The sequence below is a fragment of the Zootermopsis nevadensis genome, unplaced genomic scaffold (assembly GCF_977971745.1).
Source record: "Zootermopsis nevadensis isolate Lab colony 2312 unplaced genomic scaffold, Znev_1.0 Znev_ptg000021l, whole genome shotgun sequence".
NCBI lineage: Eukaryota > Metazoa > Arthropoda > Insecta > Blattodea > Termopsidae > Zootermopsis > Zootermopsis nevadensis.
The window spans coordinates 7095942-7304452 of record NW_028259153.1 but is presented as its reverse complement, the minus strand read 5'-3'; the positions used below and the strand labels follow the sequence as shown (position 1 = coordinate 7304452).

Sequence of the window (208511 nt, the reverse complement as noted above, 5' to 3'; positions counted from 1 at the left end):
TGCGTTCCCTTACTGAGATCTGCGGTCTGCGGGTCAAGGTAGAAACATATGTTGCACCAAAGGGGCCCATGCAGTGTAAACGGTGCCAACGCTTCGGGCACACGCAGCGGAACTGCGGTTATGCACCCAGGTGCGTGGCCTGCGGGGACGCTCACCCATCCGGGTCGTGTGCCACCCCCAAGCAACAACTTAAGTGCTGCAGCTGCGGAGGCAACCACACTGCGAACTATAGAGGTTGCAGTAAGTGGAAGGAAGCCAAGACGGCCGCTGCACAGCGTGCGAAAGGGGATCGCGGCCGAAAGGACGACGTCTCCACGCGCCTGCCAGCGCCCAAATCGGCGCTAGCTAAGCCTTCCCTCGAGCAGGAGAACTTGGGCCCTGGGTGGAACCACGTGGTCCGTGGTGGCCGCGTCGTCAAGGCTGCGGCTATGAAGAACCCCGCCCCAACGCCAACTGGAGCCATTGTACAGACTGAGCGGCAGACTATCCCCAAGGGCGGCCGTGCCAAGCCCGCTCGTCCTGTGGCGCCGGTGGCAAATCCCACAGCACCTGCTCTCAAGAAGACTGACCCCACCCCACCCAAGGGTCAATCACCGCTCCAGGACATCTCAGATATCCTGGAAACCCTCTCACCACGGGTCTGCATTGAGTTGACACGACGTCTCCTCGCCGCGATCCATTCACTCCCCCCCGGGGGGTCTCGTCCGCGAGCCCTCCTCAAAACCGTTCTCCTCTTCATGGCCGACAATGACTGCACGGCCTAGAGGACACGGTAGCAAGGCCTTGCGGCTGGCTTACTGGAACGCCGACGGTGTCCGCGACAGGAAGCTGGAGCTGGAGCAGTTCCTCGGTGACTACGGAGTCGATGTTTGCCTCCTGAACGAGACGCACCTCACGTCGGGTCGGGCCTTGAGGTTCGCGAACTACGTTTGCCACCGTACGGACCGCCCGACGCTAGGGGGTGGCACAGCGATCCTTGTCCGCAGGGGCATTGATCATTACCCTGTGCCGGTATCGGGTCTACAACAACTAGAAGCAACCGCCATTCACCTGGTACTGGCAACCAGGAAAGTCAAGCTAGTGGCGGCATACCTCGCACCCACCCGGCCATGGATAGAGTCGGACCTGACCGAGTGCTTGAGCGGGGGTTTCCCGGTCCTCTTGGCTGGTGACCTCAACGCGAAACACACGGACTGGAATTCTAGCCTTATCTCTACTAGGGGCTCGCTCCTGCGTGATTACGCCAACAGAAATTCCTGCTTCATCTACGGGCCGGATTCTCCAACCACGGCTCCCTACACACACAACGCCACACCTGACGTCCTTGATATTGTCCTCATCAAGGACTTCGTCCTACCGGTGCACCTGACTGTCTGCCCCGCACTCAGCTCAGATCACCTGCCCGTCCTCGTCGACACTACGTGCCGATCGTCCTTTCAAAACCTGCCTGATCGCCCGGACTTCGCGAGAATGGACTGGGCTGCATTCCAGGCTTGCCTCGAAAGCAGACTACCGGGGAACCCCGTGGTAAACGACGAGGAAGAAATTTACAAGTGCGTCGAGGAGCTGACCAGTGCTATCCTGGAAGCCACAGCAGCGTCCGCTCCCAAGCTTCGACCCCGCATTGACAGGCGACCGCTTCTACCCGCTAGTATTCGAGATGAAATACGCCTGAAGAACCGGCTGAGGAGGCGATGGCAGGTCACAAGAGACCCCGCTCTTAAGACCCAGGTCAATCGACTCCAGAGGTCGGTGACCTATCGTCTCAACGAGTGGCGGAACGAACAGTGGAGCGACACGCTCGAATCCTTGGACTGCGAGGACCAGTCGCTTTGGAAAATGACCAAGCGTGTGATGCGAGTCCCCACTCCGTCGCCCCCCTTCTTAGTGATGGGAGGACTGGCTCTCTCGAACCCCGAGAAGGCAGAAGCCCTAGCCGACAGCCTTGAGGTCCAGTTCCAGCCGGTAGACTACCCGTCGGACCTGACTACAATTGACATGGTTAACGAGGCGATGCGAGCATACGAGTATGCCCCTGTAAATGAACCAAAATTAACCAGTCCATCGGAGGTCGCCCAGGCCATCAAGGGACTCAAGCTTGGCAAGGCTCCGGGCCCCAACGGTATACCGAACAGGGTCCTGAAACATCTCCCACGACGCGCGGTAACCTTTCTCACGAAAGTGTTCAACGCGGTCCTTCGCAGGCAACACTTCCCCTCGGCATGGAAACACGCTCGAGTGGTGTCCATACTGAAGCCGGGGAAGGACCCCACGCTACCTTCTTCCTATAGACCCATCAGTCTTCTCGACACGGTCGGCAAACTCTGCGAGAAAATCCTACTAACGAGGGTCCTACACGAGGTCAGTGAACGCGGGCTGCTGCGCGACGAGCAGTTTGGGTTTCGACCCAGACACAGCACATCGTTACAGCTGGCTCGCCTCGTCGAAAGGGTCAACAGAAACCTTGATGAGAAGCGGCTAACCGGCGCGGTTTTCCTGGACGTGGCCAAAGCCTTCGACACAGTCTGGGTCCAAGGCCTCCTATACAAACTGACCGTCCTCAACTTCCCGTCGTACTTGGTAAAAACCATCTCTTCCTACCTCGCTGACCGGACATTCCAGACATCCTTCCAGTCGGCCACGTCCACACGTCGTACCATGCGGGCTGGAGTTGTGCAGGGCGGAATTCTCTCCCCTGTGCTCTTCAGTCTGTATGTCAACGACATACCCACTCCGTCCCGCCACGTCGAGTTAGCACAATACGCGGACGACACGGCTCTAGTAGTCACGTCCCGTAGCCCAACGCTTCTCGTCAGGTATCTGGAGACCTACCTCAGTAGACTTGAGCTCTGGCTCAGGGCCTGGAGGATTGCTATCAACGTCTCCAAGAGCACCGCGGTTCTCTTCGTTTCCGCGAGAAGACACATCCAACAGCCCCGAGCAGTGCAGTTCCTCGGACAGCCGATCCAATGGGTCAAAACAGCGCAGTATCTGGGGGTCACCCTTGACGCCGGGCTTACTTGGTCGGCGCACGTCAACCAGGTGGGAAAGAAGGCAGCGCAACGATTAGGTGTGCTAGGCCCGCTTATCAATAGGAGAAGTGGCCTGTCAATCAGGAACGGTGTACTACTCTATAAGCAGCTCATCCGTCCCATGATGGAATACGCATGCCCGATTTGGAGGTCAGCTGCCCGCACCCACGTCCGGAAGCTGCAAGTCCTGCAATCCAAGTGTCTTCGCTTTGTTACTAACGCTCCCTGGTACGTTAGTAACAGGCAAATACATGAGGATCTGGGGGTACCTTTCTTTGCCGACCACATCAGAGCACTAACTGAGAGGTTTGACTCGAGGTTAGCTGGTGTGGGGAACCCCTTAGTTCGGCAACTCGGAAGACACTCGTGCCGAATGAGGGCTGCCAGAGTTCACCCAAGGGCAACCGAGGGCGACTGATGTTCAGCAGGCCAGCTGAAGCCATCCCCAAAACACGGCCAAGTCAGCACAACGAGTGGTTAGACTACTCGGCTACCCTGACTGAGGTTTTCCGTGCTTTCCTCAGTTGTAAGGCGAATGCCAGGGTATAACTTAATAGGGGCACGGCCCGCCACCCTTCCCCCCGATCATGGAGGCCATCAGCTGAAGTGATCTTCCCCCCATGCCGCAGAGGCCTTCAGCCGAAACGGCCCCTCCCTCTCTGGGTTCATACCCCAGAGACCCAACCAACCAAATTCCTTCGACAACTTGCCTGACAGGATAACCTCCCATCAGCAGCAACAAATCCCAGTTTGAATGGTCGAGGCTCCCGCCACGACGAAACCCCGTTAGCGTTAGCAAAATTTCCGTTCTTATATTACGACCGTTTACCATTTCCAGCAATGCGTCTTGTGCGCAGGAATGGTTTCACCTAGGTAGGGACGATGCTTGCGCTTGCGCAGGCCTCTGCCCTCAGTTCGCTTCTTTGGTTGGTTGGTTGGCCAGGGTATAACTTAATAGGGGCACGGCCCGCCACCCTTCCCCCCGATCATGGAGGCCATCAGCTGAAGTGATCTTTCCCCCATGCCGCAGAGGCCTTCAGCCGAAACGGCCCCTCCCTCTCTGGGTTCATACCCCAGAGACCCAACCAACCAAATTCCTTCGACAACTTGCCTGACGGGATAACCTCCCATCAGCAGCAACATATCCCAGTTTGAATGGTCGAGGCTCCCGCCACGACGAAACCCCGTTAGCGTTAGCAAAATTTCCGTTCTTATATTAAGACCGTTTACCATTTCCAGCAATGCGTCTTGTGCGCAGGAATGGTTTCACCTAGGTAGGGACGATGCTTGCGCTTGCGCAGGCCTCTGCCCTCAGTTAGCTTCTTTGGTTGGTTGGTTGGTTGGCCTTGAGGTTCGCGAACTACGTTTGCCACCGTACGGACCGCCCGACGCTAGGGGGTGGCACAGCGATCCTTGTCCGCAGGGGCATTGTTCATTACTCTGTGCCGGTCTCGGGTCTACAGCAACTGGAAGCAACCGCCATTCACCTGGTACTGGCAACCAGGAAAGTCAAGCTTGTGGCGGCATACCTCGCATCCACCCGGCCATGGATTGAGTCGGACCTGACCGAGTGCTTGAGCGGGGGTTTCCCGGTCCTCTTGGCTGGTGACCTCAACGCGAAACACACGGACTGGAATTCTAGCCTTATCTCTGCTAGGGGCTCGCTCCTGCGTGATTACGCCAACAGAAATTCCTGCTTGATCTACGGGCCGGATTCTCCAACCACGGCTCCCTACACACACAACGCCACACCCGACGTCCTTGATATTGTCCTCATCAAGGACTTCGTCCTACCGGTGCACCTGACTGTCTGCCCCGCACTCAGCTCAGATCACCTGCCCGTCCTCGTCGACACCACGTGCCGATCGTCCTTTCAAAACCTGCCTGATCGCCCGGACTTCGCGAGAATGGACTGGGCTGCATTCCAGGCTTGCCTCGAAAGCATTCTCCCGGGGAACCCAGTAGTAAACGACGAGGAGGAAATCGGCAAGTGCGTCGAGGAGCTGACCAGTGCTATCCTGGAAGCCACAGCAGAGTCCGCTCCCAAGCTTCGACCCCGCATTGACAGGCGACCGCTTCTGCCCGCTAGTATTCGGGATGAAATACGCCTGAAGAACCGGCTGAGGAGGCGATGGCAGGTCACGAGAGACCCCGCTCTTAAGACCCAGGTCAATCGACTCCAGAGGTCGGTGACCTAACGTCTCAACGAGTGGCGGAACGAACAGTGGAGCGACACGCTCGAATCCTTGGACTGCGAGGACCAGTCGCTTTGGAAAATGACCAAGCGGGTGATGCGAGATGTTGCTGATTCATTGGACGAGGGAATCAGGACTGATGCGGTTATAATAGATTTCTCAAAGGCATTCGATTTAGTCCCACACGATAGGCTGATTACAAAAATTGCTGCAACCGGTGTGGACTTGAGGGTGGTGGTATGGGTAAAGGAATTTCTCTTAGGACGCTCGCAAAGAGTAAGAGTGGACGGGCAACTATCTCATGAAGTCAGGGTAACGTCAGGAGTTCCGCAAGGGAGCGTATTAGGTCCATTACTATTCCTAGCTTATGTTAATGATATTTGGAAAAACATTGATTCAAATATACGGCTTTTCGCTGATGATTGTATAGTATACAGGAAAATAATGGATAGTAGTGACATTGATAAGTTACAGACAGATATGAATAGATTATGGGAATGGGCGGTAGAAAATGAAATGAAGATAAATCCAGGTAAAAGTAAAGCAGTCAGCTTCAATAGAGCTAGGGCGAAGGATAAGCTGAGGTACTTTTTTGGGGATCAATTAATTCCAGAGGCAAATAGCTTTAAGTACTTAGGAATACTTATTCGCAGTGATCTGAGCTGGGCAGATCATGTAAATTATACACTAATTAAAGCATGGAAGGCTCTCCATTTCGTAATGCGTATACTAAAAAAGGGAAATAACAATACGAAACGTTTAGCTTATACGTCGCTAGTGAGACCGATACTTGAATATGGAGCTGTGTGTTGGGACCCTTACAGGGAAGGACAGGTAAGAGCCCTAAATCGGGTGCAGAAGAGAGCGGCTAAATTTGCAAATTTCACGAACGAATCTGGTTGGGAAACATTGGCACAGCGTAGATTGATAGCCCGAATGTGCGCCCTTTTCAAAGCATACACGGGGGGCCGGGCTTGGAAAACGATAGAGGATAGATTACTAAAGCCATGCTACCTGGGCAGGGACAATCATACTCGGAAAATTAGGACTAGGAAACAAAGAACGGATGTAGGCAAATATTCCTTTGTAAATAGGACCATAAGAAGCTGGAACCAATTACCTCCAGGCGTGCTAGAGTCTTTCCCCTGTAAATTAGGCACCTTTAGAAAGAGGGTCAGAAAAGTAGTTACAAGCTAAGGGTTATTAAGTTGGGAATAAATGGTGATAAGGGAAGTGAAGTGTCTTAGTCTCCAAGTGATGAAGGGCTGTAGTTTTTTGGGGTAAAATTTTCATGTACTGAGAGCGGACTTTATATTTTACTCTAAGTATTGTGATTAATTAGTGGATGTGTGTTTTGTATGGTGTGTCAGATGTTTTATTTTGAGTGTGGTATGTTGTATTGTTGTGTCTCATTGTATTGTTGTGTGAGTGCATCAGTTCATGACTTTTGTAATACATTACAGTTATTGTCTTATGTCTAGGTGGTATTAATTTTTTTTAAGTTAAGTACTTTAGGTTGGATGGTTTTGTAATTTATGAGTTGGTTGATTTTGAGTGGGATTTTTTTTGTGTCTTATTGTTTTTGTTGTCTTTTTTTTATTGTTTTGTTCTGTCTCTGTGTTGATGTATCTCATTGTTTGTTGTGTCTTATTGTTTTTGTCGTGCCCTTTTTTATTGTTTTGTTCTGTCTCTGTGTTGATGTATCTCATTGTTTGTTGTGTCTTATTGTTTTTGTTGTGCCATTTTTTATTGTTTTGTTCTGTCTCTGTGTTGATGTATCTCATTGTTTGTTGTGTCTTATTGTTTTTGTTGTGTCATTTTTTTGTTCTGTCTCTGTGTTGATGTGTCTCATTGTTTGTTGTCTTACTGTTTTTGTTGTGTCATTTTTGTTTTGTTTTGTTCTGTCTCTGTGTTGATGTATCTCATTGTTTGTTGTGTCTTATTGTTTTTGTTGTGTCATTTTTTTGTTTTGTTCTGTCTCTGTTGAAGTATCTCATTGTTGGTTGTTTCTTATTGTTTTTGTTGTGTCCTTTTGTTTATTGTTTTGTTCTGTCTCATTGTGTTGATGTATCTCATTCTTCTGTTGTGTCTCATTGTTTTGTATCTTATTGTAGGTCACTGCCACCGGGTATAAACCCATTTGCAGTCAATAATAAATAATAATTATTTTTGAGGGTCCCGGGCGCTGGGCCAAAGAAAGTGTTTCCTTCCTTCGAATCATGGCGTAATTATTCCATAAGACAAATGAGAGAACATAGGAAGGGCAGAACTCTGAGAAAAGTGTCTTTGGTTCGATTTCCTTCAAGGGAGGTTCCTTTAACTCCTAAACTAAGCGAAACAGAACAACGGCGCTTGGATCAGAGTTTCTCATCTTCGTAAAGGAGATTACGGAAACGAAAGCCTAGACACTGGGTTCGACTCCTGACAAGAAGAATGGTTTCTGTTGACACACGTAACCGTGATAATAGAACGACACGAAGGCAAAATCGTTTCGTTTCGGAGAGGAAATTACAGGATCTAAGGTCACAGACTCGATTCTCTCTTTAGATGTTGAAGCAAGTTATTTTTTGGACCTAATGCATAGTCCAAGACCAAAAAACAGAAAAGTGTCGTTTTGGAGACTGGGGTAAGGTAAGGTAATGTAATGTAAGGTAAGGTAAGATGAGGTAATGTAATGTAATGTAAGGTAAGGTAAGGTAAGGAAATGTAAGGTAATGTGAGGTAAGGTAATGTACGGTAAGGTAATGTAATGTAAGATGACTATGTAGGTAATCCATTGTTGTTTATTTGTTGATAAACAGATGACGTTTCCTAGGTAACAATAATGACGAGTAGACAGATTAAGTTTCCACGGTAACAATAATGCCGAGTAAACAGATGAGGTTTCAAGGTTAATATAACAATGAAGTTACACTTTTTCGTTTCCCTTTTTCGTAACACTATTTCGTAACACTTTCTCGTAACACTATTTCGTAATATTTCGTAACACATTTTTGCCGAATGACACTGACCCTATAATTTTTATTATTTAGTGTTCTGTCTGACGACAGGACCATATGAACAGGATCCTTCCATCCTTTTCTCGGACTGGGACCTGTTCATATACGTTCTTGGCAGATGATCCAGAAGTGGTTTGCCATTGCCTTCTTCTGTGTGAGTGTAAATGGAGTAATTGTTGGGATCCCACGGAGAAACCGGGGAAGCCCCCGGAGGAAAACTCCGTGTTGCCTAGACCACGGCCTTGCCCAACACAAGTTATAAATTCGGGCACCGCCGGGAATCGAACCCGAGACCCCAAGATTACAAGGCTAGCATTCTAACCGCTAGACCAGTGAAGCATGGAGGCACCACGTGTGTGTGTGTGTGTGTGTGTGTGTGTGTGTGTAACACAAAGGCTTCTTCTGTTATATTAGCTTTGTGGTAGACAAATTACTTTCATGTGTTTCTTTATTGGTTTATATTCTTGTTCTCTTTTTTTTGTATTATTACATATTGTCATATTACTTTTGCTTTAGAATATAGTACTTTGTTGTTTGATTTGAAATTCTATTGGATGTGATTTATCTGATACTTCAACTTCCTAAATTCAATGTTGCACTGTAAGCAGTGATTATTAGGATTTCTTAAAATTTTTAGACCATCTTCTGATTAAAGGAGTTACGAAATTAGTTCACGAGATTTTATTCGTGTTGCTGTTAAAGTTGGAATAATTACCATAAATGCAGAAGGTATTTAAAGTACAACAACCTCGTGCTGAAAAATTGTTCAATGGAAATTCTACTTCAAATTCTTTAGTATTTGTAACAGCACAAAAATCAGACAATCGGGCGTTGCCAATTACAGTACATAAATTCAAATAGCTGCTGTCCTCCCATAAGGACGAAGGTGGTTACAGAATTCCTCCGGTAGCCGACATTATAGAAGTAGAGTCCTCTAGATCAATGGTTTTCAACCTGGGGTACGCATAACCCAGGAGGTACGCTAAGAGATCATAGGGGATACGTGAAATTTGAAAAAAAAATTATGCTAAGCACTGAACAATCAGTACTGTAATTTATTTAATATATTTTAGATGTAGATTATATACTATTTATAACTTGAACTATACAAAAAATACTTTGAGGATACAAAGTTGAAGAGAAATTATATCTGGGGGTACGCGAACACTGCTCTAGATTCAACAAGATCTTCCATATGGAGTTGCTGACATGTGAATGGTTAACGATTACACACCAACCCCACGATAACACAGACATTTACAAATACAATTGCAAAAAATAATAATAATAATAATAACAACAATAACAAAATAATAAATAGGAATCCCTTACCTCAAACTTTGTTCAATATAAGAGACCACAATGTCCACCGGCAATGATAAATTTAATCAAAAATGAAATTGACAGAGTGGAGAGCAGTATCACAGATTTCTTAAGAATTCATATATTAGATAAGTACTTGTGATATTCTAAAACATTTTTAACAGCACAAATGTATCTAGTCTACGACGCACTTCTTCTACAAGCAATTCACAGCTAAGCTCGTTCCGTAATAACGAAAGCGGATTGTTGACGGCAGTAATGAAACACAACAATGCCGAGTACACAATAACGTAATAATTACGAGTTTTTTATGTAAAGGAATTGAGTGCAATTCGGTTTACTCAGGCAATTATATTGAATGCATAAGAAACGAGAAAAGAAGCCATCATTGTTGCAGGCATTGGTCAGACATTCCAATACTTTTTCTTGCATTGTTATGCACACAGGTGTTCACGTAAAAGCTTACCATTGTCGGTCCATATTTACACATTGTTGGTGGTTGAAAAAATTACAAATTGTATTACTCGAATTTGGTCACATTCCATCCTAAATGTAAGAAATAAATACTTCATATTAAATGTTTTCTCTATAAGAATGAAATAAATTTATAAATAATAAGGAGTGGAGATGAAATTGCAATGTAATTTGTCCTTCTTTAGAAATAACGTCAAGTTTTATTTTGCTTCATCGATTTTTAACTTGATTTTTTGTAAGTAATGGGCGCTGTTGAGCCCATCGCCCCTGGGCCAGGGAAAATGTTTCGCGGGGCCGCGTGTTTTGTTAGTCTTGGCGTAGAAAATTGTAAATTATTTGCATCTGATTTTGGCTGGTCTCTCTTTCCAAGAAAGGAATGTTGCCACTGAAATCCTAATTATCTCATGTTGTTTCTAATTCCTGTTACTAAGGAGACTTAAATGGCTCCTTAGTTTCAAATTGTAGCAAACCGAGTCATGGCGGTATAACAATCTATCGAGGTTGGGAAAATACAACCTCATAGCGCGTGTCAAGAGCCTGGAAGGCAGCAACACTGCTATTGGACTTGCCCTTAGAACTCGCTGGGAACCAATCCAGGGGAGTACTAATTAATTAATTACTCAAACAAATCTCAAGAAATAATTCGGGACGATATCTCACTACTCAATGTCGTGGTATGACGCCTGCAAAGAACGCCACGAGACACGAATTTACAAAGCTACTAACGGCAGTGGATTTACTTCTGAGGCTGGCTCTTTATAGGAGACTGAGATGGAAATCATAACTTTCTCTCTTTCTGATTGCAAATACTATCACAATGGACCCTTTCATACAGCGCTCCTGCTTTTAAAACCCAACAACTGAACATGTAATTTCGTCCTAACTTATTAGGTTCCTATTTCATTCAAGTACATTTCCACAAGAGAGATATACTTTTGATATATATCAATGTCAGAAAAGAAAGTTTACACACCAATTCGGTCTTCTCTTAAATCAATTCAGGTATAAAACATTTTACCAGCAGAACAATTACGATACACGTGACTTCTGAATAATGTTAATGCAGTTACACAAACTAATTTTAACCAAATACAACAGCAGGGAGAATATCATCATGTTGTATACTTGATCTGGTAGATCTGGAAAGCGATACACTTGTTCGATTACTCGATCGAGTGGATAATTAATTTATTAGTTGCATACGAAAATCGTTACGGAAGCAGGTAACTAACTAATACCGTATTTCAGGATCTTACTTTTTTACATTTATAATCATTCAGCTTATCAGAAAATTACTCATTGCTGCATTCATAAAATCCTGCCATTGACCCAATCATTCGCCAGTTCAATCCATTCTATTCCTCAAAATTTGATACATTCGAAACACATTTTAATTTTGTGGGATTTAAGGTTCTCAAGGCGACAAATATGAAGACATTTTTCTGAGATGTTGCACTGGAGGATACCAATAGATGATAATCTGATAGTTACTAAATAATATTTCAGAGGTCCTTACTGCCTATAACACAATATCTCTGAAGACACCCATCTTCATTTTAATATTACCTTCCAATCTATGCATGATTATTCCAAGTGGTCTTTTTCCTTTAGATTTTATGACTATCTCATATTTCCTATACGTGCTACTTATTCTGTGCATCGCATACAAGTTTTAACTATCTTTTAATATTGGGTGAAGAACACGATTTATAAAGCCCAGGTTAATACATTTTATAATTCTTTCAGTTCCTCTTATGCTCCAAATATTGCCACTTTTTCGATTGTGTCCTCTAACAGCTTAGAAATGTGCTGATCCCTCAGAGTGGGAAATGAAGTTCAGTGTAACGTGTTAGACAGAGATGCGACATGGCGCCAGGTTAGTTTTGTTAGCTGCAGGATGTCGCGAACGATAAGATAAATTAAGAGAGTTTTATAACCATCTTGCACGAATCACAGGGTTCAGCATAATTATTTGTAAATTCAAGGCTAAAAAGTAAGATAGAAAGATAGATAAATGAACACAAAGAAATCAATACATAAACGAAAGAATAAGATCCGAAAGGGCACAAATAATATACGAGAAATAAATAAAACGCAAGAGAGAAATAAATTAAAATTAAGACAAGGAAGTAGCAGAAAGTAAATAGAATAATGCAGACTGAAAAGAAAACAAAGTTTTGCTTATTTTGACAGTTCAGCTCTTTGTTTCTTTATGTAACACCTGCCAGTAGTTGTTCAGACTGCCCTGCAGTACGAAGATGTCGGAGAAGTTGCTGCTACATCACGGCGTACCCGTTAACTGCCACAGTTCGTAGTTAAGTCCTCATTAACATAACCTATGCATTTTTTCAAAATTTTAACCTTACCGCAGATACGAGAAACCTTGAGGCAAAGACAAAATTCCCTCTGCGTCATCTGTTTAGGGAAGGATCTGGGGGGCACCAGAAAACAAATCTGCGGGCATCTGCGTGGCTTTCTCTGACTTCGCCTGCCTACTTTGTGTTTATTTTTGGCACACGTAAAGAACTTTGTAAAGTGCGTTTCTGCCGACTCAGTAATAATACGTTCCTGAAATTCTATTAATGCTTGGATGTCGTACGCTTGTTTGCAGTCCACACAATTCACAATGCAAGATCGTTGTCAAGTCACCAAGGAAATAGATTTCAACTCTCGACGCGTAAACGTAGCGTCACATCGGGAACTGCACTCCTCTCACTCGACTTCTATAAGCCTCTCCGTTTTCCTCACTCACAGCCTCGAATGTTAAACATAAATAGTGACTATTGGCCAATTCATAATCTACTGATACTTTTAAAACTAGTATTGAAGAGACTAATGGATTGGCCATGGCAAAAGTAGGAATAGAAATAGAACTTGTTTCTTCCTCTTGTGCACTGTGTCACAGATTTTCCTTCGGAGTTTTGTAAAATTGAGCATAAAGAATAAGACAGTTTGGCCTGGCCATAAGCAACCATAGAAGAGCTGGGATGGTTTTTGATGTACCTGAAGTGGAATGGCATCTAGCTTCGTCCGTGCAACTTCTAGCACCGAAATTCACATGTGGATATTTTCATGTTACCCAGGCTTACCATTTCTAATTGATACTGAAATATACATATTATATTTGGTTGAAGGAACTGAATCAAAAATTGGCATTAAAGGAAGAGTTAGCATCAAAACGTATTGACTGTGAGAAAGACTTGAAAGACTTGGAGCAATATATTTCTGTTTGTGGCGATCATCTTCATTTCCAGTATTTATATGTAACTATGGATAACAAAATAATTTGTGAAAGAACTTAACATGGTAATTATATATTTTTAGATCTTGGAGAGTTGATTGCGTGATCTCTCTGAGGAGTTGAACTCACAACGGGAAAGATTGAAGTCTAAAAAAGTTGATAGAGAAAAGGAGCTGTAAAGCTTGCTCATGCAAATTGAGATGGTACGTATGGAATATCTTCATAGAAGAAGAAGTACGTTCTAAGAAGTAACGTCTAGACGTCTGTGTTTTTCACAACATGTTTTATTAAGACTTTATTTCCACTCATTCTTCTAATTTGTTAAACTAGCTGAATGGGATTTTAGGTCCTTACAGCAGTGAGTATGAAGATAGCTGTATTCTGAGTTATGGTACTGTGTAGTGTGGTAGGTGCCTGTTGTCTTCATCATCAGGGTGACGCCCTGATGATGGAGGCAGCAGGCACCTCTAAACCGTTCGTGAATTTCTACCATACTTCATAATGTCTGCAACCCAGAAGATAGCCATCTTCACTTATTAGTTTGCTGACAAAATCAAATATATTTGGTCATAGTAGCATATATTTAATTCAGTTGTAGCTTTGAAGTTTTCACTCTTTTCAGAAAAATGTTTAAATGAAAAATGTACATCAGGATACTGACTCTCAGTTTGTGATGTGGGTGGATAATAAACTTCATGAAAATGTCATCATTTATGCTGCCCAGAGGACCCTTGAAGACACGAAGGGGAAAAAAGACGAATACCAAAAAAAGTTCAAGCTTGTAAAGGTATTTCTACTTTATAATACATTTCCTTTTTACCGACAGACAAGATTTTGCTTGGTTAAAGATTTTAATTTTGTTGTAAACAGACTGCTACTATATATTCAACTACTGTATCTATCGTATCTTGTGGTACACCCACTGTACTTTGCAGTCAAATCGTTAGCATTCCTGCTTCATATTCTGTATTAATGCAAATTTCTGGAGGATACATATGTATATATACTTCGTCATATGAAACCAATACTGGAAGACGTAGCTTTGAGTGTAATATTTGAGGCTTTGAAGCTTTTTCTCTTCTACATTATCTAGGGTATATTTGAACTGACCGTCGATTTACATGTAGATCTTCAACTTCACATTGAAAATTATATTTCACGAATCAAGGCACTAATTGCGCCCATCGATGAAAACTTGGAACAAATACAAGACATCATTGACGAACTTCATTCTACTCAGAGTAAGATATCTCAGTTTCTTTTCAATGCATGTGGTACAAGTATTAGTAGGAATTTTATTTTTACCAATGAACTTTAAGCATCTGTGACAACATAATTTAGGATTATGTTGTCACAGAAATAAAATTGTTTTAAGCAGGCTTTGAAGTTTCTACTGCGGTGAGTCTGAAGATGGCTGTCTTCTAAACTGTTTTAGTCATAAATCTTCTTTTCCTCGGCAAATTTTATTTTACTATAAGGATCTTTCCTTATAGTAAAATAACACCACTAATTTAGTAATAATAATGTTATCTATTACAGGTATTATAGTTACTGCTCGGTTGGATGCCGTAACATCCATTGAAGAAGCAAAAGGTGGATTAAAATTTCTATTTGGGAAGGCTTCTTTTTTTAAAACACAGGTTGCAACAACAGATGCAAACTATGACAATTTTGTGGTAAGTTACACATTAAATATAAATATTATGTGAGCAAATATTGTAGTCTTATGTTTTAGTTTCAGCTGGTTAGCTAACAAAGAAAAAAGCTTGAGATATGAAGATGTCACTGCAATGAAGATGATGTTGTCATCTGAGATGTAATACCGTGTAGACTTCTCGGTAGAAACCAACATTTTAAAGAACATACTACCTTCTTTTTTGCTGAAGGTGGTTGGAATTGGTATTCCAGGAATTAAAGTTACTGATTACAATAAGACAACAAGCCAGAAGTTATTCCAATTTTCAATAAATTAGACAACTTAATATATCTACCAGACACAAAATTTTATTTTTATATTTCAGTGTCTATCTAATTTAAATCTTACATAGTACTTATATCTGTTAAATACCGAATAATTAAAAATGTATTAATGAGGAAGTTTAAACAATTAGCTCAATGAAGTGAATAGAGTTCAAAGAACATTATGATGGCGCTGTTCAACCTGCGAATGTTCACTTGTCTTGGATATGTTGAATGGTTGTCACACAAATTCTGTATATAATTTGTTCTTTCCGTAGCACTGAAATATCCATTTTCTGCATGCATTTGTGTTGTATGTAATGCATGTAATTAACTTCTGCATTGGCCTAGGGTTTCTCCACAAAGATAAGTTAGTTAACATAGCTATTCCAGGCCTGGTGACAAGTAATCATTTGCTAAAGGTTTCTTATCGAACATGTATATGCAGTTTTATCTGCCTTATTGTCTTATGTTCCCATATTTTGTTGTTTATCGTAGCGTGAACACCAGACATTGCGTAGGAAACTGGAACAATATGAACTTCAGTTGGCAGAAGAGTCTGAGGACAGTTCATAAACACTGAAAGGTTCACCAGGAAAAGGTATTGACTATTTTACTTTAACCAACCATATGTCTTGATGTTGCATAATGACGTCACATTGCTTTGCGAAGTTTTCTGGGTCCTTTTTAAGTTTTCTGTTCTTGGTCATAGATGATAATAAAACATATGATGATAAGAGTACTATGAAGAGAATTATAAATTTATCACTCATGATAACCACAACATATTTCTAGAGGGACTGAGAAAAACCACAAAACCTCATAATCAGTGTAGCGCATGAATGTGAAGCCATTACATTTGTGATTTGCCAATTCTGAACAGCACTTGTGATATAGTCACTCTGTGGTGCAGGATATTCTTTGAAAAGTCTGTTGTATACTTGGCTTGTTAAAAAATAACCCACTTTCTTTATAGACGCTGGAGGTTCATCACCATGTTCGCAAAAGCTTACCATTGGACTTTATCCTGAACTAGCTGCATCCAGTTCACTCTATCAGTTCTTATCTCGTTAAGGTCTGTCTTAACGTTGTTCTACCACCAACGCCTAAGTCCTCCCAGTTGTCTCCTCCATTCAGGCCTCCCAACCTATGCCCTATATACATTCCTCTATGAACCTCGGTTTATTTATGTGTCATTTCTGTCTGTCCAAATGTCTATTGTAACACATCTGGAATTGGTGAACAAAATTTGATATAGGGGAGATTTGCGAGCATTTGTTAACCCATTAAAGATTTCTTTGAATTATATAAGAATAATGAACACTTCACTTGAAGACCTACTTACATTACTGTTACCATATTGGCCACAACTATAGCCGCTCAGTAATAGGAGCTTCGCTCCTTGGTAATCACTTGACTCTTTTCAGGGGTGTTGACGGTATGTAACTCCCGACAACGAGAAGCTTCCTTTATCGCTGAATATAATACTTTATTTATACACAATTTAATTATTTAAGAATAAATACAGATGTGCAGATGATAATACTTGGCTTTAGCCACAAGACGATGATCTCAGAACTGTTGGGTTTGCGTGCGGCTACCTCGAAAGTTTGTTGAAGAGTCCTTTTCTCAACCTATTTAATGCGTAAGGTCCAGCAGCATTATCTGCTGAGTCACAATGAATCATAAAGTCTAACTAACTTTCTACACATTTCCGCCATAAATGTTGAAGTATGACACATGAGACTACAACCAATTTACGCCAGTTTATTGCCCTGGTGTAGAAACACAAGACTCCTGTGAACCGAAGTTCCTCGGACGTCTTTGTCCTAAACAGTTAGGTATATCGTATGCCATGAACTAGAAGTAAACATCCCAGTATTACCCTCCAAACACGACAACAAGTTAGAATTTTGAAACGAAAAGTAAAAAGAAATTCAGCCTAATAAAATAATAAAAGAACTAAATGGTAGGATCAAATTACCTCAGCAGAAGATGTAATTTGGACCGTTACACAACTCACTAAATATTTGTTAGAAAATAAAAAGTATTCCGAGAGAAATTAATCATTTTCTGCCGTGTGCACTTTTACCTTAAGTATTTGATTGTTTAGATACTTGTTAATGTTAATGCTGTGTTATACTGTAACAAAAGTAGCTTTGAATGTATTTTAATTTGTTTTAAAATTGGAGTTCCTTCTTGTCTGTCCACTTTAGTTCTACTAATGTGGTTTTGAAATGTCGATCACAGTATTTGAGAATAGTATTGAAACATCTTAAAATATATTTGTTAACTACTCATTTACCTTGTGCATGATGTATGGAAATAGGTTTTAAGCTTTTTATAATTTAAAATAATATGTGACGGATTGTAATTTGAATAAACATGTGAGATGTTAGATAATGGAACAGCAGTGTTCTGGGTAATTTGTTGAAATGCAAGGAAATGCGTGTGTTACAAGAATAAATACTTGTGTATAAGGATTTTTATTCTCATTTCATTCCCTCAAACTATACAATTTTTTGACGTAAATACGTCTATATGTTAGGGTCAGTGTCATTCGGCAAAAATGTAACGAAAAAGTGTTACAAAAAAGTGTTACGAAATAGTGCTACGAAAAAGGGAAACAAAAAAGTTTAACTTCATTGTTATGTTACCTAGGAAACGTCAAACTTCATTGTTATTTTACCTGGGAAACGAAAAAGTGTAACTTCATTGTTATGTTACCTTGGAAACGTCATCTGTTTATCAACAAATAAACAATGATGGTTACCTTTATAGTTACCTTACATTACCTTACCATACCTTACCTTACATGGCACTACCTTACCTCTCATTACATTACCTTACATTACATTACATTACCTTACCTTACCTTACCTTACATTACATTACATTACCTTACCTTACCTTACCTTACCTTACATTACATTACATTACCTTACCTTACCTTACCTTACCTTACCTAACCTTACCTTACCTTACATTACCTTACCTTACATTACATTCATCTACCGCAGACCCATCTGAAGCCTTACTAATTCAAGTTAAATAAGCATTGTCTTAATCAAACTTTACTCAATTGTAAAGCATGTATAAAGGAACTATTTAGAATAAAGCCAATATATAAACTTCCTCTCCGTAAAGACGTATTTACTTCAAATTCTCCGGATCCGTGGTTGCACTGACAACTTTTTCTTTCGGAAGTCGAAGTATATGACAGCATTTTAATTGTACATATGTGCTTGTTTGATGAAGAGGTTTGTAAACTTATACAGAGCAGTTGATTCTTCAATTTCTAAAACAATCTCTGACCTGGCAATGAACTAAAGACTGGCAGGCATGCAGGTTATCATGTACAAGGAAATCAAGCTTGCTAATGGTGATTATCTCTGTTCATTGGCTCATTTACATTTGTAGGATTTACCATTCTCAAGGCGATAAATATGAAGACAGTTTTCTGAGATGTTACACTGATGGATACCAATTGATGATAATCTGGTAGTTACTAAATAATATTTCAGCGGTGCTTACTGCCTATAACACAATATCTCTGAAGACACACATCTTCATTTTAATATTACATTGCAATCTATGCATGATTATTCCAAGTGGTATTTTTCCTTTAGATTTTATGACTATCTCATATTTCCTATGCGTGCTACATATTCTGTGCATCGCATACAAGTTGTAATTACCTTATAATATTAAGTGAAGAATACGATTTATAAAGCCCAGGTTAAGACATTTTATAATTCTTTCAGTTGCCTCTTATGCTCCAAATATTGCCACTTTTTCGATTGCGTCCTCTAACAGTTTAGAAATGTGCTGATCCCTCAGAGTGGGAATTGATGTTCAGTGTTACGAGTTGAACAGAGATGCGACATGGCGCCTGGTTAGTTTTGTTAGCTACAGGATGTCGCGAACGATAAGATAAATTAAGAGAGTTTTATAACCATCTTGCACGAATCACAGGGTTCAGCATAATTATTTGTAAATTCAAGGCTAAAAAGTAAGATAGAAAGATAGATAAATGAACACAAAGATATCAATACATAAACGAAAGAATAAGATCCGAAAGGAACAAATAAAATACGAGAAATAAATAAAAAGCAAGAGAGAAATAAATAAAAATTGAAACAAGGAAGTATCAGAAAGTAAATAGAATAACGCAGACTGAAAAGGAAACAAAGATTTACTTATTTTGAAAGTTTAGCTCTTTGTTTCTTTATGTAACACCTGCCAGCAGTTGTTCATATTGCCCTGCAGTACGAAGTTGTCGAAGAAGTTGCCGCTAGATCACGGCGTATCCGTTAACTGCCTCAGTTCGTAGTTAAAAGTTGCTAAAGCTCATGGTACTTGCATTGACTACCACTCAATTCGAAGTGTCGCGAATTATAAGAAGTTTTCCTTGTGTACAGGACGTATGAACGGTAAAATATTATCAGTATTTAGTGGCACTGACCTCAGAGCGTAAAACGCAAAATATTAGTCACCGGCTACATTACAGACCATTCTTAAAGTGTCGGAAAGAGTGGTTCTTAAAATTGAAGGGAAATGATTCCAGTTTTTATAAACATATACATTAGGGTCAGAAATTGGATGGTATAAAGTAGCACTATTTTCCGATTAATATTCTAATAGCTACAGGCTGAATTATTGTGCTGTTATATATCGGGATTTCAGCTCGGGAAACGCACATTCCTGTTACAACTTTCTTTCGGGTGCAACGACCACGTAGTAAGTCGGTGATTATCGCAGCAACTAAGATATGTGTCAATTCAGACGAAGCAAGTTATACACAAAGAGACTTGCTGATTGATGGTAGTTTGAATACTTCTTATCATAAAAATATTATATATTTGAAGCATTATTTCTTTCGAGATATTCATACATGACGTAACACGAAAATCATTTTCCTTTCAAAAGGACGTATGAACGGTAAAATACATTAAGTATTTAGTGGCACTGAACTCAGAACGCAAAACGTAAAATATTAGTCCTCGGCTACATTACAGACAATTCTTCAAGTTTCGGAAAGGGTGGTTCATAAACTTAAAGGGAAATGTTTAAAATTATCATAAACATGTACATTAAGTCAGATAAAATGTATGGATTAAACTAGCACCATTGTCCGATTAATATTATTAAAGTTAAAATATATAATAAAATACAGGTCAATACACAAAACTATATTTGGGTGTTAAAATTTAAAATTTAAATGTTAAAATTTAATTTTTTTTAAATTAGCGCTATTCATCACTATAAGGATGTTACATTTGCGCGCTTTCATTACTTTTCACAACATGTTTCGATGTAATACATCATCTTCAGGTGTTGTTTTTTATTTAAAACTGTTTTATATTAAATGCATGCCTTTCAATAGTGATGAATAGCGCTAATTTTAAATTTTAAATTTTAACATTTAAATTTTAAATTTTAACACCCAAATATAGTTTTGTGTATTGACCTGTATTTTATTATATATTTTAATCCAAAACACAAACATGACTCATGTAAACCTTAAAATTATTAAAGTTACAGGCTGATTTAATGTGTTGTCATATTTCGCGTTTTCAGCTCGTGAAAAGCACAATTCTGTTGCAACGTTCATTAGCGTGTAGCGACACGTAGTATGTCGGTGATTATCTCAGAAACTAGAATATGTGTGAATACTAACTAAGTAAGTTATACACAGAGAGACTTACGGATTGATTCTTGTTTGAATACTTCTTATCATACGAATATTATATTTTTGAAGCATTATTTCTTTCGATTTATTCATACATGACGTAACATGAAAATCATTTTCCTTTCAACAGGATGTATATATATATATATATAATAGTATATAAAACTTAAAATTATTATAAACATGTATATTAAGTTCAGATATTGAATTTTTTTAAAGTAGCACTATTGTCCGATTAAAAAAAAAGTTTCTCCCACTATACGCCATGTAGGCGTTTGGGGGGAGTGGACGTATAGCTCCTCTCTTCCTTGACCTCGGCACTAGATGGGGGTGAGTGGTCAGCATCACGCCCCGGCCTCCTCGGCTGGGTGGGCCCCAGAGCCGGTCTGGACGCAGAGGCTAGAGGAAAAATCCTCTGCCCCCCCGTCGGGGATGTTGTATATTAAAAACACAATTTCTTTTGTGTTAGTCAAACATGTTGTTTAGCGATTGTCTGGTTATGCAATACAGTCATAGCAGTAATAACCATATAAGTCTCCCTATGGATTGCAGCGTTGACACACATTGCCCAAGTTCCTTATTGAAATAATCTCCAAATAGATTCTCAATAAGTGGTCCGCAGTTCGGATACGAAAAGGAAGAGAGCCCTTTTTATGAATGAAGTACTTCGCGACGATGTTTGTATTAAAACAAGCTGTTTTAGGAACTTTGGATATCCAGAGGATGGATCGCATGCTCTAGCCCAGCATTGCAATGATAATGAGATAGAGGGGAGTAGCTCCGCGCTTCTGAAATACATGCACGGTTCACATCCTGAAATTAACTATGCAGGGTCTGTCTCCGTCCAGGATCTGTAAGTGAAAATTGACGAATCTGTAAGTCTACGAAACGATGAAAGGGAGAGATTATTTGGCATCCTTGTGAAATATAAAGAGTTCTTTACCAAAAGACCTGGAAAATGCAAACTCATGCAGTATAGATTCGAAGTCACCAACCCAGAACCTATAGTGGGAAACAGTCGACCCGTTCCCTTTTCGGTCAGAGCAGAGGTCAGAGCACAAATAGCACAGATGCAGAACGATTGAATATTGGAGTTGTCAGATTCTAGCTCTCTGAATCCTTTAACCATTGTTTTACGCGAAGGAAAGGCGCCGCGTATTTGCGTAAACGCCAGGCGTATTAACAAATGAATGACGCCAGACAGGACTCGAGTACAGCCAATAGCTGAATTGTTGCAGCGCTTCCACGGATCGCGTTACTGAAACCAGTGCCGCGGAAGTATACCGCCTTCCTGTTTGAATCTAAAGTGTACCAATTCTGTAGACCCCGTACGGCTTCAAGAACTCACTCGCCGTCTTTATTAGAGCATTGAATTTAGCCATTGGCTCTGGAACCTGTGAGTATGCCCTCTTTTATGTCGATGACGTAACAATTCATTCACCAACCTTCGGATTGCATCTCGAGCACCTCGATACTGTGATTGGTAGATTAACCACAGCCGGATTTACTATAAACGCGGGTAGTACAATTTCTGTAGAATGAAAAGTTCTTTTCTTGGCCACGTAATTAGTAATGGCGGAGTAGCTCCTGATCCGCGGCGAATTAAAGTTATTTTAAGCTATCCAGCGACTAAGAACCAGCGTTAGCTGCGCCAGTTTCTAGGAGTCTGTAGCTACCACCACAGATTCATAGTAAATTACGCGAGCTATGGAGCCCCGTTGCTGCAGCTACTTAAGAAAGGTGTTAGGTGGAAATGGACTAATGACCTACAGAAGGCGTTTGAGGTTCTTCGAAATAAGTTCGCGCACAGCATACAGCTGGTGCATCCGGACGAGACTTTGCCATATTCCATAAACACCGTTAAAGCCATAGGTGCAGTGTTGATGGAGATCAACAGGCAGGGGGAGACGCACATTGTTTCCACGGCATCGCGCGTGTTGAGCCCGACCAAGCAATGCTTTTCGGTGGCAGAACAGGACCTATTGGCAATAGTCTACGCCCTGGAAAAATTCAGAATCCATACACGCGGTCAAGAGGTCCACTTGTATACTGACAACAAGGCGTTGGCATTCTTGAGCAGGTGTGCTTTAACCTCTAGCAGGATCGCTAGGTGGGTAATGCAATTACAGGAGTAAGATTTGCAAATTAGGCTCATTAGTGGAGAGACAAACTTCCTGATAAGATTAGCCGGAGCCCCGCTGGCTTGAGTGAAAGCGAGATAAAGGAGTTGTTAAAACAACGTGATATCAATATAGCAGCAATAGACATGTGCGTCGACGCATCTGTTTGTCGGACAATCAGGGACTTAGCTGCTTTTCAAGCACGAGACCCTAAGATACAGAAGACAGTAGAGAAGGTGTAACAGCTACCCGAGCGGTCAGAAGGGAGGTAGGTACCTGATTCGACATAATGTGATGTACAGTAAGGACAGTGAGAACTACCCTTATTGGAGACCGGTCTTGCCAACCGAGTAGAAACCCAACTGATAGGATTTGTTCATGTGTCCTTGGGACATTTAAGAACAGAAAAATATATGGCCCAAATTGCCAACACTTTTCATGTGAGAAGTTTAAGAAGGAAGGTCCGGAGACTGATTTCCCACTATGATGTCTGTCAGGCGGTCAAACACCCCAACCGCAGCTACGCGACTGAGTGTCAGAGCCACTTGCCGGCTGCGCCCGGTGACCTCTGCACAACTGATTTGTATGGTCCACTGCCAGTAGGAAGGGGCGGTGTCCGATACATTTTGGTGCTTTTGGATGTATTTTAAAAATTTGTAAAGTTATAGCTTTTGCGGTCAGCAACCACGAGGGCCTGCCTGAATAAACTAACAGGGCACTACATAACTCAGGTTATAAAACCTAAGTGCGTATTAAGTGACAATGGGACTCAGTTTTCAAGCCCGACTTGGCGCAAGAAGTTGGCAGAGTTAGGCATTGATGTCAGATTTTCACCTGTACGACACCCACAGGCAAACCCCAGCGAGCGATGTATGAAGGAAATAGGGAAATTCTGTCGATTCTTCAGTCATCAGAACCACAAAAGATGGCCGGAGCTTCTGATTAAAATTAAAGTTTATCTAAACGGCTCGGTATCAGACTCCACTGATTACAGTCCCATAGAACTTATGTGCGATAACCGATACCAGAATTATTTAGGAAATTCCTGACAAAAGAAGTCGACCAGATACCGCTGTGTGAGAGTTTGCAGAAGAAGGCCCTGAAGGCTTACGTCAGGATGAAAGAAAGGGCTGCGCGCAGGAACAAAAGGCGCAAGTTATGAAAAACCAAATGGAATCAGCTACTCGGAGATCTAGTGTTGTTAAAACGTCAAGCGAGCTCGGATGCAGTTGCCGGAGTGACTGGCAAGTTTATGAGACTCTACCAAGGACCCATGATAATGTAGCGTGGGACGGTATACGACCTTGATTGTCTACCCTGGATTATTCACGTCTGCTGCCCCGAATCTGTTTTCCGACTGAATACAAGGTTGGATTGTAAGAGACCAATGTCCTCCAGCAATTATCAATTTAATCAAACTAAAACGTCTTTTACAACACAATATGATCTACTCTACAACACACTTCACCTACGAGCGATTGACAGCTCAACTAAGTTCCCACTCTCCTTCCACACTCTCACCTCCTACACTGCTCTCAAAGCCAAACCAACCAAAAAGCTAACTAAGGGCAGAGGCCTGCGCTAGCACAAGCATCGTCCCTTCCTAGGTGAAACCATTCCTGCGCAAAAGGCGCATTGCTGGAAATGGTAAACAGTCTTAATATAAAAAACGGAAATTTTGCTATCGCTAACAGGGTTACGTCGTGGCGGGAGCCTCGACCATTCAAACTGGGATCTGTTGCTGCTGATGGGAGGTTATCCCGTCAGGCAAGTTGTCCAAAAGAATTTGGTTGGTTGGATCTCTGGGGTTTGAACCCAGAGAGGGAGGGGCCGTTTTGGCTGAAGGCCTCTGCGGCATGGGGGGAAGATCACTTCAGCTGATGGCCTCCATGATCGGGGGGGGGGATGGTGGCGGGCCGTGCCCCTATTAAGTTATACCCTGGCATTCGCCTTACAACTGAGGAAAAGCACGGAAAACCTCAGTCAGGGTAGCCGAGTAGTCTAACCACTCGTGCCGACTTGGCCGTCTTTTGGGGACGGCCTCGGCTGGCCTGCTGAACATCGGTTGCCGTTGGGCGACCTCTGTCCGTTCTCCACACGCGTGGTCGTTTTTCACACCACTCTCCACTCGGTCCCACCGCCAGTCGACTCCTGTCCATCTCTCTCACCACTCTTCCCACTGGAAACACGCTTGTCCTCACCCTCTACTCGCTCTCAAAGCAACCAAAAACCAACCAAAAAGCTAACTGAGGGCGGAGGCCTGCGCAAGCGCAAGCATCGTCCCTACCTAGGTGAAACCATTCCTGCGCACAAGGCGCATTGCTGGAAATGGTAAACAGTCTTAATATAAGAAACGGAAATTTTGCTATCGCTAACAGGGTTACGTCGTGGCGGGAGCCTCGACCATTCACAAAAAAAAAAAAAAAAAAAAAAAGAATCCAACAATGTCTATGCAACAATGCCAATAAACAGACGCAACAATGTAAATACAATAATGTAAACACAACAATGCTAAGCGCAACAATGACTATAAACAAGTAGAACAATGCAACACGTCGACTTATGAAATCTCTGAACTCGACGGTAAGGTACGGAGAATGTTCAATAAAAATTCTCTGAAACCCTAGCTGAAAGAGGAGTAATTGAGTGAGGTTTCAGGATTCTATCATGTTTGTTTCACAGATATAACGAAATGACATATACGGTTGCTAGAGACACCAGAAAGGTAACCGCGCCTGCGAATGACTTAATCGCTGAGAAGGCGACAAAGTTTGAGTTGATCCTATGCTGTCTCGCAACGAAATTTTGTAATTCTGTAATTGCCGAGGTATTTGTACATGCACGTGTGGTTGGGGTACTTGTTTACTTAACTGATTAGAGATTTGATTGAGTTGTTTAAGTTTGGAAAAGAATTTAAAATAATTAGTGATGTTATATCTGCATATACTAAAACAAAAAAGTGAGAAATTAGTTACATTCAATAACTTCTTATATTCTAGCATAAAGATTAACAGTCGTCCTTATTTTAGTAACATGTTGTACTATTGAGTGATCTTATTAGTTAATTGAAATTTTGTTTGTGTGTTAGTTGTAAGGTGCACAAAGTTGGTAGAGTTCGAGTCAGGTTCCAGCGGCTGCTAACTCCTGCAAATGAGCATGACGAACAGCTGAGTGCGTTACGTGCTGCCTGTCTTTAAGGAGCAAGTGACTGAAACTGTTATGCTGTTGAAATGTGAGGACAGTCACGGGCAATTGAGTTGAGGCTGGCTTTTCTAGGTTGAATGCACCATCTCATCTCAATGAGGAGTGTTTTGCCAGTCCAGGTTTATAGTCCGATTCCCGAACGGGCTGAACCTTGAGATGAAAAGGAAACCAGGCTTTGGCATATTAATCTGGTTTATATAAACAAAGATGCCTTATTATACGATATTTCGTACCTCACTTCATCAAAATTTTATTGATTTTATTAATTTTGGCCTTGACTATCCAACTTGCGGCAACGTGACATCACACCGCTTTGTATAACTTGAATTATACAAGAACATTGGGGTACAAAGTTGAAGAGAAATTATTTCTGGGGGTACGCGAACAACAACGGTTGAATACAACTGCTCTATAGTATGTAGCAGGAGTGCTAACCAGCCTTCTGTGACGTCACTGCAAACGTTCGAATCAAAATACGATAGCGAGGTTAGAAAAGAAGAAACTAAATCTGCCACAGGTACTCCTAAAATCTGATGAAAAAAACATAGATAAGAATTTAAAAAACATCTGTCATTAATGCCTTTCATTGTATGCACTGTTCTGCATTAATAATAATAATCTGTGGCGTAACAGCCCTCTGAGAGCCGAACCCCCAGCCATTGCTAGTTTCCATGACCGGATTACGCTACCCATTGTAGCTCCCCAATTTCCTCATGATGCTGGATTGGCACCGGTCCCATACACCGGTCCCCCCCCCCCCCAAAAAAAAAAAGATGCATTAACCAGCAAAGTTGGTGGCCGCTTGTCAGTCAGCTGCTCACCGCTGTCAACTGCGACACGAAGCTAACGGTGGGCGTATTGAACACCTACAATACATTTGCCAACTCGCCAAGTGCCTATGATGACGTACGCAATGGTTTAGTTTATTTTAATGCTTTTCTTTCGTTCACTGAATATGTGTATACATCTTTGTTGGGACACTCTCCATTGATATTATTATTTTCGCCATAAAATATTTCCGATCATCAACATTTCCTTGCTGACTGCACGGAATTCGCAATCGAGTGAACGAGGTATTTAAAAAGGACACAAGCTGCAGAGGTTCATACCACGCCATCTACTTCACTATCATACTGCGTCATCAGAAACACGAGTCGAACGACATTCTGCTCTTCCCTCTCTGAAATGCGATTAAGATAATCCACACCTTCGTTCTCTCTTTGTCCTCGATTTAGATAATTGACGCGGGGATTTAGGGGCGAGGTAGCTGAGAAGCAAAATGAACGAGACCGGGGTTCAATTCTCGAACGCTCTCCTTATTTTCACGCTGACCCAGGGGCCCACCCAGCCTCACACCGAATTAGTACGGGATTTGCAGCTGAACGTTCACTTCTGTCCAGTGCCGAGGCTATGAATGCTTAGAGCGACATAAAAAACTTTATTAAGTTATAATTCAACACAGGTACATTCTTTACAGTAGTAATTGTTGAGGAAATTAAAGTCTGATCTGAACTTCAAAGTCAATATAAGCTGCAAGATGCGTCTTATTTTCGTGGGCTTGTAAGTTATATATTTTCTGAAAAACAGATAATTTAACAGAAACTGGCAAGGACAGGAAGTCATTTGTAGCAAAATTTTGGCCGCTTTAAGATACACAGTTTTTTTCTTAAATAATTTTCTATGCGGTGCATATTTAACAAAATACAACATAAAATAATTGATTAGTTTCTGCGGTGATATTTCTTTGCGATGGTGTGTTTCAAATAGTTAGTGCTTAACTTCAAAAGATAAAGTCATATATGCAATAGGCAAGAGTCAAGGCACTTGCCAAATTGAAATACAAATGCTGCTTTGCTCAAAACTCGACAGTCTCGTATCTTATTTTTTAAAATACTGCCGGCTTTTCTGCTTTTAATAAAAATGAATCGTGATTAAAAAACAAAACATGATGTACTCAAAGTATGCGCAACAACAACTTTTGCACAAACTGGTCATTACAGGAGTTAAAACAGGTAGACAGAGGGACGCGTCTGGATAGCTCCAGAATATTTTGATATCTACATCAGCGCAATGCAATATAAACTTAGTACAATAGTGACACATGTGAAATTAAAGAAATTATTTGCCTGAGCACGTTCTACGAATTACGTGTCGAGTATTTTATCTTAATTTTTACCTACGAAACTTTAATTTTAACCTTCGCGACCCTGTGTTGTGACATCGTATGTGAATCTCTAACTGGGGTGTTGACACACCCAAATAATTTTTCTGTCTGAAGTACAGGAATGCAAACAAGTCTATTACTGGTGCCCTTAACAACAATTCCAAAGTCAATGAGATTCATATGCCACTTTTTATTCGTTATTTGTTGAAAACTACGTAAAAAATTAAACATAAACAATATGTTATAATTTTAAATTAATGGAATAAAACTTTAGTAGGCTTACTGTTCGCGTAACATGTTGACTCACGCACGACAGCCTGGGAATTGCGCTCTGACAATTACTGGCTGGAACCGTAGCGAAGACGTGTGAGGCTCTACTACGTGGTTTTAATGCAAACACCAATTCTTTCCAATTTTTCTTCATACGTCCACAGAAGTAAATGCAGCAAGTCTGCATGTTTCTAAATATTTTCCTATACATATTTTTTAAACTGGTGATGACAAATGTACAACAAAAACTCTGTTTATAAGAAACATATTATGTACATTATATGAAATAAAGCTATTGCATCAATAGTTTAATCAAAACATTAATCCCATATAGATAAGAAAGAGCAGACTTGAAAACCAGTGATAAAAAGCAATGCAGAAGGCTTCGAAGAAAAACAGCATGTATTCTGCTGTTTACAGAAGAAGCATACGAAGTCTAGAGATGCGGTTCAACGGACAGCATAACTGTAGCTCTTACTTCACCAAGTTCACGCTTCAGCCGTCTTCATTCCCACGTACTTATGGATATGAAGTTGGATGAGTTGGGAAGTTGGGGAAATTATGTCAATAAAATGAAATGGAATTCTCTACCTAGGATTCGATTCATGGTTTCTTCGGAGGAAGTCAGTTCCTGTTAACCAAATATCGTACCTCACTTTACTGGTACGAGGCTGTCCATCGTGAAAATTCCAGCTCATGCGTAGGAGAAAGGGGATTCAACACCTGTTCACTAACATTACGTCAGAATTTAATGTAGCCTTATATGCCAATGAAGCTCTTGGGATTTTCTGTGCTGTTTGTATATCAGATATTTTAGAAACAGGATTATATGATTCATTCCCCCTCCCCAGTAAAAAAGAAGAATAATTTCAGCCCCGTAGGACTACGTGTCCATCCGACACCACAGAAGGCAATGACATGCAATGGAAGTGGAAGAAGCACACTGACCGGACCGTATAAAGAGTTGGTTTTAGTTCCTTTGCAAAATATAACCTCAAATGTTCGCACTATGGACATGCTTGTACTTTTTATTCAATGAAGTATGCCACACATAGGTTACTTTCTCAGCATTTCAAAGTCCACAAGCTTCCTAGCAATGTCACTATCATTTCCCCGAACGTTCGTATCTAGTCGTCATGCTGGGATCCCAGACGGCGTTTTTCAAAGGTAAATACTTATTGAAAGCGAAACGATAGAACAATGACGCTCAGGTAGGTGAGATTTATGGCTATCGCGGCAGCGAATATGTAGCTTACATCTGGCATGTTGCGCCCTGTAATCTGGTAGAAGTTAATCGGTGTTTGCTGCCTACATCATCACTCATAGTCTTGATGATGGAGGCAGCAGGCATCTCTGAAACATGAGTAAACCTCTACCAGACTACACGGCGTAACATGCCAGAAGACAGTTTCATGTTCAACGCTGAGACGGGTTTCAAATTCTTCCGTCTCATGATAACGACTTAGCAAATTGGCAGCGAGAACTAAGGAGTCTCCAAATAATTAACGCGAAACAAAATAAAAGACACTGCATATTTGCACCGCATTAATAACAGCGTTTACGAATGGTTATCAGGTACATATGAAGTCAAATTACAGTTGTGAACAATAATCATTTGTGTGAAGTCGGATTACCACATTCACTCTGAGACTTCCATCCTTGCTGAAGATGATTGGCCACATGCATGTTCCAGCTGCCTTTACATTTAGGTAAAAAGAAACATGCTCTTATTGTGTTGGAATCAGATACTTTGAGTGTGGGAGTTACGAAGTACCGTTACACAAAAATTAACCCCTTTCTAGGAGTTCGTAACGAATATTTATCGTAGTGGTTTACCACAGCTCATAACATGAAATTTAACTGCTGTTTAGCTATTATAAGAAGTCTAGGAGGCAGAGGTTGGCCTTAGGCCGTAAATAAGCAAAGAACCGAGGGCTGTACTCCGTAACAATTAATATTGAAGGACCTTGGCTTTATATATCTGGCAGATTTTCAGAATGTGTGGGAAGTTCACTGAACTCGGGCACAACAATCGATCAACTTCTTGTCAATCGTACATTGGCATTAATAAGTAATTTCTTTTCGAAGAAGTGTCTCTTCCCTCTACCAACACAAATTGATTTTCTGTATCTACTCACCGAAAACGTACTCGCGTCTCTTTTAAACTGAGGTATCAAAATGTGCTGCTCTCTACCGCAACTCACATTACTTACCTGCAAAATTAAAGGGAATATCTGAATATCTAAGTTGAAAAGAAATCCACGCTATTATACATAAATAAAACGTCCACATAACTTCAATTAATACTAAACGTAACAATAATTTTATTTTAAATTGCAATAAAATCCCCGGTAACGACAAACTTTATTTTATGATGATTGACTTCTACGAGCTCTGCTAATTAATAATAATAATATACTCTATTTGTGCACTAATCGCAAATGTACAGAAAGGACTGACGGTGAAAGGCTTGAGCTTTCATACAAATGAAGTTCAGTTTAATATCCGGCAATCTTTATTTCAACATAATAACTACGGTAAACGAAAATTGCGTAACAAGGAATCTAGAAATATCCTGTACATTTTACATCAAACATAGCAACCCGTTTAGAGTTAAAACTCATATAGAATCGTCAGTGTACAAAAGGATTCTCAGCATAAAATGTGACAACATTTTCCAAAGCTCTGATAAAAGTTGGGGAATATAATGAACGAGTAAAATATTTTAAGGCTTCAAAAGGTTTAAAATGACATACAGAAAAATTAAGAGAATAAAACACATTTATACTTATTTTCAGCTTCCTGGAATAAGTTATGCTGCATTAATAGTACGTCTTTTAATTTAATTTTCACATACACAAAGTAAAATCATTTTACAGAATTGTTGCCGTTCCGTTCATTATAATCAATTCAAATGTCTCCCTTCGAGTGCGTATGCAATTTAAAATAGGGGTGCATTACATGATACGAGCACTACCATTCTATTTAATCATCCATTATATCCTTACTTTTAAATATAAAATATAAATAGTGACACTTGTAAAATTTTCTATAAAACAAAAAATGATCAGTGCCACCAAATTAAATTAAATCAGCTGTAAAATATGAAAGCTATAATTAATCGAGTTCATGTCTGGATGAATGGAATCAGGATTTATAATATTCAATGTCTGACTACAAAAAATACGCCACTGTCACTCATTACCCATGTCTCTTGGGTTCAAAAGTCTTTCATGGAACATAGTTCGTTATCATTATAATAAATTTATAATAACAATAACATGGAATATCACGACGCACACGCGATCTGAAATTCATATACCATTCCCTTTTGTGGTAAGAGTATGAGCTCAAATATGCTTTCTTGAAAGAGTTCAGAATCGCCACTTTAGCCGTCTGTAGTACGCCCGCTTTAGAATCGTCAAAAAGGGACACACTGAATTTGTGTGGGCATTGACAAGTGCAGTAGAAACATGAACTACGGAAAATGGCTTACGGGAAAGTAGGCCTACTCCCAGTGCAAAACAAAAATTTCATACTGGAAATAAAAGTAAGAAAACAGCATTTAAAGCAACAGGTCTACTTGTGAGTTTTGCGTATTCGGTCAAAGTGGTAGCTAAATAGTCAGAGGAATCAGCTTAAAATTAGTTTGTTCACACCGCAGACTCAAAGAACCGTAAATTATCATTATCTTCCCATTGCAATCATATCAACTCCATTCTGTTTATCATATAAAATAGCAAAGTTTTGGTTGCAACTTATGTAACATTGCCTTCAAACTGATTAGGTTATGTATCGTAGAATGACAGACAAATTTGTGAATGATAAATTCTAAGGGATGTGAAAGGAATCTACTATCTACTTAGGTGTCTGGAATGCCTGAGGATAACCACAATAAACCTCAGCCAGTAGCCTGTAGGAAGATTCCTGGTCCAGTGAGACATGTTTATATAATTTGATGCAAATTCTTGGATATCTTCCTTCGTCCGTTAATTGAAGAAATAAAAATAATTAAATACACATGACGTTTTGGAAGCTGGCTCTGGTTTCGTGCTCTGGTAAAAGCATAAACCTAGTCAGTTCAATCCATAGGAACGGAACCAAGTAGGTAGGATGATGGAGGCAGAGCCAACTTTCGAAAATTCGTGTCTTTAATTTGTAAATTAACGGACGAAATAAAATGTCCAACAATATGTATCAATTTAAAAACAACTTCGGCAAAGTATTCTCACGAATACCGCCGTTTCGTTTCCCACCAGTTTGTGTTAAAACTAAATTTGCCTTTTCTCGCCGTCCGCTGCTGGTCCGATCACTAACGATACTAACAGTTTAAGAAAAACTGCTACTAGTGCAACTTAGGATACAGGATTCTGACATAAAGGCCGGAGGTAGACGAGAAAAACATATACAGGGTTCGAAAGCGACCGGGTGATTAGTTGGTGAGCCAGACAATGCAACAATGAGGTTAGCCATCTGTAATGGGCTTGAACCAAAGGCACCTGGGAATAAAGCAAACGCGCCATCTAGCAGCCCGTGCTTGTGACGCAGGGGAATGAGAAATGAAGTATCAGCTGCTGATGGTTGGAACACAAGAATTACAGCCCGTAGCACGGAGCTATGTCTAGTCGACTTCTACAGCCGACAACTTCTAATTAGGCCGCACCTCCAACAGGAAAGAAAGTACACGCGACCTACAGATCGATGGCCCAGGAGCAAGAGAAGTGCACAGTGACGCCGCATCGACGTTTCGGTACCATAAAGACAAAAGAACCTCTTTTCAGGTTCTTAACAGTACACTATATCACCTTGCAGACATTGAATTAAAAAATTGATTTCCTCTGCTAAAAATTTGATAGGCTTATGAAGTTGCCACAAATTCATAAAATTTATAAACTTATGATAAGTCTGAAAAATGATTTATGTTTCAGGAATCAGAGATATGAGATATGCTTACAGCGTTTTATTTTGAAGACCTGAAGGGAAGACACCATTTGGAAGACCTAGACGTGGATGGGACGGTAACATTAAGATGGGTCTTAAGTAATTATGGTGTGACAATCTGGACTGGATTTTTCAGTTCGCGATGTGATCCAGTGGCAGACTTTTCTGAACACGGTAATGAATCTCAGTGTTCAATGAAAGGAGGCGTATTTCTTAACAGCTGAACAACTATTACTTCTCATGAATGAATCTGCTTCAAGGAGTGAGGTAAGTATTATCTCATGTTTGCTGTGATTATTCAACCCAGGCCTAAATAGGAGTATCACAAATCTGTACGACCACTTACATCCCACTTTAAATACAATAAAAATGGGCACTCAAATCTGTATATCGACCGATCCCGATATTAAATTAATACTGATTAAAAATGATGGAATATGACCACATTTATGCATTAAAAATGCATTTCTTCGTTTGCATGACGCTTACGGCAGGGTGGTCCAGCTTTTTAGTAGTACTTTGACTAGTTCTGCTTTCTCTGGTCTAGTTAAATTTTCATTGTTTGAAATGACGGCAGACAATTCCTCTGAAGACATGGAACGTGGGTCTGATAAGTTAAACTCCAAGGCACGACTGTTCAATCCTACATTTCGATCCTTTCTCCTGATTTCATTAACTGGGCTTCCCGCACATTTTTACACAATCAATTTCACATTTATCCATAATAGTGTCTTGCACACTTTCATTAAACTGGGTTCTTCCTGTTTCGTTACCCGACGACGAGGTACATCTTATACCACCATTTCTATCATTAAAATTATAATAACTCCAGCGGATCTCTCTTTACTCAGTTCCTTCTTGTGCAAGTGTTCAATCATTCTCACTGTCAGTGAAGTTGTCATTCATCAACTTAGTTGGGTTTGTTGTCACTGTGGCTGGGTAATGGTCTGAAAGAACGCCATTAGGTGATACAGAAACTTGTCTGTTTCTTCTTCCGCCATCGCCTCTCCTTCTTGAGGAAATTTACATGTTATTGTCTTCCCATCTTTAGTATAATCTAAACATCTTCCTTTAAAGTCCACAACTAGGCCATTGTCTGCCATAAAATCAGCTCCTAAAATCATGGAGGCAAGCAGCTGGCTTGAAACCACGAACACTTTTGCCATCAATGCTTACTGCAGTTTCTTTAGGTGTCGGGTGTGATTCCCTAAAGCCGAAATTAGGACAGCTCCTTGTACCGGAATCCCCGATGTCTCAAGTCCCTGCGCCGTTACTTTATTATAAACTCTTCCGAAATAATGCTGATTCGAGAGCCAGAATTCAAGATGGCGTCTATTTCCTCATTTCCTAGTCGCACTTTTACATAACGACAATTTTTAAAATTTGAGTCATTAATATAAAATATAAGCATTTCACTTTCTAGGTCAAATCCTTCAATTTCATCATAATTTAGATTCCTCGATTTGTTTGTGAGAGCTACTTAATTTTTTCGAGACGACCCGTGGTAAAATCTTGAAGCTGAGACAGGGTAAGGGTCTCTACACTGCCCGATCCAAATTTCGCTGGTTGTTATTGTTTTTGCCTGCCATTGGGAAGAATCTCTGGTCAGGTACGGCTTCTTTCGTAAGGGCTAGCTTCAGGGTTTTGTGCGGTGTGGCTCGATTTGTTTGATAAGAAAGGTTCCCGGTCTCTGTTACCTCCGCGTGAATAACCTTACCATACATTACCTACAAGGTCTGCCACAAAAGCAGCTAGATAAAAGTACAAAGCATGCCAGCAAATTAGTCAAGGTTAAATGCCTACCAAGCAATTATGTAATGTGTTAAAATTAGGCATAAAATTTTAAAGTATAATTTGTATAACTACTATAATTTTAGAAGCATAATAATGTAAACAGCACATGTATACATCTTTATTACATTCTATGGATCCATAAGTTAGTCAGATGACAGTACGGTGTGGAATAATTCATAATAATATAATTCATATAACAAATACAATTAATACTATTATAAAGAATTCACACACAACATAAATAAAGGGTTCATGTAGAGTAGTGATACGTTACAAACAATTCCACCCATTAAACATATCAGATAAATTATACTACATTACCTGGTAAATGTAATGTCCTCCTCAAATTCCAAATTTTATGAGCATGTTTTAATACCAGAGAAGAATATTCACTCCTGAGGAATGCTAACTCGGTGACTCTCTTCTTAAGTTGTTCTGTTTCATAAAACATCTCATAACAAGGATGAATGTCTTCAAGAACTACATACACAATTAACTCCAACATTTAAGGTGAAATGCAACAAAGATGATAATATAACAAACAAGACAAAATAAATTAAAAAGTTCAAATTGTGTATGTAAAAACAAAATGTTCTGAGCAGAACTTTACACTTATTTTCCTTTGTGATCTACAGTCTATATTGTGATGTTAATAAGAAATACAACTTCATAATTATACAAGTAATGATCAATTTATGGACACAGTTTCCACTAGTACAGAATCACAGTATAAGCTAGGTTAGCTCAGTCAGTATAGTGCCTAACTATGGACTGAATGACCAGAATTCAATCCTTGGTAGGAGCAAAGTATTTTTCTTCTAGCATTTGGATTCAGACAAACTCTGTGGCCTACTCAGCTTCCTACTTTATGGGTGCCAGGGGTCTTTACTCTAGGTGTGAAGGACAACCAGAATGTGATGCCCCCATCTGGTGCCAAGGTCAAGAACGAGTAGCAGCTATACCTCCTCTGTCCCCAAGTGCCTTCATGGTGTAGTGGGGCAGCTTCACTTTACTTTACAGATTCCCATTATATTAAATTTGTCAGATAGAGCCTCCAGAGTTACCATATATGTAAACATCCAAATAAAAAAGCTAAATCTAGATTTTGCACAGCTGCCATCATGTTTTATATTCTCTCACATTAGTAACATGACCACCATGGTGGTATTACTGATGACAAAACATTAAAGCATAAAAGATGCTAGCATTAGTGACTGAAATCAAAATCCATCACAAGGGCATTACTTGTTTTCTACTAGAAACTTCTGCCTATATTTTGTTTTGTACAAACCCAAGTCTGTTTTCAATCCAAAATGAGATTCCTCACCACCTAACATTTCCGTCAAAGCTTTCATATGAGCTACCACCTCACTTGTTTCTTTATTCTGATGTTCCAACTGTGTCATCATCTCTGCGCGCAGCTCCTCAAATTGAACAGTGTAATACTGTAACAAAAAAAGCATGACAACACACATAAAGACAAGATGAAAATAACTCTCACACATACAACGCAATAAAACATACATTGCCTCTCTTGAATAGAATATCTTTTGTTTGCACAGCACAAATTTTCATGGGGTAGCTCAGTCAGTATCGTGACTGGCTACATACTGGATGACTGGGGCTTGATCCCTGACAAAGGCAGAGAATTAATCCTCTAGCCTCTGCAGCCAGACCAGCTCAGGGACCCACTCAGCCTGCTGTTCAACGAGTACTGGGGTCCTTTTCAGGTGATAAAACACAGCCAGGGTGTGATGCTGGCCACTCACCTGTTTCTAGTGCGAAGATTTAGAATGAGTAGGAGCTATATTACCTCTCCCCCAAAGTACCTACATGGTGTATAATGGGACACCATTACTTTTACTTTACAAACTAGCATCCAGGTAAAACCAGAATGCACTTCTCCAGTACACAACAAGCATTATATAAGCAAAAGTGAAGCTGTCCCATTACATGCCATGGAGGAATTTATGGGGAGGAGAGGAATAGTCCCTATTCATTCTTGACTTTGGCACTATATGGAGGTGAGTGGCCAGCATTACTTCCCCCAAGGAAAGCGACCCAGGTACCCACTAGATGGGAAGCTGTGTGGGCCCCAGAGCTGATCTGGATGCAGAAACTAGGAGAAAAATCCTTTAACCCTGCCAGAGTAAAGGATAATTACATTTACAAATACTTCGCAGCATCATATCTAGTTGTGCATGGATGCCAGGGACAACCACCTTCAGCTCCTGATGTGACAACTGCAGTGTATACCTACATTTGATCACCACTGGTGCATAAATAGTGGTTTTATTTCTGAAAGCCTGTAGCCTTTACAAGAGGATCACTTTTTAAAAAATAGATCCGTGTTTCAGAAAACTGTTTATAAATAAGGTGTGACTTTAAAATTCAATGCCACATTCCACATACCAGGCAGAGACTGGCACAGTACAGTGGGGCATAATTAGACATGTTACGCTTAGAAAACCATTACATAACATCTCTATTCATATATAATTAATCCAAAATAAGGAAGGGCAGCTCAGAAGAAAATATTCAGCTACTAGAGACATGACACAAAACGCAGAGGTGGGCTAGCACATTGATTATTGCTACTTCCCTTGAAAAGTTTTTAAATTCAGCCAGAGGTGAAAATAAATAAAGATGCTTTGTGAGTTGATGCTTTCATGGTGGAGGAAATATGGATGTTTTAAAATTCCTTGTTTGCATGAAACAAATAAGTTATCTTAATATGACTTAACAATGCCATCCTTATCATTTAAAATTACATAAAGAGGTGCTTAATACAAAGGAAAACAAAGAATGCAAAAAAAATGTGATTGAAAACCCCCAAGGAGACCATATGGGACACCTAAACATAGTTGAATAGATAATATAAAAATGCACATAAGAAATAATGCAACCTAATAAGTTTGACTGCATTACATTTCGCTCAGATTTCACTGTTCACAACTAGTAAAATGCTTTGATTAATTACTTGGAATTCTTCAGGTGCAGTCAAGGCCCCCATCCTCCTCTTAAAACAGCCTTGTCACACGCAAAATAATGGAACAATTCCACAAACCCTGGACAATTAGATTGTGCAACACACCAGATGACAAATCAAATGACCAAAATGCCTTAAAATGCTGTTCCAAGAGAGAGGAATGTGTTTAAAAACAATTTAAAAAGTCAGTGTGTATTACTAACATTCAAAATAATAATGTAAAGATTTTTTATGACTAGAGCACTGGATACGATATTGCTCAACTGAATTTACTACCTAACTTGTTCCGAAGTACAACATGAAAGAATCTTGTAAATGAAAATCTGAAGGAACAGAAGCAACAAACATCTGACGAACATAACATATATCTATTTATTTGCCGTCATTATGATTAATTTATAAAAATCCTCCCATCATACATGAAACAACTTCCAATAGGCAAATGAAGTATCCTAACATCAAACTGGCTAATAAATGCATAAATATGATAAGGTGTTTTGAAACAGAATATTGCAATTGCCAGCTTCATAAAACAATGAATGCTAATCGACCCAGTGCATGTGCTCTGGTGTAATTATTTTATGATTTCATCAGTTCCAAACAAATCATCCCCATGAGACGACTCACTGACAAATGTGTCTGGATGCCTTTTCTGACAAATAACACAACAATAACAAATTCTAATTTTCAAACGTTAAAATAGTACTAATCCCCAAAAGAACGTAACTAGCAACGATAAAAAATCGAATTCTCATTACCAAGGATGAACTACTGCAATTGTTAAGTCGAATTAATGACAACCATAAGGCGAAACAACAGCTCCCAATTTGGACATGGAATTCCCTTGTCGACTCGGCCAATACTATTATTTTATGAAACAAAAACTGAGGCACATGGAGGAACTGCATAATTTGTATTCTCCATCCCATATCATCTGTTTACAGTTTCCCACTCGACAGCTAACCTGCCCTGGTTCAAGAACCCCAGTTGGTTCCATTAAGGTCTGGCAACAGGGAAATTAATTGGATTTATAGACAAAACATGTTACTGTGTGTCAGCAGCAGTCCAAATATTTGCATCCGTCTCAGCTTTGAACTTCACCGGTGTACAGTCAGTTTCCTGTTTTCTACCAGTAGTTTCCACATTCTTGTGTTTGTAACATGATAACATTAATTTCCATTATTTTTAGACGCGTAAAGCATCATACCATGCAGACGAATGGGTAAGTGAAGGTGGAGTACCACGCAGTCTTAACCTTGACACTGGCCTCTTTAACCTGATAAAAAAGGGCCCCTGGTATCCAATGAGGAGAGGGCTGAGTGGGCGCAAGAGTCGTGCTAGATTTAGTGGCAAAGAGAGAAATCACTGTCCTGCGGGGAATCTAACCATGGTCATACAGCCAGTAGCCTAGTATCGACTGACTTACCTTCGAATGTTGTTAACAAGTGGGTATATTATTCCAGATTCACCTGGCTGCCCATAACACAGCAACATTGTTCGTATTTCATAAATTCATAAAGGTACTCCTACATACAGCATTTCGCCCCTGTCATTATCGCATCACATCTAATAAACTACTTCATCTGATACATCGGCATCAAGTAATATACTAACCATGCACGTTACTAGTCACAGACGGTCTTCAAATGTAGCGCCGAACCAAGTAATAAATCAATGCTCTGAGGCCTTATCGCTACTCGGTGGATGTCGCTACGCGTAGGTGGTGCCGATATTGATATTACGCTATGGATGATGTTACGATTCGTAATCGAGTTCGAAATTTCGATACATCAATTGAAATGTGTACACCTTCAGGTTATTATGCCCCTTTCAAATAATTAAAATTATTGAAAGAATACTTGGTATATGTGTTGGATGTTGCGTTATAATGCCAATAGTTGCATAAATTACTATGCTACTGAAATTCTTAAATACGTTTTAAATATAGTTTACACTATAATCTCAATAGGTTAGAAAGAGGTTAGATTCCTTAGAGACATGCAGTAGATGGCTTTACCGGTTATGTTAGATGCGAATAAGGAAATGGTAATTAGAAACAGTGGTATTCACGTTAAGGTAAGGCTACGTTATCGAGTTCAATGCTTGTTAAATCTGCATATTGCACAATAATGGCTGCTTCAGGTGAGGCAGGATTTTGTGTCTTTGCACACTGTAAACCAGTGATCTTACCTTATATGCCAAAAATATAAATATCTTCTGCATGGCGCCTATACTGCCTGGCTATAGAATTCATCCTCTTTTTCAGTTGGTGCCAAACTTTACGTACTACTACATTACCCCAAAACCTAACCTAATTCTAGTAGAGTATATTAATTGGTATTATAGTAATTTTTGAATAAATAATTATCATAACCTCATAAAGTTAGGGCACAACTCAAGGTCATATTGCCCAAAAGCCTGTATTGTACATGAATGAATAACTGTAGAATAATAGAAAATAGAAAAATAAGTTAACTTAACTTTTATTCAGAATGTTGTTTCTGCTCTTTTTATTACATCAATCTAACTGCTTGATGCTGGATAGCTTTTTATTATGTGTTATTTTAATTTTGTAGGTATCTTCAGGCACAGCTACTACAAATGAAGTGAAGTTATAACTGGATCAGAAAAGTACAGTAGTAACTGGTGATTAAAATAAAGTGTCTATTTTGAGTGTGTAATAAATTTTCGAACATGATTTTATCAGGCCGTATCCTTTCTGCTTTTAGCAGGTGTCATAACTGAAATGATTTACAAACCTAATAGGTGCCAACAATATAAAAAAGTATTGCCAACTACATATATATCGCATTGTCTCTGGCTTTAACAACACATCTTTCTGACATGCAAAGGCACAGAAAACTACAAGAGTAATAATTTTAAATGTCATGAAAGTAATAACAATAAAAACTATTAAGGAAAAGTATATTTTAAACAGCCATAAACTGCACAAATTGATGCCAAAACACATTTAGAAGCAGAAATGACTTTCTCTCAGGCTGACCCAGATATATTTGGAAACCTTAAATGCAATAAAGAAACACCTATTGAAGCCACTGAAGGAGATGAAGAAGATAAAGAAGAAGAAATATACTTAGAACATGCTCCTACAGCAGCACAAAAACTGAGCACCAGACAGTATGCAACTATTATCAAAGATTTTATCACCGTGAAGAAGGTATTGTCATGTGAAGCTGTGCATTTGCAAACAGATACTTTAAAGATGTATTTTATAATTGTAATCTTTTTTTTCCAAGGTAGCAGATGCTACTGATGTGCTTCAAACACGAATGCTTAAACAGGATCGTGTTAAACCAGAAAATTTCATCTACAATCTTATCATTGGAGAGTGTGGTCGCTTAGGCTACACAAAAAAAGCATTTCAGTTGTATAATCAGGTATAAATATGTTTAAATATGAGTTAAATTTGTATTATTAAGGCACATTTCACAAGTATCATGGTGCAGAGCAATGTGATATTTTATTGACTTGGTCATATTGGTTGTAATGCCTTATGGACTTGTAGGTAGATACCAACATTCCAAAGAAATATACCGTCTCCAAAATGTTTGTGACTACTCAGAAGTCCACATGGCATTACTACCCAGAAGGACAACACTGACATCTTCACCACTGTGGAACGTCAAATCTCATACAGATATTTTGAATTTTAATGGATAAACTGTGATGTCATCTTAAATTGGTCTAACTGAGTTTCTAAAAGTAATTAATTATTATGCAATTAACAGAACACACTTTCATTGTGATACATTCACATTTACCCTTCGACAAGTCTTTGTTTCCTTGGCTCATTTATAAACAATAATTATATGTGTATGAAATATGCATTTCATATTCTTGGTATATTCAATTAAATACACAATAATCATGCAGCACTCTAGTTCTTTCACACCATAATGTGGGCAAGGTACATGTAATGCATATAACTGGTCATATCTTCTATCCAGTTGTCCATCAACATTTCTGTCTATCCCTCCTTGACCCACAGCTTTCTTGAAGCCCTTATAAAATATCTCTGGCTTTTCATAGCATACCTTCCTTTCTATACAAAAACTCCTAATTTCTCATTAAATGTAAGTGTAATATCAAACATGACTGCATTACGTGTGCTAACAGTCCATGGCCTAATGATAGTCTTAAACGTGCAAAACATTTACGTGAGTTATGAACCAAATGTTGCTAATTACCATGCCATGATTAAAGGTTTGAGTATTTAATGTACAGTCAGCAGTCTATGAACTTCCACATACTATAATTGAATTAAATGTGTCTTACATCCATAAAACTTTATCCATTTCAGCATTTGGAAGATGTGGAGATCTATCAACTGTTATTTCAGACGAAACTTCCATTTTTTTTTGTAGGCTTGTATTACAGACAAAGAAGCAGGCTTCAGGCACACTTTATTGGTAAATAAAAATCAATTGAGAAAATTTTTGTTCCAGTCAACTTCCTGTGATTTATAAGAGCTGGGGATTAAATCTCATGTCTACTTTCACAATGTGTAACATTTCTTAACGTGCTAGTTTTTATGGGGAGCCCCCTGCCAAACTCTAAAAATGGAGTACCACTCCTTGGCTTTATGTACTGCGAGTCAAGGATATTGTGGAGAAAATTATAAAATGTTTCTTCATGTTACCTCAAATTAAATTTGATTTCTAGGCATGGAGAAAAATGTTAGAAAAAAGAGTACATACAATCTCTTGCTTCCATCCATAAGGACTGTGGCTTTGGGGATATTGATGTTGCTCAGGATGTTTTTCATAGGATCACTGAAGAAAACAGCAGCCAGGAATATAAGACACTGAAGGTAAACTATTAATTAATTTATTTCAGTATGCTGTGTGCATTTAAATATGCCTCTTACTCTTAAGTATGACGATGTTGTTGTTTTGAGTTGTAATGCCACGTGGACTTGTGGACAGATACCAACATTTTGGAGAAGTATACGTTTATTTGAAACATTGGTCTTTGCCTGCATGCCCACATCATCACAACCCAGAAGAACGTAAACATCCTCACCACTGTGAGAACCTCAAATCTTTTTCGTATGTTTTAATTCTTCACTTTACAGACAAGACCTTTGCTGACATCAGAAAATAATGATTCAGTACCACAGCCATCAAATTCATGACCAGAAAATGTAATAGAAGAGGCTTCAGTATATGAAGTTCCTTATTTATACTGGAAAGACAGCCTAAATGGGATGTAATTCCTTAATCAAGTAATGAAACAGTTTTAAACTGCTGTCCAAGTTTACACATGTCAGTCCTGGCACTTCCAAACTGGAAGGACTTTTCCTAGGCAGAATTATATTTTTGCTTAACGTGAATAAAAGCTTCCTGTGAATGACATATAACAGAAAATTTTCAATCAAATGTCATGCTTTCCATTGATAATTAAGAGATAAGTACAAATAACTTTTAATAGTGTGCCTATGCATAAGTGATTATACTCACTTTACATGCCCACATCATATGCAATCATTATTGTCAGGAAGTTCACTGAGTGTCTAAGAATCAGTCAGTATAACATTTAAAAACTCTTGACTGGGCTGTAATTGAGGTTGTGGAGACATATTACATGATTACTGATACAGAATTAAATTTTCCTATTGTTTCATAAGACTTAGCCGATATGTTAAACCGGTAGTTAGAAAGGCATCTGAACAGTGTGTATGACCTGGTAGCCATGTTTCTTTATGAAAACCAATCTAAAATCCTGATGTTATTCAAATCCTCTGAATATAACAACCAGAAGTTATTTAAATTAAGATGATAGCTTCTGTACCTGTGTTACAGATTAATTGTTGTGGGTGGTTGTTCTGGATTCCTTGAACAAATGAATAAAGATGGAGTGACATCATCCCATCTACTAAAGCAGCAGAACACGCAACAGTTCGTAGGTACAATTCACAAATATCTGTCCATCATTCTGCATTGCCTGAAGTGCTGTAAAAATAGTGATACTCTAACTTTCAGAACACAATAACAGTTGAGAAACTAGCAGTTAATCAGGTGGATTCCCTACATTTATGGAATCCAAAGTCTCCATGTTCAGAGAAGTCCACCACTGAACCTACTCCTGGCATATAAAGTTCAATCCAGTCACAACTAATCTGTCTAAGATCCAGTTTAATTATTGTCTTCCCATCTGTGCATAGATCTCCTAAGTGGTTTCATCCCTTAGTGTTCCCACCTCAAAATTTTGTATCTGAGGTACATTATGTTATTCCACTTTTCTGTTGGCTTACTCGTCGTCACACAGCACATTTTTAATCTTTAATACCTTGAGAAATAAAGTTTTCGCATAAGGTGTAAATGCTAGATGTTGAAAGGTTAATTTCTTCTCCTATATTTTACAGGCCCCACTTTCAGCCATGGTGAAAGCCGATGTCTGTCCAGATATAGATTTTTATAACATGTTAATAAAGAAATGAAGCATGAGGTTTGACTATAAGAATGCATAAGTGGACCCTGTGTAACAAAATTAACTAATTATTACTGAATCTTTTTTAGATTGGCATAAAAAAATTATTTCATAAATTCCTTCTACTAAATGCTCTAGTTTTGACAAGGTTTTTATGGTGCAATTTATAAAATGTATATAAATTCAGAAAAAGCTGCCTGAACCATGCATTATGTTGAAACTAGCAGAGTCATGCATTTTTTATGCTTGCTTTTTATATCTTACACTTTTGTTAATACATTGTATTCAAATGGAAACACAGACAAATAAAAATTACTTTTAAAGTAATAATGTAATATTAAACTTACAAATATTTTTGTGGGGTCTACAGTTGTCGCGCGGTCTGAGGCGTGGGTCTTGTGCCGCTTGGTCGCCAGGACTGTGGGTTCGAATCCTACTCAAGCCATGGATGTTTTCTGTGTTGTGCTGTCCTGTGTACAGGTAGAGGCCTTTCAACGGGCCGATCCCGTGTCCAAGGAGTCCTACCAATTGTCCATAGATCAAGCCAACTAAGAAATTGGGGAAACGTAAAGGTACCGGAAAATGTAGAAACATTGTTAAACCGGAAAAAGAAGAAGAAATATTTTTGTTCTATGGTGTAAATAATCTTGTTTAATCACTGTATAGGAGATTCAAAGATCCAAACTGCCCCTCGACATTGTTGTCTTGGCTTTAGGCTGTCAAACTGAAGGGGAGGCTCAGTGTTTGATGGAAGACATGGGAAATACAGGTTTCAGGTATGATATCAGTAAGAAGAGATCTAATCAGAAAGTTCCAGTACTGTATTTGCTTTATGGAAGTGTGGATGATATTATGCAAGGGAATGTGGTTGACAGCACTTGCTGACATCAAAATCCCTGGAGGGAAGGCAATGCATTATTTTGTTTTTGAAATGTATGTGTATTTATGTTGCACTGCAGAATGTATTATCAACAAGTGTGTATCAAATTCTATAGAATATTAACAGCTGTACTTGTGATAGAAGCCTTCAATCATTTGGAAATATTTAAATTAGTTTTCTTAGATTATAGTGATTATATTTGAATACTAAAATATTTAGTTTCATTTGCTGATATGCGTTCTGATAAATGATGGAATGGTTCAGGATGAATGTAGAAATTTTGGGTGCGATGCTGAGGCAGGGCTGTCAGTATAATTTTGAACATATAATGGAGACGGCAATAAGCGAGAAAGTCCGCCCAAATGAAAAGTTCCTGGAAACAAAGAATGTCTGCAGAAGATAAGGAAGAAGGTAAATCATATTAGTAATAAATGTTAGCACCATGGTCTGCAGCCAGTAGCCTCCTCATATTTGACTTACATCAGCAGACAGAAGGTCTCTGTCTGCATTTCAATTAAAGGAAAATGAAAACACTTCAAAATAATGATAAAAGAATTTTTTTCTGACTGAGGAGATGGATAATGCATTTCATGTATGAAGTACACTGGTACCTGGCTGTTTTTGACATTTAATTAAAAACACTACAGTTGTAAATATATTCCCTTTCATATCTGGAATTTTTATGTTTTGAGGTCAACAACTGCAGCAGAATGTGGAATAGCAGTGATAGAATGTAAGACTAGTACTTCCTTTGGATGCTTTTGTAGATGCATATAGACAAACTTATTTTTAAATCTAGTAACATGAAAATTTTCATGGGGAAGAAAAAATAATATTCCTCATTACAATATCTACATAATATTTACTGCCTTGAAAAAAATTAATAATGAAGCCAGTATGAGGGTTGAAACAGGATTTTGGTTAAAGTAAGTCAAACGTGAAAAGTATATGAAATTTTAAAGATTTATATTTTCTGTGTAGTAGCTGTTTGCAATAATGTGTTAGATATTTTTTTAATCTAAGTTAAGAAGAAGACAGTGACTAACAATCCTATGTTAACAGGATACTGAACTGCCACAAATGCGTAAAACTGCTGGTAGCTTTTGTACTCGACACACGTCATGATAGTTGAAAGAAATTGTTCCTGAGAAAATGGGCCATCCTTGGGAGCAGTTTCAGAAAAAGCCACAAACTGACAAGAGTACAGAAAAAAATAACAATAAAATCCAAAGGCAAAGCAGAATAAGAAACAACTGAATCTCTTTTCTTTGTGCTTACTAAATATACATCAATTCTGAAAAGTGATATACCGCAATGGTAGTAACATGCTGTCTAGAAAGTACTATGCAAGTATGAGATTTAAAGGACATTTTCTGAAGTGCAATGTATGGATTAAAAACATAAGTAAAAATTATAAAATAATTTTTTAGTACTAGGACAAACCACATTTATTTCAAACTAAAATCGTATTTACATGCATAACATCGTGACCAGAAATGAAGGAGAAAACTGTTTCATTTCTAATTATCAACAATAGCTGTCTTGAATTGCCTTGAGTTGCCTTGTCTTGCCTTGCCTTGAATTGCCTTGCCCTGCCCTGCCCAGCCCTGTTCTCCATGACCTGTTATGAACTGCCGAACTTTGCCCTGCCCCGCCTGAACCACCCTGCCCCGCCCTCCTCTGCTCTGACCCGCCCTGCCCCGCCCTTCCCCGTCACGCCCTGCCTTGCCCCGCCCTGCCATCCCCTGCACTGCCTTGCCTTTACTTGCACTGCCTTGCTTTGCCTTGCATTGCCCTTCTTTGCCCTGCCTTGCCTTGCCTTGCCTTGCTTTGCATTGCCCTGCCCTACCCAGCCATGCTCTGCACTGCCCACCACTGCCCTGCCCTGCCCTGCCCTGCCGTGCCCTGAACTGCCTTGCCTTGCCTTGCCCTGCCTTGCCCTGCCCTGCCCTGCCCTGCCCTAACCTGCCTGCCCTGCCCTACCATGCATTGACCTACCCTGCCTTGCGCTGCATTGCCTTACCTTGCGTTGCCTTTCATTACCCTGCCATGCTCAGTCCTGTCCTGCCCTGCTTTGCCTTGCCTTGCCTTGCCGTGATTTGCCCTGCCCTGCCTTGCCTTGCCTTGCCTTGCCTTGCTTTGCCTTGCCTTGCTTTGCCTTGCCTTGCCTTGCGTTGCCTTGCGTTGCCTTGCGTTGCCTTGCCCTGCCCTTATCTGCTCTACCCTGCCCTGCCTTGCTCTGCCCTGACCTGCCCTGCCCTACCCTGCCCTGTGCTGCCCTGCCTTGTCTTTCCTTGCCTTGCCTTGCCTTGCCTTGACTTCCCTTGCCTTGCCTTGCCATGCCTTTTCTTGCGTTGCGTTGCGTTGCCTTGCCCTGCCCTGCTCTGCCCTTTCCTGCTCTGCCCTGCCCTGCCCTGCCCTGCCCTGACGTGTGCTGCCCTGTTTTGCCTTTCCTTGCCTAGCTACGCCTTGCCATGCCTTGCCTTTCTTTGCCTTGCCTTGCCTTGACTTACCTTGCCTTGCCTAGCCACGCCTTACCTTGCCTTGCCTAGGCACACCTCGCCTTGCCTAGCCACGCCTTGCCTTCCCTAGCCACGACTTGCCTTGAATAGGCACGCCTTGCCTTGCCTATAAACGCCTTGCCTTGTCTAGCCACGCCTTGCCTTGCCTTGCCTAGCCACGCCTTGCCTTGCCTCTGCCTAGCCACGCCTTGCAATGCCTAGCCACACCTTGCCTTGCCTAGCAACGCCTTGCCTTGCCTAGATACGCCTTGCCGTACCTAGCCACGCCTTGCCTTGCCTAGCCCCAACTTGCCTTTCCTAGCCACGCCTTGCCTTGCCTAGGCACGCCTTGCATTGCCTTTCCTTGCCTTGCCTGACTTACCCTGCCTTGCCTTGCCTAGCCTTGCCTTGCCTTACCATGTCTCGCCTTGACCTGCCCCGCCTGTCCCGCCCTGCCCTGCAACGCCTTGAACGCCCTGCCCTGCACTTCCCCGCCCTGCCCCACCCGCCCCCCTGCCATGCCTTGCCTTGCCGTGCCTTGCCCTGAATTCCCTGTTCTCCATGACCTGCTATGCCCAGCCGTGCATTGCCCTGCCCCGCCTGAACCAACCTGCCCCGCCTGAAACAACCTGCCCCGCCCTGCCCTGCTCTGACGCTCCCTGCCCCGCCACGCCCCGCCCCGCCCTCCCCTGCCCTGCCTTGCCTTTCCTAGCCTTGCCATGCCTTGCCTTGCCTTGCCTTGTCTTGCCTAGACACGTCTTGCCTTGCCTAGCCACGCCTTGCCTTGCCTAGACATGCCTTGCCTTGCCTTGCCTAGCCACGCATTACCTCGCCTAGCCACGCCTTGCCTTGCCTAGCCACGCCTTGCCTTGCCTAGCCACGCCTTGCCTTGCCTTACCTAGCCAAGCCTTGCCTTGCCTAGCATTGCCTTGTATTTACTGGCCTTATTCTACTCCGCCTGCCCCGCCCTAAAAAACCGTGTCCCTCCCTGCCCTTCCCTGCCCCGCCCTGCCCTCCAAATCCCTGCCTTGCCGTGCCTTGCCTTCCTAGCCACGCCTTGCCTTGCCTAGCCACGCCTTAACTTGCCGAGCCAAAACTTACCTTGCCTAACCACGCCTTGCCTTGCCTAGCCATGCCTTGCCTTGCCTAGCCACGCCTTGCCTTGCCTAGCCACTCCTAGCCTTGCCTAGCTACGCCTTCCCTTGCATAGCCACGCCTTGCTTTGCTTATCCACGCATTGCCTTGCCTAGCTACGCCTTGCCTTGCCTTGCCTAGCCAAACATCGCCTTGCCTTGCTTAGCCACGCCTTGCCTTGCATAGCCACGCCTTGCCTTGCCTTGCCCTGCCTTGTCCTGCCCTGACCAGCCCTGCCCTGCCCTACACTGCCTTGAATGTCCTAACCTACCCTGACCTTGCCCTGCCCTGCCCTGCCTTGCCTTGGCTTGCCTTGCCTTTCTTTGCCTTGCCTTGCATTGCCTTTCCATGTATTGCAATTCCTTGCCCTGCCTTGCCTTGCCTTGCTTTGCCGCTCTTTGTCTTGCCTTGACTTGCCCTGCCTTGCCTTGCTTTGCCTTGCCTTGCCTTGCCTTGCCTAGCCACGCCTTGCCTTGCCTAGTCACGCCTTGCCTTGCCGAACCAAGCCTTACCTTGCCTAGCTACGCCTTGCCTTGCCTAGCCACGCCTTGCCTTGAAAAGACTTGCCTTGCCTTGCCAAGGCACGCGTTGCCTTGCCTTGTTTAGCCACGCCTTGCCTTGCATAGCCATGCCTTGCTTTGCCTAGCCACGCCTTGCTTTGCCTAGCCACGCCTTGCCTTGCCTAGCCACGCCTTGCCTTGACTAGCCACGCCTTGCCTTGCTTGCCTAGCCACGCCTTGCCTTACCTAGCCACGCCTTGCCTTGACTTGCCTTGCCTTGAAAATCCTTGCCTTGACTTGCCTTGCTTTGCCCTGCCCTGATCTCCCCTAACCTTCCCTGCCCTGCCGTGCCCTGCCCTGCCGTGCCCTGCCCTGCCTTGCCTTCCCTTCCCTTGCCCTGCCTTGCCCTGCCTTGCCTTGCCTTGCCTAGCCACGCCTTGCCTTGCCTAGCCACGCCTTGCTTTGTCTAGCCACGCCTTGCCTTGACTAGCCACGCCTTGCCTTGTCTTGCCTTGCCTAGCCACGCCTTGCCTTGCCTTGCCCTGCCTTTCCTTGACTTGGCTTTCTCTGCCCTGCCCTTCTCTTCCGTGCCCTGTCCTGCCCTACCCAGCCTTGCCCTGCCTTGCCTTGCCTAGCCACGCCTTTCCTTGTCTTGCCCTGCCTGGCCCTGCCTTGCCTTGCCTTGCCTTGCCTAGCCACGCCTTGCCTATCCACGCCTTGCCTTGCCTTGCCTTGCCTATCCCCGCCTTTCCTTGCCTAGCCAAGCCTTGCCTTGCCTTACCTAGCCACGCCATGCCTAGCCAAGCCTTGCTTTGAATAGCCACGCCTTGCCTTGCCTAACCACGCCACGACTTGCCTTGATTAGCTACGCCTTGCTTTGCCTAGCCTTGCCTAGCCACGCCTTGCTTTGCCTTGCCACGCCTTGCCTTGCCTTGCCTTGCCTAGCAACGCCTTGCCTTGCCTAGACACGTTTTGCCTTGCCTAGCCACGCTTTGCCTTGCCTTGCCTTGCCTTGCCTTGCCTAGCCACGCCTTGCCTTGCCTAGCAACGCCTTGCCTAGACACGCTTTGCCTTGCCTAGCCACGCCTTACCTTGCCTATCCACGCCTTGCTCTAAATAGCACTCAATTCTGTATCAACGAACACCGGTGTGCAGCGACCACAGAGTTCGTCGGGGATTCTAGCAGAAATAATGATGTGTGTGAATATATACGATGCAATCTTATCTACAGACAGACTTGAGATTTGATGGTTAGTTTGAAGACGTCTTATCATATACATATTTTATATTAAAAACACAATTCATTTGAGCTAATCAAGCATGATGTACCTCGAACATTGTTATCCTTTCAAAATTACATACAAACGTAAAAATACAAACAGTATTTTGGTGTCACAGATCACAATTCAATATTCAAAACTTTAGTACACCCGTATATTTCAGTTCGTCCAAAAACTTCCAGAAATGGAGTTTCATAATGTTGACGGGAAATGTTTCCAATTATTATAAACACATACAGTAGGGTTAGATATACATTTATTTAATGAGAAACTTTTTTCCGTTTAATATTATTTAAGTTAGAGGCAAATTAGTGTGTTGTCATACTACTGTTTTCAGCTCTGAAGAACTCACAAATCTGTAACTACAAACAGCGCCGAACAGGGACCACATGTTACGTTTGAGAATATCTCAGTTACGAAGATATGTGAGATTATATACGATGCAATGATATTTACAGACAAATTTGAATTTTGATGGTTTTTTGATGACGTTTTGTTATATACATAATTTATATTAAAATCATATTTCTTATGAAGTAATAATGCATGATAAACCTCGAACAATGTTATCCTCTTGAAATAACATAAAAATGTTAAAATACAAATAGAATTTAGTTGCACAAATATCAGATTGAAAAAATCAAAACATTAGACGATCCGTTCATTATAGTTATTATAAAAACTGTTAGAATTTGTGGTTCATAAAGTTGAAGGGAAATATTTCAAATTATTATAAACATGTATATTTAGGTTGGATATTAATTGCTTTAAAGTAGCACTTTTGTCCGATTAATATTATGTAAGTTACAAGCAGATTACTGTGTTGTGATATTATGCGTTTTCAGCTGTGAATAGCACAAAATTATGTTTCAACGATCTTCGGCGTGCAGCCACCACAGAGTTCGCTGGAAATTATCGCAGAAATAAAGATGTGTGTGAATATATACGATGCAATATTATCTACAGACAGACTTGAGTGTTGATGGTTGTTTGAAGACGTCTTATCATATACATGTTTTATATTAAAAACACAATTCATTTGAGCTCTTCAAGCATGATGTACCTCGAACAATGTTATCCTTTTAAATAACATATAAACGTTAAAATACAAACAGAATTTAGTGGCACAAATATCACATAGCAAAAATTGAAACATTAGACCATCCGTACATTTCAGTTTGTATAAAAACTGTTAGAATTTGTGGTTCATAAAGTTGAAGGCAAATAATTCAAATTATTATAAACATATATATTTAGGATAGATACTAATTGCTTTCAAGTAGCACTTTTGTCCGATTAATATTATGTAAGTTACAGGCAGATAAGTGAGTTGTCATATTATGCGTTTTCAGCTTTGAATAGCACGCAATTCTTTATCAACGTACTACGGCGTGCAGCGCCACAGAGTTCGTCGGGGTTTATCGCAGAAATAAAGATGTGTGTGAATATAAACGATGAAATGTTATCTTCGGACAGAATGAGTTTTGATGGTTGTTTGAAGACGTCTTATCATATACATATTATATATTAGAAACACAATTCATTTGAGCTAATCAAACATGATGTACCTCGAACAATGTTATCCTTTCAAAATTACATACAAACATTAAAATACAAGCAGTATTCTGTGGACACAGCTCACAACGCAAAATTCTAACATTTGTCCACTCGTATATTTGAGATTGTCCAATTAAAGTCTGAAATGGAGTATCATAATATTGACAGGAAATGTTTCCAATTTTTATAAACATATACATTAGTTTAGATATACATTTATTTAATAACAAAACTTTTTTCCGTTTATTATTATTTAAGTTACAGGAAAATTAGTGTGTTGTCATTCTACTCGTTTTCAGCTCTGAATTACTCACAATTCTGTATCAACGAACACAGCAAAACAGCGGCCACATGAAACGTTTGAGAATATCTCAGTTACAAAAATATGTGTGTTAATATACGATGCAATGAAATTTTTCAGACAAAATTGAGTTTTGATGGTTTTTTGAGGACGTCTTATTTAATACATATTTTATATTATAAGCAAACTTCTTTTGAGGTAATAAAGCATGAAATACCTCGAACAATGTTATCTTTTCATAATATCATATAAACGTTAATATACAAACAGAATTACGTTGCACAAATATCAGATTGCAAAAATCAAAACATTACACCATCCGTACATTACAGTTTGTATAAAAACTGTTAGAATTTGTGGTTCATAATGTTGAAGGGAAATATTTCCAATTATTATAAACATGTATATTTATTATAGAAATTAATTGCTTTAAAGTATCACTTATGTTCGATTAATATTATGTAAGTTACAAGCAGATTACTGTGTTGTCATATTATGTGTTTTCAGCTCTAAATAGCACACAATTCCGTATCAACGAACATCGGCGTGCAGCGACCACAGAGTTCGTCGGGGATTCTCGCAGAAATAAAGATGTGTGTGAATATATACGATGCAATGTTTTCTACAGACAGACTTGAGTTTTGATGGTTGTTTGAAGACGTCTTATCATATACATGTTTTATATTAAAAACACAATTCATTTCAGCTATTCAGGCTTGATGTACCTCGAACAATGTTATCCTTTCAAAATTACATACAAACGTAAAAATACAAACAGTATTTTGTGGACACAGCACACAACAAAAAATTCAAAACATTAGTCCACCCGTATATTTCAGGTCGTCCAAAAACTGTCAGAAATGGAGTTTCAAAATTTTGACGGGAATGTTTACAATTTTTATAAACATATATGTTAGGGTTAGATATAATTTTATTTAATGTAAAACTTTTTTCCATTTATATTATTTAAGTTACAGAAAAATTAGTGTGTTGTCAGTCTGTTCGTTTTCAGCTCTGGAAAACTCACAATTCTGTATCAATGAACATCGTCGTACAGCTACCACATGTTACGTTTGAGAATATCTAAGTTACTAAGATATGTGACATTATATACGTTGCAATGGTATTTACAGACAAATTTGAGTTTTGATGTTTTTTGATGACGTCTTATCATATACATATTTTATATTAAAATCAAATTTCTGTTGAGGTAATAAAGCAGGAAATACCTGGAACAATGTTATCCTTTCAAAATAACAGATAAACGTTAAAATACAAACAGAATTACGTTGCACAAATATCAGATCGCAAAAATCAAAGCATTACACCATCCGTATATTACAGGTAGTACAAAAACTGTTAGTAGTTGTTCATAAAGTTGAAGGGAAATATTTCAAATTATTATAAACATTTATATTTAGGATACATATTAATTGCTTTAAAGTAGCACTTTTGTACGATTAATATCGTGTAATTTACAGGAAGATTAGTTTGTTGTCATATGCGTTTTCAGCTCTGAATAGCACTCAATTCTTAATCAACGAACATCGGCGTGCAGCGACCACAGAGTTCGTCGGGGATTATCGCAGAAATAAAAAGATGTGTGTGAATATATACGATGCAATGTTTTCTAGAGACAGACTTGAGTCTTGATGTTTGTTTGAAGACGTCTTATCATATACATGTTTTATATTAAAAACACAATTCATTTGAGCTAATCAAGCATGATGTACCTCGAAAAATGTTATCCTTTCAAAGTTACATACAAACGTAAAAATACAACCTGTATTTTGTGTACACAGCTCACAACGGAAAATTCAAAACATTAGTCCAACCGTATATTTCAGTTCGTCCAAAGACTGTCAGGAATGGAGTTTCATAATGTTGACGGGAAATGTTTCCAATTATTATAAACATATACAGTAGGGTAGATATACATTTATTTAATTTAAAACTACTTTCCGTTTAATATTATTTAAGTTACAGGCAAATTAGTGTGTTGTCAGTCTGCTCGTTTTCAGCTCTGGAAAACTCACAATTCTATATCAATAAACATCGCCGTACAGCTACCACATGTTACGTTTGAGAATATCTAAGTTACAAAGATATGTGACTTTATATACGATCCAATGGTATTTACAGACAAATTTGAGTTTTGATGGTTTTTTGATGACGTCTTATCTAATACACATTTTATATTAAAATCACATTTCTATTGAGGTAATAAAGCATTATTTACCTCGAAAAATGTAATCCTTTTAAAATAACATATAAACGTTAAAATACCAAAACAATTTAGTGGCACAATTTTCTGATCGCAAAAATCAAAATATTAGACCATCTGTATATTAAAGGTAATACACAAATTGTTAGTAGTTGTGGTTCATAAAATTGAAGGGAAATATTCCCAATTATTATCAACATGTTTATTTAGGATAGTTATTAATTGCTTTAACCCAGCACTTTTGTTCCATTAATATTATGTAAGTTACAAGCAGATTACTGTGATGTCATTCTACTCGTTTTCAGCCTACCCGAGACACGCCTTGCCTTGCCTAGACACACCGTGCCTAGAATTTCCTTGCCTTGCCTGCCTTGCCCTGCCTTGCCTTGACTAGCCACACCTTGCCTTGCCTTGCCTAGCCACGCCTGCCTTGCCTTGCCTTGCCCTGCATTTCCTTGACTTGCATTTCTCTGCCCTTCCCTGCTCGTCCGTGCCCTGTCCTGCCCTACCCTGCCCTGCCAGGCCCTGCCCTTCACTGCCCACCACAAGCCTGCCTTGCCTTGCCTTGCCTTGCATAGCCTTGATTGCCTTGCCTAGATACGCCTTGCCTTGCCTAGCCACGCTTTTCTTTGCCTAGCCACTCCTTGCCTTGCCTAGCCACTTCTTGCCTTGCCTTGCCTTGCCTAGCCACGCCTTGCCTTGCCTTTGCCTAGACACGCTTTGCCTTGCCTAGCCACGCCTTGCCTTGCCTAGCCACGCCTTGCCTTGCCTAGCCGCACTTTGCCTACACTATCCACGCCTTGCCTTGCCTAGACACGCCTTGCCTTGCCTTGCCTAGCGACGCCTTGCCTTGCCTGGCCTTGCCTTGCGTTTCCTTACCTTACCTTTCCTTGACTTGCCCTGCCTTACATTGTCTTGCCTGGCCTTGCCTTGCCCTGCCTTTCCTTGCCTTGCCTTACCTAGCCAAGCCTTGCCTTTCCTAGACACGCCTTGCCTTACCTAGCCACGCATTGTCTTGAATAGCCACGCCTTGCCTTGCCTTGCCTTGCTTGCCTTGCTTTGCCTAGCCATGCCTTGACTTGCCTAGCAACGCCTTGCATTGCCTAGACACGCTTTGCCTTGCCTATCCACGCCTTGCCTTGTCTAGCCACGCCTTGACTTGACCTGCCTGCTTTGCATTGCTTTTCCTAGCCTTGCATTGCCTTTCCTTGACTTGCCTTGCCTTGCCAAGCCACGCCTTACCTTGCCTCTGCCTAGCCACGCCTTGACTTGCCGAGCCACGCCTTGCCTTGCCTAGACACGCCTTGCCTTGCCTTTCCTTGCATTGCCTGACTTGCCCTGCCTTGCCTTTTCTAACCTTGCCATGCCTTACCATGTCTCGCCTTGAACTGCTCCGCCTGTCCCGCCCTGCCCTGACCTGCAACGATTGGAAAGCCCTGCCTGCCCTACCCCACCCTGCCCCGCCACGCCTTTCCCTGCCCTGCCTTGCCATGCTTTGCCTTGCCTTGCCTTGAATTGCCTTGCCGTGCCTTATCCTGCCTTCCCTGTTCTCCATGACCTGCTATGCCCTGCCGTGCATTGCCCTGCCCCGCCTGAACCAACCTGCCCCGTCCTGCCCTGCCGTGCCCCGCCCTGCCATCCCCTGCTCTGCCTTGCCTTGCCTTGCGCTGCCTTGCTTTGCCTTGTATTGCTCTTCTTTGCCCTGCCTTGCCTTGCCTTGCCTTGCCTTGCCTTGCTTAGCCTTGCCTTGCCTTACCATGTCTCGCCTTGACCTGCCCCGCCTGTCCCGCCGTGTCCTAACCTGCAACGCTCTGAACGCCCTGAACGCCCTGCTCTGCCTGCCCCGCCCTGCCCCGCCCTTCCCGACGCTGCCCTGCCTTGCCTAGCATTGCCCTGTCCCGCCCCGCTCTGTCCTCCCTTGTCCTGATTTGCCTTGCCTTGCCTGTCCTTGACTAGTCACGCCTTGCCATGCATAGACACGCCTTGCCTTGCCTAGCCACGCATTACCTTGCCTAGCCACGCCTTGCCTTGCCTAGCCACGCCTTGCCTTGCCTAACCACGCCTTGCCTTGCCTAGCCACGCCTTGCCTTCCATAGCCACGCCTTGTCTTGCCAAGCCACGCCTTGCCTTGCCTTGCCTTGCCTAGCCACGCCTTGCTTTGCCTAGCCACGCCTTAACTTGCCTAGCCACGCCTTGCCTTGCCTAGCCAAGTCTTGACTTGCCTTGCCTTTCCTTGCCTTTCCTTTCCTTTCCTTGCTTTGCCTTGCCTAGCCACGTATTGACTTGCCTAGCCACGTCTTGCCTTGACTAGCGACGCCTTGCCTTACGTAGCTTCATTTTGCCTTGCCTAGCCACGCCACGACTTACCTTCCCTAGCTACGCCTTGCCTTGCCTAGCCTTGCCTAGCCACGCCTTGCTTAGCCTTGCCTTGCCTAGACACAATTTGCCTTGCTTTGCCTTGCCTTGTCCTGCCTTGCCCTGCCTTGCCTTGCCTTGTCTTGTCAAGCCTTGGCTTACCTTGCCTAGCCACGCCTTGCCTTACATAGCCACGTCTACCCTTGCCTAGCCAGGCCTTGACTTGCCTAGCCACGCACTGACTTGCCTAGCCACGTCTTGCCTTGCCTAGCGACGCCTTGCCATGCCTAGCCTCGCCTTGCCTTACCTAGCCACGCCACGAATTGCCTTGCCTAGCTACGCCTTGCCTTGCCTAGGCTTGCCTAGCCATGCCTTGGCTTCCCTTGCCTTGCCTTGCCTTTCCTTGCCTTTCCTTGCCATGCCTTGCCAAGCCACTGCTTGCCTTGCCTTGACTAGCCATGCCTTGCTTTGCCTAGCCACGCCTTGCTTTGCCTAGCCACGCCTTGCCTGGCCTTGCCACGCCTTGCCTTGACTAGCCACGCCTTGCCTTGACTAGTCGCGCCTTGCCTTGCTTGCCTAACCATGACTTGCCTTGCCTAGCCACGCCTTGACTTGACTTGCCTTGCCTTGCCCTGCCTTGCCTTTACTTGCCTTGCTCTGCCCTGCCTTACCCTGCCCTGCCCTGCCGTGCCCTGCCTTAACTTGCCTTGCCTTGCCTTGCCTTGCCTTACCTAGCCACGCCTTCCCTTGCCTAGCCACGCCTTGCCATGTCTCCCCACGCCTTGCCTTCACTAGCCACACCTTGCCTTGCCTTGCTTTGCGTTGCTCTGCCTAGCACTGCCCTGCCCTGCCCTGCTTTCCCTGCCGTGCCCTGTCTTTAATTGCCTTGCCTTGCGTTGCCTTGCATTGCCCTGCCTTGCCTTGCATTGCCCTGCCCTCCCCTGCCCTTCCTTGCCATGCCTTGTCTTGCCTTGCCTTGCTTTTCAATGCCCTGCCCTGTTCTACATGATTTGCTATGCCCTGCCATGCATTGCCCTGCCTCGCCTGAACCACCCTGCCCCGCCCTGCCCCGTCCTGCCCTGCCTTGTCCCGTCCTGACATCCCCGCTCTGCCTTGCCTTGCATTGCACTGACTTGCCTTGCCTTGCATTGCCCTTCTTTGCTCTGCCTTGCCTTGACTTGCCTTGACATGCCTTGCCTTGCTTTGCATTGACCTGCCCTGCCATGCCCTTCCCTGCCCTGTCTTGCCCTGCCATGCCCTGCACTGTACTGCCTGCGCTGCCCTGCCCTTCCCTACACTTCCTTGCCCTTCCCTGCCCTGCCCTGACCTGCACTGCTTTGCCTTGCCATGCCCTGCCCCGCCCTGCCCTGCCCTGAGTTGCCCTGCCCTTCTCGGCCCTGCCGTGCCCTGCCCTGCCCTGCCCTGCCCTTCTCTGCATTGCTCTGCCCTGCACTTCCTTGCCTTGCCTTGCCTTGCCAGGTATTGACTTGCTTTGCCTTGCCTTGTCTTGCCTTGCCTTGCCTTGCCTTGCCTTGCCTTGCCTTTCCTTGCCTAGCCACCCCTTGCCTTACCTTGTCTTGCCTTGCCTTTCCTTGCCTTGCCTTGAATTGCTATGCCTTGCCTAGCCACGCCAAGCCTTGACTTGCTTTGCATTGTCCTGCCCTGCTCTGCCCTACCCTGCCCTGCCCTGCACTGCCCATCACTGCCCTGCCCTTCCCTACACTGCCCTGCCCTGCCCTGCCTTGCCCTACCTTACCCTGCCTTGCCCTGCCTTGCCCTGCCCTGCCCTGCACTGCCCTATCCTGACCTGCCCTGCCCTGCCCTGCCCTGCTTTGCCCTGTCTTGCCCAGCCTTACCGAACCTGCCCTGCCCTGCCCTGCCTTGCCTTGCGTTGCCTTGCCTTGCATCGCCTTGCCTTCCCTTGCCTAGCCATGCCTTGCCTAGCCACGCCTTGCCTTGCCTAGCCATGCCTTGACTTGCCGAGCCAAGCCTTACCTTGCCTAGCCACGCCTTGCCTTGCCTAGCCACGCCTTGCCTTGCCTAGCCTCGCATGCCTTCCCTTGCCTTGCCTTGTATTTGCATTTCCTTGCCTTGCATTGCCTTGCCTTGCCTTGCCTTGCCTAGCCACGCCTTGCCTTGCCTTGCCTTGCCTAGCCACACCTTGCCTTGCCTAGCCACGCTTTGACTTGCCGAGCCAAGCCTTAACTTGCCAAGCCACGCCTTGCCTTGCCTTGCCTTCCCTAACCACGCCTTGCCTTGCCTTGCCTAGCAACGCCTTGCCTTGCCTAGACACAATTTGCCTTGGCTAGCCACGCCTTTCTTTGCCTAGCCACGCCTTGCCTTGCCTAACCACGCCTTGCTCTGAATAGCAGTCAATTCTGTATCTACGAACATTGGCGTGCAGCGACCACAGAGTTCGTCGGGGATTCTCGCAGAAATAAAGATGTGTGTGAATATATACGATGCATTCTTATCTACAGACAGACTTGAGTTTGATGGTTAGTTTGAAGACGTCTTATCATATACATGCTTTATATTAAAAACACAATTCATTTGAGCTAATCAAGCATGATGTACCTTGAACAATGTTATCCTTTCAAAATTACAAATCAGACGTATAAATACAAGCAGTACTTTGTGGACACTGCTTACAACGAAAAATTCAAAACATTAGTCCACCCGTATATTTCAGTTCGTCCAAAAACTGTCAAAAATGGATTTTCAAAATGTTGACTTGAATTGTTTACCATTTTTATAAACATATACATTAGGGTTAGATATAAATTTATTTAATGTAAAACTTTTTTCCGTTTAATATTATTTAAGTTACAGGCAAATTAGTGTGTTGTCATTCTACTCTTTTCAGCTCTGAAAAACTCACAAATCTGTAACTACGAACAGCGCCGAACAGCGACCACATTTTACGTTTGAGAATATCTCAGTTACGAAGATATGTGAGATTATATACGATGCAATGATATTTATAGACATATCTGAGTTTTGATGGTTTTGATGTTTTCTTATCTAATATAAATTTTATATTAAAATTAAATTTCTGTTGAGGTAATAAAGCATGAAATACCTCGAAAAATGTTATCCTTTCAAAATAACTAATAAACGTTAAAATACAAACAGAATTACGTTGCACAAATATCAGATCGCAAAAATCAAAACATTAGACCATCCGTACATTACAGGTAGTATAAAAACTGTTAGAAGTTGTGGTTCAAAAAGTTGAAGGGAAATATTTCAAATTATTATAAACATATATATTTAGGATAGATACTAATTGCTTTAAAGTAGCACTTTTGTCCGATTAATATTATGTAAGTTACAGGCATATTAGTGAGGTCATATTATGCGTTTTCAGCTCTGAATAGTACACAATTCATTATCAACGAACATCGGTGTGCAGCGACCACAGAGTTCGTCGGGGATTCTCTCAGAAATAAAGATGTGTGTGAATATATACGATGCAATGTTATCTTCGGACAGAATGAGTTTTGATGGTTGTTTGAAGACGTCTTATCATATACATATTATATATTAGAAACACAATTCATTTGAGCTAATCAAGCATGATGTACCTCGAACATTGTTATCCTTTCAAAATTACATACAAACATTAAAATACAAGCAGTATTCTGTGGACACAGCTCACAACACAAAATTCTAACATTTGTCCACCCGTATATTTCAGATCGTCTAAAAAAAGTCTGAAATGGAGTTTCATAATGTTGACAGGAAATGTTTCCAATTTTTATAAACATATACATTAGGGTTAGATATACATTTATTTAATGAGAAACTTTTTTCCGTTTATTATTATTTAGGTTAGAGGCTTATTAGTGTGTTGTCAATCTACTCGTTTTCAGCTCTGAATAACTAACAATTCTGTATCAACGAACACAGCAAAACAGCAACCCCATGAAACGTTTGATAATATCTTAGTTACAAAGATATGTGTGTTTATATACGATGCAATGATATTTACAGACAATTTTGAGTTTTGATGGTTTTTTGATGACGTCTTATTTAATACATATTTTATATTATAATAAAAATTTCTGTTGAGGTAATAAAGCATGAAATACCTGGAACAATGTTATCCTTTCAAAATATCATATAAACGTTAAAATACAAACAGAATTACGTTGCACAATTATCAGATCGCAAAAATCAAAACATTAAACCATCTGTACATTACAGGTAGTATAAAAACTATTAGAATTTTTGATTCATAATGTTGATGGGAAATATTTCCAATTATTATAAACATGTATATTTATTATAGATATTAATTGCTTTAAAGTATCATTTATGTTCGATTAATATTATGTAAGTTACAAACAGATTACTGTGTTGTCATATAATGCGTTTTCAGCTCTAAATAGCACACAATTCTGTATGAACGAACATCGGCGTGCAGCGACCACAGAGTTCGTCGGGGATTCTCGCAGAAATAAAGATGTGTGTGAATATATACGATGCAATGTTATTTACAGACAGACTTGAGATTTGATGGTTGTTTGAAGACGTCTTATCATATACATGTTTTATATTAAAAACACAATTCATTTCAGCTATTGAGGCTTGATGTACCTCGAACAATGTTATCCTTTCAAAATTACATACAAACGTAAAAATACAACCAGTATTTTGTGGACACAGCACACAACAAAAAATTCAAAACATTAGTCCACCCATATATTTCAGGTCGTCCAAAAACTGTCAGAAATGGAGTTTCAAAATGTTGACGGGAATGTTTACAATTTTTATAAACATATATGTTAGGGTTAGATATAATTTTATTTAATGTAAAACTTTTTTCCATTTATATTATTTAAGTTACAGACAAATTAGTGTGTTGTCAGTCTGTTCGTTTTCAGCTCTGGAAAACTCACAATTCTGTATCAATGAACATCGTCGTACAGCTACCACATGTTACGTTTGAGAATATCTAAGTTACTAAGATATGTGACATTATATACGTTGCAATGGTTTTTACAGACAAATTTGAGTTTTGATGGTTTTTGATGACGTCTTATCATATACATATTTTATATTAAAATCAAATTTCTGATGAGGTAATAAAGCAGGAAATACCTGGAACAATGTTATCCTTTCAAAATAACAGATAAACGTTAAAATACAAACAGAATTACGTTGCACAAATATCAGATCGCAAAAATCAAAGCATTACACCATCCGTATATTACAGGTAGTACAAAAACTGTTAGTAGTTGTTCATAAAGTTGAAGGGAAATATTTCAAATTATTATAAACATTTATATTTAGGATACATATTAATTGCTTTAAAGTAGCACTTTTGTACGATTAATATCATGTAAGTTACAGGCAGATTAGTGTGTTGTCATATTATGCGTTTTCAGCTCTGAATAGCACGCAATTCTGTATCAACGAACATCGGCGTGCAGCGACCACAGAGTTCGTCGGGGATTATCGCAGTAATAAAGATGTGTGTGAATATATACGATGCAATATTATCTACAGACAGACTTGAGTTTTGATGGTTGCTTGAAGACGTCTTATCATATACATGTTTTATATTAAAAACACAAGTCATTTGAGCTAATCAAGCATGACGAACTTCGAGCAATGTTATCTTTTCAAAATTACATACAAACATAGAAATACAACCAGTATTTCGTGTACACAGCTCACAACGGAAAATTCAAAACATTAGTCCTCCCGTATATTTCAGGTCGTCCAAAAACTGTCAGAAATGGAGTTTCATAATGTTGACGGAAAATGTTTCCAATTATTTAAACATATACAGTAGCGTAGATATACATTTATTTAATGTAAAACATTTTTCCGTTTATTATTATTAAAGTTACAGGAAAATTAGTGTGTTGTCATTCTACTCGTTTTCAGCTATAATAGTATTCAATTCTGTATCTACGTACATCGGCGTGCAGCGACCACAGTGTTCGTCGGGGATTCTCGCAGAAATAAAGATGTGTGTGAATATATACGATGCAATGTTATCTACAGACAGACTTAAGTTTTGATGGTTGTTTGAAGACGTCTTATCATATACATGTTTTATATTAAAAACATAATTCATTTGAGCTAATCAGGCTTGATGTTCCTCGAACAATTTTATCCTTTCAAAATTACATACAAACGTAAAAATACAAAAAGTAATTTGTGGACACAGCTCACAACGGAAAATATAAAACATTAGTCCACCCGTGTAATTCAGGTCGTCCAAGAACTGTCAGAATTGGAGTTTCATAATGTTGACGGGAAATGTTTCCAATTATTATAACCATAACAGTAGGGTTAGATATACATTTATTTAATGTAAAACTCTTATCCGTTTAATATTATTTAAAGTTACAGGAAAATTAGTGTGTTGTCATTCTACTCGTTTTCAGCTCTGAATAACTCACAATTCTGTATCAACGAACACCGCCGAACACCGACCACATGAAACGTTTGAGAATATCTCAGTTACAACGATATGTGCAATTATATACGATGCAATGAAATTTTTCAGACAATTTTGAGTTTTTAATGGTCTTTTGATGACGTCTTATCTTAAACATATTTTTATTAAAATCACATTCCTTTTGAGGTAATAAAGCATGATATACCCCGAAAAATATATTCCTTTTAAAATATATTATAAACGTTAAAATACCAACACAATTTAGTGGCACAAATTTCTGATCGCAAAAATCAAAACATTAAACCATCCGTACATTACAGGTAATACACAAATTGTTAGAAGTTGTGGTTTATAAAATGAAGAGAAATATTCAAAAATTATTATCAACAAGTTTATTTAGGATAGTAATTAATTGCTTTAACCCAGCATTTTTATCCATTAATATTATGTAAATTACAAGCAGATTACTGTGTTGTCATTCTACTCGTTTTCAGCCTTGCTGGGCCACGCCTTGCCTTGCCTTGCCTAGACACGCCTTGCCTTCCCTTTCCTTGCCTTGCCTGCCTTGCCCTGCCTTGCCTTGCCTAGCCTTTCCTTGCCTTACCAAATCTCGCCTTGACCTGCCCCGCCTGTCCCGCCCTGCCCTGCCCTGCAACACCCTGAACGCCCTGCACTCTCCTACTCAGCCTTGCCCCACCATGACTTCCTCTGCTCTGTTTTGCCTTGCCTTACCCTGCCTTGCCTTGAATTACCTTTATTTGCCTTACTTTACCCCCCTGTCCTTCCCTGCCATGCCTTGCCTTGCCTTGCCTTGCCCTGCCCCGCCTGACCCACCCTGCACCGTCCTGCCCAGCTCTGCCCCAACCTGCCCTCCCCTGTTCTCTTTTATCTTGCCTTGGCCTGCCTTGGCCTGCCTGGCCTTGCCTTGCTTTGCCCTGCCCTGCCCTGCCCTTACCTGCCTTTCCCTGCTTTGTCCCGCCCTGCCCTTCCCTGCCACGCCTTATTATGCCTTGTCTTGCCTTGCAATGACTTGACCTGCCCTGCCTTGCCCTGCCCTGCCTTGCCCTGCCCTGCCTTGCCCTGCCTTGCCTTGCCTTGCCTAGCCACGCCTTGTCTTGCCTTGCCTTGCCTTGCCTTGCCTAGGCTGGTCTTGCCTTTCCTTGCCTTGCCCCACCCAGCCTGCCCCTCCCTGCCCTGCCCGGCCCACCACTGCCCACCTCAAGCAACCTGACTTGCCTTGCCTTGCCTACCCTTGTCTTGCTTTGCCTAGCTACGCCTTGCCTTGCCTAGCCACGCTTTTCCTTGTAGAGCCACTCCTTGCCTTGCCTAGCAACACCTTGCCTTGCCTTGACCTGCCTTGCCTTGCCTTGCCTTGACTAGCCACGCATTACCTTGCCATTGCCTAGCCACGCTATGCCTTACCTAGCCACGCCTTGCCTTGCCTAGCCACGCCTTGCCTTACCCAGCCACGCCTTGCCTTGAATATCTACGCCTTGCCCTGCCTTTCCTTGACTTGCTTTTATCTGCCCTGCCCTGCTCGTCCGTGCCCTGTCCTGCCCTACCCTGCCCTGCCCTGCCTTGCCCTGCCTTGCCTTGTTTTGCCTTGCCTTGCCATGCCTTGCCTTGCCTTGCCTAGCCACGTCTTGCCTAGACACGCCTTGCCTTGCCTTGAATAGCCACGCTTTGCCTAGCCAAGCCTTGCTTTGAATAGCCACGCCTTGCCTTGGCTATCCACGCCACGCCTTCCCTTGAATTGCCTTGCCTTGCCCTGCCTTGCCCTGCCTTGCCCTGCCTTGCCCTGCCTTGCCCTGCCTTGCCTTGCCTTGCCTTGTCTTGCCTTGCCAGGACTTGACTTGCTTTGCCTTGCCTTGTCTTGCCTTGCCTTGCCTTGCCTTGCCTTGCCTTTCCTTGCCTAGCCACGACTTGCATTGCCTTGTCTTGCCTTGCCTTTCCTTGCCTTGCCTTGAATTGCTTTGCCTTGCCTACCCACGCCTTGCCTTGCATAGACACGCCATGCCTTGCTTTGCTTTGCATTGCCCAGCCCTGCCCTGCCCTGCCCTGCCTTGCCCTGCCTTACCCTGCCTTGCCCTGTCTTGCTCTGCCCTGCCCTGCACTGCCCTATTCTTACCTGTCCTGCCCTGCCATGCCCTCCCTTGCCCTGTCTTGCCCAGGCTTACCCTGCACTGCCCTGCCCTGCACTGCCTTGCCTTGCGTTGCCTTGCCTTGCCTTGCCTCGCGTTGCCTTGCCTTGCTTTGCCTAGCAACGCCTTGCCTTGCCTAGCCACGCCTTGCTCTAAATAGCACTCTATTCTGTATCAACGAACATCGGCGTGCAGCGATCACAGAGTTCGTCGGGAATTCTCGCAGAAATAAAAATGTGTGTGAATATATACGAAGCAATCTTATCTACAGACAGACTTGAGTTTTGATGGTTAGTTTGAAGACGTCTTATCATAAACATGTTTTATATTAAAAACATAATTCATTTGAGCTAATCAAGCATTATGTACCACGAACAATTTTATCCTTTTAAATAAGATATAAACGTTAAAATACAAACAGAATTTAGTGGCACAAATATCAGATCGCAAAAATCGAAACATTAGACCATCCGTACATTACAGTTTGTATAAAAACTGTTAGAATTTATCGTTCATTAAGTTGAAGGGAAATAATTCAAATTATTATAAACATATATGTTTAAGATAGATACTATTTGTTTTCAAGTAGCATTTTTGTCAGATTAAAATTATGTAAGTTACAGGCAGATTAGTGAGTTGTCATATTTTGCGTTTTCAGCTCTGAATAGTACACAATTCATTATCAACGAACATCGGTGTGCAGCGACCACAGAGTTCGTCGGGGATTATCGCAGAAATAAAGATGTGTGTGAATATATACGATGCTATCTTATCTACAGACAGACTTGAGTTTTGATGGTTAGCTTGAAGACGTCTTATCATATATATGTTTTATATTAAAAACACAATTCATTTGAGCTAATCAAACATGATTAACCTCGAACAATGTTATCCTTTCAAAATTACATACAAACGTATAAATACAAACAGTACTTTGTGGTCACAGCTCACAACGCAAAATTCAAAACTTTAGTCCACCCGCATATTTCAGTTCGTCAAAGAAGTGTAAAAAATGGAGTTTCATAATGTTGACGGGAAATGTTTCAAATTATTATAAACATATACAGTAGGGTTAGATATACATTTATTTAATGTAAAACTTTTTTGCGTTTAATATTATTTAAGTTACAGGAAAATTTGTGTGTTGTCATTCTACTCGTTTTCAGCTCTGAATAACTCACAATTCTGTATCAACGAACACCGCCGTACAGCGACCACATGAAACGTTTGAGAATATCTGTTACAAAGATATGTGTGATTATATTACGATGCAATGAAACTTACAGTCAAATTTGAGTTTTGATGGTTTTTTGATGACGTCTGATCATATACATATTTTATATTAAAATCATATTTTTTTGAGGTAATAAAGCATGATATACATCCAACAAAGTTATCCTTTTAAAATAACATATAAACGTTAAAATACAAACAGATTTTAGTGGCACAAATATCAGATCGCAAAAATCAAAACATTTGACCATCCGTACATTAGAGGTAATACACAAATTGTTAGAAGTTGTGGTTCATAAAATTGAAGAAATATTCCAAATTATTATCAACATGTTTATTTAGGGTAGTTATTAATTGCTTTAACCCAGCACTTTAGGTCCACTAATATTATGCAAGTTACAGGCAGATTACTGTGTTGTCATTCCACTCGTTTTCAGCCTTGCCGAGTCACGCCTTGCCTTGACTAGACACAACTTGCCTTGCTTTACCTTGCCTTGCCTGCCTTGCCCTGCCTTGCCTTGCCTAGCCTTGATTTGCCTTACCATTTCTCGCCTTCAAACGCCCCGCCTGTCCCGCCCTGCCCTGCCCTGCAACGCCCTGAACGACCTGCCCTGCCCTGGCCGCCCTGCCCCGCCCTGACCTCCCCTGCCCTGCCTTGCCTTGCCTCGTCTTGCCTTGCCTTGAATTGCCTTGTCGTGCCTTGCCCTGCCCTGTTCTCCATGACCTGATATCCCCTGCCCTGCCTTGCCATGCCTTGTCTTGCCTTGCCTTGCCTTGCCTTGCCTTGCCTTGCCTTGCCTTGCCCTGTCCTGCTCTGTTCACCATGACCTCCTATGCCCTGCCGTGTATTGCCATGCCCCGCCTGAACCAACCTTCCCGCCCTGCCCTGCTCTGCCTTGCCTTGCCTTTCCCTGCCTTGCTTTGCCTTGCCTTGCCTTGCCTTTCCTTGAATGCCTTGCCCTGCCTTGCCTTGTCTTGCCAAGCCACTCCTTGCCTTGCCTTGCCTAGCCACGCCATGCCTTGCTAAGCCACGCCTTGCCTTGCATAGCCACACCTTGCCTTGCCTAGCCACGCCTTGCCTTGCCTTGTCTTGCCTAGCCTACCTTGCATTGACTAGCCACGCCTTGCCTTACCTAGCAACGCCTTCCCTTGCCTAGCTACGCCTTGCTTTGCCTAACAGCACATTGCCTTCACAAGCCACGCCTTGCCTTGCCTTGCCTTGGGTTAGGCAAGGCAAGGCGTGGCTATTCAAGGCAAAGTAAGGCTAGTCCAGGCAAGGTAAGGCAAAGCAGGGCAAGGCAGGGCAAGGCAGGGCAAAGCAAGGCAAGACATGAAAGCGGAGGACAAATCGGTGCAGGGCAGGGCAAGACAATGAGAGGCAAGGCAAAGCAAAGCAAGGCAAGGTAGGGCAAGGAAGGGCAATGAAAGGCAAGGCAGGGCAAGGCAAGGCAAGGCAGAGTAGTGGAGGGGAGGGCGGGGCAAAGACACGAAAGGCGAGGCTCGGCAAGGCAAGGCGTTTCTAAGCAAAGCCAAGGCATGGCTAGGCAACGCAAGGCGTGGCTAGGGAAAGCAAGGCAAGGCAAGGCGTGGCTAGACAAGGGAAGACGTGGCTAGGCAAGGCAAGGCGTGGCTAGGCAAGGCAAGTCGTGGCTAGGAAAGACAAGGCGTGGCTAGGGAAGGCAAGGCGCGGCTAGTTAAGGCAAGGCGTGTCTAGGCAAGGCAAGGCGTGGCTAAGCAATGCAAGTCGTGGCTAGGCAAGACAAGACGTGGCTAGGGAAGGCAAGGCGCTGCTAGTTAAGGCAAGGCGTGTCTAGGCAAGGCAAGGCGTGGCTAAGCAAGGCAAAGAAAGGCAATTCAAGGCGTGGCTAGGCAAGGGAAGACGTGGCTAGGCAAGGCAAGGCGTGGCTAGGCAAGGCAAGGCAAGGCGTGTCTAGGCAAGGCAAGGCAGGACAGTTGAGGCCAGGGCGGGGAGGGCAAGGCACGGCAAGGCAAGGCAAGGCTGGGGAGGGGAAGCCAGGGCGGGACAGGGCAGGGAAGGGCGTTCTGGACGTTGCAGGGCAGGTCAGATCAGCACAGGCGGGGCAGGGCAAGGCAAGACAAGGTTAGGCTAGGCAAGGCTAGGCAAGGCAAGGCAAGTCAACGGAAGACAAGGCAATGCAAGGAAAGGGAAGACAAAGCTGGGCAAGGCAAGGCAAGGCAGAGCAGTGAAGGGCAGGGCGGGGCAAAGAAACGAAAGGCGAGGCCAGGCAAAGCAAGGCGTTCCTAGGCAAGGCAAGGCATGGCTAGGCAAGGCAAGGCGTGGCTAGGCAAGGCAAGGCGTGACAAGGCAAACAAGGCGTGGCTAGGGAAAGCAAGGCGCGGCTAGTTTAGGCAAGGCTTGGCTAGGCAAGGGAAGCCGAGGCTAGGCAATGTAATGCGTGTCTAGTAAAGGCGTGGCTAGGCAAGGCAAGTAGTGGCTAGGCAAGGCAAGGCGTGGCTAGGCAAGCAAGGCGTGGCTAGGCAAGCAAGGCGTGGGTAGGCAAGGCAAGACGTGTCTAGACAAGGCAAGGCAAGGCAAGGCAACGCAACGCAAGGCTAGTCAAGGCGTGGCTAGTAAAGGCGTGGCTAGGCAAGGCAAGGCGTGGCTAGGTAAGGCAAGGCGTGGCTAGGCAAGGAAAGACGTGGCTAGGCAAGGCAAGCTACAAGCAGAATTAATGTGTTGTCATATTACGCGTTTTCAGCTCTGAATTGCACACAATTCTGTATCAACGAACATCGGCGTGCAGTGACCACATATTATGTCGGGTATTGCCGCAGCACCAAAAATGTGTGTGAAAATATACGATGCGTTGTTATAAACAGACAGACTTGAGGTTTGATTATTGTTTGAAGATGTCTTATCATATACATGATTCATTTGAAAAACACAATTCTTTTGAAGTATTCAAGATTGATGTAATTCGAACATCTTCATTCCCTCAAAACCACGTACATACGTTAAAATAGAAACAGTATTTAGTGGCACAGAACGCTAAAATCGATGTATTAGTCAACACGAACATTACAGGTAATAAAAAGACTGACCGAGAAGATGGTTCGAAAAGTTGAAGGGAACTGTTTCCAATTATTATGAACATGTACATCAGGGTAAGATACTCTTTGGTTTAAAGTAGCACTTTCGTCGGATTAAGAATACTTTTAATTCGTAAACGATACAAATTGCACATTAATGTAGTCGAAGAGAAACAATTTATTTTTATTCTTAAATGATTTTCCGTATAGGTTGCTATTGAAAAGTCACGTTATCCATTATATTTTTCAAAATATGAATTATGTTTAAATCGTAAAACATAAAATCATAAAACGCTATATTCATGCTTCCTGTCTCACAATATGAGCTCACCAGTCGACTTATTTTCGATTTATTTAACAAACGAGAATCGGGAAATGTGTCCCTGAACTCATTCTGGCAAGTTAATTAAGAACGAGACGCCACTTGGTTTTCGACAATGACCACTCGTCGAATTTGTGATAAATTTACAGCAGATTACAACATGGCGTGAATCCGCGCGTCCTGTTTGTCCGATAATCAGAGCAATAAATTTTAATTCTTATTGAATTGTAACAGTTATTTTTCAGTTGTGGTTGCATTACTTTTTTTTTAATGCTGTTTTAAGATCATTGATTATTCTGAATGGCTTTAAATTGCTGGGAGAGGACTGGAAATATTTATCTTCTTACTTGCGTCTAGTATGACAGTAGGTCTGCCCCCGGTCTGTGGTATGAAGACGGAGAGGAAAATTAGTCCGAGATTACAGTAAACAACGCTGTCTCTACGTTAGAGGTTAAGAATGTGTCGAGTTTAATCTCTCCAGTTCCACACAGCAACATGGAGTTCTCCCCAGCCATGATTTCGTGATTAGTAATCAGGTTACACTTACTTTTGTGTACGGTAGCCATAGGAAAAAAATGAATTCCTCGTGCAATGATTTGCATCTATGATCCATCAATTTCTACGAAGTAAAATTTACCGTTTCTCTCCATTTCAGTATAGTCTTTGATATTGTTACGTTTGTGATTTTCTTATTACAATTGCATTGGGCGCGAATCCTAGCTTCTGTCCGCGATAGTTGTAAAAGTTGATTTATAATTACACGACTCTACTTTAGACCAAACCCCCATCCATATAAATAGGTTCAAAGACGTTCGTTCCACTGTACCTGTGACGACACACAATAGAAAACACCGGAAGTTGCCATAACCCAGAAGGTCACAATCACGCGGCCATTAGTGACATAGAGTAGTTAATTTGATAGCAGTTTTGCACACACCAAGCTTCTCATTAATGCGTCATTCATGTCTTCTTAATCGTCCTACTAAAAAATTGACAGTGGAACCACGGTTCCGGAGAATTAGACGTAAATACGTCTATACGGAAAGGAAGTTTATATACTGGCTTTCTGCTAAATATTTCCTTTATACAAGCTTTACAATTGAGATAAGTTTGATTAAGATATTGATTATTTAACCTGAATTAGTTACGCTTAAGATGGGTCTGTGGTAGCTGAAATATCTTTTTTTTATATTTACTATAAAAATTTGTGATTTCGTCGTCGTTAATAAATTACGTCGTCAATCAACAATGTCAACAGATATTTGTTTATACTCTGCATTGTTGTGTTGGTATAGAAACACAACAATGCCGAGTAAACAAATAACGCTTCACAACAAAGAAATCAAAAAATATCAAGCCAGTCGCATGATCACTGCTCCAGAAGCAGCAGACCGCAATTTTGATTATTGACTGACAGTTGGATTAAAACATCAGAAAAGTGAAAGAAGAAGTCATCATGTATTTGAAGTACCGACTCCAACAACTTCAACAAGGTAAACTGATACTCATTCGATATATTACGATTACGAAAATTATTATGATCGATTTTAAGACGAATATTTGCAAGGGTGGAGATAGACGTGGAAGGTTGACTGAACAAGAACATCGACGTAAAGACGTAGAATATCAGATTAGAGAACGCGCTCCGAAAGGAACGCCCTGCTCTAGTCTACTATAAAAAATTTTGATTTTCGTTGTCTTCAGGAAATGACGTCTTCAAACAATGTCAACAGATATTTGTTTATGCTCTGCATTGTTGTGTTGGTATAGAAACACAACAATGCCGAGTAAACAAATAACGTAATAAATAAACAAATACCAAGCCAGTCGCATTGTCACTGCTCTACAAGCAGCACATCGTCTCCGAACAGCGACAGAAAACTATTTAAGAAATGGAGAAAAGTGAGAGAAGACGTACTAACACCAACAAGGTAATCTGATACTGATAAGAATACTCATTCGAGTCAAACTGCTTACGAAAACTGACGCCTCTGTGTTTAAATTATATTTAGGCGATAAATACAATGAAAGGAAGGGGTTAAAGGACTTGAGTAAGACACAAAACTAACCACCCCTTTGGGGGGGGGGGTTAGTTTAGTTTTTTACTCAAGATGTTAACAAATTAATATACAAAAACCTCAGAATTTTAAATTTTAAAAAAAAATGCAAAACTTGCTTTACATATAGATTATAGATATACATAAAGCTTAAAAATTTTCAGCAGAGACGAAAGCATCTACGGAATAGTAAGAGTGAGTGAAGAGGTAATCTTTCAATGCAGGATTAAATACCTTTAAATAATAACTAAGACTTTTAACTGTTGGTGGAAATTATTAAACAACTTGGTACCTGTATAGTAGACTCCTTTTTGATATTTAGTAAGGTTAGGATTTGGCACATAGAGATCATGTTTCAATCTTGTATTTAAATTATGTACATCTGTATTCGGAGACTAATCCTTCAGAATGCTAGTTTAAATAGCCTTTTCAGCAAGGCTTTTTCAAAGTCCTACACAGAAGCAGGCAAATATAAGTGTTATTATTTAAAAGCAAACATGCATTAAGGTTAAGCCAACTCGCAACGACAGGAGAGAGAGAAAATAATTCGCTGTTTTTCAGTCTGTTTGAGATAACGAAAGAATTGTCTTCATAGCGAGGCGAGATAAACATTAATGTTTTTGAATTAAAATTAAGAATACTTTTAATTCGTAAACTGTACAAATTGCACATTAATGTAGTCGAAGAGAAACAATTTATTTTTATTCTTAAATGATTTTCCGTATAGGTTGCTATTGAAAAATCACGTTATCCATTATATTTTTCAAAATATGAATTATGTTTTAATCGTAAAACAAAAAATCATAAAACGCTATATCCATGCTTCCTGTCTCACAATATGAGCTCACCAGTCGACTTATTTTCGATTTATTTAACAAACGAGAATCGGGAAATGTGTCCCTGAACTCATTCTGGCAAGTTAATTAAGAAAGAAACGCCACGTGGTGTTCGACAATAACCACTCGTCGAATTTGTGATAAATTTACAGCAAATTACAACATGGCGTGAATCCGCGCGGCCTGTTTGTCCGATAATCAGAGCAATAAATTTTAATTCTTATTGAATTGTAACAGTTATTTTTCAGTTGTGGTTGCATTACTTTTTTTTTAATACTGTTTTAAGAACATTGATTATTCTGAATGGCTTTAAATTGCTGGGAGAGGACTGGAAATATTTATCTTCGTACTTGCGTCTAGTATGACAGTAGGTCTGCCCCCGGTCTGTGGTATGAAGACGGAGAGGAAAATTAGTCCGAGATTACAGTAAACAACGCTGTCTCTACGTTAGAGGTTAAGAATGTGTCGAGATTAATCTCTCCAGTTCCACACAGCAACATGGAGTTCTCCCCAGCCATGATTTCGTGATTAGTAATCAGGTTACACTTACTTTTGTGTACGGTAGCCATAGGAAAAAATTGAATTCCTCGTGCAATGATTTGCATCTATGATCCATCAATTTCTACGAAGTAAAATTTACCGTTTCTCTCCATTTCAGTATAGTCTTTGATATTGTTACGTTTGTGATTTACTTATTACAATTGCACTGGGCGCAAATCCTAACTTCTGTCCGCGAAAGTTGTAAATGTTGATTTATAATTACACGACTCTACTTTAGACCAAACCCCCATCCATATAAATAGGTTCAAAGACGTTCGTTCCACTGTACCTGTGACGACACACAATAGAAAACACCGGAAGTTGCCATAACCCAGAAGGTCACAATCACGCGGCCATTAGTGACATAGAGTAGTTAATTTGATAGCAGTTTTGCACACACCAAGCTTCTCATTAATGCGTCATTCATGTCTTCTTAATCGTCCTACTAAAAAATTGACAGTGGAACCACGGTTCCGGAGAATTAGACGTAAATACGTCTATACGGAAAGGAAGTTTATATACTGGCTTTCTGCTAAATATTTCCTTTATACAAGCTTTACAATTGAGATAAGTTTGATTAAGATATTGATTATTTAACCTGAATTAGTTACGCTTAAGATGGGTCTGTGGTAGCTGAAATATCTTTTTTTTTTATTTACTATAAAAATTTGTGATTTCGTCGTCGTTAATAAATTACGTCGTCAATCAACAATGTCAACAGATATTTGTTTATACTCTGCATTGTTGTGTTGGTATAGAAACACAACAATGCCAAGTAAACAAATAACGCTTCACAACAAAGAAATCAAAAAATATCAAGCCAGTCGCATGATCACTGCTCCAGAAGCAGCAGACCGCAATCTTGATTATTGACTGACAGTTGGCTTAAAACATCAGAAAAGTGAAAGACGTCATCAAGTATTTGAAGTACCGACTCCAACAACTTCAACAAGGTAAACTGATACTCATTCGATATATTACGATTACGAAAACTATTATGATCGATTTTAAGACGAATATTTTCAAGGGTGGAGATAGACGTGGAAGGTTGACTGAACAAGAACATCGACGTAAAGACGTAGAATATCAGATTAGAGAACGCGCTCCGAAAGGAACGCCCTGCTCTAGTCTACTATAAAAAATTTTGATTTTCGTTGTCTTCAGGAAATGACGTCTTCAAACAATGTCAACAGATATTTGTTTATACTCTGCATTGTTGTGTTGGTATAGAAACACAACAATGCCGAGTAAACAAATAACGTAATAAATAAACAAATACCAAGCCAGTCGCATTGTCACTGCTCTACAAGCAGCACATCGTCTCCGAACAGCGACAGAAAACTATTTAAGAAATGGAGAAAAGTGAGAGAAGACTTACTAACACCAACAAGGTAATCTGATACTGATAAGAATACTCATTCGAGTCAAACTGCTTACGAAAACTGACGCCTCTGTGTTTAAATTATATTTAGGCGATAAATACAATGAAAGGAAGGGGTTAAAGGACTTGAGTAAGACACAAAACTAACCACCCCTTTGGGGGGGGTTAGTTTAGTTTTTTACTAAAGATTTTAACAAATTAATATACAAAAACCTCAGAATTTTAAATTTTAAAAAAAAATGCAAAACTTGCTTTACATATAGATTATAGATATACATAAAGCTTAAAAATTTTCAGCAGAGACGAAAGCATCTACGGAATAGTAAGAGTGAGTGAAGAGGTAATCTTTCAATGCAGGCTTAAATACCTTTATATAATAACTAAGACTTTTAACTGTTGGTGGAAATTATTAAACAACTTGGTACCTGTATAGTAGACTCCTTTTTGATATTTAGTAAGGTTAGGATTTGGCACATAGAGATCATGTTTCAATCTTGTATTTAAATTATGTACATCTGTATTCCTTTTAAATTTATCTAAGTTTTCCAGCACACATGATAGACAGACCCATCTTAAGCGTAACTAATTCAATTTAAATAAGCAATGTCTTAATCAAACTTTACTCGATTGTAAAGCAGGTATGACGTATTTACGTCAAATTATCCGGAACCATGGTTCCACTGACAACTTTTTACATGCAAATCAAATTAATTAGAATAATGGCCGGTGTCAAAAGCAGGGTATCTTGTAGAAAATTATTTCGTAAATTTAATATACTTCCACTTGCAAGTGAATTTATACTCTGCTGTCTATCATGTGTGGTGGAAAACTTAGATAAATTTAAAAGAAATACAGATGTACATAATTTAAATACAAGATTGAAACATAATCTCTATGTGCCAAATCCTAACCTAACTAAATATCAAAAAGGAGTATACTATACAGGTATCAAGTTGTTTAATAAGCTTCCACCAACAGTTAAAAGTCTAAGTTATTATAAAAAGGTATTTAAGCCTGCATTGAAAGATTACCTCTTCACTCACTCTTACTATTCCGTAGATGCTTTCGTCTCCGCTGAAAATTTTTAAGCTTTATGTATATCTATAATCTATATGTAAAGCAAGTTTTGCATTTGTTTTTAAAATTTAAAATTCTGAGGTTTTTGTATATTAATTTGTTAAAATCTTTAGTAAAAAACTAAACTAACCCCCCCCCCAAAGGGGTGGTTAGTTTTGTGTCTTACTCAAGTCTTTTAACCCCTTCCTTTCATTGTATTTATCGCCTAAATATAATTTAAACACAGAGGCGTCAGTTTTCGTAAGCAGTTTGACTCGAATGAGTATTCTTATCAGTATCAGATTACCTTGTTGGTGTTATTACGTCTTCTCTCACTTTTCTCCATTTCTTAAATAGTTTTCTGTCGCTGTTCGGAGACGATGTGCTGCTTGTAGAGCAGTGACAATGCGACTGGCTTGGTATTTGTTTATTTATTACGTTATTTGTTTACTCGGCATTGTTGTGTTTCTATACCAACACAACAATGCAGAGTATAAACAAATATCTGTTGACATTGTTTGAAGACGTCATTTCCTGAAGACAACGAAAATCAAAATTTTTTATAGTAGACTAGAGCAGGGCGTTCCTTTCGGAGCGCGTTCTCTAATCTGATATTCTACGTCTTTACGTCGATTTTCTTGTTCAGTCAACCTTCCACGTCTATCTCCACCCTTGAAAATATTCGTCTTAAAATCGATCATAATAGTTTTCGTAATCGTAATATATCGAATGAGTATCAGTTTACCTTGTTGAAGTTGTTGGAGTCGGTACTTCAAATACTTGATGACGTCTTCTTTCACTTTTCTGATGTTTTAAGCCAACTGTCAGTCAATAATCAAGATTGCGGTCTGCTGCTTCTGGAGCAGTGATCATGCGACTGGCTTGATATTTTTTGATTTCTTTGTTGTGAAGCGTTATTTGTTTACTCGGCATTGTTGTGTTTCTATACCAACACAACAATGCAGAGTATAAACAAATATCTGTTGACATTGTTGATTGACGACGTAATTTATTAACGACGACGAAATCACAAATTTTTATAGTAAATATAAAAAAAAGATATTTCAGCTACCACAGACCCATCTTAAGCGTAACTAATTCAGGTTAAATAATCAATATCTTAATCAAACTTATCTCAATTGTAAAGCTTGTATAAAGGAAATATTTAGCAGAAAGCCAGTATATAAACTTCCTTTCCGTATAGACGTATTTACGTCTAATTCTCCGGAACCGTGGTTCCACTGTCAATTTTTTAGTAGGACGATTAAGAAGACATGAATGACGCATTAATGAGAAGCTTGGTGTGTGCAAAACTGCTATCAAATTAACTACTCTATGTCACTAATGGCCGCGTGATTGTGACCTCCTGGGTTATGGCAAATTCCGGTGTTTTCTATTGTGTGTCGTCACAGGTACAGTGGAACGAATGTCTTTGAACCTATTTATATGAATGGGGGTTTGGTCTAAAGTAGAGTCGTGTAATTATAAATCAACATTTACAACTTTCGCGGACAGAAGCTAGGATTCGCGCCCAGTGCAATTGTAATAAGGAAATCACAAACGTAACAATATCAAAGACTATACTGAAATGGAGAGAAACGGTAAATTTTACTTCGTAGAAATTGATGGATCATAGATGCAAATCATTGCACGAGGAATTCAATTTTTTCCTATGGCTACCGTACACAAAAGTAAGTGTAACCTGATTACTAATCACGAAATCATGGCTGGGGAGAACTCCATTTTGCTGTGTGGAACTGGAGAGATTAATCTCGACACATTCTTAAACTCTAACGTAGAGACAGCGTTGTTTACTGTAATCTCGGACTAATTTTCCTCTCCGTCTTCATACCACAGACCGGGGGCAGACCTACTGTCATACTAGACGCAAGTACGAAGATAAATATTTCCAGTCCTCTCCCAGCAATTTAAAGCCATTCAGAATAATCAATGTTCTTAAAACAGCATTAAAAAAAAGTAATGCAACCACAACTGAAAAATGACTGTTACAATTCAATAAGAATTAAAATTTATTGCTCTGATTATCGGACAAACAGGCCGCGCGGATTCACGCCATGTTGTAATCTGCTGTAAATTTATCACAAATTCGACGAGTGGTCATTGTCGAACACCACGTGGCGTCTCGTTCTTAATTAACTTGCCAGAATGAGTTCAGGGACACATTTCCCGATTCTCGTTTGTTAAATAAATCGAAAATAAGTCGACTGGTGAGCTCATATTGTGAGACAGGAAGCATGGATATAGCGTTTTATGATTTTTTGTTTTACGATTTAAACATAATTCATATTTTGAAAAATATAATGGATAACGTGACCTTTCAATAGCAACCTATACGGAAAATCATTTAAGAATAAAAATAAATTGTTTCTCTTCGACTACATTAATGTGCAATTTGTATCGTTTACGAATTAAAAGTATTCTTAATTTTAATTCAAAAACATTAATGTTTATCTCGCCTCGCTATGAAGACATTTCTTTCGTTATCTCAAACAGACTGAAAAACAGCGAATTATTTTCTCTCTCTCCTGTCGTTGCGAGTTGGCTTAACCTTAATGCATGTTTGCTTTTAAATAATAACACTTATATTTGCCTGCTTCTATGTAGGACTTTGAAAAAGCCTCGCTGAAAAGGCTATTTAAACTAGCATTCTGAAGGATTAGTCTCCGCCCTTTGAGAGCCTGTCCCCAAGGGAGATTATTTTTGACTGCGTCAACCTTTGTATTTAAGTAATGAACGGAGACAAAATAACTTCTGAAACAAGAAAATAAATGAACAGAAAATTAAAATGCAATACTCGAGAAAGGAGCATTACGCACTTGCTTGATCGAACACGCCTTTAGAAGTTACTATCTTACCTTAAAGTACATTAATTTATGTATCTCATTACTCTGTGAAGAGAGAAGTGTTGTATAATATTATTTTTGTATTTGGTACACCAAATAAGCTACTGAGTCTAATAAAAATGTGCTTAAATGAAACCTGTAGCAAAATTCGAGTAGGTAAATATTCATCTGAGACATTCCTCACCAAGAACGGTCTAAAAGAAGGAGATGCTTTGTCTCCCTTGCTCTTTAACTTTGTGCTAGAATATGCTATCAGGAAAGTCCAAGATAGGCCGGAGGGTTTGCAATTGAATGGGACACATCAGCTATTGGCATTTGCTGATGATGTTAATTTATTGGGGGACGATATAAATACAACAAAGAGGAACGCAGAAGTTTTACTAGAGGCTAGTAGACAAGTGGGGCTGGAAGTAAATTCAGAAAAAACTAACTACGTGTTAGTATCTCGTCATCAGAAGACAGGCGGGCAAAATTAGCTTAGGGTGGCTAATAAATCCTTTGAAAGGGGGACAAAGTTCAAATATCTGGGAACAACAATAACAAATCAAAATGATACTTGTGAGGAAGTTCGGAGGAGACTGAATTCTGAAAAAAACAATACTTTTGCCTGTTGTTTTGTATGGGTACGAAACATGGTCTCTCACTCAGAGGGAGGAACAGAGATTGCAGGTGTTTGAGAATCGGGTGTTGAGGATATTTGGGCCTTGGAGGGAAGACGATGGGGCGTGGAGAAAACTGCATAATGACGAGCTTAAAAATCTGTACTCGTCACCCAATATTGTCAGGGAGATTAAGTCGAGAAGAATGAGGTGGGCTGGGCATGTAGCGCGCATGGATGGGACAAGAGGTGTGCACCGGGAAGCCTGAGGGGAAGAGACCTCAGGGGAGACCTAGACGTAGATGGGAGGATAATCTCAGGCGGGATCTATGGGAGATAGGAGTTGAAGGAGACTGGATTTTGTTGGCCCAGGACAAGGTCCGGTGGAGGACTTTGGTTAATTCGGTGATGAACCTTCGGGTTCCCTAAGCCATCTGGTTGGTTGGATCCACTATTTGGGAAGCCTGAGGGGAAGAGATCACTGGGGAGACCTAGACGTAGATGGGAGGATAATCTCAGGCGGGATCTATGGGAGATAGGAGTTGAAGGAGACTGGATTTTGTTGGCTCAGGACAGGGTCCGGTGGAGGGCTTTGGTTAGTTCGGTGATGAACCTTCGAGTTCCGTAAGCCATCTGGTTAGTTGGGTCCACTATTTGGGAAGCCTGAGGGGAAGAGACCACTGGGGAGACCTAGACGTAGATGGGAGGATAATGTCAGGCGGGATCTATGGGAGATAGGAGTTGAAGGAGACTGGATTTCGTTGGCCCAGGACAGGGTCCGGTGGAGGGCTTTGGTTGGTTCGGTGATGAACCTTCGGGTTCCGTAAGCCATCTAGTTGGTTAATTAATTATGATCATGTTCAGTCAGAATAAAACTTTTGAGTCGGATGCAGATAACCTTGAAAGCAGTAATCTGTTCCAATTCCGGAGCACGTGATATTTAACGGGATTTAAAAGAGTGAGATGTGACGGAAGGTAAACAAAGTGAACTCAAATATGTAAGACGGGTAAAGGAAAACCCTGGGTTATTACCAACGTTGAGAAGGAACCAGTTGCGTCCAGCTTTATCCAGAAGATGTCGCTTCGAATAGTTAATAGCAGCTGAATGTGGAGGAAATTACAGCACGAAGCCGTCTGATAGCTACAAATTTTAAAGTGAAATGAAGATTTATGTCGTATAGGGCTTCTAGCACGTGACCTACCGATAGAGTAAACTCGCCCCTTGGAAGGAAAAATACGAGGAGAAGGTCTGTGGGGATTGTTCAGCGACGCACTTTCTGTATGTTCATTTTCGTGACACCGATTTAGCTTCAAACTTCTCTTCCACAGTTCATTGGCCTCCTATGTAGTGCAGGAGAAGCGAAGTTCCAGGCAGTGAAAAGAAACTTACGCGTTAAGTGTACCAGTGACTGAGAACTCACTTTGGCGACTCCCGTTTCATTTCTGCACGACGCCGGTAGTCGGAACAACTTCCATGTTTAGCGAATTATGTTCCGCGTTGAGCCATCGTCTCCGGACTTGCGGATAAGGAACTGCTCTGTTATGCATCTATTCGTAGAACACAAAAATCCGTCCTCCGCGTACGTTTGCCGATTTACGAGGACTTTCGGAATCTCGTGTACTTTGCGATATAACCAGCTCTCGGTCTTTTTAAGAGACTGAAATTTCTGTACGGAAATCGTTTTGGTACCGAATCCTTCCGTATAAGAAGCAGGAATAATTTACTCACTGCAGGGCACGAGGCTTTTTTTTATCAGAGTCCGTTGTGTGATATCACGCGCGTTCATTGAGTGGCGATGTTAAGTATTCTTCGAAATATAAATTTATTTAATAACACTTTAATTACGTTAGTACCTTAATTATGTGCGTACGCCATACGCATGGTAAAGGAAGACCACGAAAGGATAAAACAGCGTATTTACAGGACCAATGAAACGTGGAAAATTACGGGCGTGTTAATTAGAGCTGACGGAAGTCTAAAGCAAGAAACGGAATTGGTTTGTAGGATTTGAAGTTATCACGGCGGTGAGTCTGAAGATGGCTGTCTTCTGGGTTGTTGCGCCGTGTAGCGTGGTAGACGTTTACCGACTTTTCAGAGGTCCTCCCTGCCTCCACCACCAGGGAGACTGAAACGTCTGTAAACTTCTACCACGCTACACTGCGCAACAACCCAGAAGACAGCCATCTTTTGACTTGGTTTGGATTTCTGTCAACGTAATATAATTTTCCTCTAAGATGTGAATATGATATATTTGTCATTTTTCGTTACGCTGTGGAATTTGAGGGACAAATATGGCGGCGAAAAGTGTAGATCTTTCTTGAGAAAATTTCGAAATTTTTATTGCGAATGGAAGTCTCTTCTCTTTCGAAGCCCTTGGCGCCACAACTAGTCAGTGATTTATAGGTTTCCTTACTGCCAAATTTTGCAAAATGAAATAAGGTCCACGATGTCTTGACTTCGGGCCAGCTCGCAAGGAGCATTCTTATTCCGAACATAAATTTGTGGCAGGCCTGCAGCTCGCACAGGGATTTTCTGTCCGAGAATTAATCCCGACTTAATTACTTAAATTTTCACTCGTATTCTTTGAGACGTAATTTCAACACTGAAGTTTTGCCGCAAACAATGGTCTAAGGTTCTATCGAAGTAAGGATTTGTGACAGGTTCAAGAATTAATCTAAAGATATATAAGAGTCCTCCATTTTTCACAGAATTACTTTTTATCTTATTGCTGGTGTCAAGTTGACGATTTGTTTCGAACGTACAATGAACCACTAACAGGTGATGGTTCATCAGCCCACCTGTTCACTTTCTAATCTTACGATGATATTCGTCGCTGGAATTGTATAATTAAAATTGACCGTAAAATTTTATTTTGTTTAGCACGAATCAAATACATAACCTTTAATTTTTATGAATTTCGTATCGAACTTAATTATCTGATCGAAATTTGTAGCTGTCGTGAGCATCTACACATTCTGTTTCAAAGTTCTCGCACAGAATAGTAAATTCTCACTCACGCAGTGGAAAATACTTAAAAAAAGTTTCGTGAGGGGTCTGCAAAGGAGACAAAGGGCTTTGTTTTTTCCCTTTAGAAATATTTTCATGATGCACGCATGATTTTTGCAAGACACGGAAGCTACTGAGGAAAATAGAAACATGTAGTATGGTCGTCATCGTTGAACCTGGATTATCGTGACATTTGAAATTCCACTCACAGTCCATGGACCTAGATGGAGATCAGAGCAGCGGCGGGTCACGTGACATTATGTTCAATTGTTTTCACTGTGGCGAGTGAATGAGGGGTAGAGAAAGTTGGCCTGGAATTTTTCGACATCCTCGGTTTTCTTTGGCTCATTTCTGTATATTTTAATTTTTTGAGCGTTTGAGCTACTCCATCGCGTAGACCATCGGTTAATGCGGGGTCAGAGCTCCAGTGATACAACATTTCCACTGCTGTATTAAGTAAGGACACCACGGTCACGTATTGCCTGCTGCTTGTACCACTGACATAACTTTCCCATTTACACTTCACTTTAAACAAGTAGATTCTCGCAAATCTTCGATTTACAAATTCACTCCTCAACCACGCCCTTATTTTGTCTCTGCTACAACACAACCCAATTTCTCTCTTCCCAAATCATGTTTATATCAGCATAATCTATTGCGGAGGAGCCCTCATCCGTTTTCTCCTCTAAACCCAAGATTTTAATGTTCTCTGCCTGATATCTGTCTTCCAGAAAACATCAGTTTGTGGTCCATAACATCCTGAATTTCCTCCCTTATTCGTATCGGCAGTTTCAGTCTGATTCATCACAGAATTAAGCTTCATTCGGAAGGTATGGGCATGAATCTCCTTCCTGGTGTCAGCCATCTCCAGTGACTGCATCTTCAGCATCTTGCGACGTAATCTAATGTTTGATCCTGCTTTAGTTGACCAACCTGAGGTCCTTTATTAGCTTCCACGTCGCCCAGAAGCAACATGGCCATCAGCTCCACAAAAAACATATTTAATGAAGACCCTTCCTAATTATTCGAGACTAAAACTACACGCGTCAGAAAACGTTAATACCATTTTGACAATCTCGACGTTCGAAATTCGAATCGTATATTTATTTATAATAAAAAGGGGTGGAAGAAACTGCCCTTTGCTTTATATTAGATAAAATTGTGTTCTAAATTGCATAATTTAAGAAAATGTTTCTTCTTCGTTGTTACATTACGTAAAGATTCAGAACTTTGACAGCAGAAAATGTCGGAAGTGCTCTAAATGGATCATCACCTAGGTCGTTGAATGAATCCATAATTCGTGTTTTCCATTGGTGCGACCTTCCATTCTGTCATTTGATGACTATAGCCTACAATTATGTCTGATGATCATTAGAATGTTGACGTCTCTACCGCCGTACTTGCAAAATATTGCATTATCTGTGTACAATAGGCGGAGACAGAAGTAAGAATATATCGTTTACGCTAACGAAGAATTTTATTTCAACTTGTATTCTAGGTAATAAATGTGTGAGATACTGAAGAACGAACCCTGAAAACATGTAGGAAGCTTTATGAAACAGTTCGAGACTGTAACTTTGGTTCAAAACACGTCTCGTTGATACCGTTTTCTTCAAAAAAAATTACCTTGAAAAGACAGTTAACAATTCCGAAGAGTCTCAGAAGGTAGATTAAATTATATTCGTCTCCTTACGAATACACAACTGAAAGAACTAAGTAACTTACTAATTAACTAACTAACTAGATGGCTTACGGAACCAGAAGGTTCAACGACCGAACCAACCAAAGCCCTCCACCGGACCCTGTCCTAGGCCAACAAACTCCAGTCTCCTTCAACTTTTATCTCCCATAGATCCCGCCTGACATTATCCTCCCATCTACGTCTAGGTCTCCCCAGCGGTCTCTTCCCCTCAGGCTTCCCAAATAGTGGACCCAACCAACCAGATGGATTACGGAACTCGAAGGTTCATCACCGAATTAACCAAAGCCCTCCACCGGACCCTGTCCTGGGCCAACAAACTCCAGTCTCCTTCAACTTTTATCTCCCATAGATCCCGCCTGACATTATCCTCCCATCTACGTCTAGGTCTCCCCAGCGGTCTCTTCCCCTCAGGCTTCCCAAATAGTGGACCCAACCAACCAGATGGATTACGGAACACGAAGGTTCATCACCGAATTAACCAAAGCCCTCCACCGGACCCTGTCCTGGGCCAACAAAATCCAGTCTCCTTCAACTCCTATCTCCCATAGATCCCGCCTGAGATTGTCCTCCCATCTACGTCTAGGTCTCCCCAGAGGTCTCTTCCCCTCAGGCTTCCCAAATAGTGGACCCAACCAACGAGATGGCTTATAAAACCCGAAGGTTCATCACCGAATTAACCAAAGCCCTCCACCGGACCCTGTCCTGGGCCAACAAAATCCAGTCTCCTTCAACTCCTATCTCCCATAGATCCCGCCTGAGATTTTCCTCAGTATTTTGTTTCACAAAACTCGCTTAGCTTTTGTGTTACTCAAGATAAAAGTGTTACACAAAAGCGACTGCTTAAATTGTCATAAAAGTGACGTGGTATTAATCCTCACAGATGAGTTACATTTCAGTGCTTCTGCGTCGGGACAGAAACAATTACACGACCTGTGAACGTAGGGATTTTCGTCTACAAAATTCTGTTGCCCATGAAGTTATTCTTATTAGCGTTATTAATATTTAATCGCATTTTTATTTACTGTATTTGAGGTTAATTGATGGAAACTGAATGACGCATTGAAGCAACCCTTCTTGCCACCTCAAAGATTTTGCAATTATGGAGAAGAATCTTCATTCCAAATTAAAACAAATATATTCTGCAGAGAACTTGTGAGACCTACTGATGTTTTAATACTCCAATTTATATGATGAATTATCATTATTTATAAATTAACAATCATTCCATTTATTTAACTATTTCCATGCATAATTTATCAAATTTAACTTTAAATTCACATAATCTCTATGTATGCTTTTTAACTTATGAAAAAGCATTTTTTAAATATATATCATAATAGAAAATTTCAAAGCCTAACTCCACTAATCAAACATAAAAATGAAAACTAAAAACTAAAAGGTAGATTTCCTGTTCCACATTCTAACAAATATGCAATCTGAATATTCTTCAAACATGGCCACTCTCCAGCAATAAAACTTGGTTTCTGGAGACCACAGCCCAAAATTGGAAGAAATCTGTATAATATTTATGACAATGGAAATAAAACAATTATATCAATTATTTATTTTAATCCGTCTGATCACAATATAATTTTATTTAAAATTTATTATAATTAAGATAATAAAATATCATTCATGTTCCTTATCGATTGATCGATTTACATTTCGGAACAAACAAACAAAACAATTACTTCTTTAAAACAGGTAAGGAAAACCCAGACAGAAAACCAAGGGTTGAAGGGGCTGCATAGGAATAGAGAAACCAATCCTTCTAAGGGAAAGAACCCGGAATAAAAACTTCTGGAGGACTATGGGGGTTGGACATCGGGCTAAGAACCCAATTCTGGAAGAAGCTGACACACTGAAAGGGCCGTAGTGCTAAAGAAGAAGAAGAAGGACATGTAATGAATATCGAAACTTTCATTAGGTTTGTACGTCTTCCTCCTCTGTGTGTGTGTGCATGTGCGCGCGCGCTTGGGTGTGTGTGTGGCGTGTGGGGCGTCTGGGGCGTGGTGTGGGGGTGGTGTCATGTCGTGTCGTGTCGTGTGGTGTGGTGTGGTGTGGTGTGCAGTCGTGTAGTGTCGTGTCGTGTGGTGTGCTGACGTGTCGCGTGGTGTGTCGTGTCGTGTCGTGTGGCGTCGTGTCGTGTGGCGTCGTGTCGTGTGGCGTCAAGTCGTGTCGTGTGCAGTCGTGTAGTGTGGCGTCGTGTCGTGTGGCGTCGTGTCGTGTGGCGTAGTGTCGTGTGGCGTCGTGTCGTGTGTAGTCGTGTCGTGTGCAGTCGTGTCGTGTGGCGTCGTGTCGTGTGGCGTCGTGTCGTGTGGCGTCGTGTCGTGTCGTTTGGTGTCGGCCCACACCACAGTACACCACACGACACGACAGCACACGACGACACGACACGACGCGACACGACTGCAGAACACACCACACAACACACCAAACCACACGATACAACACGACAGGACACCAGGCCCCACACGTCCCACGCCCCACGCCACATACACACACCCAAACGCACGCACACACACACAGACACACACAAAGGAAGAATACATACAAACGAAATGAAAGTTTCGAATTTCTTCATTACATGTGCGCTACTGCTCCAACCTCTTCTTCTCTAGCACTACGGCCCTTTCAGTGTGTGAGCTTCTTCCAGAATTGGGTTGGTAGTCCGATGTGCAACCCCCCCCCCCCCAACCTCCAGAAGTTTTTATTCCGGGTTCTTTCCCTTAGAAAGACTGGTTTCTCTATTCCTATGCAGCCCCTTCTACCCTTGGTTTTCTGTCAGGGTTTTCCTTCCCTTAGCCTTTGGGGATTCCTCCCCTACCCACAAGGCAGTGGGGGCACTGAGCTCATGTGGTATTTGATGGGTGCAGCCTGCCACCAGCTACACTCCCACGCTCTCCGGTCTTGCCGCCTCGGTCCGGGACTGCCCATTATTCGCAGCTAACCCTCATATCACTATCCGCCACCTGTCGCCCGCCCAGTATCTGAGGCCCGCCCTGGATTACGACTGAAATAAACAAACACGACGTTACGGATACGGATCCTACACATCTCCGTTACGCTTTTTTGCCGAATGTCCCTTCCGTGTAGACGTATTTACGTCAAAATTCTTGCTTTATATTATGGAACTCTTAAGGTTCATTGTCGTGTTCAGATCATCCACCTACCTAAAGTCAATTGAATCTGTTAAATTTTGTGCGGTTCATGTCTCAACCATCTCATACACCTTGAATTAATCACTCTAAAATGTTAAATTGAATCATAAGAATGAAGTTCCCCACTGAGTAAGAAAGTAAACTAACCCCCCCCCCCCCCAAGGGGTGGTTAGTTTTGTGTCTTATCCAAGTTTTCTAACCCTTGAATGCGCAGTATGACTTGAATGAGTATTATTATCAGTATCAGATTACCTTGTTGGTGTCGGAACGTCTTCTCTCACATTTCTCCATTTCTTAAATACTTTTCTGTCGCTGTTCGGAGACGATGTGCTGCTTGTTTATTTGTTTGTTTATTTATTTTTGTTTATTTATTACGTTATTTGTTTACTCGGCACTGTTGTGTTTCTATACCAACACAACAATGCAGAGTATAAACAAATATCTGTTGACATTGTTTGAAGACGTCACCTTCTGTCACCGGGATCTAAAAGACACACAATTGAAAATATATAAATCACTTTTATATTACTGTTAATTAAATTAAGCAATGAAGCTATAACACACCCATCAGTTATTTACCATCACAGTTTCTAGAGTTCACATCAGTGAACAATATAAAACACATACGGATGGGCTCAAGGTCGTATTTTTCTGTGTTCATTGTACACGATTTTCAGATTCTGTAATACTACAGATTCATACATATAAGATATGAAATGTTGACAGAGGAACCACGGTTCCGGAGAATCTGATGTAAATACGTCTCTATAATGTAATGTAATGTAATAATTCTTACATAAGATAAGTAACTGTGATATTCTAAAACGTTTTTACCAGCACAAAATTATCTATTCTACGACGCACTTATTCTACAGCCGATTCACAGCTCAGTTCTTTCTGCAATAACGAAAGCGGATTGTTGACGGCAGTAATGTAACACAACAATGCCGAGTAAACAGATCACGTAGCAATTAGTTTCTTAGGTAACATAACTTCATTGTTATGTTACCTGGGATACGTCATCTGTTTATCAACAAATAAACAATGGTACCTACATAGTTACCTTACATTACATTACATTACATTCATCTACTACAGACCCATCTTAAGCGTAACTAATTCAATTTAAATAAGCAATGTCTTAATCAAACTTTACTCGATTGTAAAGCAGGTATGACGTATTTAGGTCAAATTATCCGGAACCATGGTTCCACTGACAACTTTTTACATGCAAAACAAATTAATTTGAATAATGGCCGGTGTTAAAGCAGGGTATCTTGTAGAAAATTATTTCGTAAATTTAATATACTTCCACTTGCATGTGAATTTATACTCTGCTGTCTATCATGTGTGGTGGAAAACTTAGATAAATTTAAAAGAAATACAGATGTACATAATTTAAATACAAGATGGAAACATGATCTCTATGTGCCAAATCCTAACCTTACTAAATATCAAAAATTAGTCTACTATACAGGTATCAAGTTATTTAATAATCTTCCAACAGTTTAAAGTCTAAGTTATTATATAAATGTATTCAAGCCTGCATTGAAATATTACCTCTTCACTCACTCTTACTATTCCGTAGATGCTTTCATCTCTGCTGAAAATTTTTAAGCTTTATGTATATCTATAATCTATACGTAAAGCAAGTTTTGCATTTCTTTTTAAAATTTAAAATTCTGAGGTTTTTGTATATTAATTTGTTAAAATCTTTAGTAAAAAACTAAACTAAGGGGTGGTTAGATTTGTGTCTTACTCAAGTCTTCTAAACCCCTTCCTATCATTGTATTTATCGCCTAAATATAATTTAAACACAGAGGCGTCAGTTTTCGTAAGCAGAATGACTTGAATGAGTATTATTATCAGTATCAGATTACCTTCTCTCACTTTCCTTCATTTCTTAAATGGTTTTCTGTCGCTGTTCAGAGACGATGTGCTGCTTGTAGAGCAGTGACAATGCGACTGTCTTGGTATTTGTTTATTTATTACGTTATTTGTTTACTCGGCATTGTTGTGTTTCTATACCAACACAACAATGCAGAGTATAAACAAATATCTGTTGACATTGTTTGAAGACGTCACCTTCTGTCACCGGGATCTAAAAGACACACAATTGAAAATATATAAATCACTTTTATATTACTGTTAATTAAATTAAGCAATGATGCTATGACACACCCATCAGTTATTTACCATCACAGTTTCTAGAGTTCACCTCAGTGAACAATACAAAACACATACGGATGTGTTCAAGGTCGTATTTTTCTGTGTTCGTTGTACACGATTTTCAGATTCTGTAATACTAAAGATTCATACATATAAGATATGAAATGTTGACAGAGGAACCACGGTTCCGGAGAATCTGATGTAAATACGTCTCTATAATGTAATGTAATGTAATAATTCTTACCTAAGATAAGTATCTGTGATATTCTAAAACGTTTTTACCACCACAAAATTATCTATTCTACGACGCACTTATTCTACAGCCGATTTACAGCTCAGTTCTTTCTGCAATAACGAAAGCGGATTGTTGACGGCAGTAATGTAACACAACAATGCCGAGTAAACAGATCACGTAGCAATTAGTTTCTTAGGTAACACAACTTCAATGTTATGTTACCTGGGAAACGTCATCTGTTTATCAACAAATAAACAATGGTTACCTACATAGTTACCTTACATTACATTACATTACATTACATACATCTACTACAGACCCATCTTAAGCGTAACTAATTCAATTTAAATAAGCAATGTCTTAATCAAACTTTACTCGATTGTAATGCAGGTATGACGTATTTACGTCAAATTATCCGGAACCATGGTTCCACTGACAACTTTTTACATGCAAAACAAATTAATTAGAATAATGGCCGGTGTCAAAAGCAGGGTATCTTGTAGAAAATTATTTCGTAAATTTAATATACTTCCACTTGCAAGTGAATTTATACTCTGCTGTCTCTCATTTGTGGTGGAAAACTTAGATAAATTTAAAAGGAATACAGATGTACATAATTTAAAAACAAGATTGAAACATGATCTCTATGTGCCAAATCCTAACCTTACTAAATATCAAAAAGGAGTCTACTATACAGGTATCAAGTTGTTTAATAATCTTCCACCAACAGTTAAAAGTCTAAGTTATTATATAAAGGTATTTAAGCCTGCATTGAAATATTACCTCTTCACTCACTCTTACTATTCCGTAGATGCTTTCGTCTCTGCTGAAAATTTTTAAGCTTTATGTATATCTATAATCTATATGTAAAGCAAGTTTTGAATTTTTTTTTAAAATTTAAAATTCTGAGGTTTTTGTATATTAATCTCGACACATTCTTAACCTCTAACGTAGAGACAGCGTTGTTTACTGTAATCTCGGACTAATTTTCCTCTCCGTCTTCATACCACAGACCGAGGGCAGACCTACTGTCATACTAGACGCAAGTACGAAGATAAATATTTCCAGTCCTCTCCCAGCAATTTAAAGCCATTCAGAATAATCAATGTTCTTAAAACAGCATTAAAAAAAAGTAATGCAACCACAACTGAAAAATAACTGTTACAATTCAATAAGAATTAAAATTTATTGCTCTGATTATCGGACAAACAGGACGCGCGGATTCACGCCATGTTGTAATCTGCTGTAAATTTATCACAAATTCGACGAGTGGTCATTGTCGAAAACCAAGTGGCGTCTCGTTCTTAATTAACTTGCCAGAATGAGTTCAGGGACACATTTCCCGATTCTCGTTTGTTAAATAAATCGAAAATAAGTCGACTGGTGAGCTCATATTGTGAGACAGGAAGCATAAATATAGCGTTTTATGATTTTATGTTTTACGATTTAAACATAATTCATATTTTGAAAAATATAATGGATAACGTGACTTTTCAATAGCAACCTATACGGAAAATCATTTAAGAATAAAAATAAATTGTTTCTCTTCGACTACATTAATGTGCAATTTGTATCGTTTACGAATTAAAAGTATTCTTAATCCGACGAAAGTGCTACTTTAAACCAAAGAGTATCTTACCCTGATGTACATGTTCATAATAATTGGAAACAGTTCCCTTCAACTTTTCGAACCATCTTCTCGGTCAGTGTTTTTATTACCTGTAATGTTCGTGTTGACTAATACTTCGATTTTAGCGTTCTGTGCCACTAAATACTGTTTCTATTTTAACGTATGTACGTGGTTTTGAGGGAATGAAGATGTTCGAATTACATCAATCTTGAATACTTCAAAAGAATTGTGTTTTTCAAATGAATCATGTATATGATAAGACATCTTCAAACAATAATCAAACCTCAAGTCTGTCTGTTTATAACAACGCATCGTATATTTTCACACACATTTTTGGTGCTGCGGCAATACCCGACATAATATGTGGTCACTGCACGCCGATGTTCGTTGATACAGAATTGTGTGCAATTCAGAGCTGAAAACGCGTAATATGACAACACATTAATTCTGCTTGTAGCTTGCCTTACCTAGCCACGCCTTGCCTTGCCTAGCCACGCCTTTACTAGCCACGCCTTGACTAGCCTTGCGTTGCCTTGCCTTGCCTTGCCATGCCTTGTCTAGACACGTCTTGCCTTGCCTTGCCTAAACACGCCTTGCTTGTCTAGCCACGCCTTGCTTGCCTAGCCACGCCTTGCCTTGCCTAGCCACTACTTGCCTTGCCTTGCCACGCTTTTACTAGCCACGCTTTGCCTTGCCTAGCCACAGCTTCCCTTGCCTAGCCGCGCCTTGCCTAAACTAGCCGCGCCTTGCTTTCCCTAGCCACGCCTTGTTTGCCTTGTCACGCCTTGCCTTACTTAGCCACGCCTTGCGTTGCCTAGCCATGCCTTGACTTGCCTAGAAACGCCTTGCTTTGCCTGGCCTCGCATTTAGTTTCTTTGCCCCGCCCTGCCCTCCACTGCTCTGCCTTGCCTTGCCTTGCCTAGCTATGTCTTCCCTTTCCTTGTATTGCCTTGTCTTCCGTTGCCTTGCCTTACCTTGCCTAGCCTTGCCTAGCCTAAAATTGTCTTGCCTTGCCCTGAATCGCCTGTGCTGATCTGACTTGCCCTGCAACGTCCATAACGCCCTTCCCTGCCCTGTCCCGCCATGGCTTCCCCTGCCCAGCCTTGCCTTGCGTTGCCGTGCTTTGCCCTCCCCGCCCTGGCCTCAACTGCCCTGCCTTGCCTTGCCTAGACACGCCTTGCCTTGCCTAGCCACGCCTTGCCTTGAATAGCCACGTCTTACCTTGCCTAGCCACGCCTTGAATTGCCTTGCTTTGCCTTGCTTAGCCACGCCTTGCCTTGCCTAGACACGCCTTACCTTAACTAGCCGCGCCTTGCCTTACCTAGCCACGCCTTGTCATGCCTAGCCACGACTAGCCTTGCCTAGCCACGCCTTGCCTTGCCTAGCCACGTCTTCCCTTGACTAGCCACGCCTTGCCTTGCCTTGCTTTCCCTAGCCACGCCTTCCGTTGCCTAGCCATGCCTTGTCTTGCCTAGAAACGCCTTGCCTTGCCTAGCCTCGCCTTTCGTTTCTTTGCCCCGCTCTCCCCTCCACTGCTCTGCCTTGCCTTGCCTTGCCCTGCCTTGCCTTTCATTGCCCATCCTTGCCCTACCTTGCCTTGCTTTGCTTTGCCTTGCCTCTCATTGTCTTGCCCTGCCCTGCACCGATTTGTCCTCCCCTTTCATGTCTTGCCTTGCTTTGCCTGCCTTGCCCTGCTTTGCCTTACCTTGCCTGGCGTAGCCTTACTTTGCCTTGAATAGCCACGCCTTGCCTTGCCTTGCCTAGACACACCTTGACTTACCTAGCCACGCCTTGCCTTGCCTTGCCTTGCCTGCCTGCCCTGCCTTGCCTTGCCTTGCCTTGCCTTGACTTGACTTGCCTTGCCTTGCTTTGCCTTGCCTTGCATTGCCTTGCCTTGCCTTGCCTAGCCACGCATTGCCTTACCAAGCATGGCCACGCCTTGCCTTGCCTAGCCACGCCTTGCCTTTCTTAGCCACGCCTTGCCTTGCCTTACCTTGCCTTGCTTTGCCTTGCCTTGCATTGCCTTGCCTTGCCTTGCCTAGCCACGCATTGCCTTACCTTGCATGGCCACGCCTTGCCTTGCTTAGCCACGCCTTGCCTTGCCTAGCCACGCATTGCCTTGCCTAGACACACCTTGCCTTGCCTAGCCACGCCTTACCTTGCCTTGACTTGCCTTGCCTTTTCTTGCCTTGCCTTGCCTAGCCACGCCTTGCTTTGCCTAGCCTACCGACGCCTTGCCTTGCCTGACCTTGCCTGACCTTGCCTTTCCTTGCCTTGCTCTGCCTTACATTGCTTTGCCTAGCCACGCCTTGCCTTGACTTGCCTAGCCACGCTTTGCCTTGCCTTGCCTTGCCCTGTCTTGCCCTGCCTTGCCTTGCCTACCCACGCCTTGCCTTGCCTAGCCACGCCTTTTCTTGCCTAGCCACGCCTTGCCTTGCCTTGGCTTGCCTAGCCACGCCTTGCCTTGCCTAGCCACGCATTGCCTTGCCTAGCCACGCATTGCCTTGCCTAGCCACGCCTTGCCTTGCTTAGCCACGCTTTGCCTTTCCTTGCCTAGCCACTCCTTGCCTTGCCTAGCCACGCATTGCCTTGCCTAGCCACGCCTTGCCTTGGCTAGCCACGTTTTGGCTTGTGGCCCGTGGGGGGAACGAACCCACGACCTTCGCGTTATCAGCACAAATTTGTTAAAAGCAAACTATAACTAACAATACATAGGACTAATTACATCCATTTCTGCGATTGGCAGTGGCTGTGTAGGGAATATCAATGTATTCCCATATCCATGTGGGGAATCATATGTTATTACATGATTACCTGAGCAACACCTCCCCTATGAAAAAGATCCCTCCCGCTTGCACTGAAAGCTGCCAGCTGCAGTGTAAATGTTATCATTCTGGTCCTAGGATCACAACGAGCTCGAGTTGGACGATGACTCCGAGGAGCATGATGACCCCGAGGTGAATGACGAGGTCTAGGAGGACTTTGACCCCGCGGCGGATCATGACCCCGAGATGTATTATGACTTCGTGGTGGATGACGGGCTCGAGGTGAAGGATGAGCTCAAGAGAGACAAATTGTGATGTCTCATCTAATCGCTGAAGGCCGGGATTAAAGAGCGACGTGCAATGAACACAATCTTGGTATGTCAGAAGTCTGTATTTGCTGGAAAGTTTCCACTATCACATATGTGTCTTAAGGCTATGAACACACCATATGATGATCACATGTGGCATTGTTTTCTTCATGATTAATGGAACAGGGGATTTCCAAGTAAGGATGAAGAAGTTCTATGAACATAATGCATGATTTCCTTAAAAGAATAGTGTTGTTTATATAAGAGACATATATGATTAGACGTCTTCAAACAACCGTCAAAACTCATGTCTGTCTGTAGATAACATTACATCGTATAAATTCACACACATCTGTGTTTCTGCGATAATCGCCGACGAACTCTGCACGCCGATGTTTGTTGATACAGAATTGTGTGTTATTTAGAGCTGAAAACGCATAATATGAGAACACAGTAATCTGCTTGTAATTTACATAATATTAATCGAACAAAAGCGCTACTTTAAAGCAATTAATATCTATCCTAAATATACATGTTTATAATAATTTGAAATATTTCCCTTCAACTTTATGAACCACAAATTTTAACTGATTTTGTACTTCCTGTAATGTACGGATGGTCTTATGTTTTGATTTTTGCGATCTGATATTTGTGCCACTAAATTCTGTTTGTATTTTAAGGTTTATATGTTATTATAAATGGATAACTATGTTCGAAATATATCATGCTTTATTTCCTAAAAACAAATGTGATTTTAATGTAAAATATGTATATGATTAGACGTCATCAAAAAACATCAAATCTCAACTTTGTCTGTAAATGTCATTGCATCGCTAATAATCACACATATCTTTGTAACTGAGATGTTATCAAACGTAACATGTCGTCGCTGTTCGGCGATGTTCTTTGATACAGAATTGTTTGCTATTCAGAGCTGTAAAAGCATAATAAGAATCACAGTAATCTGCTTGTAACTTACATAATATTAATCGGACAAAAGTGCTACTTTAGAGCAATGCAAGGCAAGACAGGTCAAGGCAGGGTAAGGCAAGCAAGGCGAGGCAAGGTGTGGCTAGGCAAGGAAAGGCTTGGCTAGGCAAGGCAAGGCGTGGCTAAGCAAGGCAAGGCAAGGCGTGGCAAGGCAAGGCAAGACAAGGCAGGGCAAGACAGAGCAAGACAAAGCAAGGCAAGGCAAAGAAATGCGTGGCTAGGCAAGGCAAGGCGTGGCTAGGCAAGGCAATGTAAGGCAGAGCAAGGCAAGGAAAGGCAAGGTAAATGAAGGCAAGGCAAGGCCAGGCAAGGGAAGGCGTCGCTAGGCAAGGCAAGGCAAGGCGTGGCTAGGCAATGCAAGGCAAGGCAAAGCAAGGCAAGGCAAGCTAAGGCGTGGCTAGGCAAGGCAAGGTGTGTAGAGGCAAGGCAAGGCGTTGCTATTCAAAGCAAGGCGTGGCTAAGCAAGGCAAGGCAAGTCTATTCAAGTCCAGGCAAGGCAAGGCAAGGGAAGGCAAGGCAGGGCAGCGGAGGACAGGGCGGGGCAAGGGCAAGGCAGGGCAAGGCAATTCAATGCAAGACAAGGCAAGGCAAGGCGTGGATAGGCAAAGCAATGTAAGATAGGGCAAGGCAATGAAAGGCAATCAAAGGCAAGCCAAGGCAAGGCAAGGCAAGGCGTGGCTAGGTAAGGCAAGCCGTGGCTAGGAAAGGCAAGGCGTGGTTAGGCAAGGCAAGGCGTGGCTATTCAAGGCAAAGTAAGGCTAGGCCAGGCAAGGTAAGGCAAAGCAGGGACCAGGCAGGGCAAGGCAGGGCAAAACAAGGCAAGGCATGAAAGGGGAGGACAAATCGGTGCAGGGCAGGGCAAGACCATGACAGGCAAGGCAAATCAAAGCAAGGCAAGGTAGGGCAAGGAAGGGAAATGAAAGGCAAGGCATGGCTAGGCAAGGCAAGGCGTGACTAAGGAAGACAAGGCTTGGTTAGGGAAGGCAAGGCGCGGCTAGTTAAGGCAAGGCGTGGCTTGGCAAGGGAAGTCGTGCCTAGTAAAGGCCTGACTAGGCAAGGCATGTAGTGGCTAGGCAAGGTAAGGCGTGGCTAGGCAAGGCAAGGCGTGGCTAGGCAAGACAAGAATGGCAAGTCAAGGCTTGGATAGGCAAGGCAAGGCAAGGCGTGGCTAGGCATGGCAAGGCGTGGCTAGGCAAGGCAAGGCGTATCTAGGCAAGGCTAGGTGTGGCTAGGGAAGGCAAAGTACAGCTAGGCCAGGCAAGGCGTGGCTACACAAAGGAAGGCGTGGCTAGGAAAGGCGTGGTTAGGCAAGGCGTGGCTAGGCAAGGCAAGGTGTGGCTAGGCAAGGCAATGCAAGGCGTAGCTAGACAAGGCAAGGCAAGGCGTGGCTAGGCAAGGCTAGGCAAGGCAAGGAAAGGAATGGCTAGGCAAAGCTAGGCAAGGCAAGGCTTGGCTAAGCAAGGCGTGGCTAGGCAAGGCTAGGCAAAGCAAGGAAAGGCAAGGCCAGGCAAAGCAATGCAAAGCAAGTCAAGGCAAGGCAAGGCAAGCAAGGCAATGCTAGGCAAGGCTAGGCAAAGCAAGGCAAGGCAAGGCAATGCAAAGCAAGGCAAACTAAGGCAAGGCGTGGCTAATCAAAGCAAAGCAAGGCGTGGCTATGAAAGTGAAGTCGTGGCTAGGCAAGGCAAGGCGTTGCTAGGCAAGGCAAGGCGTGTCTAGGCAAGGCAATCTAAGGCAAAGGATGGAAAGGCAGGGAAAGGAAGGGCAAAGCAAGGAAAGGCAAGGCAAGGCAAGGCAAGGCAAGGCAAGGCGTGGCTAGGAAAGTTAAGGCGTATCTAGGCAAGGCAATGTGTGGCTGGACAAGGCAAGGCGAGGTTACGTAAGGCAAGGCGTGGATAGGCAAGGAAAAGCGTGGTTAAGAAAGGCAAGGCGTGGCTAGGTAAGGCAAGGCGAGCAAGGCAAGGCAATACAAGAAAGGCGTAGCTATGCAAGTGAAGGTGTAGCTAGACGAGGCAAGGCGTCTCTAAGGAAGGCAAGGCGTGGCTAAGCAAGGCAAGGCGTGGCTAGGAATGGCAAGGTAAGGCAAAGCAAGGCAAGGCAAGGCAAGGAAGAGCAAAGGAAAGCAAGGCATGGCAGGGCAAGGAAAGGCAATTTAGAGCAGGGGAGGGCAGGGCGGTGCAGGGTAGCAGAGGACGGGTCATGGCGGTACAGGGCGGGGCAGAGCAGGGCAGGGCGGGGCAGAGCAGGACAGGGCTGGGCACTGTTGGTCAGGTGGGGCTGGTTAATGCTCGGCAGGGCATAGCAGGTCATGGAGAACAGGACATGGCAGGTCATGGAGAACAAGGCAGGGCCGTGTAGGGCAAGGCAAGGCCAGTCAAGGCAATGCAAGGCACAGCAGGACAGGGGAAGACATGGCGGGGCAGGGCAGGGCAGGGCGTTCAGGTCGTTGCAAAACAGGGCATGGCGGGACAATCGGGGCACGGCAAGACAAGTTAAGGTAAGGCAAGGCAAGGCTAGGTAAGGTAAGGCAAGGCAAAGCAAGGCAAGCAAGGTAATTCAATACAAGACAAGGCTAGGCAAGGCAAGGCGTGGCTAGGCAACGGCAGGCGTGGCTAAGCAAGACAAGGCGTGGCTAGGCAAGGCAAGGCAAGCAAGGCTAGCAAGGCAACGCAAGGCAAAGCAAGGGAAGACAGGGCAAGACAAAACAAGGCAAGGCGTGGCTAGGCAGGGCAATACAAGGCGTGGCTAGGCAAAGCAATGTAAGGCAGGGCAAGGCAATGAAAAGGAAGGCAAGACAATGCAAAACAAGGCAAGGCAAGGAAAGGCGTGTCTAGGTAAGGCAAGACGTGGCTAGGCAAGGCAAGGCGTGGTTAGGCAAGGCAAGGTGTGGCTATGCAAGGCAAATTATGGCTAGGCCAGGCAAGGTAAGGCAAAGCAAGGCAAGGCAGGGCAAGGCAGGCAAAGCAAGGCAAGTCATGAAAGGGGAGAATAAACCGGTACAGGGTAGGGCAAGAAAATGAGAGGCAAGGCAAAGCAAGGCAAGCCAATGTAGGGCAAGGAAAAGCAATGAGAGGCAAGGCAGGGCAAGGCAAGGCAAGGCAGAGCAGTGGAGGGCAGGGCGAGGAAAGGAAACGAAAGGCGTGGCTAGGAAAGGCAAGGCGTTTCTAGGCAAGGCAAGGCATGGTTAGGCAACGCAAGGCGTGGCTAGGCAAGGCAAGGCGTAACTAGGCAAGACAAGGCGTGGCTATGGATGGAAAGGCGCGGCTAGCTAAGGCAAGGCGTGACTAGGCAAGGCAAGACGTGGCTAGGGAAAGCAAGGTGCGGCTGGGCAAGGCAAGATGTGGCTATGCAAAGGAAGGCGTGGCTAGGCAAGGCAAGGCCCGACTAGTTAATTCAAGGCGTGGCTAGGCAAGGGAAGCCGTGGCAAGGCAAGGCAAGGCAAGAAGTGGCTATGCAAGTGAAGGCGTGGCTAGGCAAGTGAAGGCGTGGCTAGGCAAGACAAGGCGTGGCTAGGCAAGGCAAGATGTGGCTAGGCAAAGCAAGGCGTGGCTAGGAAAGGCAAGGTGCGTTTAGGCAAGGCAAGGCGTGGCTAGGCAAGGGAGGGCGTGGCTAGGCAATTTAAGGCAAGGCAGGTCTGCTGAGGGCAGGGCAGGGCAAGGCAGGGCAAGGCAAGGCAAGGCAAGGCAAGGCAATGCAGGGCAAGGCAGGACAGGGCAGGGCAGGGCAGGCAGGGTAGGCCAGGGCAGGGCAAGGCAAGGCAAGGCAGGGCAGGGCAGGGCGTGGCTAAGCAAAGCAAGGCAAAGCAAGGCGTGGCTAGGCAAGGCAAGGCAAGTCTAGGGAAGTCCAGGCAAGGCAAGGCAAGGGAAGGCAAGGCAGGGCAGAGGAGGGCAGGGCGGGGCAATTGCAAGGCAGGGTAAGGCAAGACAAGGCAAGGCAAGGCAAGGCAAGGCAAGGCAAGGCAAGCAAGGCAGGGCAAGGCGTGGCTAGGCAAGGCAAGGAGTGGCTAGGCAAGGCAAGGCGTGGCTAAGCAAGGGAAGGCGTGGCTAGGCAAAGCAAGGCGTGCCTAGGCAAAGCAAGGCGTGCCTAGGCAAGGCAAGGCAAGGCAAAGCGTGGGTAGGCAAGGTAAGGCAAGGCAAGGTTATATAATGTATTGTTAGGTAACGAAAGGCAATGTAATGCAAGGCAATGCAAGGCAAGGCAATGTAATGTAATGTAAGGTAACGTAAGATAATGTAATGTAATCCAAGGCAAGGCAAGTCAAGGAAAGGAAATTCAAAGCAAGGATAGGCAAGGCGTGGCTAGGCAAGGCAAGGGAAGACAAGGCGTTGCTAGGCAAGGCAAGGCAGGGCAGGGCAAGAGTGTGCAAGGCAATGCAAGCCAAGGCAAAATAAGGCAAGGCGTGGCTAAGCAAGGCAAGGCGTGGCTATGAAAGGGAAGTCGTGGCTAGGCAAAGCAAGGCGTGGCTAGGCAAGGCAAGGCGTGGCTAGGCAAGACAAGGCAAGGCGTGGCTAGGCAAGACAAGGCAAGGCGTGGCTAGGCAAGGCAAGGTGTCGCTAGGCAAGGCAAGGCGTGGCTTCGTAAGGCAAGGCTTGGCTAGGCAAGGCAAAGCGTGGCTAGGCAAGGGAAGGCAAGCAAGGCAAGGCAAGGCAAGGCGTGGCTATGCAAGTGAAGGCGTTGCTAGACAAGGCAAGGCGTCTCTAGACAACGCAAAGCGTGGCTAAACAAGGCAAGGCGTGGCTAGGCAAGACAAGGCAAGGCGTGGCTAGGCAAGGCAAGGTGTCGCTAGGCAAGGCAAGGCGTGGCTACGTAAGGCAAGGCTTGGCTAGGCAAGGCAAAGCGTGGCTAGGCAAGGGAAAGCAAGCAAGGCAAGGCAAGGCAAGGCGTGGCTATGCAAGTGAAGGCGTTGCTAGACAAGGCAAGGTGTCTCTAGACAACGCAAAGCGTGGCTAAGCAAGGCAAGGCGTGGCTAGGCAAGGCAAGGTAAGGCAAAGCAATTCAAGGCAGGGCAAGGAAGAGCGAAGGAAGCAAGGCAAGGCAGGGCAAGGCAAGGCAAGGCAGAGCAGGGGAGGGCAGGTCGGGGCAGGGCAGCAGAGGACGGGGCATGGCGGGACAGGGTAATGCACGGCAGGGAATAGCAGGTCATCGTGAACAGGGCATGGCAGGTCATGGAGAACAAGGCAGGGCAGTGCAAGGCAAGGCAAGTCAAGGCAGGGCAAGACAGTGCAGGGGAAGGCATGGCGGGGCAGGGCAGGGCATTGCGATCAGGTCGTTGAAAAGCAGAGCATGACGGGACAGTCGTGGCAGGGCAAAACAAGTTAAGGTAAGGCAAGGGAAGGCTAGGTAAGGCAAGGCAAGGCAATGCAAGGCAAGGCAATGTAAGGCAATGCAAGGCAAGGCTAGGCAAGGCAAGGCGTTTTTAGGCAAAGGCAAGACGTGGGTAGGGAATGAAAGGCGTGGCTATTAAAGGCTAGGCTTGGCTAGGCAAGGCAAGCCGTGGTTAGGCAAGGCAAGGTGTGGCTAGGCAAGGCAAGGCAAGCAAGTCTAGCAAGGCAAGGCAAGGCAAAGCAGGGCAAGACAGGGCAAGTCAAGGCAAGGCAAGGCGTGGCTAGGCATAGCAATGTAAGGCAGGGCAAGGCAAGGAAATGCAAGCCAAGGCAATGCAAGGCAAGGCATGGCTAGGTAAGGCAAGGCGTGGCTAGGCAAGGCAAGGCGTGGTTAGACAAGGCAAGGCGTGGCTATTCAAGGCAAAGTAAGGCTACGCCAGGCAAGGTAAGGCAAAGCAGGGCAAAGCAGGGCAAGGCAGTTCAAAGCAAGGCAAGACATGAAAGGGGAGGACAAATCGGTGCAGGGCAGGGCAAGGCAAAGCAAAGCAAGGCAAGGTTGAGCAAGGAAGGGTAATGAAAGGCAAGGCAGAGCAAGGCAAGGCAAGGCAGAGCAGTGGAGGGGAGGGCGGGGCAAAGAAACGAAAGGCGAGGCTAGGCAATGCAAGGCGTTTAAGGCAAGGCAAGGCATGGCTAGGCAACGCAAGGCGTTGCTAGGAAAGACAAGGCGTGGCTAGGGAAGGCAAGGCGCGGCTAGTTAAATCAAGGCGTGTCTAGGAAAGGCAAGGCGTGGCTAAGCAAGGCAAGTCGTGGCTAGGCAAGATAAGGCGTGGCTAGGGAATGCAAGGAGCGGCTAGTTAAGGCAAGGCGTGTCTAGGCAAGGCAAGGCGTGGCTAAGCAAGTCAAAGCAAGGCAATTCAAGGCGTGGCTAGGCTAGGGAATACGTGGCTAGGCAAGGCAATGCGTGGCTAGGCAAGGCATGTAGTGGCTAGGCAAGGCAAGGCGTGGCTAGGCAAGGCAAGGCAAGGCGTGTCTAGGCAAGGCAAGGCAGGGCAGTTGAGGCCAGGGCGGGTAGGGCAAGGCACGGCAAGGCAAGGCAAGGCTGGGCAGGGGAAACCAGGGCGGGACAGGGCAGGGAAGGGCGTTCTGGACGTTGCAGGGCAGGTCAGATCAGCACAGGCGGGGCAGGGCAAGGCAAGACAAGGTTAGGCTTGGCAAGGCTAGGCAAGGCAAGGCAAGGCAAGGTAACGGAAGACAAGGCAATGCAAGGAAAGGGAAGACAAAGCTAGGCAAGGCAAGGCAAGGCAGAGCAGTGGAGGGCACTGCGGGGCAAAGAAACGAAAGGCGAGGCCAGGCAAAGCAAGGCGTTTCTAGGCAAGGCAAGGCATGGCTAGGCAACGCAAGGCGTGGCTAGGCAAGGCAAGGCGTGACAAGGCAAACAAGGCGTGGCTAGGGAAAGCAAGGCGCGGTTAGTTTAGGCAAGGCTTGCCTAGGCAAGGGAAGCCGTGGCTAGGCAAGGTAAGGCGTAGCTAGTAAAGGCGTGGCTAGGCAAGGCACTTAGTGGCTAGGCAAGGCAAGGCGTTGCTAGGCAAGCAATGCGTGGCTAGAAAGCAAGGCGTGGCTAGGCAAGCAAGGCGTTGGTAGGCAAGGCAAGGCAAGACGTGTCTAGACAAGGCAAGGCAAGGCAAGGAAACGCAAGGCTAGTCAAGGCGTGGCTATTAAAGGCGTGGTTAGGCAAGGCAAGGCGTGGCTAGGTAATGCAAGGCGTGGCTAGGCAAGGAAAGACGTGGCTAGGGAAGGCAAGCTACAAGCAGAATTAATGTGTAGTCATATTACGCGTATTTAGCTCTGAATTGCAAACAATTCTGTATCAACGAACATCGGTGTGCATTGACCACATATTATGTCGGGTATTGTCGCAGCAGCAATGATATGTGTGAATATATACGATGCGTTGATATAAACTGACAGACTTGAGGTTTGATGATTGTTTGAAGATGTCTTATCATATATATGTTTCATATGAAAAACACAATTCTTTTGTATTATTCAAGATTGATGTAATTCGAACATCTTCATTCCCTCAAAACCACGTCAATACGTTAAAATAGAAACAGTATTTAGTGGCACAGAAAGGTAAAAGCGAAGTATTAGTCAACACGTACTTTACAGGTAATAAAAACACTGACAGAGATGATGGTTCGAAAAGTTGAAGGGAATGTTTCCAATTATTATAAACATGTACATTAGGGTAAGATACTCTTTGGTTTAAGTTGCACTTTAGTCCGATTAATATTATTCAAGCTACAAGTAGAATTAATGTGTTGTCATATTACGCGTTTTCAGCTCTGAATTGCACACATATCTGTATCAACGAACATCGGTGTGCAGTGACCACATATTATGTCGGGTATTGTCGCAGCAGCAATGATATGTGTGAATATATACGATGCGTTGTTATAAACAGACAGACTTGAGGTTTGATGATTGTTTGAAGATATTTTATCATATACATGTTTCATATGAAAAACACAATTCTTTTGAAGTATTCAAGATTGATGTAATTCGAACATATTCATTCCCTCAAAACCACGTACATACGTTAAAATATAAACAGTATTTAGTGGCACAGAACGCTAAGATCGAAGTATTAGTCAACACGTAAATTACAGTTAATAAAAAAAACTGACAGAGAAGATGGTTTGAAAAGTTGAAGGGATATGTTTCCAATTATTATAAACATGTAAATTAGGGTAAGATACTCTTTGGTTTAAAGTAGCACTTTCGTCCAATTAATATTATTCAAGCTACAAGCAGAATTAATGTGTTGTCAAATTACGCGTTATTAGCTCTGAATTGAACACATTTCTGTATCAACGAACATCAGCGTGCAGGGACAACATATTTTGTCGGGTATTGTCGCAGCAGCAATGATATGTGTGAATATATAAGATGCGTTGTTATAAACAGACAGACTTGAGGTTTGATGGTTGTTTGAAGATGTCTTATCATATACATGTTTCTTATGAAAAACACAATTCTTTTGAAGTATTCAAGATTGATGTAATTCGAACATCTTAATTCCCTCAAAACCACGTACATACGTTAAAATAGAAACAGTATTTAGTGGCACAGAACGCTAAAATCGAATTATTAGTCAACACGTACATTAAAGGTAATAAAAACACTGACAGAGATGATGGTTCGAAAAGTTGAAGGGAAATGTTTCCAATTATTATAAACATGTACATTATTATAAGATACTCTTTGGTTTAATGTAGCACTTTAGTCCGATTAATATTATTCAAGCTACAAGCAGATTAATGTGTTTTCATATTACGCGTTTTCAGCTCTGAATTGCAAACAATTCTGTATCAACGAACATCGGCGTGCAGTGACCACATATTATGTCGGGTATTGCCGCAGCACCAAAAATATGTGTGAAAATATACGATGCGTTGTTATAAACAGACAGACTTGAGGTTTGATTATTGTTTGAAGATGTCTTACCATATACATGTTTCATTTGAGAAACAAAATTCTTTTGAAGTATACAAGATTGGTGTAATTCGAACATCTTCATTCCCTCAAAACCACGTACATACGTTCAAATATAAACAGTATTTAGTGGCACAGAACGCTAAAATCGAAGTATTAGTCAACACGTACATTACAGGTAATAAATACACTGTCAGAAATGATGGTTCGAAAAGTTGAAGGGAAATGTTTCCAATTATTATAAACATGTACATTAGGGTAAGATACTCTTTGGTTTAAAATTGCACTTTAGTCCGATTAATATTATTCAAGCAAAAAGCAGAATTAATATGTTGTCATATTACGCGTTTTCAGCTCTGAATTGCAAACAATTCTGTATGAACGAACATCGGTGTGCAGTGACCACATATTATGTCGGGTATTGTCGCAGCAGCAATGATATGTGTGAATATATACGATGCGTTGATATAAACAGACAGACTTGAGGTTTGATGATTGTTTGAAGATGTCTTATCATATACATGTTTCATATGAATAACAATTCTTTTGAAGTATTCAAAATTGATGTAATTGGAACATCTTCATTCCCTCAAAACCACGTCAATACGTTAAAATTGAAACAGTATTTAGTGACACAGAACGCTAAAATCGAAGTATTAGTCAACACGTACATTACAGGTAATAAAAACACTGACCGAGAAGATGGTTCGAAAAGTTGAAGGGAACTGTTTCCAATTATTATAAACATGTACATTAGGGTAAGGTACTCTTTGGTTTAAAGTAGCACTTTCGTCGGATTAAGAATACTTTTAATTCGTAAACGATACAAATTGCACATTAATGTAGTCGAAGAGAAACAATTTATTTTTATTCTTAAATGATTTTCCGTATAGCTTGTTGTTGAAAAGTTACGTTATCCATTATATTTTTCAAAATATGAATTATGTTTAAATCGTAAAACAAAAAATCATAAAACGCTATATCCATGCTTCCTGTCTCACAATATGAGCTCACCAGTCGACTTATTTTCGATTTATTTAACAAACGAGAATCGGGAAATGTGTCCCTGAACTCATTCTGGCAAGTTAATTAAGAACGAGACGCCACGTGGTTTTCGACAATGACCACTCGTCGAATTTGTGATAAATTTACAGCAGATTACAACATGGCGTGAATCCGCGCGTCCTGTTTGTCCGATAATCAGAGCAATAAATTTTAATTCTTATTGAATTGTAACAGTTATTTTTCAGTTGTGGTTGCATTACTTTTTCTTTAATGCTGTTTTAAGAACATTGATTATTCTGAATGGCTTTAAATTGCTGGGAGAGGACTGGAAATATTTATCTTCGTACTTGCGTCTAGTATGACAGTAGGTCTGCCCCCGGTCTGTGGTATGAAGATGGAGAGGAAAATTAGTCCGAGATTACAGTAAACAACGCTGTCTCTACGTTAGAGGTTAAGAATGTGTCGAGATTAATCTCTCCAGTTCCACACAGCAACATGGAGTTCTCCCCAGCCATGATTTCGTGATTAGTAATCAGGTTACACTTACTTTTGTGTACGGTAGCCATAGGAAAAAATTGAATTCCTCGTGCAATGATTTCCATCTATGATCCATCAATTTCTACGAAGTGAAATTTACCGTTTCTCTCCATTTCAGTATAGTCTTTGATATTGTTACGTTTGTGATTTTCTTATTACAATTGCACTGGGCGCGAATCCTAGCTTCTGTCCGCGAAAGTTGTAAATGTTGATTTATAATTACACGACTCTACTTTAGACCAAACCCCAATCCATATAAATAGGTTCAAAGACGTTCGTTCCACTGTACCTGTGACGACACACAATAGAAAACACCGGAAGTTGCCATAACCCAGAAGGTCACAATCACGCGGCCATTAGTGACATAGAGTAGTTAATTTGATAGCAGTTTTGCACACACCAAGCTTCTCATTAATGCGTCATTCATGTCTTCTTAATCGTCCTACTAAAAAATTGACAGTGGAACCACGGTTCCGGAGAATTAGACGTAAATACGTCTATACGGAAAGGAAGTTTATATACTGGCTTTCTGCTAAATATTTCCTTTATACAAGCTTTACAATTGAGATAAGTTTGATTCAGACATTGATTATTTAACCTGAATTAGTTACGCTTAAGATGGGTCTGTGGTAGCTGAAATATCTTTTTTTTATATTTACTATAAAAATTTGTGATTTCGTCGTCGTTAATAAATTACGTCGTCAATCAACAATGTCAACAGATATTTGTTTATACTCTGCATTGTTGTGTTGGTATAGAAACACAACAACGCCGAGTAAACAAATAACGCTTCACAACAAAAAATCAAAAAAATATCAAGCCAGACGCATGATCACTGCTCCAGAAGCAGCAGACCGCAATCTTGATTATTGACTGACAGTTGGCTTAAAACATCAGAAAAGTGAAAGAAGACGTCATCAAGTATTTGAAGTACCGACTCCAACAACTTCAACAAAGTAAACTGATACTCATTCGATATATTACGATTACGAAAACTATTATGATCGATTTTAAGACGAATATTTGCAAGGGTGAGATAGACGTGGAAGGTTGACTGAACAAGAACATCGACGTAAAGACGTAGCATATCAGATTAGAGAACGCGCTCCGAAACGAACGCCCTGCTCTAGTCTACTATAAAAAATTTTGATTTTCGTTGTCTTCAGGAAATGACGTCTTCAAACAATGTCAACAGATATTTGTTTATACTCTGCATTGTTGTGTTGGTATAGAAACACAACAATGCCGAGTAAACAAATAACGTAATAAATAAACAAATACCAAGCCAGTCGCATTGTCACTGCTCTACAAGCAGCACATCGTCTCCGAACAGCGACAGAAAACTATTTAAGAAATGGAGAAAAGTGAGAGAAGACGTAATAACACCAACAAGGTAATCTGATACTGATAAGAATACTCATTCGAGTCAAAATGCTTACGAAAACTGACGCCTCTGTGTTTAAATTATATTTAGGCGATAAATACAATGAAAGGAAGGGGTTAAAAGACTTGAGTAAGACACAAAACTAACCACCCCTTTGGGGGGGGGGGGGTTAGTTTAGTTTTTTACTCAAGATTTTAACAAATTAATATACAAAAACCTCAGAATTTTAAATTTAAAAAAAAAATGCAAAACTTGCTTTACATATAGATTATAGATATACATAAAGCTAAAAAATTTTCAGCAGAGACGAAAGCATCTACGGAATAGTAAGAGTGAGTGAAGAGGTAATCTTTCAATGCAGGCTTAAATACCTTTATATAATAACTTAGACTTTTAACTGTTGGTGGAAGATTATTAAACAACTTGATACCTGTATAGTAGACTCCTTTTTGATATTTAGTAAGGTTAGGATTTGGCACATAGAGATCATGTTTCAATCTTGTTTTTAAATTATGTACATCTGTATTCCTTTTAAATTTATCTAAGTTTTCCACCACACATGAGAGACAGCAGAGTATAAATTCACTTGCAATTGGAAGTATATTAAATTTACGAAATAATTTTCTACAAGATACCCTGCTTTTGACACCGGCCATTATTCTAATTAATTTGTTTTGCATGTAAAAAGTTGTCAGTGGAACCATGGTTCCGGATAATTTGACATAAATACGTCATACCTGCATTACAATCGAGTAAAGTTTGATTAAGACATTGCTTATTTAAATTGAATTAGTTACGCTTAAGATGGGTCTGTAGTAGATGAATGTAATGTAATGTAATGTAAGGTAACTATGTAGGTAACCATTGTTTATTTGTTGATAAACAGATGACGTTTCCCAGGTAACATAACAATGAAGTTGTGTTACCTAAGAAACTAATTGCTACGTGATCTGTTTACTCGGCATTGTTGTGTTACATTACTGCCGTCAACAATCCGCTTTCGTTATTGCAGAAAGAACTGAGCTGTGAATCGGCTGTAGATAAAGTGCGTCGTAGAATAGATAATTTTGTGCTGGTAAAAACGTTTTAGAATATCACAGGTACTTATCTTATGTAAGAATTATTACATTACATTACATTATAGAGACGTATTTACGTCAGATTCTCCGGAACCGTGGTTCCTCTGTCAACATTTCATATCTTATATGTATGAATCTGTAGTATTACACAATCTGAAAATCGTGTACAACGAACACAGAAAAATACGACCTTGAACACATCCGTATGTGTTTTGTATTGTTCACTGAGGTGAACTCTAGAAACTGTGATGGTAAATAACTGATGGGTGTGTCATAGCATCATTGCTTAATTTAATTAACAGTAATATAAAAGTGATTTATATATTTTCAATTGTGTGTCTTTTAGATCCCGGTGACAGAAGGTGACGTCTTCAAACAATGTCAACAGATATTTGTTTATACTCTGCATTGTTGTGTTGGTATAGAAACACAACAATGCCGAGTAAACAAATAACGTAATAAATAAACAAATACCAAGACAGTCGCATTGTCACTGCTCTACAAGCAGCACATCGTCTCTGAACAGCGACAGAAAACCATTTAAGAAATGAAGGAAAGTGAGAGAAGGTAATCTGATACTGATAATAATACTCATTCAAGTCATTCTGCTTACGAAAACTGACGCCTCTGTGTTTAAATTATATTTAGGCGATAAATACAGTGATAGGAAGGGGTTTAGAAGACTTGGGTAAGACACAAAACTAACCACCCCTTAGTTTAGTTTTTTACTAAAGATTTTAACAAATTAATATACAAAATCCTCAGAATTTTAAATTTTAAAAAGAAATGCAAAACTTGCTTTACGTATAGATTATAGATATACATAAAGCTTAGAAATTTTCAGCAGAGATGAAAGCATCTACGGAATAGTAAGAGTGAGTGAAGAGGTAATATTTCAATGCAGGCTTGAATACATTTATATAATAACTTAGACTTTTAACTGTTGGAAGATTATTAAATAACTTGATACCTGTATAGTAGACTAATTTTTGATATTTAGTAAGGTTAGGATTTGGCACATAGAGATCATGTTTCCATCTTGTATTTAAATTATGTACATCTGTATTTCTTTTAAATTTATCTAAGTTTTCCACCACACATGATAGACAGCAGAGTATAAATTCACTTGCAAGTGGAAGTATATTAAATTTACGAAATAATTTTCTACAAGATACCCTGCTTTTGACACCGGCCATTATTCTAATTAATTTGTTTTGCATGTAAACATTTGTCAGTGGAACCATGGTTCCGGATAATTTGACGTAAATACGTCATACCTGCTTTACAATCGAGTAAAGTTTGATTAAGACATTGCTTATTTAAATTGAATTAGTTACGCTTAAGATGGGTCTGTGGTAGATGAATGTAATGTAATGTAATGTAAAGTAACTATGTAGGTAACCATTGTTTATTTGTTAATAAACAGATGACGTATCCCAGGTAACATAACAATGAAGTTATGTTACCTAAGAAACTAATTGCTACGTGATCTGTTTACTCGGCATTGTTGTGTTACATTACTGCCGTCAACAATCCGCTTTCGTTATTGCAGAAAGAACTGAGCTGTGAATCGGCTGTAGATAAAGTGCGTCGTAGAATAGATAATTTTGTGCTTAATAAAAACGTTTTAGAATATCACAGGTACTTATCTTATGTAAGAATTATTACATTACATTACATTATAGAGACGTATTTACGTCAGATTCTCCGGAACCGTGGTTCCTCTGTCAACATTTCATATCTTATATGTATGAATCTGTAGTATTACAGAATCTGAAAATCGTGTACAATGAACACAGAAAAATACGACCTTGAACACATCCGTATGTGTTTTGTATTGTTCACTGAGGTGAACTCTAGAAACTGTGATGGTGAATAACTGATGGGTGTGTTATAGCTTCATTGCTTAATTTAATTAACAGTAATATAAAAGTGATTTATATATTTTCAATTGTGTGTCTTTTAGATCCCGGTGACAGAAGGTGACGTCTTCAAACAATGTCAACAGATATTTGTTTATACTCTGCATTGTTGTGTTTGTATAGAAACACAACAATGCCGAGTAAACAAATAACGTAATAAATAAACAAATACCAAGCCAGTCGCATTGTCACTGCTCTACAAGCAGCACATCGTCTCCGAACAGCGACAGAAAACTATTTAAGAAATGGAGAAAAGTGAGAGAAGACGTACCGACACCAAAAAGGTAATCTGATTCTGATAATAATACTCATTCAAGTCATACTGCGCATTCAAGGGTTAGAAAACTTGGATAAGACACAAAACTAACCACCCCTTGGGGGGGGGGTTAGTTTACTTTCTTACTCAATGGGGAACTTCATACTTATGATTCAATTTAAGATTTTAGAGTGATTAATTCAAGGAGTATGAGATGGTTGAGACATGAACCGCACAAAATTTAACAGATTCAATTGACTTTAGGTAGGTGGATGATCTGAACACAACAATGAACCTTAAGAGTTCCATAATATAAAGCAAGAATTTTGACGTAAATACGTCTACACGGAAGGGACATTCGGCAAAAAAGCGTAACGGAGATGTGTAGGATCCGTATCCGTAACGTCGTGTTTGTTTATTTCAGACGTAATCCAGGGCGAGCCTCAGCTACTGGGCGGGCGACAGGTGGCGGATAGTGATATGAGGGTTAGCTGCGAATAAGGGGCAGTCCCGGACCGAGGCTGCAAGACCGGAGAGTGTGCGAGTGTAGCTGGTGGCAGGCTACACCCATCAAATACCACATGAGCTCAGTGCCCCCACTGCCTTTTGGGTAGGGGAGGAATCCCCAAAGGCTAAGGGAAGGAAAACCCTGACAGAAAACCAAGGGTAGAAGGGGCTGCATAGGAATAGAGAAACCAGTCCTTCTAAGGGAAAGAACCCGGAATAAAAACTTCTGGAGGACGGGGGGGGTTGCACATCGGACTACCAACCCAATTCTGGAAGAAGCTCACACACTGAAAGGGCCGTAGTGCTAGAGAAGAAGAGGTTGGAGCAGAAGCGCACATGTAATGAAGAAATTCGAAACTTTCATTTCGTTTGTATGTATTCTTCCTTTGTGTGTGTCTGAGTTTGTGTGCGTGCGTTTGGGTGTGTGTATGTGGCGTGGGGCGTGGGGCGTGTGGGGCCTGGTGTCCTGTCGTGTTGTATCGTGTGGTTTGGTGTGTTGCGTGGTGTGTTCTGCAGTCGTGTTGCGTCGTGTCGTGTCGTCGTGTGATGTCGTGTCGTGTCGTCGTGTGATGTCGTGTCGTGTGGTGTACTGTGGTGTGGGCCGACACGACACGACACGACACGACACGACACGACGCCACACTACACGACGCCACACGACACGACGCCACACGACACGACTGCACACGACACGACGCCACACGACACAACGCCACACGACACGACTGCACACGACACGACGCCACACGACACAACGCCACACGACACGACGCCACACGACACGACGCCACACTACACGACTGCACACGACACGACATGACACCACACGACACGACGCCATACGACACGACGCCACACGACACGACACCACACACCACGCGACACGTCAGCACACCACACGACACGACACTACACGACTGCACACCACACCACACCACACCACACCACACGACATGACACGACAAGACACCACCCCCACACCACGCCCCAGACGCCCCACACGCCACACACACACCCAAGCGCGCGCGCACACGCACACACACACACAGAGGAGGAAGACGTACAAACGTAATGAAAGTTTCGATATTCATTACATGTCCTTCTTCTTCTTCTTTACCACTACGGCCCTTTTAGTGTGTCAGCTTCTTCCAGAATTGGGTTCTTAGCCCGATGTCCAACCCCCATAGTCCTCCAGAAGTTTTTATTCCGGGTTCTTTCCCTTAGAAGGATTGGTTTCTCTATTCCTATGCAGCCCCTTCAACCCTTGGTTTTCTGTCTGGGTTTTCCTTCCCTGTTTTAAAGAAGTAATTGTTTTGTTTGTTTGTTCCGAAATGTAAATCGATCAATCGATAAGGAACATGAATGATACTTTATTATCTTAATTATAATAAATTTTAAATAAAATTATATTGTGATCAGACGGATTAAAATAAATAATTGATATAATTGTTTTATTTCCATTGTCATAAATATTGTACAGATTTCTTCCAATTTTGGGATGTGGTCTCCAGAAACCAAGTTTTATTGCTGGAGAGTGGCCATGTTTGAAGAATATTCAGATTGCATATTTGTTAGAATGTGGAACAGGAAATCTACCTTTTAGTTTTTAGTTTTCATTTTTATGTTTGATTAGTGGAGTTAGGCTTTGAAATTTTCTATTATGATATATATTTAAAAAATGCTTTTTCATAGGTCAAAAAGCATACATAGAGATTATGTGAATTTAAAGTTAAATTTGATAAATTATGCATGGAAATAGTTAAATAAATGGAATGATTGTTAATTTATAAATAATGATAGTTCATCATATAAATTGGAGTATTAAAACATCAGTAGGTCTCACAAGTTCTCTGCAGAATATATTTGTTTTAATTTGGAATGAAGATTCTTCTCCATAATTGCAAAATCTTTGAGGTGGCAAGAAGGGTTGCGTCATTCAGTTTCCATCAATTAACCTCAAATACAGTAAAAAAAATGAATTAAATATTAATAACGCTAATAAGAATAACTTCATGGGCAACAGAATTTTGTAGACGAAAATCCCTACGTTCACAGGTCGTGTAATTGTTTCTGTCCCGACGCAGAAGCACTGAAATGTAACTCATCTGTGAGGATTAATACCACGTCACTTTTATGACAATTTAAGCAGTCGCTTTTATGTAACACTTTTAACGGGAGTAACAAAAAGCTAAGCGAGTTTTGTGAAACAATATACTGAGGAAAATCTCAGGCGGGATCTATGGGAGATAGGAGTTGAAGGAGACTGGATTTTGTTGGCTCAGGACAGGGTCCGGTGGAGGGCTTTGGTTAATTCGTTGATGAACCTTCGGGTTTTATAAGCCATCTGGTTGGTTGGGTCCACTATTTGGGAAGCCTGAGGGGAAGAGACCACTGGGGAGACCTAGACGTAGATGGGAGGATAATGTCAGGCGGGATCTATGGGAGATAGGAGTTGAAGGAGACTGGATTTTGTTGGCCCAGGACAGGGTCCGATGGAGGGCTTTGGTTAGTTCGGTGATGAATCTTCGGGTTCCGTAAGGCATCTGGTTGGTTGGGTCCACTATTTGGGAAGCCTGAGGGGAAGAGGCCTCAGGGGAGACCTAGACGTAGATGGGAGGATAATCTCAGGCGGGATCTATGGGAGATAGGAGTTGAAGGAGACTGGATTTTTTTGGCCCAGGACTGAGTTCGTTGGAGGGCTTTGGTTAGTTCGGTGATGAACCTTCGGGTTCCATAAGCCATCTAGTTGGTTAATTAGTTATGATCATGTTCAATCAGAATAAAACTTTTGAGTCGAATGCAGATAACCTTGAAAGCAGTAATCTGTTCCAATTCCGGAGCACGTGATATTTAACGGTATTTAAAAGAGTGAGATGTGACGGAAGGTAAACAAATTGAACTCAAATATGTAAGATGGGTAAAGGTATACTCTGGGTTATTACCAACGTTGAGAAGGAACCAGTTGCGTCCAGCTTTATCAGGAAGATGTCGCTTCGAATAGTTAGAAGCAGCTGAATTTGGAGGAAATTACGGCACGAAGCCGTCTGATATCTACAAATTTTAAAGTGAAATGAAAATTTATGTCGTATAGGGCGTCTAGCACGTGACCTACCGATAGAGTAAACTCGCCCCTTGGAAGGAAAAATACGAGGAGAAGGTCTGTGGGGATTGTTCAGCGACGCACTTTCTGAATGTTCATTTTCGTGACACCGATTTAGCTTCAAATTTCTCTTCCACAGTTCATTGGCCTCCTATGTAGTGCGGGAGAGGCGAAGTTCCAGGCAGTGGAAAGGAACTTACGCGTTAAGTGTACCAGTGACTGAGAACTCACTTTGGCGACTCCCGTTTCATTTCTGCACGACGCCGGTAGTCGGAACAACTTCCATGTTTAGCGAATTATGTTCCGCGTTGAGCCAACGTCTCCGGACTTGCGGATAAGGAACTGCTCTGTTATGCATCTATTCGTAGAACACAAAATTCCGTCCTCCGCGTACGTTTGCCGATTTACGAGGACTTTCGGAATCTCGTGTACTTTGCGATATAACCAGCTCTCGGTCTTTTTAAGAGACTGAAATTTCTGTACGGAAATCGTTTTGGTACCGAATCCTTCCGTATAAGAAGCAGGAATAATTTACTCACTGCAGGGCACGAGGCTTTTTTTTATCAGAGTCCGTTGTGTGATATCACGCGCGTTCATTGAGTGGCGATGTTAAGAATTCTTCGAAATATAAATTTATTTAATAACACTTTAATTACGTTAGTACCTTAATTATGTGCGTACGCCATACGCATGGTAAAGGAAGACCACGAAAGGATAAAACAGCGTATTTACAGGACCAATGAAACGTGGAAAATTACGGGCGTGTTAATTAGAGCTGACGGAAGTCTAAAGCAAGAAACGGAATTGGTTTGTAGGATTTGAAGTTATCACGGCGGTGAGTCTGCGTTTAGGCAAGGCAAGGCTTGGCTAGGCAAGGGAAGGCGTGGCTAGTCAAGTTAAGGTAAGGCAGGTCTGGTGAGGGCAGGGCAGGGCAAGGCAGGGCAAGGCAAGGCAAGGCAAGGCAAGGCAAAGCAGGGCAAGGCAAGGCAGGGCAGGGCAGGGCAGGCAGGGCATTCCAGGGCAGGGCAAGTCAAGGTAAGGCAGGGCAGGGCAGGGCGAAGCTAAGCAAAGCAAGGCAAAGCAAGGCGTGGCTAGGCAAGGCAAGGCAAGTCTAGGCAAGTCCAGGCAAGGCAAGGCAAGGGAAGGCAAGGCAGGGCAGCGCAGGGCAGGGCGGAGCAAGGGCAAGGCAGGGCAAAGCAAGGCAAGGCAAGACAAGGCAAGGCAAGGCAAGGCAAGGCAAGCAAGGCAAGGCAAGGCGTGGCTAGGCAAAGCAAGGCGTGGCTAGGCACGACAAGGCGTGGCTAAGCAAGGGAAGGCGTGGCTAGGCAAGGCAAGGCGTGCCTAGGCAAGGCAAGGCAAGGTAAAGCGTGGCTAGGCATGGTAAGGCAAGGCAAGGTAATATAATGTATTGTTAGGTAAGGAAAGGCAATGTAATGCAAGGCAATGCAAGGCAAGGCAATGTAATGTAACGTAAGATAATGTAATGTAATCCAAGGCAAGGAAAGGCAAGGCAAGTCTAGGCAAGTCCAGGCAAGGCAAGGCAAGGGAAGGCAAGGCAGGGCAGCGCAGGGCAGGGCGGGGCAAGGGCAAGGCAGGGCAAGGCAAGGCTAGGCAAAGCAAGGCGTGGCTAGGCACGGCAAAGCGTTGCTAAGCAAGGGAAGGCGTGGCTAGGCAAGGCAAGGCGTGCCTAGGCAAGGCAAGGCAAGGTAAAGCGTGGCTAGGCAAGGTAAGGCAAGGCAAGGTAATATAATGTATTGTTAGGTAAGGAAAGGCAATGTAATGCAAGGCAATGCAAGGCAAGGCAATGTAATGTAATGTAAGGTAACGTAAGATAATGTAATGTAATCCAAGGCAAGGCAAGTCAAGGAAAGGAAAGGCAAGGCAAGGATAGGCAAGGCGTTGCTAGGCAAGGCCAGGGAAGGTAAGGCGTTGCTAGGCAAGGCAAGGCAAGGCAGGGCAAGAGTGAACAAGGCAATGCAAGGCAAGGCAAACTAAGGCAAGGCGTTGCTAAGCAAGGCAAGGCAAGGCGTGGCTATGAAAGGGAAGTCCTGGCTAGGCAAGGCAAGGCGTGGCTAGGCAAGGCAAGGTAAGGCAAAGCAAGGAAAGACAGGGCAAGGAAGGGCAAATCAAGGCAAGGCAAGGCAGGAAAAGGCAAGGCAAGGTAAGGCGTGGCTAGGCAAGACAAGGCAAGGCGTTTCTAGGCAAGGTAAGGCAAAGCAAGGAAAGACAGGGCAAGGAAGGGCAAATCAAGGCAAGGCAAGGCAGGACAAGGCAAGGCAAGGTAAGGCGTGGCTAGGCAAGACAAGGCAAAGCGTGGCTAGGCAAGGCAAGGTGTCGCTAGGCAAGGCAAGGCGTGGCTACGTAAGTCAAGGCTTCGCTAGGCAAGGCAAAGCGTGGCTAGGCAAGGCAAGGCAAGCAAGGCAAGGCAAGGCAAGGCGTGGCTATGCAAGTGAAGGCTTTGCTAGACAAGGCAAGGCGTCTCTAGACAACGCAAAGCGTGGCTAAGCAAGGCAAGGCGTGGCTAGGCAAGGCAAGGTAAGGCAAAGCAAGGCAAGGCAGGGCAAGGAAGAGCAAAGGAAGGCAAGGCAAGGCAGGGCAAGGCAAGACAATGCAGAGTAGGGGAGGCCAGGGCGGGGCAGGGCAGCAGAGGACGGGGCATGGCGGAACAGGGTAATGCACGGCAGGGAATAGCAGGTCATGGTGAACAGGGCATGGCAGGTCATGGAGAACAGGGCATGGCAGGTCATGGAGAAAAAGGCAGGGCAGGGCAAGGCAAGGCAAGGCAAGTCAAGGCAAGGCAAGGCAAGACAGTGCAGGGGAAGGCATGGCGGGGCAATACAGGGCAGGGCGATCAGGTCGTTGCAAAGCAGAGCATGTCGGGACAGGCGTGGCAGGGCAAGACAATTTAAGGTAAGGCAAGGGAAGGCTAGGTAAGGCAAGGCAAGGCAAAGCAAGGCAAGGCAATGTAAGGTAATGCAAGGAAAGGCTAGGCAAGGCAAGGCGTGGCTAGGCAAGGCAAGGCGTAGCTAGTTAAGGAAAGGCGAAGCTATTAAAGGCAAGGCTTCGCTAGGCAAGGCAAGCCGTGGTTAGGCAAGGCAAGGCGTGGGTAGGCAAGGCAAGGCAAGCAAGGCTAGCTAGGCAAGGCAAGGCTAAGCAGGGCAAGACAGGGCAAGTCAAGGCAAGGCAAGGCGTGGCTAGGCAAAGCAATGTAAGGCAGGGCAAGGCAATGAAAGGCAAGGAAAGGCAAGCCAAGGCAAGGCAAAGCGTGGCTAGGTAAGGCAAGGCGTGGCTAGGCAAGGCAAGGCGTGGTTAGGCAAGGCAAGGCGTGGCTATTCAAGGCAAAGTAAGGCTAGGCCAGGCAAAGGTAAGGCAAAGCAGGGCAAAGCAGGGCAAGGCAGGGCAAAGCAAGGCAAGGCAGGGCAAGGCAAGGCAAGGCAGAGCAATGGAGGGGAGGGCGGGGCAAAGAAACGAAAGGCGAGGCTAGGCAAGGCAAGGCATGGCTAGGCAACGCAAGGTGTGGCTAGGGAAAGCAAGGCAAGGCAAGGCGTGGCTAGTCAAGGGAAGACGTGGCTAGGCAAGGCAAGGCGTGGCTAGGCAAGGCAAGTCGTGGCTAGTTAAGGCAAGGCGTGTCTAGGCAAGGCAAGGCGTGGCTAAGCAAGGCAAAGGAAGGCAATTCAAGGCGTGGCTAGGGAAGGGAAGACGTGGCTAGGCAAGGCAAGGCGTGGCTAGGCAAGGCATGTAGTGGCTAGGCAAGGCAAGGCGTGTCTAGGCAAGGCAAGGCAAGGCGCGTCTAGGCAAGGCAAGGCAGGGCAGTTGAGGCCAGGGCAGGGAGGGCAAGGCACGGCAAGGAAAGGCAAGGCTGGGCAGGGGAAGCCAGGGCGGGACAGGGCAGGGAAGGGCGTTCTGGACGTTGCAGGGCAAGTCAGATTAGCACAGGCGGGGCGGGGCAAGGCAAGACAAGGTTAGGCTAGGCAAGGCTAGGCAAGGCAAGGCAAGGCAACGGAAGACAAGGCAATGCAAGGAAAGGGAAGACAAAGCTAGGCAAGGCAAGGCAAGGCAGAGCAGTGGAGGGCAGGGCGGGGCAAAGAAACGAAAGGCGAGGCCAGGCAAAGCAAGGCGTATCTAGGCAAGGCAAGGCATGGCTAGGCAACGCAAGGCGTGGCTAGGCAAGGCAAGGCGTGACAAGGCAAACAAGGCGTGGCTAGGGAAAGCAAGGCGCGGCTAGTTTAGGCAAGGCTTGGCTAGGCAAGGGAAGCCGTGGCTAGGCAAGGCAAGGCGTGGCTAGTAAAGGCGTGGCTAGGCAAGGCATGTAGTGGCTAGGCAAGGCAAGGCGTGGCTAGGCAAGCAAGGCGTGGCTAGGCAAGCAAGGCGTGGCTAGGCAAGCAAGGCGTGAGTAGGCAAGGCAAGGCAAGACGTGTCTAGACAAGGCAAGCCAAGGCAAGGCAACGCAAGGCTAGTCAAGGCGTGGCAAGTAAAGGCGTGGCTAGGCAATTCAAGGCGTGGCTAGGTAAGGCTAGGCGTGGCTAGGCAAGGAAAGGCGTGGCTAGGCAAGGCAAGCTACAAGCAGAATTAATGTGTTGTCATATTACGCGTTTTCAGCTCTGAATTGCACACAATTCTGTATCAACGAACATCGGCGTGCAGTGACCACATATTATGTCGGGTATTGCCGCAGCACCAAAAATATGTGTGAAAATATACGATGCGTTGTTATAAACAAACAGACTTGAGGTTTGATGATTGTTTGAAGATGTCTTACCATATACATGTTTCATATGAAAAACACAATTCTTTTGAAGTATTCAAGATTGATGTAAATCGAACATCTTCATTCCCTCAAAACCACGTCAATACGTTAAAATAGAAACAGTATTTAGTGGCACAGAAAGCTAAAATCGAAGTATTAGTCAACACGTACTTTACAGGTAATAAAAACCCTGACAGAGATGATGGTTCGAAAAGTTGAAGGGAAATGTTACCAATTATTATAAACATGTACATTAGGGTAAGATACTCTTTGGTTTAAATTGCACTTTTGTCCGATTAATATTATTCAAGCTAAAAGCAGACTAATGTGTTGTCATATTACGCGTTTTCAGCTCTGAATTGCACACATATCTGTATCAACGAACATCGGTGTGCAGTGAAAACATATTATGTCGGGTATTGTCGCAGCAGCAATGATATGTGTGAATATATAAGATGCGTTGTTATAAACAGACAGACTTGAGGTTTGATGGTTGTTTGAAGATGTCTTATCATATACATGTTTCTTATGAAAAACACAATTCTTTTGAAGTATTCAAGATTGATGTAATTCGAACATCTTCATTCCCTCAAAACCACGTACATACGTTAAAATAGAAACAGTATTTAGTGGCACAGAACGCTAAAATCGAATTATTAGTCAACACGTACATTAAAGGTAATAAAAACGCTGTCAGAGATGATGGTTCGAAAAGTTGAAGGGAAATGTTTCCAATTATTATAAACATGTACATTAGGATAAGATACTCTTTGGTTTAATGTAGCACTTTAGTCCGATTAATATTATTCAAGCTAAAAGCAGACTAATGTGTTTTCATATTACGCATTTTCAGCTCTGAATTGCAAACAATTCTGTATCAACGAACATCGGCGTGCAGTGACCACATATTATGTCGGGTATTGCCGCAGCACCAAAAATATGTGTGAAAATATACGATGCGTTGTTATAAACAGACAGACTTGAGGTTTGATTATTGTTTGAAGATGTCTTACCATATACATGTTTCATTTGAGAAACAAAATTCTTTTGAAGTATTCAAGATTGGTGTAATTCGAACATCTTCAATCCCTCAAAACCACGTACATACGTTAAAATAGAAACAGTATTTAGTGGCACAGAACGCTAAAATCGAAGTATTAGTCAACACGTACTTTACAGGTAATAAAAACACTGACCGAGAAGATGGTTCGAAAAGTTGAAGGGAACTGTTTCCAATTATTATAAACATGTACATTAGGGTAAGATACTCTTTGGTTTAAAGTAGCACTTTCGTCGGATTAAGAATACTTTTAATTCGAAAACGATACAAATTGCACATTAATGTAGTCGAAGAGAAACAATTTATTTTTATTCTTAAATGATTTTCCGTATAGGTTGCTATTGAAAAGTCACGTTATCCATTATATTTTTCAAAATATGAATTATGTTTAAATCGTAAAACAAAAAATCATAAAACGCTATATCCATGCTTCCTGTCTCACAATATGAGCTCACCAGTCGACTTATTTTCGATTTATTTAACAAACGAGAATCGGGAAATGTGTCCCTGAACTCATTCTGGCAAGTTAATTAAGAACGAGACGCCACGTGGTGTTCGACAATGACCACTCTTCGAATTTGTGATAAATTTACAGCAGATTACAACATGGCGTGAATCCGCGCGGCCTGTTTGTCCGATAATCAGAGCAATAAATTTTAATTCTTATTGAATTGTAACAGTTATTTTTCAGTTGTGGTTGCATTACTTTTTTTTTAATGGTGTTTTAAGAACATTGATTATTCTGAATGGCTTTAAATTGCTGTTAGAGGACTGGAAATATTTATCTTCGTACTTGCGTCTAGTATGACAGTAGGTCTGACCCCGGTCTGTGGTATGAAGACGGAGAGGAAAATTAGTCCGAGATTACAGTAAACAACGCTGTCTCTACGTTAGAGGTTAAGAATGTGTCGAGATTAATCTCTCCAGTTCCACACAGCAACATGGAGTTCTCCCCAGCCATGATTTCGTGATTAGTAATCAGGTTACACTTACTTTTGTGTACGGTAGCCATAGGAAAAAATTGAATTCCTCGTGCAATGATTTGCATCTATGATCCATCAATTTCTACGAAGTAAAATTTACCGTATCTCTCCATATCAGTATAGTCTTTGACATTGTTACGTTTGTGATTTACTTATTACAATTGCACTGGGCGCGAATCCTAGCTTCTGTCCGCGAAAGTTGTAAATGTTGATTTGTAATTACACGACTCTACTTTAGACCATATAAATAGGTTCAAAGACGTTCGTTCCACTGTACCTGTGACGACACACAATAGAAAACACCGGAAGTTGCCATAACCCAGAAGGTCACAATCACGCGGCCATTAGTGACATAGAGTAGTTAATTTGATAGCAGTTTTGCACACACCAAGCTTGTCATTAATGCGTCATTCATGTCTTCTTAATCGTCCTACTAAAAAATTGACAGTGGAACCACGGTTCAGGAGAATTAGACGTAAATACGTCTATACGGAAAGGAAGTTTATATACTGGCTTTCTGCTAAATATTTCCTTTATACAAGCTTTACAATTGAGATAAGTTTGATTAAGACATTGATTATTTAACCTGAATTAGTTACGCTTAAGATGGGTCTGTGGTAGCTGAAATATCTTTTTTTTATATTTACTAAAAAAATTTGTGATTTCGTCGTCGTTAATAAATTACGTTGTCAATCAACAATGTCAACAGATATTTGTTTATACTCTGCATTGTTGTGTTGGTATAGAAACACAACAATGCCGAATAAACAAATAACGCTTCACAACAAAGAAATCAAAAAATATCAAGCCAGTCGCATGATCACTGCTCCAGAAGCAGCAGACCGCAATCTTGATTATTGACTGACAGTTGGCTTAAAACATCAGAAAAGTGAAAGAAGACGTCATCAAGTATTTGAAGTACCGACTCCAACAACTTCAACAAGATAAACTGATACTCATTCGATATATTACGATTACGAAAACTATTATGAACGATTTTAAGACGAATATTTGCAAGGGTGGAGATAGACGTGGAAGGTTGACTGAACAAGAACATCGACGTAAAGACGTACAATATCAGATTAGAGAACGCGCTCCGAAAAAAACGCCCTGCTCTAGTCTACTATAAAAAATTTTGATTTTCGTTGTCTTCAGGAAATGACGTCTTCAAACAATGTCAACAGATATTTGTTTATACTCTGCATTGTTGTGTTGGTATAGAAACACAACAATGCCGAGTAAACAAATAACGTAATAAATAAACAAATACCAAGCCAGTCGCATTGTCACTGCTCTACAAGCAGCACATCGTTTCCGAAAAGCGACAGAAAACTATTTAAGAAATGGAGAAAAGTGAGAGAAGACGTACTAACACCAACAAGGTAATCTGATACTGATAAGAATACTCATTCGAGTCAAACTGCTTACGAAAACTGACGCCTCTGTGTTTAAATTATATTTAGGCGATAAATACAATGAAAGGAAGGGGTTAAAAGACTTGAGTAAGACACAAAACTAACCACCCCTTTGGGGGGTGTTAGTTTAGTTTTTTACTCAAGATTTTAACAAATTAATATACAAAAACCTCAGAATTTTAAATTTTAAAAAAAATGCAAAACTTGCTTTACATATAGATTATAGATATACATAAAGCTTAAAAATTTTCAGCAGAGACGAAAGCATCTACGGAATAGTAAGAGTGAGTGAAGAGGTAATCTTTCAATGCAGACTTAAGAACCTTTATATAATAACTTAGACTTTTAGCTGTTGATGGAAGATTATTAAACAACTTGATACCTGTATAGTAGACTCCTTTTTGATATTTAGTAAGGTTAGGATTTGTCACATAGAGATCATGTTTCAATCTTGTATTTAAATTATGTACATCTGTATTCCTTTTAAATTTATCTAAGTTTTCCACCACACATGATAGACAGCAGAGTATAAATTTACTTGCAAGTGGAAGTATATTAAATTTACGAAATAATTTTCTACAAGATACCCTGCTTTTGACACCGGCCATTATTCTAATTAATTTGTTTTGCATGTAAAAAGTTGTCAGTGGAACCATGGTTCCGGATAATTTGACGTAAATACGTCATACCTGCTTTACAATCGAGTAAAGTTTGATTAAGACATTGCTTATTTAAATTGAATTAGTTACGCTTAAGATGAGTCTGTGGTAGAAGAATGTAATGTAATGTAATGTAAGGTAACTATGTAGGTAACCATTGTTTATTTGTTGATAAACAGATGACGTTTTCCAGGTAACATAACAATGAAGTTATGTTACCTAAGAAACTAATTGCTACGTGATCTGTTTACTCGGCATTGTTGTGTTACATTACTGCCGTCAACAATCCGCTTTCGTTATTGCAGAAAGAACTGAGCTGTGAATCGGCTGTAGAATAAGTGCGTCGTAGAATAGATAATTTTGTGCTGGTAAAAACGTTTTAGAATATCACAGGTACTTATCTTATTTAAGAATTATTACATTACATTACATCATAGAGACGTATTTACGTCCGATTCTCCGGAACCGTGGTTCCTCTGTCAACATTTCATATCTTATGTGTATGAATCTGTAGTATTACAGAATCTGAAAATCGTGTACAATGAACACAGAAAAATACGACCTTGAACACATCCGTATGTGTTTTGTATTGTTCACTGAGGTGAACTCTAGAAACTGTGATGGTAAATAACTGATGGGTGTGTTATAGCTTCATTGCTTAATTTAATTAACAGTAATATAAAAGTGATTTATATATTTTCAATTGTGTGTCTTTTAGATCCCGGTGACAGAAGGTGACGTCTTCAAACAATGTCAACAGATATTTGTTTATACTCTGCATTGTTGTGTTGGTTTAGAAACATAACAATGCCGAGTAAACAAATAACGTAATAAATAAACAAATACCAAGACAGTCGCATTGTAACTGCTCTACAAGCAGCACATTGTCTCCGAACAGAGACAGAAAACTATTTAAGAAATGGAGAAAAGTGAGGTAAGACGTACCGACACCAACAAGGTAATCTGATACTGATAATAATACTCATTCAAGTCATACTGCGCATTCAAGGGTTAAAACACTTGGATAAGACACAAAACTAACCACCCCTTTGGGGGGGGGGGGTTAGTTTAGTTTCTTACTCAATGGGGAACTTCATACTTATGATTCAATTTAACATTTTAGAGTGATTAATTCAAGGAGTAGGAGATGGTTGAGACATGAACCGCACAAAATTTAACAGATTCAATTGACTTTAGGTAAGTGGATGATCTAAACACGACAATGAATCTTAAGAGTTCCATAATATAAAGCAAGAATTTTGACGTAAATACGTCTACACGGAAGGGACATCAGTCGTAATCCAGGGCGAGCCTCAGATACTGGGCGGGCGACAGGTGGCGGATAGTGATATGAGGGTTAGCTGCGAATAAGGGGCAGTCCCGGACCGAGTCGGCAAGACCGGAGAGCGTGGGAGTGTAGCTGGTGGCAGCCTACACCCATCAAATACCACATGAGCTCAGTGCCGCCACTGCCTTGTGGGTAGGGGAGGAATCCCCAAAGGCTAAGGGAAGGAAAACCCTTACAGAAAACCAAGAATAGAAGGGGCTGCATGGGAATAGAGAAACCAGTCCTTCTAAGGGAAAGAACCCGGAATAAAAACTTCTGGAGGACGGGGGGGGGGGTTGCACATCGGACTACCAACCCAATTCTGGAAGAAGCTCACACACTGAAAGGGCCGTAGTGCTAGAGAAGAAGAGGTTGGAGCAGAAGCGCACATGTAATGAAGAAATTCGAAACTTTCATTTCGTTTGTATGTATTCTTCCTTTGTGTGTGTCTGTGTGTGTGTGCGTGCGTTTGGGTGTGTGTATGTGGCGTGGGGCGTGGGGCGTGGGGCGTGTGGGGCCTGGTGTCCTGTCGTGTTGTATCGTGTGGTTTGGTGTGTTGTGTGGTGTGTTCTGCAGTCGTGTCGCGTCGTGTCGTGTCGTCGTGTGCTGTCGTGTCGTGTGGTGTACTGTGGTGTGGGCCGACACCACACGACACGACGCCACACGACACGACGCCACACGACACGACGCCACACGACACGACGCCACACGACACGACTGCACACGACACGACTACACACGACACGACGCCACACGACACTACGCCACACGACACGACGCCACACGACACGACGCCACACTACACGACTGCACACGACACGACTTGACGCCACACGACACGACGCCACACGACACGACGCCACACGACACGACACGACACACCACGCGACACGTCAGCACACCACACGACACGACACTACACGACTGCACACCACACCACACCACACCACACGACACGACACGACATGACACCACCCCCACACCACGCCCCAGACGCCCCACACGCCACACACACACCCAAGCGCGCGCGCACACGCACACACACACACACACAGAGGAGGAAGACGTACAAACCTAATGAAAGTTTCGATATTCATTACATGTTCTTCTTCTTCTTCTTTACCACTACGGCCCTTTCAGTGTGTCAGCTTCTTCCAGAATTGGGTTCTTAGCCCGATGTCCAACCCCCATAGTCCTCCAGAAGTTTTTATTCCGGGTTCTTTCCCTTAGAAGGATTGGTTTCTCTATTCCTATGCAGCCCCTTCAACCCTTGGTTTTCTGTCAGGGTTTTCCTTCCCTGTTTTAAAGAAGTAATTGTTTTGTTTGTTTGTTCCGAAATGTAAATCGATCAATCGATAAGGAACATGAATGATATTTTATTATCTTAATTATAATAAATTTTAAATAAAATTATATTGTGACCAGACGGATTAAAATAAATAATTGATATAATTGTTTTATTTCCATTGTCATAAATATTGTACAGATTTCTTCCAATTTTGGGCTGTGGTCTCCAGAAACCAAGTTTTATTGCTGGAGAGTGGCCATGTTTGAAGAATATTCAGAATGCATATTTGTTAGAATGTGGAACAGGAAATCTACCTTTTAGTTTTTAGTTTTCAATTTTATGTTTGATTAGTGGAGTTAGGCTTTGAAATTTTCTATTATGATATATATTTAAAAAATGCTTTTTCATAGGTTAAAAAGCATACATAGAGATTATGTGAATTTGAAGTTAAATTTGATAAATTATGCATGGAAATAGTTAAATAAATGGAATGATTGTTAATTTATAAATAATGATAGTTCATCATATAAATTGGAGTATTAAAACATCAGTAGGTCTCACAAGTTCTCTGCAGAATATATTTGTTTTAATTTGGAATGAAGATTCTTCTCCATAATTGCAAAATCTTTGAGGTGGCAAGAAGGGTTGCTTCAATGCGTCATTCAGTTTCCATCAATTAACCTCAAATACAGTAAATAAAAATGCGATTAAATATTAATAAAGCTAATAAGAATAACTTCATGGGCAACAGAATTTTGTAGACGAAAATCCCTACGTTCACAGGTCGTGTAATTGTTTCTGTCCCGACGCAGAAGCACGGAAATGTAACTCATCTGTGAGGATTAATACCACGTCACTTTTATGACAATTTAAGCAGTCGCTTTTGTGTAACACATTTAACGGGAGTAACACAAAAGCTAAGCGAGTTTTGTGAAACAAAATACTGAGGAAAATCTCAGGCGGGATCTATGGGAGATAGGAGTTGAAGGAGACTGGATTTTGTTGGCCCAGGACAGGGTCCGGTGGAGGGCTTTGGTTAATTCGGTGATGAACCTTCGTGTTCCGTAAGCCATCTGGTTGGTTGGGTCCACTATTTTGAAGCCTGAGGGGAAGAGACCGCTGGGGAGACCTAGACGTAGATGGGAGGATAATGTCAGGCGGGATCTATGGGAGATAGGAATTGAAGGAGACTGGAGTTTGTTGGCCCAGGACAGGGTCCGTTGGAGGGCTTTGGTTAATTCGGTGATGAACCTTCGGGTTCCGTAAGCCATCTGGTTGGTTGGGTCCACTATTTGGGAAGCCTGAGGGGAAGAGACCTCTGGGGAGACCTAAACGTAGATGGGAGGATAATGTCAGGCGGGATCTATGGGAGATAGGAGTTGGAGACTGGAGTTTGTTGGCCCAGGACAGAGTCCGGTGGAGGGCTTTGGTTGGTTCGGTCGATGAACCTTCTGGTTCCGTAAGCCATCTAGTTAGTTAGTTAATTAGTAAGTAACTTAGTTCTTTCAGTTGTGTGTTCGTAAGGAGACGAATGTAATTTAATCTACCTTCTGAGACTCTTCGGAATTGTTAACTGTCTTTTCAAGGTAACTTTTGTAGAAGAAAACGGTATCAACGAGACGTGTTTTGAACCAAAGTTACAGTCTCGAACTGTTTCATAAAGCTTCCTACATGTCTTCAGGGTTCGTTCTTCAGTATCTCACACATTTATTACCTAGTATACAAGTTGAAATAAAATTCTTCGTAAGCGTAAACGATATATTCTTACTTCTGTCTCCGCCTATTGTACACAGAGAATGCAATATTTTGCAAGTACGGCGGTAGAGACGTCAACATTCTAATGATCATCAGACATAATTGTAGGCTATAGCCATCAAATGACAGAATGGAAGGTCACACCAATGGAAAACACGAATTATGGATTCATTCAACGACCTAGGTGATGATCCATTTAGAGCACTTCCGACATTTTCTGCTGTCAAAGTTCTGAATCTTTACGTAATGTAACAACGAAGAAGAAACATTTTCGTAAATTATGCAATTTAGAACACAATTTTACCTAATATAAAGCAAAGGGCAGTTTCTTCCACCCCTTTTTATTATAAATGAATATACGATTCGAATTTCGAACGTCGAGGTTGTCAAAATGGTATTAACGTTTTCTGACGCGTGTAGTTTTAGTCTCGAATAATTAGGAAGGGTCTTCATTAAATATGTTCTTTGTGGAGCTGATGGCCATGTTGCTTCTGGGCGACGTGGAAGCTAATAAAGGACCTCAGGTTGGTCAACTGAAGCAGGACCAAACATTAGATTACGTCGCAAGATGCTGAAGATGCAGTCACTGGAGATGGCTGACACCAGGAAGGAGATTCATGCCCATACCTTCCGAATGAAGCTTAATTCTGTGATGAATCAGACTGAAACTGCTGATACGAATAAGGGAGGAAATGCAGGATGTTATGGACCACAAACTGATGTTTTCTGGAAGACAGATATCAGGCAGAGAACATTAAAATCTTGGGTTTAGAGGAGAAAACGGATGAGGGCTCCTCCGCAATAGATTATGCTGATATAAACATGATTTTGGGAAGATAAAAATTGGGTTGTGATGTAGCAGAGACAAAATAAGGGCGTGGTTGAGGATTGAATTTGTAAATCGAAGATTTGCGAGAATCTACTTGTTTAAAGTGAAGTGTAAATGGGAAAGTTATGTCAGTGGTACAAGCAGCAGGCAATACGTGACCGTGGTGTCCTTACTTAATACAGCAGTGGAAATGTTGTATCACTGGAGCTCTGACCCCGCATTAACCGATGGTCTACGCGATGGTGTAGCTCAAACGCTCAAAAAATTAAAATATACAGAAATGAGCCAAAGAAAACCGAGGATGTCGAAAAATTCCAGGCCAACTTTCTCTACCCCTCATTCACTCGCTACAGTGAAAACAATTGAACATAATGTCACGTGACCCGCCGCTGCTCTGATCTCCATCTAGGTCCATGGACTGTGAGTGGAATTTGAAATGTTACGATAATCCAGGTTCAACGATGACGACCATACTACATGTTTCTATTTTACTCAGTAGTTTCCACTGCGTGAGTGAGAATTTACTATTCTGTGCGAGAACTTTGAAACAGAATGTGTAGATGCTCACGACAGCTACAATTTTCGATCAGATTTGTACGTTGAACATTTTCAGTATAATTAAGTTCGATACGAAATTCATGAAAATTAAAGGTTATGTACGAGGCGCGTCCACAAAGTAAGTTTCCCACTCGTCCCACAGCTAGCAAACCTTATATTGCGCGAAGCGACTGTGCGTACGTGATAGAGCAATGACGTAGCATGGCGCATGCACTAACGGCACTTCCCGCGTTCTCACAGTAGCATCGTTGCAACTGTTGAAGATGGAGGTTCTTATTCCAGCTCCCGCCGACTGTGAAGTGCGGTCAGTGATAACGCTAGTCCGCACACGGCTCGATGGACAGCGAGTATCCTGCAGGAGTTCAGCTGGGAGGTGTTTAATCATTCACCCTACAGCCCGGACCTCGCTCCCAGTGATTTCCACCTTTTCCTACACCTCAAGGAATTCCTGTCCGGTCAGCGTCAGCGTTTTGAGAATGACAGAGAGGCGGAGATGGTTGTCACACAGTGGTTCCAATCCCAGGCGGCAGACTTCTACGACACAGGTATTCAAAAGTTGGTCCCACGGAATGACAAATGTCTCAATTCCGGTGGCGAATATCATCGTAAGATTAGAAAGTGAACAGGTGGGCTGATGAACCATCACCTGTTAGTGGTTCATTGTACGTACTTTCTCGAAACAAATCGTCAACTTGACACCAGCAATAAGATAAAAAGTAATTCTGTGAAAAATGGAGGACTCTCATACATCTTTAGATTAATTCTTGAACTGGTCACAAATCCTTACTTCGATAGAACCTTAGACCATTGTTTGCGGCACACCTCCAGTGTTGAAATTACGCCTCAAAAATACGAGTGAAATTTTTAGTAATTAAGTCGGGATTCTCGAACAGAAAATCCCCTGAAAAAGTGAAACGACTCAATTGGCAGGCCTGTGCGAGCTGCAGGCCTGCCAGACTTTTATTTTCGGAATAAGAATGCTCCTTGCGAGCTGGCCCGAACACAAGACATCGTAGTCCTTATTTCATTTTGCAAAACTTAGCAGCAAGGAAACTTAGAATCACTGACTACTTGTGGCGTCAAGGGCTTCGAAAGAGAAGAGATTTCCATTCGCATTCACAATAAAAATTTTGAAATTTTCTCAAGAAAGATCTACACATTTCGCCGCCACCTTTGTCCCTCAAATTTCACAGCGTAAGTAAAAATGACAATTCACATCTTGGAGGAAAATTATATTACGTTGACAGAAATCCAAACCAAGTCCAAAGTTTTCAGTCTTCTGGGTTGTTGCGCAGTGTAGTCTAGTCGAAGTTTACAGACGTTTCAGGATCCCTGATGGCGGAGGCAGCGAGGACCTCTGAAACGTCGCTAAACGTCTACCAAGCTACACGGCGCAACAACCCAGAAGACAGCCATCTTCAGACTCACCGCCGTGATAACTTCAAATCCTACAAACCAATTCCGTTTCTTGCTTTAGACTTCCGTCAGCTCTAATTAACACGCCCGTAATTTTCCACGTTTCATTGGTCCTGTAAATACGCTGCTTTATCCTTTCGTGGTCTTCTTTTACCATGCGTATGGCGTACGCACATAATTAAGGTACTAACGTAATTAAAGTGTTATTAAATAAATTTATATTTCGAAGAATTCTTAACATCGCCACTCAATGAACGCGCGTGATATCACACAACGGACTCTGATAAAAAAAAGCCTCGTGCCCTGCAGTGAGTAAATTATTCCTGCTTCTTATACGGAAGGATTCGGTACCAAAACGATTTCCGTACAGAAATTTCAGTCTCTTAAAAAGACCGAGAGCTGGTTATATCGCAAAGTACGAGATTCCGAAAGTCATCGTAAATCGGCAAACGTACGCGGAGGACGGATTTTTGTGTTCTACGAATAGATGAATAACAGAGCAGTTCCTTATCCGCAAGTCCGGAGACGTTGGCTCAACGCGGAACATAATTCGCTAAACATGGAAGTTGTTCCGACTGACGAAGTCGTGCAGAAATGAAACGGGAGTCACCAAAGTAAGTTCTCAGTCACTGGTACAGTTAACGGGTAAGTTCCTTTCCACTGCCTGGAACTTCGCCTCTCCCGCACTACGTAGGAGGCCAATGAACTGTGGGAGAGAAGTTTGAAGCTAAATCGGTGTCAAGAAAATGAACATTCAGAAAGTGCGTCGCTGAACACTCCCCACAGACCTTCTCCTCGTATTTTTCCTTCCAAGGGGCGAGTTTACTCTATCGGTAGGTCGCGTGCTACACGCCCTATCCTACACAAATCTTCATTTCACTTTAAAATTTGTAGCTATCAGACGGCTTCGTGCCGTAATTTCCTTCATATTCAGCTGCTTCTAACTATTCGAAGCGACATCTTCTGGATAAAGCTGGACGCAACTGGTTCCTTCTCAACGTTGGTAACCAGGGTTTTCCTTTATCCATCTTACATATTTGAGTTCACTTTGTTTACCTTCCGTCACATCTCACTCTTTTAAATTCCGTTAAATATCACGTGTTCCGGAATTGGAACCGATTACTGCTTTCAAGGTTATCTGCATCCGACTCAAAAGTTTCATTCTGACTGAACATGATCATAACTAATTAACCAACCAGATGCCTTACGGAACCCGAAGGTTCATCACCGAACTAACCAAAGCCCTCCACCGGACCCTGTCCTGGGCCAACAAAATCCAGTCTCCTTCAACTCCTATCTCCCACAGATCCCGCCTGAGATTATCCTCCCATCTACGTCTAGGTCTCCCAGATGTCTCTTCCCCTCAGGCTTCCCAAATAGTGGACCCAACCAACCAGAAGGGTTACGTAACTCGAAGGTTCATCACCGAACTAACCAAAGCCCTCCACCGAACCCTGTCCTGGGCCAACAAAATCCAGTCTCCTTCAACTCCTATCTCTCATAGATCCCGCCTGAGATTATCCTCCCATCCACGTCTAGGTCTCCCCAGCGGTCTCTTCCCCTCGGGCTTCCCAAATAGTGGACCCAACCAACCAGAAGGCTTACGTAACTCGAAGGTTCATCACCGAACTAACCAAAGCCCTCCACCGGACCCTGTCCTGAGCCAACAAAACCCAGTCTCCTTCAACTCCTATCTCCCATAGATCCCGTCTGAGATTATCCTCCCATCTACGTCTAGGTCTCCCCAGAGGTCTCTTTCCCTCAGGCTTCCACACCTCTTGTCCCATCCATGCGCGCTACATGCCCAGCCCATCTCATTCTTCTCGCCTTAATCACCCTGACAATATTGGGGGAGGAGTACAGATTTTTAAGCTCGTCATTATGCAGTTTTCTCCACGCCCCATCGTCTTCTCTCCTAGGCCCAAATACCCTCCTCAACACCCGATTCTCAAGCACCTGCAATCTGTGTTCCTCCCTCTGAGCGTGAGTCCATGTTTCGCACCCATACAAAACAACAGGCGAAATTATATCATATGGTTCTAATTCACTTCGCAAAGAAACAGCTTCACACTCAATTCGCTTCTGATCGTGTCTTTAAATCGTCTGTTTCAACCACGAGCAGTCATCGCATTCGAAGGCGTTTGATATCACGCGTAATTTTATAACATACGCCGCTGTAATACGTGTTCATCCTTTATAACAGGAATACTCTACCTATGGCCCGCAAACCGGATGCGGCCCGCTGTATCTCATGTGCCCATTTTGCCATTTTAACGTATCAGAAGGCAATTTACGACAGGGTCGTTCTTAGTTTTACGGAAAATTATCACGTCATTATGTGGTTTCGATGTGTTTGATTTTCTTCAGCTGTGAGTTTGTTTGATATGGTTCTGGTATTAACTATGGTCAGTAAGCTGACAGTGGCATAGTAACGTCAGTGGTGAGTTACGTCAGATGAAAATGTGATTGCTGAAATCTATGAATAAATAAATGTTTCTACGTCTGATACCTAGTTTAGAAATGACGAGTTAGTTTATCAATTCTTCATTAAATCGCAATACTTAGTGTAGACACCAATTTTTTTTTAAAAGTTTCCGAGAGAAAACGTACGAGCTCGACTCTGTTCCGAAGTACGAGGAAACGAGGTGTCTATGTAGCGTCTGTTACAACGCCGAGTACACAACGCCAACACTAGATGTCAGTGTTTCTTCCAGTGCGCATAGTCAAAGCTTTTGTGTTTTTTTCTGTAAAAAGCTTGTTCTTAATCTGTAGCAAAAATACAGTTCGAAGGAAAAGAAAACTGCAGGGGAGATGTGAGACGCGAAAAGAATGGCGCATTTAACAACAGAATATCTTCAAAAAGCAATCCAATAACACATTTTCTCCACTCGGAGCAAATTCTCGTGTTGCCCACTTGGCAAATCTTTTTTCGATAAGAAATTTGTAACACAAAGTGCACAGCGCGTAGCACGGGGGCTCCGCCCTTAAATAATAGGATTCTAATTGCTGTCAGTTTGTCTCAAGCAACGATGACGCGGCGAGTTCAAGATGGTACAATGATCAGAAGAAACTGGACAATGCGACTTCTTCGACAAATAGATTATTCTGAGGTAGCCACGGTGGTCTAGCGGTTAGAACGCTGGCCTTGTAATCCTGGGGGTCTCGGGTTCGATCCCCGGCGGTGCCCGAATTTATAACTTGTGTTGGACAAGGCCGTGGTCTAGGCAACACGGAGTTTTCCTCCGTGGCATCCCAACAATTACTCCATCCACACACAGAAGAAGGCAATGGCAAACCACTTCTGGATCATCTGCCAAGAACGTATATGAACAGGTCCCAGTCCGAGAAAAGGATGGAAGGAACCTGTTCATATGGACCTGTCCTCAGACAGATCACTAAATAATAATAAGATGAGGTGGTCTAGCGGTTAGAACGCTGGCCTTGTAATCCTGGGGGTCTCGGGTTCGATTCCCGGCGGTGCCCGAATTTATAACTTGTGTTGGACAAGGCCGTGGTCTAGGCAACACGGAGTTTTCCTCCGTGGCATCCCAACAATTACTCCATCCACACACAGAAGAAGGCAATGGCAAACCACTTCTGGATCATCTGCCAAGAACGTATATGAACAGGTCCCAGTCCGAGAAAAGGATGGAAGGAACCTGTTCATATGGACCTGTCCTCAGACAGATCACTAAATAATAATAAGATGAGGTGGTCTAGCGGTTAGAACGCTGGCCTTGTAATCCTGGGGGTCTCGGGTTCGATTCCCGGCGGTGCCCGAATTTATAACTTGTGTTGGACAAGGCCGTGGTCTAGGCAACACGGAGTTTTCCTCCGTGGCATCCCAACAATTACTCCATCCACACACAGAAGAAGGCAATGGCAAACCACTTCTGGATCATCTGCCAAGAACGTATATGAACAGGTCCCAGTCCGAGAAAAGGATGGAAGGATCCTGTTCATATGGACCTGTCGTCAGACAGAACACTAAATAATAATAATAATAAATAATAAAGTCAAAAGACTAGTCACCGTAGTGTTCAGCTTCTGCATTGAACAACACAAACAAGCAAAGGTTTTTAAGACGGTCATCAACAGTCATTTTGAAATCGGAAGTTAAACTTAGAAACAAAAGGTTTGTCAGACAGTCGCAGTTCTTGTTTCGTCAACAGAATTCAATTCGGGGGCACAGCCCACTCAGAGCAGGGACCTTCCGAGGCTATTACATTTGGTCGGAGTCGATGGACAGCGGATTGGCCCATCGGTTTCCTTGTACGGCAAATCCTAGGTCCAACGCGTCTTGGGATGCGTTAGTCGACGGGCTCGCGTCTGGTGACTCTGGGTTGGACGAACTCAAATTTTGCGTGGGATTAAAGGAATTTACTATAATCACGTTCATAACAAGACACAGATAAAACAGCGACAATTCAACATGTCATCATTTCTCCAGTGCACTGCGTTGAAATTCGCCGGAATCACAACACAGAGGTCACCACTGGACACCGTCAATTCTTTTCCTAGTTCGTTTTCCATTGCTGTCTTTTAGAAAATTAGTTGTCACCATAGAAACAATAATTCGACAAATGTCACGCGTATCCATGGAATTACTATTATCTGAAATGCATTTATTATTGTATTTGTGTTATATAAAATTCATCTTTGAGGGCTCCGTTGAAGATTTAGAATTGCAGAACGCGGCTACTTTGACTTTGTACGTCCATTGCAGTATTTTAAGCTGTATTCTGTGTAGTTATGGTAGCTGTAGAAAGTGGAAATTTGCTTGGACGTTTCAACATCATCTACGACACACTCGATCAAGGGCGAGAATTGGTGTCTGTTCGCGGACTCACGTGACATCGTAGACAGATTTAAAGATTACTTTAGTGGGTTAATAAACGTTCACGTACATGCAGCAGAGCCCTTCAATGATGTTGAGATTGCCATTGGGAAATTAAAACATTATAAATCTCCAGGAATCGACTCAATTCCAGCTGAAATAATTCATGCAGGCGGTAGAACACAGCACTCAGAGATACGAGCTTAAGTCTCGATTTGGAACCAGGAAGTACTACCACAACAGCGGAAAGAAATCGATTGTTTTCCCTATCCATAAAACAGAGGGAAAAACTGAGTGTAGTAACTTTCGAGATTTCCCTCTTTTGTCGACGTCGTACAAAATTTGCTTCTCGCACCTTTAACGTCATTTATGGATCAGACTATCGAAGACAATCCATGTGGATTCCGTCGTAATACGTCAACTTTATTTGTATATATCTATAAGTTGATATAATTGCGTCATATTGTAAATTAAAGTTTAATTATTCGTGTTTTTTTCCGTCTAATCACAATTGTATATAAATAAAATTATACATAAGATATTAAAATATCATTTACATATTTGGTACATCTTTTACCAAATATGTAAATGATATTTTAATATCTTATGTATAATTTTATTTATATACAATTGTGATTAGACGGAAAAATTAAATTGTATATATCTGTAAATATGTGGAAAGATAATGAATATATGTACACAAAGATGATCATTATAACTTCTAATCTTCATCAAACGGCGTTAATTAAATCAGAGGAGTGTTAGATCGGAGGAAGAGAGGAGAGGTAAGAATTGCGTACAGAAGTTTAGTCGCGAAGAATAATCACTTCGGAGGAAACACGAAGATGCGATTGTAATGTTAAAACGGATCTTAAAAAATAATGCGTGAACGTCTCGATTACGTTAATTTTTCTCAGCGTAGGATCTGCTAACGGGATCTTACGAATGCAATAACAAACGTTCGATTAATCTCTATAAGAGCTGAACAACTGTTACAATCTTAAGAAGGGTTGTGCTTCACGGGATTAAACTCTGTGTTTATGAGAGAGAAAATCCGGTAATCATTCAGTGACATAAATTTTATTTAATTGAAACACAAACAATAACAACCTCTTATAAAACTCTCTTTAAATTTGAACCTTGTGCTCGTCGACAATTAGATTTTTATGGACACTTCCGTGCATGTACGCGTAACAACTTTTATCTTAAACATTTTAGCTACATTAACACCGCCATTGGATAACGTATCTTTGCTGAAAATTGATTCATTTAATATTTATGAGGCAGTATTGTACGCGTAAATAAATGACAGCCCTTGTATTTTCTTATATAACGATGTAAAGGATTACAGACGTCTCAAATTGACTGGATAGTGGATAAATTATTCAAGTAAATTAAACAGAAATTTAAGGCTGCAATTTCGTTTATAAGACTTCTTAGTCCAATGTTAAATCCGTCAGTACTTTTGAGAAAATATTTCCTTGGCGTTTGTACATCGTAATAGAGCAAGTTATAACTCTGACAGTGGGACGAAAACTTAAGAAAATGCAAATAGATTTAATTTCACTAATTATACCTTAATTCTCGTAAGTAACAGCGTTAATTACAATCCCAATTTCTTTTAAGCCAGTCTTAAATCTAGGAGTTCAACTATTTATCGCACGTTAATTAAATCGGAAACACAGAGAACAGTTTCTTAGGTTAGTATCGCATTTGAGGCCAGGATCAGTTCTTATCATGCACATACAGAGTTTCCATTTAAATGTTTAGGACAAGACTCCATCTGCACAGAGAAATAACGGTTAAATTTTAGGTTAAGTCTCGCAGTAAAAAAATATACTTCATTCTGTGACATAAACGCGAGCAAGGAAGAATCTGCAGCTCATGGGAGGCAGCCAATCAGAGCACAAATCGTATGAACCTGGCACCATAAGTTCGAGAACATGGCCACACGCATCATAGTTTTGCAGTGAATACTTGACACCATCACGTGACGCGTTTAGGACACACGTGTCCACTGATAGCTTTACAAAATCTTCAGAACATTTTCCAGATTAGAATATACTTTAGTGTTAATATAATAATGTTTTTATTGGGGGGGGGGGGTGTGATTATAGTAAACTGAAATACCGTTAATTATATTTTAATAATTGTTAGTTGATTGATTACCGAAACGTCTGGAGAAATTAACCGGACGGACAACGCCCTTCCCGGCAAAGAATAAGGACACGGTCGGGAACCTGGAATGAGCGAAACATTGTGGAAGCCACTACACTGGCTATAACGGAGCTGGTATTCTTCTAACTAAAAATGCGTCTGAAAGTCACAGCTTCGAATCCCGTGTCAGACAGAATCTTGAAGTTCGTTTTCGTTTGCATTTTAGAGTCGCGACCATCACACAATGATAGGCGCCCACTGAGTCAGCAACTCCGGAAGACAAAATCATTTTCTACGACGCCACTTACGAGGACACAGAAGGGCGATTCAGGTTACGGGTGACTTTAAAATCAAAGTTGGCAGTTCGAACATCGATATCGAGCAGGTCATGGGTCAACGGTGTACGGATACACTAAATTTAAATGGACCACTCTTAAGTGACAATCGTTTTAATCACGGCCTGGTTACTGGAGGCACTACTTTTCAAACTCGACCGAGGTCGATGGATTTCAAGGGTGATGAAAAGCCTTTGGAGGGGAAGTAAGGCTGGTGGTTCCATGTCGTAGATATACAGCATGTAAAAGAATCTTACGAGAGTGAACGAGATGTTTCGTAAGCAAAATTAAGTGGCCATTTCTCACACAAGTCTCTCCTGATTCGCTACTAGATGGCTCTAGCAGACAAAATCAGAATTGAGTAGAAATTGTGCAGAGGCTGTGGGCTGATCACTCACTACTGACAAATGCACACTTCATAAAGACCAAGAAACCTACGAATGGTGGGGGCGAAGACCTACAAATGGGTTGTAGAGTCACAGAAAGGAGAATAAGATTTTTCCATAAGGGAATGCACACAAAATTACATAGGTTTCTCGTGATATTCGTACTGAAAATCAGACAGACCATATTATGATATCTAAAAATGGAATCAATTGCTTTTAAACGCTGATGTTGGCAGCGACCATCACTTGGTTATTAGTAGCATCCGATTAAATTTGCGGCTGTTAAATCCAAGGAGAATAAACCAAGTAACAAATACTACAGTCTTTTTAGGCTTAAAAATAAAATCATAAGAGATTAGTTCAGAGAAGAACTTAGTAACAAGGTCGTACTAATAACGTCTTCTGGCGACGGCCTTGAAAGCAAATGGCATGCAGTTAAATGTTTATTTCAAAAATTTCGCAGAGGAAACCATTGGAGTGTTACGAAATGAAGGAAAACGATGGATATCAGATTTATATCGATAATGGACGTTCTCTTCAGCAGCAGAAACATTGGCTAAATCCCAAATTACGTGATGGGCCTTATGAATGAGTAGCGATGGCCACATGCGACCGGCTGGCCGCAGGTTGCCGACCTCTGGATTACGCAATCCCGGCGCGAAACTGCATCCATCCTCGCCTCAGGCCTCGCGCTGCTAATTTTTCATATTTACCTCTTTTCTACTTTGCATATAAAGTGAAGTATTTATGTACGCCCTACAAATTCTTGTCACTTTTGAACAAAAGTAACGATATAAAGTCCCATTTTAAAAATTTACTTTTCCATTAACCATATCAAAGGCTTTTGTACAATCTATATACAACAAATGAGTTCTGGGTTGAACTCCATCCTACTTTTTAGAAAAGTTAGGTTAGGTTTTACATTTATTGGGACGTGTGTGAACATTGTAGCAAAAGTTCTTTTAATACACAACAGAAAGTAAATAATGTGAAAATATTTATTAGTATTCTGTTAAATAATCATGTCTGGATTCAGACTCCATTTTTTTCAAAATTCTTGCATCAAATAACGTAGATAATGCCATTCAAATATCGTAAGATCTTCGAGAACCGTCCTCGTTAGTAGGATTAATCTGTGTCCGATTAGATGACTATCGATCATAAAATGTCGTCTTTACAGAGCCACTGTGCAAACAAAACCTAGCATCCCATGTTTCAGATTAAAAAAACATGGTTTATGACGTGCAAATCTTTTCGTAGCATCGCGACATTACACTGCGAGTGGTTTCTATGAAAAGAAAATGGATACCTTTCGAAATATGTAAAACAATATGGCGACCACGCGAACATTATCTTTTACAATAAAAATATCGATTTCTCTAAAGTATTTACAATTGTGAATAAGTAATATTTGATATATTATTAACTGCTCGCAAGCCAAAACCTCAAAATTATATGTTTCAGTTTTCAAATGCAATTAAATTCAATACTGAGGAGTGGAAAATATCGCCGAATTGAAGTAAGCATTAAGAGATATTCTAGGGACTGCTTCAACGCTTCATAGACGAAAAACTTCTAACATTTTCGCATTAAGCAGACTAGATAATTTACTACAAAGAAAAAACTTGGTTTTAAAGAGATGTGATCTGGAAAATTTATGTAAATACCATTTACTAAAAAGTAAATTAAAAATAATAAAACATAAAGTCTAGCGAAGGGAAGAATTGAATATTACGAAAAGTGTAGAATCGCAGACAACAACTTCACGAATGGTCGGACCTCGCCATTTTGTTACGAATTACCCTCGTTTTGACAATTGCATTTGCATTCTTATACCGCCGGCCAGATTAATCTGTGTCCACTGACAACCCATCAAAAATTTCAATCCAGTTTGTTTGTTTTATCTCACGACGAGGAATCATTGAAATTCTCTGTTCCCCATGAAATCACTGAACTTCCATTATTCGACTTACTAGAGAAACAGAGAGATCGTGGTTTCATTGACACGAAGTAACTGACTGACTTCCAAATAATACAAAACTTAACTACAACTGAGTATAGATTCTCTGCAAATGCCATATTCTGCATATCCTCCATGCAAAAACCAACCTTTTCATGATCAGGGATGACCAAATCTTTTCCTGAAACATGGCCTAAATTATCTGTTCTGTCTGAAGCAAAGATACACTTCAAGACAAGTAAAGGAACTTAAAATTAGCTTCTCTAATCCGCGGAGGCGCCTATTCAATCAAACAGCGTGCTTTTCAAAGATGTCTAAATGAACAAAACGTGTTCTAACCACAACGCCGTCCGTTAAATGTTCATTGGTTGAACCACAACCAAGCCGAATGCAATTCGACTGTATTCGTGCATGAAACAGGGAACCAAAGAACTTTCTCTCCCTCCTGACACTTGTCCTCTGTTTTAAACCGCCAAAAAAACCTCCGAGTAAGAAACTTCTCGTCGGAGTATTTACGAGGTGCGATCGGAAAGTTTCCAGACTGCGCATATAAAAACCCGTACACTTATCTCAGGTATTAAATTCATCCATCACCCTCGAAGTAGTTCCCCTGGGAGTGAACACAACGATCCCAAGGAAATTGAGATATAAAATCGCTTTATCGTAACCACCAGGTACAGGTGCACTCATGGGGTGGACAAAGGCACGATTCCTCCCCCTTCCAAAATGCCTTGAACCATTTCCATCAGCTCCCGTTTCTGTTCACGGGTTCAGAACCTCCTCGTAGTTCACTTCTGACTTTAGCCTTACTTGCAGTCTAGTTATTATTGTCTTCAGGACGCCGTTAAACATCTTCACATTCTTCTAATGTTGCACTAATTATAATTCTTTTCTCAGGCAAATGACAGGTCCTCCGCATTACCAACGTCTGTTCGTTTATGAAGGACCTCAGTAACACGCAGGAGTTGCTGTGACTTCTCAACGTCAGTCAGGTTAACTGGTTCATCTCGCCACCGCGTCCCACCTGATAAGGCCCAGGTCTCATTTCGCTCGTGTGCTCTTTTGCGACGAGTGGGATTCCCAGATGGTAGAACCAATTCTTTCCCAATAAGAAGTTTGTAATCGAAGGCATCGACATCCAAGTTGTTCCTCGCTGAATTTCGAACTCCTTTGTCACATGTTCTTAGGGGCTCAAAGCCTCGAGAAGCGTCGGAGAACACTAGCATTAACGAGACGTAACCAATCGGGGCGTCAGTCTTGGCAAAGGCGTGTTTCCGGTTTCAGACGGAAGTCGTTAGCAATGTTTGTCTTTCAGTCGCAACTGAAATACTCAAAAGACGTTTCGGAGTGTTACGAGCCTTTTCCAACTCGCGAAGTCGTACGTCCGAGCGGACATATCAAGACGCGCTGTCCTGGGACGTGACCTTTGCGCCCACAAGCGTCGAGGTTACCTTACCTCGCAGTTCCCAAAAAAATTGTACGTTCATTGCGTACATTCGACGTGTGTGCAAATTGGTGAAAATACAGAGTGGAATTTCAATGAAACGTCGATTGCGCTGGTCGTCTGTCAAGTGTTTTTGGTGTGGAAAATACAACACCACATAAACTCACGCTGTGCATCATCGATTGACATCTTTGTGTTGCTTAGGATGTGTACAGTCTTTGTAAGAACATTGTGAAGGAGTACAGTCACATTTAGATACGAAGGTATGAAAAAAGAGTTGGGGGACGGATAAAACGTAAATATACAAAAAATATATTGACCTTTTGTTGCAAGTGTCGAAGAAACTTCGCGTTACTCCGTGGTTTTCATTGGCAATCTCCACGCGAGTGTCGACTGATGAGAGAAAGCAAGATTTATTGTGTCATCCCCCCCTTGTCCCAAGGGGTTGAAGCCTATTGATTGAGCCCACCTCGCATGGGGTTACTGCAATATATTGAACGCGGAATGATTTTGACATCCCTTAGTTCAACCGCTACAATTTTTCCTCTCCTCGTAATAAACATTTGTGTATTAAATATTATTTTATATAAGAATATATAAGGTAGTATATTTGCGTCATATTGTGAATTAGGTTAATATTTTAATATTTTCCGTCAAATCACAATTTTTAATAAGATAATAAAATATAAAATATTTAAAATATCATTTCCAATTTGTAAATCGATCATTCGATGCGGAACGTGAAATGATATTTTAAATATTTTATATTTTATTATCTTATTAAAAATTGTGATTTGACGGAAAATATTAAAATAATAAGAATATATAGCCTACTTTTGAAATGTCACACTGACGTACAGAAAAGATCGGTTGAATGTAATTTCAGTATAAGTAAGAACTTGAATACGATATTATCTGTGAGAAGACCATCACGGTTGAAGCGAAAATTTGTACGAGCTGTTTTGGATTTTATTTATATATGTTCGTGCCATCTTAACAGTAGTGCTGTTGGTGGAAAGTTTACCGATTAAAATTAAGCCCTGAAATTAAAATGTCGGCCTACTTTAGCCAGATCGACACTGTCAGATTTCCTGAGAAATAAGATCAATTTTGGCGTTTATCTTGATAAGTATTTATCAAATAAATAAAGACACACATTACTTCATTTAATAAGATAAATTATTTGTACACACTGCGTTCTCACAATGGATGTCACATGTGTTCTTGAAGTCTAATTTAAAATCGGCTAGCTATGAAAATAACACTTTGCTTTGAACTAATCAAGTCAATAATTAGTGGTGCAGAAGATTCTTAAAGTTCAATATATTTCTCTGCACCTTTGAAAACTTAAGTTAGTGAACAAAGAACTCGCGACTGGACTGTAAATTGTCACAGTTCAATGCCGATAGCAACACAGCCGACGCCTATAAGATCTCCCCATCTCCGCCTCTGTTTCCAAGGTGGCTCCACGTTTTGATGTTTAACCAAAATTCTGTACGTATTTCTTGTTTATATATCCCAGACTATCTCTGATTATTTAATCTGAATAATAGCTTTAACTGATAAATACGAGTTATGAAGCACTTAACCACTCAAGTGGCTTCGTTATCTCCCCCTTCAGTGGGCAATTCATTTCTTCCATAATTTAAACACGTAGTAGAAAGCCTTAATGTATTTTTGTCATATCTTTCAAATTCTTTACCTGTGCAATTTTAATGATAAAAATATGAAACTGTCAATGAATTAAAGACAAATTTCCAGACAACATACACCCCTATTTCCATGTATGCGGTCCTCAAATAACATTTAATCATTCATCTAGAATGTTTGAGTGCTTTCAGCTTTATTCGCGGCCATTATGCCAGTGATACGGATTATATTTTGTATGAGACTCCCACTGATACATTTTTGCCCTAAAAAAATCATTACGAAATCGTTTCTGAAGTCTAATATTTAAATCTAATACATTGTAAATACAACCATAAAGGTGAAGTGGGTGGTAGTTCAACTGAGGTCAACTTACAAACAGTGGATATTTAAATTTGGAACACAAAAGAAAAAACTTTATATCTAAGTGCATAGAAACAAAGAGTGGGCAACAACCTTAACAAATTCAAACCGAAATTTCAGAATATTATCTGTGATTGACAGGCGTAATTATTATTTGAAATATTTGCAACATCCACAAGGGTCCTGCTTCAAAGCTGCACGAGCTATGTAACATAGTATTCTTTGAGGCTATACCTAAGGTTCTCACTCCAGTAGAATATTACTATAATATTTTTTCGTAATGATTGAATTATTCTGTAATAATCAGTTTATGAAAATAATGTAGGTAAGATATACAAAAAACTTTCGTTAACTTACACTTAAAGATTCATGACAAAAGTTTAATTAATAAAACGAATTCTCATCCTTTTGACTGAAGTTGTATCGATTTTTGTTTATCAAAATTGACTTTAAGGCCTCTCTTATATTTATTTTTCAAAAACGTATTTTGCGATGAATTTTGTTCAAATTTATACTTTAATCTTACTTTAGCTCATGTTATTGACACTGTTTTATTTAGGAGATGTCGAATGGTTTTAAAATTTACTTGCAAAAAGTGTAAATGACGTCTTATCAACCCTCAACTTTAAGGCAGTTGGACCACTCAATGACAAATCAGACTGCGCCGTTAACCATGTAGTCAGAAATTATTGCAATCATCGTCCTGCGATTTGACGTCAACGAAGTTTTCAAAAGGTACCAGTTTTTACTATGATTATATTAGTAGGGTTACGTTAATCAAACTGGGCAATTTTTAGAACGAGGCGTTATTTAAAGTGTCGGACACAAAAATTGGAATCAGCAGTAGATTTCTCAGGGAATCTTTTGGTGAAAAGTAAAGTTTAAGAAGTTATGATATTCGCACAAGCCTCTTAAAAGTTAAAAACTAGCGAGCGTCTATATTTAAGAAGCTAACAATTTTACACAAACAAATTTCTGTTTTATCAGACGTAAATCTGAACAGAGTAGACCTTCACTGGAGTGTTGTATAAAAACCCATAGAAAGTCATATAAAGAAATGTTTTCCTCACAACAGCCGAGGCTTAAAACTTACAAAATGAAGATCAATCCACTTGATATCAGGAACAAAATAAATACTATGATTTAAAGGTAACTTCAATCGCGAAACATGGCCTGTTTGTTTCTGGTGCAACCCGGTGAAGAATTTGTGTAGTAACCGTATAGAATTTATAACTTGTGTTGGGCAAGGCCGTGGTCTAGGCAACACGGAGTTTTCCTCCGTGGCATCCCAACAATTACTCCATTCACACACAGAAGAAGGCAATGGCAAACCACTTCTGGATCATCTGCCAAGAACGTATATGAACAGGTCCCAGTCCGAGAAAAGGATGGAGGGATCCTGTTCATATGGACCTGTCGCCAGACAGAACACTAAATAAATAAATAAATGTGTATTCGATGTAGCAGTCATTATCGTATGGAGGGGCAACATACCTTCTGGGGACAGCGACTCAGTCTTATCGTAAGTCACGTTGGTACCCGTGTATTTTTTTACCTATTAACGACCAATGAGGTAAAACTTGAGCTCGAAGTGTTGACAGGCACAAATCTATGTAAATATATCCATATGTACGTAGGTACATTTAATTTACACACATAAACACACGTATACATACATTAATCGATTTTGTATTTGTGGTATTTTAAGTAATCGAGATATTTGCATACGAATGTAGAAGTAGCCTGTCACGTAATAAAAACTGACTCCACAAATTAATGTTCGGGGATTTACTTATTATAAAATATTGAAACTTTTTGAAAAATTACTGCCTTGGAAACAATACTTGTAAAATAAGAATAACTAAGACTGATGGTGTGATAGACTATTCAATTTGGAATGCAGCAGATTTAAATTAAAAATCACGATGAATAATTATGGTCCGTGTTCCCTGTTCTTACAACCTTCTTAATAATTATTTTAATTATCATTTTCCGCGTACGAACCCATCACACAATCAAAAGTGGTATTTGGTATGGAAACTCTAGACTGTTACTGGAAAGTTAACATTGCCTTTTCGCTTTTCATTTATGAAAGGACACTTATTCTTATCTCCATAATATATTAAAAAATCCTGTTCCTATAAATTTTCATGCACGACTAAATGTTAGTTAGATGAAATATCTAAACTATATTCTTATCTGCAATTTTTTATGGACAAATTCCCTGAACTTTTTGGTAGCACCTCGTATTAAAAAACCCCCCCCTCCCCACCCGCGGCCCATCGTGTGGAAGAATTTTAAGGTAAGAATTCGTTTCCTGTAATTGCATATCTTACCACTACGTGCGCTGTACAGCCATTTCACCGGAAGCAAGAGGTTACCTGAGCCAGATTAATTACTGCAGTTAATTGTTGATGACAAACGGCGTTCAAGTGGCAACAATGCCCTGCAGCTGTTTATCGCTCCAGCAGACGACAATTAATGTATGAGAATTTCAGAAACCATATTGACATTGCAACCAACACTAAAAATTCCCCTTTCTCCCCCGTGAACTTCCCTCTCTGTAAACGCCAGAGTACCAGATGGTGTTGCTTACAAATTTTATCACCGCGTGGCGCTGCGGTGGTAACAGGAGAATGACGATCTCTTTTCAAAACTTATTTAATGGGGCGAGTAAGAAGATGACTGTCTTTTTTGGATACTGCGTCATGTTGTGTCGTAGATTGCTGACGTTTCAGAGGTGCTTAATGCCTCCATCGTCAGGGAGATGAGTAGGTTGCGCACGAATAATTAATTATGGTAACCGATCGGATAGAGTCGAACAACCTCTGAAACGTCGGTAAACTTCTACCAGACTACACGGCGCAACAACACAACTTCAGACTCACGTCAGATATTAAAAATATTTTTCAATGCTGTCCAGTGTTCCAACAGAAGGGTCTTTGACGTTGAATGAAACAAATGACAGGACAGTTTTGAGATCTGGAACGGTAAGTTTGTTGAGGCAAGTGGCCAGACTGTATTCTAGAGTCTTCTGTCGGCAGATCCCTCGAGAAAGCGAGCTAAATGGAACATGTCTTAGAAAGACCTATGTCCCGCGACCGAGTTTGAACCGCGAACCACTAGATGCGAAGCAGTATTTAAAAAAAAATACCCAAGTTTCGACGTTTTGTGTACCGTAGCAAAGTCCCTGTTCTGAAGTGCTTATTCAAGTGACTGCTTTCATCCTTCTTCAAGCTCTTCAAAGCAAATTTCCACAGCAAACGCCTCTGATGTTTGCCTCGACCACAAATCCGACTACGCCCCTCCCTTCCGTCGTCTACTGACTACGTCATGAATGGTCCTCGTAAGAACGTTCCCTTTCATGTCCCTGAAATTCATCTAGGAAGTTGTGAAGTTTTAAATAAGTTACATTTTTAATAATATACTCTAGAAGCCTACTTAGCCTCCTATCCAATGTGTACCGGAGTCCTTTCGCGGATGTAAAGCACGGACGCGGCGAGACGCTGACCACTCACCCCCCTATCTAGCGGCGAGTTCGAGAATGAGTAGCAGCTATACCGCGTCTCTTCCCCCAAGCGCCCACATGGCGTTTTACGGGGCACCTTTACTTTATTTTGTTTCATTCTAATTTACATAAGTAATGTGTATTTTTCCTACATTCGTTCACTGAACTAAAGAAGGTTTTGTAAATTTTGGGGGTAACAGCTTGCCAAAGAGTTTGTTTTACGCTCGAAGTCTTAACACTTTCTAAACTTCGAAAATAATGACGAAATTTAAGACGACACGGGCATAGTTCACGAGGTTACAAAACTCAAAATAAAATAATCAGACTTGAGGACTACGTTTTTATTTATAATATGTCTTAATTATTTATCTTATACTGATGTAAATAAAAACTTACACACGTACGTGTTTCTCCGCAGGCATCCACTCCAGTCCCGCTTCACGGATTTATAAGAAATTTTGTATGGAAATTATGCCATTAGAGGTCACCCAAACGATCACTTTTAACATTTTTGTGGCAAATGTCTGTCTTATGAACTACAATAAAATTTCCACAGAATAAAGTCTCATTTACGCTCCTGTTTAATGGATAATTAGCACGAAGCATTCGAGCTAGACATTTTAAACATGGTAAGATCATGGACCGTGAACATTTATTTTATATTAAACCATTAAAAATTTAATTATGGTCGTAAAAGACATTGATGCTGATAGAATCATAATTTATGCAGGTAATCATTTCCAAGCATAAGTAAAAGAGCATCGTTAAAGCGATAACGAAAATAAGTTTCATGACAGTTAAAATTGCAAGGATTAAACCTGCATTAGACTCAATGACCATTTGCGCACGATTCCGAAATTTCAGCCAATTTACCAACTCACACGTCTTCATAATTGCCTAATACGAAATTAACATGACGACATAAAATTTTAATTAAACATTTTTCTATACTCAATAAAATAAAATTGTTGTCAAATGCGTAATTTTCTCTGAAGTTAGCGGCGTATGAAATGAAAGCTGTCCCACTATACGCCATGAAGGCACTTGGGGGGAGAGGCGGTATAGCTCCTACTCATTCTTAACCTCGCCGCTAGATGGGGGAGAGTGGTCAGCATCACGCCCCGGCCGGCTTTACCCAAGGTTAAGGATCCCGGTATCCATTGGAGAGAAGGCTGGGCGGACCCCAGAGCCGGTCCGGACGCCGAGCATAGAGGAAAAATCCTCTTCCACAGTCGCGGATCGAACCCCGGTCGATCAGTCCGTAGCTAGTCAATATACCGACTGAGCTACGTCGCTAGTAATATTTTCTAACTCGTAGCTATACACAGATACGTCATAGGACTAACAAATGCACCAAATGAGTGCAGAAAGATTTTTATGGTAAAGAAACAGATAGTGAATAAGGTTATCTAAGCGTGTTGTAGCTTCATACGTAAGGATTCGCGCACAGAATTCACCATTCGTAAATAAATGGGTTACAATTGAATCCTAACACATTCAAGTGACGGAAAATATATAATATGAATTGCAAATATCAAAAACGTTTTCGAAAATTACGCAACTTTTCTTACGCATTGAAAGCAGCGTACAGATGGCAGCATGTGTGAAAGGACTTTCCGAATCAGAACACTGATGGCGTGCTCTTTCAGACACGTAAATCAATAACCCCCCTACAAAGCGATTAGCCTACATTAGTGCACACAAACTCACGAACTCTAACGGAGAAAACCATAAACTGAAAATTACGTGGTTCGATTTGATTCGATGGTCGTGTACATCAGCTTTCAAGTACGTGAGATCGATGTCAGCCCCGGAAGTGAAAGTCAGTCGTTACTGATTCTTGTCGAGATTCAGTGCAGTCTCCGTGATTCAATGTTAACCTTGGAATTTAGCTAAGAGGTAGTCAACTTCTTAATTTCAAGATTTCGTAAGTCGGTACTCACTCAAATATGTTCATCGGGATAATTATAAACATCTATTTCCTGATTCGTAGACAGAATACGAGACTTATATCTCCTTCCAGTGACGTATGCAAGATGGAGACATGTAGAACATTACACTTACGATCTGGTGTACGTGTGAATTGCAGAGATCTGGCATAAAACTCCGTCGATTAACTCTCGACATTACACGTGTGCTCAAAAGAGACGAATGTTTCTTATGTTGACAGCCAAATAAATCCCATATGTACTTGAATTACAGAGGTTGGACGTGTCTAAATGTGACGTTTGTGTTCATAGGTATACATATATATAATTCTGACAAGCCTTATCTTTGTAATATCTCGATACATTTTAATATAGAATTTTGACATTTGTATTAATAATTCTTAAGCGTAAGCATACATCAATTTGCAATTCAACTACTACAATTACGTAAAAACATGCACAAGTTACGAGAGCCAATAGTTTTTCGACGTCAACAAGAAGGTAACCAATGTAAAATCTTTGAAGTGTAAATTTATGTTAGTGACTGAGACAACAAGATTGTTCTATAATGCGAGAACATTGAAATATCTGATTATCTAATATCCAGCAATCGATATTAGAACTCATACGATGCCTTACCATAGACAATTTTCATCACGTCACTGCGCATCACCTTCTGCGCAGATGTACCCTTAATCCTACTCATCAGAAGCGCCCATATTTCACGTAGTGAAACAAACTTTACTTTACTTTGAGGAAAACGGACATATTAATAACTGTATATTTAATTCCGTGTTGTGATGAAAATGTATCGAACGGAATAACTGCGGGGGAGAATAACAGCTAGATCGAAAGATGGCTTCGACCGTATTGGGTAAAAAAACATTTCCGATTAGATTTAAGAAGGCCGCCATGTTACGCCCGTTCGGGGCGATAATTATTGAACGTTTTCTCTGTTTTCTTTAGAAGTAAATTTAGTTATTAAGCCATAGACGAGCAAATTATTTTAGTTTAAATTCCATTGTCTATATTCTGCGAATGTTGATAATATTTTTACGAATGTGTGATTTTAGTAATTAAAAAGAAATTTACGAACGTCTTCACTGAAGCAGTGGTTATAATTATGGATTGTCATTATCGATGACATGTAATATGTCGAACTAAACGCAGACACTTTTCGAAGTAAGATTAGATCTTATAAATTGTTTTGAAATATCAACAGCTCTAGTACCTAAATATTCACATTTCATTCTTATTTTGTATTGTATTCGTTTTATTTTTCATAGACTAAATACTGTCTCTGAAATCGTACTTATAACATGTGATTTCCTCATGCTAATATTATTTTCATGTTTTTGGCTGATTTCCGCATTCAGTTCTCTTATTACATATTATTTATATAATCTGATGTCTGCTAAATTTGCATTCAGTTATTTGAAAACTATAATTTATCATAAAATTCCGATCACTTTTCATAAATAATTTGAATAATTCCTTGAAAATACAAGCAAATACAATACAAAATACAAGGCTATTAAATTGGCCATTTTATGTGTAATTAACATCATAATAAAAACGCAGTTAAAATGTACGATTTCTTGAAATTAAAATATCTCCATATATACATAAAACATTTTAATAAATTCCATCAACTTAAAACTTATCAAAATTCTACCTCGAAATTATCTGTAAAATATCACGGACTTACGGAATGAGGAATGTTATTTAGTGCACTTAACAGTTAACGTGAGGACTTAATAACTCATTTGCCTCAATCCCCGTGTTAATACATTCAATACGTTACTGATGTGGTCCAGCATCTTGACACAGATGCCTTGATCAGTGAAATGTGTGGAATAAATTACAAAAAAAAAGGCTCCCTCCGGATTTTATAAGTTCCTCTCGAACAGAAATTATTTTAGTCTATATATGAATGAGGCAAATCATCGCTTAACATAAACCTCACTCTTAGTACAGGATGTACATGAATTGTATTTACAATTTTACTCGTTTACGAAAATTAACGTGGACGCCCTGCACTTCCGGTCTTCATAAACGTACCGATGCTCTAGATGGACCCGATTCAGCTTCGACAAAGCACCACGGCTTCATAGCGACTGATCTGTTTCACGAAACACGGTTGCAGTGAAGTGGGTAAACAACTGGTGCTACCATCTACCGGGAAATCGGTGAAACTTTCAGTGTTTCTCTCGCAGATGACGCTCAAACTGTAGATCTCTCTCTTTTCGTAAAGGTTTTATTGACGGGAAGAGTTTCAAATACGATTTTTAAACATTCTGTACTTCACCATCCGTCCTTATCGATTCACGGGCGAACTTAGAGTAAGTCACTAAAGTTAGATGACGCTTCTTTGTAAATGCTATGCTAAAAGGTTGACGTATTTCTCAACTATCTTATTTAACACTTGTTTTGTTTTGTCAATATTATTAATTATTTACCTAAACCAATGCAGATATTATGCAGTAACAATATTTTATCAAGCACGATTTCACAGTATTACAAAAATGAGTGTGCCGCACAAAATACACGTTAGTGGGCCACATATTGCGAACCCCTGGACCATAAGATTACTCGCTAAGATGCTTCTATAATACGTAGAATAAAGTGTGGTTAAATTGTCAGGGATGAGATATAACACGCGTGTCCGTAAAATTGCGATCGAAATTTGCGACGAGACTGGGAAATTTCTTAACTATTGTTTTGTCGATATGTGTAAACGCATATAGTGGGAAAACAGTCTTATTTCACTAACTAACTAACTAACTAGATGGCTTACGGAACCCGAAGGTTCATCACCGAATTAACCAAAGCCCTCCACCGGACCCTGTCCTGGGCCAACAAAATCCAGCCTCCTTCAACTCCTATCTCCCATAGGTCCCGCCTGAGATTATCCTCCCATCCACGTCTAGGTCTCCCCAGAGGTCTCTTCCCCTCAGGCTTCCCAAATAGTGGACCCAACCAACCAGATGGCTTACGGAACCCGAAGGTTCATCACCGAATTAACCAAAGCCCTCCACCGGACCCTGTCCTGGGCCAACAAAATCCAGTCTCCTTCAACTCCTATCTCCCATAGATCCCGCCTGAGATTATCCTCCCATCTACGTCTAGGTCTCCCCAGAGGTCTCTTCCCCTCAGGCTTCCCAAATAGTGGACCCAACCAACCAGATGGCTTACGAAATCCCAAGGTTCATCACCGAACTAACAAAAGCCCTCCACCGGACCATGTCCTGGGCCAACAAAATTCAGTCTCCTTCAACTCCTATCTCCCATAGATCCCGCCTGAGATTATCCTCCCATCTACGTCTAGGTCTCCCCAGAGGTCTCTTCCGATCAGGCTTCCCAACCAGTACCCGGTGCACACCTCTTGTCCCATCCATGCGCACTACATGCCCAGCCAATCTCATTCTTCTCGACTTAATCACCCTGACAATACTGGGGGAGGAGTACAGACTTTTAAGCTCGTCTTTATGCAGTTTTCTCCAGGCCCCATCGTCTTCTCTCCTAGGCCAAAATATCCTCCTCAACACCCGATTCTCAAACACCTGCAATCTTTATTCCTCCCTCTGAGTGAGAGACTATGTTTCGCACCCATACAAAACAAGAGGAACAATTATTGTTTTGTATACTTTAATTTTCAGGTTCTTAGAAATCAGACTGGAAGCCAAAATATTTTTAACTGAGAAGTAGCAGGCATTTCCGGAATTTAGTCTCCTCTTAACTTCCTCACGAGTGTCATTTTGATTTGTTATTGTTATTATTTCACTACATAATTTTTTTTAATTCTGTGAATAATTACAGAAATGCATGACAACATTCAAAAATAAGTCGTTTCTAGGGGCTCCTTAATATGAAAACGAAAGGACAAAATGAAATAATACTTCACATGCAAGATTACTCATGAGAACATACAAGCCAAAACTTCACGTCTCGTTCCAGATCACAAGGCATATGTGACAAAGTCAATTCTTACGTGATTCTATAGCAACTGCAGACGCACGGGGCAATAAAATTATTCTGTAACGGGGAAATATTCATACGCACTGTCCATCAGGACATCTACAGACTCTTCTCCGCTTATATTCTCTTTGGCATGAAATTCCTTTATTTATATATAATTCGTATAATTAGTCAGAAACCAAATTTTGTCTAGAACCTTTTGTAATCAGTAACGTAGTACTTACAAGTCTAATACCTACGGCATTACTGTCTAAATATGCACGATTTAAATCGTGCTATATAATAACCTTAAAAATTTAAACTCTTGCATAGAAATGATTGCATCCTGAGTTTTAAGTTATTCGGTTTCTTTAGTACAAGGAAGTTTTAATGACATTTTTAAAATAACCAAATCTTTTAGCAGAGATTTCTTCAGAAGCTAATTATAAGCCACGTAGACGAATTTTGAAAACTTTGCTGCTAACACACAAACACCATGTTCCCAAAAGCTTCGTAAACTGTTTTTCTTAAAGTCCGTGCATGGAATTTGGACACGCAGAGGTAAAAGGCACGCCCCTTTAGACAATTTATGACCGCCATGTAAGAATAAGGAAGTCTGAAATTCTTTGACTACTAAAGCAGAATAAATCAAATTATTGAATTGAAAGTTAGCGTTACTACGGTAAAATCTCTTTAAAATCCTCGGTGGTGATGCATCTTACTGCCATAACAGAAATACGCCCTAAAAGACAGATCGTGTGATGTTTGTAGAACGTACATGCTCGATGACGCTCTCAGACGAGACACTTCTGTGTCCATGAAGACGGAATTTCGCGAGAAATGAAACACAATAACAAATCCATATTTCTGGAAGGATGAACAATGCGTTACGATAGGACAGAAACAAAAGAATGATTAAGAATTTTTACATTAATACCAAATACACCACGTGGAAAACGAGAAATGAGGAGATCGGAAATTGATAGACATGGTTCACTTCTGCAGCGATTGGAGTAAGTATTATAAAGAATAAGAAAGTTTTTGTGATTCTTTGGGCACAAAATCATCACACAACTGACCTTGGTCTAGCGACCTGAGAGTAGTAACGGTCCAACTCTTGCAGATACTTGAGGGTGTCTGCCATGGCTGCCAACTGCTCCGGGTCCGTGGGTTTGGCCCACGCAGTGGGGGCAACGTGAGGCATCAGAACGAGGGCGCAGCCCACCACAAGAAACCAGGCCAGAGAACTCTGCATGGTATAACAGGCGATCTGCAACAGTTCAATCAGTGGTCAGTGGCGTTGCTAACTGCTGTGTCTTGACACGAAATTTATCTATCTACTGGTCCGAAAAAGCGATCGCAAACCAGTCCATTTTTATGCTTTGTGGCTTATCGGAATAATAGCAGCATTGCAAATTTCTAACCCATTCGTCTCAGATAGAGAGCAGGTTCCAAGTTCAACACATGACAAATGAGCTTTAAATTATGAAAATGATTTCTGCAAACTGAGGTGGGCCTGCCCTTACCTAAAGGAACAGATACACGTAACCACGTCATTTACTTACGTTCTGTTTGTAAAATAAATAAATATCATGAAACAACCGATTATTATACGATTTTGTAAATAACGCCTTTCGGCCGAGATGGCGATTTGCTATCTAAGAAATAACATAATGACTCAGGAATGGCCTCGATGGAGGTAGCAAGGACTTCCGAAACGTCGGTAAACTTCTACCAGACTAAACACGGCGCAACATCCCGGAAGACAGCCTCCATCTTCTAACAAAAGATTGTAGACGGAAAAAGTTGATGGGAAATGCCATTCGGGAGACAAAGTCACAGATGGGAGTGTCTTGTAAAACCATGATCTGAGGGTGTGTACTGGATTCCAGTATCAGGCTTTTGTAAACACGGTAACGAACGTTTATTTTCCGCGAAATATTGTGACCAGCTGAGCAACCATTGCCTTCTCAAGTAGGTCTCTGCTTCGTGAAGTTGTTTAGTTAACCTTGTCACGTTATGATGATTGGCAGAACGTGTAACACGCATACAAGGAGCAAGGAATGAAGACAATAATTCAATTTAGAAATATTAAAAGATCGTTATGGTCTATTGATGAAAATGGATGGCAAGTGGTTTGTGAATATCACGAAAATCTTATGAGAAATTCTAGCGGCAAATCTGTGAACAGAGCGATGAAATGCGAGATTTGACGGAACACTCACTAGTCGGAGCTCAAGAGTGGAGTTCACTAAGCTGTTTGTTAGCGTTAGTTTTGCATTCTGACAGCAGAGGGTTTCTTACGTTCTGTTTACTTTTACGGGATCGCTTCCGAGACGAAGACCACGAAATATCTTAATGTTAAAACCAACAAAGTCACCGAAGTTTTTACAATGTGCTTCAATTCCTCAGCTTACTCCCAGAAACTATTGCTCTGTCTTCACTCAGTAACGCGGCACGAACACTTATCCTTATTCTATTAAATTTTCTAACGTTAAACGTGAAAATAATTAAATTGATCGAGATAGTCACTAGACGTCAGGAATATTGCAAAACAATCCTGGGATTCATTCGCAAGTGTCACCACTGACATGAAAATTAACTAGAAAAGACGATTTTGGCTTTAAGGCCTGAAGATGGACACAATATGTCGCTCCGAAACGCTGCCAAGTGCTTGCGAATCCACACGGCATCACAATCCAGAGTAACATCATCATCTTCGTCTTCACCACAGTGAAAACAAGAAAATTAAAAAATTTAGGGAATTTACGGGTGTCGTAAAAGTTCCGGGTTGTTCCTTATTCCAGGAACTCCGTGTTAACCACAGAACCGAAAGTAACTACTCTAACAAAAGGAGCCATGGTAAATATTGTGACCAATGTATCTTGGGGATTAAGTCAGTAGTTCTTAATGTAATGCAAACGATTACTGTACGATTTTAATCAAAAGTAAAATGTGTCGACAAATTTTAGCAAAACTCCCTGGTGTCAAAGTTCGTTATATCGCGAAGAAGAAAAATTCGGCGAAACTATTGGATGAATTCTTATAAATGTTGGTTGCGATCCCGTCTAAATGTAAAATGAAAGAGTCAGCATAATGACAACCACTCAGTTAAAATCGTCTACAGCAAATTAAATGTGCCTCAGTAAATTGACAATGTCCAAAATAATATCGGTACACCATGTTTCACAATAAACTTTTGGCACTAAAACTTTCATGCGTTTAAAACTCGAGTTTAGCAAGAAAAATTGCCTCTATCCGGAACTGATTCACGATTGACACAAGGCGATGTTAGAACTGAGATGACGTACGCATTGAAGTTTGTTATTTTTTAGTAAGTTCAACGAAAAATTAATGAGGGGAAAATTAAAAATGGCGACGTAAACGCATAAGAAATCCACTAACAAACACACACACGGTGACCTCCTTGTTGCCAAGGACCCAGGCGGACGGTTGGGCCTGACCTCAGCGTCTGGAACTGAATTAACTAATATTTCGGCTCACCAGACAGGATAATTATTGTTGCAATAGAGTGAGGAACGGAGGTTACTAACTGACCCGCTGTAAAACGACCAGATGTTCAGCAGCAAACCACTGACAGCGGGAAACGGGAGGAATCTACGAAAAAAACCCTTCGAAGTATCATCTTGTCCATCGTAAATCCGACGTCGATTATGCCGGGAGCGAACCCGGGCCTCCGTATTGAGAAGAATTTCCAGGGTAATAGTCTTAAGTTGGGAGTAACATCTCATACATCCAAGTTTAATTTCGTATTTTCTCCTAACATGTCACCACTACGGCTAGTCTGAATCTGTTCATCTCCCAAAGCAAAATAAATACAGCTAATGATCGCTAATTAATACCGTGCTGAGTGTTTAGTGAAGTATAAACTTATTTGTATTCATACATAACCTAACTTCCACCTCATACTACGAAATTAAATTTTAAATTCGCGTCTCATAAATAGTGTTATAAAAATGAAAGTTGTGGTTTAATTATTTTTTTTATCTCGGTCTGAAGTTCTAGTAACTTAACAAATTATCTCCATGTAGGAGAAGAATCCTTGCTGAGAAGATAACGGTGCTGGACTTAAGAAGACTTTACACAACAGACAGTGATAACGGACTTGAAGTCGCAAACTAGAAACAAGGATTTTATAACTAAATTATAGCATTTTGTTAATGTTTTACGTTAAGATTTATGTTCGGGGGAAATTAGAACATGAATGGCGAATAGTACCTTACAGTATCGCATTAATTATAATTTGTCGTACGTAAAATTAAGATACTGCCTGCCCATTCGTACGTCATATTCACGAAATTATAGGTCAAATTTTTATTAAACTTTATACCAGGGGGAGGGGGGGTTCACTCAAATTTTATCTTGTTTTGAGTCAAGCTTTGTTTCCCCGCAACACAGAGCTCCGCGCAATCAGTGGGGGTCCTACCCAGTTCAAATTCTGCAGTTTCTTAAGATCCAAGCTTTTTATATGATACGTTAATGACAGAGCCTACAAGGCAAAGTAATGCACCAGTGTTAATTATCTGTATCAGTGTGATTAAATCTGTCGTGACATATTTCTCTTTTCAATAAATGGAAAAAATCTCAAGCCACACGTAAAACCACTAACGTGGAAAATATATCTCATTTGTGCATTGTGGCTAAGATAAAATTCCAATAACGTGGTCTAACCTAAGAGGTGTACTCACTGATGTGATTTGTTTGAAAATAATTAAAATCTTTATACCCGTCAGTTATGAGGGCTAATTACAAATTGCTGTTTGTATTTCTGTATATTTCTAAAAAAATATATTAATTTTTGGGCTGAATTATTAGTTTAAGCAAGAAAAAACTTTTGTAATGGAAATTCTGTCTGTTCCCACTCCCTTTTGAGTTTGATCTATTATCTGTCGGATTTTCACAAACAATATTTTCTTTGTAAGACTTGAGGTTCTCACAGCGGTGAGTATGAAGATATCCGTCTTCTGGGTTGTTGCGCTGTGTAGTCTGGTCGATGTCAACCAACGTTTCAGAGGTCATACTGCCTCCGTCTTCTGGGTTGTTGCGCTGTGTAGTCTGGTCGATGTTAACCAACGTTTCAGAGGTCATACTGCCTCCGTCATCAGAGTATGAAGATTTCTGTCTTCTGGGTTGTTGCGCTGTGTAGTCTGGTCGATGTTTACCAACGTTTCGGAGGTCATACTGCCTCCGTCATCAGAGTATGAAGATTTCTGTCTTCTGGGTTGTTGCGCTGTGTAGTCTGGTCGATGTTTACCAACGTTTCAGAGGTCATACTGCCTCCATCATCAGAGTATGAAGACTTCTGTCTTCTGGGTTGTTGCGCTGTGTAGTCTGGTCGATGTTTACCAACGTTTCGGAGGTCATACTGCCTCCGTCATCAGAGTATAAAGATTTCTGTCTTCTGGGTTGTTGCGCTGTGTAGTCTGGTCGATGTTTACGAACGTTTCGGAGGTCATACTGCCTCCGTCATCAGAGTATGAAGATTTCTGTCTTCTGGGTTGTTGCGCTGTGTAGTCTGGTCGATGTTTACCAACGTTTCAGAGGTCATACTGCCTCCATCATCAGAGTATGAAGACTTCTGTCTTCTGGGTTGTTGCGCTGTGTAGTCTGGTCGATGTTTACCAACGTTTCGGAGGTCATACTGCCTCCGTCATCAGAGTATAAAGATTTCTGTCTTCTGGGTTGTTGCGCTGTGTGGTCTGGTCGATGTTTACGAACGTTTCGGAGGTCATACTGCCTCCGTCATCAGGGCCCTGATGACGGAGGCAGTATGACCTCTGAAACGTTGGTTAACATCGACCAGACTACACAGCGCAATAACCCAGAAGACGGATATCTTCAATATTTTCTTTGTTCATTTTTTCGGGATGTCACAAATAATATTAAAATTATAGGTTTTTGAGGAGTTTTTCTTTTAAAAGTAATTAAACCATAATGAGTTAAAATGTAGAATAATTATTAAAGAAATTTTAGCAGAGGCCAACGAGTCTACATTTTTATTTTTTTATGTTTTGTAATCTGAGGTTTATGCCTTGTTGTGTAATGTTGAATAGTTATTCTGCAATTGGTGCAAAGCACACAGCTCATTTATTTTTTTTTAAAAAAAGGTTTTAAACTACAATTTTATTATTTTTGTGACATCGGGAGATTGGAAGTAATGGTAATCCCACTGCAATCATTTCAAGCACGTATTCCGACCTGATGATGAGCACAGTAAGCCGAAACATGTAGTTTGAGAAAATGGACGAAGAAGTGAGTATGTGAAATTGACATGGAGTAACAAAGCAGGATCATCATAACACACCGGGATGTTGCACTACGCACTTCACAAGCGCTTGTCACAAACTGCGTTTCACTTTTTCTCGTGACATTGTCGGGTCCGGAAAAGGAATTATACTGACTTGATTTAGCTGCCTCCTGCCAGAAACAGGCAACCGACGTTTCTGAGAAGCCAGAATATCTCCAACGCCAAAGCCCGCCACCGGCCACGATCCTCAGCAAACTCCATCCACTTACCATTCTCATAGCCCACCTCCCTAAGATCCAACTTAATATTATTTTCCCATCTCCTTCTTGGTCTGTCCAGTTATCATTTTCCAGATGGATTCCCTACCAAAATTCTGTATGCAACCCGTGCCTCTCCCATGTGAACTGCATCGAAATGTCCTAAATTTCACTATTTTAATTTAGATTGAGCTCGTACATTCTGTGTGGAGACAATTAAATTCATTTAAATTAAATTTTAAAAACGCAACGAAGGGTCATTGAACTTTACACTGTACGAAACCCATCGAAACGTAAGGGTGGTATTTTGCTATATTTCTCTATATCTGAGTCAATTACGAAGTAAGGAAGGCAAGTGGATAAAGAATGGGAGATTTATCTGAAGACAAGGTTTTAAAGATGAATATTAATAATAACTTTCCCATAAAATGTAAAGAAACAATAAATGCACATGAAATCCTCAAGAAACGGAAAATTCTAGATTTTTAAAATAAATGTTTTATAAAACCGTGTACGAATGACGAATGCTAATGCATTTTGATACACTCTGAGATTTGTGTAACAAGAATTCGTGAAGATTGTACATTGAGAATATAAACTGATATTACTGTAATAAAAGAAAGCAAGATATAACGACCATTTTCGCTGTTAGGCGTGTGGTTTTTGCCATATTTTTTTCTGAATCAATCGTTGTATCTTAACTTCTTTCCATTTCCCCTTAGAATTTTGAAGTCAATCTTTTTAACGTATCACTGAAATATATCAGATGTAACGGATAGTGAAATATAAATGTGCATAATTCTTCCTGAAATATAATTTTAAGGCTTCCCAGTTCGTAACACCTAATCTATAAGAATTTGGAATACTACGAAATTCTTCAGAAGTCAGTAAGTCACCCTTAGGCATAAACACAAATAGTTTTTGTCTGCTCAATTTGGAGTAGTAGACCTATGAGTTAGAATATTCATTCATTTTACTGTGAAATTTAGATAACTTTCTGTTATAATTGTGTTCGAGGCTACTCTGACGTTGTACAGTTTTCGAAGCAGTGTGCGTGTTTACCATTTTCAAAAGAACCTAACCTAAAGCAGTTAGCTTGTTTATGGTTTAAAAGTAACCGCGCATATGTTGACAAAACAAAAACGAACTCAATCCCGTGTTTTGAGGGATACCAATATGGCGTCTTACGGTTCTCTATAGCGCAGACCAAAAGGTTGGCCTCGTAATATATACGAATCGTGGCAAACAAGAGCATACCTTCTTGTAATAAATTGAATTCGGTATTTTTGTAAAAAGTATTTGTCATTGTCCTGTGCGCGGCTTTCAAAATAAATTTCACGGAGAAATGTATTAACATACATTTAGGAATTATGAGAGTAGGTTATAATCTCGACTCCAAAATTCCACTAAAATCTCGTGAGGATCGGTAGATGTCTAGTCTGCCATAAGTTTACCGATGCGTCAGAAGTACTTTCTGTCTCCATCATCAGGGTTCTGATGATGGAGGCAGCAAGTATCTATTTAATGCTGATAAGCAACATCTCAGAAGGCAGACATCTTCATAGTCTTGAGACCATAAAATCTCACAGGTAAAAATCTGACCTTTTTCAAATAATGAATGAGAGTTTATGAATCATCGGAGGTGATTTATCGAAGTGTGTGATGTTGTGGGACGAGGTATCGATTCCTAAACTTTAGAAATCACCCTTCTTTCCGACTCAAACTTTTGTCACTGCTTATTCCCATCATTTTATGAGAAATTTGTTTGAGGAATTTTAAACTTGCAATTTTTTAAGCAATGCATTATCAACTTTCAGTGTCCATGCTCGCAGAAGCCAGCGACAAGTCTAAGTGGAAATGAAGAAGACCTCGTAAGTTGCTAATTCTTCCGGGATTTCTAATCGTAGTGTTGAATCAATTCAAGTAGGACGACCGACGGCCAGAATGTTGGCGCCCGTCCTCATCCAATTATTAAATTCACCCTGCATTTAGATATATTTCCTTTAGACCCCTAATTACTTTTAAAAAACAACGTAGTCATGAAAGCACATCAGTAAGAGTGACCGACCGCGTCATTGCAGTTACAAACACGCAAATCTTTCGACAGCTGAGTAAAACCGTAGCAACACGGTGTAGTGTTTTTTATTTTTATTTGTAGGGTTCTGTCTGACAACAGGTCCATATGAACAGGATCCTTCCATCCTTTTCTCGGACTGGGACCTGTTCATATACATTCTTGGCAGATGATCCAGAAGTGGTTTGCCATTGCCTTCTTCTGTGTGTGAATGGAGTAATTGTTGGGATGCCACGGAGGAAAACTCCGTGTTGCCTAGACCACGGCCTTGCCCAACACAAGTTATAAATTCGGGCACCACCGGGAATCGAACCCGAGACCCCAGGATTACAAGGCCAGCGTTCTAACCGCTAGACCACCTCAACTTATTATTATTTAGTGATCTGTCTGAGGACAGGTCCATATGAACAGGTTCCTTCCATCCTTTTCTCGGACTGGGACCTGTTCATATACGTTCTTGGCAGATGATCCAGAAGTGGTTTGCCATTGCCTTCTTCTGTGTGTGAATGGAGTAATTGTTGGGATGCCACGGAGGAAAACTCCGTGTTGCCTAGACCACGGCCTTGCCCAACACAAGTTATAAATTCGGGAACCGCCGGGAATCGAACCCGAGATCCCCAGGAATATAAGGCCAGCGTTCTAACCGCTAGACCTCCTCATCTTATTATTATTTAGTGTTCTGTCTGACGACAGGTCCATATGAACAGGATCCTTCCATCCTTTTCTCGGACTGGGACCTGTTCATATACGTTCTTGGCAGATGATCCAGAAGTGGTTTGCCATTGCCTTCTTCTGTGTGTGAATGGAGTAATTGTTGGGATGCCACGGAGGAAAACTCCGTGTTGCCTAGACCACGGCCTTGCCCAACACAAGTTATAAATTCGGGCACCGCCGGGAATCCAACCCGAGCCCCCAGGATTACAAGGCCAGCGTTCTAACCGCTAGACCACCTCATCTTATTATTATTTAGTGATCTGTCTGAGGACAGGTCCATATGAACAGGTTCCTTCCATCCTTTTCTCGGACTGGGACCTGTTCATATACGTTCTTGGCAGATGATCCAGAAGTGGTTTGCCATTGCCTTCTTCTGTGTGTGAATGGAGTAATTGTTGGGATGCCACGGAGGAAAACTCCGTGTTGCCTAGACCACGGCCTTGCCCAACACAAGTTATAAATTCGGGCACCGCCGGGAATCCAACCCGAGCCCCCAGGATTACAAGGCCAGCGTTCTAACCGCTAGACCACCTCATCTTATTATTATTTAGTGATCTGTCTGAGGACAGGTCCATATGAACAGGTTCCTTCCATCCTTTTCTCGGACTGGGACCTGTTCATATACGTTCTTGGCAGATGATCCAGAAGTGGTTTGCCATTGCCTTCTTCTGTGTGTGAATGGAGTAATTGTTGGGATGCCACGGAGGAAAACTCCGTGTTGCCTAGACCACGGCCTTGCCCAACACAAGTTATAAATTCGGGCACCACCGGGAATCGAACCCGAGACCCCAGGATTACAAGGCCAGCGTTCTAACCGCTAGACCACCTCATCTTATTATTATTTAGTGTTCTGTCTGACGACAGGTCCATATGAACAGGATCCTTCCATCCTTTTCTCGGACTGGGACCTGTTCATATACGTTCTTGGCAGATGATCCAGAAGTGGTTTGCCATTGCCTTCTTCTGTGTGTGAATGGAGTAATTGTTGGGATGCCACGGAGGAAAACTCCGTGTTGCCTAGACCACGGCCTTGCCCAACACAAGTTATAAATTCGGGCACCGCCGGGAATCGAACCCGAGCCCCCAGGATTACAAGGCCAGCGTTCTAACCGCTAGACCACCTCATCTTATTATTATTTAGTGATCTGTCTGAGGACAGGTCCATATGAACAGGTTCCTTCCATCCTTTTCTCGGACTGGGACCTGTTCATATACGTTCTTGGCAGATGATCCAGAAGTGGTTTGCCATTGCCTTCTTCTGTGTGTGAATGGAGTAATTGTTGGGATGCCACGGAGGAAAACTCCGTGTTGCCTAGACCACGGCCTTGCCCAACACAAGTTATAAATTCGGGCACCACCGGGAATCGAACCCGAGACCCCAGGATTACAAGGCCAGCGTTCTAACCGCTAGACCACCTCATCTTATTATTATTTAGTGTTCTGTCTGACGACAGGTCGATATGAACAGGATCCTTCCATCCTTTTCTCGGACTGGGACCTGTTCATATACGTTCTTGGCAGATGATCCAGAAATGGTTTGCCATTGCCTTCTTCTGTGTGTGAATGAAGTAATTGTTGGGATGCCACGGAGAAACCGGGGAAGCCCCCGGAGGAAAACTCCGTGATGCCTAGACCACGGCCTCGCCCAACACAAGTTATAAATCTGAGCACCACCGGGAATTGAACCCGGGACCCCAGGATTAAAAGACCAGCGATCTGACCGCTAACACTAGCAAAATTCCCGAGAATGGAAAAACAAAATTCTCTCAAGTGCAATGGTTTTTCCCCCCGACAGGGTGCAATATTTGAAGGGCGACAGAGGTCCTTGTCTCCTGTCACCAGGCCTAGCTCATATTTGCGTCTCCAGCACCACCCCTGCCGTCCAATCTGCCCCGAGGCACTTCAAAGTAATCTCTCTTATCTTCACTAACGACTGACAACACTAACTGGAGCTTTAAAAGCTGTTAGGATCTCGTTACGTTCTTAAGACACTTAATACAGGAATATTGTATCGTAGTTCCGAACACACGTATTTGAGACGTGAGTAATTGACAATCCTTTCCCTTCTCAGTTCAAAGCGTTCACCTCAGCGCCACGTTCTTACACCTCAACACGTGGAGAGGCCAATTTCTTCTCACTCATAAACAAAAACACGTTTTCTAGTCTTACATTTCCTAATCTTTAGGATTCCACACAGTGGAAAGGAAGATCAGATATATCGAACAGAACAGAAGCATAATATCGATTATGTTGCGCCGCGTATTCTGAAAGAAGTTAATCGACGTTTCAGAGGCGATTGCTACCTCCGACATTAGAGGAGACAATGGACTATATCTCAGAAAACAGTCGTGTTTATATTCGCCACCTTGGGACCCTGAAGTCTCATCTAACATGCAAGAAATCGTATCCGAAATCAGCTTTCTCATATTCATGTACATTATATATTTGAATATAATTTTAGTCCTCTGTTGTTTTTAAATCTGAAAGATTTTCGATGAACTAAGTAAACTATTACGACGCCATTATTTTATCCTGTAGACAGGTATTTGATGTTCTCTTGTCACATAAACACCAGAGTCTCGGATAGAGTCTAATTCCTACGCTGCTTAAATTTCAATTCAACAAATTAACATCAAAAACACAAATCAGAGCCGATGCTAATGTGAAATCTTATTAAACGGTACCAGAGTTTCGTCATAAACCGATCTTCAATTTACAAATAAATTTGAAAGGTCCAAATGAATAATCGATACTTGCTTCCAATACAAATCTCACACTTCACAAAGTATCGGATCGTCACATATATCGTGAATTTTTTTTTTTTTTGAGGAGGGGCAAAGTAGAAATTGCTTATAAAAATAACCGGAGATAGGGATTAGCTCTATCTAGTGGGCCCAACTGTGTAGGAACCTGAAGACGGAGATAGAGTCCCATCTCCGAAACGTCGTTTTACGTTTTATATTTACTAGACGATGGATAATATCCAAGAGGTCCGGAGATAGGGATTAGCTCTATCTAGTGGGCCCAACTGAGTAGGAACCTGAAGACGGAGATAGAGCCCCATCTCCGAAACGTCGTTTTACGTTTTATATTTACTAGACGATGGATAATATCCAAGAGGTCCGGAGATAGGGATTAGCTCTATCTAGTGGGCCCAACTGTGTAGGAACCTGAAGACGGAGATAGAGCCCCATCTCCGAAACGTCGTTTTACGTTTTATATTTACTAGACGATGGATAATATCCAAGAGGTCCGGAGATAGGGATTAGCTCTATCTAGTGGGCCCAACTGTGTAGGAACCTGAAGACGGAGATAGAGCCCCATCTCCGAAACGTCGTTTTACGTTTTATATTTACTAGACGATGGATAATATCCAAGAGGTCCGGAGATAGGGATTAGCTCTATCTAGTGGGCCCAACTGTGTAGGAACCTGAAGACGGAGATAGAGCCCCATCTCCGAAACGTCGTTTTACGTTTTATTACTAGACGATGGATAATATCCAAGTAAATTTTTATTCAATTGACTCTTCACCATCGTCAAGAAGTTTTAGATTTGATAACCTTAAATTAATCGAATGTTTAAAGAAGAAAGCTTAGTAGCTTATTACGTTTGCATCTGACTTTGATATAGAGGAAAGAGTGGACACGTTCAGTAAGATTTTCCATAATCAAGAATTAGGAAATGAGACTTAAAATGTGTGTCCGGCGTAATTAGTACTTAATCGCTGTGATTGGCCACGGAATGAAGTTGGTTTCTCGTTTGTTTAACGACGTCCATTCATGCGCAAGCAGCCTGTTATCATTTATTACCGACCACAAACAATTAAAGACACAGAAGGAGACTTAGACCCCTACTTTGAGGCAATATCCAGTCATTCTCTTGCAAAATTTTGAGGAAAACCACGAAATATTTCGGCCATTACTGTCCATAAATTGTCTTGACTCGCGTTTGATGTTTTCATTAGGCTCTCAGCCGAAGCTGACGATAACCGGTATTATATCGGTTGTTGCAGGCGAGATTCAAATCTGATATCTTCCGAATGCAAATATACAACACTGCCGTTCTGTGGGAAAGAGAGTGTGGGTTTCATCTTTCTGATGACCAGGGCGCACAGTGGGCCGGGCCCCTCCTCTGATATGTGGGACACTTTCATGTCATCCACCGCCGTCCTGTATCAATGAATCTCCTCGTTCTAGATTCGTTATTGATTTTTATGGAACGTTTTCAAAGTTACATTGAAATGAAATATCACCATATTTACCTCATATTTAAACAGTAAATCACGGACCATATCCAAAAATAACATACACGTTCTATTAGAACTACTGAGACAACCTAGGAAAAATCAGTCAGTCCGCGAATGGAATGCCTCTTCTAAAGCTTAAGTTCGTACTTATTCATGGTCTGTTACAGAGAAGTTACAGGTTCGACAATTATTAAATGGGAATTATTTAAAGAAAGTCTACTCTCCATAAAAGTTCCCATCGATAAATATATTACGAATTATAAATTATCAATAATAACTTATATTAGAAATCCATTCTAGTCTGTGATCTCTGTCAGTATCGATCCCCAGCGGCTGCAGGAATTTATAATTTTGACACATAAAGTAATATTTATTTATATCAAATTTACAGTTGTATGATGTCGCCATAATGAATTTTTCACATGTGACGTAAATTTTTAGATACGTAGATGACGTATTGTTATTTTTAGATCTTGCAAATAACTATGACTTCCAAAAGCTGCACACTGTCGAAGTTGCATCATTATACAACATTCAATGTCTGGACTCGAATTCGACAAAGAAGGTTTGCCATGCCTCTAAATATTTTATGAATTTGGCTTCTCGCATTTATTGCGTTCGGTCCAAAGTACCTTAATTTATTAGCAAAACGTAATTAGTGACACCTTGAAAACTCGACAAAATTCATTATGTACGTGTAGGTACATTATCTCATCAAGACCTGACTTCAAAGCAGAATTCTGCCAACTTTCAATTCCCTGACGATCCTTAATAAGATGACTGCAGCGAAGAATACTTTGTACTGACTTAAGACCTTCTTCCGGCAAACAAAAGACGTTTCGGAGGAAACAGAAATTCCACTAAAATTACTGTTCTTCTGGGTTGTGCCGCTGTGTGGAGTCGAGTCAAATCCAAAATGAAATAATAATTTTGTCATCTTCACCTCCGTCAGAACCTCAAACGTCACACAGAAAATATAACTATTTCCGTCCATTACCTGTGATAAAATGCGATAAGAAATGTTTTCGTTAGTCGCGAATTAATAGAATAACTTTAAATTTGTAAGTTTACACAGAATTAGCATTTATAGAGTCGTGTGAAATTTAAGAGAAAATTATTCGTCTTAAACTTTAGATAAATTTGCTTCAGATCAAAATGTTTATTTTTATTTAACTTCAGAAATAAATAATTTCTGATTGATAAAAATTTTTGTATGTTCTTATTACCTTCAATACAGCAGATAATTTGTAAACCACGAAGAAATTTGCTGCTCTTTTAAACATTTAAGAGGATTAAGTTTCTACAGGCTGGCGAATGTTCGTAAAAAGACCCACATCAGAAAAAGAATTTTTTGAACGCTTACAAAGTATTCGTGTCGTAAATGATGAAAGGGGGTTGTTCATTTATCACAAAATGAAAGCAATGACCACAAATATTCAACGATCCGAAGTTTCCAGGGAAAAGACAAGAAATGAAGCCCCACGTACCTTTCAGTTCAGAAGTTAAGCGTCGGTGACGAGGCGGACGACGACGACAGGAGACCTACTGCTACCTGGTGCCAACGCTCAGCGAACAATGTCCTTCGCGTCCAACGCGGCTTCCGTCTTATATACGGCCTGCGACACGTAGCACAGTGGCTGGAGCGTAGCACACCGCCTCTTTTCGCCCCCATCATCGACGTCGTGACGTCACGAGACGTCCAACCTATCAGAGAACGTCAAATCAGTGCCCTCATACAAAACGCACATTAAATTACTACAGACGGTGGACCAGTTATGGAAATTCAGATGAATAATGAAAAAGTGAAAATAATTCGGATTTTTAATTGTACGAGGCACGTTTTCTGTCAAACAGCTGATCAGTTGGAGGAAAAAGGTTCATTACCAACGAGAAAGTTCAACACTAGCCGACAGCAAACTTTATTTCGATAGTATTAGACGTTTCGGGAGTTGACTCCACTTCTGTTTTCAGGTTTCTGATTGCCATTATAAATACTGGCACGTGTTACTGTTATTATTTTAAAGCACTACATTCAGTTCACACGTAGGAATTATGAAAAATCTTTAATGGTGTCAAATGACGACCCGAAAATAAAAACAACTTACATTTAATAGTGATCACATGAATTTGTGGCAAACTCCTGAAACGTCGTGTACATAAAATAAACCTCACAAACAGGGTAAGATCCAACATAATTTTTTTATTTCAAATGTTTTGAGAATCGTTAAACACTAAATTTGGCACTTATGTTTGTTAAAAAGTGTAAAGTTCGAAGCCCGGCGTGTAACTTAGCATAAAGTTAATGTGTTGAAGACGGATACCTAGGAACACATACGTGAACGTGGAACATGTGCATGGTGATTATTAGAATGTGGGAATGGGGAGTCGAACACATTGTGGTCAGAGGCAGACATTTTCTGTAACAATTTCGAACATTCAAGTTCTTCTACCAGAGAGACGATCAACATTTTATCACCTGGGATGATCTAACGCTTTCATGGCGAATAATTATATTTAATTCTTCTCGGGTTACCACCTGTTTCGGTGGTTTGATTATGGTTCAAGAATTCCTGACAGTGTACTGTCTTCGTTTTTAGGGAATGAAACCCCCCCTTGCCTTCACGACCAACCCCCTCATGGATTCCAGTAGGTGGTGCCTCGGATAAAGGGACACTCTTAGGCTGCTAACTGTGAATGACAGAAAACGCCTATTGAACAGATGTTAAAAGAAAGGAAGAGAAAAATGTATCGTATTTCATACGGTTTACTGATCACAAAATCGATGATTGGCTCTCTGTGTTTGGTTTCCCTGCTTACTGCATGCATTGGAGCCGAGATAATAAAGAATGTGGTTCAGATGTTTACGAAGCACCTTTTCGTTTGGCGATTAGGGATCTGCCACGTCTCAACTGATTTCGTTATGAAACATAGGAGATCGATGAAGTCTGTTCAAAGACGATGTTTTAACTACTGAGTTCCCTTCGTGTTACGTGACAACCACTTAAATGGAGAGAAATTTTGTGAAAGGTTAAGTGTTTAAGGGAGTTTAAGATGGATATCAAAAATACAAAAAAAAATGTTATGAAGGGATTCTCTAGGGATATCTGCTAACCAGGGTGAAACATTGCAACTTCTAGATTGCAAGCATCGATATATCAAACTGTTCGGTTAAGAACCAGACTGTTGTTAGTATTTCATCCCCACCAGTATTACAACTAACTAACTAGGTGGCTTACGGAACCCGAAGGTTCATCACCGAACTAACCAAAGCCCTCCACCGGACCCTGTTCTGGGCCAACAAAATCCAGTCTCCTTCAACTCCTATCTCCCATAGATCCCGTCTGAGATTATCCTCCCATCTACGGCTAGGTCTCCCCAGAGGTCTCTTCCCCTCAGGCTTCCCAAATAGTGGACCCAACCAACCAGATGGCTTACGGAACCCGAAGGTTCATCACCGAATTAACCAAAGCTCTCCACCGGACCCTGTCCTGGGCTAACAAAATCCAGTTTCCTTCAACTCCTGTCTCCCATAGATCCCGCCTGAGATTATCCTCCCATCTACGTCTAGGTCTCCCCAGAGGTCTCTTCCCCTCAGGCTTCCCAACCATCTCTTGTCCCATCCATGCGCGCCACATGCCCAGCCCATCTCATTCTTCTCGACTTAATCACCCTGACAATACTGGGAGAGGAGAACAGATTTTGACCACACGCCACATAAATTGTCGATGTGTTTGTCACGTACTAATGAAATTCAAGGTGACATAATCCGGCTTAAACATCAACATGATTTCAAAGTACTGAAACTGAAGAAGTCTGGTTGCGTTTATCTGAAGAACAGCCATTGAATTAAATATCGCAAAATTTGCATTCAATGTCGCTTATCCACTTTTGTTACAATAAGTAGTGTGATCCTCCCCGCTTCGCCCCTGAACGCTGCAGTGGACTGACCGTCCTTTCCCCCCATTTTAGATAATTAGCGGCAATGAACTGAGTGCGATGAACATTTCGTCCTTTCTCAGCTGTAAGTATCACGCCGCTGAGACACTTTGCTCGTACACCTTTCAACAAAATGTCTCCAGTACAGCCGGTAACCTATAGATCAGGGGTGCCAACCCGCGGCCAGCGGGCCGCATGTGGCCCGCCTTGAACATTTTTCCGGCCCGCGAGATTCATCACACTTTTACAAAATATATTTATTTTATAATGGCCAAAGTAGTGAAAACCAATGTATTAAAAAAATACATTATTTGTGCATCCATATATTCAAAAATTATCTGTCGAAATTATGAGAAAAAATTAACTTTGATTTTAAAATAATATTCTTGCGAATATATGACAGATATTGCCTGTTTTATTCATGAGTTTACAGTTATGAGTTCGCAGAATAATTAAACTATATTCTGCGAACTCATGATGCGCGTGCATCTTGGAACATCTAATATAACAGGTTCTATGTTTCACTCTTAAGTGCCCTCAGTGACGCATCCAATTTGAGAAATCTGGCACAAAAAGTTGTTAGCGCTTTTGGTTCAACTTACACCTGAAAATCGTTTTTTTTCGAAAATGAAATTGACCAAACACAAAACACGCTCAAACATAACGGACGCTAACCTGCAACACCAATTACGATGTGCAAATACGCAAATTGAGATCGATTTGCAAAAGCTAAGTGAAAGAGTGGAGAAACAAATATCGCACTAGTAAAATAAATATTTTTTAATGATTACATTATTTTTATTTCATTCATATTTATATATTTTTTATATTTAATTTTTAGTGCTATATATTTCTTTACAATGTACGCTTAGTATCATTATTATTATATTATCTATGTTTACATGTAAGAATAATAGTAAACACAATAATAATAACTCATTATGTTTCAATTTTTCATTCCAAAAAAAATGTCTATGGTGTATCTAAATCTAATATGGGGATATATAATTTTATATGTGGCCCGAAAGATCATTTGGGTTGGCCATCCCTGCTTTAGATGTTCACTTCCTTCTTGGGCCTTCCAGTGATATGAACCACAAGCTTAGTAACCTTTACCATTCGCATTTATCACTCGCCGGATTTCGTAGTCAGCGCCAACCATAAATGTCTGAACCTCTGCGTCTCACACAGAACTATTATATTTTTACTTTGTAGAGAGAAATTTCGATTTGAGCTTCGCGAACAGAGACGATTACAGTGGAAATGTTTCCATAATTTTCTTTTGAAGTCATCGTTTGTCATAAGTTCCGTCGGATGGTTTAAAATAGTTACCAAATAAGTTTTCAACACCGTGGAATTAGACGAAGATATGACAAAGAATGGTCTGTTACATATTTGGAAGGAGGAGATGTTTTTGTAATTGAATAAAAATTTCCTTGGACATTATCCATCGTCTAGTAAATATAAAACGTAAAACGACGTTTCGGAGATGGGACTCTATCTCCGTCTTCAGGTTCCTACACAGTTGGGCCCACTAGATAGAGCTAATCCCTATCTCCGGACCTCTTGAATATTATTCATCGTCTAGTAAATATAAAACGTAAAACGACGTTTCGGAGATGGGACTCTATCTCCGTCTTCAGGTTCCTACTCAGTTGGGCCCACTAGATAGAGCTAATCCCTATCTCCGGACCTCTTGGATATTATTCATCGTCTAGTAAATATAAAACGTAAAACGACGTTTCGGAGATGGGACTCTATCTCCGTCTTCAGGTTCCTACACAGTTGGGCCCACTAGATAGAGCTAATCCCTATCTCCGGACCTCTTGGATATTATTCATCGTCTAGTAAATATAAAACGTAAAACGACGTTTCGGAGATGGGACTCTATCTCCGTCTTCAGGTTCCTACTCAGTTGGGCCCACTAGATAGAGCTAATCCCTATCTCCGGACCTCTTGGATATTATTCATCGTCTAGTAAATATAAAACGTAAAACGACGTTTCGGAGATGGGACTCTATCTCCGTCTTCAGGTTCCTACTCAGTTGGGCCCACTAGATAGAGCTAATCCCTATCTCCGGACCTCTTGGATATTATCCATCGTCTAGTAAATATAAAACGTAAAACGACGTTTCGGAGATGGGACTCTATCTCCGTCTTCAGGTTCCTACTCAGTTGGGCCCACTAGATAGAGCTAATCCCTATCTCCGGACCTCTTGGATATTATCCATCGTCTAGTAAATATAAAACGTAAAACGACGTTTCGGAGATGGGACTCTATCTCCGTCTTCAGGTTCCTACACAGTTGGGCCCACTAGATAGAGCTAATCCCTATCTCCGGACCTCTTGGATATTATCCATCGTCTAGTAAATATAAAACGTAAAACGACGTTTCGGAGATGGGACTCTATCTCCGTCTTCAGGTTCCTACACAGTTGGGCCCACTAGATAGAGCTAATCCCTATCTCCGGACGATGTTTTTGTAGTTACTAACCTTCTCATCTTGCCCCCTACCCCGTCTCATCTTTTTTTTTATTTTATGAGTCTTGGTCTCAACACCGATTTTTTGTGTCCATAAGACCCCATTCATAATTTTTTTGAGCGCAGAAAATTTCTAACCTACAGCATTTGATGTCTGTCGGTTGCATCTTAAATATCTTGACTGTACTCACAGTCATTGTCCAGGTTTCAGATGAAATCAGTTTCTGAATTATTTTTTTTTTAGAAAAATTATTAGACGAACGAAAACATTCAAGAACATGCATCATGTTACACCAGTCCCAGAAACCTCCAGACATTTGCCCCATTGAGCAGTTTTATGCGAACGTGAAATATGGTTTGATCTTCATCGACCTGACATATACGAAGACAGCTGAATGATGGTTTTGTATTTCACAGATCCTCTCTCTCTCTCTCTCTCTCTCTGCTTTATAAAACTGGTTTATTGTAGTTGGCACTAAGCAACAGGTTGAGAGCTTCTGCAGTATACGGTACCCCCACCCAAAACAGAGACGCAACAGTTGGGAAGTCCAATATCCACGAGAATCAAAGCCGAGCTCTCTCCGCTAATAACATAATATTACCGCCAGAGATTATCGTAAATATTGAAGTCAAACAAGAACATCCCTAGTCAACGGAGCCTTGTTTCCGTATTCGTATTGATCGCTTCTACAAAAACAAAAACAAAAATGCCTGTCTAACTCAAAGCGTACTTCCTCAAAAGAATCTGAAGCCAAAATTTAAAATGCGAACGTAATTATAGTCACGGTCTTTTAAACGTAAGTAGAGAATAGTAAGTGACGATAAAAACTGCCAGATTTAGTCTCGATAAATCAAGTATCTGCTGAAGAATCCAAACGCAACTGAACATAACCTAACTCTTTGTTCTTAACGATAGAATTATGTAAAGACGCCATCTGTTAACAAGAAAATTAAATCGTAGCCTCGCATTTCACGAGAACTTCCGACTTATTCACGAGGGAGGCGTGAAGGTGACCAGCCATAATAAGTCTTCTTGCTAGTGTTTGGATTCAGCGAAACTTAATTTTCTTTTGAATATTTTCAAAAGACTTCAACGGTATTATGTAAAGTTCAAAAAAAATGTTACTTCAGTTATTCATCTTTAAAATTTCGTAAATAAAGGATATGAGACCGTCTTGTTCTATTCCGTGCTTCAAAATTTTATAAGAAAGAACTTATCTTTGACCGTCTCCTTTCAAAGGAAACGAGACCTCATCTATAACAGCTGCAGTTTTAATGAGCATTCTCTTAAAATAACCTGTTTTGAAATAACAAAAATGCCTATTTATTACGAGAGTCTTGTTAAATGTCTATGTGTTTTGATGACTAACTATCTATTATTTACGCCGCGTGGAACGTAACTGGCTGCCGATACAAAATATAATAATTTTCAAAATGGAAAATAACTGTATTTATTGACACACGTCTATTTTTGTCCCAAATTGCAGACAATAATAACCATGACGATGACAGTCTCCTGGGAAGCTTGACTCTATACTATGGTAGAATTATATGTGCGTTTCGTAGCTGCTTTCTGCCTCCATCATCAGGGCGATCATGACTGAGGCATTAAGGATATCTGAAATTTTGGGTAATCTTTTAAAAGACCACAGGGTGGAACGTCTCGTATGTTCGTAGCTCTGAGAACCCCGACTTCTCACCAATTATACTTCATCAGATTGTTGACAGAATAAATCTTATCTTTAAGCATTTCTTGAAATGGACCCTGATTACTTACCTACAAAACTGTGGTAGCTTTAGTTGTAAAAAATATTGTATTTTGATTGAAATTTCTAACATTTCCCTTCAGGGAAAGTTGGTACTAACTAAATATCACCAAGCAAGACTGAGACAACCCGCAAAGTTTAAATGTCTCTAATGTTAAGCAGAATGTAATTTTCTTATCGTATTGAATTTTTATATAGAATCGAGTTAAGTAAGCCACGTGGAGTTCAGAAACCACTGAAATATATTTAGATTAACCATGTTTAAACTTCATCGTTTATCTGAGGTTTAATATTGTGTGAGTTTGAGCAGAAGTAAGATTAGTCATGAATTAGCTTCGGACAAATTACGGACAGACAGGAATAACTGAATTAAATTTTTTTATATAATTTAATTAGAATAGCGTTGATTTATCTGTGTTCGATTATTTGAAAACGTCAATACCAATTACCCGATATTTGATTTCACACTTATTTCTATCATATTAACACGGTAATGACATCACGTTTGTTAATATATTAATAATTTTAATGAAATATATGTTATTTTCTTCACATCTGTATGGGACAGACCTTCCTTAGAATAATATGAGTGTTGTATTATAAGCTACAGACGTCACAAGTAAATAAAATCCACAATTTCATAAAACTACAACCTGAGTCGGTTTGTGATTTTGAAAGCCACGTCAGGGGCCTGTTTACTGCTTGAAAGAACTTCCAGTTTCTCGGAGAATCTTATTTTGTGGGCACAGACATTTCAGCAGAAATTTCTTAGCCACGCTGGGAACGCGTATGTCATTATGGACCTAATGACAACATTGTCGAAGGACAATTTAATAATATCACCTAATCCCACGTTCTTAAGTACGGAGTAAAGTCTATTGGAAACTTTTGGCTTCGATCGCTGGAATGTAGATTCCCCGCGTCGAATGTTACACCGAGACATTTTACATGGTTAACAAAGGAGTCTGTTTCGACGAGCTTAGATCTCTCTGAGGATACACGATAAATAGATTTTCAGATTCTTACCCTCATGGACTTTTGTGTCACAGTGCCCACACGCCAAAACCTTCTAAGTGAGACCGCCACGCAGTTTCCTGAAAACATCAGCCTCTTTGCGATCCGCATTGTCAGGACAAAGCTAGATAGACACCTGAGATGGGGAAGGAGGGATAATTTATTTTTGGACAGCACAGATTTGGAGACAGTAGTGAAACGTGTGGCACCTTTGCATGTATTTATCTTGTACGTGACCTTAAGACATTCTACTTGTCGTTGAAGACAATTGGGATCACAATTATCCTCGCAGCTAAATCAGCAAAGTTGGAATCTACCTACGAATATACACGCCGTCACTCAACTCTAAAAATTGAGACATTATGCTTCTCCAAATCTTTGGTATCTGCGTACGGGTTTAAGTGGCGTTAGGATCCAGAACATCGACACTCTCACCGTTCCAAGAACCTCAGATCTCGCACCCGTTCGCTCGGTTTTCGCTTTATATGCAGACGCCCCGGTGTCCTGTCTCCGGGACACTGTCGATTTCTTAACATCCATTCAACCTTTTATGCATTCCTCTAAGGTACGCGACGGTGCAACGAAGGTGTCCGACAACAGGCGTTATTTTAACTTAAAGCGTTCACTTTTGACGTTCCGTACATAAATTTGACTGTGGCTGACTGTAAACTTCGAAAGCATAAATACTAAAATTAATATTTTTAAAAAACATGAGTCCATTAAGATCTTTATAATGGATATTCACGATGGTGAATTGAAACAATTTGTTAAAAAAAATTTGGGTGTTATCCATCATCTGTTTTTCATGACGCGAAGTCCTGTGGTGGATACTAGCTTTTTCTCAGGGACTACACAGAGAAGCAACCCCTTGTCTCCTTATTTTACCTGATGACAGAGACAAATCCAGTCCCTGAAACGTCGTATAGAGAAGATGTATATATAAAATGTAAAAAAATGTTAGCAAAAACCATTATAAGTCCATTTCATTATCTTGATTCGTAGTGGCTAATTTTCAAATGAATTTTACGTGGGGGTTCAGATGGGCAAAGCATTGTTCTAAAGGGTCACAGAACGAGATTACTTTTTAATGTCGAAATCTAGCCTTCAGCTTAATGGTTAAGTTTAATACGAAGAAATTAAGTGATGGAAATGCGAAATGGATTGAACTGCCTTAAGCTTTCAAATTTACTGTAAACATCCTAGCTCATATACTTTCAGACTGAAGGTATTACATTCGCCTCGGTTACATCGGTTTAATGTTTAACGTAAAATATGTGAATGCGTAAGTCGAGGTTAATTGTCTGCTTGGTTGTGTCACATAGATCGAGTAAGTTAGGATAAACAAAATTAAGATTTTCTTTTCCGTGAATTATTTTCAGCGTACCAGAAAAGTTAAAATATTTTTAGGATACTAATAAGTGGTCACACATACGTAAGTAAATCTACATGTTAAAAGTCTTATTGAGTTGTTCGGGCGACGTTTCCTGGACGAACCAGGCTATAACGATCGATGAGACTCAATACGACAACTTTGATGCGAGAACTTCGTCCTGAAACATTTGTCATGAGAAATGTTACGCCTTATCGTTCCATTACTACGTTGTAAAGTTATAATTTAACAAGCAAAATTTTCAGCTCCCACGACGACATATTCTTGCTCGAGTAACTTCGTTCCATGTATGTTTTACATATGAGCAGGGGTTGGCAACCTTTTCGCTGCCGCGGGCCGCAAGAATTAAAAATTAACAATTTCATGAACAGAAAAAGAAAAATCATTTATTTAATTTAAATATGGCTGATAACTGGAAACGAATAATTTTAGGATTTCTCGGTAGAAGTAAATTTATTATCAAGACAGTGCATACGCATTGCCTAAAAGTTGCAAGACAACGTTGTTTGTTAGGTTTCAGACCATTAAGATTTAGAGTCGCTGTCAATTAAAGGAAATTTAAATTTTTAAGATGGCAATCATTTTTAAGTTGTTTTGGTAAATAAAAATCTGATGTGGTGGCGATTTTAACGTTGGTAGGCCTACATCCACAAAACATTTAATAAAAAAGAGCCTTCTGGGGTAATAGGCCGCGGTATCCTGTAAAATGTGACCGACGTTTCAGAGATATGTGCCCTTCGTTGCCCTGGGTATATGACTGCGAGTTTATATAAACGACAAGACACTCATCTCCATACTTAACGAAATGTCTTACTTGTTTCATTAAAGTATTTTTTCAAGTGGTGGAGGGCGCACGATCGCTTAGATATTCTATGGCTAATTTCCAAATCATGTGACGTGCTGCGTACCCCTGCCCAGGTATGTAAAAAGGATTATACAAGTATGAAGAGGAGATTCTTCAACGCACTGAGCAAGGGGGCACGTCATTGATAGACAGCGTGGTCGCACGAGATGCAAACAACATTTTTTAACAAGCAACTAACCGAGAGAATAAGAAGTTATCCAAGTAACTAACTCCGTAACAAACTGCACACGACCCGGCATTCGACATCCGAAGTTAAACGCGATTGTGCAGGTCCACTCATGAAGAGCTGACAGTCGCTCTGGCGGACAGTGACGAGATCCTCACATTCATACAACACGGAAATTCATTACCGTATTCACAGTAGCCAGCCACTGCGGCGTATCTAAAGCCAGTTTGTTCCGGTCAACATATTATCCTTCAACCCACTCACAGCTGTGCAATCAAAATCCAGTGGGCCTTTATCAGACTTCAATACCTTCAATGGCCTCGAATGACTCAGGATAACTTCGGAGGACATGGATTCCTATTCGAAAGTTGTTCTCTCTGAGTCCCTCTAAACGCTCCTTCAGTTTGGTCCTTAACTTTTGAATCACCCTGTAGAACATGCGACACACAACATTAAATTTGAAGCTAACTCTGATGTAACTGGTGGTAAGTCGGGGAACCGGACTTGAAACGACTTAAATTTAAACATATACACCTACTTATATGACACTTATATTATGTAACTAATACTTATAATTTTTTTTTAAGAGTTACTTACATTAAGAAACTAAGTGGACCCTTAACATATGATCATTATACCTTTTTTATAGTCTAGCATTAGCTTCGTCTATGCACGAATATAGCCACGGTGGTCTAGCGGTTAGAACGCTGGCCTTGTAATCCTGGGGTCTCGGGTTCGATTCCCGGCGGTGCCCGAATTTATAACTTGTGTTGGGCAAGGCCGTGGTCTAGGCAACACGGAGTTTTCCTCCGTGGCATCCCAACAATTACTCCATTCACACACAGAAGAAGGCAATGGCAAACCACTTCTGGATCATTTGCCAAGAACGTATATGAACAGGTCCCAGTCCGAGAAAAGGATGGAAGGATCCTGTTCATACGGACCTGTCGTCAGACAGAACACTACAAAAAAAAAGTTTTTAATATTTTATTTATTTAATTTTATGTAAATTGTAGTTTTCAACGTCAATCAAATGTGGATTATACAAGATGGACACGCCGCGTTACTCGCAAATGTGGAGGTGACCACCTACACGACACACAACGTAAACTATCACATGCATTCTTGCTTATTACACAACGCTGTATCTGACTTGCATTATTCTACAGTTTTATAGCATAGAATTACAGGATTATACATTCATAATGAATTGGAGTGGACGTGGGCTGTCGTGGTATAATTTATGGCACAATACCGACATTTTCTTGGAGGGACTGAGGAAAACCACTCGAATTCTCGGCAGAAAATAGGTCTTTCGGGCAAGATTTATCCTTTGGGACCTTCCGATTGTTAACCAGGTGAGGTAATTAATTATTCGATCATAATCGCCACGCCTCTGTTTAGTATTTTGTGAACTAACACAAAGAAATGTTCTAGAAATTTTGAGTTCTTCCGGAGGTCGTGGTTATCGAATTTTGTTTTTCTTATACATTCGGAGGGGATACGAAAATTTGCTTGTCTTTTCAGAAGTCAGAGGCAATGATTCTGATTTGTAGGACCATTTTCCTAGGGCAACAGGTGACGATTATGAGTCGCCCTAGCACCAAGTGTTGCCAACTGCTGCCATGTCTGCTCCGATGAAGGAAAATTTTGGTGGCAGTCAATGTCGACCGTACGGATTCCAAGAAGAATAATGATTTTTAATTCAGTTGACAGAGAGAGAGAGAGAGGTACTGAAGTTATTACTTTTAAGTTAACCTTCGTGTAGTCAATGTTATGTATATTTCGTGAGCTTAATTAAAATATAAGCTCAGTTAAATTAAAGTCGACTTCTATTAACATTCTCGAAAGTAATCTTCGACTGAGTGGCTGGCAAAGTTCTGCGTAATATAAGAGAGCTTTGAAGTAAATGAAACAAGTTTTGCCAAAATAATTCAATTCAGATTTTGGGCGAAGCATTTAACCGAACTGCTGCTTCGTATCGAGCACACATGGGGGGGGGGGTCTACACATTCGAATTACATTGCGTGAAGGGAATAGACGACTTGGGAGACCCAGGATAATATTAAAGTCGACCTGAGACAAACAACACATGAAAGCGAGCACTGGAATCATGCGATTAAAGACAGTGGACAGTGGCGGGCTATTGTGAAGACGGTGATGAACATTCGAAGTCCATAAAAGATAGATAATACAAATATTTAGCAGCTAAGCGACAATTAGTTTCTCAAAAATACTGCTCGGCCCTGTGACGTTAGTTATTTCAGACAATTGTTTTGGTAAATAAAGTTACGTCTTTGCCAGAATGGCTGTGCACCTCGGTCCAGTATAAATCACGTCTTCTCAGATATTTCCCAAATATTATTTTGAAAAAGAATCCTCTGTCCCCGCTTCGGTGGTTACCGACTCGCAAATATCATTCCGTATGACATAAATGGAGCCCTCTCTGGACAGGCAAACATCGTGCCTACGAAAACACATTCTCTGTTTGTGCCATATGGCAAACCTGCTCTTTCGCTGACACAAATTTGCCAGCCCTCGCACTTGTATTGATATTTACTCGGAGATACAGGCTTATCATTTAATCCGATTTTCACATCGAAAAGCGGTCGGTGAAGGGGACGTTCTTGCGATTATAAATTGCTGAAGGTCTGTCACGTTCAACGTTATGTTCGCGGCGATTACCCTAATGATGGAGGCAGCAAGGACCTCTGAAACGTCGGTAAACTTCTACCAGGCTACAAGACGCAACAACCAAGAACACACCAATCTTCGGACTCACCGCCGCGTAAACCTACAAGTTGTTTTAACTAGGAGTTATGTGCGAGCAGTAATTCAGTTTATGCCAAAACGCGTTATAAATCCGTGATTAACATTCCAGGATTCTAGACACTTCTTTAAAGATTGCAGCCTTTGAAAACAGGTATTTGATAGCCGAGTTCCTAAATCATAATTTGTGTAAGCAATTGATATTATTTACGAAGTAAATAATTTTTTAAGCATGCTTCTATTTAGGGAATAGAATTGTCCCTCTAAATTTATACTCGAACGTCGAAACTTTAAATCAGAATACCAACGAACAACAAATGACGGGAAAATAAAATATATTATTCGTCTCCCTCGCATTTCCAGCCTTGCCAACAAAACGTGAATAATACATTGATAGTGCAAATTATAACGCTGACCCTGTCCTGGGCCAACAAACTCCAACCTCCTTCAACTCCTATCGCCCATAGATCCCGCCTGAGATTGTCCTCCCATCTAAGTCTAGGTCTCCCCAGAGGTCTCTTCCCCTCAGGCTTCCCAAATAGTGGACCCAACCAACCAGATGGCTTACGGAACCCGAAGGTTCATCACCGAACTAACCAAAGCCCTGTCCTGGGCCAACAAAATCCAGTCTCCTTCAACTCCTATCTCCCACAGATCCCGCCTGAGATTGTCCTCCCATCTACGTCTAGGTCTCCCCAGAGGTCTCTTCCCTCAGGCTTCCCAAATAGTGGACCCAACCAACCAGATGGCTTACGGAACCCGAAGGTTCATCACCGAACTAACCAAAGCCCTGTCCTGGGCCAACAAAATCCAGTCTCCTTCAACTCCTATCTCCCACAGATCCCGCCTGAGAGTGTCCTCCCATCTACGTCTAGGTCTCCCCAGCGGTCTCTTCCCCTCAGGCTTCCAAACCAATACCCGATGCACACGTCTTGTCCCATCCATGCGCGCTACATGCCCAGCCCATCTCCTTCTTCTCGACTTAATTACCCTGACAATATTGGGGGAGGAGTACAGATTTTTAAGCTCGTCATTATGCAGTTTCCTCCACGCCCCATCGTCTTCTCTCCTAGGCCCAAATATCCTCCTCAACACCCGATTCTCAAACACCTGCAATCTGCGTTCCTCCCTCAGACTACGATACCATGTTTTGCACCCATACAAAACAACGGGCAGAATTATTGTTTCGTATACTTTAATCTTCAGGTTCTTAGAAATAAGACAAAATATTTTGAACTGAGAAGTAGCAAACATTTCCGGAATTTAATATCCTCCTAACTTCCTCGTGAGTGTCATTTCGATTTGTTAAAACGTAAAACGCACCAAATAAATAAGAGACCTCGAAAGAAACAGTAGTTGACGTAAGACGAGGATAAGAAAATCATTCAGTAAGTAGACGGACTGCTTCAAACCTTCGTTTGTTGCACGTCGAAGCTCCAAATTCACTTGCTTCTTGTCATGATGTTCTTTTATTATCAATGACGCTTGGCATTAAGTTGGCTTTAACACAACCAACCGACGCTGATACCCGCTCAATTGTACAGAATCCCACCATAATTACGCATTCCTTCGAAGCTTATTTGTTAATCTCAATAGTTGATTATATTGATGACTTGTTTACCTCCCTAAATGCGAAGTTACGGGAGCACGAAACAACAATGTTTGCGTCAATGATTGGCTGTTCGACAATGGGGGGGGGGGGGGAGGAAACCCCCTTTGGCGAACACCTCATTAGCACGGCATTTCGTGCTCGCTGGACCAGCAAATCCAACCGCACCGCGGCCTCGTTCCCTCTCGAAATTGTCGATGATGGGACAAAGCTGTTCCAGTCCCCCCCCCCTCCAACCCCAACCTTTGTTTCCCAACAGAAAAAGCCTGAAAAAGTTATTTCATATAGGCGTCGAAAAACAGCCAATTTGTTGTGTCGCGTGAAGTCGCTGGACAAGGGGCTAGACCAGGGGTGGCCAACCGAAATGATCTTTCGTGCCACTTTGGAAATGCATCATAACTCCGCGGGCCACATATAAAATTATATATCCCCATATTAGATTTAGATACACCATAGACATTTTTTGGAGTGAAAAATTGAAACATAATGAGTTATTATTATTGTGTTTACTATTATTCTTACATGTAAACATAGATAATATAATAATAATGATACTAAGCGTACATTGTAAAGAAATATATAGCACTAAAAATTAAATATAAAAAATATATAAATATGAATGAAATAAAAATAATGAAATCATTAAAAAAATATTTATTTTACTAGTGCGATATTTGTTTCTCCACTCTTTCACTTAGCTTTTGCAAATCGATCTCAATTTGGGTATTTGCACATCGTAATTGGTGTTGCAGGTTAGCGTCCGTTATATTTGAGCGTGTTTTGTGTTTGGTCAATTTCATTTTCGAAAAAAACGATTCGCAGGTGTAAGTTGAACCAAAAGCGCTAACAAGTTTTTGTGCCAGATTTCTCAAATTGGAAAATTTCTCTTTTGTGACGTAAGTGTTATAAAAATCTATTTTTGATTCTGATGTTTCAAAAATGTGTTTTAATTCAATATTGCACTGTAAGTCAACCAGTTCCATTTGGAGATATTCTGGGGCCGACTCGATTTTAACATGAAAGGGAGATGAATATATTTAAAAAATTTTGTATTTTTTTAATACATTGGTTTTCACTACTTTGGTCATTATAAAATAAATATATTTTGTAAAAGTGTGATGAATCTCGAGGGCCGGAAAAATGTTCAAGGCGGGCCACATGCGGCCCGCGGGCCGCGGGTTGGTCACCCCTGGGCTAGACGAATTCGCTACAAACAAGCTTAAGCCAGAAACAAAACTGAGAAAACCAAAGGCGAAAATCCTTAATCTGGTTCGAGGTCTTCGAGGTCATAAGTCATAAATCACTCGTCCTCTTAAGATGAAAGTGTAATTAATAACGTCACGCGAAAATTCTGCAACGGAGAAAGTATTCAGAGAAGTTCCAGCCTACGTGGTCTTAAAGAGGGAGTGCTGGAAGACAACCACGGACAGATGTGGGACCCGGCTGGCTCCATTCATCTCGGTGGCCCAACAGACGTCAGAGGCAAGACGAACAAAGCGTGCAGCTGAACACTGAACGTCACGCCTGGGTACCGTCTATCTTTGCTGTGATTTCTCGTGATTTTCTCAGCCCCTAACTCGAATTAGGCCACGACCACTTCCCTTCCAATTTATTATCCACTATGATCCTGTCATTCGAAGCGTCGTTAAATGAATCATAAATTCATAAATACATCCGTTCACGCTGTGGCATTTGGGCGTGAATGTATCTTGGTGCTTGGCTCTGGAGGTGCATAAATGTCCGTAAGCATTTTAAATTGGTTTAAAATAAATTCGTAATTAAAAATCAGGTGATTATGTCCTCAAGACAATGCTAAATCACTAGTTTGATCTACTGGTCACTGACGTATCTGTGAATGAACACACATAGTAATAATAACAATAATAATTAAATTAATTTATTAAATAATAATTCTAATTTGTATCTTATATGCGTCATGTTTGTGTTTGATTAAATATATTTATTTTGTACAGTCTATACACAAACGTTTGAAGTTTATTGGTGTTGTAAAAAACTATATAATATTAAAACATTTTATTGTGTAAAATATTATATTAGCGCTCTTAATCGTAAATACTCATTCCAAGAAAATAATTAAACATTAATTCCACAGATAAATATAACGTCTGACTACAATAAGCAACTTACCATGAAAACGGAAAGCTACAAACAGAACTATGGATCATTATAATATATTGCATTAAATATCTAATAGTTTTTAAATTATTTTAAATTGATAAAAACCTGAAGACGACGGTATTACCCGTCGAAACATGTCGTTTTAATAAAAGCTCTAAAAAAAATATAATGTAAAATCGTATTTACAATTAAGAGCGCTAATATAATATTTTACACAATAAAATGTTTTAATATTATATAATTTTTACAACACCAATAAACTTCAAACGTTTGTGTATAGACTGTACAAAATAAATATATTTAATAATTCTAATGTCACTCAAAAATATTTGGCCAACATCCCGGGCGAATACGGCGTTAGGGGACTTCATAAAACGCCATTCTAGGTACATCGTACATCATTCGAAAGACGCTGAAATGAAATACATAATAATGCCCTTTATACGAAATATCTTTAATGCATGTAAGTAAAATGTATTTCGGAAATAGCTGTTTCACTATGTACCTCAGGGGCAAGGCTTGTTTCTGAATAAATGGAATAATAATAACAATAATGCGAAGAGTGCAACGTAAAATTAAGACAAGAATATCAGACGTCAAGACAAACAGCACGAATGATTATCTACTGTGCCGGACGACGCACGCAATTACGGTAGCCGATGTCACCATGGGACTTCTAAGGAAATACGAATTTGCTATGAGAATGGCGAGGAACAAAAGAATTCTGAACTGCGGTCCATTGCTCATGCGGATGTATCCTGTTTTTGGATTGGACTGTACCCTGTCGAAGTAGACTGCAACGTTTCGAGGATCCTTAATTTTTCTATCTTCAAGGACAACAGGGATTTTATAATCACTTTGCTTTGGGGCTGGAGACAGCAAGGATCTTCTGCAGTCCAGTTCTTGATCTACAAGAACGCTCAATGATAGGACAAGGAGTATCTGGGTCTCCCGAGTGGGAGAATTTGATTTGTGCCAAGATGGCATGAATCCCAGTGCCGCGTGTTTACAGAAGTGACAAATCCAGCCTCTGTACAGATGTGTCGGTTTTCAGTTCGTCTCGGAGCGGACTCAACACTAATAACACGGATCTGTTGCGAGCAAAGCCACGGATCCAACGCAGAACGGGATGCAATAAGCTATTAATTGAAACCATAACTACAGGCGAGGCATTTACGAAGCGAGGACATTCTACGACTACGACGACGCAAATTTAGATTCCTGGAATCATTCATTCGTCTCCGGTCAAATTCAAGTATGAACAGCAAGGTTGGGTAGAGAACATTTTTTTAAAACTAATTCTGTTCAAAACGAAAAACTACAACTCGCAATGTTTTAAGCAGCAAACCGGAAGTTCCGGTCATTCACAATCTCCTTGTATTTGTCCCGTCTGGGCTATTCTGTACCTTCCATTAATTAAAGCGATTTATGAAAAGACATCTATTCATGAGATGGTAAAGTTGCGTCATATTGTGATATAATAAATATATTTTGTTTAAATCTTGTCCGTCTAATCACAATAAATTCTTATTAAATATTAAAATATTACAATAATTAACATTTAAAATATTTAAAATATTAAATTATGTTCTTTATCTAAATATTCGATTTACATTAGACCATCATTTTTTTTAACATTTAAAATATTTAAAATATTAAATGATGTTCTTTATCGAAATATTCGATTTACATTAGACCATCATTTTTTTTAACATTTAAAATATTTAAAATATTAAATGATGTTCTTTATCGAAATATTCGATTTACATTAGACCATCATTTTTTTTATTGTCATTAGACGGACAAGATTTAAACAATATGTAGAAAAGACATCTGTTAAACAAAGACGCACAATATGTATTTCCATAATTTTAAGAAAAACATGAATTCACGTTGTGACATTTATCGACTCCCCCGAAGGCAAAACATAGGTTAATGCTACATACCGCGTTTGGTTGCCCATAGTAGAGCAGTGGAGACCTAGCGTTTTTACGAAGTTTACATTCGCAAAACGAAAATATTTTCTTAATGTGAGTGTCGTATTGTCACAAATAATCTTATTAATTAAAAATATGCTCTTGTTATATTTAAATACACGCGTCTCAAAGTTTCCGTGTGGATCTCATACCAAGAGCAAATGGGAATGGATTCACGAAATATGCGGATTGCGACGATCCAAACTGTTGTTTGTCTGTGGCGTACACACGTCGCCCAAAAACTGATTGCAAACGAGCGAAAACTTATCGCCAGTACGTATCATCATTCACATTATCTGTTACGACGACGCCTTCTTCTGAGGTCGCTTTGGTGCGAACTCAACTACAAGCTTGGATTAAGGCATTAATTGAGCACAAATTAACTTTAAGAATGCAAATCTGACAACTCTAAAGGAACACAGATTTAATATTTATTATCAATAGATGTCAGGTTTCATATGAACGTCCGTGTCCTTGAAAGGTAACAGAGACAATTTCTCAAATTCGCCCTTTAAACTCCATTCTGTCACGTTTCAAGGTCACTGTTCCCACTAGCCCATCTTGGCCAGGATTCACAACTACGACAATTCCAAATTTCGACTCCATCGGGGGGCAAGATGACGATACTTCACCAGAACTGTATCACCTCTTCGACTTTGGTTAAGTTTACCTTCTATGTAGACTTATGCTGGATTTATGTAATCCAATCTTTAGCTTAGTAATATTTACGAGAATAATTTTTAGGTAAATAAATTATGGTGTTCAGGGCATTATTTCATTAAAGTTCTCACGATATTTTTTTCAAAATAACAACAAATCACTTGATTGACAACTAAAGCGTGTGGATTACTGAGTAACGCGTACATCGTTCAATTATGTTGCCACAATTCTTTCCAGTTTTCCATCGCCAGTACTCTCAACCTTTGGCATGGACGTCAGACCAGCCTTCTCATTTCACTTATATGACACCGCACATGTTAATCTCAGCGACATTAATCATTTGTCGACTGCAATCCGAGGCATGGAATAGAACAGGTGAGCTACAGCTGACGAGAGATATGGGTCAACACAAACGGCGTCCTTTTCAAATTGACAAAAAAAATATGGACCCCAGTCGATATGGAAATTCAGACAGACATCGATAAAGTGAAATGATTTATTGAAGTCCATTTCTCTCATACCACCGAACACAGAGTTTTTGCGGTCCACAGCTCCAGTGCATCTAAAATGTGTTCAATCTTACTTCAGTCCTGATCTAACAAAATACACGAGATTGGCGATGGATTCTTGCCTCTCAGGCTACAACAGACCTAAATCAATAATCTCTGGCTTCAGTACCCACATATTGACATGATCTTTACATGTTTTGAAGATCTGGATACAGGACAATTTTACAGCATCCTTATACGTTTTTCACTGTCAAAAATTATTACGATGATTTTAAAAATTAAACTGATTATTTAGGAGAATTATAGTTTGCTCCCACAAAAAAAAAACACTTAGTTGTTGGGTCTTCGAGATTGGCACTGCTTTTGAAAAATAGTGAAAAAATTATTACACTAATTGTTTAACAATACTGTAGAGAAGTTTCGACAAAAAAATTACAAATTTTCGTTAACAATTGAGACCAAATGACAAATTTCAAAAGGACGATATTTTACAAACTTTTAAAAATTATCGACATTCAATTTTATTTGACAGCGGATGTAAGGACGAGAGAGTGTTTCGGAAAAGAAATATCGAAAGAATTGTTTTAAAACGAAGAAGAGTTTATAGACAAGAATTGGGTGCTTCTGATATTTTATTTTGAAGACTACAACGTATTGAAACGGATTATGTCACAAGAGGTTGAGGATCTGCGGTTTGCTTGTTCAAGGATGGATGGTGAACCTTCAGATATTAATTTAGTATCTGAATAACTGAACTTTATGCAAGGAAATTGCACATTTCTGGTCTTCTCGTTTGTCCTTTTACTGCGTGTGGAACGTACGTCTACTGTCTGATATGGATTTTGGTAAGTGATGTACCTTATTTTTCATTATATTTCTGAACTAAGGAGCGGTCAAACTCTTCTAACGTCGCGGATTAAAATAAAAATCGAAAAGTCATTGACGATATTCGTAGACGGGTAATTTAGCGGGTACAGTAACTGGGCTACGGGGTAAATGAGGCGGTTCGGTTCCCGGTATGGGTAAAACGTTGTCTTTGTTTCGCGTCAAGAACACAGGATGCGTAGGTGAGATTTTGTCGCCTGGGGGTACGGCGTGAAGCTGGCGTCTTCCCTCCAGCGAGGTTAAAAATTTAACGGAGATGTAACTCAACTCACCATACGTTTTGATGGCTTACTGCTTAATTAGTACCAGGAGAATTGAATTTTTTATATACGCGACGAAAATTGAATAAAACTCTCCCTGAATTTATAAGGAGAACAGAGAAACAACGATTATCAGACGTTCTGTTACATCAGAGACTTACCTGCAGCTTCCAGTCGAGGCAGAAATCCGTGGGAATGAACACAAGGCCTGTGGTTCCTGCTGCCATCTTCAGGATATGGACTGAAGTATCTGAACGCGTGTGAGACAGATGGGGCATGTAATTATTACCGGTGGGAGAAATGAGAAATATATTCTCAACATTTCGATTTGAAATCCTGAAATTAAGGCGCAATTACTGATACTAGAGTGAATAAATAAATATTAAAAGTGCACCTTCTAAAATTTTGCGTTTTACATGGGAGAATCAACAGGTCTGAGAAGGGAAAAATACCTTCGACAGCCTCCGTGTGATCGTAAACATGGCTGATTTCAGATTGGTTTGAAATTTCACTTAAATTTAATTGATTAATTTGTCATTTCTTTAATAATATCTGCTTAATTGTTTAAACTGCCTAAGATAAATCTATATTTGTTCATGGCATTGTGTTTTATTAATTTGTAACTAAGATTTATTCGCTAGTTCGTGTTATTCTGTGTTTGTGTTCCTGTGTCCTTGGTCCATCTGCAATTACGTACACGCACTACAGGGGGGGGGGGGTGAGGGGAGATAAACTATAGTCCACCTGACAGCGATAGTAGCGCCTATTGTTTCAAAGGAGAGAAAACTTGACTGTCTTCTGTTTTTTGAAACTGCTGACTTGTTAATTTACTTTTGTCAAAAATTACGTTACTGTTCTGTTGCAAGCTGTTTGTCACGAAGAAGACGTTATATTTTTACGAAACTTGATGTTTTATAGATTTTAAAACTTTGCATACCGCGTAGTGTATTAGAATATAAAATAAGCAAACAAACAAACTATTAACACTATAAAGAATACACTAGTGCCATACGTGTTTCAACCTCAAGAGGTCTTCATCAGTGGGAACAGGGAAATTAATTCATTTAATAAAATGGTTTAAATTTGGACTAAAAATGGTTTAAATTTGGACTAAAAGTGGTTTAAATTTGGACTAAAAGTGGTTTAAATTTGGACTAAAAATGGTTTAAATTTGGTCTAAATATGGTTTAGAAAACAAATCATGAAGTGGAGTTATTTTACAACAGCATATCAAACAAACACTACACTAGATGTTGTTTCACAGGAGTTGAACTCTGCACTAGTGTCTTTTTTATAGTGTTAATAGTTTGTTTGTTTGATTATTTTATGTTTTATAGATGTCAGTAAAATCTAATTTATTAAAGCCTTCGGGGTCTGTCTTCATTATTGTATTGCCAATGGAACATTTCGTGACATCTTTGTCGGGTTTTATCTAATACATTTTTTTTAAGCCAATCAGAAGCAGGAGAAATCACTGGGCGTTATCTTATTCTTACGGTCGGAGGATCCGTGGATTCTCACGTACTTTCAACTTCATCTCAGACTTCTGAAGGACGGAGTCTCTTCCTAGCGACGCACCTTTTTTGGAAAGTTTCTTAGGAATTCGAGTACAAAACAATTAAATTACACTATATTAAGGTCGTCATTAATTCAGCCGTCAACACGTCATACACAACTTATACCGTTCTTTAAACATATTACTGCGGATTCAAGCATCCACAGGGACCCTAAACTTCGCCAGATTTATCCTACACCTGAAGGTCCTCCGGATAACCTGAATCAATCCTTCAACCAACATCGACGTAAGGGAGAGGATGGCAACCATAAACGCCATCTACGAGGTCGATCAATAAGAGATCGCTCAGAGTCAAGGCTGAGGTTTAGATTTTATTACTTCGGTCCTGAATTCTCTAAGAAAATGTACATGCCAAGGAAACCGCCTGTGAGGATCGCAGACAGACATTCTCGGATTCAGACAGCTGGAACTTACACACTCAAGAAATTGGAAACTTCTCGAAACTCAATTCTTTGACTGGGCACTGCAGTGGTTCATCGCCGAGGAGAGGTCGGACCAATTGAATTCATGCTAACCCCCAACCTCTTGATTTAACCTTGGGAGTCGTAATCAGTAATTTTTATTTGAATTCAAATTAGTGCGTCCGTCTGGAAACAAGCTGGGGGAAAAAAGAACCAGTTTTGTTACAAAATTGACGTTTTAGCAAGAGAATGAGAAGTTGTTTTTCAAAGTAACAACTTGTTTCCGACGAAGACACATTTGGAACCAGTGGACCGCAATTAAACGCCAAATTTTTCTGTCATTAAACCAAACAAGTAATTTGATCTCTCGCGGACACACGTGTTTAAGGAACGGAAGCACAGTGAGTATGTTCATCGCTTGTGTTTCGTAATAATTAGATTGAACTTCAATCAATAAATATAAACACAAATAACAGGGTTGGCCGTGACCAGATTCACGGCGTCAATTCGTACACATTCTATCCTCTGCAATTCCTCCGTCCGATTCGACGCATTCCGCCAAAACCTCTCGTCTCTCGACATACCCCACCTTTCATTTTCAAAATTGAGTGTCCAACTAGGCACAACATTACAACAAGAATATAAACGCATTTAAATGACGCCCATATAACTTCGGACCACACGCGGTTATAAGTGATAATCCAACTTGAGGCGTGAATAGAGAAAAATTCAGTTACAGGAACTTCGGATTCCATAAAAGACCTTAAATTTATTCACCAAGTTCTCATAGGGGCGAAGGTGTTGATTGCAGTGTTCAACGCAGGGCTGTGAAGTCGGTACCAAAACCTCCGACTCCTTCATGAAAACTCAATATGTATTAATAAGAGGTAAACTTACTAAAATGGTGATTTGAATCATAAGAGATTTCATCACCACCACGAGAATCATCAACCTAATTTATATATTTGTTTAAATCTTGTCAGTCAAATCACAATAAAATTCCTATTAAATATTAAAATATTACTAAAATTAACATTTAAATATTTAAAATGATGTTACAATTAAAAAATTATATTTAAGTTTATATAATTTTATACACCTGAAGATGGTTCTTCTAGAAGTGAAACATGTCGTGTAAAAAAAGTGATGTTCTAATGTAAATCGAATATTTCGATAAAGAACATCATTTAATATATTTTAAATATTTAAATGTTAATTTTAGTAATAGTTTAATATTTAATAGGAATTTTATTGTGATTTGACTGACAAGATTTAAACAAATATATATTTATCACAATATGACGCAACTGTATCATCTAATTTGTAGACTTGTAACCCATATTTAAATATACATCTAATGGTTATTGCAGAAATCGGTTGATTTGTAGACAGTTCGTATTCTTAAGATACCGGAGCCAAAGTTTCAAAGCATTATTTGTAGCAAAGACCTCCGAACCTCTACTGGCTTAGTCGTCAAAACAAAAGAACAAATAATATATCTTCTTATTTACAGCGAAGTATCCACGCTCGATAATTCACGCAACCCAATCCTGACGCACATTCTGGTTGTTAAATAATAAACTACATTCAAAACAAGGAAACAAAAGACGATGTTGAATTACGTACGAGAAATGTCCATGGCTTCCAGCCTGTATTCATGTATGATGCAACCCGGTAAACAGTTTCTACAGCGACATTTGTACACGTTCCCCTTCGAGATCCTCCCAAAGATCGATATCCGATGACGATAGATACGTGGATAGATTTTCGATTAATAATGCGATCACGATTTCTGCGTTACAGAAACGGTCGCTAAAAGATACTGTAGATTTGTTTTTGGCACAGAAGAATCGATAAATGTATCTCGAAACTCATCCCGGCGAATTGATTAAGAACGAGGTGCGAGGTATCGATAGTGATCTTGCGAAAAAGATTTCCGCTATCGAAAGAGAACTGAGAGCAGGTTACGACATGACCTGACCTACGAGGGCACTTGTTCATTCACAGCGATATTGTGCGATATTAATCGAATCGAATTGTATTGAATTTCAAACATCAATAAATATTTTAATGTGGGTTTCTCTGAATTTTCACTGATCCCGTGTAGGTTATGTTTTATTTTAAATTATGAATCCGAAACTAGACGCGTGGGAGATTTCGAGGTTACTCAACCTCGACAGTTCACCAAATATCATAAAATAACCTAATAAATTTATTTTCATTCGTAGATGTATGGCAGATATTTGATATAGCCACGGGCGTAGGAGTGACACACGAGGGCAGGCCCGACATTGGCCTCCCGAGCACCGATTCCACGGACGACAGATGTGTGGGGCGACGTAACCCCTTCTACACAGCAACAGTGGTACATGTACCACACGCCCACTCCTCGGTTCGTCAGCTTAGTATCACGCATAATTTCTTTCGGAATTCAGGGATTTTAAGGTGGTAAATCATTGCCTGATAAAAGGAGAGACATTTGTCCCTTAATGGAAAAAGTTATAAGGCAAATATCGAGAGGAGCCATGTTAATCAATCTTTTATCTGAGCTTAACCTGTAAATGCATGTATAATTACCAGTTTCAGTGGCATGTAAGGATTTAGAAACAGATGTCTCTCGTTTAACGGCGACTTCTGAACTGAACGGATTTCGACGCTGACTGAATGTTGACTTAAAAGACCACCTTAAATAAACAACCGGTAAACGTAGGTCGTTACATCCGGTCCCACATGGTCACTGTAGGAGACGTCGTCACGCCTTGCTCGATTATTAATGAAATTGCTATCATTTTCCTAGAATTATGACGTCATCCACATGCCATTTTGTTTGAATATTGCAATACTAACCCCTACACAGCGATGCTCAGGATTGGTACTTATTAGCCTACTGAGAAGTGACTTTTAACCTGTCGACTGTAAATTGTGTACAACGTCTAAACATGAACAGGGAAACTTAAAAGGATTTTACCAATTTCAGGTGCTATAGATCCGCACAGCACAGTCCCTTTAGTTACCGTCCGTAGAGCCAACTGTCCTTCCCCAGAGCCAGATTAATTCACTCATCGCCCTGATGATGGAGGCAGCAAGGACCTCCGAAACGTCGGTAAACTTCTACCAGGGTACACGGCGCAACAACCCAGAAGACAGAGATCTTGTGATGAATTTAGTCGCCACACAGACACTCTGGTTCGCCAGGATCCATTTTAATATCATTCTTCCAATCTGTGTCCCTGATTTCTCAAGTGGTTTCCACTAGTCGCTATTATTATCATTAAATATTATATGAATATTCTTTTCAAAAGCTGTTTTGTGTCTCCTCCGACAGTTAATTTTTTCGCGAACTAAAAATTGATAGAACAGCAAAATTTGTTTTTGTACGTATTGTAAAGTAATCAACAATTTTTTGTATTGCGTATTATGTTTTTTTAAAAATATATCGTGAACTGTTGATTAAAAAAATATACGTAAGAAGTTGTTTTTTATGTTATTTAACTATTTATAATAAATAATGCTGGTAATATCGATCAGCAATTGAAAAATTCCTGTATAGGGCAGACTCAAAGAGAAAATGTCTGTGCTAGATTCCATCAGAATCAGTCCACCTTTCTAATTATGCGGAATTACGGACAGAGAGACAGTCTAATTTCGTTCATATCCTGCAAAATACACATTGATATAAGGAGCAGAGAGAATTGTCTCATGACAATGAGGAACGGGATTTTCTGTGCAAATTTTTATTTTGATGTAAATACTCTCTCACCTCCTTACTAATAACACGGCACTTCATTAAAAACGTCCTGTTAACAAACAGTCTTACGGGATCCTAGGAAAGGCATTACATTTAAGAATTTTTTTTTTCATTGTATCAGTCTTATCGCCCGGATCCAACTCAGATGCTAAAATTACTGAAAGAAATCATCAACGTAAATTAGATTGAGAATTACAGAAATGAAGCTAATAAAGTTTTATGAAATTATAATGAAATAGATTAATATAATATTATAAAATATTACGAAGGTGTCTCATAATTAGAAAGGTGGACTGATTCTGTAATGTAAACATGGTTTTGTCTTAAATCCTGCATTGGTCTGATTTCATTCTTGAATGTGATAACAAACCCGAGATACATGACGTAATAAATCTGAATTTTGACTAGCTTTAAGAAAAATCATTATATTTTGTAGTACGCTTTGATCCAAAATATGTAGCAGAATTCTCTCCAAACAGCAATATGGCAAATATCCCTTCAAATTACCTTTATGCGAGTGAATCTGGCGGTTCTATAGTGACGTCACTCTCAACCTGAAGAATAATTATTATACATTGTGGCTGTTTACGTACACAACGCGTTGTTATCAGGAAGCAGAGATAATTCGTGGAGTAGTCTCTAAATCTGAAGACACTGCACTTTTTGCAGGATTTGGTGATGATGAGTGACACTGATTTTTCCATGAGGTGGAATAACGCACAGCTAACCCAACTTAACTAGCTCAGTCGGTATAGTGACTGGCTATGGACTGGACGACCGGGGTTCCATCCCCGATAGGGGCAGAGTATTTATCCTCTATCCTCTGCGTCTAGACCGGCTCTGGGGCCCACCCAGCCTCCTGTCCATTGGGTACCAGGGTCCTTTCCCGGGGGTAAAGCCGGCCGGGGCGTGATGCTGACCACTCACCCCCCATCTAGTACCGAGGTCGAGAATGAGTAGGAGCAATATCGCCTCTCCCCCCAAGCGCCTACAGAGAGTATAGTGTTACACTTGTAATTCATTGCTTTAAGATACAAATTCTCAAAATTTTGTGCTTATCATAACCAGGAAATTCTGTATTGTGAAATACCACGTAAAATTTCTGATGAATACCATGATTCTTCATTTGATAATGGATCGTTACTCATTCTACGAAGTCAAGAAAACTCATTTAAGAAGCTCCGTTTTCAATTGCACGGCGTATTTTGTGTTTCTTCCGGTGAATTTGTGACAATTCATTAGGAAAAATATTACTTATTAAATCATGGGAGATTTGATGGGTGGGACACGTAACACGCGTGGAAAGATTTTATATGGGACACACAGACAACGCCTCTGAAAATTCCTGAAACGTGGAAACCACTTGAGAAATCAGGAACACAGATTGGAAGAATAATATTAAAATGGATCTTGGCGAACTAGAATGTCAGCGTGGCGACTAACTTCATCGCAAGATCTCTGTCTTCTGGGTTGTTGCGCCGTGTACTCTGATAGAAGTTTGCCGACGTTTCGGAAGTCCTTGCTGCTGCAGACATGCAACTTAAACTTTCCGGATTCTGGACAAGTGGACAAGATCAGGACCGGACAAGGCAATTCGTCTCAACTACGAGGTGCGAGTTATTGCTCCACACGATTTCACAAGCATAAATAACATTAATACTAATAAACGTATAAATTTCGCAAATAAAATTAAATTACGCGTGAGGTCAATACAACATACAACATAAGGCACATCGCAGGTAACATTTCTACAGCTTACCACATCATTAATTGAACAACTTAAATGAGATCACATAACCGGACTAGAGCAGACGATTTTAAGCGCGGGAATATGAATATATATTCTGTCAGTATAGTGACTGGCTACGGGTGGACGGCCCGAGGTTCGATCCCGGACGGAGGCAGAGGATTTTTTTTTTAGCCTCCGCGTTCAGACCGACTCTCAGGCCCACCCAGACTCATTTCCAAATATAAATATAGCACTTATCAGGCTTGTATTTTAGAATAAATATGGCCTGATGATGAGATCAGGCGATATATTTTAAGAAACGTTTCGCAGAAGGAAATAATTCTTAAATGTCGATGAAGGTGACGACCTTTTAAGAAAGAATTTTATTTTATTTTATTTATTATTTTATTTGATTTATTTGATTTATTTGATTTATTTGATTTTATTTATTTTATTTATTTGATTTATTTTATTTATTTATTTTATTTATTTATTTTATTTATTTATTTTATTTTATTTTATTTTATTTTATTTTATTTTACAGGGCATCGACCCTAATGAATAAATATCCTCGTCGCTTGAATCCGCGTGTGACGGCGAACACGGAATCAATGCAAATGCTTTATGCCACTCTTACATTGAGAGTCGTATAGGCCTGCTAGTGTTTGCAGGGCTCGTCCGTGCACAATCTCGGCGTAATTCGTTCTCATCACACGCGCAAGATCAACAAATAAGCGGTGCCACCTGTCCGCCTGTTACTGTTGACTAAAACCCTCCAGTCGACCGCCAATCATTAGGCCCGAACAATCTAATTATCAGACTCGACTACAAGAAAAAAGAGCCATCATGCAACAGATGTCGTTTCATCATAAGCGCCCCCAAAGGTTAACAATTATCGGCTCCGTGTTTATGCAACCTGTCAGAAAATTACGAACACGGCGGGATATTGTAATCTGGTATCTGTTGCGAAATGAACCTGTTGTTACTTAACATCAGTCAGCAATGAAAGTGTCGTGGACCTAGATCATTAAATGTCATTGCATAAAAAAATTAAAAAAAATATACAAGTTTTGCATTTTTAAAAAATATTTCAAAGTTTTATTCGACGCCAGAAGACGTAATCACATTTTCAAGACTTCTTTCGTGGATTTCGCTAAGTTATTTATAAATAATTGCTTTGTTTTTCTCCAACAAATTTCCCGAAATGAGCGCGTCTGTAGGAGTTGTGTTCCAAAACACTGAACGACAATTTTACACCAGTCGCCAGCACTCAAAATAAATTCAACAGAATTTTCATTGACGTCGGAATAATATAACCCTAGGTTTCCTGAAGTTCAAATTAAATTTTAATATTTTTTCTCAAAAACGTCTAATCATATGTTAAATTGCACAGTACATAAAATATAGATTACTATTACTACTAATATTAATAACAATTCAGTTCAATTAATTTATTAAAGTGTTTGTCAACGGCGAGGAGCCAATGAGAAGCAGACGCTGATAATACATACACACAAAAACAAACAGACTGAACTAAATACAGGTTGAGTCAGAAGTGTGATTACAAACTTCGTGTGCTTGTTTCTGGATCAAAAATTAGAAAAAATGTTCCTATGAACATGGGATCGCAAATGTTACTTTTCCAAAATAATGACCAAAAATAATTTTCAATGAACTGACTTTATGTCAAAGTGAATCCAGCTTCCAGCAAAAGATTTTCAATTTGGACAGGAATTGTTTCCGACGTGCTTATTGGTCCACACATGCTTCGATCGCGTCTAAGAGGACCTTCATATCGGCGATGCTTAAGAAGACACTTGCCACGCCTCCCTGAAGATGTCCCACTGAATACAAGAAGACAAATGTGGTTTATGCACGTCAGAGCCCCAGAAAACGTCTCCCATCGCGTCAGATATCGTCTCAATGAACAGAACCCTCAGCGAGGGATTGGGCGTGGTGGCCACCGAGGTCTCCGGACCTGACTCCGTTGGACTTTTATCTGTGGGGTCACTTGAAGTCCGTCGTTTATGCAACGCCCATGAACAATGAAGACGACCAATGGGAACGCGTGCAGATCATTCGAGGAAACTCTGGAGTGTACGAACGAATTCGTGAGTCGTGTGTACGTCGTGCTCGTGCATGTGTGGAGAACGGAGGAACAACCTTTGAGCATCTGTTATAAATAAACATCCCTGTCCTTATACTTGGCAATAAAGGCAGACATTGGAAATTATTTTTGGTTATTATTTTGAAAAATAAGCATTTGCGACCCCATGTTCATAGCAACATTTTCTCTAATTTTTGATCCAGGAACACGCACGCAAAGTTTGTAAACATACTTCTGACTCACCCTGTATAAATGAATATATGTGTATAACAGGTCAATCAAACATTTCCCGTATTGAGTATAATAGCCAATTACAGGCAAACACAAAAGTAAAAGCAATTTGTGATACAAGAATAAAAATAACTAAGAAAACAGAGTACAAGCGAAATACACTCGTCGTTAAAGACGTCGATGCTCTGACAGCAGAAACGAACCTAGACGAGGGACTGGCCTTGAAGCCACGACGAACGGAAAAAGTGCTGTAGTCTCTAATGGATCTGGAGGAAAAGCGAAAACTGAATCCATATCCGATGGACAGCAAATTTTGTCTTTAAAAGTATTAATGAGATAGAGAGTATTAAGATGGCTCCTCCTTAGGTGAAGTGAAAGGATATTTAACCTAACTAAAACGTCTTCATATTTATAGTCACTTAGGCCATTAAAGAATCTGGTGTGACACGAAGCTACAAATTTCCTTTGAATTCTTTCAGTGGAAGTAATGGAGTTCCAAGCAACAGATTCATACTCAAATTTAGACCGAACAGGGCATTTATACAAAACCAATAGGCTATCAAAATTAGAAAAGTAAGACGTAATATATCGAATCAAACTTAGCATTCTTAGGGCTTGTGAACATAAGTAATCAATATGCTGGTGAAAATTAAAAATAAATGTAATATAATATAATAATAATAATTCAATTCATGTATTAGTTGCATGACAACAGCCAAACAAGGCCAATTACAGCCAGGCACACAAATAGAATGACCCCTCTCGTCTGTTTCGTAGGTCATTTGGTAGATGGATTTCTATTGGTGTATTGATTGGTATGAAAATTACATTGATTTCTTTTCGGATCGCAAACTATACGCGTGCATGTCAAAGAACTATGACTTATTGGTGATTAATAAATGCACCGAGTTGCTAACATCAGATTTCGTAGGCCCTAGCAAAAGTGGCTGCTGGTTAACACGGCCCTGGGATGATGAACCAACAAGTGGTTATTGTAGACACCATCAGACGTGCGAAGCGATCACAATTTTTGTTCCAAAAAACCCCGGACCACGTTCGCATTATCGTAAAAACCCTTAGTAATGCTGGAGACGATGATAATCGTGAGACATCAGACCTTGAAGACCCTGGAAGATGAAACGTGGTTTTTGTCAGTCAACCCTGTGACAATTCCTCGTGTATTTCATCATGCTGTTGCCCCATTTGACGATGCGTAAAAAAACCCATCACAGAATTTAATTTCTCGTGTTCTAGATTGTTTTGTTTATACGACATTTTTCTACACTCTGCGAACACAGGTTACCCAAAAATTTGTACACACGATGTTAACGTACATAACTCTTGTGACTGATTCTACAGTGACAGAAATACGAAATTAGACTATTAAATTACAAAGGCAAGAATTAAAATCGCAGTCAGAAAGTTTTTGAAATAAAAATGTAATTTACCTTTCGTAATAATTAATTACTTGTATTGAAATGATATAATTAATACGAAGAAATCATTAACTTCAAGAAGAAGACATTGATTCTCTATACTGACTTTATATTGAAGAAAATGTAATGAATGTATTCGACGTAATCAGAGTCGCAGAAGTAGAAAGAATTGTCCAATGAGAACCCGGCATTGAGTGTTTTTGACGTGAAAACGTCTTTAAAATCGATGCCCAAATGAGCGGCAGTTTCTGTCGAAGTAATTTCAAACTTCATTAACTCGGCTAAAAATAGACACAGAGCCGCCATCTTAGTCTCGTTTTAAAGAGGAAGGATGAAAGTTTGTGCCAGTACCGCTCCGACATTCGTGGCGGCCGGACGTCGCGAACTGCGCACGCGCAAATTGAACCCACGATTTTCGACTGTCCGGATTCGACACGTGTCCATAAACGGGATCATATCTCAGAGACTAATTATCCGATCCGAGTGAACCAAGTGTTGTTTTGAAGAGGATTGTATATGTTACAACTCCTCCTGGCCTCCAAGTGTGTATCTCAAAAACTCAGAGAGATACGAGGATGTGAATTTGAAAAAGTTTGTAAATTTCCCGATTTTCTTGAAATGTCGCGATATATGAGGGCAAAGTAAAACCAGAATTACAAAAATCTGGCACGAATGCGTAGAGCACAAAATTCCAAAGAGAATGACACCGAAAACGCCGGGCCCGGACGCAAAACCAACGCGCAGTACTGCCGCGAATATAGGCAACGTAAGCGCGCTCTGACAACTCAGGCGGCATCTGACGAACCTGGGTCAATTATGGATGTGTACCAATTAAGAAATAATGAATTAAACGATTCAAAACAAAAATTTTGTTTAATTTCAATATACTATCACGAAAATAACTGCGGCAGTGTCCGACACTGCCTATCAATTTTTTTTTTTTGAGGAAAATTAAACGTGGGTGTTGTTTTGTAAATTAAGGTGGAAACTTATCGCTAGGTTACGTTCAGGTGTTCGATTAAAATCATATCAATCTGAGAAATGTTTATTAGTCTACAGTGGAGTCTACGCCGTTATCAATTTCAATATTTCCGGCGTGCTCCGCGTACAGAACGCTGACTTAAATCTTGCTTCAATGCCCGCGTTTTATTCGTCGTGGTGCATTTGGTGACATGTCGGGGCTTCAATGAAACTGCAGTTCAAAACAGCCCCGAAAAACAATTTCTAGGCTTATTATGTGACCAAGGTCGTCATGAAAAATTCCTGTACCGGGGAAAAGCGATTTGAAAGCTAGCGTAGTTACAGAAATGGATAATATGTGCATCATGAGCGCTTTGGATGGGGGGGGGGGTGTTCTAAACACCGTTTACTTAAAAGTAACATAATTTATATCATAATGATGGAACTAGAAGAGGTTAGTAGAGAATGGGTTGAGAAACGCGACATTTTCTACAATCCCAATAAATATTAGTCGCAGAATAAGCCCGGGGAATGCGTTTTTCAAAGAGATCTTTTGCGATAATGATCACGTGGTCCCAAATCTGAATCTGGGTACGTGATTTCAGGATATTGAATCTTGAGAATGGTTCAAGACCTTTGAGTAAACGTCACGATCGTGTCTAATTTATTAAATTATCTATAAAAATACAAGTCTTTGCTTAAATAAAAATTTAAATCTGCGATTTTTTACTGATATTACCTGACAAATAAAATTAACTGTTCTTGAGAATGCAACTGTTTTTTCATAATCTAACACATGACTCATATATAAATTATATATTTTTTTAGTGGGCGCCAATATATATAAGCAATTTTGCACGACAAATGTTCAGCGTCCCATATATATATATCTGAAAATAACATTTCTCTCTTAAGTCAACGCCCATATTTGTTAAATGTTTACCTTGACCTCTGTTGATTGTTTAGTGAAACAGTTTAAAGGAAAATGAAAACTTTTTAACTCAAAAGCGTGGATTGTATTATGTTAATTTTAACCTGGAAATAAATAAGTTTTGCCTTTTTTATATATTCCGATAAAACTGTGGCTACTCTTATAATCTTCGTCAAACGATTAACCTTTGCTTTTGTGATATCTCATAATTCCGGGACAATAACCTTTCAGACAAGAACAATTTTCGTAATAGAATGTCGTTTTATCATCTTTCATTCAACATCAAAGAAAATGGTCTGCAATTATTTTTCAGTTTATATAAAGAAATATTCACTAAGAATCAAATTCAAAGCGTTTTTGTAGTTCTGAAACTTTACCTGTAATCTCCTTGTAGAAACAAATAATATTTTTCGTGTCAATCTTTTACTACCAACAGCATGCAAGGTAAAGAATACAATTAGATGATAATGAAATTAAACATTTTTCGAATGATTCCTTTTTAACATTATATATCTCACGTTACTTGTGTAATTTATTCTGTGAGACCTACTGTTCCTGACAGCCAAATATTAAATCATAAAACAGAGAATTCATACCACTGGGCGTCGGCTAGAAATACATATATTTTCTAATTATAAATATATTTTATGACAAATCCTGATGATTAACCGTGGCCATCAATTTGACGTTTCAGTATTTTTCGCCCGTACACTTGATGACATGGTTTTAATTAGAAGCACTCGTTTGTCATGTTCGGACACGCGCGTCAGTTGGCTGCACTGACGATGACTACGCGTGGCGTCTCTGGACCTTATGGCATTAGAACGAAATATTCCAGCAGTTTCCCCCAGACTTTAGTTAGGTCTAAATAACTGGTAAGTCATTTAAAGTTGCAATGTGTTGCAATAATATATCGTGTTTAATAATATACTTAAATTCAGGTACTATTGTTGCTATGGAGTTTCGTAGTATCAAGGTTTAGACAACAGCGCCTTGCCGGAGAACAAATGAACTGTTACAAAAAAGTGACGACTGTGAATTTCACTCGCGTATCTTCTAGAACAAACCTAACCTAATAAATTTTACATGGAACTTCCCAACGGTAAATTTATGCTAACAAACTGTATTAATCATGGGCTATAAGTTATATTATGACTAAATGAAGTATCCGTATTTATTGCATTTGTTTTTCCTTTGGTAGAAGAAGTACGCCATTTGCAGTGTTTATATATCACACAGCCCATTTATTTAGATAATAAAGAGTAACTTGTAATTAAGAGTAATAACTACCAATTACGCATATTTCAGCAAATGATTTGTCTTCTGAATATTTTCGGCCAATAGATGACAGTGTTCGTACTACACTGTTATAATAACTGAGTGTTCTAGGACACAATTTGTAATCGAAGACCTGAGGGTAATAGTGGCATAACGCACAGGTTAGAAAATCTGAAATAATGAAAAAGAAATAATTACCATGTTCTATTTTAATAAAAAAAAAGGCTGGATGTATTAAATTATTGAATTGGCTGTCAGCAGACTCTGTGACTGTGGCTCTGTGCGCCAAGAAATCATAATTCCGTATCTTCTTACCTGTAACTCCTTTGACTGTCAACACCACAGGTTCCATAGCCCACTCTTCCTCTTGCTTCTGCGCTCTTTAGCAGCATGTACGGCATCGTTTATGTGTTTGAGTATCTATTAAACTATTCACCACTTCAGTCTTATTTTGCACGTACCTTGCACTCACCGCGAAATCTTGCGCATGCGCGTATATCGAATTCGACCTCGAAATGTTGGTTACGCCACTTGGGGACAGGCATTAAGTTTTATCCGAACTCAATTGGTTTGTGGTACATTTAATATGTAAAATTAGAATTTGTGGAGAAAGTTGAGAACCCCTTATCTAGGGGTAATCAAAACAATTCACTAACCTGACAACATTAAAACAGCCCTGGTTGACGGACGACATGTTTAACCTACTTCAGAAACAGTCGACAGGAGAGTGTTTACGTAAAGGACCTGGATCTACGTAGCCAATAATTAGCTGGAAATGTGTGTGAAGTTGTAGCAGTGATTAAACTTCGGAAACTATCCTCTGATAACCACGACAACAGCAAACAGATGCAATACAAATTTGCTCTGCAGTGATTCACATTTCGACAAACTTTCACTTACGATCAACAGACTGCGCCACCATACGACATCAAAACCACGTGAGACGAAATGAAAGCTCGGACATCAGGCGACTTCACCGCTACGCTTTTTGCTTGTGGTTGTTTATTTACCCGATGTACACTTTACGTAAAATAAAAATAACTTCTAGAATATTCACTCTTTGCAGTCCACAACGACAAGAGAACGGACGCGGAGATATTGTTGAAGTCGTTACAGCATCGAAGAATTTTCAACTGGCTTCGTCCTAAGTACGAACTAGACGCCATTTGTAACAGGCTACTTATGCGGTTTTGTGCCTTGGCTGCAGCTCAGTCTGGCGAAAGGAAGGCGCGATTATTCCAACTCGACGCCAATTATTTATCCTTGACTCACGTAGAGCCGGGCGGAGTAATAGCGAAATACGAACAGTGAAGTGTTCGACGTCGTAAATTACGTCACAGCCAACTGGTTTTTTGTGTTTGGATTTATTGATGTCGTAGTTCAATGTAATTATTGAGAAATAGCCCTATCACCATTAACTGGACACAGATGTATCCGTGAGATCAAATCAAATGATATTTTATTAAAGTTTTGCTTTATTTTTGAAACTTCTGGTATGTGTGTTTACGTACGCGGCAATAAATCACTTCTCTCTGATTTAAAATATTGTTACTTATACTAGACTTTATATTTTAGACTAATTTTAAAATCGTGTTTTGAGTGTACCAATGAAGTGCCCGCGTTGAATGCTGGGAGCTTCCCACTGCTTCTTACGAAACAAGTCGAAGTTACTGCTAACAGAAATGTAATAATTTCTCTTTCTTGCCGAAACGTCAATTTTGTGTTTTGATTGGTTATTCTTTTTTTCAGCTTGTTTCCAGATGGACGCGCTAATTTTAATTCAAGTAAAATTTATATTTATCTGATCACCTGATTTTGACTCCCAAGGTTAAATTAAGCGGTTGGTGTGGGTTGTAGTAATTCGATAGTACAAGATATGTGAAGGAAACAATAATGGCATGGGGGGTGTAACCTTTGATATTATGTCGTAACCGCGTATTTATTATGCGTTATTGCACGTTGTCCACAAAATGTTTGTCTGTTTATCCGTATTTTTTATAACTCAACTCGAAAACCGCTAGAAAAATTATGACAAAACTTGGTATGGATTTTTTTATACCATTGAAGGCTGTCACACACTCAAGGTTTCTAATTCAGTGCAATCGATAATAGCAACATGGCCGACGCACGAACTTTTGAAGTTGATACGAGAGCAGTGCCACTTAATGTAAGGTCACACGTTGATGTACGGTGATACATATTTTATAAATCTTAATTTCCTTATAGCACGTGTTTGTAAAATGTAAAACAACGACATCGCAAATTCATAGAAAAATTAAGTCGAAGAGAATTCGATCTTATGACCACATGCTGCCAAGCCCAGTGCAGTGACAATGAAGTTCTATATATTCTTTGAGGGGGGTAGGGATAGATGTAATCAAATGCCTTTTCACGCCAGTCAGAAGTTAGAATTCGTTATATTTTGCTACGTATATGTTGTGCGAGTAGTCGTGGCTCCTAAATGCGCGATGTGTAAGCCGTGAGAGGGGAGTTCAGTAGTAGTGGGGGTCACACAGCGTCAGCTGCGGTGATGCACCGAACTAAACACGGCTAGAGCTACAAACCAACTGAACCTTACACCCCTCCAGCGCTGGCTTCGGACGGGTCCATCTCGCACGACCCAAAATCAGTCCTTTGCGCATGCGCCAACACTTCTCGCTCGGCCAGTTTGTTGATCTCTACGATGATTCATCTGCAATGATGAATCTATCGACAGAAATACTTGCCACAGGCTACAACTTGTACTGGGGATACTGGGAACGACCCGTTCTTCAAGTGCCTGAGCACTACGGGTCCCAACTTTTCGTTTGCTCGATCTATATAGACATTCGGTAGGACTCCTTGGATGAGGGATCGGCCCGTCGCAAGGCCTCAACCTGTACACAGGACAGCACAACATGTAGGACGTAGAATGCAAGTTATATGCACATTCAAATATTCAGCTTGTTGGTTAAGACGAATTCCTAAAAAGGCTATATTTAAATTTATAAAATTTTGACATTCAGAAATGAAGTTTATTATTGAATTGGATACACACTTCTCCTCCCCCCACAAACGCCTGCACGGCATATAGTGGTACAGCTTCATTTTAATGGATATAATTACGCCGACCTAATAATTATAATGAGTTTCAACCAATCTGTATGATTACCATAATTAAATTATTACACAAGTTTTATCGTTCTTACCAGGCGTGTTAGGCTCTAACGAAGTAAGTCAATGATGTTGAATGACCAAATTTGTAGCTGTGAAATTACTGAACTTTACTTCGTTACGAATTTATTCAGTCCCATTGAGTCCAAACTTCACTGCAGGGACTGATTTAAGTTCCTGACACTAATGTCGTCCGGTGAACTAGAAATTATCATTTGTCATCAGACGCTAGGAGCTCAAAATCAAGACGTATTCGCTAATCTGGCACAAGAAAAAATTTTTTAGTCGAAAATCCTGACGGAAAGAGACATCCTAGTAGACCTAACCGTAGGAGGTAGGAAACTGATTCTCATTGGTTTGGATGTGAATGCCTGAGTTGGTTCCAACAAAGACCGTGGATTCTTGATCAGCTACTCTGCTTCTATCCAGCTGCCTTGCAATCCAGTCCTTGTAGAACGCAACATCTGCGTACACTCCGGGGTAGTCAGGCAAGGCGCACTCCTCCCCCCAGGACACTATCCCGGTTAGAAGACCGCCACACTGCAGAGGCCCGCCGCTGTCACCCTGAGGAAAAACACGTTCGTTGCTTTATTTAATACCAACTACAGACACGGGGAGACTCAGCAGTTAATATTATTCAAGCTACAAGCAGAATTAATGTGTAGTCATATTACGCGTATTTAGCTCTGAATTGCACACATTTCTGTATCAACGAACATCGGCGTGCAGGGACCACATATTATGTCGGGTATTGTCGCAGCAGCAATGATATGTGTGAATATATAAGATGCGTTGTTATAAACAGACAGACTTGAGGTTTGATGGTAGTTTGAAGATGTCTTACCATATACATGTTTCATATGAAAAACACAATTCTTTTGAGGTAATAAAACATGATGTACCTCGAATATTGTTATCCTTTTAAAATTACATTTTAACTTTAAAATACAAACAGTATTTAGTGGCACACAGATCAGATCGCAAAAATCAAAACATTAAATCATCCGTACATTACAGGTAGTATAAAAACTGTTAGAAGTTGTTGTTCATAAAGTTGAAGGGAAATATTTCAAATTATTATAAAATGTATATTTAGGATAGATATTAATTGCTCTAAAGTAGCACTTTTGTCCGATTAATATTATGTAAGTTACAAGCAGATTACTGTGTTTCTTATTATGCTTTTACAGCTCTGAATAGCAAACAATTCTGTATGAACGAACATCGCCGAACAGCGACGACATGTTACGTTTGATAACATCTCAGTTACAAAGATATGTGTGATTATAGGCGATGCAATGACATTTACAGACAAATTTGAGATTTGATGTTTTTTGATGACGTCTAATCATATACATATTTTACATTAAAATCACATTTCTTTTTAGGAAATAAAGCATGATATACTTCGAACATAGTTATCCATTTATAATAACATATAAACGTTAAAATACAAACAGAATTTAGTGGCACAAATATCAGATCGCAAAAATCAAAACATAAGACCATCCGTACATTACAGGAAGTACAAAATCAGTTAAAATTTGTGGTTCATAAAGTTGAAGGGAAATATTTCAAATTATTATAAACATGTATATTTAGGATAGATACTAATTGCTTTAAAGTAGCGCTTTTGTTCGATTAATATTATGTAAGTTACAAGCAGATTACTGTGTTGTCATATTATGCGTTTTCAGCTCTAAATAACACACAATTCTGTATCAACAAACATCGGCGTGCAGAGTTCGTCAGCGATTATCGCAGAAAC

General features: G+C 40.8%; 3 protein-coding genes and 2 long non-coding RNA genes across 16 annotated transcripts; 4 read left to right on the top strand and 1 right to left on the bottom strand.

Annotated features, from left to right (window-relative positions):
• The first annotated feature begins 10324 nt into the window (after nt 1-10324).
• On the top strand, nt 10325-18001 carry LOC110837168 (uncharacterized). Of its 2 annotated transcripts, none has more exons than XM_087352694.1 (6): nt 10325-13467; nt 13887-14051; nt 14358-14505; nt 14804-14940; nt 15722-15824; nt 16651-18001. In XM_087352694.1, the coding sequence occupies exons 2-5, from the start codon at nt 13899-13901 to the stop codon at nt 15797-15799; spliced, it is 516 nt and encodes a 171-aa protein (XP_087208820.1). In that variant the 5' UTR covers nt 10325-13467; nt 13887-13898; the 3' UTR covers nt 15800-15824; nt 16651-18001. The 2 variants fall into 2 exon arrangements, with proteins under 2 accessions (XP_087208820.1, XP_087208819.1); XM_087352693.1 differs by having other exon boundaries at nt 16200-18001.
• Nucleotides 18002-35543: 17542 nt separating this feature from the next.
• On the bottom strand, nt 35544-204757 carry LOC147873171 (neuropeptide F-like). 4 transcript variants are annotated; one of them, XR_015536147.1, is made up of 6 exons: nt 203906-204757; nt 168256-168472; nt 154288-154478; nt 89827-90047; nt 88199-88430; nt 86988-87798 (listed from the first exon to the last, which is right to left on the bottom strand). XR_015536147.1 is itself a non-coding variant. In XM_087352699.1 (4 exons), the coding sequence occupies exons 3-4, from the start codon at nt 154461-154463 to the stop codon at nt 36814-36816; spliced, it is 216 nt and encodes a 71-aa protein (XP_087208825.1). In that variant the 5' UTR covers nt 154464-154478; nt 168256-168472; nt 203906-204757; the 3' UTR covers nt 35544-36813. The 4 variants fall into 4 exon arrangements, 1 of the variants encoding a protein (XP_087208825.1); XM_087352699.1 differs by lacking the exons at nt 86988-87798; nt 88199-88430; nt 89827-90047 and adding an exon at nt 35544-36853; XR_015536149.1 differs by lacking the exons at nt 154288-154478; nt 168256-168472; nt 203906-204757 and adding an exon at nt 90360-90489.
• On the top strand, nt 40047-54635 carry LOC110836905 (pentatricopeptide repeat-containing protein 1, mitochondrial). Of its 5 annotated transcripts, XM_087352696.1 has the most exons (7): nt 40053-40473; nt 40974-41575; nt 41655-41795; nt 43081-43228; nt 44220-44323; nt 45514-45623; nt 53508-54635. In XM_087352696.1, the coding sequence occupies exons 2-4, from the start codon at nt 41381-41383 to the stop codon at nt 43135-43137; spliced, it is 393 nt and encodes a 130-aa protein (XP_087208822.1). In that variant the 5' UTR covers nt 40053-40473; nt 40974-41380; the 3' UTR covers nt 43138-43228; nt 44220-44323; nt 45514-45623; nt 53508-54635. The 5 variants fall into 5 exon arrangements, 4 of the variants coding, with proteins under 4 accessions (XP_087208823.1, XP_087208822.1, XP_087208821.1 ...); XM_087352697.1 differs by lacking the exons at nt 45514-45623; nt 53508-54635 and having other exon boundaries at nt 40048-40473; nt 40974-41107; nt 41436-41575; nt 44220-45189; XM_087352695.1 differs by having other exon boundaries at nt 44220-45623.
• Nucleotides 107572-111702, top strand: LOC147873173 (uncharacterized). Of its 2 annotated transcripts, none has more exons than XR_015536151.1 (4): nt 107572-107794; nt 109211-109431; nt 110831-111070; nt 111467-111702. It is a non-coding gene; the product is annotated as an uncharacterized LOC147873173 (long non-coding RNA). The 2 variants fall into 2 exon arrangements; XR_015536150.1 differs by lacking the exon at nt 107572-107794 and adding an exon at nt 108767-108885.
• On the top strand, nt 122598-125633 carry LOC147873172 (uncharacterized). Of its 3 annotated transcripts, XR_015536111.1 has the most exons (3): nt 123729-123906; nt 124232-124447; nt 124711-125633. It is a non-coding gene; the product is annotated as an uncharacterized LOC147873172 (long non-coding RNA). The 3 variants fall into 3 exon arrangements; XR_015536110.1 differs by lacking the exon at nt 123729-123906 and adding an exon at nt 122598-122821 and having other exon boundaries at nt 124232-125633; XR_015536109.1 differs by having other exon boundaries at nt 124232-125633.
• Nucleotides 204758-208511: the final 3754 nt, after the last annotated feature.

Excerpts from the sequence above, each read along its gene's own strand:
- LOC110836905 (XM_087352696.1), top strand. The coding sequence starts at position 41,381 with ATGACTTTCTCTCAGGCTGACCCAGATATATTTGGAAACCTTAAATGC. Across the intron at positions 41,576-41,654 it reads ATTTTATCACCGTGAAGAAG|GTAGCAGATGCTACTGATGT; the intron begins GTATTGTCATGT and ends TTTTTTTCCAAG. Across the intron at positions 41,796-43,080 it reads CATTTCAGTTGTATAATCAG|GCATGGAGAAAAATGTTAGA; the intron begins GTATAAATATGT and ends TTTGATTTCTAG.
- LOC147873171 (XM_087352699.1), bottom strand. The coding sequence starts at position 154,463 with ATGCAGAGTTCTCTGGCCTGGTTTCTTGTGGTGGGCTGCGCCCTCGTT. Across the intron at positions 36,854-154,287 it reads TCTCAGGTCGCTAGACCAAG|TATTACACTGTTCAATTTGA; the intron begins GTCAGTTGTGTG and ends TTTTTGTTACAG.
- LOC110837168 (XM_087352694.1), top strand. The coding sequence starts at position 13,899 with ATGAAAAATGTACATCAGGATACTGACTCTCAGTTTGTGATGTGGGTG. Across the intron at positions 14,052-14,357 it reads AAAAGTTCAAGCTTGTAAAG|GGTATATTTGAACTGACCGT; the intron begins GTATTTCTACTT and ends TACATTATCTAG. Across the intron at positions 14,506-14,803 it reads CGAACTTCATTCTACTCAGA|GTATTATAGTTACTGCTCGG; the intron begins GTAAGATATCTC and ends TATCTATTACAG.